At 48.7% G+C, this 283,822-nt stretch overlaps 3 protein-coding genes and 1 long non-coding RNA gene across 6 annotated transcripts in view; 3 read left to right on the forward strand and 1 right to left on the reverse strand.

The window, feature by feature from the left end:
- Nucleotides 1-24,272: 24,272 nt before the first annotated feature.
- Nucleotides 24,273-146,546, reverse strand: LOC118578288. Its single transcript, XR_004944244.1, has 3 exons — nt 146,169-146,546; nt 27,077-27,315; nt 24,273-25,586 (listed from the first exon to the last, which is right to left on the reverse strand). It is a non-coding gene; the product is annotated as an uncharacterized LOC118578288 (long non-coding RNA).
- A 98,474-nt stretch (nt 146,547-245,020) lies between these two features.
- On the forward strand, nt 245,021-262,196 carry Csf3r (colony stimulating factor 3 receptor). Its single transcript, XM_036179216.1, has 17 exons — nt 245,021-245,170; nt 246,531-246,628; nt 247,838-247,921; nt 249,767-250,066; nt 251,568-251,691; nt 251,819-252,006; nt 253,449-253,618; nt 253,701-253,854; nt 253,942-254,021; nt 254,384-254,597; nt 256,160-256,348; nt 256,708-256,809; nt 258,290-258,436; nt 258,535-258,675; nt 260,517-260,610; nt 260,776-260,857; nt 261,333-262,196. The coding sequence occupies exons 3-17, from the start codon at nt 247,858-247,860 to the stop codon at nt 261,807-261,809; spliced, it is 2,526 nt and encodes an 841-aa protein (XP_036035109.1). The 5' UTR covers nt 245,021-245,170; nt 246,531-246,628; nt 247,838-247,857; the 3' UTR covers nt 261,810-262,196.
- Nucleotides 262,197-265,983: 3,787 nt separating this feature from the next.
- On the forward strand, nt 265,984-275,144 carry Mrps15 (mitochondrial ribosomal protein S15). The gene is made up of 8 exons (XM_036177151.1): nt 265,984-266,195; nt 266,435-266,476; nt 267,532-267,610; nt 269,614-269,662; nt 270,483-270,567; nt 272,646-272,704; nt 274,565-274,756; nt 274,980-275,144. The coding sequence occupies exons 1-8, from the start codon at nt 266,066-266,068 to the stop codon at nt 275,115-275,117; spliced, it is 774 nt and encodes a 257-aa protein (XP_036033044.1). The 5' UTR covers nt 265,984-266,065; the 3' UTR covers nt 275,118-275,144.
- A 3,057-nt stretch (nt 275,145-278,201) lies between these two features.
- Oscp1 (organic solute carrier partner 1) overlaps nt 278,202-283,822 on the forward strand; it is a 37,410-nt gene continuing 31,789 nt past the window's right edge. For 2 of the 3 annotated variants that reach the window (XM_036177237.1, XM_036177238.1), the window contains exon 1: nt 278,202-278,414. In XM_036177237.1, the coding sequence (XP_036033130.1) occupies nt 278,303-278,414 (112 nt within the window). In that variant the 5' untranslated portion in view covers nt 278,202-278,302. Of the gene's footprint in view, nt 278,415-283,083; nt 283,199-283,822 lie in introns of all 3 variants that reach the window. The other variant, XM_036177235.1, reaches the window with a different exon arrangement.

Consider the following 283,822-nt stretch of genomic DNA (forward strand, 5'->3'; position numbering starts at 1 on the left):
TTGTTGTTGTTTTGTTTTTATTGTGTGTGAGGAGTCAGAGAAAAACTCTGTGAAATTGGTTCTCTCTTTCCATCTTTACATGGGTTCTGGAGACTGAACTCAATTGGCCAGGCTATGTGTCATCCTCGGTCCTTGATTTTATGTCCTTGAACTCCAGGAATCCACCAGCTTCACCAGACTGAGGCTCCCCTTGGTGGCACAGTTACCGTAAGAATCTACAATGTGGCCAGGCCCCAGCGTTATTTGATTAGTCCTCTACAGAAGGCTAATAAAGAATTATACAGCTATCTTATCACCCCAGGATAAAAGTAACATCTTTACCTCGGCTTCTTTTGCACCCGTGAAAGGCGTTCTCAGAGGGTAAATGCCAAGCTGGGTCAGAGGGCACGTGTATTATTTATTTTTATGGATTCTGCCCCAAAGGATAACGCCTATGCTGTGTGAGCACACCCGTCCTCCTCCCTCGCTCCCCACTACTTGATGTTCCCTGACCAAACAAGTAAGAGTTATCTCACTGCCAGCTTTCTGGTTATGGCCCTAGCTATTAGAAAGTTTAAAATGTATTTTGGGGGGCTGGAGTGATAGTGTATACAGATAGCTCTTGCACAGGACCTGAACTCTCAGCACCCAAATCAAGTGACTCACAGCTGCATGCAACTCTGGCTGCAGAGAGGTCAGATATGTCTGGCCTCTACAGGCATTTACACTCATGAATACATTGTAATGCACAGACTCAGAGCCACACATACATGTAATTAAAATTACAAAATGAATACATCTAAACATATTTTCTCCATTTTTTTGTTTTTTTTTGTTTTTTGTTGTTGTTGTTGTTTTTCTTTTGTTTTGTTTTGTTTTGTTTTTCAAGACACCATTTCTCTGTGTAGCTTTACGCCTTTCCTGGAACTCACTTGGTAGCCCAGGGTGGCCTCAAAGTCACAGAGATCTGCCTGCTTCTGCCTCCAGTGCTGGGATTAAAGGCGTGCACCACCACCGCCCAGCTTCTCCATTTTTAATGATGGGAACAAAAACATACCTAAAACCAAAGTTTCTAGAAAAGTCATTTGCTCTTGACATTCTTGTGCGGCTCCTCAAACTTGACCTTGGCCTTTATCTGGCCTTGCTGGGCCTCTAAAGAGCCCTGCTGACAGCGGTTCTGCCCAAGGGGATATCCAGAGAGTGCCTTGTGGGCATGAGGTGATTGTGGGTACAAAGTTTCATGAAAGGCTTGGTCTTGGACCTCTTGACAATTTTCCTCTTCGATTTTCCCGGTAGTGGTCAATTCCAGCCACCAGAGCATAGACACCGTCTGAGGTGTTGACGTCATTGTTCTCCATGACAACAGCTTTGCTTTGGGAGTAGCGTCAAAGCTTTGGCTTTATTCTGACTGTTGCACACTTCAACTTTGTCTCTTTGGTTCACCTTCATCTCGGATACTTGAAGTTTGCACGTAGACAGTGATGAATCTTGTCTCCCATGACTTTTGAGATTTTTACCTTCGAGAGAAGCTTGTCTGCTCCGGGTGTGGATCTCAGATCTTAGCGTGTTGCAAACACTGAGGAGTTTCCATAGGTTTGTGTGTGTGAACATGTTTGAATTTACTTGGGTGCACACATGTGTGCCTGTGCTTTTGCGTGTCGAGGCCTCTCCCAGTCAGGGTTACTATAGCTGCGAGGAATCGCCATGACCAAAGCAACCTGAGAGGAGAGGGCTTCTCTCACCTTTGCTTCCACATCACAGTTCATCAGGGAAGTCAGGACAGGAAGTTAGGCAGGAACCTGGAGGCAGGAACCTGGAGGCAGGAGCTGAGGCAGGAACCTGGAGGCAGGAACCTGGAGGCAGGAGCTGAGGCAGAAACCTGGAGGCAGGAACCTGGAGGCAGGAACCTGGAGGCAGGAGCTGATGCAGGGGCCATGGAGGGGTGATGCTTATTGGCTTGCTTCCCATGGTTTGTTCAGCCTGCTTTCTTATAGAACGCAGGACCACCTACCTGCCAAGGGGTGATATCACCCACAATTGGCTGAGCCATCCCCACTAATTAAGAAAATGCCCTACAGGCTTGCCTTCAGCCCAGTATTTTTCTCAATTGAGGTTCCCTCCTCTCCCATGACTCCAGCTTGTGTCAAGTTGACATAAACTGTACAAGGCGACAGGCCAATCTCTAATGTTGTTCCTCAGGATGTCATCTACATTGTCTTTTGAGACAGGGCTTCTGACTTGCCTGGAGCTCACCAGGCAGGCTAGGTTGGCTGGCCATTGAGTTCTAGGGACACAGCACAAGTCAAAAGACAGCTGAGCGTAGTGACTCACACTTGTAATCCAGGCACCTTAGAGATAGAGGCAGGAGGATTGCCACAAATTCAAGGCCAGTCTGGGCTACAAAGTATGACCCTGTCTCCAAAAAAAGCCAAACAAACAACAGAAAGAAAATAAAGAAGAACAGAAACAACATAATAAGAATGCAAAATTACAAGATCAGTTTTGTAACCACTACCACTGCCTTAAATTTCACTATTGAAAAACAAAGATTCTGGCCCTAGGTTCAAATGCAAAACCATTTAACTATATTCTGGCTCAAGAATAGTCAGATAAGTCATTCTTCTGGGGTAAGAGGCTTCTAGGACCCCTCTCAGACACCAAAATCTATAAGCCCCTTATGTTATTAAATGGCATGGTGGTTCCAAGTAACTAGCTCCCACTTAGCACAACGACTGCCATGTTAACGCTGTGTGGAGGGTCATGATGCTGCACTGCTTAGGAGCAATGGCCAAGAGTCTGTCCATGCTCAGCATAGGCACACCTGACTGTCACAGTCCAGCCATGTTGCCCGAGTTCACCATACAGAACCTGTGAAAATAGAGGCCTGATTGGAACCCAGGAAAGCCTATCCAGAAGCCTGGAAACACGTCAGCCCCTAAAACAATCCATCCATGGCCTAGGAATGAAGTGTGGTGGGCTGGAGTTCAAATCACAGCACCCCAAAATGGCAGCCAAAGCCAAGCTCAGTGAGTCATAAGTACACTTTCAGACATGTGGTGGAAGATTGAGAATTGAACACATGATGTTAGGGAAAATAATCTCTTGCTTAAAGAGGGAAATAATTTGATCTTCAACTGACCTTCACCAAGATAAATGCCAGAGGGATGAGGAAACTCAAATTACTAAAATTGAGAACTAGAAGAAAATATGGGTGAATATTTGTCTGGCTTTGAAGGGGGAAGGTATTTCTCTGCACCACATTTATTTATTTGTTTGTTTGCTTATTTTAATAAGGCACAAAGGCAACAACAGCAAACCTAAAACATAAAAAACCAAACCATTGTGTCAATCAAACTCTCATGGACACCATTAAGAATCAAACAAGCAGGAGTCTGTAACACATACAGAAGGCAAGGTGGATAACTAACAAACCAATAAAGAGACCTGAGAAGCCCATTAGAAAAACAAGCAAGGGACATAAATAAACAATACAGTGGGAAACTATGAATAGGCAATAAATACATGGGAAAAAAACTCCACATCACTAGTAATAAAAAAAAAATTGAAATTAAAACAGTGAGATGTATATTTTGCCTGTCATTTTAACCAAGCTTTTTAAAAATCATAGAGCTTAGGGCTGGCAAAGGTTCAGAGGCAAAGAAACTTCTCTTCTAGAGTGGGAGGAAGTCTTGTCATAAGCGTTCTGCAAGACCATTTATTTAGATGGATCTAAAGCTGGAAGATGCCCACAGCCTTTGATGAGACAATCCCATTTATAACATTTTTTCCTAAGGATATAATTAGAGATATACACAGATTTTATTTCCAAGGAGGTTCTGGGCAGCATAATATAGAATAACAATAAATAAATAAATAAATAAATAAATAAATAAATAAATAAATAAATAAATAAATAACAGCCCAAAGATGTAAACAATTTATTTACAATCCTCAGCTCTGGGGGATTTGTTAAACGGATTATAGTGGATTAATATGATGGACTGATAATACAGTCATTAAAAATCTTTCCCAAATCACATTTGATTTTAAGGGAAAGTGCCTACGGTGTAAAATTGGGTGGAAATGAAAAGAATGCTTGACAGCATTGATTCTTCTCTGATGGATTCACAAATAAGTCTGCTCAGCTCCACTCCTCCCACCTCTGGCCCCAGCTCCTGGCGGCCTCCTAGGGGAGCTGCTTGTCTTCCCAGCACAGTACTCTCTCCCAGATGCCTCTTGTCATCCCTTTCCTGCATTCCACCTTGGCCAGGCACCACCCCTTCCACAGGTACCATGACCCCAAGAGGCTTCCATGGTCAGTGCATACGAAATCATCTAGGATAAAGCTTAATCAGGACCCCCACGTTCTAGAATCCCAGTCTGAAAAAGCTAGCCAAAGAGCCCCTGGGTTTCCATGGCCACACCACAGGAGGTAGAACTGGTAACTAGGATTACAGAAATGACCAGATCCAGGAGTTCAGATGTCCTTGCAAGCCTACCTCCGCTCCATCACTCATCTGCGTTGGCTTCAGAAAACTGTCTCTTTTTCACTTCTTCCCAATTTAATAGTTTCTGGAAAGTTCCTGATTGATTAGATATCTTCATTTGCCTTCTGAGGGGCTAGATCAATGAATACTATCTATGACAGGCAGCTCCATTTACATCATGATGATGGGCTGGGGATGTGACTCAGTTGGTTGAGTGTTTGCCTAGCATGGGTGGGATCCTGGGTTTTATTCTTGAGCTCTGAGTCTTAATGACACCAGAAACACCAACATCCCAGGAAACTGGACATGTGACTTGTCCTCTAATCCTAGCACTTAGAGGGTACAGGCAGGAGGATCAGTAGTTAGTTCAAGGTCACCCTTGCCTATGTAGAGTTCAAGGCTAGCTTGGAACATGAGACTCTGCCTCAAATTTTTTAAAAATAGCCAGGCGTGGTATCACACAACTTTAATTCCAGCACTTGGGAGGCAGGGGTAGGCAGGTTTCTGGGAGTTTGAGGCCAGCCTGGTCTAGAGTGAGTTCCAGGCCAGCCAAGGTTATATATAGTGAGACCCTGTCTAAAAAACATTTCTTTTAATAATCAAGTTAAAATCATGGGGGATAAACCTGAAGATGAAGCATGTCTCTTACCCCCAATAAGGACCTGGGGCCAGGCAGACAGGACTTACTCCTCTCTTAGGGTAGGGGTGGGGGCTGCCAGGGTAGTGTTCCTGATACCCACAGGGATTTGTGGTCAACTCACTATTTTTTGCCTCCGTTCTTCCTCATCTCAGGCTCACACACACACACACACACACACACACAGGAATCCAGGGCCTAGACCAGAGGGAAATCTCAGTTATAATTCCCAGGCTGTGCTCAACCTCACCTCGTCCCTCTGGTTCCAGGCTCTGATAGCCAGCTTCCAATGGTTTCAGTACTTCTGTGGGCCAAGTGCTCTAGGTACTTAACATGCCTGTAACCAGCATGGCCCAGCCCAGCCAGTACCACGCACATCAGACACACTAGCTGGCATGTTTCTGACTCTTTAAGTGTCCAACCATCTTAACAAGAGTGGTCTATATCTTCATCATGAGGCCTCAGCCCTCAACCCCCAGCATTATCCAAAATCCCTGAAGGATCAAGCCAGATGCTCATGATGATGCTCAAATCTAATGCTGCCTGCCCAGGGGAGCCCTGTCCATCTGTGCAGCAGAACAGGGATAACTGCAAGTGCCTGGTCTACCAAGTGACCATGAGGAGGAAAGTACAATGCACTCCCTACCCACTCAGAGGGCTCCTGTGATTTATTTTTTGGCATGCATATGTGTGTGTATGGTATTTGTGGATATTTATATGCATGTTTGCATGTATGAGTGCACACATGTATCCATGGGGGGGGGGGGCTGAGGCTGACACTGAGTGTCTTCCTCTATCATGCAGAGTCTCTCACTTGAACCCAGAGCTTGCTGATATTCCTAGGGTAGGTGGCCAGCTTGTTCCAGGATCTCCTGTCTCTGCTTTCCAAGTGCTAGAATTACAGGTGGGCTGTCACACCTGCCAGGCATTTGCATAGGTGCTGAGGACCTGACCTCTAGTCTTCACGTTTTTATGGCAAGTATCTTACCCACAAGCCATATTCAGGAAGACACAAGTTCAAGGCCAGCCTTGGACTAGCTACATCGTGAGACCCTATCTCCAAACAAGACCAAACTAAAAAACAAGGGTATGGAAATCTGACCCTCAAATACTGCTAGTAAGAATGTAAAAATGTAGTCACTGAAGAAAACAGTTTGGAAGTTCCTCAGAAAGTCAAACACAGAGCTACCATACTGTCTAGCAAGTCTACTCTTAATAATATTCCTAAAAGAAATAGAGGAAGGTGTTCAAAGCCTTGCAGATAAATATTCAAAACAACACTATTTACAATAACCAAAAAATATAAGCCACCCAGGTTGCTATCCATTGATGAGTGGATAAGTAAATGTGGAATATTCTTACAATGGTTTATTGCTGAGCTATTAAAAAGGAGTGCTGTTACATGCTACCACCAGGATGAACTTTGAAAGCAATATGCTAAGAGAAAGAAGTCAGACACAAACAACAAAGATTGTATGTAGCTGAAGTTTTCCTGTGTCCCGCCAAGTCCACAGCTGCTCAAACCCAAGTAAACACACAGAGGCTTATATTAATTAAAACTTCTCAGCCATTAGCTCAGGCCTACCACTGACTAGCTCTTACACTTAAACTCAGCCAATTTTTGTTAATCTATATGTTGCCACATGTTCCGTGGCTTTACCTGTGTGCCATTACATGCTGCTCCCTGGATAGTTGGTATCTCCTGACTCAGCCTTCCTCTTCCCAGAATTCTCCTTGCCTGCTTATCCCACCTATACTTCCTGCCTGGCTACTGGCCCCTCAGCATTTTATTAAACCAGTGTACAAAAGCATTATCCCACAGCAATTGTATGATTCCTTTTATATGAAATATCTTGAGTAGGCAGATCCATGGAAATCATTCCAGTGATTGCCAGGGATGGGAGAAGAGGGAAGAAGGAGTAACAGTGTAATGGGAAGGGGGAATACCAATGTTGGGAAACATGGTAGTAGTAAACAATTAGCAAATATGTTTCATGCCATTGAATTATATACCACAAAGTAGTTAAAATGGCAGCATTTACATTATGTATATTTTGCCACAATAAAAATAATTGAAGAGAGAGAAATAATGTCAATGGAACCTGTAGTCATGAACCTGGTCCCTAGCAAGTGTGACAGGAGCTGTTTCTGATTGGTACTTTAAAACCCTCATGTGCTAGACAGCTTTCCGTGCTGAGAAAACTTAAGGGCGGAAGGTGTTTAGGCGCGCAGTCTCAGGGAAGGCTGGCTGCCTGGCTTCAGACCTAAGATGGAAAAGAACATCATGGTAGGAGCCTGTGGAGGTGGAGGCTGTTCACCACGGGCATTCAGGAAAGAGACCAAGAACGCCTGTTCTGTCAGGTTTCCTCCTCTTCCTGCATCTGAAACCCCAGCCTAAGAGATGGTGCCACCCATATTTATGGCAGGTTTTTTTTTTTCACTCTCAACTACTGCACCACATGTCAGTTGTCTCTGAAATGCCCTCACAGACACATCCAGAAGTGTCCTTTCCTAGTCTTCCAGGTATCTTCCAATCCAGTCAAGGTCAGTCACTCCACCCCCACATCAATGCCCACCTGATACCGTAATGTCAAACATACAGGGGTTTTCCTCAACAGTAGACTTCAGTCATGGAGCAACGACTGAGGACCAATAGGACACTAAGGACCCTGGGAGGTCCAGTTCTCACCTAGGACAGACTGGAGACTGACAGACTCAAAGGGCCCAGCAGCTTCTTTGATACCTTTCTCCACACCGTTACCTCCAAAGCGTCCCCCTCCCTCTCAAATCTCACCACAGGCAAGGAAAGAAAGGAGAAGAAATGTTTGCTCCCATCCACAACAGACATAGCCTGGTCATCCACCTGTCACTCTCTTGAGAAGGAAGGTTCCCTTGTGCCAGGAGCAGCTGACCTGTCCGGCATCATAGCATGCCCAAAGATGAGCATCAGACAGAGCTATGTGTTCCTAAGAGCCCGGGTGCAGGGGGCAGAGCCTGGAGCACTCTCTCTGCGTGGTGAAGCATCCAGTCTCAGCACAGCAGCTGATGAGTGTCTTTATCTCCAGCCCAGTCCACGCAGGTATGAGACTGCAATGGACAGAGGATGTGGTATCCTCCATCCCTCCCTCTCTCTTCTCTCCTCCCTCCCTCTCTCCCTCCTTCTCTCCTTTCCTCCCTCCATCCCTCCCTCTCTCTTCTCTCCTCCCTCCCTCTCTCCCTCTCTCTTCTCTCCTCCCTCCCTCTCTCCCTCCCTTCCTCCCTCCCTCACCCCCCTTTCTCCTTCTCTCCATTCCTCCCTCCCTGCTCCCCACTCCCTCCCTCCCCCACTCTTCCAGCTTAGGATGGTAGCAGGACTTTGAAGTCACCCTTGAGTAGAGAATGTAGGGTCCCTGTGACCAGCCCTTTTATTTCCTTTTTCTTAGTCAGGGGCCCACATCTGGGAACAAGAACTCCCCTGACTTTCTTAGCTGAGATAAAGGATGGCCCACGGTCCTGCCAGCCACCAGAGCCCTCTCCTTCCCTGCAAGAATGGTGGGGGCTTATTTTCTTTCATTTCGAGACTCCCAAAGTTAATTTAAAGTTTCTCTCTTTTAAATATGCCCTGGCTGCCGCGTGAACAGCAGCAAGCTGCCCAAGGAAAGTGGTGGGAAAGAGATGATTGTCTGTGCAGATATTGTGGCCTTGTAAATGAAAAACCATGTTCCCAGAAGAGCCTGAGGGAACAAGGAGAGTGCTCAGCTCCAGGACAGGGACCTGAGATGGAGGAGGGGGGTCCCTGGGGACCTGAGGGTGGGGAACCAAAACTCTAGTCTGTTAGTATTTGGCAGAAGGTAATTCCCCGAGATCCATTTTTTTTTTTTTTTAATATCACTCTGTCTTGGGGGTCAGGGAGACAAGGAGATGCCTTCCCTTCCATGAATGTTGTCTCAGCCGAAGGAAAATCCCAGGTGACTTTAATTCTGGTCTCAACTGGGTTTTTCCTCCTTCTGACCTCATACAGCAGGAAAGGAGCAGAGGCCTCTGCTTACTTCCCATGGTGCCCTAGAAGGATGGCATAGAGAAAGGCCTGGTGGAAGGTTGTTCTTGGCTAGGCTTGAATCAAATCTCCAAACCATTCCCAACCTGGAAGCCATATTCCAATCACGGCATCGTCACTATCTTAACTGCGGCCCTTCCTCAAGGCCAGCTCTTGTGTCTTCCCCTAAGTCTGGGGACACTGCAAAGGCTTCAGGGCAGTGCCCTTCTGCTGATGCTGACTAGCATTCATTTAGTTTTGGTTTTTTTTGTTTTTGTTTTTGTTTTTTACCAAGAACCAGGTAGCTAGGTACTTAATGGCGACAAATGCCTGAGTACTAAGTATTCGGGAAGCCAAGGCAGGCAGATCTCTGTGCCCTCAAGGGCAGCCTGGTCTGCATAGTGAGTTCCAGGCCAGCCAGGTTTTAGTGTAGTGAGTCCCTATCATGACAGCAAGACAAACAAACAGGACCAGATAGACCGAGACTGAGCTGGGGACTGGCTGTTTCCATTGCATGTACTCCTTCCCTTGTGGCAGGGATTGTTTAGTTCAGGTTGATGGGCACGGAGCTGGGCTCTCCCTCGAGGTTGGGTTGTTGTTTGGTTGTCGTTTGCTGCTGCCACAGGGTCTGGATCTGTGGCCCAGGCTGTCCTTGAACTCATGAACCACTTGCCTTTCCTCTGAAGCTCTGGGATGGCAGGCCCGTGCGGCACGGGGTTTGTTTTGAGAGGAGATGGGTCCTCTCCTTCCACAGCTACCCTGCCAGGCGTTCTTCCCCCGTGAACTACCTCTCACCTTCGCTCACACAGGAGGAGGGACACTGTGTCCGTGACTGTTCAGACGTGGCTCCCTGGTTAGTTGGTCAGTCCTTCCAAGGCCTCTTCTGGCTCTGCTGTGTCTTGCTGAACTCATCAGCCTCTGTGGTCCCTCCAGTGGGTTCAGGGGCATCTTCATCCTCTCTGCTCTTCTTGAATCTTCCTTACTCTAATGAGCTGTTGTTATGATCATGATGGGGTTGGGGCTGGGCGGGCTTCCAGAGCCCCAGCTCTGGTCCTCCTTTGCTCTCTAAGTGTGAGCAGAGCTCTGCTTCCCTTTGAACCCGGTTTCTGCCACAGTAGAAAGACAGAGCCAACGTGCTTCTCATCCATCACATCCTGGTCCAAAAGAGAGTGCTGCCTCCCTTGAAGCCAGCCAGGTCAGATCACAGAGTTTCCAGGGACAACCACAGCCCCTTGGCCTTTAGTCTAACTCTCCTTCCCATTGGCTTCTGCTGTCCCCAGGTGACCCCCTCACCTAGACTGATGGTGACCATACATATATTTAACAAGGACAAAGATGCTCCTGGCAAATGCTGGGAGCCCATGACTGCAGTACAGGGAAGCAGGGCTGCAAGGAAGGGCCCTGGGACAAAGGCTCTTGTCTGCAGGCACTATTTTATTGTATCACCCACTAAAAGAGCCCCAAGGCTCTGCTGCCCTTCCGCCACCTGCAACCTGTGCCCCACGTTAAAGATTTCCGGGACTTTCCCTGTCCTTTGTTGGATCCTAACTGATACAACCATCCGACACCCCAGTCCCTCTCAGAAAAGTGAGTGTCTTTGTGTAGGGAAATACCCTGATAAGGCCCTGGGAGAGAGATAACATCTCATCCCAGGGTTTGATTTGACAAGAGACAAGGAAGCAGGGGATTGCTACACTGTTCTGCTGGGGACACATGGAAACAGGAGATGGAGAAAAGAGGGAGCGGAGGGGAAATTAAGAAAATAGTGTACCAGGAGGAAGAAGCTCAGAGGGAGAGAATGGCTTGATGGACTTCTGGGAATGGAAAAAAAAAAAAATGGGCTTTTACATGTGGCTTTCTACAATATATAAATCCCTTCCTCTTCCGTCCTTTGAAAACGTTGCTACCCACAGAGACTTTGTGTGCCCAGCCATGCTTTGTTTTAGGGGTGAAACCAAAGTTTGTGGGTTTTTTTTTAATGGAGCATAAAGAAAAGAATTTAGATCCAGATCTGGGCTGACTGGGGGTGGGGACTGAAAATGACACAGTAGGGGGTAAGAAGATGCATAAATGCAGTTAATTCAATGCAAGCAGACACGTCTCTCCAAATGACAAAGAGTCTAAATGACAAAGAGACAAAAATGGCCATGATTGACACTCTGCCCTGAGCAGGAAGGAGCTCATTCAGCTCACACCAGCCCTAGCCATGAGGACTACAGCTATCCACCTGCTGTGGACATGGACTTGAACACACAGAATAGATTGGTGACCCTGGCATGGGGCAGAGCTGAGATTTGAACCCAGGCAGTTAGACTCCAGTCTGTGTGTAATCGTGACAAATGCAAAGCCCCCCGGAGATCTGTGGGAGCCTTGCGAGATTCTCTCTGTCCCTTGACTCGCACCTTCAGGGGCAGGAGAGGCCTGGCTATTTCTAGGTTCATCTGTTTTCCATCAGTCTCTGACTAGTTTGGCGTTCCCCAGGGCAGGGACCTTGTTTTATTCTTCTGTGGCCTCAGATCTACCACAGAGCCTGTGTGGAGTAGGAAGTAGCCGGGGTTCAGCTTTATTGAGTGAATAAGTGGAGGAGAGGGCAGGAGGGCAAGACCCACCGGGAAACCAAAATGTTTTCTGGGCCAGGCAGGGGCTGAAACCAAGACAAGGAGACATTTGTTGACTCGTCACCTCCCTGTCCTTCCCCAGTGCTAATTTCAGAGCCTCTGCCACCTCCCAGGCAGGCGTGAAGCTGTGGCTCTTTCCTAATTGAGAAGGCAAACATCTCCTGTCTAGTCAAGGCAGCAACATCAAGGCGGTTCGTGCAGGCGGGGCCGCGTGAGCTGGCAGCACACCACACGCTTCCTTCCAAGCTGCTTTTCTTTCTGCTGTCGCTGGCGCATTTAACTCTCCCTGTGTTTCGGAATGTAAATGCCACCCTCTTTGAAGGCTCCCCAAAGAGAATGCTGCTGTCTCAACAGAGGTGGCTCTTGTGGGAGGTGCAGGGGGGACGAGGGGGTCTCCACAGCAGAGAGCATTCATCTCCCTACTCTTGTCTCTCCCGGGTCTGTCCCCGCATTCTTGATTTCATTTTCATGTGATAAAAATTGAGATGTACAACCCTTGTCTCAACTAACACAGGCGGCAGTCAACTGGAAAGCGCTTTGTTCTCTGGAGTGGGAGGGCCACAGCAGGAGACAGGCTCTTGGGAAGTATCCCTGGGGGACTCTGGGGACAGGAGTCTCTGCTTGATCATCCTGGCTCTAGAGGCCATGCACACTCACATACACATATGAAACATCACATACACACACACACACACACACACACACACACACACACACACACACACACACACACACTGTCCCTTTCCCCAAGGCCAGGTTCCCATTGACAAAAAACTAGATGTCCAGATCTGCCCCAGGTTCAGCTACATCTGATGGATGAGTGGGACACAAGATGGCCTGATGTCCCTCTCTGATGATCTCTGCAAAGAGTTTGCCTCCCTGGAGTAGAGTACTGCTGTGAGAGATGACTAAGCTCTGAGGACGAGGTAGGAACCGAAGAAGACCACTATAAGCTGTGCCAGAGTTCCAGTCAAAAGATGGTGGCATCCTGGCCTAGAGCCCTGGTATTCGTAAGCAGAAAGGCTGGGGCTACAGCTGAGAGAGTGTTTGACTGCCCCACAGAAAACCCTGGTTTCAATCCCTAGTACCACCAAAAAATAAAGTATAAAAAGCCGAGTGTGGCGGTACCTGCCTGTAATCCTAGCACCAGGACAAGCAGATATTGTTCTTCATGTGGGAACCTACCTTCTTCCTGGGGTCTCTAATATCGTCTTAAGAAAGCCCGGCTTAGAGCAAAAAAGAGAGCTACTTGCTGAAGCTCTGGAAACATCGGGAGAGGCCATGTCCTTGATGCTTTCAGGGCTAAAGCTAAGAAAGAATCTGGGCTGGGCGGTGGTAGCCTACGCCTTTAATCCCAGCACTAGGGAGGCAGAGCCAGGTGGATCTCTGTGAGTTCAAGGCCAGCCTGAGCTACCAAGTGACTTCCAGGAAAGGCGCAAAGCTACACAGAGAAACCCTGTCTCAAAAAACCAAAAAAAAAAAAAAAAAGAAAGAAAGAAAGAAAGAAAGAAAGAAAGAAAGAAAGAAAGAAAGAAAGAAAGAAAAAGAACAGGTGGAGACTCCCGGGGCATGGATGGAGACTTTCCTTCTCCTGTAGGAAGGATGACTGCCTATCTCTAGTGAGGACTAAGATGGTGAGGTGGGGATGGACCCTCCACTGAGGATGTCCCCAATGTCCTTTGCCATTCCGAGATCCTACAGCTCCATGAAGGTGCGGCATGTGGTCCTCAGCCTACGAGTCTCACACTTGCAGCTGCTTTTCTATGACATGAATATTGAAATGTCATCTGGTTGCATTATTCATCACCAGTGGGGTAAAAAGAGGAAAAAAATATGGGTCCTGCACAGCACCTCTCCCTAGATGTCTTACAGGACCCAGAAAGACAGCGTCAGCCCTGGGCACAGCTACTGCGGGCCTGCTCCTCCCTGACACTCTTCCACCTCCCTACTCCCAGCACCTAGGACTGGGGGCCCAGGAATGGGAGTCACGTGGTCAAAGGCATGGGGCTCAGTCACCCCAGGTTTTTCCTCACATTGAAGGTTTTCATCCATTTCATGGTCAGAAGCGTCTTCTCTTGCTGCCGCTGTTGGTTGGTTTTGTTGTTTTGTTTTGAGACACTACACAGAAGGCTGGCTGGTCTGGAACTCACTATGGACAATCTAGGCTAACCTCGAACTTACGGCAATCCTCCTGCCTCAGCCTCCCAAGTGCTGGGACTTCGTGAGTCCTTTTTATGCCCCTACTCCATCATCTACCCAGCTTTCTCTCTTTGTGGAGACCCCAAGCTCGAAGCAGACAGTAGCATATACCCAGTGTTCCCCTCCTCCCCTCCTCCCCTCCTCTCCAGCTGTGCATGGCTGTAATGGAAGGGCCTCTAGACAGAGGACCTATGACTGTAACCAGGTGTGTGGGGGGAGGGGGGCACAGGGGGGGGGAGGGACTAGCAGCAAGCCTCCAACCCCTCTTTGCTTCTGCCTTCTATTTTCTTAGCCCATGTACCCAGTGGTCATAGAGAAGGCAGAGGCAGAGGAGCCCCTGGAGGTCAGAGGGTGGTACAGACAGAACAGCCACATGCCCAGCTCACTTTCACCCTGACTCTCTGCTGGTGCCTCTGTCCCATCCTCTCAGGCGATAAGTGAACTGCTCCATTTTCTCATCCTAACAAATTGCACCAACTGGGAGTACTCACCACTGTGGCTCCTGCAGGCACCCTGCCCTCAAGATTTCACCAGCTCACATAGCTCAGCAAGGCACTGCCCCCAAAGAAAGACCTCAGAGGGATCTGTCAGGCTGGTGAGTCATCAGTTTGTCTGTCTGTGTGCCTGCAGTGGTCTGTGTTCGTTAACATCTTGGCTACCAATGCATGAAGGAGAGAAGTGTGCCCTAGGAAAGGGATTGCCAACCTGTCTCAGGAACCTCTGCCCAGGTTTGGAAACAAAAGGATGGCCTTTGGCTCCTGGCAGGCTCCTGGTGGCCTGAGTAGCATCTGAAGCCCAACTCCTCACATTAATTCCCCAAGGAAACATGGGGCACCCCTTTGGTCCCCTTCTGCAGCATCTGCAAGGCTGCCCCTTCCCATTCAGAGCCAGACAGGGTTCCAGCAGCCCCTCCTCCTTCCTGCTCAGGAAGTTGTGCCTCCAGCTTGAAGGACGGTTCTGGCCCGCAGGACAGGAATTGCTGCTCTTCCCAGTCAGAGCCTGCCATAGTCCTCTGGACTCTACCCGCAAGGACCCAGGCTGCAAAGGAGCTAGTAACAAAGGCATCCCGCTGAGGCCTGAGGTTCTGCCTCCAGGAGCCACTTCTCAGCTAAATACCAGCCTCTCAATGCTTGGTGATGACCTTTTGAAGCCTCCATTCGCTTGCCTTGGTATTTAGAGAACAGCCTAGTCCCTGGGGAACCAGGGAAGGAATACTTACTGCTTCAGAAGGCCAGCCCCCAAAGAGAAGAAAGAGTAAAAGCTAGCCCCTCCCTCCTGAGGCAGGTACAGCCCTCAGCAGAGGTTCTTCTGCCCTCCAGCAGGACTGCCTTGTCAACTGCTCACAATGCTATTTTAACAACCTTACCCAGGGTCTCCAAATGTGCACAGGTGTTCACACCAGCCTGTGAGAGTGCCCACATGTGTGTCGTGTGTGTGTGTGTGTGTGTGTGTGTGTGTGTGTGTGTGTGTGTGTGTGTTTCAGAAGGAAATGAGCTTCCTCTTTCCTGGACATGGACAGATAGGGCTATGGGTATGGACACAGACTCACAGGTGTGGGTTAGCGTTATTTGTGTCTGTCTGTGTCTGTTTGTCTGACTGTGTCTATGTATGTGTCTGTCTGTGCCTGTGTTCTGTCTGTGACTGTGTATGGTGAGAATATGAATGGACTGCTGCATGTGTCAGTGAGGGGGAGGATCAGAAGTTCTGATCGTGTATCTGTGCATAAGGGTCACAAGTGCATTTATGCCCATAGAAGGCACAAGCTGTGAGTCTGATTCTCATTTGGCTGAGTCATGAGGGATGCAGGCTCATTCCTGCAGTGAAGAAGTAGTATCTCCAGGGATCTTGTAAGGGTTACATGGGGTGGGGACACTGTATGCAATAACCTATCATGTGGACTCCCACCCCAGGCTTTTAGGCTCATATCTTTCCACTCCAACCCTCCAGTATCTAGTTTCTCCCTCCACCTGACTGTGTGGTGACAAGGAGGTTTCCAAGTTGATGAATGTGGCCCTCTGGGGCTGGGCTGGACTCTGTGCTGCCCACTGTGCCTTCTGTTCGCTGGGGATACCTGGACTTAGCAGGTTGATGTCATGCCCAAGGGCTGTTTCTAGCCAGCCAGGCAAGCAGCCCATGCCCAGCACGGTGGCACCCCAGAGTGGGAAGGCCCCAGGAACAGAGTAGAATTAATTAGCACAGTTACCAGAAGCCCAGGCTAGGTGGAGCACAAAGAAGGTTCTAGAGCCACAGTGTAAACAGTGGTCCGTAATAGAAGAAGTCTAGCCATGTCACTGATCTGCAGCAGTACCATACTTGTCAACTGGAGATTGAACTGTGGGTGCTACAGGATCACCCAGATTTCCTCATCAGAGCTAAACCCTTAGTCAGCACAGTCTCCCAGCAGCTCTAGCTGGGCAGATCTTAGAAGTGAAGCTGCCGTTAGGAAAAGGATTCTCCATCACCCTAGGTGACGCTGGCTCCCCTGAAGCAACTCCTACCCAGTAACCTGTACTCCAAGAGCAGAAAAGCCAGGAGCCTTTGCACCACTCGATATAACACTGAATGGCCATCCCAGGTCCAAAGGGGCCCTTCAGGGCCAACAGAAGCCTTTGTGGCTACTGGAACACCAAGAACCGAGCTCTGAACAATACTGGGCCTTCCACTCCCTTGAATACAGGAGCATCCTGGGTAGACTTCCTGTCATCAAATCTCCATCTCAAAGGAGGATGTTCACAGATGGAGGCAGTTAACCTAGAAGGCGTCTGTCAGATAAATATAGGTACCCAAGGAGGTGGCTCTTGGGCCAGTGAGAACAGCCAGAGAAGAGAGGAAGAAAAAGAAGAGAGAGAGATGGGCAAGGGACCAAAGATGAACCTCTGCAGAGCCAGGATTCAGACAGAGACCAGTTCCCCTGAGAGACAGGAGAAAACCACAAACCCCTTTGTCAGAAAGTCAGGAAGGGAGCGGCTAATAGCATCAGACTCTAGAGCAGTGGTTCTCAATCTGTGGGCTGTGACCCCTTTGGGGGTCAAATGACTCTTTCATGGGATCACCTAAGACCATCTGCATTACAATTTATAACAGTAGCATATTGTAGTTATGAAGGAGCAACAAAAATAATTTTATGGTTGGGGGTCACCACAACACGAGGAACTGTATTAAAGGGTCACAGATTTAGAAAGGTTGAGAACCACTGATCTAGAGAGTGGCCCAATAGCATGAACAAAGGAAAAATCACCATAGGGCTAGCAGAAGGATGTAGCTGGTGACTTTAAAACCAGAGCAGTCCCCAGAGACAGTGGCATGGAGAGGCATGATACCAGAGTGACTGTAAATGTGGAAAACAGAGGTGTCTTAAGTCATCCTTAGAAGAGGACAAAGCAAGAAGAAAGATGTCGCAGTGTCTGCAAGTGATGCTGTTAATTCTGTCATCGTTGTTTTTCAGATTGGAGGCAGTTGAGCACAAATCTGGAGAATTTTCCAGCCAGAAGGCTGGATCCATTCATGGCCCCCAGAGACATCTCAATGTCTGCCCATGCGGGGTTCCTTGTGCCAACAGCAAAATTGATCATCCTAACCACTTAAACAAGAGTGATCCATTACTTTGAACTAAAAGGACGCTTGTCAACTACGGGAACACCCTACATGAGTTAAGACACCAGCAGCTGGCAGCGGCCTCCACGGACTATTGGGATCTGCTTGAAGGTGTCCTACCTTGGGTCATTATTGCAGCCATGGTTTATCTGCCATTTGGCCTTGGAAGGCATCTCAGAACCAAAACCCAGAGTCCACTGTACAGCGAGGTGACACAAGAGCTTTGGACCCCATGCCAACAACTCCCAAATTGCCCTGGTTTGGGTCAGTACTGTAGTTTGGGTGGACTAGAAGATGGCCTCTGGCTTAATAGCCCAGGTGGGCATGTGGCTCATTTTTTCTTGCCAAGGAGGAGTGTTGTGGCCAGGCAAGGAATAACTCTGAGATTCGCTGCCATTGCAACCCTGAAAACAAAGGCTAGACAGAGGAATAAATATGTGCCCAGGCTCCGTTAGTCCCAGGAAGACTAAATGTGAACCCTGCATCAAGGCTGCATCTGCAGCAGAGATTTAGACCTGATTTACACATCTCTGCTTTCCTGATGATCATAAAGGAAGCCTTTTAGGATGTGAGCCAGCGTTGATATTGCAGATACATGTATTCATCAGGAAACACAACTCTTCTTCTGTTTTGACAAGCACAGCTTCTACCTTCAGGGCCTCTTTGTGGCCCAATGTGGCTGAAAGAACGTCAACCATTACATCTGCATTCCAGGCATGAGGAACGAGGACAAGAGGAGAAAACAAAGGACAGACCCCTAGTTTTAATGATACTTTAAAAATAAAAATGGTGCTTGTAACACTTTTACCAACTTAACCATTGGCAAAATTTAATCACGAAGCCCCATCTAACTGCAAGGAGGGTGAGAAACAGACTCTTATCTAGCCAGGTTACTAGGTTGTGTTGGCTAGTTTATGTCAACTTGACACAAGCTAGTTATCAGAGTGGAGGGAGCCTCAGCTGAGAAAATGTCTCTTTAAAATCTGGCTGTAGGCAGGCCTGTAGAGCATTTTCTCAATGAATGATCAATGGGGGAGGGCCCAGCCCATTATGGGTGGGGTCACCCGCGAGCTGGTGGTCCTGGCTTCTATAAGAAAGCAGGCTGAACAAGCCATGAGGAGCAAGCCAGTAAGCAGCACACTTTTAGGGCCTCTGCATCAGCTCCTCCTCCAGGATCCTGTTCTGTTTGAGTTCCTGTCCTGACTTTTTTGGATGATGAACATCCATGTGGAAGTGTAAACCAAATAAACCCTTCCCTTCCCAAGTTGTTTTGGTCAAGGTGTTTCATCACAGCAATAATCCCCCTGACTAAGAGAGGTCAAATAAAATAAAACAAGGGCTGTTCATGTAGAGGTAAGAGACAGGATGGTGAATCTATTCTTGTGCCTCTCGCAGCCTGTGACCTGGGACAAGTCCCCCGAGTCCTCTGGGCCTCAGTTTTCCCAACTTCAAAGTAACGATAAACGTCCTTTCCTCCTTCACTGGTGTCACTGCTACAGGTGTAAAGTCAGACACCAAGAACATCAATGGGGTGAGCAATTGGGAGTGGTGGGGAGTAGGGCTCACCAGAGCTGCAGAGGGAGATCGCTGTTCAGTTCTGGCCTTTTGTGAAGATCGTCTCATTTTTTAAGGGTAATGAAAATTGGGGTTTATATATCAACCTCTCTAATTTCAAATTTTCAATACTTCACTATTTCAAATGTCAAAGTGGACATATGCACAGCTCAGCACATGTGGTTCTGTTTGAGGGATGGGACCCTGGGGAGTGAGATGTTCAGGCCCTGGGACAGTAACACTGTCCTTGACCTCCACCTAGTCTCAAGACTCTCGATTTCTTTTTGGGTATGATAAACACTGTTTCCCTGGTGGCAAAGGTTTGTGTGGGCAAAAGGCAACATGTAGTACCCGGGCTTGTGTCTCTGAGTGTGCGAGTGTGCATACCTGTGTGCTAGCAAGTCCTACAGGCCATTGCATTCCACCACCTGCTTATCACAGACCCGGACTATAAGTCTAAAGCCAATAAGCCTTCCGTGGGTTGCTTAGCGCTGCACGCACTGACTGCTGTCAAGCAAACAATTGGAGCAAATCAACCCAAGTTTGCATAGAAGACCTGGGTGGCCAGCTGCAATTTAGATGTGTATGTGCCTCTAGCCATGTGACTTGGCCTAAATCCTTCTGTAAACAACAGTGGACAGTGATGGTGGACATGCTAAACTCCTGCACAATTCTCATGTGTGTCTAGTCTTCAGTAGTCTTTTGGACCCGAGCTCTCCTACAGAGCTCTCCTATTTAGTTGGCCCCTTCTGCTCACTAGCTTTTACGTTTAGACTGTCCCTACCTGGTCATCCCAACAGGGAATGGAGGAGATTCTCTGTCGACTGGCTTCTGCACATCCCAGTTTCCCTACAAGCATCTTTGAAAGCCTCATTGCCTTCCAACCTGGCGCTATCTCCATTCCAAGACCCAGCCCAGCTTCGTCTCCAGAGGGCCCTCACTTCCTTGCACAGAAGTGATTTAAAGGACTAATCCACCATCAATGGGACTTTGAGGTTACATCTTGACCTCTGGACCAGATGCCCTGGCCCAGAGGCAGGGGAAGTTGTTGCAGGGATTAAGCAGAAAAGTCCATAACGTTTCTTCTGATCTCCACTATCGTGTTCTAACACACATTCCTCACAGTTTTAGTCTCCCCTTCCTTTCTCAGCCCTAGCTAGCACTTCTCCCTTTTATAGGTAACATATCCATCGCTGATTCCACAAATCCTACTCACTGTTGTCTCACCTACCCACAAGTTTGCTGTTCAAACCTCAGGAAGCATCCACCCCCAAAGCCGATCTGTTAATACTCCTTTGGGCCAATGGGACCAGGTATTCCACTCCCTCCCTTGCCTCACATTCACGATCTGCAGTGATTGCCATGCATGGGCTCAGGAGGGTCTGGGATGGTGCCAGCTTTTCCCAGGCCCTGGAGCCCTGGACAGGACTGGATTTTGTTCACACGTCTCAAAAAGGAGCATTTGTGAGGATTTGTCCATATGTAATGACACTACCACAAAACTTCACATTTAAAATGATCTTAGACTTGATGTATTCTATCTGGCCAACATGGCCCCGGGAAAAATGGTATTGAGTTTTCCAGGCCCAGGTTATGTGCCGGTGGCTGGGAAGCCCCTGGCATCTGCTCTTACAAAACCATCTCAAAACATAAAGCAGGGTATGCAATCTTCTCCCCAGTAGCTCTGCATCCTTTAAGAGGTAGGGCGAACCCTAGCCCCAGGCAGGCCCGCCTGTTCAGGTCCCTCTGGCATAACACCCCCCACCCCCCCCCCCCCCGACTCACTCCACTCCAGTCAGAAGACCGGCTGCCCTCATCACCACCACCACCCTGCCTTTACATCTCCTCTTCCCCAGACCTATCCCGTCTTTGCTCTGAAACACACAGGACAAGCACTGTGCTGTCACCGCTTAAGGGGCACGTTCTTGAACTCTCTTGGTCATGCTCTAATTCCCTGAAACTTTTGTTCCTTTGTTGTGTTTGTCGGCTCCTGTCCCCTGCATCCCATAGGGCAGAGATCCCGGAGGACCTGTCCGCCGTTCTTTCTCCAGCACCCAGTTCATGCTAATGGTGGGGTTCCACCAATGTTTGCTAGATGGATTGCACTCCTTGAAGGAGTGGGGAAGAAAAAGCTGGAAGAGCTGAGTCCTGTCACTGCTTGCCGAGTGGGGGACGGGACTGTCTGGGGCAGTCTAGAGGTGCAGCAGACAATAGGTTCCAACTTGCCAGCCCCTGTGGTGGCCAGCCTTGTCCACTAACATGAGAGGCCCCTAAGGCATATGGAGGGCACATGTTGCCCTCTACCCCACACCTCTTGAGCCAGACTCACCTTCCCAGGCAGCAAGGGGTGGAACAGAGCCTGGAGAACCAAGCTCCCCACCCATCACTCAGGGAGAAGAGCCACACATTTTAAAGTCCCCGTTTATGCCTGTCACATTCAAGGGCAAACTTGCCATGGCCATGTTACATGGCCACTCCTCCTTGCTGACAGCTGTGCTGGCTCAGGGACTTGCCCAGTGACAGATGTGTTGTCTGTTCAGCAACATCAACTGCCAGGGCTGGGTGACTGGTGGAGGTGGAGCCGTTTACAGCCAGGGAGACTTCCTTCCTCTGAACATCCTGCTGCAGAGGCCAGCCCAGCAGGAAGCGCTGGCACAACCCTCCAATGGTTCTCCCTTGTTATGGTTTGAACCTGACATGCCGCCCATCCCCACCCAGGCTCTTGTGTTTGAACACTTGGCCCTTAGTTGGTGGTGCTGTGTTGGGAGCCTGTGGAACCCTGGGAGGTAAGGACGGACTGGAGGAAATAAGTCACCCCGAGGAAGGTCTTGCTGTCTCCTTTCTGTTTCTTGTTCTGTTGCAACCTAACTACATACTCCGGCATGATGACTTCCTTCCGTGATGGACTGTCCCATCCCACTGTGCCCCAAGTAAACCCTTCCTCTTCCTTTTAACTGCAGCTCCTTCCTACCTCAGCAAGCAGTGCCTCCACGCCCTCTAGGAAATGGGCCGACAGCAGGGTCCGTGAAAGGCTCACCCAGTGCCTGGTAGGAAGTGAGCGCTCAAACAACAGCATCTGCTACTGTCATCTTCAAGATACGGTTATCATCCTCGCCACTGCTGTTTATAGATGGGATCATCACCCATCTTCTCGGTCCAAATCTGCAGAGGAAGCAGCACGGTCCCTTTTAGCGTTGCCAGAGAACGGAAAGGAGCCAAGAAGCAAAGCGCCCCCCCCCCCTTCAGCTCCAAGAGGCATCTCTGCTGGATTGGATGGTGAGAGAGAATAGCCATGGTCCCAGAGGATGTGCCCAGAAGCCTTAAGAGCAGCCTGAAGGCAGCATCTGAGGTCTGGGGAACACAATGACTTCTCTGGTTGTGTGTCTCACTCAGAAAGCAGTGGACAGTTCAACCTGAACTCTCCTCACCTCCAGAGCCTGTCCCTCTGTCCCTTGAGGACCCATGATCACACTGCACCCCACAGCCCCTCCACCTCCTCCCCCAACCCATGTCACCCTTACCACTCACATCTGAGTCACCCTTCTGCTCAGACCAGTCACCTCCTCCCTTCCCTCCCAGCACCCCCCTCTTGTCCTAACCCTCAGTGGCATAAGTGGCAGCCGATTCTTCAATGGCTCAATGGCACTGCCCTCCCCAGCTAGCAGGTGTGTGCTCCCACTGGGCTCCTCCAGACTCACACTTTATAGTCAGAGGAGTGACCCTGATGAAATCCCAGACACAGCATCCTGAAAGGGCAGGGCAGGACGGGGCAGGATGGGAAGGGGTGGAGTAGGGCAGGGAGGTCTCATGAGTGATGCAATCAGAGACCTCTCCCTTTGTCCCAAAGGAGCTCAAAGGCCAACTGCCCACTAGCCTCCAGCTCAGCCTCTGACACTGTGACCCAGCCTCCGAGGGAATCTATTGCGGGGAAAGACAATCCCCTGGGGACCAAACTTTGTCTTGTCTCCCCTCAGGTGGGATGGAAGAATGAGGAAGATGGAGTTCCCTCCACCCCTGACCTGGGAAGGTGGGTTTGAGGGCTGTTTCCACTCCTACCCTAACCCGACCTTGAATTTGTCTTGAACAGCCCAGTACCTTCAAACACTGAGTTCTGATGTCTGGGATGCAATTACTCCCCCCCCCCCAGGGAATGCTGGCAGCTTCCTCTGGTTTCTGTGGAAACGACCCCATTTATTAAGCTTTTGTGATACCATCCCATCCGTGGACCGAACACTTATTTACGATGGTAGCAGTACCAATCACTGGTTACCACAAGATGCAGAGCAGACAGACACCTCTTACACTGCTGTGGGAATGCGAAACGTACACCCACCCCCAGAAAACTGTCTGACGGTTTCTCTCTTTAAAATTTATTTTTATTTTTATAGTGTGTGTGTGTGTGTGTGTGTGTGTGTGTGTGTGTGTGTGTGTATTTGTGCACTTACACGCTTATACTCAGAGAGCCCGGAAGAGGGCACTGGGTCTCCTGGAGCTGGAGTTACAGCCCTTTGTTAGCCACCAAACAGGGGTGCTGGGAAGCAAACCCTTGCAAGAGCAGAGGATGCTCCACACAGCTGAGCCACCCCTCCAGCCCCTCCCATGGTTTCAGAAGAAGCTTCTTACACATTGCAGTCATCTCAGTCCTAGGCCTTTACTTAACAGTAAAATGAAAACTCACCTCCACACAAAAACGTGTACTCGGATGTTCATGGCAACGTCATGCATAATTTTCCAACACCAGAAACAAACTACATGTGCATTCCTTTCTTGTTTTTAATTATTTCTTTTATTTTTCGAGATTGCAATGTAATAACATCATTCCCCCCTCCACTTCCCATTCCTTCCTCCAAACCTTCCCAGACACCCCTCCTTGTTCTCTTTCAAATTTGGGACCTCTTTTTTCATTAATCAGTGTTACATGCATCTGCGTATATACATATATATTCCTAAATATAACCTGCTCAGTCTGTATAATGTTACTTGTATGTCTTCAAGGCTGACTATTTGGAATTGAATAAATGCCTATGGGACATTTTCTTAATTAGTGATTAATGTGGCATTGTGGGTGGTGCCATCCCTGGGCTGGTGGTCCTTGGTTCTCTAAGAAAGCAGGCTGAGCAAGCCAATGTGAGCAGGCCACTAAGCAGCACCCCTCCATGGACTCTGTCTGCATTAGCTCCTGCCTCCAGGTTCCTGCTCTGCTTGAGTTCCTGCCCTGACTTCCTTTGGTGATGAACAGTGGTGTACAGAGTAAGCTAAATAACCCTTGTCCTCCCTAAGATGCTTTTGGTCATGCCGTTTCATCACAGCCGTAGTCACCCTGATTAAGACAAGTGTAGTTCTCATGCTTCATCAAGGGTGCTGAACTATACATTCTTAATCTGCTGAATAGATGAACAAAACGAGACACAGTCATACAGTGGAGTATTACACAGCGAAGAACAGGAACTAACTATTACTACAGTTCTATGGGGGAATCCTGAAATGTTTCAATCTCAAGACTCCAAACCGCTGGTTCTATTTGTATAACATTCTGGGGAAGAGGGGGAATTTGACAGGTACACAACATAGCTGAGTGGTTGGACAGGGAAAAGGATGAGGAAGGACTGGATCCAAAAGTCCCAACATGAGGGACCACTTTAGGGTTTGGTGATTGCTCTGAGTCCAGTCTGTAGTGGCAGTTCCAAGGAACCATGCATGTATTTAAACACCTAGAACTGAACATGGTAATAAAAAAAAAAAAGCAAACTTTATATATAAGCAAACTATATACGTTTAAAAATAAATAAAAAGAAGAAAAGGAATCCATGATTGCATGCTTGAGAGGGGATTAAAATCTGGCTTTAAGTCCCAGCTCTGCAGTGTTAGTGGTCCCCTGCTGGTGACATGCCTCCACTCCTCTTCCTGCCATTTTTGGACCACTGCACTGGGGAGGACCAGTGGCCTCCCCCAGCCACAGTGACTGGCTTAGGATGCTGCAATGTATTCTTATGGGCCTGCGGGGCTCTTCCTCAGGACGATCTTTTTCCAATCAAGACTCCTTAACCCTCGACACTCAGAGGTCATCCAATCTTCACAACAGCCCTACCCTACGCATTGAATGCTATTTTTATCCTCATTTTACAGACAGGAAAACTGAGGCCAGAGAAGATGATGGGTATGCCTAGAGCCACACAGAACAAAGCAGTCAGGGATAGATAGGCTGGCCCACGTAAGCCGACCTCGGAGACAGGGCCTTGAACCTCTGCACTCTTTCTTCTTGGGGTGACAGTCTCAGTTGCCAATCATCACACTGAGGAGGCAGGAATTGCTGGAATCATCGCATGGACTCTTGGACCCAGCCATCTTCAGAGGCTTCAGAGTAGTGAGTTCTCATTTATCTGTGAGCCAGAAGGAGTTAAGTTCTTGTCACAAGTAGTTGCCAAGGTCTTGAGTAAGACTGCCATTCTGGCTGGGTGGTGTTAAGCAAGGAAAGTAACCTCTCTGGGTCTTGAGTTTCTCTTCTGTAAAATGGGGAGAAGTAGTGTCAGGGTCATTAAACAGCTGTGAAAATAAAAGTAGACAATGTATGATGAAGCCTCCACACAATACCAGACACAAAGTGGGAAACAAGACATTGTCCCCAGGACCCTCTGCAGTGATGACATCAGCTACCGAGACCCACCATCCCCAAGACACACCTTTCATCCCTGTCTCCCTCTGTCTCTCTGAACATCGAGTAGGCTGATGGTCTCTGCTCACTCTGCTCCCAGGCCTCTACCCATACCATCTGGGCCACTTGCCAGGCAGTCCCCGTCCTGGAGCCCTCTGGGATTTAGAAGAGACTCTTGGAGCCAGGCATGTCCCTTCCAGCCTTCCTTCAGTTCTGAATCTGCATTACCTGGCAAGACTTGCCTCCTCACTCAATAAGCTGCCACTTCCTCATAGGAGGGGCTCCCTTGCTCTCTCTCCTGCCCCCTGGTCTGTGTCCCACCTCAAAGCACCAGTTCTGGTAACTGTAGAATTGGCATCTGGACCTTGGAACAGAGATGGCTGTGACGAGGCCATTTCCCCAAGTATGAGCCAGGAGCCCTTGCTGTGAGGCTATGCTGTGGCTGGGTGGAGCTGGCCCGGAGCTGGGAGGGCTTCAGCCATGCTTCTAGTGGAGAGAAAATAGCAGGCTATCTAGAGAAAAAAAGCCCAGGTCCAGCACCAACGACACACGTGGCTTAGGATAGCCCCTTCTTGCGTGGTTCCCTCTCTAGAGCAGAACTCATGAGCTCAACCCTACAAGCCTGGTTGAGAAATTGCCATCATTTAGGAACCTGCCACAGGCTCTTGGACGATGAAGATGGACAAGCCACAGCCCCTGCACACTACCTTGGGGGTGTAAGTGAAAGCAGGAAGTACTGCCCCTGTTTGCACAAGACTTGGTCAGAATTATAACTGACACTTATCAAGTATATAGGGAACATTCGACAAGAGAGTTTTCCTAATGAGTATTTTAATGGCACATAATCCTTGTGCATATTTACAGGGCACAAATGTGGTTGTTTAAAATTTATACAGACGGGGCTGGAGGATGGCTTGGTCCCTAAAGTGCCTCCAGCACAGGCATGAGTTTGATCCCAGAACCCATGTAGAAGAGCTGGACAACGGCACACATCTATAAGCCCTGTGCTGGAAGAGTGAGGACGGGCAGATCTCTGGAGCTCACTGACCAGCTAGCCTAGCCAGATCGATCATCTCTAGTTCTGTCTCAAAAAGCAAGGTGAAGTGTGATCGAAGAAGACATTCAGTGCAACCTCTGGCCTCCACATGCACATGCACACTCACAGGTACACACACACACACACACACACACACACACACACACACACACCACATATTCTGAACAAATCAGGTCATCAGTCTTCCGTCTCCTTGAACATGTGTCATTTTGTCTTGGGCTGCACAAGCACTTTGCTGGTTCTTTCAAACTGTTGAATAAATGGCTGTGAAGTCAATGCCTCACCTTTCTCTCCCCCATCTCGTACCCCTCTGGCCTCTGGGGACCTCATTCTGCTCTCTACAATGGAAGCAGACTTTCCAGCTTCCGGAAATGGAGACTCGTCTTCCTGTGCTGCCCAAGTAATGCTAAACCTCACAGCCACACAAGTGAGGTCTCATGATTATTTCCAAAGTATTGAAAAGAAAATTGAGGCCCAGAGAGCTCACTCGCCAATCAAGGAGAAGTCCAGCCATGGAATGTTTCTGTGGGAAGAAGACAAAGAAGCATGAGTTCTCTGAGAGCTTAGGGGTGGTGGGTCTTATTCTGCAGTCTCAGCCCTCCACCTGAGAGGTAGTGTGGGCCCCCTCCTGGGGGGGAGCCCTCCCCCCCCCCACCTGCGCATTCTGAACCTGTGTTTGCAGACTTGGTAATGTTTGTAAATCTTGATGATGCTACAAAGGTGCCCAAACCTATCAATGCTGATCATTGCAATCCTTCATAAAGTGCTAGGCACCGGCTACACATTCTGCTGGGGGCCAATAGCCTCCCCCGGGCTTTATGAGACAGAGGCAGATTTGAGACCCAGATGTCCCTGACAATGGTATGCTCAATCCTACCCATTACACTCCACATCCCTCTGCAGCTCTGTCTCTCTCCCTTCATCCACAAGGACAGTTACTGTGCACCCAGCCACAGCAGGAGATCTAAGGCAGGCTCACACACCCAGGCCTCTGGTCTGAGCTGGGAACAGTCCAGATCTATCACAAGCTGCTTACCCAGGCAGCTGCACATTGGGATTAATGCATAAAACAAGTGTGGGCCACTTATAAAAAGGTTATTCTCCTGTTATTCAAAAAAATAATTTCAAACACCAAGCCCATGTGATAAAATATCAGCAATGCAGAGCACAGGTTAAATATTAATGCCCAACTTTTCTTCCATTTTTCATGAGATTATGTGTGTTAGCTGATGTGGTGCCTGAGGGGTAGACCCAGAAATGTGCTTCCTGGGCTTGCATGTACACACACGCACAGAGGGGTAGGTTGTAGCTCTTATAGTTAGGAGGGAGGGAGGGCACGAGGGAGGGAGATGGAGAGATGGGGGAGGGAGAGAGAGAGAGGAGAGTTATCTTGTAGCTCATACAGTTAAGTTTTTTGGGGTTTGGTTTTTGGTTGTTTTGTTTTTTGTTTGTTTGTTTTGTTTTTTGTTTGTTTGTTTTTCCAGACAGGGTTTCTCTGTGTAGCTTTGTGCCTTTCCTGGATCTCGCTCTGTAGACCAGGCTGGCCTCGAACTCACAGAGATCCACTTGCCTCTGCCTCCCGAGTGCTGTGATTAAAGGGGTGCGCTGCCACCACCACCCAGCTTATTTTTTTAAATAAGGAGGAATTTTCAGCCATGTTGGTCCTGGAGATTGAACTTGGATCATCAAGCTTGGCAGTCGGCTCCTTTATCCACAGCCCTCATAAAGTTAATATTAATGATCTTTCTCAAGATTGTACTCTACAGGCACTGTGCTCAGTGCTCTCCACCAGTCAGCTCCATGAGTATTCCCAAACCCAGAGAAGTGGGTGGTGCTACCATTTCCACTTGATAAGAAGAAGCGAAGGTTAGCCCATCCAGGAAGTCAGCAGCAGGGTGCAAAGTCTATGGACAAATGTAAGAATTCGCCCTCGCTGTAAGAGTTTCGCCCTCGCTGTAAGACCACAGAACAGAGAAATGGGGTGTCCTGGGAAGATCAGAGATGTCTTTCCAGAGGCAGTGCCAACAGATACCTTTGGCCTTCCCCAGACCTTCACCATTTTACGCCCTGAAGCTACAGTGAAAGATAGATGATAAATAGGTAGATAGACAGACAGACAGACAGACAGACAGATAGATGCAATAACATCCTTTGACGGGAAAAAACAGTATGTTCTCAATCCTGTGTAACTTCCAAGTCATCGTTATTAAGACCCTTCCTAGTTTGATCTACAGCGTGCAACACAAATTAAAACATAGCTCCTTGTTTTGATTTGGAGTGGGTTGTTTTACCTTGTTGTTGTTGTTGTTGTTGCTGCTGCTGCTGGTGTGTGTGTGTGTGTGTGTGTGTGTGTGTGTGTGTGTGTGTGTATGTGTTGTGTTTGTGCATGATGAGAGAAGAGCATGCAAACCACATTGGTGGCGGCGGCGGTGCTTTATGTGTGTTCTAAGGGTTGAACAATGAGTTCCTTTACCTGTCCAGTATCTCACTAGCCTGATTTTGTTTTGAGACAGGGATTCACATTTACTCAACTCACAACAATCTTCCTACCTCAGTCTGCTGGGGGCTGGGATTACTAGTATAAACCACCAGGCCCAGCCTCTCCTTCAGTGCCCTAGCTTACCACAGCCTGCTTCCAATGTTTCCACACTTGTCCTTTCAGAAATGGGCTCTGGAGCTTCTGCACAAGAAACCCACCTCTTTCCAGGCATAATCAGGTTTGAGTTTCATACATGCCTAAACCCAAACATCTGGACATGTGAAGGTACTCCTGGGGCTTTCCTGTCCCATACAGCCAATACCAGTGCAAAAAAGTACACTGGAGAAGTGTCTTGCCACCAATGTGCCCCAGTGGAATAAGGGACTGGGTGAAGACTGGGAACAACCTCAGCCCAAGAGTTGCCACAGCCTCATTTGGAGGCACAGAAGCCCCAGTGTGGACTTCAGTGGATTGGAGCAGGGGGAGGGGGAGCTGCGGGGGTCCCTCCTGCCCAGCGTGGTGAGGAGGCAGGGCTTCAGGGGTAGCGCTCACCTCACCTCTAACTGCATACTAAGGACATGGGAAGCTTGAAAATGACCCTTGCCAAAGCCCCAGCCAGAAACTATAATTGTACTTTTTGAAGCCTCATTTCTGATTGATCCAGCTGAGCTAGAGGAACAACACTCAGCTGTCAGGAACAGCATTGGCTCTTAAATCTGCATGGGAAGGTTAACACAGAAGCAGTGGGTGAGGCACCGCTGGGGACAGGGATATTTGGTGAGTAAAGCTTGAAGTCGGGTCGGGAAGGGAGCCATTCATCAACAATCCCCATGTGTACGTGTGTGTGCTTTCACGTGTGTGTACTTGCCTACAAATAGACAAATGGGAGTGTCTCAGAAGGAAATAGCAAGGAGCTAAGTACTTTTGGAGCATCTTGACATGTTTGGAAGGTCATGGAAACTTCCATGAGAGATGCAGAGAGTGAAATAAGAATGTTTCAGGTAATAGGATGTCTGTGCGAAGGTTCAGGTCAGAAGTGGGAGGAAACGGACAGGAATTAGAGGAATTAGAGGAGAGCAAGCAGGAATCCAGAGAGGAGGGAACCAAGAGGCCTCAGGCATGCTGGGGAAGCGGCCCGTGGCAAACCAGGCAGGCTTGGCAACAGTGGAAAGCCAGGAAGGGTTCCAGGCAGGGGACTGACATGCTCAGCTTTGCAATTTCTTTTGCAATGTTTTTTTTAAATTGAAACTTTCATGGCTTGAGTTTTCAACGTTCCCCATTGGCTCGTGTGTTTGCATGCTTGGTCCCCAGTTGCTGGTCCCTTTGAGAGGCTATAAGATCTTCAGGAGGTGGTGCCTCCATGGAGGAAGCAGGTCACTGGGGTGTGTTCTTGATGGTGTGTCCTCTCTGGCTCCTTCCTGTCACACTCTCTGCCTTCTGTCAGGCCACCCACACTTGTACCAACACAGACTGAGCCGTTCCTACCTTCACGCCTGGCCTCCCATGATGAACTGAAAACCGTTGGAGCTGTGAGCCAAGCTAAATCCTTCCTCCCACAAAATACTTCTATCAGGAACAATAAGAAAGCAAGCCAGGCGGTGGTGGCACAGGCCTTTAACCCCAGCACTCGGGAGGCAGAGCCAGGCAGATCTCTGTGAGTTCGAGGCCAGCCTGGTCTACAGAGCGAGATCCAGGAAAGACGCAAAGCTACACAGAGAAATCCTGTCTTGAAAAACCAAAAAAAAAGAAAGAAAGAAAGTGAGAATAAAATGCATAAACGACATAAAATGCAAATAGCATAAAGCTCACCATTGCAAATTGCATTATTCCCCACTTGTCACATCTTCTTGACGTTAACCTGCTATCACTATCTAACCCCAGAACATCTCCACAACCTGCAAAAGCAAGCTCATGCAGCTCCCATCTCCCCCCAGACCCTGATGGCCATTCATCTTTCTGTCTGTATGGGATTGCCTGTCCTGGGCACTTGATATATGTGGAACTTTGTCACATATGATCTTTCATACACAGTTTCTCTCCCTCAGCATTGTCTTTCAAAGGCTCATCATGTGGCCATGGACCACTACTTCCTTCCTCCTTCTGATCAAATAGCATCTCACATGCAGTCCCCAAGGAACATTTTGTTTATTCTCTCACCCATTGATAGACAACCAGGCTGTTCCCACTTCGGTGATATCCCACTGCAAAAGATTTGTGGATGCATATGTTTTCAATTTTCTTGGATAAATATCTCTGAGTGGAATTGGTAGACAAGATGGCAATCTCTTATGTTTAACTTTATGAACTGCTGCCAAAGCTCTTTCCACATCGACTACACCGTTTTCTATCCCCACCAGCAATGTATGAGGGTTCCAGAGTCTTCACAGTCTTGTCAACACTTGTAATTTTCCATTTTTTAGAAAGCCATCCTAGTGGCTGTAGAGTGGGATCTCATTCTGTTTTCTAGTTTCCTTTTCCTAATGAGTAATGATGTTATGGTGGTTTTTTTTTTTTATAAGTTTATTTGCCTTTTGTTTTATCTTGAGACTTGTCTATTTGAATTCTTTGCTTTTTAAAAAAAAAGTTGGGTTGTCTTTCTGTTGTTGAATTGCAAGAATTCTTTATATATTCAGGATCCTAGACTCTTATGAGAGCTATAATTTACAAATATCTTCTACCGTTTTGTAGGTTGTTTTAAAAGATTTTATTATTTATTCTTTAATTAATTGTGTGTGTGTATCTATGAACATGTGTGTAGATGCCTGAGGAAGCCAGAAGAAAGCCACAGAGCTGGAGTTACAGGTGGCTGTAATCTGCCTAATGTGGGTGATGGGAACTATTGGTCCTCTGCAAGAGCAGCTATGCTTTTAACCACTGAACGAGTCACCTTGGGGACCAAGTTCCCAATGTGTAAAACCCGAGAGACCAGCCACATCCGAACTGTAGAGCTCGCTCCTAAGATTCTGTGAAGATGAAATAATGGAGTACATGTAAAATGTGTGGGACTCTGTGGCCTCACAATCCCTGAGACACCAGAGCCCAGCAGATGCACAGTCGTGGAAGCACCTTACTGGAGGGTCTGACCCTCTTCTCTCTTCTTTTCACATTGTTTTCCAGCTTGGGCCTTTAGTGATGCTACACAGAATATCAATAACTCATAGCAACTACTTTCTTCCTGTTTCTTCTTCAGTTAGTGTTAGGTTAGGCATTTCCATGTCTCTTACTCTGTCAGGAACTTTATAGTACAAAGTCCCCATTTAAAATAATCCTCTAACAGAGCACTGCTGCTCTTCCATAGGACCTGGGTTCTGTTCCCAGCACCCGCAGGGTGGCTCACAACAGCAGTAGCTCCAGTTCCGAGGGATCTGATGCCCTCTTCTGGCACCCACGGGCACTGCATGCATGAGGTGCATGGAACTGCAGGCAGAACACCCATAGACATAAAATAATTTTAAAATCCTTTTAGAAGCCACTGTTATATCCCGTTCAATATATGTTAACTGAGGCACATGATGTTACCCATGGCTTGTGCCCAAACTAGCTGCACAATGTGAGCCTCTAACACAGACTGATGGTGTGAGGCAGACACTGCCAGGTGCTGACCTTCATTAGTCTCTATCAAGCCAAGCTGCCTCCCTCCCCTCTGCTTCCAAGGGGCTGCCCCAAGGCTGCAGGGCACACCCCAGGACTGTGCCATGTCCTTCCTAAGCTCTCCTCCTCTCTGACTGCTCAAAGCAAGCAAACGTGACTCCAAAAAGTGTGCCACCGCCTCATCTCATTGAGCCAGACTTAAAATTGTGTCCCCAGGGATAACAGAAAGAAGGAGAGGTGGAGACAGAGAGAAATGGAAGGACAGAGTGGAGAAGGCCATGTCAGGGCAGTCACAGACACCCAGGACAGAGCCACAGAGAGGAGAAGGCCATGTCAGGGCAGTCAAAGACACCCAGGACAGAGCCAAACAGCATGATGTGCCTTGAAATAAACCTGGCTCCTGTTGCTCTGAGATTGCTAGGGAGAAGTTGGGAAAGGCCCCTGACACTTCACTCAGACTCTGGGTAGAATTACTATTAGAAATCCTAGCTGGGTGGTGGTGCACATTTTCAGTCTCAACACTTGGGAGTCAGAGGCAGGCAGATTTTTAAGTTTGAGGCCAGCTTGGTCTACAAAGTCAGTTCCAGGATAGCCAAGGCTACACCAGGAAACCCTGTCTCAAAAACCAAACAAACAAAAGAATCCTAAGGATCTTGAGAATGTAGAATTAGAGATGGTCCCCAACCTTCAGGAGCAATGTCCCATGGAGTCCAAGTGATGGTCCCCAACCTTTGGGTGCAATGTCCCATGGAGTCCAAGTGACTTTTCAAGGCTCTACATCCATTTCCACCCATGCCTGACTCCCTGCCCTAAGCACTCTGGAGCACCCATCCTGGGAGACAACAGCTTCTAACAGAGCTTCCCTGACTGATCCTTGGCTATAGGAGGATGTAGCCATTGAGCCCCACACCGCCATTGGCCTCTAGCCATGGTAGACCCTTTCTCTCCATCTTCATTCATAAAAAACTCCAAGCCCCTGCCCCCTCAATCAAATAAAGTTTGTCATTTCAGCAGGCCAAGTGGGGAGATCTGTACAGCTGACGGCATGGTGCTAATAAACTGTCGATTAAGATCAAATGTGCTGCCTAGCTCCGGGAAGTTGGTAGCTGGTGGTAATGTTTTGAAAGGTCTATCTCATATGCCTTTATACTGACATTTCTTTGGGGTTATTAAGAGCCCAATTGATACATTTCTTGTTGACTCCCAATATTCCTGAAGTGATTAATTCCAAACAATGGGGTTAATTAGTCTGCTGACTTAGGAACGCCTCTTCAGGCAGGAGCTTAAGGAACCAGTTTCCCTGGAATGTAATCTCCAAAAGAATTGCATCCCTTTCTTCTAAGGAAGAGAGGAAGAAGTCTCCCCTGGGAAGAAAGGGTGGCTGTGATCTCACGGAGAATTAAATGAGTGTTAAATGCCCATGAGCTTCTGTGGGCTGGGTCTTACTTTTTAACCCCCACCCCCATTTTTTTATTTCTTTCTTGAGTTAATGAGTAAATAGCTTGGACTTGGGAGGTGGATGTATTTAGGATCAGGCTTTGGGGTGCCAGGGGAGGCGACCAATCAGAGCAGCAGAAATCCCATCTTTTATCCGGCCCTCTAAACAGACGTGCACCCCACCCATACCAAGCAGAGCCTTTGGCCTCACGGGCCTCCGTCCTTCATCCATAGAATGGGGACAGTGACATCTGCCCTCCCCACCACCCCACGCATCTGTGGTAAGATGAGATCACACATGTAAAAGCCCTTTGAGAATAAAACCTTTCTCTTTTCCTTTTTTTAACCTTTGAGAGGTTAAAAAAAAAGGAACCCATTTTAGAAGTGGGCTTTTTAAAACTCTTTTTTTATATTATTATTCCCTCTTGAAAGGGTTTCTTCTTGTAGCTGGGATTTTTCATCTCCTGTTAAAGAGAGAGGGGGGCCAGAGAGTTTTAAAAATAGCTATTTTAATGAAAAGAACAGCTCCCCTGAAGAACTGGGCAGCCCTTTCTGCCGGCTTTGCTGCCGAACTCACGGTCCAAATTGATTTTTTTTTCTCCCCTCTTCTTTAAAGGTAAGTGATGAAATACTGTGGGTTTGAAAGGGCTGACATTTTGGTAGCAATTAAACTCAGGCCCATCTAGCCTCGGCAGCTGGTGGCGGCCCCTCGTTATGGTGGAAAGGCAGTCAGAGGATTACGGTGGGCTGAGCTGGTTCTCTGAAGAGCTAGGGCCGCCTTCTGCAGCCAGGTAATTAGATTTAACAAGCTGGCCTGTCCCTTTTGGTCCCCCACCCACTTTGGGCAGAGCAGCCAGGCCAGGGGACCCACCTTCCACCCCCTCCCCAGGGATACAGCAGCAGGCAAGTCCAGGATGCTAATGAAAGCAGTGATGGATATAGGGGATATTAATGTTGACTTTTAATGACATAGTAGAGACAGCAATGGCTAAGAAGCCACGGCCAATGGTGGTGGTAGGGTGGCTTTATCATTAGAATTGTCCTGAGGGTCTGATTCCGACAGGCTAGTACAATGTGATTGGAAATGGGTTCAGGCTGGAACGCAGGGCACGTGGTCTGCATCTCTGCCCTCATCTGAGAGCCTTGGAAAACATAGTAATGGTAAATTACACTTTAGATACTCTTAGGAAAAGACAGGACCCAGGTTTCTTCTCCAAAGGCAGTTTGTGGTGTCCCTATGGAGCTCAGAAGATCACACTGGCTGAAGGAAATCACCTGTGGGGAATGGGTATCCAGACTAGAGCTGGGATGGCATTTTTCTGTTCTGCTCTTTCTAGGTGACTCTGACATCATGCAAGCCACTAGAGACCTTCTATCCACATGCAAACTGGTGGTCTGGCCTAGTGTAGAGACTTCAGATGAGCACAACAACCAGCAGACTGGGATATATCTGTGTCACCATTCAGGGGCAGCAAGATTCAAAAACTCAGGCTGTCTGCGCCCATGGTTGCCCCTCTGCTGCACTACCACGCTCCAAAGGCATCCATGGCTTCCTGGGGTGAGGGTCAAATCCAATGCATTAGCTGGGTATTCAAGACCTCTGGATTTGGAAGGAATCTGGAACCTTAAATCACATCTCTGAAATGCACCAAACTGCCTTTGAAGGGCCCATTTGGGTCTCCTCTGCTGTAGGACAATCCCTCTGTATGCTGTGACTATGTAACCATTGGTTAATAAAGAAACTGCTTCGGCCTATAGCAAGGCAGGATAGAGCCAGGCTGGAAATCCAAGCAGAGACACAGGGAGAAGAAGGGTGGAGTTAAAAGAGAGAGAGAGAGAGAGAGAGAGAGAGAGAGAGAGAGACGCCAGCCAGCTGCTGGAGGAGCAAGATGTATTAAAACAGAGGTAAAGCCACAAGACATGTGACAAAACATAGATTAATAGAAATGGGTTAATTTAAGTTGTAAAAGCTAGTTAGTAGTAAGCCTGAGCAATAGGCCAAACAGTTTGTAATTAATACTAAGCCTCTGAGTGGTTATTTTAAAAGCAGATGCGGGACCAGGTGGGACAGAAAAGCCTCCATTTACACTCCACTTGTCCATTTTCACAGGGGCTCAGTTGGCCAGGTTGAGCTTCACAACTCTCTTGCCTAAACTGCCCAAGGTTCAGCAAACCAGTTCCCTCTGATCCTGTATACCACCATGTACCCTAGAACTAGCCTACTATTGCTATGATGAAACACCATGACCAAAAGCAAGTTGGGGAGGAAAGGGTTTATTTGGCTTACACTTCCACCTCACTATTCATCATCAAAGGCAGTCAGAACAGGAACTCAAACAGAAACCTGGAGGCAGGAGCTGATGCAGAGGCCACAGAGAGGATGCTGCTCATTGGCTCGTTCCTCATGGCTTGCTCAGCCTGCTTTTTTTCTTTTTTAATTTCTTTTTTTTTAATTTATTATTTTTTATTATTAAGAAATTTTCTATTCACTTTACATACCAACCACAGATTCCCCTCCTTCCTTCTTCCCAACCCCCTGCCTTCCCCCCAACCCACCCCCTATCCCCACATTTTCCAAGTCAAGGTCTCCCATGGGAGTCAGCAGAGACTGGTACACTCAGCTGAGGCAGGTCCAAGCCCCTTCCCACTGCACCAAGGCTGTGCAAAGTGTCACACCCTAGGCACTAGGCTCCAAAAAGCCCGCCCATGCACCAGAGACAGATCCTGATCCCCTGCCTGGGCACCCCCCCAAACAGTTCAAGCTAAACAACTGTCTCCGGTATCCAGAGGGCTCTGTCTAGTCCTATGGAGGCTCCACAGCTATTGGTCCACAGTTCATGGGTTTCCACAAGTGTGGCTGGTCATCTCTGCATGTTTTCCCATCATGATCTCAACGTCCTCTGCCCACAGAATCCTTCCTCTCTCTCATTGATTGGATTCCTGGTGCTCAGCCTGGTGCCCAGCCATGGACCTCTGCATCTGCTTCCATCAGTCACTAGATAACAGCCTGCTTTCTTACAGAACCCAGGACCACCCAGGGATGGCTCCACACAAAGTAGGCTGGGCCCTCCCCCATCAATCACTAACTAAGAAAATCCTCTGTCCAGGCAGTGGTGGTGGCACATACCTTTAATCCCAGCACTCAGGAGGCAGAGGCAGATGGATCTCTGTGAGTTCGAGACCAGCCTGGTCTACAGAGTGAGTTCCAGGACAGCCAGGGCTACACAGAGAAACCCTATCTAAGAAAAAAAAGATAGAAAGAAAGGAAGGAAGGAAGGAAGGAAGGAAGGAAGGAAGGAGGGAGGGAGGGAGGGAGGGAGGGAGGGAGGGAGGGAGGGAGGAGGGAGGGAGGGGGGAGGGAGGGAGGGAGGAAGGAAGGAAGGAAGGAAGGAAGGAAGGAAGGGAAAATTCTCCATAGGCTTTCCTGCAGCCCAGTCTTATGGAGACCTTTTCTTAATGGAGGATCCCTCCTCTCCAATGACTCCGGCTTGTGTCAAGTCGACATAGACTAGCCAACACCGAGTCCTACACTATGTAGTGTCCCCTCAAACCTCTGCTCTTTTCTCTCGGTGATATGCCTTCTACAGATAGTTATTGGATTTCTGTCTTCCTTGACGAGGGCTAGTGGGCAGGTTCTCATCCAAACTTTCTGGGCTATCTCTTACCAGAAGCCCTGTCTTTGCCCTGGACCCACGATTCAGATGCCTTTCACCATGTCAGTCAAGTGTGAGAACAGACAATGGTTCATGGGCCACCCCAGCAGGGAACCATACAGGCCATGGTCACCCAACATACTGGTATAGAATTTGCCCAAGCAGCTTGCCCATGGTTACAAGTGGTCAGTGTTATAACGTGAGTGGATATCTGACTTTATGCCCAGGAATCTCCCCCTCTTGGCCCAGAAGTTTCCAGATGTTGCTAGAAGATCTGCTGGGGGTGGAGGGGGAAGGGCCTTCACAGACTGTGCCTCCACACACACACCACAAACACACCTAATAATAGCTACTTATGTCTTCTTCACTGGAATTCACCAACAGCTGGACTTTCCTTCAGGTGTTTGAGACCTCCCTGTCAGTTAAGAGGCACTGAGGACAATGAGATGTCTAGTTACAAAGGTCAGTGACAACCAACTCCTCAGAACAGCCACTATCCAGAGAATGGGTGAATAGGCAAACACAGCATGGTTCCAGCCAGAGTCGGAGAGGATGTGTGCAAAGCTACTGTGGAGGGCAAAGGAGGTCATACAGGAGCCAGGGAGTTGAGGCAAAGAGGTAAACCAACCTGGGGGATGGGGGATGAGACCACCAAGGGTCACTCCCAGATGTATACCCTATAGATACTTGTTGGTGTCTCAGGCTCTGCCATGTCCTCCAGAGGACAACAGATCCCCAGGGAATGGGTACTCCATGTCAGAGGACTCCAAGAGATACGTAGGAGAGAATAAAGTGGCATTGCAGGAGCCTCTGGGTAAGTAGAGCAGTTAAAGATGATGGGTTCAATTCCCATTCACTGGTATTTATTCAGTAAATTGAGCTCTCACACCAAGCACCTTAAACAGAAGTTGTTTCTCATTTTCTTATTTTTCCTCACATGTAATCAGTGGTGGGGTGGGGGGTATAATCACAGCTCTCTCTACTCCGGATCACAAGATGGAGTGGATGCATGCATAGCAATCACTTCCAGGTTAATTCACAGCTGGACTCTACTCTAGGGCCAGGAATGTAATCACACCCTATACGCCTACAGGTATGGAATTAAAATAGCCCTCCTGACTCCAAGAGGAATAATTCATCTGAGAGGAGACTAAGTAGAAGGTCCCTAAAGTGTGGTTTGAAACCTTGAGCTGAACCAGGGGAGAGATCCACAGCTGCCCCATTCTGCCTCTGCTGGTAAGAAGGTCTTAGGGCCTAGTGTGGCTGCATTTCCAAGCCTTACCCTTCATGACTCGTCAGAAACAAGGGTGATACCCTTGCCTCCACCAACTCAGCTCCTGTGTTGCTGCTCAGTTGGTTGGACACCAGTTTGGTGGGAAGATTAATTACCATCCCAAACACTAGAAAGTAAATATATACACTCACTCTTGTTTCCTGTCCCTTCAAGGTGAGGTAATGAACCAAACTGGAAGAAAAGTACTGGGGTGATGAATGTGGGCAGGATGAGATGGCCAGAGGTCTGGAGGTAGGAAGGGATGAGATGTGTTGTGTGTGAGATCAGACTATAAATGTGTGGGAGGATATTGTTAAAAGATTGATTGGGATAAAATGGAATGCATGGGGTAGGATGGGATGGGATGTACAGGATAGGATGGGGTTCATGGGATGGAATGTATGGGATGGGATACATGGGATGGGATACATGGGATGGGATACATGGGATGGGATGTATGGGATGGGATGGGATACATGGGATGGGATGGAATGCATGGGATGGGATGTATGGGATGGGATGGGATGCATGGGATGGGATGTATGGGATGAGATGGGATGCATGGGATGGGATGCATAGGATGGGATGGGATGCATGGGATGGGATATATGGGGTGGGATACATGGGGTGGGATGCATGGGGTGGAATACATGGGGTGGGATACATGGGGTGGGATGGGATGTAAAAAATGGGATGCAGGGATGGGATGGAATAGGATGAATTAGAATGGAATAGGCAGGATGGGATGGGGTGAGATGGATGAGATGGAGATGGATGAAATCCCTACTGGCAGGAAGATTCCGTTTATACACAGCCTGGCTTTCATCTCAGGATACCTTGGTAGCCTGTCCTCTGCTAGCCTGGCTGTACCAGGCAGCCCCTTCCTCAATTGCTCAGCAAGTAGCAGAGATATGAGAGAGGGAAGGAAAGCGGATGGCTCTTCAGGAGGCTGGCACCAGTCCCAAGCAATATGTTCCCAACTTCCTCCTGCGTGGGTGGCAGCGACACGTCCCCAGCCGGCCCCCACGCCTCTCACCAGCCGTCAACGCGCCCTCACTCTCTCCTTGTGTGTGTTGTCAAATCTCCCCAATATAGCAGCCTGGAGTCTGTCAACAGTTCTGTTCCGTGCCCACTTTCTCTCCCCAGAGGAGTGCAGAGACAGCCACCTCCCTCAATGGGTGTGTCTCTCATTGTCTCCATCACAAGTTGGTGTGTGGAGACCCCCGTCACCTTCTGGGAGGAGGCATGGCCTGGGTTTCCTTGGTATAGGATAGGACCCATACCAGAAGTATTTGAAGGACTTTAAGAGGAACCCAGGGGACTGGAAGATTGATCAGATGTGGGCAGTAGTGGATGCTGAAGGTGATGCTCATATTTTTTGATTTGCATGATTCAGGGGAAATGACATGTACTCTGACAACAGACCCTAGATGAAAGACTAGCAGATCATGCCCTGGGATATCTGAGATGCCTGTGATCCTTCCAGTAGGGAGGTGTCCCTTATGCAAATGCAGACTGGACACTCAGGAAAGTTTTGGGTACACAGAATATGACAGAAGAGGAATACAGACATCCACAGGAAACATCATCATGTTTTTTCATGGGGTATTATTAGTACAGGAATCCCAAACCCTCACTTCACAGAACCTCCCTGTATCCCCTATAGGGGGGCAAAAAGTCTGGCCTCGACTAGTCTCCTGGCTGGGTCTCTATCCTTCAGATACTATGATAAGATATCCAATCAGCCATCTCTCTCTCTCTCTCTCTCTCTCTCTCTCTCTCTCTCTCTCTCTCTCTCTCTCTCTCTCCTCCCCCTGTCTCTGTCCTGCTCTCTAAGGAACAGACACAACCTTGTCTGAGCATCAGGAGACCTAGGTCTCGGCCCCCATCCACCAACTAACATCAAGGTCCTAACAGCTCAGTATCTCTCAGCCTCAGTCTCCTCTGCTGTAAAATGGAGCCATCATGGTAGAATAAGGCAAGGCATACCAGTGCTTTGATATGGGGAATTGGGAAAAGTCTGGCAGGCTACCTCAGTCCTGTGTCTCCATCCCCACCAGACCTTGTCAGAACCTACTCCAAAGGAATGTGGCACGATCCCTACTGCCTCCCCCTCTAGAGGACTCCAGGGTTCTTAGTGGGATCCAGGACACTGCTCAGGGTTCCTAAACCCTCCACAATCCCCCTGCTGTGTGATTCACCAGGTGACCCCACAGGTCAGAAGCCACCACTAATAATGCTCAAATGGTGACATTTATTGCAGTGTAGGCAGCCCCTGCTTAGCTCTTGGGGCTTTGGGGAAATGTCAGACACAGAGTGAATCACTTTTTACGATGTCTCCAACAAAATGCTTACAGTGACCTCTCATTTGCTGGCTCTAATTGAGGCCTCCCAAGGAGCTCAGACCCCTGCCCTCCCCTCCCCATGGTGCAGACTTGATTTCAGGATGGCCTCACAGTCAGGCCTAACTTCACAAGGCAAAGGCCATGAGCAGAGTTTAAGATGAGGAGAGACGCTATGGTCCTCTGAGGAGGCAGACTGGGGTGGGGGAGCCCTGAGAAGTGAGCCAATGCCTTTGTGCCAAAGAGAAAGTATCGCTCTCTGCCACAGTCTGTGTAGACGTTTGTTACTGTGTCTACCTAGTTCCCAGCTGTTCCTTCATTGGGAGGAGACACAAAGACCTGGCTGCCTATGGACAGAATTAGTGGCACACGCAGCACTCGGGAGGCAGAGGCAGGCAGATCTCTGAGTTCGAGACCAGTCTGATCTACAGAGTGAATTCCAGGGCAGCCAGAACTACACAGAGAAACCCTGTCTTGAAAAAGAAAGGAGGGGAGAGAGGGAGGAAGGGAGGGAGGGAGGGAGGGAGGGAGGGAGGGAGGGAGAAGAAGAGAGAGAGGAAGGAAGGAAGGAAGGAAGGAAGGAAGGAAGGAAGGAAGGAAGGAAGGAAGGAAGGAAGGAAAGATGGAAGGAAGGAAGGAAGGAAAAGGAAGAAAGGAAGAAAGCCAGAAGCCACAGGGCTCAAAGAATCCCAACAGAAAATCTATCTCGAGCTACAGGAGTGCATAAGAAAACAAACAAGCAACACACAAAACAAAACAAAAAATAACTTTGTCTTACCTACAGGCTGAGAATTCTCCTGCCTTCCCTAGGATGAAAATAATACTAATATATTATTACTATATTACATATTAATTGTATATACCATAATGTGTATAATGAATACATTATATGCCAACTACAATGGGAGTTGGCTGGCAGAGACATTCCTCCAAGTGAAAGCAGGTTTCCTAGGAGGCTAGTGTAGTGGGACACAGAGGCAGAGCCCCGAGGAGGGGGTCTGAAGAGAATGCAAAAGGAGAAAATGGGAAGGGTACTGTAGTGATTCTGGAAGCAAAAGGGCCCCCAACGAGGTAGGATTGAGCCCCGGAGCAGCGCAGCCTCTCTGGGCCTGTGTGTCCCCCAAACACTGTGGGAGGGAGGAGCCTTGAGTGTGTTTACTGTTTACGGAACACTTTAGCACATAATACTGCATTTGATTTCACACCACCTGGTGAGGTCCTCTTCACTACCTTTCAAGACAAAGAAATAGAGATTCTGGGAGATGCAGCGGCTTTCCTGGGACAAGTTCTTTATGAACAGAAAAGCCTAGATCCAAGCCCAGGTCCAACCTCCAGTCCAAGGCTCCCCACTAAAGGATGCTGTCTCTGTGCAGGTAGGGTTTGCTCTTTCTGGATCTAGCCATGCAGAGTGAAAAGTGTGGCTTCCCTGGGGTAAAGGAGCCAAGGTTGAAGATTTTGAGTCCATGGCTGTGACTTTGAGAAAGCTACTTGACTGCCTGGAGTCATCCCCATGATGCACCTCATGGAGGTGTTTTGAAAGTCATCAGTCTATGTAATTCATCTAAGGCAGGGCTGACATTTACTACATCTGATTATAATGGGCACATAATTTAACCCATTTATTTTCCCAAATACATTTCTCCCATGGAGTTTTTCTGATTCTGTGACTTCCGGATGAACTCAAACTTAGATCTACCCCAGAACTTCACTACATCCATCTACAGAACACAGAAGACCCCCTTGGACCTCTGTTCTTTAGGGTAAGTTGATAGCTTCAATGTCGCACATGTTACACATGGAAGTCTGGGTCTATAGCCAGGTTGGTTCCATGATTCTGATTCCCTTGGTCTGTGGCCTTTGGGAGGATAGTGGAGGCTGGTGAAGATACAGAAATCAGTGCAGATGCTTTGCAATGGTCCAGGGGAGAGGCAGTGGTGGCACACTACCAGGAGGAGGACGGTGGCCATGAAAGGTAGACTGTGGCTCTATTTAGGAGGCTGGCTTACAGATGTGGCTGATGTGGGGACTCGCTGAAGGGCTTCGAGCTTGAGCAACTAAATGAGCAATGCTTCCTTCTCTGAAATGAGAAGAAGCTGCAGGGAGAGCCAAGCCAGAGATCTGCCTCGGCCCCGCCGGGCTTGGTGTCTATTAGATACTCACAGGGGACTTAGGGAAAGAGATCTGGGCAGACGTGTCCAGATGCAGGCTGAGAGATGTCAGCATAGAAGTGATACTTAAGCGGAGGAGTTATATGGTGTGTCCTGGATGGGAAATGGTCCAGGACCGACATAACAACCCTCCCCACAATGTTCAGAGATCCAATGTGGGTGAAGAGGAAGCATCTCTGAGCTGGAATGTGGAGTCCTGGAAACCAAAAGGAAATGAGATGTCAAGAGGCAGTGTCCATGAAAGGCTGAGTGTGAAGAAGGCCAGGAAGTCTGGGCAATGACCTTGATGAGCAGCTATATGCAACACTCACCTCTGCACCTAGTTAGGTCCCCATTTCTACCCCATCCCTTATCCTCTCATAAAACTTCTTCTGACAGGTGTGATGGCGCATGCTTTTAATCCCAGCACTTGGGAGGCAGAGGTCAGCTGATCCCTGAGTTCAAGGCTATCCTGGTCTGCATAATGAGACCTTGCCTCCATTTTTTTTTTTATTCTGAGACAGGGTCTTGTCTAGATTGTCTTGAACTCGAAATCCTCCTTTCTCTGCCTCCTGAGCACTGGGAGTGCAGGCTGCGTTCCACCACACCAAGCCCGTGCACTTGGTAATAATGAGAAAAAGAAAGCCAAAGATCTTGAAGTTTCAAGACTCCAAAGACACACACACCTGCCCCTATGTCACATACCACCCCCAGGTGCTCAGGATGGGACCACTGCGGGAGCAGGAGGCAAATATGGAGAGAGGTGGTGGTTTTTGCTACAGGCTGGGCAGGGGAGGGTGGCTCACTTCCCCCACTGCTGTTTGTAAGACTGGAAGCCTTCCCATACTTGCTCCTCTTTGTGTCACCAGCCAGCGTATGAATATTTAAGTCCTATGTTAATCACTGGAGATCTGGCCATGAACAAGATAAGGCTTTGAACTTGACCCTGGGAAGTTTGAAGAAGAACATAAGTAGAGGTGTCAGTGGCTCTTCCTGGCACACTCTGACCATGTCCTGACAGGGAATTGTACGTGGGGGCACAAGGAATTCCGAAGAGCCAAAGAAAACCTCATAGAAGAAGCAACATTGATCAAGGCCTTGAGGAATTACTAGGTATTTAGTCGATAACAGGACTGGCATCCCCAAAGAGGGGCTGGAACAAAAGATATGGTCTGGGGATTGGATGAGTGTGTTTCAGTGGAAAGCCCGGGCCAAGTACAAACACATGGGAAGTGAAGAGGTACAGGGCCCCAGTCTTCACCAACATAAACAGAGAGCTAAAATACTCAGATTTTCTTCTGTAGGTCAGCATTTCTCCCAAGAATCACCTATAAATGCGAGACCTGCTTTGGTCTGCAAAAATCAATAAATCAAAAAGTCCCAAGATCAAATGCATCAGGGGCCTGCAGGGCAGCCCCCTCCTCCGGGAGATTCACTGTGTGCCTCAGCAATTAGATCTAAAAGTTCAGAAGAACACGGCAGCCGAAGACTCACTGCCTAGCTCTAAGACTGTGTTCCAGGCTCTCCTTGTCTCTGTAATGCCTGTCATTCTTGTGTGAATGATTACACCTCAGTCACATGGTGGTAGGTGGCAAGCCAGGGCTGGGAGACCACTTACCTAAGCCAGATACTGATGCCTGTGGACACAAAAGGGCAGGACCGTATTAATCCTAGAACCCCTAGGTGGGATCGTCTCTTTCCTAGGACCAAGAACAGTTTTGTTTACTTTGTAAGATATCTAGTGAACAAATCCTCAGGGCCAATTGTACTGGTGCTTTCTATAGAATGGGGAAAGTCAGACATAGCCTGGCTGGAGTCCACTGATTCATATAGGCCCCATTCATATGATCCCTCAGATGGAGATGTGAAGGAAAAGAACCCAGCTCTGACAGACAGGATCTGGAATTGAAAAGTGGTGCTTGGTAAGCCATACCTGTGAGGCCTGAAGAATGGGTGGGAATTAGCTAGAGGGGTATTGGGGGGAATGGCATTCTGACCAGAGGGAGCAGCATATACAAAGGCCCTGTGACAGAAGAAAATATTCTAGCCACATCACAAAACACACACACATACACACAGAGAGAAACAGTGCCTTTCTGATCATTTAGCAACTATTATTGACAATCTTGTTTGTGAGAAATTAAATGCTCTTTCCTCCATGGTCCCAGTGCTGAGGTTACAGATACATGCCACCACACCTGACTTTTACATGGGCACGGAAGATATGGACTCAAGTCCTCACGCTTGCACAGCAGACACTTTATCCACTGAGCCATCTCTCCAGCTTTGAGATCCACCCTTTATCACTACTGAATAAAATGGTCCCAGCATGCATTTCTCCCATGTGGCCCAAACCCCTGCCACCCCAACAAGGCCCAGAAACCTTTAGTTCTCTTTAGTGTGACCTGCAGGGGTTTTCTTCCTTAGTTGAACTCACTGGTGTTTCCCACTAGAACCTTCTCTCTGCCCTGTGCTGGCCCTTTGCTTTGACTTCCCAAGGCACCCACGGACACAACACCGCTCCTTAGGAGAGAGTGTCACTGAAGGTTTCAGAGCCCTGAGACAACCCGGCAGGTAACTGAACACTGAGCAGGTAGATACTCTCAGGCCTCAGTTATGGCTCTCGTTACTCATCTCCCACCGTGTGTTCAGGTTCTCATCTCCCAAAGCCTCTTTCTATTTCTTCTCCCATATTCTGGGGAACATTCAACCTCCAGTGGGACAGACAGGGCTACCCTGCCTCACTGCTGCTTTCCAAATCCATGCCCTTGGAAGAGATCATCTTTAGCCGTTCACTTTAGAGGAACGTGACACCTCTTCCCCCAAAGACCAGAGGTTTGTAAACAGTGATTAGTCAAAGCCTGTGGCTGCTTCCGAATACCCTGAGGAAGGCATGGTCATCCTTCCGTTTCATAAGTCAGGTGGTGGAGGCTGAAATGGTCATTGAGGCACAGAGCCAAGAGTCAAGCTCCAGTCTGAGGATCATGTGATCTACCTCAAGGGTTAGGGTGAGACTTCAATAAATTGATGTGTAGAGAGGGGGCTGGAGTATGGGACCTGCCATGGAAATGTTAAGAATTATGGGGCTGGTGTTTGGGGTAGATTCTAGTCTCTTTGGGGATGGGAAGGCTAAGCGGGGAAACTGAGGTAGAAAATAAGATGGTACCAGATGAAGGGAAGCAAGGATGAAAGGGTGAGGGGGGGTCTTCCTAGGCACATGATCCACTGCGGTATATCCAGGATAGATGCTCTGCCTGGTGAGGCGGCCCCCTCAAGGCCCTCCTCCCAGGGCCACCTGTGGATGATCACTGGACAAGGTGCTGCAGGCAAGCCTCCCTGGGTGAAACACTGAGCAGCCTTCTCGATTGGATGGAGCCAAGGTTGACTCCCGGCTTCACCCTGGGGGGGTTATGGATCATCATCGCCTGCCAAACAAGGTGGGCAGGTGCCATCCACCTTCTGTGGACATCCTCCCCTCGACTGCTGCTGTTTAGATTCTGTGTGTCCTCCGCTCAGCATCTTCAATGAAGCCCACCCTGGCACCCCTGTGTGCTCAGTCTTCACAGTGTCCCTGGGAACTGCATCCACCCCAACTTCCAGTTTCAGCAATCTGTGTCAGCCACAGGTCCCTGCCAACTCTACCTGCCCCTGCACAGACTTGCTCCCTGAGCCCTGGATGTCCTTCCCAGAAGCCCTCTGCACACCTCCCCTCCATCCCTGGAGCACCGCCAACAGAACTCTACAGTATGCTACAACCAGTGTCTGACCATCGTCGTCTCCCGCCAGCCCCCCTCAGCTCTGTGAAGGACATCAGCAGCTGGCTCCCACTCCTTCCTCTCCCCACCTCTTGCCCAAGACAAGGCCACCAGAGAATCTGGCCTATGTGTATGCCTACCCTTCATTCTTCAGTTCGAGAAATGTCTGCCAAAGTATCTTTGACCACATCTTCTGCTCAAGCTCTTCAAGGACTCACCAATTCCTCGAGGTCAAGGTCAAACTTCTGAGCTTACACAGTAGGGTTTATAGCACAGGGCACACCCTTCCACTTGCCTCATCTCTTCCTTCACACCGGCACAGACATCTGCCGTGGTAATGTCAGGGTAGCTGTCCCCAGGGTTCACCACCCACCTCCTCATGGTAGAACTGGGAACCAAGTCCTTCATCCTCAGTGGCCAATGGGGATGACAATATGGAAATGAGACAACCGGGACTGTGTCTCGTGGGAGGGGGAGGCAGATGGAGAGAAAAGCCATTGGAGGTGGTGACTGGAGGCAGGCGGGGAGTGCTGGGGCCCCAGGGACACGAATCCTGCTCCCCTGTCTTGAAGGAGAGAGCTGGATCGAGAAGGGCAGGTGCTGTCAGGGAGATGCCACCTCCCTCTTGTGACCTTTTCTGAAGACATTTTCTCTGAATGTCAAGTTCATTAGACACGGGACTAGGGGTGGAGGAATTGCGTTTTAGCTGAATTAAAGACGGGACAGACAGACTCATCATCAGACTGCTGGTGACAGGCCAGCTGGAAGATGGGGAGACGCCCCCCCCCCCAGGTTAGGTCTTCCCTCTCCAGTCTAGGGACAGAGGCCCCTGGGACATCTTCATATTGTTTCTGTCCCATTGCCCCAAGGCAAGCTGTACCTAAAAGAGACCCTTGTCCATGGTGCTCACACACCACCTGATCAAGTCCTGGATCCAGGAAGGGGCGGCCACACCCTTAGTCAACCTGGCCCTCCCTGGGGTATTCAAAGGGGGTCCCTGAGCTGGATGCCCTGTGACCTGCCAGATTCTGCCCTGCAAGGCCAACTGCCACCAAGATCTGAACCTGATTCAAAAATCCACTCAGGGTCCTGCATGCTGGGCACCAGATAACTAAATCAGGTATTTTCTCTCCCCTCAGAGAACTCCAAGTATCATGAGGAAGGCCCATGGGTGCACAAATATTATGGGGGCCCAATTGGAGCATGGTGCTATGACCAAAGTAGGTATGAGGCAGGGGCATGCCCTGGAAGACAGAGTCAAGAAGGATTTCCATAACAAGTGACATCTGATCAGGGCTTTGAAGAATGACTAGGAGTCGGTTACCTTGTAGCCTAAAGAATACTGGCTTCTGCTCCCTTGTCTCCCTCCTTCCTCCACATCTCCTCACCATTCCTTGACGGAGCAGAGATGCACTCTGGATACCAGCCAGCAAGGCAGAGGACCTTTCCAGGTCTACTGAAGCCCGGCTCTCAGGGACTGAGTGATTGCATCATTGCTGTGGCTCTGTGTGGATGCCTGGGACCATGCTATGACAGAGGAGGCAGGATGAGGCTTAGAGCAGCAGACTCTTCCTTTCTAAGCCCTTCCAGTCTTTGTGCACACACATGCACATGCTCTCCACCCTTGGTACCGCATCTTTCATCCACACTAGCTTCCAGCTCCTCAGAGACTTCTGCCAACTCCTAGCAATGACCCACCCCTGGCAGAAGTTCCTTCCTCTTTCACCTTCACAGAGCTTCTCTCCCCTCAAGGACACAGCCACCCCCATCCCCAGTGCAGAGCAGCCCCAGAGACTCCTGGCTCAGTACCTCTATAGAAACTCAGCTGCCAGCCCGCCTTCACACCTCCCAGACGAGCAGCTGTCGGCATGTGCTGGTGGCCAGGATGGTGGAGAGAGTGACAGAGAGAACGGTTTGGGGGAAGGAGAAGCAGACTGGGAGAGAGAGGGAGCACCTCACAGGGAAGTGGGGAGGACGAGGTGGCAGACAGGGAGACAGGGTGCTGAGGCTGGGACACAGAAGCAAGGCCAAGAAGTAGAAGGCACGAAACCACTGCCCACCAAGAGTCCTCTCCTGCCATGGCTTCTCTCGGGGTACTCAAGAGAATCCAGAAGCTGGGCTTTTACAATCCACACTGAGGAGTGAGAAGAAATAGCCTGGAGTGTACAGGACTTGCACAGGGCCTGGGGCCTGGAGGAAGCAAGAAGTATTTCAAGTTCCGCCCATGAGCAACAAAAATACAGAGAGAGACAGAGGGGGGGGGGCGAGGGAGGGAGGGGGAGAGAGAGAGGGAGAGAGAGACAGAGAGACAGAGAGAGAGACAGAGAGACAGAGAAAGAGAGACAGAGAGATTCAACTGCATATAGTGTATACAGACAAACACATACATGGGCACACAAACACAAGCAGGCACACACTTAAGCACCCAGACACAAACACACACAGGCTCTGCAGGAGCCAAGTGCTTGGTGGTTCCGTTGTGAGAAGGCTCAAACCTGTCTGTGGCCTGTGAAGAGGCTCTTCTCCTTCAGAGCCCCAGAGAGGCTGTAGAAGCTGTGTCAACCCAGCCCACTACCCCAATCACAGGGCAAGTGAGTCTACACAAGGCCCCAGTGTGCCCCGAACCCAGCAGTTTCCCACCAAGAGGAAGAGAATTCTGGCAGAGCCTCCAGGTCCCCATGTACTGAGAGAAATCCCAGATAGAGGAAGGACCTGCCCTGGATCCCTCAGCCAGAGCGGCCAGGCCATACAGAGCTAGGGCACATGGCCCTGGCCCCCTAATTCCAGGGATGGCAGAGGGATCTGGGAAGGTTGTGGGCACAGGATCATCTCCTTGGCACCCAGACCTGTTATCCAGGAAGAAGCCCCTGTACCAGTCTCTCCCAGCCCAATTCACTATTCCCATCTCTGTCTGCTGCTGACAAGGCACTCCTGTCTGGGTGGGTGGGTGGGAAGCAGTCTTGACACTCCTGTCCCTACTAGACTGAAATAATTCTACTTCAGGCTGAGAAAATCAACACAAAGGAAGAAAGGCTCATTTTGGGGATACGGTTATGGAGATCTTGGTCCACAGTTAGGTGACTCGTTGCTTTGGGCGGGGTCCTGTGGTGAAGCAACTCATCATGGCGCAGGCACACTGAAGTAAAGCTGTTCACTGCACAGCAGCCAGCAAGCAGAGAGAGGGGCTGGGAGGAAGAGGGAGACGGGGGTTGGGGGCAGGGGGAGAGAAGGAGAGAGACTAGGGTCCCAATAGTCTCTCCAAGGACACACTCCCAATGAGCTAACTTCTTACTAGGTCCCGCCCACTGAATTTTCCACCACTTCATCATTTGTACCACAGGCTGGGAAGTAAGCCTCTTTGCAGATGGGCTTTTGGGGGACATTTAAGGTCATCTCCTTGACCCCTCACTCAGCACCCCTCAGGTGCTCCAGTAGGTTCTATGTCTGCAATAATCCCTGCTTCACAGTGAGAACCAAGCCAACCCACACAAAGAGGCAAGTATGTCAGAGCCATAGTACTGACCTCAGCCAAAACCACCATGGGCCAGCAATTCTGAAACTCCCAGGCACCATCCTTCCACCTTGTCATCCTCTCCATCCAGCATGTGGCTGGCCAAGCTTGTCCCCATTCTCTTCCAACACCCCTTTCCTGGCTCCATCCACTGCTCAGCTAATGCCACCATCTGGGGTCCATCTGCAGGGAGCCTGCCTGCTCACTAGAGTGGGGGCACATCTTCCATCTGTATCCTGGGGGAGCCTGTCACTCCAAAGCACTCAGGGCTGCCAGGGCATAAAACACAGCCCTGTTGGTGTCCTGCCAGGGAAGGCATGGGCTGTGCTACCTGAGGTACTCCAGAAAGGTCTGTGACAAGAGGTGACTCCTGCAGAGAGAACAGACATGGCTTCGAGATGATGTGGGATGGAGTTATGGATTCACCTTCATCGTGGGGGCTTTGGGCAAGTTGGCTCAGCAACTGGAGCCAGTTTCTCTCTCCATATGTGGAGGTAATATAAGACAGATGTCACCAGAACCCCATGTGAATTATTTATGCAGGCGTGCATGCCCGTGTGTGTGTGTGTGTGTGTGTGTGTGTGTGTGTGTGTGTGTGTGCGTGTATATGCGTGTATGTGTGTGTGTGTGTGTGTGTGTGCGCGCGTATGTGTGTGTATGTATGCGTGTGTGTGTGTGTGTGTGTGTGTGTGTGTGTGTGTGTAAGATGTGTGTGTGTGTGTGTGTGTGTGTTGCACATCGCTGTACCCATCCATGATTGTCAAGTGTCCTGCTCTCTACCACTCTTCACTATATTCTCTAGGGACAGACAGGGTATCTCATCTAACCTTAACTTTGACTGATCTTTACCCAAAGCCCCACACCCCTGCCCACCCATGGCACTGGTTTCCACGTCAGTGCCTAGCTACACTTGGTCCTCAGTTTCACATGGCAAGTGCTCTTACCGGCTGAGCCATTTCCCCAGCTTTTATTCATGCATCCTTCGCGGTCAGAACATGACACAGGAAACATGTCAGCAGAAGGAACAACGAAGCCAACTCACCTCCAAACATCATTCTGCCTTCCTTCTTGCTCTCAGAGCCCAATTCAGGTGGGTAATTCCACCTACCGGATCCAAACACTTTACAGTGACTGGAATGTGACCCAGTTCCAGCCAATGAGAGATAAAGGGAAACTGCCGAGGATTCTGGGAAGGGTTTCCAAAGAAGAAGGCGCATGAGGGTAGCTGCTGGTATCTGTAGTTTCCATCCTGTTCTCTTGGTCTAGGGGAGGCACAAAGGGTAATGCCACCACCATCAAGGGCAGCAGGGGAAAGAGCAGAGCCTGGATCCCCAATGGGCTAGAACCAACTCTGGGACCTCCTACCAAGAAATTCGTTCCTGAATAGTCTGTCTCCTGTGTTCAAGCCACTTTTACTTGGCTGTGTTTGTGTTTGTATACAGTCCCCTGAGATGGTGACCAGTGAGTGAGTGAATGGAAGATGAATTAATGAATCAATGTCTGGTATCCTACAAAATACTGTGCAAATATTTGTTAGTATTGACAATATGAATATGACAACACTCCATTTGTTTAACAACTCCATTGTTTATCAGCAAGGGGGCTTTTCTCAGAAGGAAAATTTCGAGATAATTGAAGGGGGTTTTTGTTGTTGTTGTTGTTGTTGTTTTTCCCCTTTAGGCTCCAAAATGTGGTTTCCGTCTCAACCAGTTCTGATTGAAAAAATAACATCTGAATTGTATCACACCCCCACCCATCTGTCCTCCCTCCCTCTCTCCCCACTACAAAGACACACTCGGCTGAGGCTGATGAAAGCGATTGAACTTGGCCTGTACATTGTGCTTACTGACAAACACACATAGCTGAAGCAAGAGGAAGCTGACATTGCCCTGGAGCTGGCAAAGGTGGGGGCCATGGGGCTACTTTCCAGCAAGCTTCTGCCTGTCACCAGACTGACTGCGTCCTGCAGCCCTCCTCAGCAGGGACAAATCTCTCTGCTCTGGGCTATGAAGTCAGATCACCACACTCACTAGTCTTGTGTGCAAAATGGATTTTTGCAACAGAGCCCTGAGCAAGAGGATTTATTCATTTGGCAAACCAAAGTGATACTGGGAATCTATGAAGCCAGACAACAAAGGTGAAGAATGCAAGCTTAGGAGTCAGAGGCCTAGCTGGGTGACGGTGGTACACTCGGGAGGAAGAGCCAGGTGGATCTCTGTGAGTTCGAGGCCAGCCTGGTCTACAGAGTGAGATATGGGACAGGAAAAAAAAAAGGAAGGAAGGAAGGAAGGAAGGAAGGAAGGAAGGAAGGAAGGAAGGAAGGAAGGAAGGAAGGAAGGAAAGAAGGAAGGAAGGAAGGAAGGAAAGAAAGAAAGGAAAAGGAGTCAGAGGCCAGAGTTCAAACCATAGTGCTGCTACTCATGACAGGGTGCATCCAGGCAGTTCACATCACCTATCCTAGCCTCAACTATCCTCATCTATGTAATGGAACTTATCATACTACCTTCTACACAGTGATAAGGTAAAGGATGAAGAGTCAATGTGCTTGGCACTCTTAGAACACTGTCTTTTACTTCGTGAGTCCTCCAATGAGAGGATTGTCACCATTTTTACCATGCACATCAACACAGGTCCACCCAGGGAAGAAGCAGTCAGACAGGCTGGCTGTATCTCCAATGCATGGGATCTGTCCTAACAGAGGATCACACACCTTGATCACCCAGGTAGAAGTCAGAAGCCTGACAGAGGGAAGTCTGGGGTGCAGCTCAGTTGGTAGAGTGTGGCCTAGCATGTTTGAACCCCAGCACTGTATAAAACTGGACATGGTGGTGCACATCTGTAAGCCCAGCAACTGGGAAACAGAGGAAGACCAGAATTCCAAAGTCATCCTCAGCTACACAGTGAATTTGAGCCCAGCCTTGGCTACATGACACCCTATTTAAAAAAAAAAAATCCCAAGGAAGGGGGTTATAACCCCAGACAAACAGGGAAAGCTTCTCAGAAGTCCATGCCAGAGCTCAAATGTTAGGGCATATACTGGTTTCCCAAGGCTACCAGTTGAACAGGTTACTACCAAAGACCATGTTTCCTCACAGCCCTGGAGAGCAGAGCTCTATTCCCTCTGATACTCCAGGACTCAACCTATCCTTACCTTCCCCGGATCCTGACAGCAGTCAGCATCCTTGGTGACTGTGCCCATCTGTACACACACATTCTCTCTCTTCTGTTGTAAGGACGGTTTCCATCAGATACAGGGCCCACCCAGGGGCGATCCAGTACAATCTTTTTTCAACACCCTCATTCAACCATGTTTGCAAAGACCTTTTGTTCCAGATAAGTCCACACTAACCAGTCCTGGGGGTGAAGCTATGACATACTTTTAGGGATCATCAATTACCCATTGTAGTGATGATCGGACAGGCAAAGGGAAGCTGGCCATGGCTTCTGATAACAGAAGACCCACCCCAACAGACAATGAGAAGGGCTACAAGGAGGGATTTCAGGGAAAGAGGGGAGCTTGCCTGGTCTAAGCAAAGCAGGACCAGACCGAGGCAAGCAGCCTGAGGTTGCAGCACCCAGCAGGCCTTGGGTACTAGCAACAAGATCAGCGGGGTGCCTAAGTCTACACTGTTTGTGGAATGGTTACAATTCACCTGAGTGTGTGCCCAGGAAATTCCTGCGGACACTGAGTGTATTCCCAAAGCGTTACACCACTGTGGCAAATACCTGAGGTCAATGAGCTCGAAGAAGAAAAACTTCCTGTTGGCTCACAGAATCAGTGGTCCCAGTCCACAGCAACTGGCTGTGCTACTTTGGGCCTGTGATGAGGAAGAGCATCAGCCATGCAAAGCTGACCACCTGAAAGAGTCACAGGGCAGGGTGGAGGTCTCAAGACCATCCAATGACATGCCTCCAATGACCTCACTTCCTCCCACCAGGCCTCACCTCCCAAAGCGTCTGCCACCTCCCAGTACCCGCCCCCCCCCCCCACACACACAGACTGGTAACCAAGCTTTTAGCATATGGCCTTTAGGAGATAGCCCACCAAACTCTGGGGCTGAGGAAGCCAGTTTCAGGGCTAACTTTAGGTTCTATTTTTTCCCACACTTGGAAGGGGAGGTGACTCTGCTCTTCTCTCAGTCCTCCAGCCTCCTGGGCATAGGACTTTGATGTCAGATTAAAGAGAAAAAGATTTATTTTATTTTATGTATGTGAACATGTATGCAGGTACCTGCAGAGGCCAGAAGAGAGAATAAGATCCCCTGGAGTTGGAATCCCAGGTGGTTGTGAGCTGCCCCATGAGGGTGCTGGGTACCAAATTCAGTCTTCTGCAAGAGCAGCAAGAACTCTTGCCCACCCAGCCATCTCTCCAGCACCCCCATCAGTTCTTTCAAAACGAGTGCATGCCTGCACTTGGTACATTCACTTATAAATTATATTCCTGTGCCTCTGCACTAATACTTTATATTCATTATAAGATATAATTGAAATTATTTAGAATCAAAGTGATAAGATAAAATAGTTTAGATCATTGCATACATTTAATGGCTCAAAGCATTTTCTGCTCTTGCTAAAAAAAATTTTGTGCAAACCATGTGATTAGAAATGCTCCAGTTTTCAAAAACAAAGCTTTATGATACAACAGTCTGGTCCTTAATTCAGATTATTTTTACGCTTGGTTTTAATTGTTGTTATGGCTGGGAAAGAAAAAAAAGAAACAGAGAGAAAGATACCCTCCAAGGATGGATTGCTCCAAATGGGAAGATGGCAGTGCCAGGCCGGGCTTACTAAATCCTCACAGTTCTTTTTCCTTCCCATCCACCAATTATGCAAAGTTTTTTGTTGAAATTCAGCAAGCAGATTTCCATCTTCCCTGATGTCAATCAGCGGTTCTTACAAACTAATCAAAAGGTGTTACATTTTTATATTTTTAGCAAATAGGTTCTGGAACACTTGGGAAGATTTTTTTTAAAATCAGGTTAAAATATTCTACTTCCAAGTTCTTAAAGTTTACATACACAGGAGCTGTAATAGGTGATGTGTATAAAATGCTTTCTGTCAAAAAGAATCACACGACAATGGAAACATGTCCAAATGTTTGTTTTAAAAATACTCTCTTCTGGTTCCTTTTTGGAAAAGAATTTCTCTTTCAGCTATTATTTACATATCAGATGTACTGGAAGGAGGCAGAGAAAATATGTCTGCTTTTGTTTTTTCTTTTCAAAAATCTCTGTTGCCTAAACGCAATGTGGTGTCCTGGATTGGACTGTGGGACAGAAAAGAGATGTTAGTGGAAAAGCTGGTGACATCCTAATAGGACCTGGAGATTTATTAATAATACATCAATAACACTTTCCAGGGTGTTTGTTTGTTTGTTTGTTTGTTTGTTTGTTTGTTTGTTTTGGAACAGGGTCTCACTGTGCATCCAGGCTGAACTAGGACTCATGAGCCTCCCACCTCAGTGCCCTGAGCACTGGAATTACCACAATGCATGGTCTCAGTGTCAAGATTCTTGGTTTTCACAAACCTACCGTGGTTACATAAAAAGTTGTGTTAGAGGGTCCTCGAGAGGGCTTAGTGGGTAAAGGTGCTTACTAACACACACACCTGAGAATAAGAACCCAATCCCCGGAAACTAAGTGGTGGCAGGAAAGAACCAGTTCTCACTGTGACCTTATGTTCTCTGTGTCACATGCCTATAATTCCAGGACTGGGAGGTGGAGGAAGGTGGATCAGGATTTCAAGGTCTCAAATTGTTTTTAATTTAGTTTTTAAAAAAGGTTTTAGTTGGAACTCAGGGGTAGGGGTGAGATAGGGGGACAATGACACTCCTTTAATCCCAGCACTTGAGAAACAGAGGCAGGCAGATCTCTGAGTTCAAGGCCAGCCTGGTCTACAGAGTGAGTTCCAGGACAGCCAGGGGTACAGAGACACTCTGTCTCAAAAGAAAAAAACAAACAAACAAGAAACAGTTTTAGTTGGGCATGGTGGAACACACCTTTTAATCCCAGCACTTGAGAAGCAGACAAGGGAGGATCTCTGTGAGTTCAAGACCATCCTGGTCCACACAGCGAGTGCCAGATCAGCCAAGACTATCTAGAGAGACCCTGCCTCAAAAGCAAACAAACAAAAAGTTTTTGGTTGTATCACATAGCTTTAAAGTATAAAATTGTCATAAAAATGGCCAGTAAGTTTAAGTTACTTCTCATTTTGAAAAGCAAAGACCATGTGACTTGTCTTCAAGTTCCCTATCTCATTATTTTGCAAGCTCACCACCAAAGCTCCACACACTTGCTATAAAACACTAAGAATTCTGCCATACTAAAGGTCTTATTTTATATTAACCCACATCAATGACATCCTGTTCTTATTGTCATTTCTCCCTTCCACCCTCAACTTCTTTGTCTCCACAGCTGGTCTTGAATGGATGTCATGTCTGTGATAATCTGTGGGACCTCAGCCCCAAATCCTTCAGATACTGCAGTTAAGCGTCCAACCTCTCGTGGCTGTATTTATACTGTTTTTCCATAACACATTGTTTTCATTAAATAAGTCACTGATTATTGAAACTAAATCTTCCTTGGCACATCTCATAAAAAAGTAATTCTTTGTGTGTTTCATTACTGAGACCCAAATCCAGCCTGTAGCATTGGCTGAGAGACCACACTGGTTGCACAGCAGACCCCCCACGTTGCCCAATTCCATCCTGCCCTCGTCCGTTCCCATCTTCAGCAGAGTTCTTCTGCATCCTCCAGCCGTACTTGCTGACAAAGAGATGCATTTAAGTTTGTGCATGGATTGTTTCCTGTGAGTTATTTCATCTATTTTTTTTCCCAAGGCAGGAAGAACAAGCACTTTCTCAATGGCATAAGGCTTTTTATCTGTCACTATTACGTGAAAACAACTCTCAGAAGAAGCATCTAGACATTTGTCACAAACTATCAGAACTGGTGTAAGGAATCAGAGGGGCCACCACACAACTTTAGATGTGACTTGGGAGAAAATAGTAGCAGTTTGCCTTTGTAATCTGAATGCTTCATTGTTAATGACATCGTTGTATCCATCAGAGAAGGCTAGGTTATGCTGTAGTAACAAACACTCCCAGGATGTGGCTCAGCACAATACAAGTTTACTACATACCACATGGCAACATAGGTCAGCTGTGGTGTGGCCTCACTCTAGGATCCAGACAGACTGAATAGCATCTTTTTGGAACAATTTTTTCCTTTTCCCCTAGTTTTCTGTTGATCTGATTAGACCATCATTTGCTCAGAGCAGAAGTACCAGTCTGTCCATTCATAGCTCCCATCTGCTTAGTACAGTTGTCTTCAGTATAATGAACCAGCCTGACTCCATCTTAAGATCAGGAGCCATCCTATCACAAGGTCAAAGAAATTTGTTCCTGTTTTCTGTAAAATTTAAGTTTCTGTGTCTTGGAATTTTACTTGACCATACCTTGAACCTTCCTGGAATTTGACTTGGTCCTCACTTGACTGAATCTTGACCTACACCTACCCTCATAAGATAAGATAAATAATTCTGAGACATTCTGCAAGTTTCTATGTAACTGAAATTCCTCTGGAAGTCTCCCAAGCCAATTTTGGAACTATGCCTCTCAGGCATACAGGGTTGCCTCTCAAATCCCACTTTTAGGGAGAGGCAGTCACCAGACCAACTATATTGTGCACATATAATAAAGCTTGTTATAAATTTGGCTAATTTGAGGGGTGGTTGTACTCTTGTTTGTTGGGATTAACAGGTATCCTTGTAGTAAGGCCTCATGAACATTTTTAAACCAGATTGTTTCCTAACAAGACACATTCGAAGTTTCTCATGTCACTGCTCATAAGATCTCTATGTCCTCACTTTGCCTGTCACAATGACTAAATATTTGCCAAAAGCTATGGGAAGAAGGGTTTATTTAGGCTCACACTTCAGAGGTTCAGTCCCGTCCTGGCAGAGAAGGCATGAGGGGGGGGCGGTGAGGGGGAGGAGGCAGCGGCACCCTCACATCTGCAGTCAGGAAACAGAGAGCGATGATTGCCCGTGCTCAGCTCACTTTCTCCTTCTCACATGGCCTAGGACCATGATCCATGGATTGGTGCCCCTCACCCCTTTGTTTACCTCAATTAGCCTAAAATCCCTCACAGACACGAACAGATGTACCTCCAAGACCATTCTAGATCCTGCCAAGCTGTCAAAATTAAGCAGCGATGTGAATGAGCAAACAACACTAAATGTGATGTGGACCAGCCTTGCTGATGCAGAGCTTACTGAAGAAAACTGTTTCCTGCACTAGTTCATCTACATGAAACCCCAAAACATGTGAAAGTCATGGGTGGTTCAGAAACCAGAATGGGACTATCTGGGCAGGTAGTGACTATACAGCAATGTAAAATTTGGCTTCTGGCATGCCAGTAGTTTTCCTCTCTTTTAAGTTTTATATGTAAGGGTGTTTTGCCTACATGTATGTCTATGCACCACATGCAGGCAGTGCCCCCAGAGGCAGAAGAGGATTTCCATAGGCTCTCCTAGAACTAGAGTTACAGGCAGTTGTCAGCTGCCACGTGAGTTCTGGGAACCAAACCCAGGTCCTCTGCAAGAGCGGTGAGTGCTCTTAACTATTGAGCCATCTCTCCAACCCCAATTTTGTTTCTTAATCTGGATTCTGACCATATGGATATGTTTGAGTCATGAAATTCATTGACCTGCACCCTTAAAATATATATGCTTTTCCTGTAAATAAACTATATTTCTTGGGAGGCAAAGGCAGGCAGATCTCTGTGAGTTTGAGGCCAGCCTGGTCTACAGAGCAAGTTCCAAGATAAGCTCCAAAGCTGCACAGAGAAACCTTGTCTCAAAAAGCAAAACAAACAAAACAAAGCAAAAACAAACTGTATTTCAATCAGAAGTTCAAAGTGGGTTATGTAATTCATAGATCCCACAAACAGCAGAGTGTAAGCTGAAAACACCAAGGCAGAAGTGATGTATGAGAAGGGCCACCACTGTTAACCCTGCAACTCAACTTTCTAACTGTGCCCTGGACACACTTCACCCCACCCCCATGTTCTGCAATTGCCCAACAGATGACAAAACGCTTATATTAATCCATGTGTTAAACAGCAAAGCTGAACTTGGATCTTTAAAGTAGACCAGTTTATGTAAATCATGGACTGTAATGTTTTCTTACCAGCTCCAGAGGATTATTTTTAAAAGCAACCTTGGAGACAGCTGCTACCTTAAGTCTCAGGGCTGCATCAGGACCACGGACAGGGCTTCCAGACCCAGGCAGTGAGAAGCCAGTCCCTGACTCCTTAGTCAGCATATATCGGCCTTGCACAGGGGACCTGAGAACTTTAATAGAGGAAATCCATGAGCCTCACACATGCAAAGCTAAAGGGTCTTATCAAGAAAAACAAGCCAGAAGTCTGTGGCATCCCACCTCATCCTAAAATCAATACTTTGCTGAAGCCAATATTCAGCATACCCTGGTGACAGAAAACACTTTTTCTTCTAACACCACACTAGCCAGGGGGGATGCTTTGGATAATAGAGAAAGACTGCTGAGACTCAAGAGTGCTCTAAGACACATTCTTCATAAGAAATTGAGTTTGCGTTTGAATGTGTGCTCTAAAACACATGTACTGTTCCTGCACTGTGCTGTTTGTTATGGGTTGGTTTGTTTTTAATAATATAACTGTAAAAATATATAGAAAATGCATGGGGGCCTAGGGAGATGAGCCAGCAGGTATAGATGTCTGCCTGAAATTGCTATGCAAGTGTGAAGGCTGGAGTTTAGATCCCACGTGAATGCCAGGCAGGTATGGAGGTCTGCCTGCAATTCTAACATTCGAAAGGCAAAGGAAGAATTCCCTGAGCAAGCTTGCTAGCTAGACTGGTCCAATCAGCAGGCTCTGGATTCACTAAGAGATTGTGCCTCAAAGAATATAGAGAAGAGTGGTCAAGAAAGACACCAGACATCAACCTCAGGCCTGTATGCGCATGCGCACACACACACTCACACACACACATGCACATGCAGGAAAGAAGGAAGTAAGGAAAGGAGGAAGGTTGGTTGGTTGGTTGGTTGCTCAAAGGACTCAGAGAAAGAGACAACATACCCATGACTCTACTCATAGGTCATGCACTACATGTTTCTTCCAAATAGACCCTAAGACAACATTGAGTTTGTTATAAACTGTCCACAGTTTACCTGAAATGTGATTCCCCAAGATCATGTGAGAAAGTGGGGACACAAGAAGGGGAAGCAAGGCTAAGGCAGGAGGATTGCCACAAGTCCCAGGACAGCCTAGGCTACTCCCATCTCAACAGGGAGGGACAATGGATGAGGAGGAGGAGAAAGAAGGAACATGTTTGTGAGTGGGCTACTGGCGTGAGCAACCCACTCTGGCTCTGTGTCCCATCCCCAGAGCCTGTGAATATATCTCTCTATGTGCTCCAAGGGGCTTTGCAGAAGTGGCTAAGAATCTCAAAGTAGGACTGGGCATCATGGTATGTGTGCCTGTAACCCAGGTCCTCAGTAGGCTGAGATAGGAAGATCCAGAGTTCAAGGCCAGCTTGGGCGACAAAATGACATCACACCTCAGAGGACAAAATAACAAATCTTGAGAGGGGAAGATTCTCTTAGGTTATCTAAGGGCTTGAGACAATCATAAATGTTCACAGGAAAGGGAGGCATGACAACAAATAAGAGTGAGAGAACATTGGGTGGAGGGCTGGATTTGAAGACTAGAGAAGTCATGAGCCAAGGAAGGAAGGAAGAAGTGTCTAGAAGCTAGAAAAGGAAAAAATTCTTCCTTAGGGCACTTGAAGAGGAGCACAGCTCTGTAAACACCTTCATCCGCCCCTGGAAGACTCATTTTAGACTTCAGACCTCCAGAATTATAAAATAACAAGCATGTGTTGCTCCAAGCCATTAAATTTGTGGTAAATCATTACAACAGCAATAAGAAGCCCATGGATACATGCACACACACCACACACAGCCTCATTTACACAAGTGTGCTAACATTGCTCTGGTTTCTCATCCATTCACTCTCTGTCTTCATCAGTTAGAGGCTGTAAAGAAACATCTTCAGCCAGAGAAGAACTTTAGACTTCAAGGCACAGGAAGCTTGACTGTTAAGATCTTTTTGTAAGTGACTGGGTGGTAGATTTAAGGATGAACTCCCTAGCAACCATGAAAAATAAAAGCTAAGGTTGGTTTAAAGGCTTCCTTCTCTCTCCCTCTCCCTCCCACCCTGTGTCCATGCTAGGCAACTACTCTGCTTGGGAGTTACTTTCCTAACCCTTGGTTTTCTGAGATAGGGTCTCTCTCTTTGTTTCATGGTGCTTTGAACTCTTGATCCTCCTGCTCCCTGAGTGCTGGAGTTACAGGCATGTGTCCCCATGTCCAGTAGGCCTCTCCTGACACATGGAGAGGTGGTGGGTGGTGGTCTAGGTGGGAGCCTTAAAGACAGTACAGGAGAATTATAGAGTCAACCACGGCTTAAGGACATCATTTCATCTCCAAATGCTGGGCTGGCAGCACACTCAGGAATGAACCTTGATGATCCTTTCTCAGGCATTAAGCATCTTCCTGACGAGAGTCTAGAGACTAAACACACAGAGCTAACTGTTCCATTGTTGTTTTCTTTTGGGTAGAGATCAAACCCAGGACCTTGCACACACACCATGGTGTGCTGTCACTGAGGGCAACCCCAGCCCCACCAGCCCTCATTATTTTAAAGCTGAGCTCTCCCAGCTCCAGCAGAGCAGGGCTCTGGGGGTTGTGAGATGGTCAGCATGAGCTGGGGTCCTGACAGTGTGACCTCGGCCCTTTAATCTATGGTGTTAGGTGACAAAGAATAGAGGCTCCATCAGACTTTCTGAATCAAGAGGGGATTGTTTATAAGGAAACAAGTTTCATAGATGCTTTTCTTTTGAGGGGCACAAGAGACAGGGAGCAGGCCCTTTCTCCCTCTACCTGTCTCCAGGCTCACTGGGCCTCTCCCTTTGTCTCTTCCTGAGCTTTACTCAACAACTTCCCCAACCATAGCTCTACACCATGGTCTCAGCCTTCACTCATCACTGTTGTCTCAAGTCCCCAGGCCTCAGTTTCATAACTCTGTATGGAAATGAGACATGGTTCCTTGTTTGGAGAAAATACTTCTAGGCACAATCTAGCAGAAGCCAGTAGAAGTCAGGTGTTCACTCTCAGCCAATCAGCTGAGAGAAGGAGGTGCTTATGAGATTTCATGCCATTAAAAAAAAAAAAAAATCACTGTTACCCACAACATAGCAACCCTCCAGTATTTGGGGTCTGAAGTGACTTCTCTTCTACGCAGCCCACACCAGCTGGGCTACAAATGTCACCGACATCCCCATGTGACAGAACTCCCTGCCTGGACATGATCTTCTGACCTTCACGGGATGATGGGCAAAGGGGGCTTTTGCTCACACAAAGCAAAAGCTTCCAGGTCTTAAAACCTCAGTGAAAGAGAGAAAGAGTTATAAGAGGAAGGGAGAGTGGAGGGGGAGGAAGAACAGAGATGACAAATTTGTTCCAATGGCCTGGAAGACAAGGTCACCTAAAAACCACATCCAGTCAGTGTCCAGCTAACAGGAAAAGAACTGAGGCTGTAGCCTGGTTCAGCATTGGCTGTCGCCTAAAGTCCAGTCTCCTGAGAGATTATTCCTCCTAGCTCTAATTCTCAAATGTTTGAATCTGGGGACACCTAGACAGTAATAATCAGACAAGAGGCATGTGGATGTAGAATCTTGCCCTATAAAAATGCCTTAGAAGGGTTTCCCCCTTAAAGAACATCCATTGCTTTTTATAAAGTTCTGGCATGCACTGTTAAACACACAGGGAAGAAATCTAAGTGCAGGTAGCATGCCTGAGACAGCCTTGCCCGGCCCGTGTACAGCGGCATCCCCGCAGACCAAGACACATCGATTACTCTGACTCCGTGTGATTGGGCATATGTGTTGTAATCCCTCTAAGAAATTGTAACCATGTTATATAACCTGTGTATTCCTGTTATCTGTCCCTCATAGGAATTGTCTCTCTAACTGTGACTGATGGCATCTACTTTCACTCTCAGTTAATATTCCTCTACACGAATGTAGCCGTATATTGCCATAGCGACATGTGTGGTACTACATGTTAGCGCTGTGGCTCTGTTACCTTGCTGTTTATCTGCCTTGGCACAGCTACAGCTCTTCTGTGCATGTGTGACTGCCCTGTATGTTACTGCAATGACATTCCTACATCTTATGTTGCAGCCTGCAGCACAAACCCATGCGACCAATGTAGTCCTGTGCAGGTCTCCCCTTGTCCTACAAGTGTCCTTGTGGTCTTGTTACGGTGCCTGGGTGTTGTGACCTTTCATCTTTTACTACAACACAGTAGGTGTCACTGTAAACCTGCACTCACACCAATAATAAAATAATTAGCCGTTGTTAGTTTAGCACCTTCTGGAGCGGGGGGCCACAGCTCACAGGGCACAGTGATTGCTGCAGAAGCGTGGGGGCCTGAGTTCAGATCTCTAGCACTGCCCCACATTTAAAACAAAACAAAACAAAAACAAACAAAAAACCTAGGTGTGGTAGTACATGTCTATAACCCCAGGACTCAGGGAGAGGTGGAGATAGGCTGATCGTGGGCTCACTGGCCAGCACATCTAGCCAAAATGAGAGACTGTCTCAAAAAATATGGAGAAGTAATTGATTGAGGAAATCATCCAAGCATAAACCTCTGGCCTGCATCTAATCATCAGGGGCTAGTATACGCACGCACGCACGCACGCACGCACGCACGCACGCACAAAACACCTTCATTTCATTTTCTTTTGCTATCAGCCTCACATACAACTACCTTGCTAAATCTTCCAACACTCTTACAAAGTTGATAGAACTATACCCATTTTATAGATAAAGAAACTGAGGTGTGAGTCGGTTGATACTTGCCCAGGGGCATACATCCAGAAATATCTGGCATCCAGGACTGTCTAACAAGCTGTCACTGTAGCTGCATAACTGTCCATGACATTGAACTGTGCTCATTGTTGTAGAGCCCAAGTTTAGACAATTATTCAGGGTCCAGAGGCAGGAAAAGGTACCTGCTGGGTACAGGATAGTTTTTTAAACTATCCACTCTATTTTCTGACACTTTTGTTGAGTTAGGGCTTCCTGAATATCGACACAATTAAGTGGCTAAAAGAACCTTGATTGAGTTAGCAGACAATAAATTCAAAGTACAAGGAAATCCATTCTCCTGCATTCCCATGAATTTGCAAAGAGAAAGATGGTTACATGGTTAATTGCTGGCTGGGCTCTGTGCTCATGAACTTGATCACTCCTCCAGCTGCCTCCAGGCTGGGACCCTTGTGCCTGTGGCATAGAACCTCCCAAAGCACCCTCCAGAATGGTGCCCTCTTCAGGATGGCACCCACTCCCAGCTACCTTTGGCTTTAGCTACTTCCAATCCTGTAAGCTAAAAGGACCTCATGTCTCCATGAAAATAATTTCAGAACTTCCTACTTCCTACAAGTCATCTTGCCCTTCACATCTTATGTGCAGTCAATGACCAGGTGGCAGCTCTGGCAGGAATGTTTGGGCTACAGTCCAGAGACAGAAGTTCCCAGTGCAGAGGCTTGCTATGGCTCAGCCCAACCACCTAGACAGTGGGAAAAGCTACCTGTGAGATGGGCTTCCTTGGCCTTGTTGACTAAAACCCTTCTGGCTCAAGGCCCAAGTTCATAGGCAACCCTCCCAAGCTTGCCTGCTTCTGGCATCCTAGGATACTTACAGGCTTGTCCCCTGACCAGCTATTTGTGATCACATCACATGCTTCCCCCCTAGATTCCCCTCCCTCGAGTCAAAGTCTGTCTTCTCTTCATGGTGACCACCAACTATACATCACAGATACATAGTATATGCTGTTCCCCTCCAATCTGGGTAACAAGGAAGCTTTAGAGCAAGGATGTGGACTTCTCCAAAATCAAGCAACTGGCTTAGAGGTAGCAAAGACAAGACACACAGCACCTCTTCTCCAACCTATGCCCACTGCAGACATCACTAATCAATAGTAGATACTCTGTCCTACTGAGTCCAAACACAGCTTCAATATGCTTCTTAGCCCAAGAATTCAGCTGCCACCACAACAGTAGTATATAAAAGCAAATCTGTTTCCCATCTATGCCCACTCCTTTGTATAGGTAGAGAAACTGGGACACAAAGAAAAAGCAAACTGTCCATATTCAAGAAAGTCAGAAGCAAAACCAGAAGGAGAACCTAGAGTTCCTAGCCTCTGACCCCAGCCATGAGGGCAAAGGATATAGCCATACTATGGGGCTGATCCAGCTTAGGGCACTGGGTCTCGAGACTAAGGAGCCTGAAGCACCAAACAGAGAACAGTCAATGATGGCCCTGCTTCTCTAACCCACAGTTGCCATAGCAATGTTAGTTGCGATGAGGATAGGGAACAGGACTCCCAAAGCATTCCATCTCAGATAAAAGATGCACCAAGGCCAAGACCATTCATTGGCCAATGTGTTGTCCTCATGAGTAGATGTTGTGGCTGCCCTTCCTTTCCCACCAGAAACACTAAAACATGGGAAAACAAGTGGTTTGTCCACAGCTAATCATTCATACTAACACACACACACATACACACACACACACACACACACACACACACACACACACACACCCCTGCCCCGTGAACTTACTTCTCTTACGGTTCTGCTAGCACCAAGCACTTCCACTGTCCTGAACTTGGTGAGTGAGCTGTGGCCATGGTAGAAGCCCTGTGCCTCAGTGCTGACCATAGACCCCCCTGGTCCCAGAGTACCAGCCCTAAAGACCTGGGGCTGCATCTGCAGGAGTGAAGGAGCAGCAACTCTAGCCTAGGGGACTTCTTTCTGCCTCTGCAGAGGAAGGCCAGCCTGAGAGACCTGAGCTGAGGACAATAGATCATCAGTCACTGGGATTAATGAGGCTTCCCCGTGTTTGTGGAGAGGTGATTAAGGAGCTTGTAGCTGCTTCGCCTCCTGTCAACAGAACAAAAGGCTCAGTAGCTGAGGTCTTCAGAGCTTTGGGGGGAGGTGTGTGCAAAGGGGCTCCGCAGTCTGTGATTCACTTGACTGTGTGTTCCCAATAGACGCCAAGTAGGCCTTGTCCGCACCCCTCAGCCCCAACCTAGGATTCTTCTCCCTTGCTACCCTTGTTCTCAAGGATCTGTGAAGCCACTGATACATCACAATCACCATGCTGTGTCCTACAGAGATGGCCTAGTCAAGAATAGCTCCTGTCCTCCACAAATTCAGAGTCAGACAGGAAGACAGACAGGAAGTGTGACTTGTTGATGTCACTGTTGGTGTATTGCATTGCTACAAGAGAGCAGTGGAGTGAGGTGTGTGTGTGTGTGTGTGTGTGTGTGTGTGTGTGTGTGTGTTATGATAGTCAGAGGAGGCTCCTGGGGGAAGGAGGTGGGGGATGCAGGGTCTCAGTCACATATATTAGGAAAGGCAGATTTGACAGGACTCAGCAACTGGTCACACTGTGGAGATGAATATGACAAAACCAGGGATTATGATGGGATTCACTGCCAACCAACAGGAAAAGCTCAAATAGCAGTAGAGGGTTGGAGAAGGAAGGACCATGGGTCTAGGCACCTGTGAGTTGCTGTCTAGATGGGAAGGTACATGGGGGCTGTGTCTGTTCTTCAGAGTTAGGGTATACAGGTGGGTACCTCTCCAAGAAAGGAGATCAGATGGGCCAAGAACTGCTCTCGGAAGGACTCACAGCAACCCGAGAAAGGATTGAGGTGAGGGGAGACAGGTGGAGTTTGGACAATGTCAGGGTTTCAGTCAGAGGAAATGAGTCAGCAGAACGGAGCAGCTGACCCTGTTGAGTGCTGCCAGGAGATCTATAGGATAAGATGAAGAAGCGACTCCAGATTGGGCAAGTGGGTCACTGGTGGCCTTGACAAGAGTGGTATAGGTGGAGCCAGCACGGAGAATAGAGCAGTCGGGAGGAGGGGAAGGAAGCGCCGAGGAAGCAGGAAACCGGAAGCTCCTCAGAATGATAGTACCAAGTGAGGAGAAGTGGGGCAATGGCTGAGGCAGCTCTGCCGAGCTCTGAGGCTGGAAAAGCTTGAGCCTTACACTCCTGGAGAAGGACCAGGGGATGACAGGTCAACAAATGAATGAATGAATGAATGAACGAATGAATGAATGAATGAACAAAGGGGCAGAGACTTGATGGAGGAGGGTCTGCCTGAAAGGAGCAGCCTAGGAGGGAGCCCTGTGGGAAATAGAGGGAACTCACAGCTGATGACCTTGACCTACACGGTAAAGGGCAAAATTTGAAACAATCTGCAGTGTGTGACCGTGGCATGAGGAAGGTGGAGATGGGAAAAGAGGAGAGTTGGGGAACAGGGGTACAGGGCAGTTGGAAGCCATTATCAGCGTCCGTCAGTTGAGTGTCTATCTGTCAGGTTAGAGAGAGGACAGTGGTGAGGGATCTGCTCAGGACTTATGATGGTGCTGGCCAGAAGTATCATGGGGTCAGAGGACGGGTGGGATCAGCAGGGAATAGTGGCCGGGTCTGGTTAACGTGGATGTAGAACAGCTGCTGGGGGACTGAGATGGCTTAGGAACATAGACAGCCAGAGCTGTGCAAGGGACAGAGAGCAGGGAGAGAGGCGCATCATCCAAGAGCCTGGAGATGAGAGCAGAAAAGACAAGGCTGAGCAGAGTTCAGGCTGCTCCTCAGTGACTCCGTCATTGTGATGTCAATCAACTGGCTGAAGCCCTCTGGGCCTCTTCTGCACAGTGAGATCAGTCACCCACCTACCCCTGTTCCTAGTGAGTGAAGTCCTCCAAAGATTTCCCATCCATACTCCCACCTTGGTTGCATAAACTGGTCCCGCTCCTCATCCCAGCCCCATGACTCCACTTCAGTCCATTCGTATCCTTAATGCCACGATAATTCTGTGTGGCCATCTCTCCCCTAACTCCATGTCTGTGGGTTGGATGGGTTTGGCTGCTCTGTCTGCCCGTGAGTAGTCTGAGACACTGGCCACACATTTGAGTTTTAGACTCCAGTCCAGATTTCTTGTTCTAAGACCCATGAGACCTGGAGCATTGCCAGATATGCTCTACTCTTAGCAATGGTAGAGCATGGCAAAATGGAACTTCAATATTTTAAGACGCTCACTGACATCCTGCTGGCCAAGGCAGGTTACGTGATAAATTCTTAATTCATGCAGTAGAAAAGTGTGCTCCCAGCACCATGCGGCTGTGGAGAGTATGTGGACATGTGATGCAGCCACAGAAGGGTGGAGAGTTGGCATCTGTCCTAGTTAGGGTTACTGTTGATGTGATGAAAAACACCATGACCAAAGCAACTTGGAGAGGAAAAGGTTTCTTTTGCTTCCACATTACTGTTCATCATCAAAGGAAGTCAGGACAGGAACTCAAGAAGAACAGAAACCTGGAGGCAGGAGCTGATGCAGAGGCCATGGAGGGGTGCTGCTTACTGGCTTTCTTCCCTGGCTTGCTCAGGCTGCTTTCTTATAGAATCCAGGACCACCTGCCAAGTGGTGGCCCTGCCCACCATGGGCTAAGCCCTCCCACAAAAATCATTAATTAAGAACATGTCCCACAAGCTTGCCTGCAGCCTGATCTTATGGAGGCATTTTCCCAACTGAGGCTCCTTCCTCTCCAGTGACTCTAGCTTGTGTGAAGTTGACATAAAACTAGTCAGGACAGCATCCCTTACTCCATCTACTGAATCCAGTTATCTGAATGTCCATTCATTCCCAAATCCAGCTCCACAGCCTGTCTTCATCTTTTAAGTCTTAACTTAAACATCGTCTTAATTTTTATTATAACCATTGACTTATTTGTCTATGTCCTGTGTGGGTATATATGTACGGGTACTCACATGCTGTCCTGGCTAGTTTTATGTCAACTTGGCACAAGTTAGAGTCATTTGAGAAGAGGGACTCGCAGTTGAAAAAATGCCTCCATGGCCTGTGGGCAAGGATTTAGTGCTTTTTCTTCATTAGTGACCGATGGGACAGGACCTGGCTCATTGTGGGTGGTACCAGCCCTGGGATGGTGATCTTGGATGCTATAAGAAAGCATGCTAGGCAAACCACAAACCATCAGAGAGCAAGCTAGGAAGCGGCTTTCCTCTGTGGTCTCTGCTTCAGTTCCTGCCTTTAGGTTCCTGCCTTTAGTTCCTGAATTATCTTCCTTCAGTGATGGACTGTGGTGTGGAAGTGTAAGAGAAATAAACCCTTTGCTCCCCAAGTTTCTTTTGGTCATGGTGTCTTATCACAGCAATAGATACCCTAAGACACAGATCACAATGTACATGTGGAGGTCAAAGGGCAGCTGTGGAAGCTGGTTCTGTTCTTCTTCCACTACTGGGATCCTGGGGATTGAACTCAGGGAGACAGAGCCCCACAATAAGCGGCTGTGCAGTAAGAGCCACTAAGCCATCCACACCGCCAGGGAGCTGTGGACGAGCCAACTGTGAGGCGAGCCAAGCGTGGGGTGAGCCGAGCGCGGGTTTTCTGCGCAAACTCCGAGCTTGCTGCTTCTGGCGCACTAGTTCATCCCTCTCCGCTGTCACCTGCGTACACCAGAATCTGAAATCTAATTTGGCCTTTGTCAACTCTGTAAATGGTGTTCTTTTGGGGCGATTCACTGGTAAATGGACTGAAATTCTAAATTGGCTATCCGCATTGGCCATCCGAGACCCGTTCTCCAGAACTCTGAGCCCCTCGTCAGCAGCGGACAGGTCATTGTGTGAGCGCTAATACCGGTGACAAATGGGAGGGCACCAGGCTGCTTAGACGGCAACTTCGTGCAACCCACTCCACAGCCCCAGAGATCTCATCAGCCCTGACCAGGCCCCTGATCGCTGTGGCAGCAGGAAATAACTAGGCCTCAAGAGGACAAGAACCTGGAGCTAATTAGAGCAGGGAGGGGAAGTTGGGGGTCCAGAGGAGGAGACTCCTGTCCCATCTTCCTGGGGTACAGCAGCCATTTCCTTCCCACCCCTCAAATCTATCTCGGACTGACAAGGACGCTTCAGCGGCCATTATGCATCTTCCTACTTCTGTCTCAGGACCATGCCAAGCCTTCCAGGGGCCTGGGACCTCCTCAGCCATAAAGTTCAGCTGGGAGTTACTGCCAGAGAGTGAGCATCCCAGACATGCCTCTGCCCTGAGGATGGGATAAAGAAATGCCTCTTCAGAGACACAGGGCCTCTCAGGCAGTGTGTGGGATCTTGGTCCCACTGTCCCCAGAAGCACTGAGGACCACCCCACCCCACCCCACCCCCTATTTTTTCTATGTGTATGGGTGTGGGGTGTGTGTGGGTGTTTTATCTGCATGTATGGCTGTGTACCAAATGTACTCCTGGTGCCCAGGGAGACCAGAAAGAGAGTGGAACTGGAGTTACAGGTAGGTGTGAGCTGCCATGTGGGTGCTGGGATTTGAACCTGGATCCTCAAGAAGGACAGCAAGTGTTCTTAACAGAAGAGCCATCTCTCCAGTCCCAGGCCCACTTATTCTTATTCAGGATTCTCCTTCTCTGTCTCACTTCTCCAATTCCTGCTTTCTGTCCTCCCCAGGCAACCCTGCCTGTCTTCCAGTCATCTCTGGCTCACTGCCAGGGTTTTTTGTTTTTTGGTTTTTTTTCCAGAGGGTGTTTCTCTGAACCCCAGGGTACTTTGGGATGCTCTCGCCTTTCTCCCATCCCATTCGCTTTGGGGCAGAGGCTCTGCTGTGTCCATGTTGATATTTTTAATCACTTTTGAACAAGGAACTCCGTGTTTTCATTTTACAATGTACCCTACACAGTGTGAGCATGACCTACCCAACTGGCCGGGCTCTGAACTAAGCCCAGAACTTCAAATGGAGCACTGGGCTTCTGCTCCCCCGCCCCTGCTCTCTGGCTCCTCTGCCTCACTCTTGACCTGGATCTCAAAGGCTGTCAGGACTCTGGGTCAAACAGCAAGAACAGCCCCTGGGGATTTATTTTCCCGGGGCAGAAGGAAGGAGGGAGCAGATCATCTATGGTCACAGCCTCCCGTGAGGAACCCTTGGGCTCTCATCCCACAATGTCGTTGCACCGTTTTTTCCTGCAGTTTAAAAGACTCCATGCGAGATGACGAGGGATGGCCCTGGCTCTAAACCCAGATCACAGAGAACAGCCTGCCACTGTTGACGAGGTCATTCACCCCACACATTACAAAGACCAAGGTCAGCCGAGTACCACGAGAATTAGACAAACAGATTCTAGACAAGACACAGCTCCAAAGGTGGAAGGTTTGGCCAGGAGATGAGATCAGGAGGAAATGCTTTTCTTAATTGGGGAAACAAAACAAAAAAAAACCAGCCCTGGGAAAATAGAGCACACGTGTCGAATGATCCCTCACCCTCCAGTTTTGCACTCTGAACACTGAAGACGTAGGGGCTGGAAGCGCAGACAAAGGAGACCAAAGGCCTTCCCAGGGATTTGCAGAAAGCAATCACAGATAAGGTTCTTTCGTGGGGCAGTTAAAGCCGCAGGAGGGGGGTGGGTGGTGGTTTAACACCTTGAATGGCTGACCAGAGGTCTCAGGGGCTCAGACACGGCTTGACGAAGCCAAAATTAAATTGCTCGGAGAAGGAGTGAAGAGTAAAAGTAAAATTAAGTTTAATTATTAGCAGTTAAGGGCTAATGAAGGTGCCTGATTTACCTAAGTGTTTGGCTATTTCTACATCTTGCTCCAAATTAGCCTTCACTTTTTATCTGAGGTCATTAAATTGGTTACTATTTCTGTTATTTAATAAATTCTGCTACATGTGCATGTTCACCATATATTTACATGGAGAGAGAGAGAGATTCCTGTTTGTTTCATTTTTTTGTGACGCATGGACTTGGTATTAAATGTCTCTAATTACTCAGCCCAGACTCTACAGCCCACCTAGCGGCAGCTAACGAAACTGCACGCATAACGCCCTGGCAAAGCCTGGCTGCTTTTAATGCTGGAAAGGTGGGCAAGCTGATAAAAGGGGAGGGCTGAGTCCCGTGTTGGGGACCATCAGGATGGCTATTTGGAAGCAAGAAGGGTGGGGATTCTGGGGGTTTCTTGGAGGCCAGGGAGGTCTAGGTGACTACGTTGGAGTTAGATGCTAAGGAGCCACCCAGGCCCAGAATGAGAGACCCTAGTTAAGTATGAGACCTAGTTAGGTGCAAGCCCAGGCTGGGAATCACATTTCCAGGAAGGAGCCAGAGGGAAGGGAAAGGTCAGGGCACGGGAGTGCGGGGGATTGGGGAGGGGGCTCAGTGTGTTGTGAAAGTGACTGGAAATGGCAGGAAAATTACCAATGAAAGGAGAAAGGCGTGGAAACACAGTTCCTAGTGACTTCAGCCAGCCCAATCATGTGCCTCCCTGGCAGGGATGCTCCAAGGGCCCAAAGCCAACAAGCAAAATAGAAAATAACACACCTGCCTCTGTGGGCCTCTCCTCACAGTGCCCATTCCAGCACCTTCCCTCCATCCAGATGTAAATCTAAACCTGGTCCCAGCCAGAGCTCCCTGGGGTGCAAAGCTGTGGGATCCCTGAAAATCACTTTCTGTGTGGCAGCTACCAAGGGCCCACAATCCCATGCTTCTCATGAATCTCATTTGAATCTCAACGACATTCCCTCTCTTGACCTGATTCCCATGTTGACAGTTTCCCCAGACCCAGCAGTGGGGAATATCAGAAGGTCAGGTTATACTATAGGCCTTGGAAGTGACTTAGAGTAAGAGGGCACTATCCAGGAGTCTGACACCCCAGAACGTTTTGTTTTAAGCACCTCAGAGTTCCCATCCTTGGGCCTGACCCAAAGAGCTAGTCCAATGTGAGCATGTTTGATGGCAGACACAGTTCTGCTAGGAACAAGGATCCCATTACCCATGCCTGGCCACCACAAGTGCAGCCATCTTGAATCACAGCCCCATAGATGTGTCTACCGTTTTCAGTCTAGAACACCGCAGGGCCCATCAGCCTTCCCACTGACTCCTAGAACAGTTTCTACTCAAGTTCCGGGACCACCCACCCCCCACCACATCCCCACCCCACCCCCCACCCCACAACCCAGAACTGGCTTCTCTCCCTCAGAACTTTGGAGGGTAGGGAAGAGAGACCTGTAGGTTCCCAGTGAGGCCTGTGCTCCTCAGACCCAGCCTGAGGCCTCGGAAGGATGGCAAGTTCTGAGGCTGGCTCTGGTCAGATCTGCAGTAGTCTTGGGTGAGAGGACCACTTCACTGATTGCACGCTGCTTACCGGGTCCTGCACCCAATGGGTGGGCACGCAGGACAGCCAGCATGATTAAATCTGTTTCAACTTCAGATTAAATCTGTTTCAACTTCATTTGCTCCACCGCCTACCTTCTCCCCAGCCCCAAGGCAGCCTCAGGGCAACAGTCTCAAGCAGTCAGTCTCTGCTGCAAAGGTCACGTCCAGGACACAGGACACAGGAACCAGACCTCAATTTACATTCTGATCCTGTCTCTTCAAAACCATGTGATGTGGGACAGGTTACCCTGACCTTGTTCACCCTGTGCACTTAGCACGGTAATTGGTGGAGAGGAAACTGCCAAACACGGGGAGAGAGAGAGGTAAGGAGGCTCATAAGGGAAGAGGTAGGAGCTTCCTGAGGACAGAGGCCCAAGGCAAGGAGTAAGATTCTGCAGACTGAAGGGGAGGGGGGCTTGCCAAGGAGGAATCCATAAGAAGGTTCCAGAAGATGGCAGACTGGAGAGTGAGCCAGTTCTCACTGCTGTGAATAATTCACAGTGCAGCCAGGGTGGCATTTGCTTCCTCCTGCTCCCCATCAGTTGCCTGGGAAACAGCCCCCTCCTCATGGAGGGAGGGCTCCACCCCTAGACCATGGTACTGGGCAGGAAGGCCAGAGGGGAAGGAATCATGGACCCAGAGGTAGGGTAGAAGATAGGTCAGAAGGTCAGAAGGTAGGGACACCTAGTAAGGAGGAGGCAGGGTCCAGGCCACCTCCCCTAGAGATGCTACAAAATTTGCAAGAAGGAACTAAAGCTGTAAGAGATGAGATCAACAGACAGGTCCAGAGCAGACACGGGCTCAGGGATGGGCATCTGCTGGGACTCAGCTCTCTTTCTTGGTCTGGTGTCTGGCTTCCTCCTGGACAACACTCTCCCTGTCTCGCAGGGTTCTGAGGGCCACAGAGAACCATCCCTCTTTGACTCACACTGGACCACCGTCAGGACTCACTCCTTCCCAGCCCATCTCACTCCCCCAGCACCAGCCTCCTGCCAGTGGGAGCCACATGGTCCTCGGGGTCGCCCATTTCCAGCTGCCTTTCCCAGAGCCTCAATTCCCTGCCTGTCAGCTGAGGCCTGGTTTCTCATCTCAAACACATTCTCAAACACCCCAAGAGTTTTCCTGCCCCTGTTGGTCAGTTCTCCCTCGCTATGACAAAATGCCTGAGCTAAACAACTTAAAAAGAGAAAAGATTTGGGATTTGCTCTCAGTTTCAGACATTTTAGAAAATGGTCATTTGGTCCCATCATTTGGGACCTAACTGGGGGGAGAGCATCATGGCTAGGAGTGTGGGGTGCAGGAGGCTGCTCACCCCACAGCAGCCAAGAAGCAGGGGCACAGAGACAGTGAGGAACAAGCCCCAGCGCCCTTTCTTTTTCTCTTTTTTTCTCCCTTTCTTTCTTCCTTCCTCCCTTTATTTCTAGATCAACAGATAAATGGATAATGAAAATTTGAGAATATATATTTACATATATTATCAAATATATATATTTGAATATATCATATATATTTTTATATATGTATAATAGAACACTAGTCAGCTCTAAAGAAAAATGAAGTTAAAAAATTGGCAGGAAAATGTATGAACTTAGAATAATATTAAATGAGGTCACACAGTCTTAGAAAGAAAAACACAGCATGTACTCTCTCATATATAGGATCTGGCCAATCATATATGTAAAAAGGTATACACATGGGGTCAGTATAACATGTAGAAAAGAGAACAAGGAAGGGTCAATATTAGGTGATGAGGAGAGACTGAATGTAGGTAACAGACATGAGTTATGAAAGAGATATAAAATTGTTTTTCTACTTCTAATTCTGTCCTGGGCTCTAGTTTTGGTGGTGGATAAGTGTAGCATGAATCTTAAAGGTACTTATTAATAAGAACAAACCTGAGGCCAGTTATTGGGGTGAATGCTGGAAGATCAGAGAAGCAGAACAAACCACAGCTACCTCACCTTGCCAGTTCCTCAGCTGATCCTGTTTCCTCAGACTGGAAGCCTCTGAGTCCTTATCCAAATGGATCTCAGCTGAACCACTTCTTGAAAGCCTGAATGCTTAACCAGCTTTAGTTCCTGGTTTTCACGCCTTTTATACCTTTCTGCTTTCTGCCATCACTTCCTAAGATTAAAGGCGTGAGTTACCATGTGTGGCTTTGAACTCACAGAGATCCATGCCTCCAGAAGGCTAGGATTAAAGGCGTGTGTGCCACCATTTTCTAGCCTCTGTATCTAGTGGCTGTTCTGTTCTCTGACCCCAGATAAGTTTATTAGGGTACACAATGTTTTGGGGAACACAATATCACCACAGATAAGTGCATAACATGTATTTGATACCAAAGATGTAAAATTGAAAGTGAAGTTTCACAGCTTCCATTCTGGATGCCATTCTAACTGAATAAAAGTTTGTTGAGTTGTTCAGACTTCAGGTCTGGATAATTTTGGCAGGTGATGTTTTTTTATTTGCAAGTTCTTTTAAAACAATAATTTTACAAAATTAACTAAAAACAAAACAACCATCTTAAAAATTGCAATATTCCACCTCAATGCCCAAACTCCCTTCCACTAGACTCTGCCTCCTAAATGTCCCACCACATCCCAGTGCCACCAGCTGGGCCCAAGTCTGCAACACAGACATGTAAGAGACAACTGATAACACTGTCCAATTCTTTCAGAGCTCCAAAGTACTCTTGCATCCCCAGCCTACTTCCCAAGGCTGAAGACATTCATATCTACCTCACACAGTAGAAATTGCCTGAGTCTGGATCAGTGGTTCTCAACCTTCCGAACACTGTGATCCTTTAATACAGTTCCTCATGTTGTGTGGTGACCCCAATTATAAAATTATTTTTGTTGCTACTTAATAACTGTGATTTTGCTACTGTTACAAATTGTAAATATCTGTGTTTTCTGATGATCTTAGACAACCTTTGTGAAAGGGTCATTCAATCCCCAAGGGGTCATGACCCACAGGCTAAGAACCACTGCTCTAGATGGAACTGAGACCTTTACAGTGTCTTGACAGAGATCTTTACTCATAAGTGCATCCAAAACCACCACCAATTCCCAGCCATAGAATCTCATATATATGGTCTAATCTCTCTGAACCTTAGTTTTCCCTTCTGTAAAATGGGGAGAGCCCTACCTCATGTGGCTATATAAAATACAAAGTAGAGTAGATACCTAGAAGATATTGTTGATTATTAACATCAGATATAACATTTTATTATTCATGGTGTAAGTGAACATGGTATGTTCATGTTGTCTTGATACATTTTTCATTACTAGAATGAAATGCCTTGAGGCAGGCTAAGTTTATAAAGAAACATATCTACTTATTCCAGTGTGGGAAATTGGAAGTCCAAACAGCATGATGTCAGTTCTGGTAAGCCCCCCATCCTCACCCCACTCCCTTCTTGGCTGTCTTACCTCCCTGGTGCTGATGAGCAGCAGAGGGGAGATATCACATCTTGAAACAGGACTTCAGAGAGCCTTCAAATGTGGGCTCATTCATAACAACTACTGTAGCTGGAGTTTTCTCCAGTCCTGCCTGGCCCACAGTCAGGACAAATCTCTCTCACCTGCCAGTCCCACAGCTGCTTAGACCCAACCAAGTAAACACACAGAGACTTATATTGCTTACAAACTGTATGGCCACAGCAGGCTCCTTGTTATCTAGTTCTTATATATTAAATTAACCCATATCTATTAGTCTATAAGTTGCCACGTGGCTCGTGGCTTATCAGTCGGTACCTTACATCTTGCTTTTCTTTTTTTTTTTTTAAATTAATTTATTGTGTACACAGCATGTATGACTGCAGGCCACAAGAGGGCACCAGATCTCATTACAGATGGTTGTGAGCCACCATGTGGTTGCTGGGAATTGAGCTCAGGACCTCTGGAAGAGCAAGCAGTGCTCTTAACCTCTGAACCATCTCTCCAGCCCACATCTCGCTTTTCATGGCGGCAGCTGGCAGGGTCTCCCTGACTCAGCCTTCCACTTCCCAGAATTCTCCTCTCTGCTTGTCCCGCCTATACTTCCTGCCTGACTACTGGCCAATCAGTGTTTTATTTATTAACCAATCAGAGCAAGACATTTAACATACAGAACATCCCACAGCAAACTACCTCCAGAAAGCAACTTTAATCCTTTCCAAACACAGCCCTCTAGGCTCACTGCCCCTACATCCCCATGCTAAAGGGCTGAGTTTTGCTATACCCAGGCCAGTCCAAACTCAGAACCTTGCTGTGTGTCCCCCCACCACCAAGTCCTGGGGTTACAGACAATACCACTGTACTCAGCACTCAACATCAACCCTTGAGACACACTCAAACCTTTACCTCTATTCAAGCCTCCAGACCAGGGCTGGTGTCTACCTGGCTCCAGTCCCACAAGTCCTGGCCTTTTCCTTTCCAGTTTCACCCTTTTTCCTGTGTGTTATCTCTTCTCACACTAAGGGGTCGAACAGGACCCCTCTCCCCAAAAATATGTTGAGGTCTGACTCCCTGGTACCTATGAATGTGACATTACTTAAGAATATTAAGTTACTTTGTTGCCTTGTTTATTTTTGTTTACTTTTATAAAATTATTTTTATTATTTTATGCATGGGTGTTTTCCTGCATGTATGTCTATGCATCGTAAGTGTGCCTGGTGCCCAAGGAGGCCAGAGAAGGCATTGGATCTTCTGGAACTGGAGCTACCGACAGTTGTGAGCTGTTGTATAGGTGCTGAGGATCGAACCTGGGTCCTGTGGGAGAGCAGTCAGTGCTCTTAACCACTAAGCCATCTCTCTAGCCTCATTTATTTTTTATTTTGGGATAAAGTCTCACAGGCTGGCTTTGAATTCACTCTGTAGCCCAGCCAGGCCTTAACTTTTCAATCCCCCCTGCCTCAGCATCAAGAGTGGCTGGGAACACAGACCAAGGAGGAGACAACTGTCTTAGATCAGAAGACATGACCCTTGGAGACAAGCTATGGAGAGTGAGAAAGCGTGCACTGAGGAACTCCCTGGCGCCTCCCCATCCCGCTGCTGTTCTAATGGAGCTGAATGTGGCTCCTGAGTGAGGCCAGGTAGGGACCAAGGGCTCCAGAAGTTCCAGGAAACTGACCTAGACAGTGTGGAGGATGGAAAAGAGGGAGTCAAAATAGTCCTGAGTGGTGATGTATCTATCAGGCAAGGGCCAGGACAAAGGCAGAGGAGGCACAGCTCTACCAGTCTGGACTTGGTCTTGTGTTCCGAGATCACTCTCCGGCTGTCAGACTGTGTGTCCTGGTTCCTGAAAGGAAAAATATGTCGCCTGCTGTATCAGTTAGGGTCTCAGTGGGAAACAGATGGCACACTCAAATTGGGTGATTTAAGGAGAGCTTGTGAAAGGTCTATTTACAAAGGTGTGGGCAGGAGGTGGGGAGCTGCATCCACAGCGCAATTCCCATGGGCTTGTTAGAGGGCGGGAGGGGCTGTTACTACCTTATCTCACTAGAGCTGCTGGGACCAAGAGGAACCCTGAGAGAGCCTGGTGAACGACTGGAAACCTTTGCTCAGCCAACAGGAATGAATGCCAAAAATAAACAAACATCCAGCCTTGCTCTCCTCCCTCCCTCCAGTCTCCTCCTGGGATCCCATTGGCTGTACACTCACAGGAGGCCAGAAGGCAATAGAACCCACATTTATGGGTCGCTTCAGGTCAGCACTGGAAAGGGAACAGAGTGGGCTGGACAAGGCCAGAGAGTGGGTCGGAGGGAGTGAAGACAATGCCTTACCAGGAAAGAAGGGAAGCAGACTCGTGGGGGGCACCAGAGCGCTCAGACATCCAAGACAGGTTTCTGCATGTGTCAGGAAGGGAGGGTATGATGTGGGGAGCTAGAATCACTTCTCATGGGTGTCACGGTCACCCCCACTCTGCTCCCTGCCAGCGCCTGATTTCTCTCAGGCAGCAAAGTGGCAGTGCTCCTGGTTAGAAAGGATTGGTGATCAGCTCGTGTGATTAAGAGGGAGAGGGTGGGGGTCAGGGAAAGAGAAGACACAGTGGTGGGTCAGAGCTTCCCAGGCTCTAGGGACAGCTGGGTAACCAAGCAGATAGACTAAGGACTCCCCCTACCCACTGACCCCTGCCCTCTTTCATGTCCCATCAAGTCCAATTGAGTCAAAGGTGCTGATAGATCGCTGCGAAAGATAGATGGAGTAATCAGAGTAAATGAAATTAACATGCACAGGGTAATCAACACTCATTAAGCCAATTTAGTCAAGTGATGACCTCAGTCAGCTTTTATTTAATCATATACTTAAATGTCAAATCAATATGCAAATCTCACCCAGGCCTTTTCCAATTATAACCCATTAAAACTTTCAAGTAAATCAATGCAGCCAGGCAGGGTGGGAGGACACAGAGAGAAGGAATCAGTAGTAGCCCAGGCAATCGGACAGTGGGCTTTATTGTCCATAGTTCTTATCCCAGCTCCAACATTAGCATTCTGCTCACCCTCCCAGTTCCTCCCTTCTCCCATGCCACGGTACTAAAGAGCGGAGAACCGTCTCGCCCTCCAAAGGCCTCCTTATCAAGGCCTTTCCAACTCTGTGGCAGGCTGCCTGGCATTCTGTATATTCAGTAATGTTGTGTCCAATGCCTTCCTGGAGCTATCCCAACCTCCTGAAGTGGACATTCATAGCCCAGCTCACAGATAACCAAAGGAAGCTCAGGGAATCCTAAGAAGCTGGGTGTGGTGGCTCAGGCCAGTAATCCCACCTGCTGTCGTAAAGAGTCAGAGGCAGGAAGATTGCAAGTTCAAGGCCTGGCTGGGCTCCAGTCTGACTTCAAGGCTGGTTTGGGAAACCTAGTGAGACCCTGTCTCAAAACAAAAAGTGAAAAGAGGCTGGGTGGGTAGCTCAGTGGTAGAGCTCTTCCCTAGCATATCTGAAGCCCTAGATCTACTCCTCAGCACACACACAAAAAAGCACCAAGCCGGGCACTCCTTCTGCAGTGATCTCGTGTTGACCTGGCCTCACTCAGGTTCTTAATAGAGCAGGGTCAGAGCTTGTGGTTGCTGTCCCTGAGGCTGCACAGTGAGCGAATGGTGAGTTTGAGAATGAACACCATGTCTTCCTGAATCAAAGACTCCAAAGCCCACAAGTTATGCATGTCCAGAGGGGCCCAAGGCCTTACTCATATAGGCCTTTTCCTACCATCAGTCCTGGGGTTAGGAGTCTGCCTTCCTGGAGCCAAGGCCCAGCCTCCGGCTGGCGCAGCCAAAATGAAAAAGCCTTTTGGAGCCTGCTTCCCAGGAAGCTGTGAGCTGTCAGGTGAAGCCTAGAAGCTTCTGCATGCTATAGTAGCTGACCCAGATTGGCGCTATGTCCCTGGAGACATGCATGGTAATTGACTTGTATATGGCACTGTGGTGTCAGGTAAGGGGCTGATGGAAAATGACTGGGCCTCTCACTGACCATTGGTGTGAAAGAGCCAATGCTGAGGGCTTTGATGGTTTTAGGGCCACCTGCACAGCCTTGATTACCCACTAAGGGCTAGAGTGAGGGGGCCCCAGAAAGCGAGGAGGCATGAAGATTGGAATACATACATAAACCTATACATACCAGTGCCCCTGGCCCAGGGCTGCAACCATCCACTATAAAAAGGTCCCAGCTTGTTGTCCCAATTAAGTCAGAAACAGCACAGGTGGAAACTAATCCTGGCCCTAGAGTGCCTCCAGAGGGCCAGTGAGCAAGGTGATCATGAGGCCTGATCTGCCTTCCCAGGGTCAGCCATGACAGTCTATGAATCAAGAGCCCTTCAGTTCTAGGTAAACACAAATGGCTGGTCCTCTAGAGATGAGCTAGAGCTGGTCTTGGATGAGAACAGCAGCTTTCCATCTCCCTCCTGAGATGTTCACAGCCTAAAGGTGGAAGAGAGGGAAAGAAAAGGCCAGAGAGGAAAGGAAGGCTAGGAAAGTGGAGAGAGACAATGGTGAGCCAGAGCTGTGGGCTCGCTGAGCTGGGGACACTGAGACATGCTATCTCATGGAATCCTTTTTAGATCTGATTTGTTTTTATGTGTATAGGTCTTTTGCCTGCTGATAAGAAGAAAGAAAAAAAAAAACATAGTGAGTAGCTCCACAGATGCAATAAGTCAGATCAGGCCAAATTAATAAGACCAGGTTTAATCTGAGCAAAACATTCCCGGGTAGTCCCGGGAAGGAGGAGAAGCCATGAGGGGAAGTCTGTGCGCCAGACCTTAAGTACCCTTTAGGGGTGGAGCTGCTGCTTAGCAGGCTCTCTTTGGATGGGGTCTGGAGAGGACAGCTCCAGGGGAGATCCCCAATACCTACATGTATGTATGTGTACCACATCTGTGCCTGGTTCCCCCAGAGATCAGAAGAAGGCATTAGGTCACCCAGAACTGCAGTGATGGATGGTTCTGAGCTGCCACGTGAGTGCCGGGAACTGAACCAGGGTCCTCTGCAAGAACAAGAAGTGCTCTTAACCACTGAGCCATCATCTCTCTGGCCCCTCATTTAACCTTTGAACAACCCTAGCAGTTGGGGACTGCTGATGTTGGATGTATCCATAAGAAGCCAAAGCTGAGACAGACAGGATACTGGAATGGTGAGAATGGATGGTTTCTGGACAGACTTTCCAGGACGTCACCCCTGGGGAAGCAATGGAGAGAGGCGTCTAGGGGCCTGGCTGGGCCAGAATGAGCCAAAACAAACCACGGTCTGACTAGTGACTGTCCTATGGGAAAAGGAGGCTTTGAAAGCAGTTTCTTCATAGACTGCTGCCAGCCTTTGGCCAGGGCTTCAGAGGAGAATGAGAGAGACAGGCAGCACCTGGGGATTCCTAGGGAGCAGCAGCAGGCAGGCCGGGGTTCCCATGGTGGTTCCCAGTGTGGTGGGATCAATGGGGTCTTTTTAGTACACTTTCCAAGCTGAGTTTCACAAAGCAAAGACATTGTGCTTATATGCAGGTTCCCCACCCTCTTCTCTACAAGATTTCCTAGTCTTCTTGCCCCCCTGGTGGGAATTCTTTGGGGTCTGCTTTGTCCCTTTCCGGCATGGCCAGCTCCCTTGGTTCCTCTGCTTCCCCAAAAGTGACTTCTTGGAAAGCCTATCCAGAAAAACAGCAATGACTGGGGCAGAGTTGCCTCCTGTGGGAACCGCCAAAGCGCTGAGTTGCCTGGCTGCCAAAAAAGCCAACAGGATTGGATCACAATGAAAAAAAAAGCTTAGGATACATCTCCAGACTCCAGGGAATTCTCATGAGGCATGCAAGAAAGCTCAAGAAATCCTGGAGAGCCAGGTGGGGGGCACCTGCCAGCAAGTGTCCACGTTTGTGAAAGAGAAGGTGCAGTAGGGGATGCAATTCTCAGGTCTAAGAGAGAGAGAGAGAGAGAGAGAGAGAGAGAGAGAGACCCTCAGTCCTCTTTCTGTGCAAGGAAACTCCGAAGGTTTAAAGCAACCTCTCGGGCACTTCTAGTGGACAAGAGCTCAAGAGGCAGGTGGGCCACAGGTGGCTCAGACAGTGGCTAGCGGCTTGGTAGTAAGAACAGGGAGATTTGCTGAGAGTCTTGGTCTTGAGTGTTCTAGGCCATGTCCAGACAGAGGAGACAGATGAGCAAAGGCTTACACCCTCATATGCCTCAGCCCTTGGCGTGCCCACACCTGGGCCACCTTCCTCACTCTGTGATGCACCTGCTACATGCCAGGCATGCCTCTTGGCTCTGGCCCAGAGCCATGCAAAGGGAGACAGCCAAGACCACTGTCTCCCTGGGATTAGGTGTTGTGTAGTTTGAACTCCACTTACTCATGGCCCCCAGCCCTCACCCATCCACACAACTCCCAGCAAGCCCCAAGAATTTAAATGTTCCAACTTTGGGCTGGAGAGATGGCTCAGAGGTTAAGAGCACTGACTGCTCTTCCAGAGGTCCTGAGTTCAATTCCCAGCAACCACATGGTGGCTCACAACCATCTGTAATGAGATCTGGCACCTTCTTCTGTATGCATAATAAATAAATATTTAAAAAAATAGAAAAAAAATGTTCCAACTTCACTGAAGCCCCTACATGTGGATCTCCAGCCCAAACTTCTCCCTTGCTGCCTGTACACATTCTCAACGGCCTCCCTCAAGTCTGCTTCTGCATTTCTAACAAGTGTCTGAAGTCCAGCATCCCAAAAGCAAAATGAGCCCATATGGTCCCCCTCTGCAAAGGCTATTTCTACTCCTCACCTGCTTCCAGGCAAAAACCCAGAAATCATCCTATTTTCCCTTCATTGCCCATGGGCATGCATACACTGCCCAATCCACTGCCAAGGCCTTCTGGCCTCAATGGAAAAAAGGGGGAGGAGGAGGAGGAGGAGGAGGAGGAGGAGGAGGAGGAGAGGCGGTGGTGGCACATGCCTTTGGGAGGCACTTGGGAGGCAGAGGCAGTTCAGACCTCTCAGAGTTTGAGGCCAGCCTGGTCTACAGAGTGAGTTCCAGGGCAGCCAGTGCTACACAGAGAAACCCTGTCTTAAAAAAACAAAACAAAACACAAAACAAAAAGGGGGGAGCAGGAAACACATATCCCAACTAGGCCACTTCCTCCAGCCATTCACCTGCTCGACTCCTTTTCTGGACATGGTTTCCTTTGTAAGAGTTGCTGTGGTCATGACATCTCTTCACAGCCATAAAACTCTAAGACAGAAGTTGGTATCAGGAGTTGGGTATTGCTGTGAAAAGCCAGTCCATGATTTTGTTTGGAGGAATGTGGACTTTGGGATGTTGGATTAGGAAAGCAGTTGAATTCTCTAAGTGGGGCTTAATAGGCCAAATAGTAGGAACATGGAAGACAGTGGTGCCAAGGGTGCTTTGAACTGTAGGGGCCCAGGTCAAGAGGTTTTAGAGGAGAAGAATTTTAGTATGTAGCATCAAGACTTTTCTTATAATATTTTGGCAAAAAATATGACCGCTTTTGCCTTTGTCTGAAAAGTCTGCCTGAAGTTAAATTGAAGAGTTTTAGATTAATTGCACTGGCAGTGGAAATCTCAAAACAGACTAGTATTGACTCTGTCATATGGCTATTAGTGTTCACTCTTATTCAGCTCTATAATGAAAAGGAGTAAGCTGAGAAAGGAAAAATACAAAATGTACAGTTTGAGGAGAAGGGGGCACCAGGAAGTAGAATGGAGCTAAGTCCTGTGTTCAAGGAGATGAACAGATTAAAGAAAAGCCTGATGTTACATGGAATAAAGGGAGTGTGACCTAATGACAAGACCCCACCAAGCTAAGCTTCCAACTTGTGAAAAGGAATTAAAGGAAAGCTTAGGCCCATGTTTGGTGGTGCACACCTTTAAGTCAAACACTCCAGAGGCAGATGCAAACGGATCTCTGAATTTGAGGCCAGCCTGGTCTGCAGAGTGAGTTCCAGGACAGTTGAGCTTAGGCAGTGAAGGAAACCATCAAAAACAGAAAGCTGGTGAAAATGTATTTGTATGAGGGGACCATGTTCCAGCCCCAGCAAGCAGCAGAATTTAGCAGTTTTTGGCCATGTGGTTATGGCTTTAGAGTCAAGGATACAAGAAAGGGGTTATTGAATCTTCCTCCATGACTAAGAAAAGCAGCTGAGGCCAGGTATGTGGCAGAGGTCTCCCTGAATGGAAGCCTAGAGAGGCCATTTCGTGAAGCTGTGAAGTTGAAGCCTTGATTGCCTTGGAGACCCCAAGATGTTGGAGATTCCAGAGCTATTTGGATACCTGCTGAGGAAAGCTGCTAACATGGCTACAGGGTATGGAGCCAGCCCAAGACAGAGAAGTGTGTTGCAGTCAACAAAGCTGAAAGGAGCTGGAGATCTGAAAAGCACTTTGACATCAGAGGTGGAGATGCAGAGATTGGAGTTTGTCCAGCTGGTTTTTGGTCTCAGTCTAGTATTTCCTCACTATGCTCCCTTTCCTACCTTTTGGAATGGTAATGTATATCCTGTGCCATTGTATGTTGGATAAATGTGATCTGCTTTTTTTATTATTATTTTATAGGTGATTATAGTTAAGAGATAGTCTCAGAAGAGATTTTGGACTTTTAAACAGGGTTGAGACTGTGATAGGCTAGGGGGACTTTTAAAGTTGAACTTAATACATTTCTGCATTATGATGTAGTTACAAGCCTATAGGGGCCAGGTTGTAGAATGTTATGTTTTCAATGAGAATGCCCCCCATAGACCCATAAGGAGTAGCACTATTAGAAGATGTGACCTTGTTGGAGTAGGTATGGCCTTGTTAGAGGAAGTGTGTCACTGCAAGTGGGCTTTGAGGTTTATATGCTCAAGCCAGGCCCAGTGTCACTCTCTCTTCCTGCTGCCTGCCAATCAGATGTAGAACTCTCAGCTACCTCTCCAGCACAATGTCTGCCTGCATGCCCCCATGCTTCCCTCCATGATGACAATGTACTAAACCTCTGAAACAATAAGCCATCCCTAATTAAATGTTTTCCTTCATAAGAGCTGCTATGGTCATGGCGTCTATTCACAGCAATAGAACACTGACTAAGACAGAGACTTAAAACATCAACTTGAGCGGATCTCTGTGAGTTCCAGGCCAGCCTGGTCTACAGAGTGAGTTCCAGGACAGGTTCCAAAGCTACAAAGAGAAACCTTGTCTTGAAAAAAAACAAACAACAACAAAAAAATAAAACAACAAAAACATCAACTTGTTGCTGGGCGGTGGTGGCGCACGCCTTTAATCCCAGCACTCGGGAGGCAGAGCCAGGTGGATCTCTGTGAATTCGAGGCCAGCCTGGGCTACCAAGTGAGTTCCAGGAAAAAGGCACAAAGCTACACAGAGAAACCCTGTCTCGAAAAACAAAAAAATCAACTTGTTCTACTACAGTTCTGAGGACCAGGAGTCCACAAACAGTCCCACCAGGCTAAGGTGAAGGTACATCAGGCTAGTTCCTTCTGGAACCTCCAGAAGGACAGTCTGTTTCTTCCCATTCTCAGCATCTAGTGGCTGCCTGCATTCCTTGGTGCACAGCCCCCTCCTCCATGCTCAAAGAACTCTAGTGTCATTTGGTCTGCTTATGTCACCTCTTCCAGGCCAAAGCCCCAGCCGCCTTCACCTCCCAAGAAGCCTGTGAAGATATGGATTGGTTTTTCCTGTCCAGGCAGAGAGAACCTTCTACTCTCAAGACCCTTTACCCAGTCACATGGTCTACGCTGCCAGGTAAGGGAGGAAACACAGGTGTTGAGATGTGGGGGAGGATCAGGCCATCAGGACTGTCATTCAGTCTGACACAGGCACGTGTTTGCTCTGGCCTGTCCTCCACCTGGCCCAGGACTTGGTGCCCTAAGGGTGCTCGACACACTTGATAAATGAACAGAGTGAATGAATGGAGAAAGGATGCAGCGTCAGGGCGGCCATTAGAGGTGCCAGGGTCCGAAACAGGCCAGCTGCAAGGTCAGCAGTGAAAAGTGGGGCTCCTGAGACTCCTTCCCTCCACTCACCATGACAGAGAATATTCTCTGTAATAAATAAGAGATCAAACCAGGCAAGTCGGTACAGCACAGGAGTGAGGCAGCTGGAGCTAAAAAGGAAGAGCCTCCACCTCCTAGGGACTGGGGACTGAGCATGGAGGGTTAACATCCCCAGACAGTCACCTCCCACACCTTGGCCCAGCTGCGCACATGGCAGGGTGCTGTTTCCCAGTGAGCACTCTCCCAGTCCTGAGGTTATTCATCAGAGAACCCCAGATGCTATTCTGGGGTAGTTAACAGAAACCTGGTCCCTGCCCCCAAGGGGATGCCAGGCCACACCCTGGGCACTGAAACATCTTTCCCCATAAGGCTGTCCCATGAGCTCTCCTGGCCATGGGCTTGTGTTTCCCCAGGGTTCTGCTGCCACCACCCTTTTCTGATCACTTCCTGTCTGGCCAAATATTGCTGAGAAGTTGATGCCTGGAAGGTAGCCACTGGGAGGTAGTGGGTGGGTCAAACTGGAGAGTGTTTGGTAGGTGGGGGGAAGGAATTAGGTTACAGCCAGCTGAGGATAACATGGGAGGTGAGGTTTGTCAGACAGAAACAGAGCAGCATGAACAGCAGTGGTTTCTGCAATCCACTGTTCCTGTCTGTGTCGGGCTGCACCATGTATGTGCGGCACTCATGAACTCCTTAATTCTTTTTCTGTGCTGGTGAGGTGACGATTATTAAGCCACTTTACAGGCAAAGAAACCAAGGCACAGAGAAAGAAAGGAACTTGCTGAGGTGGGCAGGTGCAAACGAAGTCAGAAAGTGATTGAACTGTGTCTAGATTTTTTCTTCTAGAAATTTGACTCAAAGAGAAAATAAGGAAGTGTGAGAGATGGGCTATATTCAGGGGACTCTATGGATGGGGATATATACACAGGCTCCCCTCCACTTACAGTGTGAATTACAGCCTGTCATAGGTGGACATGATCAGAGACCTATTAAAATGTACCTGTCCTGCTGAGTGTCACAGCCACTGCAGAACATCAGTTGTCTTCCCTCATCAGCGTGTGACTGCTTGTTGCTGCCATTACTGCTGCTGGCCTGCATCAAGAAAGAGAAGCATGCTGCAAACTGCTAGGTGGGCAAAATCAAAATTCTCTACAGAAGTGGAGCTGCTACTGAATATGAATCACTTTCACACCACCGTTAAGTTAAAAGTCAGAAGTTGAACCACTGTAGGTCAAAGACTGTTTATAAAACAGCAGACAGATGCATTGATGGGTGGGACTCAGGTGACAGAGAGGCAGAATCCAGGATCTGGGGGGGTGGCCAGACCCAGAAGAAAGGGAGAATGGGGTGGTGACCCCGATGCCAACCATGCTGGTAGGCTGACCTGGGGACAAGTAACAGGCTAGAAACAGATGGTGTCACTAATCACTGTGTACAAATGGGTCCTACAGGCTTGTCTGTTAGGTCCTCCCAGCAAACCATGAACTGGGTGTAGAAGAAACAGTTAGGTGTGTGTTGTGTGATACTGTATCTGGGAGAGATGAACAAGTACCTACTGGATAGAGCACCAACAACAGACCTAAGTAATTATACCACCAAAGTCCAACTTGGTGAACTCATTAGTTTATTAGGGTTCCTTCCCAAAGTATGGGTGAGGGGTTATTCATGGAAGCACAGATGATGCAAAGGCAGCTGCACCATCGAATCCACCCTCCCCTGGGATCATGAAAGCCGCAACCCTCTGCACAACCTATAGGCAGTCCAACAGATAGAAGACTCTCCTCTCCTCAGCAGTCTTAACTACTTACATGACTTTGTAGAGGGAGGGGCCTTGTGATAAGTTTCAGAGACTTGTACGTTGTTTATTTCCTGAGCTTTAAGGAGTCTCTCTTTATAACTTCATGAGTCTTAGGGAGCTTCTCTCTGTAATGGAATATTTCATTCAAATCAGAGGAAATTGCTACACAATGATGCCGAGAAGTCATGTGGCTATTCAAAGGGCAAGAAGTAGCTGCCAGAGCTAAGGCCCAAACTCATTTGTCCCCCAGGCCCCTCTCGGATCCATGTCAGACACTATGTGAAGGGAATAGGAGACTCAGAAACAGTCCTGTCCTCCAGGAGCTCATAACCCACGCCAAGGACATGTAACCATCTTGTACTATGAAGGGAAAGCCTCACCAGTAAGGGGTAGTATCATGTGACTGTGCCATTTCCACAGGAGGGCCACCACACGCATGCTCTGTAGAGCAACGCCTTCCTTCTGTAGAGCAACATCGGCCCAAGTATCTGTCAAACCATTCCAACGTGAACACCCAAGGCCGTGCAGCCCCAGAGCAAGAGGTGGGATTCAAGCCTGATTGTTAGGTCCTTGATCCTCACTAGCTCCAGGGCTTCCCTTCTGCCTCCGGGACAAAAAAGAAAGACAAAGGATCCTAGAATGTGGACCTGAGCAAGACTGATGTGGCTAACCTTAGGGCGCGTCACCATTTTGTTTTGATTTTTGAGACAGGGTCTTGATATGAAGCCCAGGCTGGTGGTAAATTCACAGCCCTCCAGCCTCAGTCTCCCAACTAATAGAATTACAAGCCTTAGCCACAGTGCCCTGCTTTGTTCTTCTAATCTCTTTTCTTCAAAAAAAAAAAAAAGAACTGTTTACGAGAATGAGTGATTTGCTCTCATACGTGTCTGGGTGTCATGTGTGCTGGATAGCTTTATGTCAACTTGATACAAGTTAAAGTCATCTGAGAGGAGGGAGTCTCAATTAAGAAAATTCCCCCTAAGGCATGCCTGTAGGGCATTTTCTTAATCAGTAATGAGGGAGGGCCCGTTGTGGGTGGAGCCATCCCTGAGCTGGTAGGCCTAGGTTCTATAACAGTGGTCTCAACCTGTGGGTCATGATCCCCATGGGGGTCAAATATCAGATATCCTGCATATCAAATATTTACATTGTGATGTGTAACAGTAGCAAAATTACAATTTCGAAGTAGCAACAAATAATTTTACAGTTGGGAGTCACCACAACTCGAGGCACCATATTAAAGGGTTGCAGCATTAGGAAGGTTGAGAACCACTGTTCTATAAGCCAGCAGGCTGAGCAAGCCATGAGGAGCAAGCCATGAGGAGCAAGCCAGTAAGCACCACTCCTCCGTGGTCTCTGCATCAGTTCCTGTCTCTGGGTTCCTGCTCTGCTTGCGTTCCTGTCCTGACTTCCCTCAGTGATGGACTGTCACCAGAAGTGTAACAGAAATAAACCCTTTGCTCCCTAAGTTGCTTTGGTCGTGGTGTTTTATCATAGCAATAGTGACCCTAACCAGGACACCATGGATATGCCTAGTGCCTTCATGTCACATCCCCTGGAACTAGAAGTTACAGATGGTTGTGAGCTGTGATGTGGCTCAAACCTGGGTCCTCTGGAAGAGCAGCCAGTGTTGTTGATCACTGAGCTACTTCTCCAGCCCTATTCCATTCACCTTGCCACAACACTAGACAGACAGCAGGGATGTGGGAGGGGCTTTGTGGGAGGGGAGTCTCCAGGAAGAGAGCAATGAGAAGAAAGCCTTTTCTCAGAAAAGGGCATGGCGGAACCCCAGACCTTAGAAATGGAACAACTCCAGGCACAAGCAGAGTTGATAACGTACAAATACTAGAGTCACACAGGTGTGAGTTTGAATTGTGTCTCTGTTAACCACCCCATATGTGACCTGGAGCACATGGCTTTACTTCTCTGAGCCTCTAATTCCTCCTGAAGGTATGGGCTGGAGCTTTAACATCCTCAGTACACACTGTATGGAAATGGGCTCTCACGGATGGTGGGTTCCCCCCACACACAGTCTATGCTTTGTGGACACGTGGGTGAGACCCCAAAGGGACCCTGAAGTCAGGGCTTGAGATGGCATGTGGAGTCACACTGAGAGCTGGCCAAGGCTAGAGGGGACATCCTATTACAGTCCAAGTTTCAATTCAAACTGCAACCGTGTGGAGTAATGGTACCTAGCACAGATGCAAACACAACCAGCAATGCATGCAAAAACATGGTGATAAGCTGGTAACATATGTGGTACCTACACTGCCAAGACAAGCAGCCAGTGCTCACGTAGAACGTGTCCAATCCCACAGGCTGACTGGGGTTCCTTTCATGCTAAGACACTCAATTCTCACAATCATTATAGGTAGTAAATACCACTGGGAAATCCATGTTTAGACACAAGACCCTGAGATGTTTAGCAACCTTCCCTAGGCTGTCCAGCTAGTCAAGGGCAGTACCTAGGCCTAACCAAGGCAGTTCAACTCCAGAGCCCACAGCAGCTCCAGGTTCCTGAGTGCTTACTCTAATTACACAGCCTGCAATTCTTCCACACACCAATGCTGTGGTCTGAGCGCTCATCTTCTGATTCCTAGATCCGGAGACTGAGGCCCGGAGTGGGACTGGGTCAAAGGCCACACACACAGCTAGTACCAGTAGCTGAGTTTAAATAGCAGGACTGCAGGGTGGCAGAGTTTGGAGTAGTGAGGCAAAGAAGGGAAGTTATTGCAGGCAAAAGGACCAACTCGGGGGCCATTCAGCGTCAACAGACAGACTCATTCCTCACTTCAGGGAAAGGAAGATTTGTTGAAATCACACACGTGCACAGGTGTGATATACCAATAAAAAATTATATTTAGCCTCTGTCCTCAACTCCTGACACACCGCCCCTAAACACCTTGTCTCTTCAGGGTGATAAGAGTGTCTTTTGTATGCTAATAAGATCGCTAGTGGCTGGGGACCCCTAAATTGCTTCAGGAGAGGGCCTGAAAACAGCAGCGCCTCATCCCACCTTCCAGGGAGAGGGAGGAGGGATATACCAGTTCATTACAGACGACGAACACCAGAATGGGAACTGTCTGCCATTGGCCACAGCATCCATAAACTGGGGGGGTGGGGGGCAAGTGAGCCTAGAGATGCTGGAAAACTACAGCATCCAGAGAGGGTAGGAAAGCCTGGCATTGGTTTCCCCATACTTTGTCCTATGGATGCTTGTTTATTTTTGAGACAGGGTTTCTCTGTGTAGTCCTGGCTGTCTGGAACTTACTGTATAGACCAGGCTGGCTTCAAGAGATCCACCTACCTCTGCCACCCCAATGCTGGGATTAAAGGTGTGCACCACTGCTGCCCTGTGCATCTTGTGGATTTTATTGCTACACCTAAGCTATATTCTTCTCCCATCCTCTGTGTGTGTGTGTGTGTGTGTGTGTGTGTGTGTGTGTGTGTGTGTACATGCTTGTTGAGGCGGAAGTTGACATCATATTAACCCTAATTACTCTCTTGTTATTTGAGACAAGGTCTCTCCCTGAACCCAGGGCTTACCATTTCAGCTAGACTGGCTGACCATCAAGCTCCAGGGATCCTCCTACCTCTGTCTCCCCAGCACAGGGGTTATAGGCACATGCTGCCATGTCCAGCTCCAGTGGGTGCTGGGGATCGAACTCAAGTCCTCACATTTACACAACAGGCACTTTCCTGATAGAGTCATCTCCCCACCCTCAAAGTTGTGTTTTTGGTTTTTTTTAAGATTTATTTATTTATTACGTATACAGCATGTACGCCTGCAGGCCAGAAGAGGGCACCAGATCCCATTACAGATGGTTGTGAGCCACCACGTGGTTGCTGGGAATTGAACTCAGGACCTCTGGAAGAGCAGTCGGTGCTCTTAACCTCTGAGCCATCTCTCCAGCCCCAGAGTTGTGTTCTTAATAGTGAGCTGGCTATCTATCATAAGCAAAATGTCCCTCGGAGCCGTGCAAAGCAATTCAAGCAAATTATGGAGCCTGTAGTGGAGGCCAGGGGTCGTGTCCCCCCCACCCCCAATCCACAGTAGGCCTAGATCCTAAACCCAGTGTCAGAAATAGGCCCAAGTCCTGAGAACTGAGTCCTAAATGTGTAGGGTCTGATAACTTCCTCCAAGTTGATAGCATCAGGGTTGATGTGGGCGTCTGGATACACACTTGATATCCAGAGAAGCAGGGCATCAGTCATGGTGTTGGGAGACTCCATGTTCCTGTGTCAGGAATGTTTCCAACATAATCAGTTCAGTGGGCCATGGCCAACCTGTGGAGAGGCCTCCTTTGCCAGAGTGTGGCCAGCCACATCTGCTCAGTTAGAAAAGGACAACTCACACATCAGGTAAAGAGCAAGGACATCCCCAGAAAGTTGTGTGAGTGGCCAGACCCTCACCAAGGGCCTTAAGGCTGAGCAGAAGTAGCTGGCACAGGGCACAGGGTGAGGAGCTTGGGAAAGGTGTCTGGTCTCGGGGCAGGCGGGATGGAGCCAGGCCAGTGAGAAGGGTCCCACGTGAGGAGGAGCACAGAGAGGCCAGGGTGGTGAGCAGTCTGCTGGCGACATGTGGGGAAAGAGGGAGCTCTCGTTGGTGGGGAGGGGGCAGAGAGGAAAGCTAGCCAAGCCTCACAATTAGACAGGCAGGTCACCATATGCAGGGGCCAGTGAACCAGAGCTCTGGGAATGTCCACAGGGTCTGAGAGATGCCGGAGTGGAACACGACTGTCTCGGCCAAAGTCAAGTGTTTCTCCATGTCGGCTTTGGGGACCCTTGCTGGAGCAAACTGTGAGCGGGGCTGACGGGGCTGACGGGGCTGATGGCAAACAGACAGGAATGACCCAGAGAGGACCGCCTCTGTGGCAAGAACAGCCTGGTAGAAGGGTGACATATTAAAGCATCAGCCAGGGAACACAGCTCTGACGGGCTGTCGGCCAACAGCACGTCAGCAAGCCCCGACCTCCGTTCCCAAGACCTGGCCAAGCAGCACCAGGATCGGGGCCTGCACCCCCATCCAGGGAGAGGTGCCCATGGATGAGAGGGAGGTGTGGAAGTGAGTTTCCATGGCTGCCATAACACAGTACTGATAGTAGAATGCTTAGAACAGCAGGAAGTCCTTCCCTACCACTCCTGAGGGCTCCTAGGGTCCCTCTCTTTGGCTGGTAGAGGACTGTCTTCCTCCCCTCTGTATCCACCAGGCCATCCTTCTACAGATGTGTGCATCCCAATCTCTTCCTCCCTCCCTCCCTCTCTCCCTCTCCCTCCCTCCTTCCCTCCCTCCCTCCCTCCCTCCCTCTCTTCCTTCCTTCCTTCCTTCCTTCCTCCCTCCCTTCCTCCCTCCCTCCCTTCCTTCCTGCCTCCATATCTTCCTGCATGTCTACCTGATCTCCTTCCCTTTTTTTTCTGACTGAAGCCAGGGCCTCCTGCACCTTAGGCAAACCTCTACTGCTGGGCTCTATTCCGAACCCTCTATGCTCTTCTTTTAAAGATGGCATATTGGATTGGGCCACCCTAAGAACCACGTTTCACTTAATCATCTCTTCAAAAAGTGCTGTTTCTTCAGGGCAGTGGTGGCGCACGCCTTTAATCCCAGCACTCGGGAGGCAGAGGCAGGTGGATCTCCGTGTCCAGCCTGGGCTACATAGTGAGTTCCAGGAAAGGCTCCAAAGCTACACAGAGAAACCCTGTCTCAAAAAACAAAAACAAACAAAAAAAAAAAGTGTTGTTTCCAAACATTGTGACATCTGAGGGAAGGGACCAGGGGCTGCAACATCAACCCATGTCATCAGTCACATCCAACCCCACATAGGAGACATCTGAGGAAGTGGATGAAGGAGCTCATTGATGACTAGGCAGAGACACACAGGCTCTTATCAAGGACTCAATCATGGGAGATTTCTTGGGGTAGGAGGCAAGGTGGTAGGCAGAAATTGGTATGGTTTCATGGATACTCCAAGCTCCCTGAGGGTGCCTAGACTCTGGAAAACAGAGCACCTCTAACTACAAAGACAAGAAGACTCCAGAGAAACATGGGAGGACTGATCTCATTCTGGTTTTGTGTTTTGAAGCAGTGCTTCACTACACAGCCCAAGCTGGCCTGGAACTCATGATCCTCCTGCCTCCGTGTCTGGAGTGCTGGGATTACAGGCACCACCACACTCAAGTAGAAGCTCTGATCGTAGGACCTTCCAGAAGATTCCTCAGGGGTCTGAATTCAAATCTCCCTGAAGTGGGAACAGAATAAAGATAAATGATGACTTGTTCTTCCCACTTTGAAAGACTTGGAAGAATTTAGAGCACTGTGGCAGAGCTTCTGATAGGACTGAATCGGGCGCTGTGGTCTGTGTCACTCTGGACAGTATTGTGACCTCTCCAGGTGCAGTTTCCTTTAGAAACGGGTGTCAAATCTCCCAGGGTCCTTGTGAGATTCCTGGGGACACTATGGGGACAGCTAGGATGGAGTCTGGCTGCTGACAGTGCACACACGGAACATGGATGCAGAATGCTGAAGTTAGGGTGTTTGGTGTAGACTCCACAAAACTCATCACAGCTGACAAGCTCTTATTTCACTTCCTAGTGGGTGTGTCCTCTCCCCTGTCTCCCAGAGGAAGGCTCTAGAGGAACAAGGCCTTTTGTGTGCTGTGCTCACCAACACCTAGAAAGATATCTCAAGAGAGGTGTTTCAGAAGTGCTGGTCCAGGTAGTGCATGCCTATTAAGGTCCTGGCTACTTGGCTGGCTGAGGCAGGAGGATCATCTGAGCTGGAGAGTTTAAAACAAACCTGGGTAAATAGGAAGATCTTATTTATAAAATAAATCCATAAATAAACTTGCTCTTGAAGTGAGATGAGCTGAGGGACAGGTAGTGTGGGACAAGTGTATAGGATACAGCCAGATGAAGGAAGCCACAGGGTCCTGGGGTCTCCAGAAGGTGGGAGATGGGATTTTCTCCCCCCTTTTCCCTAGGGTCACCAACCCTGCCTGGGTTGCTTTGGGTCATACCAGACTGTTCTGAGGGGAAGGCAGGGGGAGATGAAGAGTCCAGCCTCAGCCTGAGCAGCTGTATGTGAAAGGCAGATTGCTCCCCCTGCAGCCTGTCCATTTCTGACTCAGGGAACTGAAACACATCATTTCATGGCTTCTGGTTACCAGAGGAAATCCCAGTATGGGAGATGATGGCCTGGGGCATGCCTTTGTCATGACCCCCAACCCTGAGCTGGATAGAGTACAGTTGTCCTTCAGTATCGAGGGGATGGGCTCTGAGACATGCCCCACACCATATGACTTACATGAAATGGCCCAGCATCTTTTGTAACCTCCACATGCTCCTGTGTGCTTGAGAACATCTCTAGATTACTGAAAATGCCTAATATAATGTACATGCTATGTAAATAACTGTCATACCATAGAGCTTAGGGAATAATAAACAAGGGAAAGAGTCTGTACATGTTCATCACAGATTCAAATCTTTTCCACGTATTTTTAATTATCAGTGAGTTGGATCTGAGAACACAGAACCCCAAAAGGTATAGAGAGCCTCTGCCCAGCCATGGTGAGAAGTCCAGTTCTCTGTCTACCTTTCCTAAGAAACTTACTCAGTAACTCCTCTAGACATATTCCAGTTTGTACAGGTCCCTCCTGTGGAGGGCTCAGAAGTGGACATACTCCAGGTATGTTCTGAATGGTACAGATGTAGGAGTACACAGAATACCCTGTAGACAGATTTTCCTCTTCTGCCTGCCAGCTCTCAAAGAACCACATGGAGACTTATTAAGAAAGCTCGGCCGATAGCTTAGGCTTGTTTATAGCTAGCTCCTATGACTTAACCCACTTCTATTCATCTATGTGCTGCCCATCCTCATGACTCTGCCCTTCTTCCCAGTGGTCTCTCTGCCCTGAAAATCCTGCCTAGCTATTGGCTGCTCAGCTTTTTTATTAAGTCAATCCAAGTGACAATCTTCACAGTGTACAAAAAGGTTATTCCACAACACCCCCCAGAGACACATGTGAACATGCACTTATGTAGTCCATACACATGTACCTATATGCCACCCAAGTGCATAAGGTACTGCAAAGCAGAGCCAACCTTTGTGCCAGGATACCCAAACTGGTTCAGCCCCTGTGCCTCGGAGAAAGCTGTGGATCTGAGGGCCCATGGGCAAAGCTGACAGGAGGCAGTCTCAAGTGTCCAGGCTAACCCTTCAGAGGTAACTCGGGCACTGATAATCTCCCATCTGCAAATAGATTCGGGCAGAGCTGGGCCAATCACAGCTAGGTCCTTGTTGCCTGACTGAATGTCTGCTCCTGTAGCAGGGCTGAAGGGCCAGTCCTCAGGGGAGCCCAAGAGAAGCCAAGGCTGAGCCTGTGGGCTACTGAGACCTTCAGACCTCAGGAGTCTGGAGACGGAGTAGAAGTTAGGGTTGATACTGGAAGCAGAGAAGGCTTGAGCTGACCTTGGATCTTAAAGTTGACCTTGAACTGAATCTAGAAGCTGGAAGTCCCTGGAACATGTCTAAGGAGCACACATAAGCTCCCCCAAGAGCATCCAGCAGAGCTTCAAAGCCAAGGGCCAAGAACTTGGTTGTCATTAGCCTGGTGGCTGAGGAATGACTTGATTTTTTTGTTTTGTTTTGTTTTGTTTTGATTTAGTTTTGGCCAATGAGATAAAAGAAGCCTGAGTGATGATGGATCATGCTGGGGTCTGCCAGCAATGGAGCCAGTCCTAACCAGCCTACCCCTGGCCTATGATGGCAGATTTGGTCTCTCCCAAAGCTTTGGAGGGGGCAGTGTGACCCCTAGAAGGTCCTCTGAATAATGTCTGTGGCTAGGGTGTTTCCTAGTGTCCTAGATCCTTCATACCACTGCCCACACGAGGCCTCATCTCTCCATCCACCTGCCAAACCTCATCCCTTCCCGCCCCAGAGTTGGGGAGCACACAGGCCAGGGCTAGGGAGGGGGCACCTGAATCAGAAAGGCCAAGATCCAAACTCCACTCCCACCATGGTGTGAACATCCCTTTAGGACATCAACCTTCCTGATGCTGTGACCCTTTAACACAGTTCCTCATGTTTTAGTGACCCCCAAACATAAAATTATTTTTGTTGCTACTTCATAACTGTAATTTTGCTACTGCTATGAATTGTAATGTAAATATGTTTTTCTGATGGTCTTAGGTAACCCCTGTGAAAGGGTCATTTGATCCCAAAGGGGTCATGACCCACAGGTTGAGAACCACTGGTTTAGACCATCCAAACACGTGAGCCACATGATCCTGGCACATCACAGCCTTGAGAGCGCAGTTTTTTTTTTTCTGTAAAATGGAAGCAGCATGCCTCACCTCATGGTCCTCACATGCCCCTGGGGCAGAAGGCCACATTCAGATCAGGCCAGAGTTCTGCCCCCAGCTAGTTCTGCAGGATGGCATCTCATCTCTACAGCTGGCAGAGCTGAGGCAGATCAGGGTCAGGGTGAAGAAAAGCCAACTGCCCTTTATCTCTGATGAAAACACCCAGGTCTGCTAAGGACCAAGGTCCGTCCAAACTGGCCAGAGTCTTGCCTGGCATCCAGCCCACACATGTAGCATTAGTAGGAACCATCGAAGCCTGGCCTGGGGTGTATGTGGGGAGCTCAGGTGTGAACAAGGCAAAGGTATCTCCTAGAAGATCAACCTAAAGAGAAGGGGAGCCCCGGACTCATCATCATACAGAAAGACCATGACTATGGCCCACATAAGATGCTCCACGTATTGGTCTATTTCCATCACTATAAAGAAATATCTGAGAGAATTAATGTATTAATGTATGAGAAGAAAGGTTCCCCATGGCTCATAGTTTGGACCGTTTCAGTTTGTAACCCATGGTCTCTTTGCCCTCAGATGAGGCAAGGGGGTATCATGGTTGGAAGACACAGTAGAGGGAAACCATGATGTCACAAAGCAGGGGGCAAATGAGAAGAGGAGCCGCCCAGGGTCCCACAGTCTCCATCAAAGGGACACCCCCAATGTCCTAAGGACACCTACTTAGTCCCACTTCCTAAAGGTTTTTCAATAGCTCCCTGCCCCCCCCCCCCCCGGCCCAGTAACACCACCCTGGGGACCAGACTTCAACACAGAGGACACATGCCTACACCGCAGCACTCCATGGAATGGGAACTTCAGAAAACTTGTTAGAAAGTTATTTATAGTTTGCCCGAAATTCACATTAAACTGAGCATTGTGGGTTTTTATTTAGTAGCTATGGGGTAGTGGAAGTACATACCTAAGCCAGCCAGTCTGGAGTTCAAATCCCCATTCTATTTATTTCCTGCATGACCAAAAATCAACCACTTAACTTCTCTGTTATCACATCAATTATAAAGTCCTATTTCTACCAGACCATTGTTTACGTGTACAGCGCCTTTCTAATTACTTGTTATATTTTATGTACTTGTCTTGTGTTTCTCAACAATGTAAAAATATTGAAATAACATATCCATTAAATGAGATAAAGTATGCAGATGTCTCCTGGCATGTGAGCTTACATGTTGTACACGCTCATTTTCTAAGGGAACACAGTCCAATAGGAATTCCAAATTTGTTTTTTGTTTGTTTGTTTGTTTATTTGTTTGTTTTGGTTTTTGTGGGTTTTTGTTTTGTTTTGGGGTTTTGTTTTTTTTGTTTTTTGTTTTGTTTTGTTTGGGTTTTGGTTTTTTGAGACAGGGTTTCTCTGTGTAGCTTTGTGCCTTTCCTGGATCTCGCTCTGTAGACCAGGCTGGCCTCTAACTCACAGAGATCCGCCTGGGTGCTGGGATTAAAGGCATGCGCCACCACAGCCCGGCAGGAATTCCAAATGTTAAGACACCAAAGAAGACAGAGTCCATCCTGTGGCAGAATCTGTGCAGACTTCATGGAGGAAGTGATGTGGGAAATGACAGGAAATGGCTGATGTGTACAAGCCAGGCTGTATTCCTTCAGCAGAGCCCCAGTGAGACCAACATATCCCAGGTGTTCTGAGCACTGGGCTGCAGATGTCTGCAGTGAGACATTAGCTCTCGGCTGTCTTTGGTCCCCCCCACTGAAGCTGGCTCCCTATCTCCTGCCACTTTAGCCCGCCTCACCCCTCACCTGCCAGCCTGGCCTGCAGCCTACTACCCCCGCTAGATCTTAGGAAGGAATGCACGGGGCTCCTGCACAGCCCGATGGAGACCTGGGAGAGAGAGAACATTTTGGAACTCATGTCTGGAGAGGTCCTCAGGGCCAGAGCCTGCTGTGTGGTATGTTGGAGTCGGGAACACGGGCCTCTCAGGGCACTAGAGAGCCAGGAAGGCTGCTGAACAGAGAAGAGATGAGGCCAGCTTCTCTTTGTTAGGTCAGATCAGTTGATATGCAACTGGGTGCCTCCTGTGATGGTCCCCAAAGGCCATGGGCTGTAGACTTGGTCCCCAGGAGTCACATCTTAAATATAAAGTGCCCACCCCACAAGTCTCATGTGTTTAAACACTCAGTCCTCTACTTTAGAAGGTTATGGAAACTTCAGGAAGTGGCACTTAGCTAGAAGAAATGGGGCACAGGGAGAGGACCTGGGGCTTTACAGCTCAGCCCACTCTTACAGGTCATGTCCACTCCACTCTTCCACCAAAAGTGTCCTGGCTGTACACTCCTGCTACCAAGGAGATCCTTCCCAACCAGAATGGACTGCATGCCCTCAAACTAGACCTCCCTCCCTTAAACTGCTTCCTGTCAGAGGGTTCTACAGCAGCCGGTGGTACTATTAGCTAAGTGGTATCTTTAGGAAATGAGCCTCAGGCAGGAAGTGATGTCACTGAGGGCAGGCCATGGAGAGGATATTGGGTCCTACACTACCTGCCCTTACTTCCTGACTTCCATAAAGTGAGCAGCCTCCTCTACCATGTTCTCCCACCACAGCGCTCCACCTCACCTCAGGGTCAACCAACCAAGGTCTGAAACCTCTGAACCCGTGAGCTGAAATAAGCTTTGTCTCCCTTCAAGTTGACTTTCTCAGGTACTGATCTTAGTGTTATGAATTTGCGTAAGTGGGGACCCCCCAGCTGGCCAGGCCTGGGTATCCCACATGTGAGAAAAAACCAGCTGGGCAGATGCATCGGTGGGGGAGGATGGGGTGGGGGGAAGGCACGAGGAAAGTCATTCACACCCAGGTGCTGCATCCATGTGGAGAGTTTATTATGATAGAGAGATGAAGAGAGAGATAGAAAGAGGGAGCCGAAGAAGGAGAAGGGAGAGAAAGCAGAGGTGCGCACACCTCATGGGAACGGAGAAAGAGAGAACGGAAGAGGGGGAGGGGAGGAGTTTTTCCTTAAAATGAGTTGGTTCAGGATGCTGGGCATTCTCTGGGCTGTGCTGACTCACAAGGTGTACTGGGGATGGAAGTCACAGAGGAGGAGGTGGGGCTCACACAGTCTCAGCACCCTGTATCTGCAAGGCCTGGAGTCCCACTCCTGAGTCCTGTCCTCCAGTCCCAGTGAGTGGCTCTGCTCCTGGCACCACAGGAGGAGGAGGGACTCCCAGCTGGGCTGTCATGCCCGGCTTCTGGCCAATAGCTTTCTAGGAAGGTCACTCTACAGGGTGGGGTGCCAGAAAGTTTCAGAGCAGGTCTGAGTCAGGAAACTGGGCAATGTTATGACCTGAGCGAGCACTGGATCAACATAGGCCTAATCACTGGCCGGTGACCAGCTCAGGAGAGGCACCTGAGGAATCTGGGTCATCTGCTCCCTCCACCACAGCTGGAGAGGCCTGGTGAGTCATCCACGCTCTGTCACTGACTCTCAGCAAGTCTCAGTTTCCTCCTGAGGAGACAGTGTGGCAACAGGAGTCTCTTGAGTTTCTCTTGAGAACCTGCCACACGCCCAACCAACCAAATTCTGGCTGTGAACCCAGAAGTAAGTGTGATTCGAGCCCTGTGCTCACAGAGTCCTCACAGGCAGGAGCAAGTCAGGACTTTCAGGGGACAAAGGAGGACAGGAATGCTTCGGTCTGAGGACATGTAGAGAGAAAGCATGAGGAGGCCTCAGGACCCTGGGAGTTCTCTAAGGCCTGAGGTACACAGGAGAGGGAGGCCAGTACCTACCAGGAGTGGCTAGAAGGGAAGGCTCCCTGAACACACCCCGTAGTATCTGGAGTGAGACCATGAGGAGCAGGGCCTTGTGAGGTGGCCTTTCAGGACAGTGTCCCTGATCCCTGCAGAGGCCTTGCTGGGCATACAGGTAGGGGAGTGAGGGAAGGCATGTCAGGAGATGGCGGGCTGAGCCGATAGAAGGTGTCAGAAAGGTACTGGAGGCCTCTGTGCCGAAACGCCCCAGGACCTGGCTGCTACCTAGAAAGAGAGAGGCAAGGCCATATCCAGGTTCCAAACTGGAGACTGAGCAGTGAGCAGCGTGAGGCCCCAGGAAGCAAAGGAGGAGATGAGAAAGTGGCCGGGGCTACCAGGGCTTGTGCTGAGGAGGGCAGGATGCTGTGTGACCTTCCAAAGTGGATACCCCCTGAGACTGAGTAGGGTCAGCATGGGACTCAAGACACAGGCAGACCCAAGGCAGACCTGATGCTTCCTAACTAGAGGAAAGGAGGCTGAATGGGCCCCCAATGGGCCCCCCAATGGCCCCCCAGCCCTAAATGGCCTCACCCTGCAAAAGACGCCAGACTGTTCCACCCGAGGTGGAACAGTAAATCCATTTCCAAGGTCAAACCCTGTCTCCACCCTTCTGCTTCCTTCTCAGCTGATACAAAAGCAAATGGCGCTGAGTATGAGCCTTCCTCACATCAGCACAACAAGATGCTTAGTCAATCAAATAGCTGAGCCAAGTGAACGCAGCGTGCGGCTCCGCGAAGAGGGTTCTTTCCAGGGGAAATGTTATCATTTTCCATTTCTGTTTAATGAATCATGGGAATTACAGCAACATTACAAATGGCTCTCTGTACAGGCTATTACTTTGTTTCTGCAGGGTTCTAATGGCAGACCTGCTTCCGTGGGGGCTCAGCCTGCCCCTCCCCCAGGCTACAGAGAACAACGGTATTATTATAAGTGATCCCTTTACAAGGATCTGCCCGGGAGGGATGGTGACCCAGGCCCCTTGAATTGAGTGCAGACCAAATCCAGTGGGATCCCTCAGTGACTGATCAGGGAAATTTCTGGGGAGTCCTTTCAAGGACCCCAGAGTACAAGAAAAACCCCAAGACAGAAGAGGTAGAGATAGGAGGGAAGCCGGGGAGCCTTCTGAGCTGGACAGTTGGAGGCAGGGGAGGATGGGGGACAGTGAACAAGACAGACTTGACCTCTGAGAAAAGGGCTGGTCAAAACTGACATGTGGGTAGCAGATACTACAGCCCTCACCAAGGCTGCCCCGAGTGCTGGGCTGGCTCCAGCCAGGGCAGATCCCAGAAGGAGCTTCCAGTCCCTAACTATGGAGCAGAAGGGAGCAGAGTGAAGGGGGGCTGAGGGGGAGGGGGGCAGGTTTGTCCCTTATCCTAGCCCCAGGCCCTGTGACTCAGTCACTGCTTCTGCTAGGAGAGGATGCAGAGAGACCAGGAGCTGTGGGATGGACCCCTTGAGGACACACAGTCTCTTCAGATCAAATGCCTACTGCCTGTGTTCCTGGTTAAGCTCGCAGCCTGCTTTGTGTGATATCAGTCAAGAACTAATGTAGGGGTTAGGGATTTAGCTCAGTGGTAGAGCGCTCACTTAGCAAGCACAAGGCCCCGGGTTCGATCCTCAGCTTCCCAAAGAAAAGAACTAATGTATATTTTATGGGTTATTTTGATTATTGCCCTAGAGCATTTGGGGGTGACTTGCTGATTCACAACCCTGTCCCACCCTAAACTACAGCTGATTAGACACCTAACTCAGAGGAAGCCAAGACTATTCCTCCCCTGCCATATTAGATGTGAAAGAAATACCTCTCATTGGATAACTGCCGTATCTTCAGTGCTGGCTTTCTGCCCGCCACACAGCAAGGGCTCAGTAAATATCAGTAATATCAGATGGGTGAATGAATGGCAGAGTGAATCTCTGAAGAATCTGGAATTTAAAATTTTCTTTTCCTTTATTTTTATTTTATGTGGGTGGGTGTTTTGCTTGTGTGTCTGTGCACATGCATGCAGTGCCCATGGAGGCCAGAAGGGGGCAGCAGATCATTTGGGACTGGAGTTACAAATGATTGTGAGCTACGCCATGGGTGTTGGAAATGGAACTGAAGTCCTTTGGAAGAGCCTCCAGTGTGTTAACCACTGGGCCATCTCTCTAGCTGAATCTGGAATATTTAGCCTGAAAACTCAGACTGAGAGTTATGGCAACTGAATCATGTGAGCTGGAAAAGGGACCCACCCTTCCAACTCCAGGCTTCTTGTGGTTACTTCCATCCTGCTGGGTCTCTTCTGAACTTTGAGACACTGGCCCAACATCCTGACCCTGAAAGGTTTAAAACCCAAACCCTTCCCCTACATAAGGGGTAGTTTTGCTTCCTGATATGCATGAGTACATGCAACACACACACACACACACACACACACACACACACACACACACACACACGAGTTTCTCTTAGGGTCACACCCACTCACTCCTTTCCATACCCTGGATATACTCACTATTGCTACCAGCAGCCCGTAGGCTCTGGCTCTGAGATGCAGTGACCCAGGACCAGGGGAGGGCACATTCTTGGCTAGTGGCCTTTGGGGGCAGAAGAGGTATTGAGCCTCTTCTCCTTCCAGGGTCCTTCAACTGTCCCAGGCCTCAGATATGAACTCCTAGAATCCCACTCTCAAGTCATAGACGACTGTTATGGGAACTCAAGACCATGCTTGCCCATCCTGGCCTCTTAGATTTCCCACTTACCAGGCAAAGGAGAGCACGAGTCCGTGAATCCAAGACCCTGGGAAATTCCTAGTTACAAGCTGAAGCAGAGGAGGGGGTCCACACCTCCCGTCCACCAAGGCTGCTCTCCGCCTGGCCGGATCGACTCTCTTCTGTTCCTTCCGCCCTCGCCCCAGGTGCCCGGATACTAATTATAATGACCCGGTGAGTTACAAGACGGTGAAATTGCTTCCACCTGAGGTTGTCACGGGCTAGGAAGAAATACCAGGGCTGGAAATTAAACTGTGCCAGCAGGCTTGAAGGGGCGGGAGCAGGAGGAAGGACAGGGTGTGTGGGGAGAGATACCTACAGCTTATGAGGTGGGGTTTATGGAGTGCCAGCAAGAAGCGTCCTTGGGCAAAACAGAAAAGATTAGATACTGCTCACCTGCTGCTGGTCACTGGACACAGTGTGCTCCAACAGAAGGTGAAGTGACCAAGAACAAACAGAGGCCCTGCGGCCACCTAGAAACTCAAAGACAGAAGAAACATCAGGCTGCTGTTGTGGAGAGCGGCTTGGGGCAGCCCAGCTATGCAGCAAGGGAGGAGAGACAGTGGCAAGAGGCGCCCAGCCAGCCTGGGCAGCCTACCTCACAGCCTAAGGACATTCTCGCTGACAAGCCCTGGCCTTTGTTCCCTGAGCTGTACACTCCCATGCAGCTTTGCGCTGACCTTTTCATTTGGAAGGCTGGCAGGCTGCCTAGCTTACGTTCTCAAGATTCGGGAGGAAGGACCTGGGAAGTCCTGGCTCTGGGATCTGTGGTAAATTGCCCTCCTGGACAACTGCGAAAGTGATGGAGCTAAGTAAGTCATTGAGACCTCTCCCCACAGGCCAGCAGTGGGATGAAATTGGGACCTTCAAGCGGATCTCTCTATGCACTGTTTAAAATGTTTCAAGGCACTGAAAAAAAAAAAAAAAAAAAAAGAAGGAAGTTTCTAGATTCTGTTCATAAAGTGAACACAGTATTAACACTAATTGTAGTGCCCAATTACATGAAAACATGCTAGCTACCCCTCCCTCCTTCTCTCTCTCTCTCTTCTCTCTCTCTCTCTCTCTCTCTCTCTCTCTCATGTGCACACACACACACACACACACACACACACACACACACGAGAGAGAGAGAGAGAGAGAGAGAGAGAGAGAGAGAGAGAGAGAGACAAATAGCAATCTGACTTATGAATTTCATTGGAACAAATCTAAATGAAATAGTAACAGAATCCTGCAGCACAGAAAATACACCATGAGCCACTGGAGCCAAAGAAATGCTCTGCAGGACTGAGGTTGTAGCTCAGTGGTAGAGGGCTTGTCTATCATGCACAGGACCCTGGATTCATGCCCCAGCACCACATAAACTGGGTGTGGTGCCATGTGCCTGTACTCTCAGCACTTGGGAAGCAGACACAGGAGGATGAGAAGTTCAAGGTCATCCTTGACTATGCATGGAGCTCAAGGCAAGCTGGGTTACATGAGACCTTGCCTAGGAAGGAGGGAGGGAGGGAGGGAAAGAGAGAGGAAGGGGGGGAAGGGGAGGGAGGGAGACTAGCAGGTACCAGGAAAGCTGTTAACTTACATTAGAGGATTTAAGCACAATTCATCTGCACACAGTACCATTCTTAAGTTTTTAAAAGCTCTTCTTGAAATAAGAACCAATAGTTACTTCTGATATGATATATGATATGATGTATATATTAACTTCAAATGAGGAAATAGTAAAAGTATTCCCACTAAAGTTAGGACAAGACTAGGGCATCCAGTATCTCCACCATTCCCTCTACAAGTACTTACACTGTAAGTACTGGCTAATGCAATAAGATAAGAAAAAACATTGGACCACATATCAAACCACTCTTACAGTTCAGTTTAGGAATTTTGACTCCACAGTGCAGCAATGGCATGTGAACCCACTAGGAAATGTATGTAGACTGTACATTTAGAGCTCCTGCACTCACAATGTGTGACAGGATATTTTCTTGCAATGCTAGGCAGTGGCCTAAGCAGCAGCTCCCCATTACTCCTGTGATCCACTCGGCGGTGTGCTATGCTGCTGATTATGATAGGAGACACACAGGCATAGTACTGTAAATCAATTTTTACTTATCTCTTTTCAGTGTACAGTGAGCTTATCAAGATGTAAGCTGAGAAGTAGCTGTCTAGAGCTTGCTGAGTCGTGTCAGTCAGCTTCCAGCCCGATGGCAAAGCACTCGAGATGATTAACTTATAAGCAGAAATGATTGTGTCCTAGGGTTCCAGAGATCTCAGTCTGTAATGACTGGGTCCCCTGACTTGGTGCATGTGGCAAACAGGACATTGTGACAGACGTGTATGGCAGGGTCAGAAGAGCTGCTTATGTCATGGCGACTAGGAAGAAAGCAGGGGGACAGGGGTCCCAATATACCAATGAAGGGCTTCCCTCAATGAACTACTTCTACTCACCAGGCCCCACACACTGGAGCACCTACCGCCTTTCCGATACATCACCAACTAAGGACCAAGTGTCCAACCATGAGCCTTTGGGGGGAAAGTTCACGGGCAAATTAGAATAGTAAAATTATCGTTATTGATAGAAGACAGGAACAAAGCCACGCTGTACCCAAAAGAATGGGCTGAAACATGACTACCAAGAATATGGAAATTTAGTGATGTGACCAGCTTCAAAATTAATATGCAAAACTCAATGGCCTCCATATTTTACAATGACAACCAGCTGGAGCATGTAATGGGGAAACAGATGACATTTACAATTGCAACCAAAAAGATAAAATACCTGGAATGTGGGGAGATATATATATACAGAGAGAGAGAGAGAGAGAGAGAGAGAGAGAGAGAGAGACTAAACTGCTGCTCACAGGACTCACAGAATGACTCAAGCAATTGGAAAGAGATTGCTGAAGAGAATCAGTGTGAGGAAGCTGTTTCTCCCAGTTAACCAACAGCCTTTCTATGTTTCAGTAAAAACACAAGCAGGAATGTTTAATAACATGAGATGACTTCAGAGTTCATAGGGAAAATATAAGCGTGCAAACAGGCAGGAAATTCTTGAAAGGAAGAGACTGGAGGGGAGGCCAGCCCTATCACGTATTTAAACACATCTGACACTTCAATGATTAACAAAAAGTAGGGCGGTCTCTTGTAGACAGATAGAAGCATATCAGTAGAATAAAATGTGGAGCAAAGAAAAAGCCAAAGCCATGTGACAATGTCATTGATGATAGATCTGGCACTGGGAATCATTGAGGAGGGACTGGAGGGATGGGACTCAGTGGTAGAGCAGTTACTTAGCATGTTCAAGGTCTGGGAATTCACACGCACACGCACACGCACGCACAGGCACACAGGCATACACACACGCACATGATCATTCGAGTGCACAAGCAATCATTGAGGATCCAGAGAAAATATGCAAATTTCCAAAGGGTATGTGAGAAAAGTTACTCAGGGAAACACAGTGAGATATCCCCTCACAACTGCTGGAGAGATAACAAATGTTGGCAAGAATGTGGAGAAAGGGGACACTTGTACATTAAGGGAATGTAAATTGGTACAATTGGAATGGAAAATAGTACAGAAGTTCCTCAAAAATAATTTAAAAAGAACTACCGTATGATCTGGCATTTCTGCTTCTGAGTATGCATCTAAAGGAATTGAGATATCGGCACCCCCCCCCCACGTCAATCAAAGTAGCCACAACATAGAATCAAAATGAGTGTCCATCAGTGGATGAATGGGTAAGTAAAATGCGGAATGTATGCATGATGGAACACTATGCAGCCTTTATATGTGTGTGCGAGTGCACATGTGCATAGGTGTGTGTGCACATGTGTATGTGAGTGTGGAAGCCAGAGGTCAACCTTAGATATCACCATTCCTCAGAAGCTGCCCACATTGTTTTTGAGACAGTCTCTCACCAGAACCTGGGGATCACCCATTAGGCTAGGCTGACCGGCCAGTGAGCCCCAGGAATCTACTTGTGTCTACCTTCCCAGCATTGGGATTGCAAGTGCAGACCACCACGTCTGCCTTTTTATGGCGGTGGTGATGGCAGGCACTTTACTGACTGAACTATCTCCCAGCCCACTACTCAGCCTTTAAATAGAGCAGGTTTATCGGACTTCTTTTCTTCTTACAATCTTTTTCCACCTGAGAATTTTTTACAAGACCCTAGGTATATGGGGATATAAAATAGGTATATAAGTCAAACATTTACTGATAATAAATCATAAAGAAGCTTATCTGAAAACAATTCTTTACTACGTATAGAATTTTACCATTGCATTAAAGACAAAATGCAAACGTGCATACTAATGAGTTACATGCATACTAATGACTTATAACCATACTACTGAGTTCTATGTGCCAACTTATTCTTATTAAAGAATTAAAATCTGATGCTGAAGGACACGGAGCATCTTGAATATTTTCCAGAGTTGATTGGTATTATTAATCTATAATTGTCAATGCTAAGAACACTATTTTGCATAAATACTTAGCACAAAATGGCAGAAGTATGTGTAGGGCCATTTTAGAAACGTTGGAAAGTCTGTTCCAGTCTCAAGCCAAAATTCATTTAATGATTTGATTTTTTTTTTTTTTATGAAATTCAAGTCAGCACCTCAAACAGCAATTTTTTAAATCAAACATTCTAACACAATATATCCAAAGCTCTACCAACTTGATAACTTGCATGCTGAGGAACAGGGGGTAGGAAAATATTAAAAGCCTGATTTCCATAATGAAACCATTCTCTTTCCACAAGAGCCCAAAGCTCTGTATGTACAGGAAAGGATGCTGCAGCTCATAAAAGAATAGTCTCCACACTGAGCCAAGGCGTATCGGGCAATGTTGGTTGGTGGTGTACACTGTGACAGCCTGCACAGTCACATGCACACAAGTCATGTGCTCAGAACCACAGCCACAGTGAGGTCCCATGACACAATACAGGTGAGTACCGCCTACATACCCTGGATTTATGACATGTTAGATTTTTAATCAGTGTTAGTCTCCATGAGTTCAGAAATGTTTCACTGTTGCCAAATATTTTGTAACCCCCACATTTAGTCCACAATGCCCTATGGAGAGAGACTAGGAAATAGAAGGGAGCCTGGGATTCCTCTCATTTGCAACAACATGGGTGAACGTTGAAAGCAGTACACCCAATGAAATGAGCCGGGCATGGAAAGCCTTATGTGGTTTCATTTACACCTAGACTGAAGAGTTGAACTTCCAGAAGCAGAGAATAGAAGGGTAGTTGGCAGGACTTAGGGTGGATACAACGCTCCTGTTAGGCATGATGGCTCCCTCCTGTGGGTCAGCCGGGGGACCACAACTAATAATAGTGTGTGTACTGTGGAACTGTCTCTTCCAGGCTGGAACATTCACTCTTGGAGGTTAGGAGGGAGGTTCATGAGGAGCCTGAGATGAGATTCACGTGCCCCCACCTGGATACCGTTATATAAGCAGTGAACAACTTTGGGGGTGAAGGGAGGATGGTCTTTGATGGGACGCCTGCCTACAAGCTGTAGAGGGAACTGGAAATGCTGCCTGTGTGAGCTGCCATCTGTGCTGGGTGGCACTGTTCAGTGATGCATCTGCCTGTGCCACCCATGCTCCAGAAGCAACCCCAATTAACTCGTGGCTTTACCAACCTGGACTCGGATGGACTGGTTTCTTTGGTCATTCGAAAATCACCAAGACATGAGCATATAAATGATCTCATCTCAAAAGTGTGTATTAAGTGTATCGGTTGCTGTATCAGTCACTTTTGTTGCCGTGACCAAATGCCTCAGCCAGTAGCAAGAAGCAGCTTAAGGCAGGAAGGGCTTGTTTAGGCTGTGACAGGGAAAACACAATAGTCTGTGGAGGGGCTGACAGAACAGCTCTCTTTTGTCTCAGCTCGTTCACATCTTGCTAAAACAGGAAAGCTAAGAGCTCAGCCTAGGCACCAGCAGGCTATAACCCCCAAAGCTGGCCCCTCAGAGATCCACTGCCGCCATTGAGGTGCCACCTCCTGAAGGTTCCACAGCCTCCCAAAACAGTATCACCATCCAGGGACCGAGTGTTGGAACACGTGACCCTGTGAGGGGACATTTCACATTTAAATCATGAAGTTGTTTCCTAACAGAAACAGCTCACTACATCTGTAAATGGATTGTACCTACAGAAGGAGATATGGGTTTGGGCTCATGGTTTCAGAGGGCTCAGGCCACACACGCTTGGCCCTACATTCTTTTATTTATTGTTTGTTTGTTTGTTTGGTTGGTTGGTTGGTTGGTTGGTTGGTTGGTTGGTTGGTTTTTTGAGACAGGGTTTCTCTGTGTAGCTTTGGAGGCTGTCCTGGAACCCACTTTGTAGACCAGGCTGGCTTTGAACTCACAGAGATCCACCTGGATCTGCCTCCCAAGTGCTGGGATTAAAGGCATGTGCTACCACTGCCCAGCTTGGCCCTACTCTCATCCATCGAAGTGACAGGAGCATAATGTGGGGAAGCAGAACTGCTCACATGCCAGCAGATGGGAGCAGCTGGAAGCAAGTGAATAGACTCAACAAGACAGGCCCCCATGACCATAGGCCCCGCCTCCTACAGTTTCCAGAACTCCCTAAAATAAAGCCACCAGCTGGAGGCCAAACATTCAAAGTGTGACCTGGTGAGGGACATTTAATATTTAAACCATAATAATAATGAGATGATGGATACATTAATTGACTTGATTTAACATTTCATAATGCATACATAAATCAAAATAGATTATGCATCCCAGATGTATAATGTTCATTTCTCAATTGTACTGTAATAAAGTTGGGGAGGAAAACAAAATCATTGAGGAGAAGATGAACTGCTTATTAATATTATTAGGATACTCAATTAGCCATTGAGAAAACGTAAAATTAGATCCACACGTCATATTTTATACCAAAGCAAATTCTAGATGGACCAAAGATTGAAATGTTTTTAATGAAATAATTGGCCTAAAAGAACCACTGATAAATTTGAAACAATAGTTTTAGTGTGTGAAAAGTCTTCTGACTAGGCCCTCAGAAGTGGCGGGGGGGGGGGTGCTAATTTGGCTACATAAGACTAGAAAACTTCTTTAAGGCAGAAGTGACCATTAGCAAAGTTAAAAGACAAATATTGGAGCTAGAGAGATGGCTCAGATGTTAAGAACACTGGCTGCTCTTGCAGAGGACCTGGGATCAGTTCCAATCACCCACACAGTGGCTCACAACCATCTGTAACTGCAGTCCAGGGGATCTAGTGCCCTCTGCTGGCCTTCATTGACACTCTGTGCATGTCCTGCATAATACATACCTTCAAGCAAAACATTCATACACATAAGATTAAAAATAAATAGCTCTAAAGAATAGATAAAAGACAAATAACAAACCGGGAGATATATCTGGTACATGAAAAGCTCTTACAAATGGATAAGAAATTGCCAGACATGTTAGCGCACACCTATAATCTCAGCATTCAGGAGGATGAAGCAGGAGGATCACCAGGAGTTCAAGACCAGCCTAGACTAAATAGACTATTTCAAAAAACAACAACCAAAAAATCAGTAACTCAGTAGAAATATGGACAAAGAGCACAAAGAGGACTCTCAGCACAGGAGTCGGGTCTGAGGCATTTGGAAGGGTAGCTACTTCACCCGCAAGACAAACTGGAAAGAAACCAGATGATCCACCTCTTACTCACCAGCTTGGCAGCTCATACTTTGCTGCTGGTGCTGTCTCCGTGTGGGACAGGCAATTTGGTTGGACCTATTAAAATCACTAATGCCGGGTTGGGGATTTAGCTCAGTGTTAGAGCGCTTGCCTAGCAAGCGCAAGGCCCTGGGTTCAATCCTCAGCTAAAAAAACAAAAAACAAAAAAAAAAAACCCACTAATGCCTACATCATTTGTCACTGTCAGACACACTTCTAGATATTATATACACATACATACACACACACACATACTTGTGAACTGTGAACATGCAAATTGAAAGAATAGTAAAAATAAATGAAACATCCATCAACAGGTGGTCCCTTAAAGAGTGGTATAGTATACCAAGAAGCCATTGAAAGGAGTGAGCAACGACCTGGCCATGTTCCCCTAAGCATATACTCGAATTAAACACATGTTCACATTCTTTTATAGGGAAAAAAGTGTTCACACAAAAAAATTTGTCCAGACAATGATGTTTGTAGGAGCATCATTCACAATAGTAAAAACAGAGAAACAAAATACCCACAGTGAGTGAATGAGCCAAGTGTGGTATGCCCAGACAACGGGACATTATTTGGCAATGAGAAGGAATGGAGCAGAGCACTTACCCACGCTACAGTGGGGACGGGCATTAAAGACATAAGCAGACATGAGAGGTCACCTGTGTATGACTTCATGTCCATGAAGTGTCATCTAGAACAGGCAAATCCACGGAGACACAAAACAGGTCAGTGGCTGTGTGGGTTGTGGATCTAGGTGGGAGAGCGGTTGCTAATGAATGCAATGTTCTGTGCGGTGTGACAGGAATGTTAGCTGATGGCAAGGAACTTCGTAAATTTTTAAAAAATTAAAAATTAAAAAAAACACTTAAAAAGAATTGATTTTATCACATATGGATTATATCTCCAAGAGCAAAAAAAAAAAAAAAAAAAAAAAAAAAAAAAAAAAAAGAAGAAGAAGAAGAAGGTACCTTGAAGCATTTACTTATATTGTTCTATTATTAAATAAAACTCAGGAGTCAGATATTGGGGTAAAAACCTGAAAGATCCAAAGAGCAACGGAGGAGTGATCAGCTGACCCCACCTCTCCACACTTCCAGATGGAAAAGCCCTTGAAACCTCTCCAAGCCCCTCCTTATCTCTGCCTGTACCTCTCTATCCAACTCTGTTGATCTTCTAACATATCTATGGCTAATTCTGGTCAGTCAATCGCTGACTCCACCCTCTGATTCAAGGTTTAACTTTATTGGAAGTCCTGAAGTGTCAGTGCAAACAAATATACCACAACAATGCCTTCTGCCTAAAACGGTGGTTCTCAATCTTCCTAATGTTGTGACCCTTTAATACAGTTCCTCATGTTGTAGGGACCCCTAACCATAAAAATTATTTTTATTGCTACTTCATAACTGTAATTTTGTTACTATTATGAATTATAATGTAAATATCTGATATTTCAGTTGGTCTAAGGTGACCCCTGTGAAAGGGTCATTTGACCCCCCCAAGGGGTCACAACCCACAGATTGAGAACCACTGGGCTACAAGATAGTAACCTGTAGGAACTAAGTTCAGAACTCTCTGGATGAAGAACTGTGTGTGGGTGCAGATCTGTCTCTGCCTTCCCAAACTGTCCCAAAGAATACACAGAAACTGGTGATGCCACATTAGTGAGGAACCTAGGAGTCTGGGGAGAGGGGGTTGGAGGGAGACTTTGTATTATAAATATCTTTGAACCATTAGAATTTATTACCTATTCAAATTTTAAATTGTAAAAATCAAAGTGACCCTTCTGTCAGATGTGGGAAATTCACTATAATGAAAGTTTGGCTACCAACAGCGGCCATAGGGGGAAAAAGGCCTGGGGTCCAGGGACCTGAGCACAGCTGTCCTGGGGTCTGGGTGCTGGGGAAGGTCTGAGACCACCAGGGGCTCTGGCAAGGCCTGGCTGGAGCCATTCGAGGGGACCCAGAGATAGTGGGTGGGACAAGGGGGAGGGGAAGAAGGAACTCAAGCAATTCTAGAAAGGGGGCTTTGGTGTGTGGTCCTGAGGACCTGAGCCAGCTTCTAGGAGCCATGGGGAAGCCCAGGATGGGGATCAGGACTGGCTGAGAGACTTACTTGGCGATCCTCTTCTGAACCCACTGAGTCACTCTTGCCAACGACAATGACTGTGTGTGCCTGTCCTGTGCCGGGCCTGGGATGCAGAGACAGACAGACATGTGCTAGCTACTTCCACATCGTGGGGACCACACAGTACCTGATAGAAATAACCAGGGGGAGAGAAGATCCCTTCTGGCTGTTTCAGAGTATTTAGTTGACCATGCTGGGTGGGGTTTGGCACAGCAGTTCAGTCCATGGCAACCCAAGCGTGTAGCAGAGGTGGTTCACATCACAGCAGAACAGGAAGCAGAAGTGGGGATCACCTTCAAAGCCCTCCCCTAGTGAGCTGCTTCGTAAGGGAGGCCACACCTCCCAAAAGATCTGCAGACTGCCCAGAAAGCACCACCAGTTCCAAGGGAAGATTCCAACACACACCCTGTGGAGGGTATTTTACTTACACTCAGACCACAACAGCCCCTGCCTTCCAGGAGTTCCAGGGCCGGGACCTGGACAGAAGCACCAGCTGGGAGGGCTTGCCTCTGCTCCACAGCCTCTGTCTTTCAGAAGAGTCCTAGGCTTGCACCAAGTTCATTACTGTCCGGTCGTCCAAAGCAACCTACACGGTCAAGCCCAAGCCCATAATCCCTGGAGGAGGATGCTACAAAATTACAGGACACCTTGGGGGCTTAGGCAGATCATTAACTGGATGATGAATGTAAACCACCTCTCCCAGTGAAGTAGAGAATGCATATCCACCCAGCAAGAATGATGGGAAGGGCCGGCGGTGGTGGCACACACCTTTAATCCCAGCACTTGGGAGGCAGAGGCAGATGGATCTCTGTGAGTTCAAGGCCAGCCTGGTCTACAGAGTGAGTTCCAGGCTAGTCAGGACTGTTTCACAGAGAAACCCTGTCTTGAAAAACTGAAAAAAATAAAAAAAATAAAATAAAAAATAAAAATAATAATAATAATAATAATAATAATAATAATAATAATGGGAAGGGCAGGGCTCCTATGTCCTCCCAAAGCTATCTCTGCCTGGTTCTCCTCAGAGTGACAGCCAGCCCCACCATGGAGACCTGTCCCCATGCTGAGCGACAGGCATCATGGGAATTGTCTGTTCTATGGCCCGAATGCAGAGCTGACAACAGGGGTGTGACTTTGTCTCAAACATCTCAAGAAGACAGGCAGAGAAGGCGTAAAGACTATGAGACTAGAAAGATCTGAATGTGAATTCCTCTTCTAGACTCCTCAAACTTGAACAAATTACTTCTGAAAATCAAGGATGCTGAGAGAAGTTATTGCATAAGACCGCCATACATTGAGCAACTGCTGATCACCACATTACCATTTCTCCCATTCTACAGATGAGAAGCTTGAGGTCCTGAGAGGAGAAGAAAAGGCAGAGTTGGTTGGATCTATCATGTCTACTGCCTAGCCCCCAGTGATGGGACTCACCCTTGGCCCCAAGGCTGTACAAACCCGCACAGGTAAGAAATTCATGTTGCTGGAAACCCAGGCAACAGACCTGCCTCCCTGCTTCTTCCTGGGCTTTGGGGAGTACTGTGGAAGCAGCTTCCCCTATTTCTATTGCTGTACACGCTTTTCTGTTTTCATTTGGTTCTGCTCCAGTTAGAGCTGCAGGGCAATGGCTGAATGAAGAGGCCCAGGCAGGGTGTACAGAAGGACTCCCTCAGACGTGCAGCCTCCAGAGACTCTGAGTGGCTCTGTTAGGTGAACCATTGCCCCAGCCTGGAGCCAGGCAGCCCAGGGAGGCTGGTCATTCTGATGCATCTCACTTCCTTCCCTACAAAGGAAGATCCCCATGCCCCGTGCTGCCCCCCCCCCAAGTCACAGAGTGAGGAGGGCCCCTGTGAGTAGAGCCCTGATCATGCAGATCCTAAGGGCTGAGTCAGGGTCTTTCTGGGGCCCTAGTAGCCTCCATGGCCCTCACAGCTTCAGCTTGCACTTTGGGATGGCTTCTGCAGCTCCTAGAAGAGCGGACAGTGACAGTCCTCACAGCTCATTCTTGGGCTGCTTTCAAGCTCCCTCTTGCTTCTCCTCTACCAGCTCTAGTCACCTGTGCCCTCTAGGTCCACATAACTAAGATTAAACAAAAGACCAGAGCCAGACAAGGAGCAGGAGGCCTGCAGATATGGCACACTGTGGGGGGGGGGGGGTTGGCTGCGGCCTCCAGGTGAGATAATCTGGCCTTTCTGGGAGCTCAAAGTTGATTGGCCATGAGCCGCTGGCCCAGAAACAAGAGATGGCCAAGACTATGATGACCCTGGAGGTGTTGATGGAAGAGGAAGTTGGAGAGTGGGGCTGGTGGGAGGTGGGGCATTCCCATGATACTCAGAACAATGTTACTGACATTGGTAATAAATCTTTGAAGATCCCAGCAGGAAGCAGGTGTCATATTCAAATTCAAGGAAAATTAGTAGGGATGTCAACAGAGTGTGGCATAGAATAGGACCCCAGGATGACAGCAGAGTTCAGCATAGGACCCCAGGACGTCAACAGGGTACAGCAGAGGACATGAGGCCCCGGGGAATAGGCAACTGATATTAACCAAGTCTGAAAGGCCAGAGAAGGAACACATCCAAGGCCTTCACAGAGGGTGATAACCAACCTGCAACCACTTAACCGGGAAGACAAGAGGTAGAATTCAGAGTCCCATCCCCCTTGCACATGGCTCCCAGCGGAACAAAGAACCCACTCAGGTTTCTAACACATAAGGCAGGGAAGAAGGCAGAGGGGACATGGAGACAGGTATGTGGAGGCTGGCCAACTGTAGCACCACCAGCGAGTACTCTGGCTTTCAAAACCAAAGAAAAGACCTGCCCAGAGACACTGAAGCTGTCTCCCAAACACACCATCTCAGGAGTCTGTCCCCAGCAGCCAAGGTGACCCTTGGCCCAACCAGCTCATCCCTCCGGCACTAGGACCCAGTCTCTTCCTCCAGGGACCCCTTTCAAAGTCGGAAGGCAGAAAGCTGAACAGCCCTCTCTGATCCCACGTCAATCCCATATCTGGGCCCAGGACTCATTTTCAAACCAACCAAGCGTCAGAAGTCACACATCAGGCTTATCTCTCCTGCCACTCATCTCCAGAAGCCCTTCTCCCTGGTCCCTGTCATTCCCAGACAAATAGAATCCCTCCCCCTGCCCCAAATCCTAATGAATGTCTGAACTCAGGGTGCAGTGCCCAGCCCCACAGAGGCCCCAGCCCCTCCTCTGCGAGCTGCTCCCGTCTCCCTGGAGATAGCAGATTCACCCAGGTCTGTCTCACTCTTCTGACCCCAAAAGGTGACTCTGAGAATGCCCCCTCCCCACCCTACCTCTGTCTCAGCACTAAAAGGGTCAGTCTTTCTGTTCACTAACTGCAGGAAGGCCTGGGGTCTCTATTTTTGCATCTCTGATTGAACGCTGTTCATTCTGTAAGCGTCAACCGCGTCACCCTCTCCCTCCTGCTCACCTGTTTTGCCCTTGACAGTGGCAGGAGGTGCTCTGCCATGGCTGCAAGCAGGTGGCCCTCATTCATTCATGCATTCATTCATCCATTATCATTCATTCAACAAATGTCTGCCTTGTTGGAGACACTGAGAATGGGATGGCAAAGCCTCTGCCATCATGGAGCTTACCACATTAACTGGATTGCAGACGATAAACAAATCAAAAAAGAAAATATAGCCATAAGGCAGAAAAGCCTGAGGGGGAGAGTAAGATTCTCTCTCTCTCTCTCTCTCTCTCTCTCTCTCTCTCCCTCCCTCCCTCCCTCCCTCTCTCCCCCTCTCCCTCCCCCATCTCTCCCTCTCTTCCTCTCTCTCTCTCTCCCCCTCTCCCTCCCCATCTCTCTCTTACTCTCTCTCTCTCTCCCTCTCTCCTTCCCCCCTCTCTCCCCTCTCTCTCTCTCCCCAGAGCTCCCTTGGTGGTCAGCAGTGAGCCCCAGGACCTGCCTGTCCCCACACCCTGGCGCTAGGGTCACAAGTGGCCACCCCTGGCTTCTGCGGGGAGTTCTGGAGATCTGGTCTTGGGTCCTCATGCTGGTGCGAAAGGTACTTTCCCTGCTGAGCCACCGCCCTGGTATCCAAGAAAATTTTCGGAGGAGGTGACTTTGAAATAAGACCTTGAGCAATTATCCAGCCACTCAGAACCCATTTGCTCAGGGGGGAAAGAAGAGTTAATTTTCCTCAAGTCTGTCTCTTCAAGTTGATAAAGACTTAAATAAATTAATATATGTTAAGTGCTGGCCCACAGCCTGGCATATAAGAAGTTTTCAGCTAATTGCTGCTCCGTGTCTAGCTGAAGAGAGAGGAACATGGAGAGATCCTACAAACCTAACCAAATGGCGCCTGACCCCAAAGGGCTCACCTCTTGGAGTCAGTAGACTGTCCTCCAGAGTCACCCCAGACCTCTGAAGTTGGAATGTTCCAGCCTGGGCTGAGGGTACCCAAACAGCCTGGATGCCTGAGACTGAAAGCCTAGAGAGAGCCTGAGTCCTGCCACAGCAGGAGCCAAGCCTGAGCTGCTGCCTCAGTTTCCCTCATGAGCCTCCATCTTCCTGCTCTGTCAAGAGTGAGTTAGATGGATCCAGAATGTCAATGACCTGTTTTAGGGGACCTTGTCCCCACAGTCCCTGCCACACTGCCAAACCTCTCCCCTCCCCTCCACAGTCCCTCCATCCTAGCCGGGGCCAGCTCCCCCCACTTCCCTGGGAGCATAGCTGACTGTGGGGACAGAGGGCAGCCTGGGATGGGCAAGATAGAGCACCATGTCCCAAAGGGACAGCACAGAGTGACCCTTCTTCCCCTGCTCGGGTCTCAGTGTTGCCCAGTCCTGACTGATGGCAGGAAGTTGGTCTCTAACCCAGTTCTGGCCAAATAATTAAACACTCGGGGTGGGGGGGGGTATGAAGGGAAGGAGGGAGAGGAGATACTGAGCAGAGAGAAGGGAAGCTGGTCTTCAGGGACAAGGCTCTGGCACTCCAGTCCTGGGGGTCTCTCCCTTGCCCCTTTAGGAACTGTAGTGGGGACAGTGACATCAGACAGTCAGCTTCCATGCATGTCTCTCTTCATTATTATGAGCCCCTCATGTGGCTATCAGTCAGTCTTTCCCATGTGTCTTGATGGCCTCCCCACCTCCTCCCCAGGCTTACAGACTCCTTCAGTTTAGGTGTGCCAAACCTAATGCCAAGCATCGTATATGCAGTATTTACCCATCCTCACCTCAGGAGGAACTGTTGCCCCTTTCCACGAGTGAGGAATTAATGCTCAGAGAGGGGATGTGTCTCCCTCAAGGACACACAGCTGGCAAGCAAATGGGAAGACCCAGGTCTGAACCAAGTTCATCTGACCACAGGGTCTGAGTGCTCCACCATGGGCCTCTCCCACCATGATCACCTACACACAACCCTGTCCAAATTCCATGACCTGCCTCTTAGACCGTGAGATTTCCAAAGATGGGGCAGGGCCTTACATCACCTTACTCCACCCCTCAGAAGCACACAGTAGACAGCATCCTCCTTTTGTGGACAGGATGAGGCTCAGCCAGCACCTGTGGCAGGCACAGAGTGATTCTAAAGCACAGAGCCTCCACTCTATTGCTTCTGATGCCTTTGCTGAAGGAATTTGGCCAGCTGGTGCCCCCCCGCACACACACCCACCAGCTTGGCTCAGTGCCTGCTAAATGCTCCCCAACACCCCCCTTACAGCATTTCCTAAATCTCCTGAGCCTTTGCATTTTAAACAGACCCGATTGTATCAGACTTCCCACCCCAGCCCCTTACCCCAGTCTTTCCAGCGGCTGAGCCCTACCCTAGTTTGATGAACTGATTGCAGTTAGATAAATCGCATCAGCTGTTGGCTTTGCTGAGGCTGGAGAATGGCATTTTCCAGGTCTGCTCAAGTTTAATGTGAAGGAGCCCTTCCTGCCACAAACCACCAAGGCCAGGTGAGATGAATCAAGAGTTTTATACAAATGTCCCACTCCAATAATCTGGGCCATGCAAGCCGGCTCCTAGCTCCCTGTGGTTTCAAGGAGTTAGGAACTAGCAGACAGCAGACCAAGGAGGGCACGGGGGACGCAGCCTCCCCTTCTGCCTTGATGGTAATTGGCAGTATTTCCATGCATTTCCATGCGGAATTATGCCATAAATTTACTTGGCTCCAAATGGGGCTGCTCCCAGCAGGGAAGGCACCCAGGGAGGATGGAGATGATGGGAGAGGATAGGAGGATGGTCCAGACTCTAGGCCTGACATATCTGGACACCCCCAGCCACAGCTCTCCAGTCAGCTCTTTGGCTAGCTTCTCCTGGGAGGGAGACAGGAGGGGTTCATCCTAGAGTTCTCAGGATTAGAGTAGAAAGACCAAAGGATGTAGGATAATGAAGCCTAGGGCCTGGAGAGATGGATGAGCAGCTAAGAGCACTTGCTGCTCTTGCCAAGGACCTGAGTTCAGGTCTCAGCACCGATGTCAGACACCTTACAGCCACCTGTAATTCGAGCTCCAGGGCACCTAATGCCCAGAGATTCCAGACACGAGAGAACATCAGACACGTAAAGGGATACCTGACAGCCTCTTCCAGTCCTCAGACTGGACCAGGCCTGCCTCGGACACTGGCCTTCCTACATCTTCACCAGCACTGGGCACTGTTGTCTACTCTGGATGCTCAGCTGCCAGAACAGGTCTACAGTTGTCCATCCTTGCCATCAAGACTGCGAGCTGGGGGCCCTGAGAAGTGGGTGCTAGGCTCAGGGGCCTGAACAAGACAAAGCCTTGGGACACAGGCACAAATTCATGTTCACCCATACCGTCAGCAAGGACATGGGGCTGGGGAGATAGTTCAGTCAGTAAATTTCTCCCAAGGATCTGAGTTCGATCCCAGGACCCATATAAAAGTCAGGCATGGTGGTATGCGCCTGAACTCCAGGGCTGGAGAGGTAGAGACAGATCTCTGAGGCTTGCTGGACAGCCAATCTTACTTCACTGGCCGATTCCAGTCCATTGTACCACACCAAGGCTATCCTCTGACCTCCATACATCATGTACACACTCACACTCATACCTGCACATTCACAAACACACACTCGTGCATACAAACTTAGCAAGGACCCATATTTGATTTGTAATGAATCTGGGCTTTTTTTTAATGAATAATTTTGCAAAACTAATTAAGAGGGATTGAAGCCCAGAGAAGAGCTAATGAGCTATGCAGATCCCCCTGGCATCCACCCTGCTGCTGAGGCTGAGGGAAGAGAGTCCCCCGCCGCCCATGCTCTAGCCACAGAGAGACTCAGCTGGGTCTGTGCCTCCTGCCGGCAGAGTACTCTCAGCTGGGACACCAAGGGAGCACAGAGGATGGAGCATTGGCAGTGGGTCTGACTTCAAGTTTCAGCGCCGTGTGAGGAGTACCCCCAAGCTTGCTTTAGGGGTCTGGCCCCGAGTCTGAGAATGGAGATTTCTGTGAAGCCCCCCGGTGAGGCTGGGGTTGTGAGGCCAGAGGCTTCTCTCTGAGAACTTCTTCCTCAGCCACTTCCAGCTGCAGCCTCTGCTCTAAGACCCGTGCTCAAAGGCTTGAGCGAACCAAGAGCTGACAGGGATACATCCAAGGATACCCCTCCAGACCCAATCCTTGACGTCGTTTGCCTAGGGCATCAAAAACGATTAAAGCCTTCCCACAGCTCTAGTGAGCACCAAGATGGTCACTTCACCTTCATGCCCTGTCCCCACAGCAGCCAAGGGTCTTACATATTAGTTCATCTAAACTTACCCAACCCAGGCAGTCTGAGATTTGGGCGGTCCAATGGCAGAGTGAAGGGCCAGAGGGGTGATGTTTTTTGTGATAGGCCTAAGGTCACCTCTGGGAAGACTTGGTTGGGTCTGAGCCCCATGAACTTGACTGAGCCTGCAGAAGTCCTAACCATGTTGCGGTCATGCCAGCCTCTGACTGACTGGCCTCTGACTTCTGGACACAAATACCCACACACAAGACTGTTTGCTCGCCAGCCCTCCAGGAAGGACATGGGGTATGATGAACCTCCCTGAAGGAAGGCTCTGCAGTCTGTCTCTAGGGGCCATGGTGTTTGTCCTTGGCACTGACTTGGGAACAGCAGACAGGGCAGGTTCCAGAGACCTCCCTCCTCAGCCTCACCTTTTAGGATCTGGGACCCAGATCTTCTGCTTTCGAGTTGATCAGTACAAACTGGTCAAATCGATGAATGTGGAGAGCCGAGGGAGGGTCGGGAAAGGCTCCAAGCTCCCTCGAACTTGACTGATCCTGTAGAATTTCTAACCACGTTGCCATCATGTCAGCCCTTGGCTGGCCTCTGACTTCTGAACACAAACCAGCAAGAACTTTTTGCTCACCATGTATTGAACACCCGATCTGCCAGGTACCTCATAACCCCCATCGCCAAGCTCTGCAGTAACCCCGAAGCATGTTTTTGTTTCATTAAACTTAATCCACAGGTTGGGGCTGGAGAGCTCTATGCTCTGGCTCACCCAGCTAACAACTGAGCTAGGATTTGATCCTATTTCATCTCTACTTCAAAGTCAGTTTCTTCTTGCTTGTCTGGCCTTCCTTTATGAGTCCTTCCTCAAGGACTCCTATTCACCCTCCAAAACCCCGCCTTCCCTGATTCTCTCTTTCCACCTCTCCTGGGCAGAGTTAGTCATTCCTATTAGAATTCAAAGTATAGTTTTGATTTAGTAGGTGGCGTTTGACTGGAGCAAACGCCTGCGCTTTGCTGTGCTAATTTTCACTCCTCCCTAAGCCGCACACCCAAGAAACGATAACAACATGGCCGGCTCCAGAGTCTGGGACCTCAGCTTTTAATTGCGTTACAATATTATAACATACAATTTGCCAGCTTTAATTGTGTAATTCAGTGGCATTAAGTGTGTTCACATTGTTACACAACCATCTGCACCATCCATCTCCAGAATATTAACATCCCCCAGACTGCAATGCTGTCCCCCACCACACAGTGACTCCCTGCGTCCTCCTCCCTCAGCCCCTGGGGGCAGCACGGTTTTTCCTTTCTTTGTAAATCTGATGACAGTAGATGGTCCGCGTGAGTGCAAGCGCACTGTAGTTCTCTCTCCTCCCTCCCTCTCTCCCCCTCCCCCCTCCCTCCCCCTCTCCCTCTCCCTCTCCCCCTCCCTCCCCCTCTCCCCCTCCCTCTTCCCTCCTTCCCTTCCTCTTTCCCTCTCTCTCCCTCTCTCCCTCTCTCCCTCCCTCCCTCCCTCCCTTCCTCTCTCCCTCTCTCCCTCTCCCCCTCTCTCCCTCTCCCTCTCTTCCCCTCTCCCTCTCCCTCTCCCTGTCCCTCTCCCTCTCCCTCTCTTCCCCTCCCTCCCTTTGTGTGTGTGGTGTTCATATTCGTGTATGTGAATACAGACACAGATGTACTACAGTGTGCATGCGGAGGTCAGAGGACAACCTTGAGTAAGACACGGTCTCACCTTGCTTAAGACAGTCTCTGGCTCTTTGCTGCATACACCAGGCTAGCTGCCCTCAAGCTTCTGGGAATTCTCCTGTCTCAAACTTCCACTTTAACAGGTGAGCACTGGGGTTAGAGATGCTTTATGCAGGTCCGAACTCAGGTCCTCATGTTTGTGTGGCAAGGGTTTCGTGTGGCAAATCCCTGGCCCTGGATTTCTCCTTTTATGTCTGACTTCTTGTATTCAGCATCCTCAAGTTTCTTCCACATGACAGCAGATGTGAGAACGCCCTTCCTTTCGACATTGAATTGCACCCAAATGCCACAGTGTATCCACTGGTGAGCACTCCGCAGGCTCCGCCATTCGGCTGCTGTGGATATTGCTGCCCTGAGTAGTGTGTGCATGCACAGGTGTGTGCACCTCAATGCACTGTCCGGGTGACTAGTTCACGTCCCCACCCTACATATGTTGCACATGAGGCCATGAAAGTTGACACCCCTTCCCCCCCAGATCTGTCACCTGAGCTGGTTCCCCCACACACAGATCTTGACTCCCCTTTGAATCAGCCCCTGCTCCCCATCCCACCCCCACCCATACCACATCATAAGCCTTCCTTCCTAACAGACTTTGGTCTAGTCCAACCTCGGGGCATTTGCACCCGCCCAGGTGCCCCGACCACTTGTGGAGAAGAGCATTTTGACTCCTCCTCATGCTGCACCTTCTCTGTCCTTGGCTCTTGACCTGGCACCGGACCTAGGAGTCCCCGGAATATCTCACTTTGAGGCACCATCCCCCATCCATGCCTGGTGGTTCCCACCCCAAGAGACTCCTGGACCCTCTTCCCTTCCTCCCCTCACCATGTACTCCTGGGCCAAGCCACCACATCTGCCTTCCCACCAGCTTCCTTTACCTACCCTGGTCATGGACAGTTGGCTCTTGGCTCAACAGAGAGAACTTTCCCTGCTTTTTTCTTGCTTGGAGGGTAAGGGTCAAATTTGGCCTTGTCCCAGAAGGCCTCAAGGAGATGGTATTCCCTTCTTACCTCCCACCCTTCCTGTGTTTTCTCACAGGACCTTGCTCTATGACACAGCACTTCTATGTGTGCTGTTCCCTGTGTTCTTAACACTCATCCCACCTCTCTGTCCCCAACCCCCTCTGCCAGGCTGGCCCCCGCCTCTCTTCAGGCCTCAGTCTAGTGGCATTTCTTCAGAGAATCCTCGTTAGCTTTGACCTTTCAGGCTATGTCAGAGCAGTAAGGTCCCACACAGGCCTGGGTCAGAGCAGTGGGGTCCCACACAGCCCTGGGTCAGAGCAGTTGGGTCCCAAAGAACCCTGGGTCAGAGGAATGGGTCCCACAGAACCCTGGGTCAGAGCAGTGGGTCCCACACAGCCCTGGGTCAGAGCAGTGGGGTCCCCACACAAGCTGGGTTCTTTGCCTTCCTGGAACTTAATGATGGTATGATTATTAGGATATGATATCGGCTCTTCTCTGTTCTTTCTATACAACAAGTTCCAACAGTACAGGGTCTTCTCTGTCTTGTTCCACACTGGATCGACAATATTGATGCCCAGAAATGGTGTTTGAATGATTAGTACTAAACACCTCCAGCCTGACCTTGGAAATGGCCTTCACCGTCAGGCAGGTTCTGTACTACCCTTCTGCACAGCACCCCGACAGGATCATGGCTTCTCACCAAGATATACAGTTCACACGGTGCCTGTGACATGCATGTGTCCACATACATACACACTCACAAGCACACATACACACACACATGTATACATTTGTTCTTCTACCCATGACAAGCTGTTTCCCCAGGCACACACAGGCAATGGACCACTTAGCCCTACACAGGGACACAGAGCCAGGTGGCTACTCCATCCCAGCCATCCTCATAGATATAAACATCCATGTATATGAAATCACTACCAGGGACCTTCATGTACACACTGCCACACATTGCCACATGGGTATTCACAACCATAGTCACATTCACAGGCAGATGCTAACACACATATGGCCACACCCATAACCACTGTTTCACACCTATCAACACAAGCACACACAGGGAAGGTACATGTCACCACCTAGGCTGGTACCCACAGGACCCAGCCAACTAGTGGCACATGGCATTTGGAGGCTGGGCTTATGATGACCTTTCTTAGCTCTTGGATACAGACCCAAGGATACACCACCAAGAACACCTCCTCAAACAAAGGCCTCCTTCCCCCATCCAATACACTCAATCTCTTCTCAGGGCCATGCACTCCTCATCCCAGCTCCTGGGCCGTAGGTGCAAGGCTGGAGCAGATGTGAAAGGCGTGACGAAGGATGCAGAGGGCCCACTCGGCAGAGCTGTTTGCTATGACACAACCAGAGTAATTACTGTTTTTTGTGCATTTCCGTATGAAATTACTCATTCCGATTCTTGGAAAGAATTCAAATGAGAAAGTCCACAAACAATGATCTCGGCTGCTTGATGAGGAACCATTGTCATTTCTCCGGGGGTGAGCACCTCCCACCCTGGAAAGCACGGTGGGCCAGCACACAGGAGGGTGGTGCTGCTCGGGGCAGGAAGGAGCGGACCAGAAGAAGACCAAGGAGCATCATAGTGTGCGGGTGGGAGTGGGGGTCTCACTGTGTGTGTATCTAAGTGCATGCGTTTATGGGGGGTTGGAGAAGTATGTGTCAAATGAGGTATGGGTGTGTGTGTGTGCGTGTGTATGGGTATGGGTGTGGGGAGTGTATAAATGTGTGTGTGTATGTAGTTTTATTGATGCATCAACAAGCTATTCCAAAATTAAGTGGCTTAAGCCACAATCATTTTGTCATAGCTCATGATTTTATGGATCAGTCCGGGCTGTTGGTGCTAGAGAGACGGCTCAGCAGTTAACAGCACTGTTGTCTTACAGGGGACAGGGGTCCGATTCACAGCACCCGCATGGGAGGGCTCATATGCCTGTGGCTCTAGGCAATCTGACACCTTCTGGCCTCTGTGTGCATGTATGATACACACACACACACACACACACACACACACACACACACACACACAAATAAAAGAAAATTACTTAAAACAAAGAAAATGAAATCCAGGCTGTCCTTGGCTGGTTAATTCTCTTACAAGCCATTGGGACATTAACAGAAATGGCAGCTCCCATTGGAGAGCAAAGTCATCTGGGTCCAAGATGACTCCTCACACACTTGGTGCCAAGAGCAGCTGGCTCCCACAACCTTCCTGGGAACACCCACACAGAGCTTCTACAGAGAGATTCCTAATGGGTTAAAAGCTGCCAGGCGGTGGTGGTACACGTCTTTAATTCCAGCACTCGGGAGGCAAAGCCAGGAGGATCTTTGTGAATTTGAAGCCAGCCTGGTCTACAGAGCGAGATCCAGGACAGGCACCAAAGCTACACAAAGAAACCCTGCCTCGAAAACAAACAAACAAACAAACAAAAGCTTCCAGGCTTGTCAGAGTTGAGCCTGGGAAGTCTCGAAGCCCAGCCCCAATCCACAGCCAGGAGATCAGATGCCACCTCTCAAGAAGGAAGATGGTGGAAATATTGCAGCCACCTCTAATCCATCACCATATGTATCCGTGTAGTGAGAGGTCCCTAAACTGAGAGGACTTTAGAGATGGCTCACAGCTATCACTGCCTCAACACACAAACATCACAGCATGGAGCAACCTAAATAACTTCTCCAACCTAAATAACTTCTCCAAGCCTCAGTTTCCTGCTCTGTCGAATGCTGTTGATGTAAGGAATCATATGTAAAAGTCAGCCAGGCTAACCTTGCTCAGTGAGTACCTGCTAGCTGCAATGCACTAGGTGCCGGATGCATCCTGCCCTCCTGGCCTGGAACCATAGGAAATGCCTGGGGCAGAAATGCCTAGAAGAGACAGACACTCCCTGGAGGCCCTGACAGCCTCCCCAGTCACACCAGGGCCCTACCAGCAGCAGTCCAGCCCACTACTGATCCTATCTGTGCCTGTGCCAAGGCCCAAGGTGAGCCCTGGAGCCGCCACCATCTGCACCAGCTGGGCTGGCTGGAGGCAGCTTTACCCGCTTGGGGGCATCCCTGGCTAACAATGGCGTTAATTTTTCATTTGTTTGTTTGATTTTCTGCAGTGAATGAGGAATGTTAGAACAACATCTGGAGCTGCCCCAGGCTGAGGTACACAGCGATGGCAGCATTGGCAGCTCAGACAACAGCACTCTTGTGTATGTACAGCCACACTCCCACAGCCATGCAGACACACACATACAAATACTCCACCCTACATACAGGCATATCCATGTGCATACACATGCATTTGCACACTTAAAGCAGTGCCCACACAGGCATGACTTCAGGCATGTGCTCATACATGTGTATGTGTGTATATGTGAATGCACTGATGCACACACTTGTACACACATACATAGTCATGTATCCAGGATAAAGACTTTCAGTTCTCAGTAAGAGTTTGGCTAGGCCTGGGCCCCAACAAGCCCCAGGAAGCCCTGTTTGCTATACCCAGAGTCCACAGATCCCAACCAAGGAAGCCCGGCTTGATTCTCAGCCTGGAATGGAGCCTAGTTCTGTTGCCCCCAACATACACTTGCCTGGCCCTCCCCAGTGATGGCCATGTCCAGGAATCCTGCCATGCCCATCCCACTTCTGAAGGCCAAGTGAACAGCTTCCCTCCCACCCATCCCCCACCTCCACCCCGAACCCGCTCAGCAGCCACTACAGGGACTACAATGCAGAACAAGGAGTTCCTGCCCTTGAACAATACTTTCTCCAGATATGGAAGGAAAAGCTGACTGGAAATCAGTCCTCAAGACCCCGCCAGTGTAAGGCCTACCCACCAGAGAGCCACCTGAGGGTCCCGGCCATGTCCGCATGGTGCTATATGTCTGTGCACATATATGTGCCTAGTACGCATGCACATAGGTGTGCATGGCACATGTCTGCTGGCTAAGTCAACCTCTGCATGTCCACAAGTGTCTGCACATCTGTCTGCATTTATCCTCTGAGAGTTGGAGATCTGTGACTATGTACATCTGTGCTTGTCAGTTCTTCTGGGTGTCTGTGTTGCAGGGTCACTGTGCATCCTTCTGTCTCTGGGGTTCTGTACATTCATCTGGATCTGTGTGTTGGTGTCCATCCACACACATATAGGTGTCTCTGTGCTAGTATGTACATTGTGTGTCTGTGCCTGTGTTTCAGTGTGCCTACGTGTCTATGTTTACACAAGTATTACTGTGTGTGTGTTCTCTGTATCTATATTACATGTCAATGTGTGTGATAAAGAAGGCACGTCTGTATGTCTGTGTGTCACTGTGTCTGTGTGTTACTGTGGAGGGGGCTGGACTATAGGCAGGAGGCAGATCAACAACAGGGCCTCACCAACTGTGGGCTTTGATTGAGCTCGACGCCCCCCCCCCACACACACACACACAGAGGAGACCCCTGGGGTTAGCAGAGGGCCTTTTCCCAGCTGTGCAGGATGGCCACAGATGGGTAAGGCCCAGGACAGGCTCTGTCTCACACCCCCTGCTGTCTCCCAGCCTCCCAGCAGTCCGCAAGCCCTCTGGCCCCACTGGACAGCAGCTGGTGGCCTAGTCCTTTGGGCACTAAGAAAAGTTTCATCCTGCCCCATGGACTTGTGATCATCCCTGTGGTCTCCTTGCTCCTCCCCTGGGAGCCCCTCACCTCCCCACCCTATTTCTGAAGTGGTATGTCATTGTTCAACCCTGTATCTGGTCTCATTCAGTCTTTCCCTATCCATGTCACACGCACAAACACAACCCACACTGGACCGTCATGCTCCTGGTCCTCCTCACCCTCCTGTGGCATACGCTGCCACACACATTACACTGGGTTTCCTTGACTCACCCCTCCTTCCTTCTCCCCTCCCTCGCCTCCCACGTGCCCAGGACACACTCCACAGCTGTAGAAACAGTTTTCAAGTTGCTAGTCACAGGGCCCAAAAGACAAAAATAGAACCCAGTAAAGTAGGGGTGTTCTGAGGGATATGGGGGTGTTTGGTGCAAGCAGAGGCAGAACCAGTGCCCAGCCTCCCAAGGACGGGGAAGCCAACGGAAGCCTCCTCCCTCCGTCTGCCTGGAGCCTCCCCACTGGACAGAAAATCTCAGTGGCTTGGCACAGAGTCTCACAGCAATATCGCAGCAGGCACCAGCCCTGAGGAATGACTGGCAGTTCTCAGGCAAAGGATATAGAAGAAGTTGTTTCAGGTTGATGGTAAGCAAGGCTCCTGAGGTCATCCAAGGGTAAGGCCCCCTGCTGGCTCACGGATGTGCAGGTCTGGAAGTCAAGGATCCATCCGGCTGGCGGCCTGTAGGTCAGCCCATTTCAGGGTCTCAGGAATACAGATGAAATGAACTAGAGGCAGCTATGGGATCGTGTGGGCTGAAGATGGGACCAGGGACACATGACAGATGTCAGCCTGCTTCCTCCACACGGTACCCTCCATTGCTAATTGAGCTTACATCTGCCCCCAGCAGCCCCACGGTGCCCCAGCTGCCTCTCTGGCATCGTGTCCGTTTCCATTCCCTAGCACACTGTGTGGTCTGCCACTTCCATGCATCGTCTCATGGAAGACCTGCAGTCCACACTTCCTCTGGCTTCATCTAGCCCCTCACCTCCACCTGCTTGGCTCCTCTACCCCAAGAATCCCTAGGCAAGGGGGCACAGGTGGCTGTTCTTACAGAAATGCCAGGCCCTCCAGGCGAGCAACCTGCTCATGGGATTGAGAGCACCAATCCTCAGCAAGAACGAGAAGAAAGGGGAAGGGCTGCCTCTATTCACAGGGCCAGAAACTGAACGTCCTTCTCTCTGATGGAACCAAGACAGTGAGAAACTTTGCCATTTGCTCAAGGTCAGAGGCACAAACACCTCAATCCAGACCCAAAGAAGCAAGATGACTGGCAGTGTATTTTTCTCTTTCTAGTATGTGGTTTTGGTTTTGGTTTTGAGACAGGGTCTTATTATATAGCCAAGCCTAGCCTCAAGCTCACCATGTAGACTAGGCTGCCTTCAAACTCATTGCCTCCTTTCCTCCATCCCCCAAGGGCTGGAATCTCAGGCGTGAACCCTCACACCCAGCTCCAGCTCCAGCTCCGTGCTTTGCAAGTACCCTCCAAAGCATGCACTCCAAAGCACACAGTTTCTCCAGATCAGGTTCGGAACTCGGCTCACCAGGCTTCCAAGAATCATACTAGCAGCTGATCATAGTAATTACTACAGCTGGTGTTTAATGAGCATTTGCTAAGTACCAGGCACCGTGCTAAGCACTCTCCAGGCATTATCTCAGTGATTTCCCACAGCTTCCCTGAAAGGTGTATCTTAGGAAAGCTTGCTTTTCATTTTGATTAAGGACAATGAAACAAAGGCTCAAAGTTTAGGCAGCTTGAGCAAAAAGCAGAGCCAGGTTTCAAATTTAAAAAATCTATTCAGATTCAAAGGCAAAACTCTGAACCTCTACACCCTGTCCTCACCAGGATGGGCATATGTGGTTAGGATAATGGTCAAAGGATACTTTCCCCAGAATGCCTTGCCTCTGTTGTAAGCAACGATTACAGGCACCAGGGGGAAAAAATGGGGTGGGGGTTGAAGAGATGGCTCACTTGTCTCGAAAACATGAGGATCTGAGTTTGGTCCCCAGCATTCAAGTAAAAGGCCAGGCATAGTGGTGCATTCTTGTAATCCCAGCACTGGAGAGGCAGGAGCATGGAGATCCCTGGGGCCCATTGGCTGGCCAGCCCAGCCTGCTTGGGGAGCACTAGGCCAGTGAGAGGCCCTGTCTCAAAACACAAAGTGGGCAAAATGTAAGACTAGACGACCTGAGCTTGACCTCTGGCTTCCACATATATGTGTGTGCTCTAATGTGCACCTCTGTTCATGCATACACACACACACACACACACACACACACACACACACACACACACACTCACTCACTCGCATCCACACTCACACCAGCTCCTGTGAGAACAGAACTATTCCAGGATTGGTCAAGAGCCTGCCTCACCTACTCAGTAAATCTGCACTGCAAGTCTTATGTCCCAGCTGAAGTAGAAGTCTCTAGAGGGCCTGTACCCTTTTACCCTTACTCCCCAGAGCGAATTTCAGTACAAACTGCCTGCGTGGGTGTCTCCTCAGCAGGCGATGGACCGCTGTTTGCTTAGATGGCGGCTGGTGCTTGGATGGGAGATGGCCCATTGTTGAACATTGGTCAGGTAGCTGGATCCTCCTGTGGAATGTCCCTTAGGGCCAGTGGCAGACCCTCATGGGAAATCTACCAAATGATCCTCAGCTAGATTCTCTGTGGTATCTATAAAGATCTCCCAGGAAGGAACACAGAACCTTTAACTGTTTGTCCCTCTCCTCACCCTTCCCCTCCCCAGCAAAACTAGGATAGGAAGAGGACCAGGGAAGCTCCCCTTCCTGACATGTGCACCCTGTGGCCCCCGGATAAGAACTCAGGTTCTACAGGGTAGAGAGGGCACTGGGAAGCCCCTGGGAATATCCCTGGGAAGCCCATAGCTAGCTGCTCTCCATGGCTGTGTGGCCCTACGTGGGTTCCTGAAGGCCAGGCTGCTCTCGTGTGAGGGACAGGAAGCCAGCACTCCCCAGTGGCTTGCCTTGTGCTGGCCGGGAAAAAGGTCATGTGCTCCGATATGAGTAATTAATTTTCCCCGAGCCGCGCTGAAAAGGTTAACCTGATTTATGGGATGCAATTGAGTGTAGAATGGGTTGTGTATCTTGTAAAAGGCCCATTCCGGTGTCTGAGTCTATAGACTCACCCGCAGCGGGGCATCATCTGGGAGCGGCCCTGCTTTTATGCCTTTTCTGTGGACTCCACATGAAAACCCTAAGACAGCCCATTGGCTCGGAAGGGGCTTCTGGGACTGCAAGCCCAAAGGAGGGGGTCATTGAAGCAGCAGAGGGGAGTGTGTCCCTGTCACAAATCATCAACTCATCAACCACCTAGGCCTTCATCTGAACTCATCCCATGACCCAGGGTGAAGACCCTGCCCTGGGCTTGAGCTCCAGGTTCAAGGCCAGGCTCCTCCACAGACCCGCTGGCTTTGGTGCTGCATTATTCAGCTCCCCCACCTCTAAAACGGGATGAAGAATCCTTAACCTTTCCTCACTTGCCAGTTGTTTGAGCTTGGGCAAGTTAGCGAAACTCTGGTCTACACTTCTAATGTCATAAGTGTCATTAGACTTATGGCTGGAGACATCCCCGGTGGGTAAGAGTGCTTGCTCCTCTTTCAAAGTATCCAAGGTTGGTTCCCAGTACCCACGTCAGATGACTCACAGCAGCCTAGAGCAGACAATTCTTTTGGCCTCTGCAGGTACCCATACACACATGTGTGTGCATGCACACATACACAAATAAATATATATGCATATGCATGCATACATAAATATATACATAAATAAATGCATGCATAAAGAATAATAATTTTAAAGCCCTACCTCCTAAGGTTGTTACAGGGACCATATGAGTTGACATTTGTAAGACACTTCGAACAGTCCCTGGGGTTAAGTGAATGGTGCATCAGGGTTTTTTAAAACAAATTAATAAAAGCTGAGCAGGTATCTTTGGCAGGGGGTTGAAGCAAGGCCAGAACCAGCCAGCACTATTAGCCGCTGCTTGGCTGCTGGCTGAGGACAGTAACAACGGTCTCAGGAGCTGGGACTCCAAGGACATATTGGATTAAGTTGGAATAAAAGGGCAGATGGAAAATGGGGCTCTGGTGGCCAGCAGTGTTGGCAGTTCTCCTCAACCAAGACGCAAGTTCTGCCCTGCCCCCCACCCATACACACACCCGTGGAAGTGGGAGTTGCCTGCCCAGCAAACCCAAGGTGCCAATTTAGCGCCACCTAGTGGAAAAGCTGAAATCCACATGCGGGTGATGGTAGCTGGGTGTGAGGATGCCTGAATTGACCTGCGGGTGATGGACTGTACAAGGCAAGCTCCACAGAAACCCTTGGGAAGCCTGCTGTACCTGAAAGCTTTGTCTCTTGTGGCTCAGGGCAGTGTGGCATCTTACAGAAGTTTGATAACATACAGATCAATATGCATAGATCATATGTGTGCATCTGCATGGTTACCACTTTGTTGGGTCAGTAGGCATGAAGAACTCAGAGCAGCGGCCAGTTCATACAAAGCAACCAGCATGTTTCCACTGTTATGATGTGTGAACATGTGCAGGACCCATGTCTGCGTTCGTGCGAATAGGGATGCTTGTGTTGACTTTACATGCCTTCATCCATGTTAAGAATTATGTACATCCACATCTGTTGCCAGAAGTTTTCCTGTGTCCCACAGCCATTTGGTCCCAAATAAACACACAGAGGCTTATATTAATTACAAACTGTTTGGTCTATGGCTCAGGCTTCTTGATAGCAAGCTCTTTCATCTTAAATTAACCCATTTCTATCAATCTATGTATTGCTACATGGCCATGGCATTACCAGTCTGTTGACATGTTGCTCCTTGGGTGGTGGGCTGGTGTCTGCCCTGACTCCATCTTTCTTCTCCTTGTATGTTTGATTGGATTTCCCACCTGGCTATAACCTGTCTTGCCATAGGCCAAAGTAACTTCTTTATTAACTAATGGTAGCAACACATATTCACAGCATACAGAAAAACCATCCCACAGCACACATCCAAGAATACATACACACTTAGTTATGTTTATATGTATATTCATGTATATAAATATTGTGTTATCATGTGTAAATGTGTGCATATAATGAATGTGTAAGTGGAAACATGAATGTCTGCATTATGATGTCTATGTACACATGAGTGTGTGTTTGTCTATATTTATGTACCTTGGTCACATGAGATGTCTACGTGTGAGTGTTCTGTTGCTGCATAGCTAAGTACCACAGAATACTTTAAAATAGCAAATATCACCAGGCAGTGGTGGCACACCTTTAATCCCAGCACTCAGGAGGCAGAGCCAGGCAGATCTCTGTGAGTTCAAGGCCAGCCTGGTCTACAAAGCGAGTTCCAGGACAGCTAGGGCTGTTACACAGAGAAACCCTGTCTCGGAAAACTATAATAATAATAATAATAATAATAATAATAATAATAATAATAATATCAAATATCACAGTATCCATGGGCCAGGATACCCAACACACCTCGCCAGTAGGGACTGCAACAGAGGCATTGATCAAGCTGTACTCTAGAGACTCAGGTCCTCTGCAAGTTCATGTGGCTGTTGGTGGACCCCATTTGCTTGGATATGGAGAACTCATGGCAGCATGGCTCTTCAAAGCTGGCAGAAGAATGCCTCTTCATTTCCAAACCCTCACCTGACTCAACCAGGTTCACCCAGGCAGATCTTCCTTTTCATTAACTCAAAGCCATTGGATTAAGATCCTTCATTTCTCTGCTGGACTCACTGGCTTAAGCTCCCCTCCCCAGCTACTTGAAAGGGTGAGGCAGGAGGATCACAACTACAAGTCCCAGTTTCGGCTAGATCCAGAGAGGGCAAGACTAGCCTAGAAAACTTAGCAAGACCCTATCTTAACATAAAAAGTCAAAGAAAAGTGGAGGATACCAGTCAGTGCTAGACCACTTGCCTAACATGACAGGCTTTGAGTCAGTCCCCAGGACTGGAAAAACAATCTCAATTACTCTGAAAGAAATCTCTTCACATTTACCAAAAACATACAAGAGTGAAATGCTGTCCATTCCTAGGGCTCTATATGTGATGTGCATGGGGGCCTGGGCTTGTCTGTGGTGTGCTTCGTGGGCTAGGGTTCTGTCTGATGAGCATGGGGGGCTGGGGCTCTGTCTGTGATGAGCATGGGGGGCTGGGGCTCTGTCTGTGATGAGCATGGGGGGCTGGGGCTCTGTCTGTGATGAGCATGGAGTGCTGAGGCTCTGTCTGTGATGAGCATGGGGGGCCGGGGCTCTGTCTGTGATGTGCGTGGAGTGCTGGGGCTCTGTGATGAGCATGGGGGGCTGGGGCTCTGTGATGAGCATGGGGGGCTGGGGCTCTGTGATGTGCATGGAGTGCTAGGGCTCTTTCTGTGATGAGCATGGGGGGCTGGGGCTCTGTGATGTGCATGGAGTGCTAGGGCTCTTTCTGTGATGAGCATGGGGGGCTGGGGCTCTGTGATGTGCATGGAGTGCTAGGGCTCTTTCTGTGATGAGCATGGGGGGCTGGGGCTCTGTCTGTGATGAGCATGGAGTGCTGGGGCTCTGTCTGTGATGAGCATGGGGGACTGGGGCTCTGTCTGTGATGTGAATGGAGTGCTGGGGCTCTGTCTGTGATGAGCATGGGGGGCTGGGGCTCTGTGATGTGCATGGAGTGCTGGGGCTCTTTCTGTGATGAGCATGGGGGTCTGGGGCTCTGTCTGTGATGAGCATGGAGTGCTGGGGCTCTATTTATGATATACATGGGGGGGTAGGGGCTCTGTCTGTGATGAGCAAGGAGTGCTGGGGCTCTATTTGTGATGTACATGGGGGCAGGGGCTCTGTGATGTGCATGGGGGGCTGGGTCTCTGTGATATGCATGGGGGGCTGGGGCTCTGTCTGTGATGAACATGGAATGCTGGGGCTCTGTCTGTGATACACATGAGGGGCTGGGGCTCTGTCTATGATAAACATGGGGGCTGGGGCTCTGTCTGTGATGAACATGGAGTGCTGGGGCTCTCTGTCTATGATGAGCATGGGGGTCTGGGGCTCTGTCTGTGATATGTATGGGGGGGCTGGGGCTCTGTGATATATAACAGATGATGTACCTGTGACTACATGCAGGGTTATATGCATATATGTGAACAAGTCCCTGAGTATGCCTCACCATGAGCTGTTTTCCTCCCAATGGGCTTGTAGGATCACAAACTACAGATTTGGGGAATCCCTGATATCCCCAATTTCTCCCCCCATTAAGCCAGGATTTATTCCACAGGGGCTGGTTAGTGCCCCTGTCTGAAAAGGGGTTTCTAGGTTAAGCTCTGCACTCTCTGCCCAATGGGAACTGGGGAAGGCTGCTACTCAGAGGGGTACTCAATGACCACTGTCCTGGTGTCATACTCATATTCTCCTCTCTGTCTCTCTCTGTGTCTTTGTCTCTCTGTCTGTCTCTGTCTCTCTCTCTCTCTCTGCTGTGGCCCATTCAGACAGGTCTGGAGTGTCTAAAATCAGAGTCCTACTCCTTCAAGAAGGAGGCTACCCCTGCATGATGCCCCCTCTCCAACTTGTCATAAGTTACTGCTCTTTCCAAAATGTCAGAAGCCTGGGACACTTCTGCCTGCCTACAGAGTTAGACTCCAAAGGATCTTCCACTCGGGCTTACAAACCTTATCCCAACATTATCCCAAGGAAAGAGGCTGAAGCCAGGAGACAGTGACATCAAGAACAAAACTGACTGTAGCCAAATAAATCTGCAGAATTCCGTCTGCTCCAGCCCCACCTTGAAGGCCACAGATGAACGCAGCAGAGGCACTCATGGGTCTGCAAGAAGACAGGATGGGGACAGTGTTCAGCAAGATTCAGACAGGGAACAGGCACTGTCTGTCACTGGCTCCAGGCCTGCAGTGGGTGTGAGAACTAGACTCTAGACTCTCCCAACCAAGGGTATAGACTGCCAAACAGTGAAGGCAGAGTGGTCGGCCATGAGGCTGGAGAACAGGCAACTGACCAGTGTCCTTAAATGGGGACAGGAAGGACTCAGGGGTCCAATGGCCTTCAGAGCTACCCAGCGCTGCCATGTGTGTGTGAAGAATAAAGCTGGGGTGGATCTGCACACTGGGTAGGGATGGGTGAAGAGCGTGCTGGCTGCATGTCCTATCCTCTTGCATTTCGTATTTACTTGTGTTGATGAGATTCCGTCATGCTCAATTACAATTCATAGACTCTTGTTTCCAGATTTTATGCACCAAAATGCTCTGACTTACAGAGTCCCCTGTGCCTGGCACTGGCCCCCTAAGCTGCCACTGCAAAGCATGAGCCTTGGGGTTTGTCTGGGAGCCTCTGAGGGGTCCAGTGCCCTCTGGAGGTGGTGCCTCAGAAAGTGTTCCAGGAAAAGAAAGAACAGCTGTGTCCTCGCCGTGCATGGGGCATCCTCTGGCAGCCCTAGACAGGCTACCCGGCCCTGTGCACTGTTTTCCTCCATCCTCCCTCCCTTCTTTGGAGCCTTTCCCAGCAACCGTGACCCACAGCACCAGAAACCACCACCACCCCAACATAGGGCAGACATCAAAGGCCCAGGAATGAGACAGGTCTCCAAGACCTCACTAATCTCCCCCAAATCCCCCCAGATTGATGGGCAGCCACTTGCTAGATAGGGCGGCTCCACTCGACTAGCCCCATGCCCAGCTAGGTCTCTGCCTCTTGACTTTGGTTCCATGCTTACCCATCGTGTAAAGGGGGTAAACATTGTCACTTCTCTCTGTGTGGATGTGTGCCCACTTGCATTTCCTACTGTGCCAAACCAGGTCTGGGTTCATGTATCCATGTGTCTCCTTGTCTGCCTGTGTGTGAGAGTGTGTGTGTGTGCCTGCCTCTGTGTATGTGTATGTGTGTGTGTGTGCGCGCACGCGTGCCCACACGCCTCTGTGAGTATCTTTTGATCTATTCTCCCCTCCTTCCATCTGTTTCTCTAAAATATTTTTATTGCATTGATTATTGATTATTGATTGATTGATTGATTGATTTGGGCGTGCATGCCAGAGCATGGTGGTGAAGGTCAGAGGACAACTTGTGGGGTCAGTTCTCTTTCATCATGTAGGTCCTGGGGATTGAACTCGGGTCCTCAGGCTGGCTGCAAGTGCCTTTACTCACTGAGCCATCCTGCCTGCCCCCCACTCTGTTTTTCTGGGTCTCTGTGCTGCCATCTCTCCTGCCCATGGTGCATGGTGGCAGCCCTTGAACTTCGTCCTCTGCTCCCCCTTCCTGTGCCCCCTGTCCTGAGCCACCCCAACTTCTTCAGAGCATCCCTGTCCCCCAGTTGTATCTGCTTATCCTTAACCATTTGCCTCTACTCCTTGGCTTTTCCGATCCCTTGGGGATCTGAGCTTTCCCTTCACAGACTTTGATGCCCACAGGGGACCCACAGCACACATGGCCACTGAGAAGGTGACCCACTGCCCAGCTTTAGAGACTGGGCACCTAGGACATCTGCCTCTTGCGTGAGCAGCTCACCCACCGGGTCAAAGCAGTCCTGCATTGGCCGTCCCTGCATGTCTCAGCTCTGACTCCAACCCCCTCCTCCACTTCTGTAGCTTGTGTCTCTACGTCCCATACAGCTTGTGTCCACACCCTACCTCTGATTTCCTTCCCCAAAGTCCTCACTCATCCTCTGTTCTTTATCCATCACTATCATCACCACCTCCAAGACCATCACCTTCCCACTCCACAGCCACCGCCACCACCACAGCCACACCATCATCACCTCAACCTCCCCACACCAGTCACTCCCCCTCAGATCAGAAGACAGCCTAATCCCCCAGCTCCACATTCCCCTCTTTGACATGATCACTATGATTCAACCCATAGCTGCTGCAATCATTCCTAATACACCAGCATCTCTGTCACTTACCAGAGTGCATCATCAGGTCCAGGGGTCCTCAAGGAAGAGAGGTAAGTTAGCAGATAGAGCCCCTCCATGACTAATAATGATGATTCATCACAAATCTAAAGCTGGTTTTCTGGCTTCCCATGCAGACTTCATGTCCACCCCCAACTTTCTGATTGTCCTCAGGCTAGCAAGACACACGTCCCTCCTGCTGCCACGGCCACCCTGTCCCTGTGTGGAAAGCAATTGCTAGAAGGTCCTCCTGCCTCCCTCACAGTCTCCCCCGATCTGAGTTGGAGGCCTGAGCCCCAGGTAGGGTGAGGCTGCCTCTGGGCCCGGCCCTCTAGCTCTGCTGTCAGTCCCTCCTCCAGTCTTTGCTGGAGCCCAGGGGAGGTTGTGCTTCAGTTACCCACCCCACCCTGGGCAGCTGAGCATCTGGCATTGATTACCAGCTCTACAATTACTCTGCAGTCACTGGCAAGGATTTCAAGGCTGATTGACTTCAAATGAGAAATCCATGGGGCTTCGAGGAGAGCGGAGACCCTCTGCTGGGGTCGGGGTCAGAGACAAAAAGGAAGAACTGCCCACCTGCAGATAGGCTATGACAGGGGAGCATGCACCTGCTCTCTGCCCTACCTTGAGGCTTCAGGGAGAGGCCTTAGCACCCTCCTGCCTCACTCCCAGCCTTCTCCGAGACCAATGGGGGATGCCCAGAGGTCAGGCCTGCAGATTGAGCCATGCCAGGCTTCCTGCCTGCTGGCATACCATTCCTTAGAGAAGATATGTTCAGCCGGGCAGTGGTGGTGGCACACACCTTTAATCTCAGCACTTGGGAGGCAGAGCCAGGCGGATCTCTGTGAGTTCAAGGCCAGCCTGGTCTAGAAATCGAGATCCAGGACAGGCACCAAAACTACATGGAGAAATCCTGTCTTGGAAAACCAAAATGAAGAAAAAAGGAAACGAGAAGATCTGTTCTGAAGAAAGCTGGGAAGAGAAAAGCTCGCTGTTCTGAGCCCAGGAGAATGGAGAGGTGACGGCCCATTGGCTGACATCCTCTGAAATGGGAGGCATGAGCATGCATCAGTGTCCTGGTCACAGTTACAAGCCCTTGAATTTTATCCCACGCACCTGCACACATATCTACAGAAATCACCCACCTCCCTTGTGCATGAGCTCCCAGGTTCAGAGACAAAAAGGTGGTCGTTGCACACATGTCCAGTCTTACACACTTGCACATGCACACCCACACACAAACACACATATACTCCATCACCGAGATGGATGTATGCACACTAATGCACTCCACCAGCACTCACGTCTTCACACACACACACTCACAGATCCTCCGGCACACTGTCACATACTCAAAGCTAACCACCCAAAGGAAAATACAAGGCCCCCCCCCCCCCCCCCCCCCCACCCCACTTGTGCTTGAGAAATTGCGACAAGAGGTGAACCACTTGTTCCTTTCTTCCTCGTCCCCCCCAGGCAGAGGGTTTTCATTTAAAAGTTGCCCGAGCTCAAGCTTTCAGATTACAGTCTAGACTATATAGGTTTCCTAAAGATAAGGCTGAGAAATTGATTTCAATTACCAATGTGGAGAGGCTGCACTTCTCAGCGCCTGAGCGGAGTGTTAACCCTGGAGATCCAGGGGCTGGAGACGAGGCGCTAGCTACGAGCCAACGTATGGTGCCCACACACTCGCACGCGTGGCAGACACACCCAAGCATGGGGCCCCACTCATACCCATGCCTCACACATGAGGAGGCTGAGGGTCCAGCCTCAGCTAAACCAATATTTTGCTGTATAGTCCCCCGCATGGACCTCTCGCCATCTGTATTTCCCCTCTTGGCCCACTGTCTTGCCTCCCGGGGCTCTGGAGCTGGTGGCCTCATTTTGAGCGCCTGTGGGGATTTCAATATGGTTTGTTTCCCCCAAGGGTTTGTGTATTGAAGGTTTGATCCTCGGGGTGGCGGTATGGAGGTGGAAGGACCTTTAAGAAGCAGGGCCTAAGGGTGGGAGATGGCTCAGCTGGAAAGTGCTCACCACACAAGCATGAGGGTCTGAACTGGGACCCCCTGCCCCCATAAAGAAGCCAGGCATGGTAGCACACATCTGTAACCCCAACACTGGGGAGACAGAAACAAGTGGGTCCCTGGGGGTCACCGGTCAGCCAACCTAGCCTAGTGGGCAAGTAGCAGGTCAAGAAGAGACCCTGTCTCAAAAATCAGGTGGTATTCCCAAGGAATGAAATGTGAGGTTGTCCTCTGGCCTCCACATACATACATGTGCACCCACACACACCTACATACATGTACACAGAAAAGAAGTAGCACCTAATGGACAGTTACGCCACTGGTGGGGAGTTGCGCCCTTGGAATAGGTTAAGGTAGATCTCAAGGAACCCGTTAGTTCCTGTCCGAGTGTGATGTTACAGAATAGGAAGTCTGGCCCTTCCTAACCACCTGTCTTCCGATTTTCCACATGATCGCTCCTTTGACACATGTTCCCACCATGATGTCATGCACCATGATGTGACTCAACCAAGGAGTCCCTCACCAGAGCCAGTATAATGCTAGTCGGACTTTCCAGCTCTAAAACCAGGAACTGAACAAACCTCTTATCTTTATAAAGTACCCAGCCTTGGGAATGTTGTTATAGCAATGGACTGATGCTGCGCCCACTCCTGTCGAAACCGCCAACCTGCCAAGAGACCTAAACCGGCCTCACCTGCTTTAGAACCCAGCCTCTTCCCTTTGCCTCCAGGCTACAGTGAGGCTGGTAGCTGGCTGGTAGCTAACAGGTCTTGCATTAGTCAGTGTGGGCTTCATTGGCTGCTACAACAGGCAGGCTCTGAAATCTCAGTGGTTTGAAGATCTTTTGTTTTTCTTGTGCTCATAAAGTCCCATGTAAGAACAATGGTATCCCACCATTGCCATAACAAATGACCACAGAATTAACATCCTTCATTAGGTCTACCCAAATAATCTAGAATAGTCTAAGATCCTCTGATTGATAGCTTAATTATCCCCGTTAAGCCTTCTTAACCTGGTGCTCTTTAGTAGAGGGACAGAGGGAAGAGTGCCCAATTCTCTTCCTTTCTGCCTAACCTAGTTTTCTTGGACTGTGACTACCTCAGAGAGACAAGCCCAGGACTGCCATAGCCATTGTCCACAATCCAGTCAGCTACAAGTCTTTCCAGCTGTCACCAGGCCTGCTCGGCTGATTGCAATCCACGAGACGGGGTGCAACCCATCAGCTGAAAATGGGAAACTGAGTCACGGATCGCATATCAGCGGGCGGAGTTTGAGCAGCTTTGCATTAGAAACTGGAAATGAGATGAAGACATATAACATGTGACTGGGAAAGAGGGAAAGAGTTATCTGAACTGGATGACTTGAGGATGGAGGCCCCGGGTGCCAAGGGAAGTGGAGAGGAGTGTGCAAGTCACGGGAGGCGACACAGGTGGTGGTTATACTTGCAAATGGAAACTAAATCAATCAGCAAGGGAAGCTGTGCAAGTATCAGGCCAGAGACTCACAGGTGATAACCAGGCCAGAAAATGTTCTTTTTGCTGCCTAAATCAACTGAATATTTTAAAATCCTTTCCACTCCCGCGGAAGGTGCTTGAAGGCAAATCAGGAGTTGTTGCACTGGGGAGACCAGACACAGGAATAGAAACACTGCAAGAGGGAAAGCGTAGACAAGGCCCCTCTGGGCAAAGGAAACAGACGAGCCTGCACTTAAAGGACAGTCCAAGCTTGCCTGGGACCACAGCCCGCCAAGACAGAGCTTATGGGGAGCGTGCGTCCGAAGACGTAAGAGTCATGGTTCGAGCAAATAAAATCCAACACAAGGGTGCACCCACTGACTCGCCATCACTGTGAGAACAGAGGATTGGCCATGCTGGGAAGAAGGAAGACTTAGAGCGAAAGACAGTTTCCCCAGCAGCGCCTGAGCCCCTCAATAAAGGGTCGCCCACAGGACGAGTATTGCCCGGTTCAGCAGTGTGCCGGAAAACAGGTAAGAACACAAGGGGTCGTCCATAGCACTCGCCAATGCCCCTGGTGTAAATATTCTCACCAAAGTTGGTTTCAAGCTACTGGGCTGAGGACACGGTTCAGTGACAGAGCACTTGCCCAGCACGCATGGTGGGCAGGGAGGCAGGGAGGAACCAGCTTCAAACAATGTCCTATCTGCCTGGCAAGTTCTCTGAGCATGTAACTGTGCTTGTAGCCAGTATGAGCCAGCACATCACTGACTTACGCTCAGAGTCTGCAGGGATGTGACTGCTGAGTATGTCCCCACAAGGGCGGAAGGCCCAGCACAGGGAGGCCGCAGACTGAAAAGTGTGAGCTGGAGTCCTGCCGCACCGGGGCTGTTAAATACACCTGCTGGAGCGGGCAAGGGCAATGGTGGGGTAACTGTGGGCATGGAGCTGCTCAAAACGAGGCCCCACCAGAGCACGAACAGGCAGAAGGTAGTGCTGTCCCGTGAACTGGTCAAAAAGCAGTCCTGCTGTGGAGGATGGGACTTAGGGGTGAGTGTGGATGAGGACCCAGACCCTAAGCAAAAGGTGAGGGAAGAGTGAGATAAAAACTGACATTGAGGCCTGGAGAGGGGGCTCAGTAGTTAAGAGCACTGGCTGCTCTTCCAGACGTCCCGAGTTCAATCCCCAGCAACCACATGGTGGCTCACAACCATCTGTAATGGGATCTGGTGCCCTCTTCTGGAATGTAGACAGAACACTGTATGTGCAATAAATAAATAAATCTTAAAAAAAAAACAAAAAACTGATCTCTGTTTCTCTCTCTCTCTCTCTCTCTCTCTCTCTCTCTCTCTCTCTCTAGCTCAGACTATGCTCTGGTGAGGAGGGACAGTTGGGGCAGTGAGTAAGGTCGGAGCTGCACAGTTATACATGAGGGTGATGAACAGGGGCAATCCTATATACACTCCCATTAACGTGAAGCTCAATACAGGTCAAGCCAGAGGTTGCTCAGTCTGCACCACCCCTTTTACTGCCTCAGAGAACATCCCCTGAATGAATGCATTATCTCGACTAACTGGTCTCAATGGGTCCCAGCATGAAGGACTCTCTCTTGAGAGCAGCTGAAGTGAATACAGCCTGTGCTTGAAGAAGGAGGCCCAGTGTGGTCCCCCGACTCCCGTCCCTTGTGGGCGGTGAAGAAGCAGGACAATGCTACAGGTATAACCATTGCAATCTTCCTTCTATCCTCTACTCCTGGTGCCCCGGAATAGCCCGGAAGGAAGGTATGCAGCAGCCAGAGCCAGGGACACACCAAGGCAGCTGGAGCACGTTTCTAGGGATCCTCTGGGATGGGAGGCAGTGGTCCCGTCTGCCCTCCCCTGCAGGCAGGACTGTCATAGTCACAGAACTAAGAGGGTGCCACCTGCTCTCTTGGAAGAGGTGTGAAAGGATAGAGTGAAGCAGGAGCCCCAATGGTAGGGATTCTCCCTGGGCCAGAGGCAGCAGGGTTCAGGAAGGTGGATAATTTCACATAGCTAAGGACAAAGGATGCAGAAGCCAAGGAAAGCAGAGATGGCACATGTCACCAGCCCAGCCCACAGAGGACAGGCTTGCCTGACAGAGGAAGACCTTCAGAGGGAGAATGCACCACAGGCCAGAGGGCTCTGGCTACTGAGTCTTTCAACTCAGCAATGTTTAGGAGTAAAGCCAATCATCACCACTCCCCACAAGACCCTGTCTTTTAAAAGGTTCCCAGCCTCCCAAAACAGTGCCTTCAGGCGGTGATCATGTCCTCAAGCACAGGGGTTATGGAAAGCCTTCTACATCCAAAACCTAGAGCAGGAGCCTGGGTGGCTGAGCACACACTGTCCCTTCCCCTTGGAAGCACCAAGAGACATTCCATTCACAGGCACAAGGGGGAACAGGGCCAAGAAAGCTTTTCTTACCTGAAAGAACATGAAATCTGTGGCCCGGTGGCAGAGCCCCCTCAGCTCATGGTCTCAGCTCACTGCCTGCAGCCAGGGCCAAGCCTGATCAGTGTTGGGGTGGGCTGGGCAGGGAAGAGTCAGGTGGGTACATTGAGACAAGCTGTAGCTGAGCCCTGTGAGTCTCTGATCTTCGCCATCTCATCCTGAGTTCCCCTGCAGAGGGCTATGGCCTGAGTAGAACCCCTAAGCAGCTGTCTCCCTGGACTCTGCTGTGGAGTGCTGTCTTCAGAGGGTGGGAGCCAGAGATGACGAGGCGGTTCCCTCTCCACTCCTCTGCGCCTTAATTAAGTCCTTTCATTTTCTTCCTTCCTCCACACAGGCCCCGGCTGAGATAAGGCATTGATCCCCTCCCAAAGGAGGAGGGAGCCGGCGGGAGGCCTGCCGTGCTCTTTGTGGGACAAGACGGATGGCTTATTAGCAAGCCCTTAATTGTGTGGCAGAAAGTTAGAAGGCAAGTCTGAGCTAGAGGCTACCTCTGAAGTGAACTGTTTCTTCCCTGCATCCCACTATGCACCCCACCCCAGTGCAGCCTAGCCCCACCTCAGGAGAGCAAAGACTCGGAATGCTGATGGCAAAGGATGCAGAAGATGTCTCACATGGCCAAATGATGCTCCAGTTTACCAGGCACAAACGAAGACAAGGTCTAGAGACGCGAGTGTAGATACCAGCTCTGCTACTAGATAGTCTAGTGACTTTAATCAAGTCTAACCATCTGAGGGCCTCGGTGCAATGAGAAAGCTTGACCTGTGGACACAGTATTCAGATATATGTGTAGAAACTGTGTGGTAGGGAGGGATAAGGGGAAAAATCAGCACCCCACCCAGTTCCTTGAAGGCCGTTTCCATCCTCCTTGTGTGTTAGAATCCACATAAACTCCGTGGCATCAGGAGCATCATGGAACAACTTTGCAATCATTTCAGCTGCCAAGTAGGCTTGATTAGAGTCATGGGGCTATAGGAACAATCCCCAGCCCTGGTAATCACTTATCATTCTTTTTTGGAGGCTAGCTTCTCATTTAAATGGATGGATGGATGGATGGATGGATGGATGGATGGATGGATAAATAAATAATAAATAAATCGTGGAAACCAGTATAACTTCTCGTTTAAATAAATGAATGAATGGGGTGGATGAATAGATGGATGGATAGATAGATGGACAAATAGATGACAGACAGACAGATAAATCGTGGAAACCAGTAGCTGCTGTGAGGCCACTTCCCTCTGAGAAGAAAGCCCCACAACCCACACAGCATGCCACTGGTGTGAACTGCAGACCTGAGCATCCCAGGCAACCCTGCCCGTCGCACCCAGCAGCCCTCCCAGCCAGCTCGTATCCTTGGCAACCAGCCAGGGCCCGGGGTTTCACATCGACATTTGTTGAATAAAAAATGAACACAGGAAGTTAAGGAGCAGTGCAGATGGAACACTGGAACCAGGAACTTCATCAGTCATTTTCCAGCCTTCCCCTCACTGGCTCTTCCAATCTGCCAGGTCACAGAGACATCATCGTCGTCGTTGTCTCCGTCCGCAGTCAGCTGTCCTCCCAGTGGACACAGACAGCTAGAGGCTGAGAACCCTGGGCGGCCTTCGCCGCGATGCAAAGGATGGGAGCGGCCCTCATAGGCTGTTCTCACTGCACCCAGGGCAAACAGGAAGCAGGCCCAACTGGAGCGAAGGCGTGCCCAGAAGCAGAGTTCTGCTCAGTCTAGTCTCTGTCTGACTGTCCCTTCTGAAAGGGGGGGGGGGGTCCTGGGGATCCCCATCCCTTCTTCCTCAGTATCCACAGTAAAAAGAAGGCCAACAGAACAGAACCCCAAATATCTAACCGATTTAGAAGTACCCAGGCTACAGACCTGTGAATCTTCCTTCCCAAATACAGATATGAGGGATCAAAATGATAATTTTCCTGTAGGGGCTGTCAAGCCAGGTGCCGTAGAGCCCCAGGGCACCTTAAAGGCACTTAAGTGTCACTGTGAACAGAAGTCCCCCGGACTGGGCTCCCTCCTCACTCTTCCCTTCTGGCCACACTTTATTCTAAGCACCTCTGTTTTTTCAGTTGAGATTTCACTCCTAAAAGACTGTATAGCTTTGCCGTATCACGGAAAAGCATGGAAGAAAAGTTATGAAACCCAGCCCCATTTTTGCTCTATGAACTTGGGTACATCCTTCGCTCTGCCTGGGCCTCCATCTGATAGAGGATGGGCAAGGCAGCCTTTTGGTGAAGAGGAGGGGGATGATGACTTTGCAGCGGGGCAGGGGTGGGGGTGTCTCCTAGCCGGGCTTTCCACTGGGCTGGTGTACATGAGTACAGAAAAAAGAGTGCCCTGCCCAGCCATCTTCCGGCAGCCTCAATCACCAATCGAGCCTGGGGCCGCTTCCTTCCTTACATCACTCTGGAAATATTGATACTGGCTTGCCAAACAGAGAAACAATCCTTCTCTCCTTGTGGCAGGAGGACAAGGAAAATGAGCTTGCTCATTAGCAAGGCGGGCCAGAGATGTCCTCGTCGCTGCCCTGTTTTTTTCCAGGACAGCTGAGGGACTTGAGAAAAACACAGATGAGCAAGATCCATCTGTTTGCATTTAATTTGATACTGAAGTTCCCAGCTCTGACAATGGAGAGCTAACTGTGTTCCAGCACGCAAGACCAGGATGGGGTTGGTGGGGGAGGAATTACTGCCTGAGAGGAACAGTAATTATAAATCAAGGGCTTCCTGGGAATATCTGGGTCCCTCCACTGTTTCTTGGGTGATTAAAGTAGAACAGATAAGCCAGGGAGGGGTGGCTGATTTAAAGGCGTATCTGAGAACGCTGGTGCTTCGAAGCCCTCTAGGAAAAGCCCGTCTCCCATCAGTAACAGAAGACAGTGGCTATCTCTTATCAACTACCTTCCATAAACTAAGCCACAAGCTCCAGGCATCACACATTATCTCAATAAATCCACCCAACAGCCCTGAGACCGAATGCATTCATGAAAGGCCCACTTTACAGCGATAGAAACTGAGACTCAGAAGAGGTTAGCTGGGTTGCTCAGAGTCACAAAACTTGAACTACCATCTAACTCCTCGCTCTTGCTCCCAATTTCTTAAGTTATGCTCTGGCCACTGCCTCTCTACCCCCAAGGTCCAGGGTCTACGGGCAATAAGAACGGTGATCCATTGTCACTCGGTACGCACATGGGCCAGGCACCCTGCTCCATGTTCTTTGGTTACATCGTTTATTCTTCTCAGCCATCTATAAGATAGTCTCTGGTTTACAGATGACGGAGCTGGTTAAGTCAGCTGTCGAGATCACATAGCTCGTTTAGGATGGAGCTGGGATTTGATATCCTAATTACCTCTGAGTGGTGGACCTGAGCTGGACCTGACCAGAACCAGATACCCATTGGCAACCAACCCTCTTGGTGGCAGACAGCAAGGAGAGTCTTCCACTACATACATAGCAAGGAGTTGGCGCACTATGATACAATACATGCTGCGTACCAAAGCCGAGCATCCTCCTCGGTCTAATTTCTGGGAAATTTCGGGTTTCCTGGGAAACCTGACTATCCTGGGGCAGGAGGAGCCCTGCTCTGGGGGGGTAGCCTATACACCCAAAGTATATGGAGACAAAGACTGAGTAAATGTATACTGCAGAGCCCAGGAGAGAAAACAGTACTTTAGGTACTGAGCAAGGAGACTGTGCCTGAGAATGCAAGAGTACTGTGACCCTACCCCCACCCCCCTGAGGACCGGAAGTGGGAGGCAGGAGGAGCTGCAGCCAGCCAGCCTTAGGAATGCAAAGCCCAATAGAGACCCTGATTGAAAAATGGTTGTCACTCCTCCCTTCCCCAATCCCACAACAGCCACATCCCCTGTCCCTGGCAACCTGTCAGCTGCTCTGGCTTAAGGAGGGTAAAATCAGTATTGAAGCAAACTTGAAATGTGGATTCTTATCTGAGACTGCACATTCTAATTTCGTAATTGAAACCCATTTATTGCCTAAAAGTGGCCATTTAAAATAGACCCATTACCCCAAATGAGCCAATAGACTGTGGAGACCAAATTGCAAGGCCAGTGGAGACACAGGGATGTCGTCCCTTGCTTCTGTCCCGTACGTACAGTCTTTCATTGTTTAGGTAACCTCCATCAATGCCAAGACTGTAAAGGGATCCTGACTCCAGGGTGGGAGAAAGGACAAGATCCCTCCCTGTCGAGACAAATCAGCTGATCAGTCAGTGCCCCAGACCCAGGCCAAGAGCCAAAGCATGTCCAGAGCAAGTGTCTAACAGAGCTGTGAATTATCTATAACATTCACCCAGGAGCCAAGTGGCCACACATTCTGTCTCTAAGGCCCTGAACTCTAACATAACCCCAGGAAGCTGAGATAAAAGAACTTTGGAATTTCTGTACAGCCTAAGTGGGGCTGTCAGTTGATGTCTAAGATAGAAAGTGGCCTGGCCCTTCAGTTACCCAAGACCCCCAGAGACAGAGGGCTGTGTTCTTTGGGTTCTAGGGTAATGGTTTTTTACTGTCTCTGAGCTACACCCATGCTACCTCCCTCTACCTCCAGGTTAGGAGCTTCAGAAGTATCCCACGGCCCAACTTGAGGCCATATATCTGAGTCTCTGAAGGACAGGAGACAGGGCTGCCAGGATCTGGAGTGTGTGTAACTCATGATATAGCTTCCCTTGCTGCTACCAGGCCCCTAGACCTCCCTCAGCCCAGAGCAGACCCATCCCAGCCCTGAGCATCCCCTCCCAAAATATCCCACAAGCAGTCTCTGCCTAGGCATCTAGGCGGGAAGGGAAGCCACCATCCAGGCAGGGGGGCCAAGAGGGTAGCCATAGAACATCCCTCAAGGCCTGCAACCTTTAGACTCTAAGGTAGGGATGGTGGATGCCAGAGGCTTGAGCCCCACATCTCCTATTAAGCCACTGGACACCACAGACAGGAATTATTCTCTAGGATAGTATAAGCTCCAACTAGCACACGGCTCCAGCCCAGGGCTCTGCACCATCCTAGTTAGACCCATTCGCTTGTAGCTCCAAGGAAGTTTCCCAAATTCACCACATAGCTTGGTGGAGGCTGCCTGAGTTCAAATCTCAGAGCTACCACAGATGTGACCTCACGCCTCCCCCTCTATTGTGTCTGTCTCCTGTGTGTCCCACAAGCATGATAACACACCCACCTGACAGGTGGCATTGAGGGCAAGTGAATGATCATACTTGTGGCCTATACACAGCTCTCCCTCTGTGTCCGCCAGCCTCATTCTAGGCTAACTCAAGCCTGGCTCAGTGTCCTAGCTTCTGGGCTCAGACAGCTGATGCGGTGAGCTCGCCTCCCTCTCCCTCTCCAGGGTGGATGGGCTTGAACGCAATCTGTAATCTCCTGAAAGGCCCCTGAGGGACTCATTGGCTCCTTCTAAGGGGCATTAACTCAAACTGTAACCAGCTTTCTGTGAGCAGTGGGAAGGCCAGGTCCTCTGGGAATCCTCCCGACCATGGTGAAAAAATACCAGCTCCTTTCCCAGGCCAGGGGTGGGAAACACATGGCAACTGCCTGAAACTCAGCCCAGCCCAGCCCGGCCCAGCCCGCCCGGGAGCCATGTTCTCCAACTCAGTGGCTAGCCCAGACTGACTCCCAGGGCAGGGCCCCTTGCACAGGGACAGCAGCTAGGCCCTCTGGACAGGGAGAGAAGCCCTCCCTCCGGGCAAGCCCATTCTCAGGAGGTTTGACCAGGTTCATGACTCTGCCCCATTTCCCCCATCCTTCCTGGATGTGGAAGTGAGGATTCCTATTGCTGTACCAAACAATAAAGCTAGGCAGAGGCTGTAGTTAGTGGGGGATCGCCTGCAGCATGGGTTTCACTGTGGAACAGGAAGAGTAAAATGCAGGGGGATGAGAGGGAGAAGAAGAAGAAGATGCTGAGCTAAGGAAGAAATGCATGTGTAAACTCCTAAGGCAGATCATATTTAGTTTCATTTCCCCCTGTATTTCTAGCGCCGAAACCGTACTGGGCATTGAGTAACCACTCAAAATCTTTCTACTGCGAACAAATGAAGGAGCCGATGAATAATTGCTTCTGGGGTCAGCAGGTGACCCCCCCATTGCAATCCTCGGAGTTGACAGACAGTCTCTCACCCACCTCATGCCCCGGGAGACCCGAGGTCCAGCCCCTGGCCCCAAAGGTCAAGAAAGCAAGGTGTTTACGTTGTGCAGCCTCCGTGGGATCTGATGAGTCAGGAGAAACAAGAGAAATGCAATGAAATCAAGACCCTGGAAATCAGACGCGCTGGGGAGCATTGGGGGGTAGGTCCCCGAGCTCATCTTGCCAGAAACAGGAGCAGGAAAAGGCTTGGCCCACCACCAGCTAGCCTACTGCACTACCTACAGGTCTGTCCATTAGTCCCCTGGCCAGAGCCTACTAGCCCCTTGCCTGGCTCCCACGGTCGGTCGCCACCATTCCCATAGGCTCCTGCCTCTTATCCCGGGCTGAGCAGGGGTCCTGCCAGGCCAAGAAGGAACTAAGCCCCCCGGGGAAGAGAACAAATAGAGAAAAGAAACTGAGCCCCTGCCCCGCCCCCTCTGATACGCACAAATGCAGGTTGCCACTCAAAAAGCAATCTCTCCAAACGTTTAAAACCGTCTGAAATTTATATCTTGTGCTTGACAGAGCATCTCCAAGTCATTTCCTGGCACACAGAAGCATCAACTCAGGAATACAGCTGCGGCTCCGCCCCCAGCCTAGGTACCCCCCCAACACACACACACTGGGGCCGGGGCCAGGTGGGGATACCGTGCTTTGGTCTCCTCCAGCCTCCAGCCTCGGCAGGACTCTGAGGAACATCCCAATAGCCTGAGTTTGCAACCCCTAACCTCCAGTTCCTCCCCAAGTCGCTCCAGACATAAAGAGGCATGGTTCTGGGACTCATGAATGACATTTAGGAGCAGGGCCCCACCTCCAGGAAGCGAGGACCATAAGGCAGTGTGTGAGGCTCTCCGGAAGAGGCAGCTTGGGGTTGGAGGGACTTAGGGGAGGAGGCCTGAAAGGGTGTGTAGGAGTTGGCCACGGGGAAACAGGGCTGGGGTTCCAAATTGCAGGGAGCAGACAAAGCGAAGACCCGACACTGGAAAGAGCCTGAGTAGAGCCCAGCAGAGCCAGAGGAGCAGTAGAGATGAGAGTGTACAGAGGCATCCGAGGGGGCTCTGACCCAAAGAGCTGGCCCTGCCCTTCAGCATGCATCCACAGGACCTCCCAGCAGAACGGACATTGACTACGGGGACAAAGACAGACCAAGAGGCCACAGAGAAGGGAGAGGGGCTGCTGAGGCCTCTGGGGGCTGGGCCTGCGTTCCCACTCACCTCCTCCAGCTCCCTCCCACACCAGCCTAGGCCATGCTCACCTCATCTGCTTTTACAGCTGCCCCAGAACCTCCACTGTTTCCCTGGACCTGCAACACCCTTCCTACAAGCCCTGGATGGCGGGCTCCACCATCTCTCAGTGCAGCCCACCCTCAGATGTGAAGTCCCGCCTTCTCACTGCCTTCAGAACCCCTCCCACCAGTAATCAGCTGCCTTGTGTTCCGGTCACTATTACTGTTGTATTTCTGTCGTTGTTTATTTTGTTTGAGATAGAGCCTCAGTCTGTAGCTCGGACTAACCTAGAACTTGGAATTCTGCCTCAGCCTCTCCAATGCTGAGATTAACAGCACGCACCACCAGGCTCAGCTTAGGTCATTATTCTTGGTCCCCCCCAACCAAGACCGTAATCTCTAGGGGAGCCGATACCTTGCCTGGGTTGTTCCCAGCAACCGTCCGAAGCACCTAGAAGAGACACTGGCACATAGTAGGCACTCAACAAGCACCTGGCTATAGGCAAGCCCTTCCCACCACCGTCTGAGTCTGCCCAGTGCAGAGCCTTCGTGTGCAAACTTCAGCCGCCCGCCTGTGTAGTTCCCGGCAATTAATCATGTTCTGTCAGGTGATACCCTTTGTGTTGTCATTGGAGGCTGCATCTCATCCGTCTCTGTCTGGCCCCAGGGTCTGGCGCATAGTAGGTGCTCGGTTGGGGGTTCCCTATCGTTAACCCTCTTCACCTCGCCTGAGTGAGTGATGGACTGGCAGCAGGCAGAATAGATGTAGAGACACACACACACACACACACACACACACACACACACACACACACATTGCCTGGGAGACAAGGGAGGGCAGAGAGGCTGCATTGGGAGCCCGAGGATGGCAAGGTCACCACCATCCTGATCTAAGGGAAAATCCCTCCGTGGGAAAAACAGCTGGCACAGGCTGGAAGCCATGGGTCTTGATCCTCGGAAGACCAGATTCCAGCTCAGAAAGCAGCTTCTCGACTCTGGAGCCGGTGACCTTGTGCAAGCCATTCACCTGAGTCTCTGGACAGGGGACAGTGTTGTCTGGAGAATCGAAGGCCATTTTGAATGCTGAGTGCCTAACAACCCTCACTCAGGGGAGTGTGTCCATTGAATGTCAGCAGGAAAAACAGTAACAGTGATAACCGATAGCGAATGCTCTCGAGGTTAAAGTTCACTCGGGGTTAATCTCTTTGCCCTCCGTGTTGTTTTCAATCTTCACAACAGCTTGGCTGCAGACACCAGTGATTAGCAGCAGCTCCCGGCGTGAAGACAGGAAGATTCCAAGAGGTTAAATGACCTGCCCAAGCCACACAGCTGACAAGAGAGAGAATCAAGATTGAAACCCAGAAAGTCTGCCTTCAGAGCCCACCTTCTAAAGTTTACTAAGCACAAGAGCAATGCAAAACTAGAATAGAACCTCACTGCCTCAGTTTCCCTGCCCATCAAATGGGTCTAATTAACACCAGCGGCCCACAGTGAGGAGGTGAGGAGTGGGGAAGCGGTACCAGGCACGAAAATGTCTAACACAGAATGGGCTCGCAATGGAGATCCGGGCCTCTCATTCTCACCCAGGGGAGGGGACAGAAGGCCACTAGGATGCTCTGAGCAGAAGGCCACAGGGAAGGAAGCCAGCTGGTGGCTGGTATCAAGGCTGCTCATTTGGTAAATGGGATTTGGTTAGAGAGATGAACGCTGCCACTTCTGGCTAATGTGTCATGTAAATTCTAATGATAATACAGCCTGCGCACAGCACCCGCCCTGTGCCTGCCGATGCTCAATTATCTCCCCGAGGCTCTGGCATGATCCACGCTTCGCTGGGACCCGCATCCGGGCCTGCCTTCCCCAGCCGCAAATAATGAAAACCCGCCTCGGCTGTGAGATTGCTCACTTACATTTTCTATTAATTTTTCCCTTTCAGAGGAAAAATGAGAGGAGCTGGGGGAGGGGAGAAAGTGAGTGTGGGGCCAGGCAGCAGCCTTCCAGGGCGGCAGCCACACAGCGGCAGCGGGCGTGGGAAAAGCTCCAGGGTTATAGCTTCAGTCTTCACATCCCTAAGCCAGAGGGAAATCATCAGCCAGAGGTGCCCAGAGGTCGGAACCTGGACCCTTTGGTGAGGGGAGGGGCGTTGAACTAGAGCTGGGTCACAGGATCTAACCACTGACTCACGTGCTGTGTGACTTGGAGCAGATCACTTAACCTCTCTGATGCAGTTCCTGTCGCTGTAAAGGAGATAGGACCAGCAGTGGTGGCGCACGCCTTTAATCCCAGCACTCGGGAGGCAGAGGCAGGTGGATCTCTGTGAGTTTGAGGCCAGCCTGGTCTACAGAGTGAGATCCAGGCCAGCCAGAGATACACAGATGTCTCAGAGAGGAGTGAGAGGGAGGAGGGAGGAGATACTAGTAACTGGTGCCCAGGGGCCATCCTGCACTAAGTGGCTGAGACTCCCCATCTCGGGAACATGCCAGCGCAGAGGAAGGGCTCTAGAGTAGTGACCCAGGGTTTGTTGGATGGGTGTACCAGAGAGTTTTATGCCAACTTGACACAAACTACAGTCATCTGAGAGGAGGGAACGTCGATTGAGAAAATGCCTTCATAAGATGATTGCTGTAGGCAATCAGTGATTGATGTGAGAGGGCCCAGTCCATTATGGGTGGTGCCATCCTTGGGCTGGTGGTCCTGGGTTCTGTAAGAAAGCAGGCCCGAGCAAGCCAAGGTGAGCAAACCAGTAAGCAACACTCCTCCACAGCCGGCCCCTGCATCAGCTCCTGCCTCCAGGATCCTGCCCCGCCTGAGTTCCTGCCTTGTCTGCCCTTGGTGACTCAGGATATGGAAGCCAAATAAACCTTTCCTCTCCAAGTTGCTTTTGGCTGTGGCGTTTCATCACGGCAATAGTGGCCCTAACGAGGACAATGGGCAGGATGGAGATTGTGGGAGAGCAGGGAGAAAGAACAGGTTTAGGAGGGCAGCCGCCCTTCCCTCTCCCCTCTAAGTCCCACCCTGTTTCTCGAGTGCATGAAGCAAGAAGGAATCTTTTTTGAGGCTAGTTTCTTTGGGGCCTAGAAATGATAAAGACGTACTCCTGATGACATGTCTTGCTCTTGGGGACACATTTACATTCCAATGAGGGAATGGAGGAAGAGGAAAAAGAGAGCCCAGAGGCTCAGCAGCTAGAGAAAGCCATCCCTGGAGGAGTGCTTAAGTCCCCAGCTCAGTGATGGGAAAGGCAGCCTGGTTGTTCTGGAACGTGAGAGAGCCTCTGGCATACCATGGGCACTCAATGAGTGACAGCAGGGATCTCCCCGTGGCCTGAACGTCGGAGCAGTTGCAAATCCAATGTAAAGGTGGCAGGGGCGGGGTTGGAAAGGGGCGGAGCTGGAAAGGGGAGGGTCTGGGAAGGGGAGGGGCTAAAAAGGGGAGGGGCAGTTAAGAGCACTGGCTGCTCTTGCAGGGAAGCGGGGTTCCATTCCAGCCTCCACATACTGACTCACAACAATCTGTAAGTCCAGGCTCAGGGGCTCTGACACCCTCTTCTGGCCTCTGCAGGCACCAGGCATGGATGTGGTGCACAGACATACACGCAGGCAAAACACCCCTACACATAAAATATCCTTTTAAAAAGAAAAGTGAGTGGACTGGTAGTGAGCAGGCGGATGAGGGGATCTTGAACTATCGGTAAACAGAGACAGCCCTAGTTTGTTGAAGAAGTCCCACAAAGCCTGTGTGTAGGGAAGGGTGGGGAAGGATACACCGCACATGGGGTGGACGTGAACTTGGACTTGCAACGCTATCTTCTCCAACTGTCACAGGCCCATGTGGGGTCACATAGCTGAATGTGGAGGTGGCAAAAAAAAAAAAAAAAAAATCTGGCAATGGTTAAAGTTTTCTGTACACACAGTGGCCGAGAGTTAATTCAAAATCGAAATCAAAAGCTGAGGCGTTTGCCAGCGCTCCACCCTGCTGCACCGCGTGACCTCACCACAGCCATGGTTCTATCACGCAGTGTTCGAGCTGTGTGTGGCGTCTCACCTCACAGCACCAGCGGACGCCGCCTGCAAACCTCACCCAGATTCCAAACTACTGCATGTGATGAAATACAGAGTTTTTACTCCACACAGTTTCCTGTTCCAATTAAAATAGAATATGGAAAACAGAGTCATCCCTATGTCTCCACCGCCATCCTTTAGTAAGTATCAAATTCGTGTACCTTTGGATTGGATTGTGTTAGAACGTTTGATTTTTAAAATTGCTGTTTGAGTTGCTGACTTGGGTTTCATAAAAAGTCATTAAATGAACTCTGGCTTGGGATTAGGACAGAATTCCAACAGTTTCTGAAATGGTCCTAAACACACCTCTGCTGGTTTGTTCTGTGTATTTATGCAAAGTGCTGTTCTCAGCATTGATTAACAAAACCAAACTATCGATCAGTTCTAAAAAACACGAAGATGTTCCACATTTCACAGAATTAAAATTTCAGCCAAGACTCCATTTTCAGTTCTTCCTTTATTTCTGAACTTGAATTCTGCACGTAATGAAGCAGGCCTTGAAATCCTGGTTTTTCCTGCCTCCATCTCCCAAGTGTTAGGATTAAAACTTTACAAATGTTAACTAGCTGAGGGGTTATAGCTCAGTTGGTAGTTTGCTTTGTATGCCAAAAGCCCTGGGTTCGATTCCCAGCACAGCCTAAAATTTGTTTTTATAATGATGCATGCCCTTGGGAGGGGGCCAGAGGGTCAGAAGCTCAAGGTCAGCTTTAACTGTGTAGCAAGATGTTTGAGCTTTAGAAACAAATTAAAATTTAAATATAGGTCAAAGAAGATCCCCTGGGCTTCCACTTCTCACACAGTAACTACTTCTGCCCAGATGTCCTTCGAGACATCAAACCTAAATTTTTCAAGCTGTCTATGGCCATAACACCCTGAACACTTCTGGTTTCATCTAAATTCCTCAAGCTATAAAGCTCCCTATTTGGGGCCATCTCCAGATGAGAGGCAGACGCTGGCACGCTTTGGCCCGATGCACTGGCTAACATTGCCCTCTTGTGTCCCAGGAGCTGCCCTAATCCCATGGGAGTGAGGAGGAAGCGGGTGGGTCTGGCCCAGGCCCATTTTGGGGAAAGCACCCACCTCCAAGGAGGCATTTTCCTGGCAGAGTTGCCATCACCCCTTCAGCTCCCAGGACGCGTGGGATGCCTTCAGGCCCAACATATGTGGGATCTTCTAAAACAGGGATAGGGAAGGAAGAAAAATAAAATCTGTTCCCCCAGGTCTGTTGTCTCAACAAGCAACGGCCTCCAGAAATGCTTCTGCAAGAGGCAGTGGGGGCCAAGATTGAAGACAGAGTCCCAGCACACAGATGGGAAAAATGAGCCCAGCTAATGAGAAAAAGCTGACCTGGATCACCCTGCACAGTGGGGTAGTGACAAGGCCAGGGCTGAAACCCTCGGACTGGAATGCAGTGAGGAGAGGAGGGAGGTGTTCCTAATGGGAGCAGAGAAGGGAGGGCAGAGCCACAGAGGCTGGGGTAGGTGAAGACACGAGAAGGGGTGGGGGGGGGACGGGACCAGTCCAGGTTGGCAGACACAGCAGTGGTCCTGGTCTGAGTCACATGAGGGCAGTAGAAAAGTGGACATGATTGTCGCTATTCGCTATTTCTTATTTCCATCCTTTCTACAGCTGGATGGAAACACGTGACCAGTTCTGGCCAATGACTGCAAATTCCAGACCAGCACACAGACCTGCCAACACATCCTCCTGAGCTCTATTCCTTCTCCCAACAATTGGTAAGTCCAAGATGGCAGCTGTCCCACCAGCCAGGCCTGGAGTGACTGAGGAGAACAGAGCTGCTGCTAACCTTTGCTGTCTGTGTTATCTTCAACCAACAAGACTTGAGATTATTTGTTACAGTACAGTACAACCCATCTGACCTGACAAAAGAAATAGGCGGACTGGAACCAGACAGTCCTGATTCCAATCCCAGCCACTTCACTGATTATCAGAGTGGCCTGGGCAAGGCTTCCCCTCCAGGCCTCTGTCTCTTTCATAACAAAGATGACCTGGAGCTGGAAAGATGGTCGAACACATACTGCTCTTTTAAAAAAAGACTTGCATTTGGTTTCTAGCACCCCCATCTGTGGTGGTATTATGTTCCCCAAAATATTGTGCACCCTAATAAATTTATCTGAGGTCAGAGAACAGACAGCCACTAGATACAGAGCCAAAAATGATGGCTAGAAAATGGGTCAGAGCAAGCCATAGCAGAAGCTGGGCGGTGGTGGCGGATGCCTTTAATCCCAGCACTGGGGAGGCAGAGGGCAGGTGGATCTCTGTGAGTTCGAGGCCAGCCTGGTCTCCAAAGCAAGTTCCAGGAAAGGCACAAAGGTACATGAGAAACCCTGTCTCGAAAAACCAAAAAAAAAAAAAAAAAAAAAAACCAGAACAGAATTCTCAATAATGCAGCTCCAACCCAGCTCTGTAGCAGCCCCAAGCGCTCCCAGCCTGCACCCTGGGAGGACTTCTCCCACCAGCTGCCTCCCTGCCTCCACCTACCCCCAACCCCAGTCCTCCCAACCCTGCCACAGAGCCAGTCTCTGCTCACTGCTTTGGCTGTTCTTGCAAGGGAAAGGTTCCGCCTTGTGATTGCATATTCATGTGAGCTTAAGTGTGTGCAGTTTGCTCACTGGCAGTGTGGGCCTCTGAGTAGGTAGGTATATGTGAACCTAAGAGTGTGGGTGTGTGTTTACAGGTACGTGCAGAGGGGATATGAGTATGTATATATTGGTGTGCTCAGTGAAGCTCTTTGTGTGTGTGTGTGTGTGTGTGTGTGTGTGTGTGTGTGTGTGTGTACACATACAGGCTCTTTAATATGGAAATACCTTATGGTTAAAGTTCCCAATAGTTGGGGTTAATTAAAAAAGAATTGCCTTGAGAAGCTGGGGAGGTGATTTGGTTGATAATGTGCTAGCCATACAAGCATGAGGACCCGAGTTCAGATCCCCAGTACCCACATAAAGAGCCAGACTCTGCACATCATTGTCCCAGTGCTGGAGAGACACCGGCCAGATGATCCTGGGGCTTGCTGCTCAGCCATTCTAGTCAACTCAGTGAGCTCCACGTTCAACGAGAGACCCTATCTCAAAAGCAAGGTGGACATCCGTTGATATAGGTACCAGCTATTGGCTCCTGGCCTCTATAGGCAGAAGTTTCTGTTTTGCAAGCTGCTCCCAAGTAACTGCACAGAGGCTTAATATTAATTATAAATGCTCTGCCAATTGTTCTGGCTTGTTACTAGCTATCTCTTACATTTAGATTAACCCCTATTTCTTATCTACACTTTCCCATGTGGCTTGGTACCAATCTCTCAGCATGGCAACTCCTCTGACTCTGCCCTTCTTCCTCCCAGCATTCTCAGTTTGGCTCTCCCACCTAACCTCTACCTGTCCAGCTATTGGCCAGTCAGCTTCTTTATTAAGCCAATCACAGTGACATATATTCACACAGTGTAAAGGAATAGTCCATAAGATATCAGCTCCCGGCCTCTACTGTCATATATGTGCACAGACATTTGTACACACATGTGCACAGACACATGAATATATACTACACACACACACATACACACACACTCACACACATATACACACACACATACACACACACTCACACACATACACATACACACACATACACACACACACACACACACACACACACACACACACACACACCAAATGTGGTGGTACATACCTGTCATCCCAGCACTTGTAAGGGCTGGCAAGGAGGGCCAGGAGTTCAAGGCTAGCCTCATCTATATGGCAAGCTCCAAACCTGTCTGGGCTACGAGAGACCCTGTCTCAAACAAAGCCAAGTGTCCAAGTTCTAAGAAGACTCATACAAAAACAATGCTCACATCCCTCTGACCAGCATTTTATCTCCTCTCGGAGCACAGAAGCTGTTTGCCTTCTTAACGTCCTTTCACGCAGGCAGAGCTTTGTCATCGCTTACATGTCTCCCGACCGCAGCCGGTTCATCTTTCTTGGGTAAACTAATTCCACATCACCCACCATTCCCGATTTCAATTTCTCAGAAGTGGAACAAGAACTTAAAAGTCTCTCGAAACGTGGCATGAGAGTCGTATCTTCCAGATTTTTACAGTTTTTCCCCCCATCTTAGCTCACATTTGCTTATCCACCCCTAATCAGACAGCAATTTTTGTTTTTAGCAATTCATAGAATCCTCCTGAAGATTTCAATTTTGTGTTACAGAGACGACAACTTTGTGCGTGTTCACAAAACTTTGGTTTACTTATTTAATTGAATTACACAATTTTGGCATAAACGAGGCTGGAAACAAACACAGCCTACTAACAGTCACTCGGCCTGAGGGCGCTGAAGCCAGGACTAAAATGCTCCTAGAGAGTAGCTTCAAAAATGGCAAAATGGGAGCCGGGCGGTGGTGGCTCACGCCTTTAGTCCCAGCACTCTGGAGGCAGAGCCAGGCGGATCTCTGTGAGTTCGAGGCCAGCCTGGTCTACAGAGCGAGTTCCAGGACAGGCACCAAAACTACACAGAGAAACCCTGTCTCGAAAAACCAAACAAAACAAAAAGAATGGCAAATGGGAAGGCTGCAGGCTGTGGTGATGACAAGCCAGAGAACTTCAGTCAGGCTCCCCGGGGGAGATACCTTCTCTCCTGTCGGAGATAGAGCAGGCATGCGTGTGCTGAGTGGGAAGCCATGCTGAGTACTTACGTGTGCACACGTGAGTTTCATGTAGCCCAGACCCCTGGGAACCACGGATTATCTTCCCAATTAGCCATCAATGGCTGGTGAAGGTGACATTGTTGCTGGTGTGCCCTGTGTCCCTGGTAACAAGCTAAAGCTGGAGCAGGGCAGATGTAGCACACCCTGGATGTCCGTCCGCTCTACCCTCTCTGCACTTTCACACTTACACTGGCCCGTGAGAGCCAAAACCTTTTCTCCCCCACACACACATGCAGGAATGGATACTCTGAGAAGTGGGGGGCTTCTCGGCTAGAAAGGGTGACACTGGGCTGTAAGTGCAGCCTCTTGGGTCCAGCCCTTACCAAAACACAAAGTGCAATGACCTCCGATTTCCTATGATATGGCCCTGTCCCTCCCCGACTCCCCAGCCTGCTCCTGTGGATGTCTCTGGAGCTGGTACTGGGGACAACCCCTGGCTGAAGGGTGACGAGAGGGCCTGGAAATGCCGGCTTCAGGCTGAACCTGCCACTAACCAACCAGAGCCCGTCTTGCCACACTCTGGAGACTTTCAAGCCACCTCCATCTAAGCAGGTCCTATCGTCCCTTAAAAGGGGTAAGAGGAGGGGCCCTTCTCCATTTTATAGGTGAAGGAGCTGTCTTAAGTGACAATGAGCGTCAAAGCTTGGCCACGTACATATGCCTCTACTGTTCTTTCTTCACGCCATGCCCCTGTCTCAGTACTTAGTAAGTGCTGGACAAAATGCACTGTACTCTCCAGTATTTCCAGATAATATCAAATTTGCTTTTTATATATTTTAGCATATGTTTCAAATACTGCCTGGAACATATTAAGTTTTCACTTGTCATTTGATACTCAAATGTAACTGGATAGTCTAGACTGTTCTCAGCTAAACAGGAAACCTACAGTAACCGACTCCTCCCATGCGTGGCACATCCGAGCTACCTGGGGAGGCATAGGACAGGGGTGTTACCCACACACACTCCGCCGTGAAGGACTCGGGACTGTCCTGGATCTGAGTCCTTGCTGTTTAGTGTGTGACCTTGGCCAAGTCACTCACTCACCTTTGAGTCCCCATTTCTTCACTGAGGGAAGCCATTGGTGTTATAAAGGAAATTCCACTTATCTATTAGACCAGGGCCATTATGTTGTTGTTGTTATTATTATTATTATTGTTATTATTTACAATGTGGTGGAGAGACTGTGGTCTGCTGAAGGCCACAGTGAATCCGTGGTACCCTGGGGCTCCCGTGGCCTTGACCTGGCTGTTGCCACTGCTAGCTGCTTTGCTGGAAGCTGCCTGGCCCTCAGACTTGTGGTATGCCAACTTCTCTTCAGGTCGCTCCAAGCACAGCTGCCTGGAGAGCTGAGGTTTCTCCCAGCCACGACCTGGGGCTGCAGAAGGGCCAAGAGGGGCTGCTAGGGTACCCTGCAAAGGTGTAAGCCCCATGGAGGTCTGACCAAGAACCGCGCCCTCTAAACATCTTCCGAACCCCAGATCCCTATCTCTATGAAACCCTAAGAAGAAGCCAAGCATCCCCATCTGCTGCCACCTGGATTCCTGGGGGAGGGAGTGTGCCGATTCTAGGAGAAAAACAGCCAAGAACACAGTTCCAAGGCTGGCTCATGCTGGGGGCTGCCTGGGTACCTCTTGGCCCAATGCTGGCAACCCCTGTCACCCCATCCCAGAAAGGGACTTCGACGCTGTGGCAGCAGAGGAATCCAGACTGCAACGCTCCCAAAGGGAGCAGGTTTTGTGAGAAGAGGTTGCAGTCCTGTGTCCTGCTCAGGCATGTGTCAGGTCAGGATCTTTTGCTCCAGAGAGACTGTCTCAGGAAGAGAAGGGACTGGCCTCTGTCCCAATTCAGGAATGCAGAGTTGTTCTTCTCTTCCCTGCATCCAGTCCATTTCTGCTCTCAAGGGTAGAAAGGGGTGTGACATAAGGGACCCAAGACTGGCAGCTACCTTCAGTCAGCTCCAGTCCAGCCCAGCCCCCACTAGCCACTCTCACCTGGCTCCAGCTCGCCAATGCTGCCATCTAGAGGTGTCCTCAGGCACTGCAGACACTGGCACTAGCTCCTGAAACCTCAAGGGTGCCCCACTGCAGGCCCACAGCAGCATGAAGGTCTAAAGATGGAAATACACCCTGCCCTGCTCTGGAAGCACTGAGAGACCGCATTTCATCCATGCTTCTACTTCCAGGCAGTCGTAGCCATGGATGAAGGTTTCCCGGCTCCTTGCTCAATGGCTGACTCCCTCTGGCAGCTCAGCCCTACAAGAAAGGAACATTGTGTCCTGGGCACATGTACACTCGACACCTTGTGTCAGACTTATAGCAGCTGCTGTGTGGATTCTATCACCTGTTCTGTTCTGTTCTGTTCTGTTTTGTTTTGTTTTGAGTCAGGGTCTCATAGCCCAGACTGGCCTGGAGCTGATTATGCCGCCAAAGATGACCTTGAACTCCTGTTCCTCTGGCCTTCGTCTTCCTAGCGCTGGGATTGTGGACCTGCACCACCAAGCATGTTTTGCACAGTGCTGGGAATTAGACACAGGGACTCGTGTGCTAACTCTACTGAGTTTCAACTCCAATCCCTACTGCTCCTGCTTTGAAGATGAAGAAGGGTCCATCGTGTTGAGGAAAACCCTCTTTTTTGAGCAATGACACCCAGTTCCATGCAGGCAAGTTCCCTGGCTTCATTGTTAGGGGAGTCCGCTTTAATGCAAAGGCTCACTAGAGGCCAGTCCTGTGTGGAAGAGAGGATCTGTGCCAGGATCTGTGCAGACCAGACCCTGCCTTGGGTGTGCTCAACAAGAATGGAGACTGTGGGTATGAATCCAGGCCTGGCCCACTCTCTCCCAGGACCAGAAAGTTCCCTGAGAGACCAGTCATGAGGTCCTTGTAAGAGTGCCTGGCCCACTCTCTGAGAGCAATACTGGCAAGCTCTCCAGAACCAGGGTCAACGGGCCCCCGTTTGGGGAGCTCCCCCTGGGCTCTGCTCCAGAAGCTGCCAGTAAGGGACACAAAGCACCACCCTCCAGTCCCCACAGCCAAACAGCCCTGTCCTCTGGCCTCACAGCAATAAACGCCCCAGCCCAGCCAAGCTAGAGACCCCACCGGGGCCTGACACAGCAGCAATGCAGCCTGAGCCGCCTGAGGGCTGGTGAGTGGGCAAAGCAGGGAGCTGATCACATAGAGGGTTGGATGGGATCGACTGCCTGTTGCCTTCCCTGAGACTCCCCAAGAGTAGAGGAAACCCTTCGTCAGCTGTTTAGCCCCAGTCTGGCTCCTCAACTGCTGTGGCCCGAGGCAAATCTCCATGCTCTGGGCCTCAGTTTCCCCACATGTATAAGGGGGAATCAAACCATTCAGGCAGTCTCTATGGCCTTAGAGTAGGGCACAAAGAACTCTGGCACAGGCTGGGTGGCAGCAGCGCATACCTTTAATCCCAGCACTTGGGAGGCAGAGGCAGGCGGATCTCTGTGAGTTCGAGGCCAGCCTGGTCTACAGAGTGAGATCCAGGACAGGCACCAAAACAACACAGAGAAACCCTGTCTTGAAAAAAAGAAAGGGGGGGGGAGCTCTAGCACATGTGAAGGGCGCTAATTCTGCCCTGCCCATTCCAACACTTGGCCCTTACATACCTGTTCTCCTAGGGTCAAAGGTGAGGCTGCATGCTATTCCTTTGAAAATCTAAATGAACTGCTACCCAATACATTCATGTATGCCTTGACATATACAAAGCACACATGTATACATACAAGCTTGCACACATGTAGATGAAGCCACATACATACACATATGTAAGCACAAGCGTCCATACACACACTGTGTCTGCATACCACATACGTGTGCCATCTGCTCAATGCTGCAGAGCCTCGGGAGCAAGTTTAGGGACACACAGAAGTTATGAAATTGATTTCTCTGGGAGAAGTTGGAATTAGTTTTAATTATCTTTATCTTTCTTCCGATTGTGCTCTCGGCCTTCCTCTCCCAGTTTAATCCATCGCTATTGACTTCCCCGCTGGCACTGGGGGCAGGGCCCAAGCATCCATTCTCAGAAAAAATAAGCAGCAGTGACCAGCCCTGCCCAGCTATTCCTTTGCCACAGAGAAATGCACCTCTCTCAGGCAGTGGGCAAGACTTCCCAATGCACATACACACACACACACACACACACACACACACACACACACACACACACACAGAGGTACATGGACACACATTCACACACACATGCCCAAAGGTACATGCACACAAATACACACACATACACACACACACACACACACACACACACACACACACACACACATACTCACAGTGGCCAAATATCCCCAAGAAGCTCTGTCCAGGAAGTCCTCCAGGCCAGGTGCAGAAGGGGCTGTATTGGGTTCAGATCCCAGCACTCTCTACATTTCATTCAGGAGAAGCTGACCCCATCATGAGGCTCCACTCTTCTGAAAATCCCTTCCAGGGCTCAGTGGCTAAGAGCATTTCCTGCTCTTTCAGAGGACCCGGGTTGGATCCCTAGCACCCATATCAGATGGCTCACAATCACCTGCAAAGCTAGCTCTAGGGGACCCAACAACCCCTTCTGGCCATGTATACATGGTATACCTTCACACAGACACAAACACATGGCTAAAATCAAAATAAGCACTTTTTTTTACAAAGAAAGACAAGCCCTTCTCCCATCACCCAGACCCTCTCCCTGAGCCACCCTCATGCTCTGTCCAAGTTCCCACACATGCGTCCCCTGTACCACCTCACCACAGCAAGAGTAGGACCTGCCCTGTTTCCTCTCTGAGACAAGATACATAATGGTAATCATGAATGAGTGAATGAGTGAATGAATGAATGAATGAATGAATGAATGAATGAAAACCACCTCTTTGAAACCCATGTAGTCTAGTACAACCACACACGCATTCACTCAACCCACGGTGAGTTCCAGGCACCATGAGAGGCACCCAAAGTACTGAGTAAACCTGAATGGGTCAGATCCTCTTGGAACACCCACCTAAGACAGTCCAAAAGTGGGTAGGTGTCTCCATGCTGAGCTGTCTCTAAGTATGCCTCCCTCTAATGGAGGAGCGTGAAGGCTGCAGCTTCTATTTCTGAAGTCCCCCATGAGGTTCCTCTCTCTGGACAGTCTCATTTTCCCATCCCTGACCTGACTCAAGCATTCAAGACTGAAGGGGGGCGACATCCTCCAGGGATTCTCACAACTGTGCCTAAGCCTGAGCCAACTCCACAGCAGCTCAGGGAGTGCCCCTTGGAGCTGCAGAGGGGGCCCGCCATCCCTCAGCAGTGAGGTGCCAGCGCTAAGCGCCCTGCGGTGCTAATATTTTATGATTAAAAACCATTAAGGTTCAGGCCGTGAAAAGTCGAGGGGACACAAAATCAATGGCCCAATATTGCTTCCCCCGGTAAGTTGTGTAAATATTGTGTCTTTTATTGTTTGGCCAACGGCAAGAGCAGGGAACAGGTACAGATTAGACTAGCAAATCCCCTCCTGGTCCAGCCCTGCCCTGTGCGGCCAGTGTTAGCATCATGGCTTGAAGAGTCCCAGTGAGTTGGATGCAGGGAAGAGTGGCTGATGGTGGAAAGTCATCCTTCTTCCTCTCTTCACCCCAGACTCCCACCCAGGAAGCCCAGCCCAGACTAGAGGCCACCCTTGTGCCCCAGGCCCCTCCCCTCTCCCGTGCAGTATCCCCACACCCATCACACAGGCCTGCATCCATCGTAGAGTGACATGCTCCACTGTCAGCCTGTCCATTACCAGGATCCACCATCTGCTTGAATTTTCATATTTAATCAGGCTCTGTCTTTAATCCTCTGGGGGCTCCGAGTGGGGTAGAAAGGATGATTCCAGTGTTACTCCTGATTGGGGATGGGGAGAGAGGGAGGGCAAAGTTATCTCCTGCCTGGAGTCATGACTGAGGCATTCCCAGGATGCCTCCTGCCTCTTGGAGCTGGGGTGTGGCCAGATCTGGACCTGGCTCTGGGTGGAGGGTGGAGAGGTCTAAGGTGATGCTGGAGGAACCTCCCGTCTTTAAGAGGATGGAAACACTGAATTTTCCCTCTTCTTCCAGTCCTGGATACTCCCCACCATGTCACTCAGAAAAGAATCTAGGAGACTCTGGGATTAGGCACAGGTCATGCCTCTGCCTGCTTAGAAGAGGGGCCTGGGGCAGAGTAGCCTTTCTATACCCTGGAAAGGCTATTCCCGCACCAGGGCAGGGGCACCAGCCAATGGGAACAGCTGGGCTGATGGAAGAGCCTGGGAGAATGTCTAACAAATGCAAAAGGGGCAGCTGTGTGAAAGGTGGGGTGAGCTGAAGCAAGTGTCAATGCTGATGCTGAGGAGGATCAGCCTGAGGGGTGACACATGACCTGAGGTGAGGGAGCCAACAAGCTTGCAAGGGAGAACAGTTTGCCAACAGGGAACACCTGTACTGGCAGCTTGGCTGAGGTGGAGACAGCTGGTCTGAGGGAGGACAGCTGGTCTGAGGGAGGGCAGCCTGTCCGAGGGAGGACAGCTGAGCTGAGGGAGGACAGCTGGTCCGAGGGAGGACAGCCAGTCCGAGGGAGGACAGCTGGTCCGAGGGAGGATAGCTGGTCCAAGGGAGGACAACTGAGCTGAGAAGGGGGCAGCTGGTCTGAGGGAGGACAGCTGGTCTGAGGGAGGACAGCTGAGCTGAGAAGGGGGCAGCTGGTCTGAGGGAGGACAGCTGGTCTGAGGGAGGAACATCCTGGTCTAGCCACAGGCACAGCAAACTGCTCCAGACAGAGAACATTTGTTGGGTTGGGGATTTATTAGCTCAGTGGTAGAGTGCTTGCCTAGCAAGAACAAGGCCCTGGGTTCGGTCCTCAGCTCAAAAAAAAAAAAAGAAAGAAAGAAAGAAAGAAAAAAGAAAAGAAAAGAATAAGTAGGACTCCCAAGAGTTTACCAAAAAGAGTAGGGAGGGGGAGGGAGGGAGGGTATAGAAGCCCACCGGCCCCCACCCCACTGTGTCCACCATTTTATGTGCATCTTTTTTTTTTAAGACAACATCTCATGTGTCCAAGGATAGCCTCAACACCATTTTGAACTCCTGATGGTCTTGCCTCCACCTCCTGGGTGCTGGGATTACAAGTGTGTGCTCCCACTACCATGCTGTTTATGCAGTGATGCTGGGGACCAAACTCAGAGGTTCGGTATGCTAAGCAGGTGTTCTACCAACCGAGCCACGTCCCCAGCCTGACATGTGTCATTTGACTCGATCTCTCCAATATTTCTGTGTTTCAGATGATAGTCGCACCATTTTCCAATGGGGAAAGTGAGGATTAGCATGACTGAATGGCCTGCTCACCATCAGAGAAGAGTTGGGTGATTGGGAGTTGACAAGTTCAATCCAGTTCCCTGGGTTCATCAGGAGGCTGCAACCCCCCAGTGCACCTTTCCAAGACTGCTCCCCAGAAGTAAAGCCCCAAAGCCCAGCCCACTGCTGATTCCTGACTCCCCTGCCTGCCTCTGCCGTCAAGAAAACTAGTGTTCCAGTGGTTTGACTCCAGGCCCTGGTCTCTAGGAAATCCAGCTCCATTGAGTAGTTAGTCATGGATGGGGATGTACAAAGGGCTGGGGAGCAGAGAGGGGGACAAGGAAGGATCCTTGAGGTAGGAGGCTGCCAGTGACCCAGACTTCCCCCCCACCCCCCAGGAAAGCACCCTTCCTGCATTCAGAAGTCCTCTGGTGCCTTCCCCAGTATGAGTCCCACCCCCAGCCCAGGCAGAGCAGACAGAACCCTCCCAATCAGCCCTGCCAAAAAGTGTGGGCCAGGGGCCAGCACAGATGGGTTCTCCTGGTCATTCCCCTGGGCCATACTGATGCTGTAGGAGTATGTGTGTGGGTGCAAAAAGGTACAGGTGTGACAGCAAGGGGGAGTGGCATGCAGAACCTGAACTCCAGTGTTCTAATAGCTTTCAAGATGTGTAAGCTTGGGCAAGTCATTCAGCCTCTCTGTGTGCAGATCCCTCCTCTACAAATAGGACTAATAATATTATCCTACCCCAAACGTTGTGAAGCATTTTTAAATGGTTTTACCTTTCTTTTTTATTTTGTGTGTATCAGTATGTTGCCTGCACATATGTCTGTGTACCACATGTATGTCTGGTGCCCATGGAGGCTAGAAGAGGGCATCTGATCCCTTGGGACTGGAATGACAGACAATTGTGAGCTGCCACGTGGGTGCTGGGAATCAAACACATGTCCTCTGGAAGAGCAGCCAGTGCTCTGAACTCCCTAGGCATCTCTCCGGCCCCTGAGAAGAGTTTTTCAGTGTGTATATGAAAAGTGCTGGACCACTGAGCTGTGGGTGTGTTAGCTGTGGGCCTGCATCCCCGACTCAATGGAAAGCTGCTTGAAGGTAGGGCTGAGCCTCACTCCCTTCCCCCATTGTGCTGGTTGGTTTTTTGTTTGTTTGTTTGCTTGCTTGTTGTTTTTGGTTTGGGTTTTGTTTGTTTGCTTGTTTGTTTTGTCAACTTAACACAACCTAGGGTCATCTGGGGAGAGGGAATCATCAGGTTGGCCTGTAGGCAAGTATGGCAGTTTGAATGTAATTGGCCCCCATAAGCTCATAGGGAATGGCACTATTGGGAGATGTGGCTTTGTTGGAGGAAGTGTCTTACTGTGGAGGTAGATTTTTAAGTATCATATGTGCTCAAGCCTCACCCAGTATCTCAGTTCACTTCCTGCCTGCTGATCAAGTTGTGAAACTCTCCAGCACCATGTCTGCCTGCACACCACTCTGTCGCACCATGCTGATAATGGACTAAACCTCTGAAAATGTAAGCTACCCCAGTTGAATGTTTTTCCCTTTATAGGAGTTGCCGTGATCATGGTGTCTCTTCATGACAATAGATACCCTAAGAGAGCAAGTCTATGGGGCATTTACTTGATTAATGATTGATATGGGAGACCCCAGCACACTGTGGGTGGTATCACCCCTGGGGAGGTGGTCCTGGGTTGCATAGGAAAGCAGGCTGAGTAAGCCCAGGACAGCAAGCCAGCCAGTAGCTGTCCTGTGGTGGTATTGTGTTCCCCCAAAATATTGTGCACCCCATTAAACTTATCTGGGATCAGAGACAGAACAGCCACAATATTAAACACAGAGGATAGGCAGTGGTAGCACACGCCTTTAATCCTAGCATTCCAGAGGCAGAAATCCATCTGTTCAAGAATACAGCCAAGCTTGGTGACTCATGCCTTTAATCCCAGGGAGTGATGGCAGAAAGAGAAAGATATATAAGGCGTGAAGACCAGAAACTAGAAGCTTTTGGCTGGTTAAGCGTTCAGGCTTTCGAGAAGCAGTTCAGCTGAAACCCATTCGGATGAGGACTCAGAGGCTTCCAGCCAGAAGAAACAGGATCAGCTGAGGAACTGGCGAGGTGAGGAAGCTGTGGCTTGTTCTGCTTCTCTGGTCTTCCAGCATTCACCCCAATACCTGGCTGTGGGTTTGCTTTTATTAATAAGAATGTTTAAGGTTCCTGCTACACTGTCCTCAGTAGCCTCTGATTCAGTTCCCGCTTCCATATTTCTGCCTTGAGCTCCTGCCCTGACTTCCCTTCACCTTGCATTCCAACCGCAGGCTGAAATAAACCCTTCCCTGCCCAAGTTTCGTTCTGTCATGGTGTTACCACAGCAGTAGAAACCTAACAGGACACCTGTCCAGCCCCAGCATCACCCTGGTCAGAGCCAGAAAGCCAGCCTTAGTAACTTTGGGCAAGCAAAGGAGCCAGCTGTTAATCCCATTGGTCAAGAATAAGACCACTGCCACAATTTAAAGCCAAATTTGATGCAAATTTTAATTAATACTGTCCAGGTGGATGGGCTCTGGCCAGGGCCATCTCTGGGTTTCTGGAAGATGGCTCCCAATCAAGTTTTTTGCAGTGGTTGAAGTATTTCCCATTAGATCCATCAGGAGCAAGCCTACATTCTGTCGCACCCCCATCCTACACCCAATCAGGGGCAAGGTATATCCTGATATACCTCCAGCATGTGAATCTCCCACCCATAATGTGGTCAAGCCCATCCAGTACAAATGGGTCAAACAAACTTGTTTAGGGGAATGAAAAACACGTGGCTTGTTATCTCCCATAGACAACAGTCTCCAGCATTTCAGGAACGATCTGTCTTTGAGCAAGGGGCTTGCAGATCAGAGACGTTTTTGTTTCATGGATCTCTTAGGCATAGGAATTAAAACTTCAAATGTAACTTTGGCTCTCCCCCCAGCCAGTGCCTATGTGTGTGCATACATGCACGACATAGGTTTTTGTATCAGTAATAGGTGGTGAATGTCAGTGTTGGTGCTGAGTTTATGGTTGACAATAGCACGGCATATGTGTGTCATGTGGATGTAGGCACCAGCAGGTGCTGGAGACATTAAAGTATGTGAACCAATGATATGTATGGTGGGTGTGAGTGTGGGTAGGTGTGCAAGCCCTCGCTTGTGCGCACATGCATGTACACATGAATTGTATTGGAAGGTGTGTACTTTCTGTGTCAGTACATGTGTGTGTGTGTGTGTGTCAGCATTGTATGTAGGAGTGCACGTGTGTGTTAGTACTAGATGTACAGTATGCCGGGGTTAGTGTATACTCAGGTCCATGATGGACATATTATCTCCTTGGCACTGCTGTGATTAAAACACTAATGTTAGCACCTGGTTTTAGAGGCTTCATTCTATAATGGTGGGAAGGGCATGGGGAACAGAGAGGTTCACATCATGGCAGGCAGAGACCCGGAAAAGAGAAATGCTGTCTCTGCACAAGCCGCTCCCTCAAGTCCAACCTCTCTGGAAACACTCACAGACATCCCCAGAGGTGTGCGTGAGTCTCCCATGAGATTCTAAATACCATCAAACTGATGAAGATTAACCTTTGCACTGGGTGTGTCTGTCTGTCCGTGTTGTATGTATGTGTACATGCATGGCATTGTATAGCTGTTTTGACAGTATAGGCTGATAGTGTGGACTGTATGTAGCTCTGTGTCAAGAGTGGGTTCATACATGTGTCAGTATATGTAGCTGTGTGTCAGGGGTGGGTCAGTGTGTCAATGTTGACTGTATGTTGGTGGGTAGATCACACATTTGTCAGTGGTAGATGTGCGTTACAGTATGTCATGTTTGTGTTACCTGTATTAGCTCTACTTACATTGGAATTGTGTTGTTGCATGCTTCAGCATGTGAGGTGTGTGTGTGTGTGTGTGTGTGTGTGTGTGTGTGTGTGTGTGTATGTATAGATATGTGTTAGCTTGGGTGTATAGATGTATCAACAGTGGATGTATCATTATTGTATACTATGTATGCCAGCATTGTATGTGTGTCAGCATTGTGTGGACCTGTGTCAATATATAGCACACAAAGGTATATACAGTGCTGAGTGTGTACCAACCTGGTCTGTATGTGTGTCAGTACTAGTTGCACATACATAGGTATGGGAACTGAGTATGTAAAGTTACTGGGAGCATTACGTGTGGTACATTGGCAATGGTGTATATGTGTTGGTATTTGGAGTGTGTGTTGGTATTGAGTACTGTGGGTATGGGAAGGGTGTTGGTACTAGGAGTGTGTGCTGGCCTTGGGGAGTGTTGGTTTTGAAAGTACGTGTTGGTATTGGAGTGTTGTTGGCATTAGGAGGTGTTGGAATTAAGGTGTGTGTTGAAATTGAGAATACTTGCATACATGGTGTTGATATTGGGAAGGTATGTGCACACAGTATTGATACTGGGAGTGTGTGTGTGCACCTGGTGTTGATATTGGAAGGGTACATATGTGTTCATATTAGAAGTGTGTGTGCGTGTGTTGGTACTGAGAATGTCTGTGGTGGTATTGTGTAGATGTGTGTCAGCAATGGATTCACAACTGTGCTGATGACAATGTGTGTTTCTGGATGTTATGTGGAGTTGTATTTATATGTTTATCCCTGCACTGAACACACATGTACTCTGTGAACAGGTGTGCAAGAACACAACAGTCCTTGTCCCCCACATGGAGAGAGGCAGAGAGGCAGGCTGCCCCACACACACACACTCAGCCCGGCCAGGTCCCATGGGTCCACCCCTCAGCCTGTATCTACTCCCCTCCTCAACTCTACCCACCCTCCCCCTCAGCCAGCACCTGCCCCCTGACTGGCACCAGAGTTAATAAGTGTTGCTTTTCTCCTATTCTACTCAGGTCTGTGATGGAAAATCCAAGGGCTGGAAGTGAGCCCCAAATCGATAGTCCATTCCATTTAACGGGGCGGCTGTCACCATAACGAGATAAAAGTGGATTAGCTTCTGCTGCCACCAATCCACAGAGGCCAGCTGTTCCCTGCCCAGCCTACCCAGCCAGCACAGCTTGGAGTAGCCACCACCCTTCAAGACCAGCTACAGACTCTAGCCAAAGTCAAGACCATGCCGGGGGTCAGAGGACTCGGGACCAGTTCCAGGTGCAGCTGAGGGCTCCCTGAGGTATCAGTGAAGGTGGAGACAGGCAGAGAGGAAACCAGAGCCAGCTGGGGCCGTATGTCTGAGATGACCACCCTGGGAGACCTTCTCCTGGACCGTGAATGTCACTGAACCACCAATCCGCACCCAGTCCTTGACGCCCTGGGAGCCACATGCAGTTTGTGAAGTCACTGCCTGAGAAGAGGGCCTCCCACTCTCCTGGGAACTGAACAACAGAAGAGATTATCCTTGGAGCAAGAGGACTGCAGGGTAGACAACAAAAGAACTTGAGAATGGTGAGTTTTTTACCAATAGATAACCAAATCTTTGCCTTTTTCAGAATTTGTCGTAACTTTGGCTGAGTATTAAGTACAGTCTACTGGACATCGTGAGCCAGTTGAAACCAGTTGAACAACTGGACCCCATACCAGTTCTTTCTGGTTTTCTGTGGTGAATCTTGTCACGATAGTTTCCCAGCTGGCCTGCATATTTTTAGTTTTGTTTGTTTGTTTTCTAACATTTTTCATTTATTATGTGTATTGGAGGGGCAGGGCACACAAATGCCACAGCATACCTGTAGAGGTCCGAGGACATCTTGCAAGGTCAAGCTTGAGTTGTTGAGCTTGGCAGCAAGCTCCTTTACTAATACAGTCCAAGGATGCACGCATGTGTGCGTGCGCGTGTGTATGTGCGTACTTGGATGCATGGGAGTAGAAGTGCCCTCAAAAACCAGAAGAAGGTGTCAGAATCTTTGGAGCTGGAGTTACAAACAGTTGTGAGCTGCCCATCTGGTGCTGGGAACCAAACTCAGGTCCCCTTCAAGAGAAGAATGTCCTTGGAACCACAGACTGGCTGCTTTTAACAGTAGGAGTCTTTACCCTCGGTTGTTCTGCACTGCAGGCTGTGGTCTTTCCCAGTGTCCCTGTGCTCCAAGGTCCTCCTCACCCTTCACTGCTTGTAGCCCTAGTGTGATTTTTCTTTGCACGTGAATGTTGTGACACACTTGGTATTTGCATGATCCAGGTGCCTTTCTGTTTCCCAAGCAGCTGCTTCATAGCCCACACCATTTCAGGACAAATTGACCCTCTCTACACTAATTTGAAATGTCACTTCTTATCACTTACTGGGTACTGATCTGTGAATCTGTTCATTTTTGTGCTAGCCAACACAAACTTCATCTGGCCTGGCTTGTGACATAGCCCGATGTGCACGAGGGCCTTTGCAAAGTTAACTCCCTGTACCTGTTACTTCGTAGCTGTGTGAAACACCAAACTTAATTTTTAAAGGATATCAGAAAAGCACTCCCTTTGAGGTCTGATCTATGGTCAGCAATTCCCAAGTCCTGTGGAGACCCCAGCTGTCCAGAGCCGGGCCATGACCCCAGAATGATCTTACTACTAAGGCAGTTGTGAGAGATAAAATGTGGGCCTGAAGCACAGCCCAACTGCTGCATGCGGGAAGGACATGAGGGGGTCTCCTTGTGAGTCCCCGAAAGCAGCCCCTTAGACAAGATGTAAAGACCAGCAGTTTCCCTGAGAGGAAATGCTGGTGGGCAACAGGAAGCGCAGCAGGGTGTGGGAGGGAGCGGGGACCTCAATGATCCAAGTACTGTGGATGGAGCGTCCAGAGTAGATCTGAGCTCTCTCTCTCACCCATGGGGAGGAGCTAGGTCTTCTATTACAGCCATGTGGGCATTGGCAGAGTGAGACCCTGAACAAAGAGGGGTGGCACTCATTCCCTGGGAGTCACCCAGAAGGGCTAGGGAAGTGGAAGGGAAAGGCGTGGGGAAGGGGCCAGGCCAGCACCACGAGCATATTTGTAGTGGCCCAGTAAGAAAGAGAGAGAAGGAAAGGGCCATGGAGTCAGGGGAGAGGAGATGGAGGTGAGAACGTCTAGTGAGCTGTGTGAAGAGAGATGTGGATACCAGGTGGGAAACAGTGGAAGAAGTGAGGGCCTGGGGTAGAGAGTCTGGATGGGGTCACAGTTGGGAGCGGGGAGGTCTACAGCATCCTAGAGTGTCTTGGATATGGTGGGCATGTGATCTCAGTGAGACACGGAAGCAGAGGGTGTGACGTCGCCCCATGTTGAGGAAAGTTCCAGGTTAAGCCCAGACACAGGGCCCAGGGACCGCAGGAACATTCCACAGATATGTAGGAGGGGTCATGAGGGGACCTCTGGAGACTCATGTGACCAGTGTGGTCATTGCATTCCTTTCGTCCCAATGCTAGGGATGCTGAAGCAGGGGGATTACAAGGTCAAAGCCAGCCTGGGCTGCACAGCAGGAGCCTGACTGAAAAATACAAATTTTAGAAAGGGATGACTGGTCTCCTTTCTGTTCCACAGTGACTGAAAGGCCCCTCCCCCTAGGGTGGGGAGGAGGGGGAGGGAGGGAACGGGATGATGGGATTCTAAAGGAGCCGACAGCTGTCAAATGGTATAAAACCTCGTATGTTAATAATTCTTACAATTTTGCCAAAGACTTAATGGCTGGCCTGTCAAGAGCAGTGACAGAAGCTATTATGGAAACAAGACAGGAATATCGGGGAGGCGGTGTGGACAGCGGTGCCCAGTGCCAGGCCTCCGAGGACCAGAAGGAGGTCAGCCAGGCTTCCTGCCTACCGCCTCAGTGTGGCCAAGGCTGAGCGCTCAGTCAGACGAGCCAGGTCATTGTGGATTCAAGTCATTGGCTGTGGATTGATCACCTCTGAGGACATTTTAATTAACCGTCAGGTCCCAGAGTGGCTCCATCTTTCCTTCCCCACCCCTTCCCACTCTGCAGCCACCACAGCCATCAACACAAGCAAACAAACGGCACAGGCCACAACACAATGGGCCGGGTGCCCTGTGAGTGAGTGGAACCCACAGACTTCAGGTGTAGCCAACCTGGTGGCCCAGGTGGTCTCTAAGGAGTCCCTCACTGGCTATAGACTGATGTCTGATGATTAGACCCAATTTGGGAGCCAGTTGGTTCCAGGAGTTTATGTTACCTCCTGTTTGGAACGCCTGTTTCTCATCTGTAAAGTGGGAGCAGGAGGCCAGTGGGACGGATGGCTTAGTGGGTAAAATGATCGGCACACGGGCCTGATGGACTGAGTTCGATCCCCAGAGTCCATGTAAATGGTGTCCATCTGGCATCTTAGAGGTCCTCACATGAGATGGGAGGCAGCGATGGGAGAACCAGCCAGTCTGGAATACGCAGTGCAGAGAAAATGAGAAAACAGACCCTGCCTCAACACAGTGGAGGACAGATTTCAGTAAAGCTATCCCCTGACCTCTGCATGTGTACCATGATGCTTGCACATCCATAGTCACAAACACATGATAATAATTGTGACGAATAATTTTTTAAAGCTTAAAATGGGAATAGCAGAAGGTGTCGATAAAGCATGTACAAGAATGCTTTCAGGAATATCATCCAGGCAAAGTGACACTCAGTTCCAAGAGACAGACCCATTTTTTTCCGTGTTCCCAGAGAGAGACAGGAGGTAGAGAGGGGCAGAAGTAGGCATGCCAGCCCAAATCAGAACCTCTCCAACTTGATGGTGCATGGGACACCCCCGGGTGCTTTGTTGAAATACAGAGAGGGATCCAGCAGGTGTGGGCTGAGATCCTGGTGCTGGAAGGTCCAAAGGCCATCCCTAGAGTACCAAGGAACTAATGTTTTCTCTCATTTAGCTGCTACAAACATGCAATGAGACAGGTCCTACATCATCCTTGATTGACAGCTGAAACTAAGGCTTGGAGAGATGGAATAATGCAATCAAAGTACAGGCTAAGTGGAAAAATCAGTACATGAAGCCAGGGGGCCTGGCTTGAGTTCTGTCATCCATCCCGATGCTCCACCATCTCCCCAGCATTTACTGAGAAGCCAGAGGCCTTCAGTGACGGGGCAGGGGGTAGGGGGCACCCCAGCAATGTGCTTGGGAAGCTGTGGTTTGGAGAACAGTCATTGCTGTATCTAGAAGACAAATGCCGGCTGGTTCTGGAAATTTCTCCTGCTCTTGTGGAAAATCCCCAAACTGATTTGCTGTGTAAGAGAAATATTTAACTATACTGACAAAAGGATAGAGAGCCAAAACGAGGCCAAGAGCCTGCTCTCAGAGCGGGAGCTGAGAGGACTTGCTTGGGACCCAGGATTGGTGGATGACCTCCCTAGTCCCATCAAAAAAAAAACTATAAATGTGGGAAGGCTTGGCCAGATGGGGTGGCACATACCTGTAACCCCAGCCTTTAGGAGGTCGAGATAGAGGAGTTGCTCTGAGTTCCAGCCTGTACTGCATAGAGAGACCCGTCTACAAACCAAAACAAAAAAAATTAATAGTGGGTGTGGGGCATGCCTGTGATCCCAGTGCTCCGGAGGTTGAAGCAGGAGAATCAGGAATTCAAGGCCATCCTCAGCTACATAGTATGTTCAAGCATGGCCCATGCCACATAAGACCCTACCAAAAAAAAAAAAAAAGTAAGGAAAAAAAGAAAGAAGAAAATGGTAAAATAAATGCGAGAATGGCTCACCCTAGCTCTCCTGCCCCCTCAAGGTCCCAGAAGCTTGCAGGTCAAAGAGACAAGGGACAGCCACCCACCCACACATGAGGCATCAGGCCCTGTCAGGCAGGCAGCAGGAGTGACTCTCATCCTGCTCTGCAGAGGCCTGGAGGCCACTTTAATGCTCCTTTCAAATCTGCCATGTCTCCAAAGCAGCAGTCAAGGGCTAAGCAGGCAAAAGGGTCAGAGTGTAGGGGACCTCCTGGTGCTGAAGTGGGGTGTTTCCCACAGATGAGCCTCCAGGGAGCCCTCTGCCTCCTGGAACAAAACCACAAAACTCCAGACTGTCTCCAGGGGCCTCTTGCATCCGCCCAGTCCCTACCTACTCCAGCCGCCTGCTAAGGCAGCTGTCCCCAGGCCACTGGGCTGCACGCCCACGCTGCCTGCTGCCGCCCGCCCAGGAGCATTAATTGAAAATTAATCCGCTCACTACGTGCCGACGTGCAAATCAAAGCTAAGTGTCTCAATTAGGAAGAAAAATGCAGTCGGGACTCTTCCTGGGCACCAGCTTATTTATGGGGATAATATCGTTTTTAATGAGGGAAGCTACTAAAAGGCACAACAAATGCAACATTTAATAGAAAAATATTACAGCATTCCATCAGCGGAATGAAGCCAGGAGGGTGTGTTCCAGGGACACACAAGCACTCAGATTCTCAATAGTGTGGGCACCAAAAATTAAAAAAAAAAAAAAAAGGTCTGTGGAAGCATGCATGGGTTTGTGTGTATGTGTGTGTGCACGTGTCCTTCAGGCCTGGAAATGAGACCCATGGATGTGTCTGGAGGAGAACCAAGGTTTTCCTGAGTTTGGGTTGTAGAAGGAGGTGCCCTAGGGCTGAGGAGGTACTCAGTCAGTTAATGGCCTGCTTCACAAGCCTGAGGACTAGACTTTGGACCCCCAGAACCCATGTAAAAAAAAAACCCAGGTGTGGCAATGTGTGTCTGTAATCCCAGCACAGGGTAGGAGGAGACAGGTGGATTCCTGGGCTCACTAGCCAGCTAATCTAGCCAACTTGTGACCCTGCTTTAAAAATACGGTAGACAATCAAGAAAGAGAGCTGATGTCAAGCTCTAGCCTACACACACAGCCACCATGTGTACACATAAATGAATACATACAGACACGGCACAACACACACATATACATATATGAAAGATAGACTCCCCCTCTGCCCTTGCAGAGGCCTGAGTCAGCCACATAAGACCCCAGTTCCAAGACAGACCTGGCTTATTGGGTCCCTAGAGACATGCAGATCTCCTAGTCCATTTTCATGGAGAGCCATCAGGGGAACATAGAACCCTCTGGACTCTATCGTACAAAACCATACTGTCCCAACCAGCCTTATCACTGGCACCTGAAGTCTTGTAAGACCCTCTGGGCCTCAGTCCACCGCTCTAAGTGGGCAGTGGCCTCACCTTGGTCTCAGGATCAAGGACCAGAGTTTCTATTTCAAGACAAGTCCATGTTCTTCAGCTTACTAACTCCTCCTCCCTCTGGGCACAGCCGAATGGCCTCTGCTCTTGTCCCTGTGGGGTGGAAACATGGCTGTGATACAGCTCACAGTTCAGGTCAGCCTCATCTTGGCAGAGCAGAAGAGGCCTCCTTGGTCTCCTATACAACACCCACACAACACACCCTCTTCCAAAAGTCTGCTAGTGCAGGACCCTCCTGGACAACAGGCCCTCACCCACTCCCTCACTAATCCCTAAGGAAGGTTCTGGCCACCCAGCCGCCTCTGCTTCCCCTGGGACTAACAGAGAATGATTGCTCAAAGTGACAGTGGGTGAGATGGGGCATGCTAATGTCCCCCATCTACCAGAGCATGGCCAGAGAGGCTCAGTCAGGAGGGTAGAGACGTCTGCCACTGTCGCCTGGTCCCACCCCCTGAAAAACCCTGGCATGAACAGAGGGAAGATGTTCATCACCGTTCCTCAAAAGAGGAAACTGGTGTTTAGAACGGTTGAGAGCCTTGCCCAAGGCTGCCCAGCAGAGGAACATAAAGGTTTGCTGAAATGCCAGAAACCCCCAGGCCTCCCAGGACCAAGACCCGAGGACTACTTCCACTTCTGAGGAACCTGAAGGCTTCAAGCCAGGGGACCTATGTATGAGCCCCTGGGGCCTCCCATCACCTGGGTATATTTGAATTTGTTATATAACCTCTCTGTGAGTCATCTTTTCATGATCAAATGGGAGGGTAACAGCACCTCCTCTAGGGGTTTCTTCTGGGCCAATGAGCTGATACCCCTCAACCTTCTAGAATTGAGCTAGCACATGATGAATGTTCAGGATACATTAAGGTATTAGAGTTATTGGGCCATCTTACCCCCAAGCCATATGATCAGGCTTCCAGAACCATCCATCAGCCTGTGAAGAGCCCTAAGGCAAGGCCTTCCCTATCCCAAATGCCCAGTGCGGGGGACTATTGTATCCTGTAACACAAGCTGTGTGTGTTCCTATACATTGTTGTCAGCCACTGAGCTGCATGAGTCTCTCTCAAGCTCCTTCCTAGATGTGCATTATGTTTGAATTCTTAAATAATAAAGTAATAGTAATAAAACTGAGTGTAGGAAAAGGGTTGGCTAGTGAGGATGGTATTGTCCCCATTAAAGCCCTGTCTGCCTCTTTCATGTGACCTACACAGATCACGGACAAGGACGAAGCTTGATCTCCTTCCTGCGATATTCCTCAGAACCTAGTAAAATGTCTGGGCCTGGTAAGTGATTTATTATTGCTGGTGGGGGAGGGGGGTGCCCCGAGGCTGAGCAGGAAGTGTAGAAGGCAAGCCGTTATCAGGCTGCAGGACGCAGCCCTGCCTGTCCCCTTAGGCTGCCAAGGGGACAGCTGCTCCTGCCTGGAGACCCGAACTTCTGGGAGTAGCAACCCTGGCCCCACACCCAGATGCAGAACGGCCAGCCACCTGCTCTCTCTCAGACCTCAGGTCCCTCCAGACTGAAGACATTTGAAAGTTAACTTCCCACAAAAGTCACTCTCCAAGATTAATATTTATTTCTTATGAAATTTAAATTTTTCAGTGTAATTAAATTTTTATTCGTCCTGAGTTATAGATAAAAAATATTTATAACTTTCCCTTTCACACCAGTGAAGATGAGGTTGGATGAAACCAATTACCAGGACCTCCCCCCGTGGCTGCTCTGAGGTCAGGGCAGGAGTCAGAGGAGCCTGGGTGAAGTAAAAGCTGGCATCTGTCACCCCAGGCCAGAGAGCTGAGGTACTTCCTGCATCCAGGCATGGGGAGCCATGGGTAAAAGAGAGGGCCTCAGTCCCACACCCCCAGTGCCTTAGGCAGTTAGGCTGCTGTGACAAAAACATGTAAACAAGGTGACCTATAGCCATAAACATTTACTTCTTGTCGATCTAGAAAATGAGGTCATATGATGCTAGATTCCAATGTCTGCTGAAGTCCAGAGCAGAACCACCATGACAGTCCAAAGTCCTGTGCCGTAGATCCAGGAACAAGGGCCTCAGTATCCTCCCATGGCTGGGAAATCCACCCTGTTAATTAAGCCTGGACCCTTCCTTACAGGAGGGGCTACCCAAACCTTCCCTGGTCTCACATGCTCTAGCATGCACTGGGAGATGAGCACCCACAGCCAAGCCCTCTCCCACCCATTCCAACAACATAGCTTCAGATCATCCTAGAAGCATGCGGCCACCCGGGAGACCACCTGGGGTGCTGGCAACCTTTGATCCCACAGCAGCTGTCCCTAACCAGGGTTGTGCCTGGGAGTTTCAATAGGGCTAACATCAATGAAAGAGCCAGAGTGTGGTCAGACCATTTCACCTCTCCTCTCATGAGCCAAAGAGTCTTGGGACCTGGTCTTTGGGACTTGGGCTAGACAAGGGCCAGGACTCACCTCTCAGGTGTCCCCAGAATAGGGACAGCCTGCCCTTCTTTCCAACAATGGCAGGGAGCTGCAGATCATGCTCTCAATTAGACCTGTCGCCAGGCAGAATCACTCCCAGGCTGGGCTGGGGAGGTCATTAGCTGGAGATGGATAAGTGCTAAGCCAGCCTCACTCTGGAGATTTACAAGGCTCGGGCTAGGGAGGATTTATAAGGTTTGTTAAATTTCTAATTGAGTTTAGAGTGCTGTGCCATAGTCTTGGTGACCAAGCTGCATGGATGAGAATTAAAGTGCCCCCATCCCTCACACACACTGCAAGAGGACTATGGCCTCTATCTACCTCTCCTGGCCTCACAAGGCAAGGGCTGCCCAAAGACTGTGTGGTCTGGTGGGCAACCCCAAACTAGCCCCTCAGCAGCTTTTGTCCATTCCAAGGCCTGATCATGCTCTGCAGGGTCTGCCAGGGCTGGCTGGCTTGCTTCACTTCCTAGATTTGTTGTTTGTGTGGCTGCGTGTCCACGTTGGTGCGCCAACATATGGTTGCATGTGCATGTGAGTGGTTTTGGAGGCCAGAGGTTAACCTCTGGTCACCTTAGGAGCTGTTCACCCTGTGAGGCTTTTTTTTTTTTTTTTTTTTTTTGTATATTTCTTCTGTTTTGTTTTTATTGAGTGTGTGTGTGTGTGTGTGTGTGTGTGTGTGTGTGTGTGTGTGTGTGTTGAGATGGAGTTCTCCCTGAGGCTGGCCAAGTATGCTAAGCTGGCTGGCCAGAGGATTCCAGGGATCCACCTCCCCAGTACTGGGATAACAATTGCTTGTCACAACACCTGGATATTTTTTTTTAGATTTATTTATTTATTACTATACAGTGTTCTGTCTGCATGTATGCCTGCAGGCCAGAAGCGGGCACCAGATCTCATTACAGATGGTTGTGAGCCACCATGTTGTTGCTGGGAATTGAACTCAGGACCTCTGGAAGAACAGCCAATGCTCTTACCCTCTGAGCCACCTCTCCAGCCCAACACGGGGATTTTTACTTGGGTCCTGGATCAAACTCTGGTCCTCGTGTTTGTACACAATCTCCCCAGCCCCTTAGTCATCTTTTTTAATAGTCAATATATGCATACAATTCAAAATGCACACAAAAGCACACCCAGAGAAAACCTCTCTCCCCCTGACTCCTAGCCACCATCCTGTTCCCCTCATTGGTGAAAGCCAGAGTTTGACCAGGAGGAATTGACGTTCCACTCAGGTGTCCCGCAGAGTGACAGGCCAGCCACCCTCTCCATCATCCCTTGCTCAGTAGTGCTCACATGGCTCCTCCCACTGACTGCCAAGTGCAATACAGAGCCTTTCAGGGAACGAGCTGGGCATGGGCCTCCCTTCTGATGAGTGACAGCATGATCCATCAGACACCGGGAACCCGGCTGACGTCAGACGGGTACCAAGTGTTCTAGAGCAGTGGTTCTTGACCTTCCTAACACTGTGACCCTTTCACACAGTTCTTCCTGTTGTGGTGACTCCCAACCATAAAGTTATTTCATTGCTACATCATAACTGCAATTTTTCCATTGTTGTGAATTGCAATGTAAACATATACTATGCACCCCTGTGAAAGGGGTCAATCCCCCGAAAAGGTCATGCCCCACAAGTTGAGTACTACTACTCTAAATGAAACAAAACAAGTTGATTGGCAGACGGGGTGGGGTATGGCCAGGGAAGGCCTCTCTAGAAAGGGGTATCTACCTGCTGCCTGAGTTACCAGCTATGTGAAGAATGGCAGGGAAGTGCTGTTGGAGTGAGCCGAAAGGTTGTGGGGCCAGCTCCTACCTTTTAAAGGGTTCCTATGAGGAGGAGAGAGGAATAAGAAGCTTTTAGAAAGAAAGATAGAGGAGAGGAGACAAAAACACAGGATAGCTTCAGGATGACCTGTGTCAATACCCAACGGCCCCTTCTGTCCCTTCAAAAGGGTTTTTATAACAATACCAAAGGGCGAGGCAAAAGACCTCCCCCTTTCTAGATACAGCCAAGTGTAGACCCTTCCAAACACCTGGTAAGCACGCTCATGGTAAAATCATCCCCTTATGCAGCCCCACTGGGTAAAGCAAGCTCAGATTCTCTGACCCTGAGTAATTTGGGCCTCCCCACCAAGGCTCTGAGGTAGCATTTGGATGAAAGAAAGTAACTGGAAAGAGAATGGTCCAGGGGCTGTGGGCACACCCAAAACAGACAGTGTGGTGGGACCAAAGATGTGACCTCAGACAGCCCTTCCTCATCTCTGAAGCTCAGTTTCCCCATCTGTATGTAGGTGAATAGCAAAAACATTCCAGCATATGGAGAAATAAAACGAGCTTGCTCACATGAGTTCTCACTTAGAAGGCTTTCCTTCCGGGATCTTATGAGTCTGAGGGGTAACCTCAGGTGAAGGAACTTCCTAGACCTGAGGAAGGGCCCTAAGGGGGCAGGATGCTGCACTGGGTTCCTAAGATAAGAAGGCCCAGCTCCACAAAGCCAGGATTTTGGGTTCTAGAACACATAGGAGGTCATGAAGCATCTGGAACAGTTCCCACCCTAATGGACCCACTCCTTCCATTACATGGGAAAACACAGCGGGGAAATTCCCCCAGGTCTGTCCCTAAATGGGAAGCCTGAGAGGAGGCGCACCAGGAACTGAGACTTCCCTGCTCTGCACCACCTGCATCCAGGGCCCCTATACCATTGGAGCTCCTGCAAAGCCCCTGATCCATAGTGTGAGCATTGGGCGCCCTCTGGTGGCGACTGTGCCAATCCAAAGCCTGGAGCTGACAATTGTCCTTGCATGCAGACTCCGCCCTCTGCAGCCTAGAAACGGGCAGAAAGGACAGTGCCTAATGGGATGCATGACTGGTCCAGGATCACACAGCAAGTGGATTTATCTAATGTCCCAAAAAATATGTATTCATTCATTCACTCATTGTTTCATTGAGCACCTACATTATGCCAATATTGTTCTAGAAACAAGCCAGCAGCAGCCAAATCTCCGTCCTCAAAGAAGCTACACTCTACCACTGGCAAAACCTCAACAGTTGTTAATTGTTTCAATTTGCCCATATACTCACATTTAGACCACTTAGTTCCCAGTACCCGTACAGCTGCTCATGACCATGTGTAACTCCAGTTTCGGGGGATCCAACATTTTCATCTGGCTCAGAGGTCTCCTGCACACACATGGTGCATATAAATTCATGTAGGCACACACAAATATACAAAATAAAAGTAAATCTTTTTTTAAATCAAGACTCAACTATCTGTTGTTTCAAAAGAAATATTAAACCAGGTGTGATGGGGCACAGCTTTAAATCCCAGCACTCAGGAGGCAAAGGCAGGAGGATCTCTGTGCGTTTGAGGCCAGCCTAGTCTACATAGCTAGTTCCAGGATAGCCAGGACTAAATAGAGAGAACCTGTCTAAAAAAAAAAAAATAGGTATATAAATATAAAGATAAAGTAGGTTAAGAACAGAAGGTGATGGGTGCGGTAGATCACACCTTTAATCCCAGCACTGAGGAGACAGAGGCAGGAGGATCTCTGTGAGTTCAAGACCAGCCTGGTCTACAGAGGGAGAACCAGGCCAGCCAGGGCTACATAGTAAGACCCTGTGCCCAAAAAGAAAATTAAGAATAAAAAAATGTAAAAGAGCATATCTTCCTAACACTAAGTAAATGAAAGCTGAGCCAGGTATGAACGCCTGCAAAGAACTTGGGTAGCGGTAGCAGGAGAATTACAAGTTCAAGGTTATCCTCAACTAAACGCCAAGTTTAAGGTCAGCCTGAGATCCATGAGACCCTGTCTTTAAATATATATATCTTTTTAAGGAAAGAGAAGCTGGAGTGACTATACTGACATCAGACAAAATATATTTGAGATCACAGCAATATTGCTAAGCATAATGACCAGGGGCCAATTAGTCAGAAAACAATTCAAACTGTTTGTGCATCTCATCCCAAAGTGTCAAAACACATGATGCAAAAAGAGAAGAGCAAGAAGAAACAGCAAGAAGAAACAGATGGGTCCACAACTGGAGCTGGGGCTCTCCATACCTACCTCTCAGTAACTGATAAAACCGGCAGGCAGAAAATCACTGAAGATTCCGTTCGATTCGAGCAACACGGTAAAACAGCTTGCTCTAATTGATGTTTTCAGAACATGCCATTCAACATCGGAATACATATTCTTTTCAAGTATTCATGGAAAATGTTCAAGCGGATCGTGGGCTAGGCAAATGGTTTAGTCTGCAAAGTGCTTGCTGCACAAACATGGGGACCGAGTTCAGATCCCTGGCACCTACCTCAAAAACTGGGCTCGACAGTCCATGCCTGTAACCCCAGTGGTTGGTGAGTGGAAATGGGGATCCCTGGGGCTTGCTGGTCAGCTAGTCTAGTCAAATCAGTGAATGTTAGGTTCAGTGGAAGACCCTGTCTCAAAAACTAAGGTGGAAGAGAAGGCCCAGTAGGTAAAGCCCTTACCATGGAAGCCTGATGACCTGAATTCCCAGAACCCAGGTAAAAGCCAGACACAGTGATACGTGCATCTGCAATTTCAGGACACCCTATAAGGAGATAAGGGCAGAGATGGGAGAATCCTTGGGAGCTCACGGGCCAGCTGGCTGGACATGTGCTGCTGTAAACAAGAGAGATGATGTCTCAAACAGAGTAAAAGGCAAGGGTTAACAGCCGAAGTTGCTTGCTGACATCTGCATGTACAGAGTGGCGTATGTGTGCCTGAACACTTAGACACACACACACATGTGCACGCATGTACGGGGGGGGGGGGGGATGTGCACGCATGTACGGGGGGGGGGGGGCTGGTGGTCTGGGCTTTTGAAACTTCAAAGCCTATTCCCAGTGACACACCTCCAACGAGACCCCGCCTACTCCAGTATTCCCACAAGGCCACACCTCCTAATCTTTCCCAGTCTGCCAACTGACAGCTAAACATTCAAGTACTTGAGCCTGTGGGGGTCATTCAAACCACCACACATGAGCATGTGTGTGGAGGTCAGAGGACAACTTTCAGGAGTCAGTTCTCTCCATCCCCCTTGTTGAGGCAGGATCTCTCATTTCTGCCCTTCAGATTCCAGGATAGCTGGTCCACAAGCTTCCAGGCCATTTTCCTGTCCTCGCCTCCCATCTCACTCTCTGCTGCTCTCACCATCTACCGCTCTCAAAGAGGACTCGAGTTCGGTTCCCAGCACCAACATCAGGTAGTTCACAACTGCCTATAACTCCAGTTCCAGGGAATCGAATGCCATCTGGATCCCATGGGCCCCTGCACTCACATGCACAGATCCATACACAATTATACACAAACAGATATAATTTTTTTTAAAAAATTTTTAATAGTGCTGAGATTATGGATGCTCACCACTGCATCCAGCTTTCTATGTGGGTTCTGGGATTCAAACTCAGATCATCAGACCTGAGCAACAAGCGCCTTCACCCACTGAGCCATCTCCTCTGCCCAAGATTCCACAGATATTAAGAAAGAATGTCTATAAAGCCAGCTGAATTTGAGGTAAAAGCCTTCCCACAAAGATAACTTCAGAATCAGATGGCTTCCCTGGGGACTTTTAGCAAACACTTACGGAAGGTGTGAGATTGTGAAATCTATATTAGATTAGGTCTTGGATCCCATTTTCTGGCACACAGTTCCTAAAGCACTTGAGTCGCTGGAATAACAAGTCTTTTGTGTACTGTCTCAGTTCATTTGGACAACTATAACAGCAGTCCTTAGACTGGCTAATTTATAAATAAAAGAATTACATTTCTTGACGTCCTGGAGGCTGGAAATCCCAGGATCAAGGTGCCAGCAGATTGGGTGTCTGGGAAGCCTCCGTAGATGGTGTCTCATGGCCGTGCATCATCACGTGTCTGGAATGGCAGAAGGGACCAGTGTCTGCTTCCTGTATACAGGTACTAGCCTCAGTGGCGAGGGCAGAGCCCTCACGCTTAGCACTGAATTTCCCTGAAAGCCGCACCTCTTAGTCATTTGGGGCTGTGGATCTCAACATCCGAACTGGGATAGTGGGGGCGGGGCAGAAAGGGGGCATTCCAGCATTCAGACCATAACATATGCTGAGAGGCCAGGCAGCTGGTGACCCTACATAATTTCAGGATGGGGGTTGGCCACCAGGAAAGATAAAGGGACTGCAGGTAAGTCAGTACAGAGTGGCCAGTGATTTCCAGTCACATCTACATAAGGAAGCTTCCATTAAAAACAACAACAACTGAAGGACAGGGTCCTGAGTACTCCAGATGCTGAACTCAGGCCACTACCTGGAGGGTGGCACTCCTAGAGAGGACATGAAAGTACTCTCCTGCCCCATGGACATACCTGTCCCTACCCATCTGACTGTCCACCTGTATTCTGTGTAACATACCTGAACAAGTCCATAGCCACAAATCGCACTTCCCTGAGTTCTGTGACCCACACTAGCAAATTAATCCAACTGGAGGAGGGGATTGTGGTACACACACCTAGGGAAGTTGGACACAGAGGCTATAACATAGGGTGCTGCCCAAACACTGGGCTGTCCTTTATCCATCTCCACTACTGTTCCCAGGGGACTCCTTCTACCCCACTGATCCTCCTAGCTCTTCCCTGGACAACCTTGTGGATCACCACATGGCCCTGGACGTCTCTAGTTCTCACTTGCTTCTGTTCTGACAGGACTGTGTCCCATGGCCGGGCCAACAAGCCCTGGCAGCTGCAGAGTCAATGACTAGTCAAGGCCTGTGCATGAGACCAGAAGCCAGTTTCCCAGCTCCCAGGGATCTCTAGGAGCCCAGGGCAGGGGGCAATAGAGGGGGAAGGGAGGAGTGCAGTAAGCTGGGGGGGGGGCATTGCCCCCAAGGAATGTTAGTGTAGCTGAGGACAAAATTCTGAATCTAGGATTCCAGCTGGCGAGATATAAAATGCTAAGTAAGTTGCTTGACCTCTCCAAGACTTTTTAAAAAACAGAGCCTCAGGGCTGGAGAGATGGCTCAGAGGTTAAGAGCACTGACTGCTCTTCCAGAGGTCCTGTGTTCAATTCCCAGCAACCACATGGTGGCTTACAACCATCTGTAATGAGATCTGGCACTCTCTTCTGTGTACATAATAAATAAATAAATCTTTAAAAAAATTTTAAAAATAATAAAATAAAAACAGAGCTTCACAACATAGTTAAGGATGGCTTGAACGTCTGTTCCCCTGTCTCCACCTCCCAAGTGCTTAGATTACAGATCTATGCCACCATCCCTGGTGCTAGGGATCAAACCCAGAGCTTTGTACTTTAACACTCTACCGACAGAGCCCTATTGTAGTGGGTAGCCATTCCAGCCTTGGCCTTGAAGTTCCAACCCCCATTAAGGCTTCGGTAATGGTCACACCCACAAGGTGGGGCTAAGGGAGGAAGCAGAAGACCCAGGATCGAGAGGAGCGACTTCTCTTGGTTCAGGGACCCTGGACGCTGGAGATAGACTGAGCAGAGTTCTCCAGAGAACACCACCGGACTGCGTCATACCTTTCCCAGACCCTGCAACCTATCCCTTCATTTGTAAGTTACCCCACAAAATAAACCTCCCTTTTAACTACATGGAGTGGCCTTAATAATTTCACCAATACCCTATCCTCAGCCCCACTTGACCTCCCTGAGCCTGTTTCCTGTTCTGTGCAATTGTGTTTACTTCAGAGAATTGCCACGGGATTGAATGATATAATGTGTGAAGATGTTTCACCTAGTATGTGACCACAGCGAGCACAGTCCATAGGGACCCCAGCCTATGAGCTGACCAGGAGCCCAGGCATCCCATGAGCCAGGACTGGGCTCTGAGATCCAGGGCAGTCTGCCTCCTCTGCCCAGCCAAGGGCTTCCTCACAAACATACCCTGCCATCTACTAGCACCTCACTGATGCTTTCATTGTGTTGAGATCTCCAGCCCAGCTGTTGAGCCTCTCTACCAGCTGGGGCTTAGCTCCATTCCTCCAAGCTAAGAAACATGCAAGGACCCCAGGGTGGAGTGGAACCCACCTCTGTCTTCCTCAAGAGATGCATGTAATTCAGCAGCTAAGAATGCTGACTGCTTGGGTCAGCCTGCCAGCTGCAGGTGGGTCCCATGGCCTCCTAGTGACTTAAGGTGAGTCCCCTGGCCCCTCTACACCTCAGTTTCAGAATTTACAAAACCAGGCCAAAAATGGTCATCTGTGATAATTAGTTAATAAACATAAAATGGGGTTGATGTTCTCTGGCATTATAAGACATCAGAGTATTTGCTATTCTTATTTCCATTGTTCCTATTTCTCCAGTACATGGTCAAGTGCACACAAAATTTCAGAACATATTGACTGAATGAGCAGCTATATGGATGGGTTAATGAATGAACCCACCAGCCTCTGATGTTTTTAGTTCACTGGTCACAATGGCTTTGAGCACCTTGTAGGTGCCAAGGACACTGGGACATGTGGTCTAACTGAACCTTAGAGATTCACTTGTCCAAGATCACGGCCCTTTCTTTCCCTCCCATTTCATTTTTAATTATACACATGATACAAAGTCACTGAAGAAAAAAAAATTAATAGAAAGAGGCAAAATAAAAAACAATCGATGTAAAATCACCTGCAATTCCACACTCTGAAATTACCATTGTTAAGCATTCGATGACAGTCAGCCAGACTGTCTTCATGCAAATTTTTTTTAACAAAGATGGGCTCACATTATGCATACGCCACACCGCAATGGAGTGTGACTCTCTCTGTGTCAATAAATATGTATCACAGGCAGCGGCGACTATCCCATTGTAGAGCAGAATCACAATTTATTTAACCAATTTGCTGTTGGGGGATATTTAGGCTGATCCAATTTCTCACCATTTTCTGTGATGAATATCCTCCTTATACAGACAACTTCTTGAACTTGTCCAATTATTTCCTTAGGATAAATCTCTAGAAGTGGAGTTTCTGAGTCAACGACAATATACTTATTTAGAGCTTCCCACCTATGCATATGGCCACATCGTCTCCCAGGATGAGTGTACCAATTTATACACCCTCTCTTGGCACGGGAGATGCGGCCCACAATCATGGTCGGTGTGCGAAATAGGTCAGGAAGGTGATGTTTATCAGGGAAGGCTGATCCACGCCACAGTAACAAATTAACTCCCAAGTCTCAGTGGGATGACAGGGCAAAGATTTCTGCAGTCCAGCTCAGAAGGAGAAGCTCTGTCTCCAAGATTGAAGACACAAGCTCCAGGGAGACCTGCTCACGTATAGCTGTATTTTCTGGAGCCTGGACCTCCAAGGCTTCCCTGGACAGACTTAAGGGGTTAGCATCTGGTTTAGAGAGAATGAGAAAGGGGGGGAGGGAGGGATGTGGAGATGTCTTCCTCGATCATTGTCCTATTAATTTATTTATTTATTTATTTATTTATTTATTTTGTAATGGGATCTCACTATGTAGCCATGGCTGTTCTAGAACTTGCTTTGTAAACCAAACTGGCCTTGAATTCAGCAAGCTCCAGGGATCCCCCTGTCTCCGGCTCCCCAGACTTATTTCTAATCCAGATCTTGGAGGGGGGAAGATCCACCTTTAATCTGGACCACATCTTCTGCTGGTATCCTATATAAAAGCCATGGAAGAAGAAAGTCTCTCTCTCTCTCTCTCTCTCTCTCTCTCTCTCTCTCTCTCTCTCTCCCTGCTTGCTCTTGCCTCACTAGCAATCCCTTCACTAGCATTAGAGTCTACTTCAGGATTCCAGCGTATACTGAAGACCAGCTGAGATGTCCAGCCTCACGGATTAAACGACTATGGGATTCTTGGACCTTCCTTTCGCAGGCAGCCATTATGGATTAGCTGGACCACAGCCTGTAAGCCATTCTACTAAATTCCCTTTCTGTGCATGAAGAGAGACTCAGCCTATAAGTTCTGTTCCTCCGGAGAGCCTTGGCTAATATGGTAAGGAGGGCACGTGCTCACTTTTTAGAGAACCAAGAAGCAGAGAGAGATGCAGGCCAGTGCTCTGCTAGCTTTCTCTTTTACCCTATTTAGTCAGATTGAGCCTGCAATTCATAACAATGGTCCCACCCACATTCAAAATGCAGCTGATTTTGTCTGGATACACCTTCCTAGACACACCCAGAGGTGTGTCTTACTAATGTCCTAGGTGCTTATTAATCTAATTAATTTGACAATAAAAATTAACCATCCAGCTAAGTGTGGTGTTGTGTGCCTTTAATCCCAATAGTCAGGAGACAGAAGAAGAGGAAATCTCTGTGATTTCAAGGCCAACCTGGTCTACATAGTAAGTTTGAGTTTCAGGCCAGCCAGGACTACATAGTGAGATCTTGCATCAAGAATAAAGATGATAAAAATGTCATAGTGAAACCCTTTATTGTGTACAATTAATATATATTAATGGAAATGATGTGGTAGCACACACCTGTAATACTAGCACTGGGAGACTTACAGGAGATAGCACAAGTTCAAGGTCAACTTTGGTTACATGGTGAGTTCCTGGCCAGCCTGAGCTACAGAATGAGACACTGTCTTAAAAATGGAACCTAAAAATCCACTTCAACTGCATACCCCCCAAACAAGAGGCAGGAGAAGTCCCCCTCCTGGTCCTGGCAGCCTGCAACTACCCAAGCCACACGGCAAACTCCCCCTGGGCCTTCCGCCAGTACCACTGCCCAAATACCTACCCACCCCAGGGTCTGCTGCCTGCTTCCCTTACATGGGAGAATGGCACCAATCCAACCAATGCACACAACTGAAAAGATGTGCCCCACAAGAAGTGACCAGGTGGGTATCCTCGGGGCCAGGACCTGGCATCCAGCCATGGGGTCCTCAGTTAAATTCTCCTACTGTGATTCTGTCGCCTGGCCACTCTAAAGCCTCCATGGACTCCCACAGAATTGGGATAAAAACTACATTTTGGCTCAGTTAATCTCTCGCGCACAAGCATACAGACCACAATTCACTTCCCCACCACCCACATAAATGCCACACAGAGTCTGTAATCTTGCATGCAGGAGGCAGATGTGGGAGATCCCTGGAGCAAGCTGGCTAGCTAGACTAGCCAAGTCAGCAAGCTTTGAGTTCAAGGTAGAAACCCTGGCTTGACGGGCGGTGGTGGTGCACGCCTTTAATCCCAGCACTCTCGAGGCAGAGGCAGGTGGATCTCTGTGAGTTCGAGCCCAGCCTGGGCTAGAGAGTGAGTTCCAAAACAGGCTCCAAAGCTACACAGAGAAACCTTGTCTCGAAAAACCAAAAAAAAAAAAAAAAAAAGAAAAGAAAGAAAGAAAGAAAGAAACCCTAGCTCAATATAAAGGGTGGAGAGCAATTGAAGGAGACACCCAACATCAACTTCTGACCTTCACATAAATGTGCACACTGACATGGGCCCACATGCATGCAAACATGCATGCCACACACATACCTTTTAAAGCCACAGCTGGATATGATTTGGATGTGAAATGTCCCCATAGACTCAGGAGTTAGTGGTGTTGTTTGGAAAGGTTGTAGAGCCTTTAGGAGGTCCTCTCTGGAGGAATGGGTACTTTGCTGTGGAATAATCTTTTTGTACACTGTGAAAATATGTCTTCATCAAGGCACCTTTTGATTGGTTTAATAAAGAGCCGAGTGACCAATAGTTAGGTTAGGTGGCACTTTCAGGCAGAGAGAGAGGAAGAGAAGATGAATCTAGGTGCAGGAGAGACACCAGAGGACACGGAGAAGAAAAAAGAAGAGCAAGATGGAAGAGAGGTAAAAAGCCATGAGGCAAAACAAGGATTAATGAAAATGGGTTAAGTTACAAGAACTAGTTAGAAACAAGCCTAAGCTAAGGCCAAGCATTTATAATTAATAAGAAGTCTCCATGTCAAGATTTGGGGGCCGGTGGTCCAAGAAAGCCTACTACATATGGTGTCCAATGTGGAGGCTCAAATATCCAAACCATAGAATCTGAGAAAGCTAAGAAAAGTTCTGTACAAGGAGCTGGATGTGGCTTCCTAGTCCTGCAGTCTCTCAAGCGGGCCAGTGCTCAGAGCACAGAGGATCGGCCTCTGGCCACTGCCTGCTGGCTAGAGCCAGCCAACAGCACCATGTGCTAAGCTGAGCCAAGCCATATGGTAGCTAACATAACAGTTTAAGGTTTAGCTCATGAAGTCAGAGAACACTGCAAGTGCATAGCTGTAGGTACTTGAAAAATCAGGTCCAGTCTGAGAAAACCTCTAAACAGATATAGAATGCTTTAAAATGTGCTCAGGCTGGGCAGTGGTGGTGCTACCTTTAATCCCAGCACTCAGGAGGCAGAGGCAAGTGGATCTCTGTGAGTTCGAGGCCAGCCTGGGACTGCTTCACAGAGAAATCATCTTGTCTCAAAAAACCAAAAATAACAAAAAACAAAACAAAAAAAAGTGCTTAGATACTAAAGAAAGAAAAAAAAATAGTATGGACAGTCATAAAAAAATTAATTAATAGCTTAAAATAATAAAGTCTTTAAAGAGAGAGTAAAGTAATATAAAAGAAAACAAACCACATAAGGATAAGAAATGCACAGGGCACCAGGCAGTGGTGGCGCACACCTTTAATCCCAGCACTTGGGAGGCAGAGCTAGCGGATCTCTGAGTTCAAGGCCACTTTAGAAACAGCTAAGCATGGTGACCCACGCCATTAATCCCAGAAACCCAACCTTTAATCCCAGGGAGTGGGGGCAGAAAGGGAAAGATTATATAAGGCATGAGGACCAGGAACTAAGTGAGTAAAGCATGTAGTTAGTTAAGCATTTGGTTGGTTAAGCTTTTAGGCTTTGGAGCAACACAGTTCAGCTGAGATTCATTCTGAATGAGGACTCAGAAGCTTCCAGCCTGAGGAAACAGGATCACCTGAGGAACTAGCAAGGTGAGGTAGCTGTGGCTTGTTCTGCTTCTCTGATCTTCCAGCGTTCACCCCAATAACTGGCCTCAGGTTTGATTTTATTAACAAGTACCTGTTAAGATTCATGCTACAGCAGATCTCTGTGAGTTCGAGGCCAGCCTGGTCTACAGAGTGAGATCCAGGACAGGCACCAAAACTCCACAGAGAAACCCTGTCTCAAAAAAAGAAAGAAAGAAATGCACAGGGCATCTGGATCCTGTAGGGTGTTTTGTTGACTTTGAATGCTGATGAGCTAGACATTGGAATATGAAAGGGACTGCTGAATTAAACCTGCCTATATACTTTAGAGATGTCTTGACTTCAAAATGGAATTCAGGAAATATGATGCATTGGGGAAAAGGTTATGCTTTTGTTTCCATAGGAAACAAAAAACTATGGATTTAAGAGAGATCAAATTTGACCAGGGGAGACCTCCTCAGGCTCTTGGCTACAGACATGAGGGAGGAAGACAGAAAAGACTACAGGACAGGTGAAAAGACTACAAGACAGGTGAAAAGACTACAGGACAGGTGACGTGTATACTGATCCTTCTGCAGGGGAACAGCTCTGAGACTGGATGAGACATGATAAATCTTGTTGGCTACAGAGTCCTCAGGACTTATTATTACATGCCATCCTTTCATATGACATGGATAGAGGGTTGGTTATACAGTCCAAATAAACTTGTAAAGTTAACAGATGCCTTTTACCTGCTCATCAAACAAAAAAATCCTCTTTAACTGACTTGTGCACACTACACAATCCATACTTGTGTTAATGCAGATATATATATGCTACCTTTAAAAGTTTATGTGTTTTCAGAAAAAAAAAGGACAAGACACCAATAAAGACAAGTAGCCAAGGTGATCCAGCCTGTCAAAATGCCTGTTAAAGTTTCCTCAAAATTCTGTATCCAGAACAACTTCAAAGCTACTAACTGAGATGGTCCAGCCTCACAAACTATTCAGCCAAGACTTCAGATAAGCCCAGCAGTGGTGGCGCACACCTTTAATCCCAGCACTTGGGAGGCAGAGGCAGGCGGATCTCTGTGAGTTCAGGGCCAGCCTGGGATACAGAGTGAGATCCAGGAAAGGCACAAAGCTACACAGAGAAAACCTGTCTCAAAAAAAAAAAGACTTCAGCTCAGCTCTGCACTTTCCCATCACACAAAGACTGAACAAAAAATAACACAGACAGCTCTCCCAGGACTCGACCATTGTCCCAGGGTCCCCTAAAGATGCCGGCACCCCCAGACAGCAGGAAGCAGTCTAGAGAACACAATGCCCACATTCCGAAGAGGTGAAGTGGGTGGTTTTTGGTCATTTGATGGGATGTGGATGTTTGCCATCATTTAGGGGGGTTAGTTGCAAGTTATTATTGGTCATGGTCAAGAGAGAGAGAGAGAGAGAGAGAGAGAGAGAGAGAGAGAGGGAGGGAGAGAGATTAGATTAAATTAGATTAGATTCACAGATCTCTTTCTGGAGGGAAAAAGGGAGAATCTAGGAGAGACACCAGATGACATGGGGAGGAAACAGGAGGTACAAGATGGAAGAGAGGTAAAAGGCCACAAGGTGGCCGGAGCTTGCCTATGGCCTGAAAAAAAAAAAAAAAAACCTCTAATTTTATACCCAGGGGAAGGGAAAATAAAACCCAGAACAATGCAGGCTGCAGGTCGTCTAAGAACTAGGAACTAAGAACATTGACTTCGACCACCTTGTCCTGGTAGACACTATCAGCACACGACTCTCACAAGTCCCAAATCTCACTGTGATGCAGGCCTGAGATGCACTGCCTTGGAAACAGCTCAGACCCTACAGATGGGGAGCCCACCCCACAAAGCTGCCCCCCACTTCAGATACCTATTGCAGTCTCCTGGTTGTATAGCCTGTGCTTCTGATCAGCCAGCTATAAATCAGGGTTTCCACGACCCCTTCCCGAGGTTTGATTAATTTACTAGACCAGCTCCCGGAACTCAGGGAAATACTTGATTTAGGTTTGCCCATTTATCACAGAGGATATTAGGAAAGTTATACAGAACTGGCCAGATGGACGACATGCAGAGGGTGGAGGATGGGTAGAGAGTATCCAAGGCCTCCCAGGTATATCCTACTCAGTATATCTGGGGCTCCCAGAGCTCCTGTTCCCTGGGCTTTGGGGCTCTATGGAGAATTCACTGTGTGGACATTATTGATTAAATCATTGGCCTTCTCTTCTCCCTAAAGGTCTGGGCATGGCACCAACTCTTCGGTCACATAGTTGGTTGCCCTGGCAACTAATCACCATTCTAGAGCTGTCCAAGAGGGGCACCCAGCACCAGATACATCATTACCACACAAATAGATATTTATCACTTAAGAGATACCAAGGAACCTAAGAGCTGTGTGGCAGGAAATGAGGAGAAGACCAGATACATGCTTGAGGGGGTCACAGAGAGGAAAGCCAGCTGCCATCCCTAGTGTGGGTGGGCCACATCCACAAGATGGCTCAGCGGGTAAAGTTCTTTCCTACCAAGCCTTCCAACTAAAGTTTGATCCCCAGGATCCACATAGGGGAAGGAAAAAGAAGCCTCCTGTAAATTCTCCTCTATCTACACTTGCGCCATAGCATGAAATGTATACACAGAAACATATGTGTACACAGAAAAATAAACACTTGTGCCACAACATGAAAACACCTACTCACGTATGTGTACACACAAAAATAAATAAACAAGTGCGTATTTAATCTTAAATGGGGAGAGGACTATTTCTCTCATAAGGACCAGGATATCCCTCTGCCTTGGTCTGGGACACTGGTCTTTACAGCTGTCAGCTCTAATGGAAACACTGGCTTCTGTCTTAAACCAGATTTGAGATTCTCTGATGATGGGATTTCTTAGCCTCTAGAGCAGTGGTTCTCAACCTTCCTAATGCTGTGACCCTTTAATACAGTTCCTCATGCTGTGGTGACCCCCATCCATAAAATTATTTTTATTGCCACTTCATAACTGTAATTTTGATGCTGTTGTGAATTGTAATGTAAATGTCTGTGTTTTCAGTGGTCTTAGGCAACCCCTGTGAAAGGGTCACCTGATCCCCAGGTTGAAAATTGCTGTTCAAGAAGCATGAGAACCAAGCCAGGCAGTGGTGGCGCACACCTTTAATCCCAGCACTCGGGAGGCAGAGGCAGGCAGATCTCCGTAAGTTTGAAGCCAGCCTGGGCTACAGAGTGAGTTCCAGGAAAGGTTCCAAAGCTATACAGAGAACCCTTTCTCAAAAACAACAACAACAAAAAGAACCATGAGAACCAACTATTTATAATACACCACTATGCACAGATACTCTGTCCTACACAGCTGCAAAACACAACAGCTGAAGATCAGCAATATTCAGGGAGGAAGGACTTGAGGGGGAAGAAAGAATGTGATCAAAATGTACTGTGTGAAAATTTTAAAAGAAAGAAAATTGATAAAGAATGTAAAGTAAAAAAAAAAAAATCATGAATCCAGGTGTAGTAGCACATACCTTTAATCCCAGCGCTTAGGAAGCAGAGATGGTAAAGCTGAAGCAGGGATGGGCAGGCAGGCCTGGAATATAGTAGGGTGAGTAGGAGTTCTCTTCAGTCCATAGGGCTGTCAAAAACTAAGGAAAGGGATGTCCTTGACTTTGAAGCCCACAGGAACTAGGACCCTGGGCTGCAGCCCCTTGTTACCGCTCTGATGGACTCATTCCTAGGAGTCAGGATGGAGGGCCCAACTCCACTCCCTCCCCGGCCTTCCCTTGACCACTCCCAGACTCCCTGCCTTAATGAAGTTCCCAGCTGACACCTTCTAATTCTCCAGTGATTAATTTCCAGTGAATTAAGGACAGGACAGCTATTTAATTAACACACGTGTCTGAAATTACTCAGGACTCATTACAGTTCTATGATTGACTTGTTAATGTGCAGGAATTCAATTATGTGCCAGTCAGTGAACTCCTGGCCAGGTGTGTCAGAGCAGCCTGAGAGACCAACATTCAGCAATGGAATGGTCCAGCTGAGCCTGGTGGCCCCAGTTTGAGCAATGGCACAGCTCAACATGGGGGGGAGTGGGGGTTAGTCTGAGGGAGAAGACAGCCCTATCCCTGCACAGCCCTGTAGGAAACACACCTTGGCCCCAGAGGAACCCTAGTGGGAAGAGGAAAGGCTTGTTCATGGGGTATAGGGGGTACTGTTCTGGGAAAGCACAGGTTCTCTCTCTCTCTCAAGACCCCTCCTTCTCAGAGGAACTGAGGACTGTACTGGGGACAGCTCAGTTAGAAAAAGTAGCCCTCCCACCCTGAGAAGCTTCTGCCTGGGATGGAGACATGGCCCACCAGTCTCAAAGGTTGGCTGCAGCCAAGGCCAGAGAAAGCCGGACCTGTAGCATCTTCCTAGTGGATCCCCTGGGCTAGATGAGGCAAAAGGCCAGAATCATCAACTGGGGAGGTGGCTCTGTTGGTGAAATACTTGTGCAAGCATGGCCTGAGCTCAGATCTCCAGCGCCCATGTAAAACTCAGGAGGGTATGTAGCTCCAGAGCGGAGGGGAGGAGGCCACAGAGTCAGGGAGATTCTCAAGCTCACTGGCCACCAACCTGACTGAATCAGTGAGCTCCAGTTTCAGTGAGAGAACGTGTTTCATAATATGTAGTGGATATCAACAGAGGTGGACACCCAAAGTCAACCTCTGGCTGGAGGAGGAGGGACAGAGAGAGAGAGACTCTTCATCAGTGAGAACTAGAAAGACTGAGCAGGGGCCAGGTCATGTCTGTGGACTGACTCACTCAGAAAACAGGGACAGACTGGAGAGAGAACAGAGTGGGCCAACCCAGATCCCTCCTCCTTCTGGGCCTCAGCCACCCCATCTGTCATTACCTGAGTCCCTGACTATAGTCACCCCATGTTGCATCCTCTGAGGTAGGCCCAGGACTGCCTATTTCTACAGTTACCCCATGACCCTGCCTAGGCACGGGCTGAAATGCATTGAACACTGGAGAGGAAGAAGCCTGGAAGTGGCAGGAAGGATGGCCCAGGGGAGTGACCTCAGTCTTCTGAGCTCCTGGCTGGCTTCTAGAGTCACAAAAGAACCTCTTTAATGCACAGGGTCTCTCACACATCATTTCAGGGATTCTTCCCGCTTTAGAGAAATGGCCAGGAAGTCCGGAGAGGCTAGGAAGTAGTTTAAGGACACACAGCAGTAAGGGATAGAATGTGGCTGGAATGTGGTCTGCCCTCTGAACCTGTACCCTTCAACAGAACACTTTACCACACCATCCCTCACTACCCACCCCACCCCCAGCCCATGGCCCTGAAAGGTAGTCACCACCCCAAGCCAAGGAACTATTGGCATTAATGGCTGCTGGAGAAGGGAGAGTCGATTTTCTTCAGTGGTGTAGCTACCAACAAGTTGCCCATGCTAGAGTAAATAAACCCACGTTCATGCTCATTACAATGGCCATATTTAAACTCAATGGTTAGTTTTTTCTGAAAAATCATGAAAGTTAGGAAGAGAAGGACTCCAGAGGAAATGAGTTATAAGAAAGGAGAGTGGAAGGTGAATATGATGAAAACATATTATATACATGTATGAAACTGTCCATGAATAATATTTAAAAGTTAAATTAAAAAAAAAAACTTTCCTCAAAAGTGTGCAAAGGAAATTCTCAAAGGAGGAGCATGGTAACATTAGGCATGGTGGCCCTTGGAGCCCAGTGAAGAGAAGACTCTTCATCATGAGGCCTGGGGCTCTGTGCCAACCAGGCCCAGTGGAAGAATGGCTATGCAGGGGGCAGGAACGCGGGGCCACGGTGGCACAACTCTGACACTACTCCGTTATCATAAAGCCACCAACAGCTAGGGAAACTCAGAGGCTGGCCTGCAAGCCAGGCTCAGCTGCTTACATCTGTGTGGCCTCAAGCAAGTTACTTGACCTCTCTGAACCCCTTTCCTCAATGTAAACTGAGCCTGGTAATCATACATTCCATCTAAGTTTACGGGATAAGCAAACAACATCACAGAGTCCAACCCAGTACCTGGCTGGAAATTGCACTTGCTTCATGATTTTTTGGTACTATTACCAGGAGAAAGGAACCCCACCAGAGCAACCAGTGGCTCAGTTCTTCGTGGTGGTACACACCCGAAATACTTGCACTCAGGAGGCAGAGGCAGGAAGATAGATAGTCACAAGTTTGAGGCTAACCTGGTCTGTATAGTGAATTTAGGCTAATTTGATCTACATAGATCCTGTGTCAATAAACATACACACACACACACACACACACACACACACACACACACACACACACACGACATACACACACATCAGTCAGCTTCCTGAGGGGATGAGGCCCTGAACCCTGCTTCACAGAGCTGTCCAGGTGCTTTCATTTCTGTGGAATGCGGGTGGGGAACAGGACTGTCAGAGTGAGTGGAAGCTGTCAATTAAATCAATGGTTCATGCAAAGCACCACTGAAGATGTGGCAAATGTGTGTGACAAAGATATTTGATGGCAACAGGATGTCATAGCGCTCCATGGATCCACAGAAGAGTGTCCAGTGATGCCCAAACCCTCAAACAACATATTTAGACCAAGAAGTACAAGTGTAAGTGGAGTGGGTAAGTGGCTGGGCTTGAAAACTGTAGGGAAAGGATTCTACCACAGGCAGCTGAGCAAACAGCCAGGAAGAGAGAGAGAGAGAGAGAGAGAGAGAGAGAGAGAGAGAGAGAGAGAGAGAGGATCAAAATTGCCCTTTGGTATCTATTTTTAACAATTTATTATTTTTATTTATGTGTATGTGCATGTGCGTGCGCGCGCGCACACACGCACATACATGCATGTATGAGTACAGGGACATGAAGAGGTCAGCAGAGGGAGTCAGATTCCCTGGAGCCGAGGGACAGGTGGTTGTGAGCCACCTGACATGGGTACGGAGAAGCAAACTCGATCCTCTGGAGGAGTCGTCAGCACACGCTCTTAACCACCGAGCCGTCTCTCCAGCCCCCAACCTGACAATATCTTAAAATAACTCTATAAAACACAAAATATCTGCAGATAAATACATAGGGAATTAATGAGTATTTTTTTATTTGCAGGGAGGAGCCAAACAACTAGAAGCCTGAGATGCAGGAGGGAAATTTTTCCCTGAATAATACCTTTTCATAATTTTTTAATTTTGAATCCTATGAATGTATTTTGCCTATTCAGAAATTGAATTAGCGGATGCTATAGCTGGTTGGCTCTGCTTGCTGCAGAGATGGTTCTACTTTTTTCCTCTGTTTCCTTGCGTTACCTGAAGTTTTGAATGGGCATGTATTACATTTTCCAATGAAGAAAAATAATACCATTAACATTTTCTTTCTGTGTTTGTATGTATAGGTCCTGAAACAAAGTCATTCTCAGTGACTTTGTAGTCCAAGAGAAACTATTTAGAGACAGGAGCAGGTTTGTTGTGGAGATGTGGAGGGCAGAAGCAGGGAGGGAGGGCAGAAGGGGGAAGGGAGGGAGGGCAGAAGTGGGGAGGGAGGGCAGAAGCAGCCAGGAAGAGCTTTCTGCTCTGTTGAGGATAAGCAGCCCATCAGTAGAAGGATACAAACACATACTTTGATGTGTAGGGATGAAACGGGGCCTGTGCCAGAATGCACATGGGCACACATGGGCACATTCACACCCACATGGGGACATGTCAGAAAGCATGGACTGGCTTGAGTCACATGTGTGACATATGACAGCAGAGATGTGGCTATGTGTGGGTGCATGTACACACTCAGGTGAGTGGAGTGAGTGAAGCTGTCTGTCTACAAGAGTGTGTCCCCTTCATCCCAGCATGAAACAGAGAAAGATACTGTGCACACAGACATCCTCAATGGCCTCTCCTCCTGTGTGACCAGGGCGTCTGTCTTAGTGCACAAAGCATGAGGGTACCACCTGTGAGTCTAACAGGAACCCTGTAGGTGCCCAGGGTGAGAGTACCTTTGTTAGCCTGGCACATAGTAGGGCACTCACTAAATATCCCAATTTAACAAATGAGAAAGTAGGCAAAAAAGTCAGTTCTTTGTCACATACACACAATAGAATCCAGGCTCAGAGAGCCTGGCCAGTGCTGGCTCCCTGCACTCTGTAATTACCAAGTAAAATCTGTAGGAAGCTGCCAGTTTGGGCTAAGCTCCTAGACTAGACCCAAAAAACCAAATCAAAATGGAGTGCCTTGTGCTAATGTTCAGCCACCAGGAGAGCGGGAGACACCAGACAAATCTCCAAACGGGCCTAAAAGTATGTTGTCACCCAACTAGGATCTCCTGCTTTAGTCTTTATGAGTAAGGGCACTGGAAGTGGACAGCCTGGTATTTGGGGTCCTGCCTCCGTGGGCCTTCTCTGTGCAGAACACCTACTCAGCCCTACCAAACCAGGGCTGCCTGGTTCTGAATGGAAAATGGAAGCTGGGAAGGTCTTGCAGCAAGAGCCATGAGGCATGTCCAGTGTTTTCAGGCTCATAATCTCATACAGTAGAGTGGCTAATACAAGAGTCGTAAGTTCAAGGCCAGCCTGGGTAAGTTATACAGACCCTGTCTTTAAAAAGTGTTTACAGTAAAAGAAAACTGGAGATGTAGCTCAAAGATAGAGTGCTTGTGTAGACGCAGGGCCTGGATTCAATTCCCATATCACCAAAAAGGAAACTCAATTAGCTTTCTTGTGACAATATATAAATGACTTGACACACATAGAATCCTTCATACACAATCATGACTGTCCACCACATAAATATTTATGATAGATGTCCATCACACACACACACACACACACACACACACACACACACACACACACACGCATGCGCACGCGCACACACACACACATATACCACACACACACACACACACATACATACATACCATACACACACACACATACACGGGCATCCATATACATCATATGTCATACATGTGTCCATTATACATATATACATAGAAATTCATCACAAACATACAGATATTGAGGTGTTCATCACTTTCAGTTGTCAATCACACACTGGCATCCATTGAATGTACACAGGCATGTGTGGTATGCACACACATATGCACATATCCATAATATACAAGTCCAGATGTCCATCATGCACACCACAGATGCCTGAAAGAAACAATATACCAACTACTTCTTAGGAAACAATGAGCTTAGCCCCCTTCCATGCATACTGTGACTTCCTACTCATGAAAACCCTGCAAAACAGGTGTCTTTCTTACCACAGAGTCTTGGGAATTGAGGTGCAAAATATCGAAGTAACTGATCCAAGGTCTCCTCTCTGCCAGAAAGAACAAAAGCCTGTGTTCTGGGCCCTGAGCACCACGCCTCCAGCATGCACCTTCATTCCAGTTATCATGCGTGCCGTTGAGGTATATAATTATTCACCATACAATGGCCTGATACAAAAGTGAAATTACCAGTGACCTGGGCGTGGGCAGCTGCTTTCCAGCAGGAATGATTTTGAACAATCTGATGATCAGACGTCAGTGTGACATCTTCCCTTTGTTCTGATTAAATTGGCCTGAATGTGTGCTTTTGTTAAGTTGGAGCCTCTAGACAGGAGCTAATTTTTATACCTCATCTGTAAACAAGAATCTACCTGTGAAAGGTGAAACAGTCAGGGCTCATAGGATCCATAGAGAGGTTGGAAATTTTCAGGTTGGCCTCAGACTCCCAGGGCTCAACTGGTGGCCTACTTGGAAGATTCCAGGACAAGCTAAGCAGTCTTCAGGAAAGAGACCAAAGGCAAAAGGAATTGTCTTCCTGCAAGGCCAGGATGTCATGCTGAGCTCCATGTCTGGTAGAGGATAGCAGAAGTTACATGCCCCCCTACATACACCCCAGGGTTTAGAAAGACAAAGGAAAAATCTCTTGAGTAGGGCTTATCCGGGTCTTGCTGACCTGCATCCCCATCCACAGATGCGCAGAACAATCTGCCTGCTGAACAGCCCCATGCTCACCTCTACAGTGGCACACAAAGCTAAAAGCCCCAGCTGTGGACTGACAGATCCTGGGATTGTAACGTGTTCTCAGAACAGCTTCCATGTGCAGGTTCCTGGACATCACTAGGAACCACCCATGGGGTTCCAGTCTCCACAGAGGTACTTCTCGGCCCATTGCTAAAGGACTGGGCTTTGTCCTGAGCTGGGGACACACAATGGATGGCAAGGGCTTTCTCCTGTGTATCCGTCCTCTACTAGCACCCAGACTTCTAGCACCCAGGAAGACTCGGGGAAGTCCCAGGAAGAGCAGTGAGAGCCCCAGAAGTGTATCCAGAGGATTGAGCGAACCCAGACTGAGGGCAGGAAGAACAGAGAGGCCCCACCCCATCACATCCTATCCCAGCCATCTGCTGTGGGCTTTGAAGACCAGCCTCCCACACACACACACCCCACACCCCACACACCCACCTCTGGGTAGAAAAAAAAAAAAGTAAGGAGGTGAAACCAATAAACCAAATGGCCCAAGCAGCTTTTAAAATGCCAGGCCACCTCATGGCCTCACCGTGGACCAGGCTTTATTAGTCCATCCTGTCTCTCTGTCCACAGCACCTACTCTGCCATGGCCGCAGCAGCCTGATCTACAGGGGAAGGAATTGATATGGTAAGCCTCTTTGGGCTAATGGCTTAGCAGAGGCCCCTGGCAAAGTGATGCTAAGTTAACAGTATTCCCTTCTAGTTCAGGCAGACCCACCAGAGCCTCAACAGCAGTCTGGCTTTGTGGAAGCTATCATACATGACTGAGGTCACTGCCAGATTGGAACCAAGTCCCCAAGACCTTAGCTCATGTGTTCTCTGCTGTATAGTCTCCAAACCTGGCATGCCCATTAATATATGCACAACCAGAAAAGAATTCATGAGTGAACAGGCATACCCATATGCTGGGGCATTGAGATGGAAGGCACTCGGGCATGCCTGAGCTCCAGGGAACATCTGACACTCCTCTGAGGGGATCCCAATCTCAGAGGAAACATCCATGCCTACACAAGCCTGTTCGGAGAGGGAGGTACAGCAGTGTCCTCTGGAACTGCAGCTAAGAGGGTCGTGACCCCTCTCCTCAGGAAGCCTCGTCTGAGGGAGACAGGCCCCGACATTAGGAGACCCAGGCTGGATGCATGGAGCAGAGGCTGGAGACTCATCGTTCTACAGACAGTAAGTAAGACAAGCCTGGGGGATGGACTGGTCATCTCTGCCCTTCGCCCATCAAATGAGCTCTAGATGGGGCTCCTGAGTCTCCCAGGATGAGCATCCTCAGCCCCAGGGCCTCGCCAGGGAGTGCCAGGCAGAGCACCAGCTGTCACTCAGCACAGCTGCTCCCCAGGGAACATTTTACAACTTCACCTATTCTGTGTCGCCTGCTTGATGGAGCGTCCACAGCCATTTCAGGACTATATTTCATTGTCACATTTATTTGCAAGGGGTGTCAGTAAGGCCCCGGAAGTCAGCTGCCCTGCTGCTCCTTGCCTTTTGTTTCACACACAGGCATGCACACCCAAGAACCCACATTCAGACACACCTCAGCACACGTGGAGGACACCCAGAAACACACAACCATGCACATGTCACGGCACACAAACCTGTGACCCATGTTTTGGGGTCATCATATTGCTAACTCCAGGGGCACTGTCCATATTACTGTTACATACTTGTCATTTATAAGCAAAGCAAAGTGCACAGTGTTCCGCATTCACACAGGCATCTACACACACACACACACACACACACACACACACACACACACTCAACAGCAAGGTTAGATTACATACACTTACAGAGCCTGAGTCCTCAAGAAGCCAGGATGATGGAGACCCACTGTCCCAGCCCCTTGGGGCCCCTAAAGATCAAGAATAGGTATGTTGAGAAGAATAGGGTCCCCTCAAAAGCCCCAACTATCCCCTACCACACACACACACACACACACACACACACACACACACACACACCAGCAAGAGCCTCTTCAGCTGCCGAGCTGAAGCTGAACCATTAGCACTAATTACCACACTTGTTGGGAAAGGAGTTTAATTAACTGTCTGCTGGGGCTCTATGGGGAACCAAGGCCCTGGGCCTCTCCCTGCTCTCCTTCATGTAGCTTTTTGGGGTATGGGGGAAGGGTCTCTGGTGATTCGGGTCTGGACATACACATCTATACTGACACATGTCATACACATTCAGATATGCACAGCATGTTTACAGACGTGCATGGAAGCAGCCCCACATCCCCGTGATTGTGTGCTTTAAAACAGAGGAGCAATGACAGGTGTAGACAGACAGCTGGGCAGATAGGTGATTGATAGATGGGCTTAAAGAAAAAAATAGGTGATAAATAGATGATAGGTAGATGGATAGATAGGTAGGTAGGCAGGTAGATAGATAGACAAACAGACAGACAGACAGACAGACAGGATAGCTAGATAACCAGTCAGTAGGTAGATAGGTAGGTAGGTAGATGTGAGAGGATAGATGTGGCTGGTGGGTGAATGAACAATCACAATGTTTTATAGGACACATCAACTGTGTACTCCTCCCAGCCCCAAACAGGGACATGGTTAGAATCATTCCCATCCTCCCCCATGTGCATATTCTCTCTCCCCTCCCTCCCTGGCTCCCTCCTTTTTTTTTTTTTTTTTTTTTTTTTTTTTTTTTTTTTTTTTTAAGGAAAACTTGACAAAGCAGCGGTTGATGAATGAGCCCTGAAATTCAGCTGTAGATCTGGGTGGTTCCATCCCCCTACTCTGTGAACTTGGATGTATGTGTGCCTTCAGCTCTCTGGGACTCCTTTCTCATCCTGCAGATGCAGGTGCTGCTGCCTTGATAACCTGTTGACTTAAAGATAAGGACAGTGGAACGTGGAATGCATAGAAGAGCTCGGACATTGAAGCCCCCACGCCCCTCGGCTGTTACCACCAAGGTGGGTACTGCTTCTTCTGGGGGAAAACCCGGAGGTCCTGGGTATATCTAGGAAAGCTGTCCCCTAGGAAAGAGGTAGATCCGCCTCCCCTCCTAGAACCACCCTGTCTTTCCAGGACATACACTTGTTCTGGAGATAAGTTCTTGAGCAGAGACCAAGGCTGAGAGGGAGGACCCCTGAGTGTGCCTAGGGGCCCCACAATCTTGCAGCCAAGGAGGGCTGGCCAGGCACCAAGCTGGGGTTGAAGCAGGGAGAGCTACTCTCCTGAGACCCTGGGCCCCCAGCCCCAAACAATGATATATATTTTCAATTTTCTCAAAGATTATATATTTTTTTCCTCCAGACGTTCATCTTTTGCTTTTTGACCAGTATAAACTGAAAAATAATAGAATCCAGATGGGAAAGCGATACTCATTCGTCCTGAACAGTGCCAGAGTGAGCCCCAGCTCCAGGGTGGGTAGCTGCAGTTGAAGCTGGATGGGGGGATGGGAGCACAGGACACTGAAGCCCCCTGTGGCTTCCTCACAGCCTGGTGGCATGGGAGGAGCCTGGTCAAAGCCAAAGCACAGAGTCTTACCTTCCAATGTGACCTTGACAGACACACTCCCCTCTTGGAGGGCTTGCCCGGAAAATGGGGAGACTCACTCCACAAAGTGGATGATAGATAGTTAAGCTGGAACAGAGCTGCAGGTGGGAAGGCCTAGTGGGCGTGACCCCACCCACGAGAAGCAGCACTTCTAACCTAAAGGGCTGGCTCCTCCATCTAGCCTCAGCCCTGGGCTAACCAAAGAGCTTCGTGATTGCTTTGGTAGAGTCAACCGAACTCAGCAAGCCTCCTTGATCCCACAGACACACCCAGGACACTCAGATTCCAGCACCAGAACCCTGCCTGCCTTAGGAAGACTTCTAGGGAACCACCTGGATTTCAAAAGACCCTGGAAGAAAGGGAACACAGGTTCTCAGCACCCTCTTTTAGAACCCACTCCTTTGGGAAGTACTTCCAAATGTCTGACTCAACTCCACTTGCTGGTAATGTAGTTGCATACTTTTTTAAAAAAATTTAATGATGTGCATGTGTGTCTCAGGGTGGGTTTGTGCCTGTGAGTGCAGTACCCATGAAGGCCAGTGGTTTCGGATTCTCCTGGAGCCTGTTAGAGAGGCAGCTGAGAGTTGCCTGATGTGGGTGCCGGGAACCAGACTCGGATCCTCTGTAAGAGCAGCTTGTGCCCTGAACCACTGAGTATATCTCCAGCCCCTGTAGTTGCTTACTGTCATTGGTACCCTGTAGATCAAAGCCTTCTAGAGGATCTGGAGTGACAGCTTGGTCAACCAAGTGCTTGTCCTCGGGGCACGATTCCCAAACCCATCTAAAACAGCCAGGCCGGGACAGTGACACACACTTATAATCCCACGGCCGAGGGAAGCCGAAAGACAGGTGAATGCGGCCAGCGAGAAGGTTTCCAGAGTAAAGGCTCCTACTGCCAAGCCTGGTGATCCAAGTTCAGTCTCCCAGATTCACTCCACGGCAGAGGAAGAGTACTGCAAGCTGGCCTCTGAACTCTATGTGTGTCATGTTACACACACACACACACACACACACACACACACAAATAAATATAATGATTTTTTTAAGAAGACAGGCAAATCCTTGGACATCACTGGCCACCAGTCTAACCTAATCAATTAGTCCCAGATTCCAAAGACCCTCAAAAGACAAGGTGAACAGCACCTAATGACACACATGCATTCAAACACACAAGAAAACACAAGCACACACATATACAACATCCTGTAAAGCATGACTGTCATTTTCCAGAGAACAAAAATCCTTCCCAGTGTTCCTTGCATGGAGGGAAAGTTTTTGCCCAATAAGTAAAAGGATGTTGGCGTCTGGGGTCCGAGTACCAGTGCTGTCACTTCCAGACTATGTGACCTTGGGCAGCTTACCTAACCTCTTCTGAGCCCTGAGCCCTCCGGAGCTCAGAACCCAGCCTTGCCTGCCTCTAGGGCTGCTGTGTGGAGACAAAAGCCCTAATTAAACAAGGTAACAGATGCGAAGGGTGCCTGGACCCTCGGGACTGCACAGCAGCTCTGCTCTTCTCCATACTCCGGCTCCAGCCTCCCTGCCAAGGGTTAGACTTTATCTGCCAGGACCAGGAGAAGGATGGTCTGGAGGGGAAAGCAGAGTAATTGGTGGTAATCCCGCAGCCGCTTGTAGCCTCACTCCCGCTGCGGGGACGCTGAGGCCTCATCATCCGTCATTAGCCAGAGCTCTTCTGGCCGCTCAATTGCAGAACATGATTTTAATAACCCTGGCAGGAGGGGATCATTCTTCTTTTGTCACTTAACCCTGATTCTGTTGAAGAGAGACAGGGACGTGAAAGAGAGGAAGACAGGCTGACGGAGTGGCGGAGACAGGCATAGTAAAAGGGGCGTAGAGGTGGAGTTGGGAGGGCCAGGCACAGAGGAGGGAGAGCCCTGAAGCAGGAAGATGACGGTGGGGCTTGAGAAAAGCAGAGCAAGGAAGAGGCAGGGTGGGAAGCAGAGGCCAAGACAGGCTCCAACCTCAGGGGGTAGGGATGGGCATGGGGCCCAGTCCGCTCCCTCGTCCTGACCCTCCCTTGCGGGAGGCCGGCCCCATCTGGCACGGTCACTTCTGACACAGGCGGACAATGTACTCTAATGCCAAAATTAAGTGGGAAGAGGGAAAGAGTCTTAGCCTGAAGATCTCTGGTCTCAGAGCAGCAAACTGTCTAGGATGTGGCTATGGCCCAGGCAGGGAGTAAAAACAAAGCTAGGTGTACACTTGTCCCAGACCTCACAAGATTTTACCCTGACTTTGGCATCCTGTCTCATGCCGTGGGTCCCTATTTCATATGGTTGTGTGACAGACAGGGGATCTGACTACTGTGTCCACTGACGAGCACAATACATAGAAACAGCTGGGGACTGAAATGCCCCGACCACAGAAAACAGCCCAGGCAGTTCACTGAGTGGTTTCTCAGGACGTCAAGGAGCTGAGACAAATGGCACACTGTGAACTTGGGCCTTCAGTAATATCCCTCCCCACTAGATAACAGGAAGAGGGTCATCAACTGGCAACCCACCCCAGACTGCAGCAGACCAGCCAGCAAGCGTGAGCAGACCTGTGCTCTGAGGCCTGCAAATCTGGGGCCGCAGCACCACCTGCTGGCCACCAAAGGAGAGCGCCAAGAGACCAGTTTGGAAGGGGAGAGAGGAGCTGTTTCATCACTCAAAAAAGACCTATTCGGAGACCTCCCAGAGAAAGGCATCAGATTAGGACCCAGGATGCTCTCTCTGTTTCAGTAGCCACCAAAATCTCCTTTAAACACAAGGCACAGTAATGCAAAATGATCATCTCCCTTCGATTCAACTCTCAGATGTTTTATGTAGGTCTTGTTTTATGTAGGTCTTGGAAAGAAAGGGACCGCCCAGGTCTTGGCATAAGGGAGCCCCTATCCCAGACTGAGTGGTTAGAAGCATGGTGGAAAATGAAGGGTGGTGTGAGGTGTGCAGCCAGGACCAGGCAAACATCCCTGCAGATGAGGGAGCCTGAGTGCTGATGGGGTACAGGTATGAGGACCTCAACATGACTGTCATAAACATGATGAGCCTCAGCTCCACCAAGGGCCAAGCCCATGGCCAGAGTTATTCTCAGGTCTGCAGATGACTATAAATTTCATTGTCTCCCTGACCCTAGGGTTTTCCCCATCTGTGCAATGGGTATGATAGGTTGAGGGCTGTGCCTTGGGCTCAAGGCTTGTAGCCTACCATGCTGCCTTTGATTTTTGCTTGCTCATAGTCAGGAGGAAGCTAGGCTCCCCTGAGAACTGCCATAATTCCTCTTTCCCAGGAATGGCAGAGCAGCCCAGCAGTGAGCACAGAACCTGGGCAGGGAATGGAGAAGGGCAGGGAAAGTGTGTGGCATCCTTTAGAACCTCCAGTCAGGAAGCTGGGGCTTATGGCCTCTGGAAGAATGGGTTCTGGCTTCTGGAATGACTGTGACCAAGAAACATGAAGGAAGTTATCCCGGGATCTGGGAGCACTATCAAGAGCAGTCTGAAGGCAGGCATTTGGCCAACTGTGACCTTTGTCCTTGAGCTCCCAATACCAGCAGGACCTCACTATCACAGACTGGGCCCCAACATGCCAAGGACAAACCATGGGCTTCTTCCTTGAGTAGGGCTCCACTGAGGTCTCCACTACACACTGATTTGAAACTATGGCAGCCTGAAAAACAGGCATAAGGCAGCTCCACAACCCATTGGCTCTCCCATTGAGCCTGCCCTCTCCATGCCTCTCCTGATATGCCTCTGAACCAGAGTGTTTTGCAACAGGGGGTTCCCTCAGAAAGTTGCCATGGTGCGTGGCTGGGGAGACAGCTCAGTTGGGGAGGTAGTTGCAATCTTGAGAACCCAAGTCCAACCCCTACAGAGGACCTTAGTTCAAGCCCCAGAATCCACATTTTTAAAAAAAAAATATGTAAATACATTGAACGACTCTAATGATTTTGGAAATATTGGTTTTGTGTCCCTGGAATGCATCCATATTTTTCCACTGGGAATTGTACCTTGAATCACAAGGAACAGCATTCAGAAGCTATGTTCCAGAGGCAGCCAAGTACTTCCTGTCGGCAGCCACACTTGGTAGTGTAAGAGTCTCCCAGGTGGTGCTGGTTTTGAAGGCATAAAGGGGTCACGGAAAGCAGCTGAGGTTTGGCACTGTGTGGCAGGGCCAGAGTCCTTGAAGGGTCCTAGGAGAGGCTACTGGAGAAAGTACATTACAGTTGCAGCGGAAGACGCCCAGCATTTTGGATATGCCAGTGTCATTGGAACAACCACCAAGGACAGCAACAGACATGGAGTGGAGCCAGACAGAGGAGGTGCATTGTGTGTGCAGCACCAGAGAGAAGAGCCTGAGAAGTGACCCAAGCCCTTTGGAGGATCCCTGAAGATGGTAAGTGGATCCCAGACATTAGCTACGGAGTTATTTACACAGTTGGAGTTTGGTTTTGCTTTGATTTCATTGTGACTGTGCCCTGGTTCTTCCCTCTTGAAGTAAGAAAGCATTTCTTTTTTCTTTTACAGGAGCCCAGAGTTGAGAGGCTTTGAATTTGAAAAGATTTTGGATTTTTAAAGAGACTGAATATTTTTAAAGGACTGAACTTTTAATGTGTTTGAATTTGTAAAGACTGGAAGACCATTAAAGTTATTTATGTTTTTAATGTGAGATCTTGGGAATGAATAAGAAAGGAAAGGTTGTGACCTAATAGTAACATGTTTATGTGTCAAGCCGACAAGGGGTCAGTTGTGCTGGCTTGTCTTATGTCAACTTGACACAAGGTAGAGTCACTGGAGAAGAGGGAGCCTCAACTGAGAAAATGCCATCATACAATTGGGCTGTAGGCATTTTCTTAATTAATGATTGGTGTGTGAGGGTCTGGCTCATTGTGGGTAGTGCTATCCCTGGGCAGATGATCCTGGATTCTACAAAAAATAAATAAATAAATAATAAAAATAAATTTTTAAAAAGGCAAGCTGAGCAAGAGTAATGGGGAGCAAGCCAGCCCCTCCATGACTTTTGCATCTGCTCCTGCCTCCAGGTTCCTACCGTGTCCTGATTTCCTTCAATGAGGGACTACAATGTGTAAGTATAAGTCAAATAAACCCTTTCCTCCCCAATTTGTTTTTCGTCATGGTGTTTCATTGCAGCAATAGTAACCCTAACTAAGACAGAAATTGGTACCAGCATAGTGAGGTATTACTGTGACAGACCTGACTATGTTTTGGGAAAAATTGTGTAAGGACTTAGGAACTTTGGGATAGAAAAGCCATTGAGTGTTGAAAGCTCAGTGGGGAGTTCTGTAGGAGTAGTACAGATGATGGAGACCAGGCTTGTGACATTTCAGAGGGAAGCAAAGACTTTACTTGGCCTTTTGAATTAAGAATCTATGGTTCTGGTTAGTTAGGGCTGAAAAATCAGCTATAATTAACAAGATACCCAAACCACTAAAGTGAAACCTTCGCTTTTCTGGGATAATGGATGTTGGTCAGCAGGGGCTGAAGAAATCAGCTACGATTAAGAAGAGACCAGCATGATCCAGATGAAATCTTCTGGGAAGTGTTTCCTCAGGGTCAGCACACAGGCTGTGGTCTAGGTAATCCAGCAATGGCTGCCTGTGAACAAAAGGTCCAAGAATCCAGGAGTCATTCAGTCCACAGGACTGGATGTCTCAACTGTCAACTGGTCTTTAGTATATGCCAGAATACTGAAGAAGTAGGCTCTAATGCCAGTAAAGGAATGGACTTTACTAGTGAGAGAGAGAGAGAGAGAGAGAGAGAGAGAGAGAGAGAGAGAATCTTTCTTCTTCCATGTCCTTTATGTAGGCTGCCAGCAAAAGACACCCAGATTAGAATTGGGTCTTCCCACTTCAAAAAATTTAATTAAAGAAAAATCCCTCACAGTCATTTGCGTTTTAGTTAATTCCAGATACAGTCAAGTTGACAACCAAGAACAGCCTTCTCAGCTGGAGAGATGGCTCATTGGTTAAAAGCATGTACTATTCTTCCAGAAAATCCAAGTTCAACTTCAAGCTCCCATGTCAGACAGATCACAACTGCCTGTTACTCCGGTTGAAGGTGATCTGATGCTTCTGACCTCCATAGGCACCTGCACTCATACACACACACACACACACACACACACACACACACACACACACTTTAAAATAAAGATAAATTTAAATTTAAAATAGCAACCAAGTGCAGTGATATGCTGGAGAGGTAGAGACAAGCTGATCCCTCCCTGGGCTCACTAGTCTAGGCTTGCTAGCCAATCAGTGAGCTCTAGGCAAAAAAACAAAAACAAAAACAAACAAACAAACAAAAAACCTAGGATGGACAGCTCCCAAGGAATGAGATCTAAGGTTCTCCTTTGGCCTCTTTCATCTTCATGTACACACACACACACACACACACACACACACACACACACACAGTACTTTCATGGTGTATGGTCAATAGTCTTACCCTTGGATACTAGGGATCATGACTATTTCTTCCTCCCATGATACACAATCTGTGTCCCCTGGTCACAACCAGTTGATGTCTGTCTTGTTTGGGTTTCTGTTGCTATGAAAAGACATCATGACCACAGCAACTCTTATAAAGAAAACATTTGGGGTTGGGGATTTAGCTCAGTAGTAGAGCGCTTGCTAGGTCCTCAGCTCTGGAAAAAAAAAGAAAAAAGAAAAGAAAACATTTAATTTGGATGGCTTATTTATAGTTCAGAAGTTCAGTCCATTATCATCATAATGGGGAGCATGACGGTGTGAAGGCAGACGTGATGCTGGAGAAGTAGCTGAGAGTTCTACATCTTGCAGACAACAGAAATCAACTGAGACACTGGGCTGAATCCTGAGCATAGGTAACTTCAAAGCCTGCCCCCACAGTGATACACTTCCTTCATTAAGGCTACCAACTCCAAGAAACCACACCTTCTAATAGTGCCAATCCCTATGAGATTTTGGGGGCCAAATACATTCAAACTACCACAATGCCCAAGTGTTGTTAATTCTCTCTTTGAAATCTCAAGACCCTGCATATCTGGCTATCATATCTCTCTCTATCACAATTTTTGAAACAGAGTCTCATGTAGCCCAAGGTGGCCTTGAACTCACTATGTAGTCAAGGGTGACCTTGAACCCTGATCCTCCTTCCCATCTCCCAAGTGTTGGTACTACAGGCCTGCACCTGTTTCTCTCATCCTTGTGAGCCTGGCTGCCTTCCAAAAGAAACACCCCCTCCAGCACCATGGACAACTTTAGGTCTTTCTGAAGTCCCCCCTCTCTATGACCCACCAGAACCCAGTGGTTCTGGTACAGTTTAAGTTCCCTAGAGGACCACATGTTTCTAGTGTGTAAGGACTTTGCAAAGCGGGGTGATTATTCCCTGCCAGGGAACAGAAAATCCCAAGAAGGCACTTGGGACCTGAGATGGGTGTTTTTCTGAGGGAAAATAAGCCAGAGCCATACTTAATCTGGCTCCCACCTGGGTAGCGCCTCTGATGGCCATTATGTCCACATCTTACTGCCAACCCTTGCTTGTCAGCGCCCCAGTGGGGCTGACACAGCCTCGAAACCCTGGATGCCTGCCTCCTCCCTGGTCTTTCTTGCCCACAGGTACTGATGGCGTCCAGCAGTTCCTTGAGTCTGTCTCACTGCCCCTCCCCTGTTGGCTTCTCAGCTTGTCAGTTTCCAGGGAAGCCAATCCCCTGCATGAATTCCCTTTGTTAACTTATTCTGGTTTGCGTTTCCCTGCAGGCTCTTCCTTCTGTGGGGCTGAGCCACACAGAACCCTGACTCACTTCTCTCTCACAAAAGTTCTTGGGGGATAAGATTGTCAGAAGAGCCCACCCTCTCCCTCCCATCATACAGACACACTTACTTTCATGTGCACACACACACACACACACACACAGGTACGTACTCCTTAGTACCAAGAAGCCCAGACTTAGAAACAAGCAGGGTCTTAGCCCCTCTGTGGAAAGGGATATATTTTCATTTAGTCCTAAACACACACACACACACACACACACACACACACACACACACACACACACACACACACAATGCTGTCCCACCAGATACCATAAGTGAAAGCCCAGCTCCCTGACTCCCTTCATGGATGCTGCCTGCTTCTCCCATCAGACTGAGAGGAGCAAGGAGAACTTGCACAGTCTCTTAGCAGGGTTCTGTTCTCCGCTGAAACACCCACGAGGTAATCACTGCCCCCAAAAGAGGGCTGCTCCAACAGGCCTGGCTCGCTTCTTCTGGCCATCCTGCCTGGGCTGGAAGGAGTGGATGTTTTCCTTTGTGTGTGTGTGTGTGTGTGCCAAAGACCTCCTTTGAGGGGTTTCAGGTCCCAAAGAGGATGTGTGGAGTTGGGGGAGTGGGGAGCGTTTAATTGAAAAAAAGAATACACTCTAATACTCTATAGTTGCTCATACAGTTGAACGGGAGAAAAGGTGGCTTGGGAGCTGGAGTGTGCGGTTCTGGTTTCTCTGTATTTATTAACTGAACTCTGGCCCTTAATGGCCTCAGGCTCTGGATCTGAATTTTAGGCATTTCATCCTTGGGATCAGGTGCGTCTAGTAAGTCTCTAACTTTTCTCTCCTTGGTGTAATTAGGCACAATGGAATTCCTGGTTCTAAGAAAGCAGGGATTCTTTTTCCGAAGAATTAGAGAGGCTACCATTGTACACATTTTCATCCTTTACCAAAGCCCACACAAAATTTCCCACAGGGAATGGCATAAATAGGGAGAATCATTAAAAATGAAAGTTAAAATATGCTGGAGAAGTGCGGTCTGCAATGTCGAAATGCTGGAACTTTGTCAAGCAGCCATGGTTGCCGTGCGGGCCATGCTATTTCTGTTTCTTTTTTATTTTGTTTTGCTTTTTTCTTTTTCGAGGCAGCGTTTCTTTGTGTAGCCCTGGCTGTCCTGGAACTCACTCTATAGGCCAGGCTGGCCTTGAACTCAAAGACTCTCCTGCCTCCCAAGTGCTGGAACTAAAGGTGAGTGCCACCACACCTGGCTTTTTTAATTTATTCATTGTGTGTGTGCTTGTCAGCATGTATGGGGGGGGGGGCAATCACACCATGATACACATGTGCAGCTCTAACTGGCCCTCCTTGTCAGCTTTTTGGCTTGCTGCTCTTTCCTCAGTCTAGGGTCTGCCACTTCCGGGAGTGAGCTCTCTCTTCCAAGCTCCCCTCTGTGGGAAATTCTACCCAGAGGGCTGACAATGTGGCCCTGTTCCTCAAGCAAGGGACCTCTGTGAGAGTAGCACTATCAAGCTGACCACCGAGAGCGGGCACGTAGGCCTCCATTCTCTTTCTCTCTGTGATGTGACTAAGCTGACATTCCTGTATGATGACAGACCACAACTTGGAATCCCAGACTCAAATAAACCCTTTCTCCCATAAATTGCTTTTTGTCGGAGTATTTATCGCAGCAATAGAATTCTATGAAACTGGAACAAACCACCTGCTGCCCTTCCGTACTTACTGTTAGGTAAGGGCAAAGCCCGGTGACCGACTGCGGCTTGTCACCTCCCAGACACCCTCCCTCTGAAGAGACCCATTCACCCTGGGAGTCACTGCACAAGCCTGTGGCCAAGCCCAGTGGCTACAGCCTCGTCCCTGAACCTCTGCTTTCTTTCTTTCTTTTTTTTCTCTCAGTTCCGTGTAGCCCGTTCTGACCTCCAATTCACTTACTGTGTAGCCGAGGATGGCCTTGAACGTCCAAGCTGACTGCCTCTGCCTCCTGAGAACTGGAACTATAAGCTTTCAGCACCATACCCAGCATTCCGGACCTCTGCTAACATGTCTAAAGACCCCAAAATTTACAGGATGTAAGTCTAAACCAGTGGTACTCAACCTGTGGGTCTTGACCCCCACAGAAGTAGCATACCAGATAATTTACATTATGATTCATAACAGTAGCAAATTTACAGTTATGAAGTAGCAACAAAAATAATTTTATGATTGGGGGTCACCACAATATGAGGAACTGTATTAAAGGTTCATGGCAATAGGAACATTGAGACCCTCTGGTCTGAAATTACCTATACCCCAGGCTGTAAGTGAAATACCCCTGTAAATGAAGCCACTGAGACCCCCACCACTGTGGTTCTGGTCCCACCCGAGTGGAACCCACACTTCCTACATGCAACAGTCCCTGTTTCTTCAGTAATTGGTCTCCCTAGAGCACATCCCCAGCAGTCCCTACTTCCCCCTCACATACTCATAACTCAGCCATTGGCAGTGTGGCTGTAGGGGAGGTCAGTGGCCATCTCTAGTGCCAGGTTTGGGCTGTCAGCACACCTGAGTCAGGGAGTGTTCAATACCAGCCGGCCCTATTTAGGCTGGATCCTGAAGCCTGAATAATCAGGCCACACACCTTGGCCACTCTCTGGAACATAGTTAAGAAGCAATCTGGGCTGTAACTTGGTACCTGACTCTTCCATGCTCTTTGTTACGTCCTAGGCTATGTTGATTAAATGACTTGATATCATCAGGGCAGTGGTGGCACGTGCTTTTAATCCCAGCACGCAGGAGGCAGATGCAAGCAGATTTCTGCATTCAAGGCCAGCCTGGTCTACAGAGCAAGTTCCAGGACAGTCAAGAATACACAAAAAAAAAACCCTGTCTTGAAAAACAAAAAATGGGGTTGGGGATTTAGCTCAGTGGTAGAGCACTTGCCTAGCAAGCGCAAGGCCCTGGGTTCGATCCTCAGCTCAAAAAAAAAAAAAGTGAAAAACAAAAAACAATAAACAAACAAAACAAAGCAAAACAAAACAAAACAAAAAAGGACATGATGTGAAGCTTGCTGCCAGCCTCCAAAACTTACAAAAGTCTGACACTTTGTCCCTAGGATTGCTCTGAGACTGTTCTGAGAAGGTGTGTCCTCATTAGGGTTGCTATTGCAAAACACGGTGACCAAGAAGCAAGCTGGGGAGGAAAGGGTTTTTGGCTCACACTTCTCCATCACTGTCCATCACTGAAGGAAGTCAAGGACAGGAACTCAAACAGGGCAGTATCCTGGAGGCAGGAGCTAATGCAAAGGTCATAGAGGGGTGCTGCTTACTGGCTTGCTCCCCGTGACTTGTTCAACCTGCCTTTTTTGTTTGTTTTTTTTTTTGGTTTTGGGGTTTTGGGTTTTGGGTTTTTTGAGACAGTGTTTCTCTGTGTAGCCGTGGCTGTCCTGGAACTCACTTTGTAGACCAGGTTGGCCTCCAACTCACAGAGATCCACCTGCCTCTGCCTCAGGAGTGCTGGGATCAAAGGCATGTGCAACCACGCTCAGCTTCGGCCTGCTTTCTGGTAGAACCCAGGACCACCAACCCAGGGATGACATCACCCACCATGGGCTAGGCCCTCTCCCATTGATCACTAATTGAGAAAATACCTTACAGCTGGATCTCACGGAGGTATTTTCTCAAATGAGGCTCCTTCTTCTTGATGTTTCTAGCTTGTGTCAAGTTGAGACAGAACCAACCAGTACAAAGTGTCTCTGGCTTTTCCCCATCATCTTCTCATGACAGCTGTCTTTCTTTCTCCCTCTGTTTTTCTCACTTAAAAAAAAAAAAAAAAAAAGATGTGCTGGGCGGTGGTGGTGCACGCCTTTAATCCCAGCACTTGGGAGACAGAGGCAGGTGGATCTCTGTGAGTTCGAGGCTAGCCTAGGCTACCAAGTGAGTTCCAGGAAAGGCGCAAAGCTACACAGGGAAACCCTGTCTCGAAAAACCAAAAAAAAAAAAAAAAAATGTATTTGTATTCTTTTTTTTTATTTATATGTATGTGTTTGCCTATGTGAGTGAGAGCCACATGTGTACAGGTACCCACAGAGGCCAGAAGAGGGCACTGGATCCCCTGGAGCTGGATTACAGATAGTTGTAAGGCACCTGAACTGAGTGATAGGAATCGAACCCAGGCCCTCTGCAAGAGCAATGCATGCTCTTAGCCTCTGAGCCATTTCTCCAGCCTTTATTCTCACCCTTAAAGCTTCTCTCCTGGTTTTAAAAGGAAGCCTCTCCTTCCCTTTAAGGTCCCATTGTGAGGCAGGCAGTGGTGGCACAGGCCTTTAATCCCAGCACTTGAGAGACAGAGGCAGGTGGATCTCAGTGAGTTTGAGGCCAGCCTGGTCTACAGAGTGAGATCCAGGACAGCCAAGACTGTTACACAGAGAAACCCTGGCGGGAGTGGGGGGTGGGGACCTCCCATTGCGCTTGATTCTTCACACAGTGGTAGCATTTTCTGGCTGAAGCTCTTCCTCCACCTTGAGGTTAGATCATGGCCTCGAGGCCCTTTCTACAGTAAGCCTTTCCTGAAGGGAATTGTGTGTCAGCTTCCTTGTCCCAGACAGACCACTGCTGCTTTATTGCCCTTTCTGTTATTGTATTTAACAGGGAGCAGCTGGATGCCTGTTACCTGTCCCCATCCTGGAGCATGATAGCCTTGCTGCATCCCGGCCTCTTACCCTTCAGCATTCCCTGGGCAGAACCTGCCCCACCCATAGCTCTCCGGAATGCCAGCCTCATCAAGCTAGCCTCTAGGCACAGAAGGCTGGGGCACTACAAATGCTGTCCTGGCAGTGGGATCCACAGGTTACACTTGGGTTAGGAGAGGGTAGGGACAATTCCACCTCTCACTAGAACTGCTGGTGGATGGTAGTACAGGACCAAAGTAACGCGTGAGACTTTATAGGAAATGCATCGGGCTGTTGGCTCCACAAACCTGCCCAGGACTCTGTGATGTGATGTCAAGAAAAGCAAATGTCAAACTGCCCTCATCAATGCAGCCCCTATAAAATGTGCGCTTGTAAAGTTTGACATTTTTCAGAGGGGTCCAGTAAAGATACATCAGAAATATCACTCCTCCAACTCCCCTCCCCTCCACTTCCTCTCATCCAGACCCAATGGTGTTTAGCTTCCCAGATCAGACAAGATCATCAAAGTTCAGGGTGGCTTAATGCAGAGCCTCCCTTATGCCCTCCTCTCCTTAACTCCCCTCCTATGGCCTGAGTGCGGATCAGCGGTTCTTCACTACCTGTCCCTTCCATGCCTGGTCCAGTGCTTGTTCTTTGCCTTCCCTCATGGTACCCTTCCTCTTGAAGGAGATTTTCACTTTATAAGGTCAAACTTAACTGCTCTGTCTCCTCAATGGCCCTCGAGTGTTCAGCCTTGTTCAGAAAGGATGTCTCTGTCCCTAAAGACATTTTTCAGGAAGTGTCACTCAGGGTGCTGAGAACTCTGCCTAGAGCAGGAAGGCCACCAAGACATGTGCATGGGGTACTGCCCTAGAACTTTCTGGAGGCTGCTGGAACCTCTCATGGAGCAGAGAGGATGTTGATGTCTTTTTTTTTTTTTTTTTGGAGACAGGGTTTTACTCCATAGCCCTGGCTGGCCTGGAACTCACTATGTAGACCAAGTTGGGCTTGAATTCATAAAGAACTGCCTGCCTCTGCCTCCCAAGTGCTGGGATTAAAGGCATGTGCTAATGCCTTTAATGATTTGTTTGCTGAAGCAAAATGGATGGATGCTTTTAATCTTTTTTTCTTTTTTCTTTTCTATGGGAAACAGAAGGGTTCTGAGCTCTGGGGTTATTTCTGGGCCCTTGGTTTTCCCAGCAAGCTCAGGGTCTCTAGTCCTTCTGTGTTCCGTGCCCGGCCCACACTCCCCACCCCACCTCCCACTGCCCTCCTTGCTCAGGTCCGCATAGCCCTTTTTCTTCTGTCCTGTGTCCCTTCCAGGAACTCCCAGCAAGGACTTCTGTTATTTTGTTTCTCGCATGTCACCTGTTGGAAAATGTCTGCTTTCTCAGTACCAGGGCCTCCCCCCAGGCACGCCCAGCAGCTTGCTTCACTTCTCCAAGCAGACCTTACCCTGGTCCTCTAGCCTGAGCAGCACTGCAGCTGGTCTTCTGGACCCCCGTCCGTCATCAGGCTCTTGAGAACTTGCAACAGGGCAGAGGCGTTGCAAAGTACAGGGACTGGCACTCAAACCTCTGCTTGTTCCTTACCCCCAATCACATGAGGCCCAGCCGGGAGTCCCAAGGGTTGGAGGGACATGGGCAGGGAGGGGATGGCCTTTGAAGTTCCCACTCTCCCCTCTGTACACCCTGTGCCAGGAGCTGTGGGTTCCTTTCTCCTTCCTGTCCCACACTTCTGATTGACTCCCTGGACCCCTAACCCCCTGCCCCACCCCCCAGTCCCATGCCCCCCCTGCCCTGCCCCCTTAGTCCCCTGGCCCCCTGCCCCGCCCCCCAGTCCCCTGGCTCCCTGCCCCAAGTACCCCAAGACAGTGTTTGTTTAGGTCACCTGCCCCAACCAGAAGCCTTCTTCATCTGTCCTCCTTGGCTCTCCTTCAAGTTCCTATGAACCTAATTTACATATGTACTAAGATGGGTGTGTGTGTGTGTGTGTGTGTGTGTGTGTGTGTGTGTGTGTGTATACACAGCACAGCTGGCCTAGGTTCCGAGCCCATTAGCTGTACAGAAGGAACATCACTAGACTCTTGCATGTGAGCCCTGAGGCAGTGACAGGCAGAGTTGGGTTTGCACTGTGGCAGCCTGGCTCTCCCCAGCATCCCTTGCAGCTTGGATGGACCACAGTGTTGTTACAGATTTAGAACTTAAAACCATTTTTCCCCCCTAGAAGGCCGTGAGACAGCAGGGTAGCAAGAAGACAGATTAATTCTCTCAGCAGATTCATGGTGCTCAAGAGAGAAAATAACGGAAGAGTTGCCTACAGATGCTGGGATGGATCCTGAAATTCAGCTCTGAGCTTCCTGGAAGGCGGGATGAAAAGGAAACACTAAGCTCTGAGATTCTTCTTACCAGAAAGGGGAAGCTGATCAGTTCCTTCCCGGTGACAGATACTTCCAGGAACTCATTTGCATGGATGGCATAATAAAACCTTCTAAACAGCTAGCAGCAAGTTGGGAGGTCCTGAGGGAGCTTGTGTTTGCCCCTGGCTCGGAAAACTGGGAATGTCCAAATGTCTCAGCTTGGCTGGATCTTGTCTTTCTCTTTTGAAAGGTCTTAGATTTGTGGTTCAAGGGGGACGTCGAGGCAGATTGCCCTTTGAGGAAGAGACTTAGAAAAGTTACTCGTGCCACAGAAAGACCCAATGGTGGAGGTTCTGAGAACTCAGGTCACATGACAGAGTAGGGGCAGAGTGAAAGATTCCAGGCTATATGCCTGATGAGTAGCACATAGTCAGTATTTACAGTCAGGCTGTGTCTGCTTCCCAGGTGGCAGGGGGAGGGGAGGGGAAGGGAGGAGCAAGGAGAGGAGAAATGGGGAGGATGTTTTGTATTTCCAGAAAGAAGTGTGTGACCTTGAGAAAGTGGGGAAAGCTAGGGGCCCTGTGTAGTTAATGTCCCATGCCAGAAGGCCTCTGATAGCTTAGATTCTGGTACCTGGCAGCCTTTGTGGAGAACCAGCTTTGAGGAAGCTAAGAGATACAGGTGTTACTTAAACAAGCTTGTTTGGGGTTGGTTGGTTTGTTGTATGTGTGCTTTGGTTTGGATTTTTTGAAACTGGGTCTCAAAAGAATCCTCCTGCCTCAGTCTGCCTAATGCTGGTATTTTAGGCCAACCATCCCAACCAAACTTCTGGTTCAGGGAGAGACCCTGTCTCGAGACAATCAGGCAGAGATAGTGGATGATGCCCAAGGTCCTGCTCTGGGCTCTGAAAATTCATTTGAGTGCTCATATCCATATACTCACGTACGTGTATAAACATGCAAGCACTTGCTCGTGAACACACACACACACACACACACACACACACATAATAACAAGGAAAAACCATTTTTAAAAGCAATCATTAGAAATACAGACTGAGGCACAGCGTTCCAAGCCAGCAAAGGGAGGAGGAGAGGACAGCATGAGAAAACTAACAAACCCAATAAATCCAGTCAGAGGAAGAGCAGGAGAGGAGAGGAAGAACGCACGGGGGAGGAAAATGAGATAATAAAAAGAAGTCAGAGGGCATCGATCATCACAATCCACATAAAAACTCGAAATGCGCCCTTTCAAAGATGTGTTGTTTGGTGGGATTTTAAAATTCACCTCTTCTCTGTGTACATCTAACACATAAAGAGACAGGTTGAAGACCGTCAGAATGCCAGGCAAAAGAGTGCTGGGGTCAGGTCCGGCCGCACACACCTGTAATCCCAGCACCTGGGAGGCAGAGGCTGGTGAGTTAGTTAGTTCATAGCCAGCCTGGTCCTCATAGTGAGTTCCAGGCCAGCCAGGACTACACAGTAGTCCTGTCTCAAGAATTCTAAACAAAACAGCAACACCAACAAAAATGCAATCATGGACTCCTGGACTGGGTTTTTCCTGCTTACCTCTCCATGATTTTCCATGGCCAAGCAGCCAGCCTATGCTTGATGGAAGTCTATGGAATATCATCACAGACTGAACATCTCAGCAAGCAGTGTCTCCTCATCCCACTCCACCCCTTGCCAATGGAATCCAGGACAGTTAGGTGAGCCATCCACTGGTGAGAAACAGCCCCAAGCTCTTTTTAAATTAGTCAAGTACTAGAAAGGCTATCAGGCAAGTCTCATTCCACACACCCATGCTCCCTCACTATCGTGCTTTTAAATTAGACCTCTCTCAGACCCAGATCAATGTAAGTCCACACACCTGCTGATGGCAAAGCTTTCCTTTAAGCAATCCGTAAGTCAAAGAAGAAATCATAATGGAAACCTAAGTCAAGTGACAATGAGGGGTCAGGAAGAGAGCACAGTAGTAAAGGCACCAAGTCCCAAGCTTAATGCCCCCAGAGCCACCTGGCACAAGAGGAGACTGACTCTCGAGTTGTCCTCTGACCTCTGCGCATGTGCACACACATGCAAACACACACACATAGATAAATTGATGTAGTTTACTTTTCCCCTTTTCTTTTTTAAATAAAAAAAAAATTTAATGACAGTGAAAAAATTGCCTGTCATGCTGGCCCTGGTTACACACACCTTTAATCCTAGCACTCAGGAGACAGGCAGATCTCTGTGAGTGCAAGGCCACACACATATCCATTTCTGCATAATAGAGAACCTCTGTTGAAAAAGAGAGAGACAGAGAGAGAGACAGACAGACCGACAGAAGGAGGGAGGGAGGGAGGGAGGGAGGGAGGGAGGGAGAGACAGAGACAGAGAGAAGGAAGGAGGGAGGGAGGGAGAGAAAGAGAGAGAGAGAAAGAAAGGAAGGAAGAGAGAGAGGAAGGAAGGAAGGAAGGAAGGAAGGAAGGAAGGAAGGAAGGAAGGAAGGAAGGAAGGAAGGAAGAGAAACAAGCAGGGAGGTGGTATGCACACCTTTAATCCCAGCACTGGGGAGGCAGAGGCAGACAGGATCTCTGAATTCAAGGTCAGCCTGGTCTACAGAACTAATACTAGGACAGCCAAGGCTACAAAAAGAAACACTGTCTCAAAAGAAAAACAAAAACTGTGAGGAACTCACAGGTGGAAATTTTGAAAGTTGATCAGAGTCGGGGTTTATGTGGGTGTAGCTCAATTGGTAGAGTGCTGGCCTAGCATGTGCAAACTCCTCAGCCCAGCGAAAACCAGGTTTCATGCTCCACACCAGTAATCCCAGCACTCAGGAGGTAGAGGCACAGAGCTGCAGGATTAGAAATTCAAGATCACTAGAAGGTATTGGTGCATGCCTTTAGTCCCTGCACTCAGAAGCAGAGGCAGGCAGATCTCTGGGAGTTCAAGGCCAGCCTGATCTACAAATCGAGTTCCAAGACAGCCGGGGAGACACAGAGAAACCCTGTCTCAGAAAACCAAAAAGAGAGAGACAGAAACAGACAGGAAGGAAGGAAGGAAGGAAGGAAGGAAGGAAGGAAGGAAGGAAGATTGATTCAAGATCATCCTCAGCTACATAGCAAGTTCGATGTCTAGGCTACATGAGATCCAGTTTCAAAGAACAACAACAACAAAAGTTGATGTTGTATAAACAGAGTATTAACAGTGGCCAGGTATGGCGGCACACATCTGTAATCCCAGCAGGGACTGGAGAGTTGGAGGCCAGCCTGGGCCACATAGTGAGACTTGGTTGGGGACAAGAATAGCAGTGATTGTTAGCATAGTCTGGAGCAGGTAGGCAGAAGAAAGTAGAGAATCTGGACCGTGAGTCAAGAACAGGGAGAGCAGGATTAGGCTCTAGGGCTCTGGCGTATTAGGGCGACTGTGGCTAACAATGATCTATTGTCTATTTTAAAATAGCTGGAAGGGAGGACTTTGAACTGCTCCCAACACAAAGAAACAATAAGCTCTAAGGAGACAGATATGCCAATTAGCCTGATTTGGTCATTACACATTCTATACATGTATCAAAATATCACTTTGTACCCATAAATATACAAAATTGTAGCCAATTAAAATTAAATTAAAAACTTAAGAAAGCACCAAAGTAGACCATTTAACAAAATACAGAGCCTTGAAGGTTCAGTCAAAAAATTAATAAGCTAAGCCCCCAACTTAAGGAGTTACACATTTCTTAAAAATAGAATGAGCCCAAAGGAAGTAATAAGCAAGCTAAGAAGAGAAAAATCATTAAATCAAAGCACAAAACACAATATGAAAAATAAAATCAACAAGGTCAGAAATTGGTCTCTCACAAAAACTAATAAAAAGACAAACCTCTGGTAAAATTGATTAAAAAATTGAGAGACCCAAGGACAGTTATTAAAAATAGAGAAGCAGCTTAGGATCCAGAAGAGATTAGGAAGATGGAAAGCCAGAACATGACCGGCTCATTCCAGCTGACACAGGTTCATCCAGGCCCAGCCCATTCCCCCAGGACAGCATAACTGACTCCAAGTAGGGACAAGCAGACTATAAGATAGGAAAATCTAGAAAGCAGACACATAAGCCAATGCAAAGAATAACTTGAGGGGCTGGAGAGATGGCTCAGAGGTTAGGAGCCCTGGCTGCTCTTCTAGAGGATCCAGGTTCAATTCCCAGCACCCATATGGCAGTTCACAACTGTCTATAACTCCTGTTCCAAGGGGATCCATCACCTTCACCCAGGCGTACATGTAGGCAAAACACCAATGTACATAAAATACAAATAAATACAGAAAAAAAAAAAGAATAACTTGAAGCCAGTACCCACATGATAAGTACCCTAGAACTGTTGAGATGTCTTTTCCTTCCCCGCACCTCCACCCCCAGATACTGGGGATCGAATCCAAGGCCTCAGCAATGTTAGACAATGTTATGCTCAGCCCTGCTTGTCACTTTTGACACAGCATCTCTCTAAGTTGCCTGTGCTGGCCTTGAACTCACAATCCTGCAGCCTCAGCCTCCTGATTAGTGGGGGCTATGCCAGGCCTTGCCAGGATGTCTTAATATTTTAAGTCTGTTAAGTGAACTCATCTCATTTATAGACTCAGTGAGAAAGAATACATTATCCTTCTCTCTTTCTCTCTCTCTCAACTTTATAATAAATTGACAATTTGTAATCTCAAGCATTTATAGAGTGCAAAGTGATGTTATGTTTTAGGAACACAATTGAGCTAATTAGAACATTCATCACTTCAAATACCACTGTTTGTGGTGAGAACATTTGAAATTTGCTCTCTTAGCTATTTTGAAATGTGCAATACACTATTATTAAGTATCTTTTTAATAAATACAGATGTCTTTTATATGATTTAACACGTGATTTTTTTTAAATCATGAATGGAAAATTAAGAGGAGAAACATAACAATAGAAGATTGTATCTACTCAAAACTACTAGAAAATTTGGGATTTTTTTTATTACATTTTGTGTGTGTGTGTGTGTGTGTGTGTGTGTGTGTACATGTAAGGGTATATGCACTGGTGACCAGAGATCAATGTCAAGTGTCTTCTGTAGCTTTCTACCTTACTTTTAGAAGCAAGTTCTCTCACTGAGCCTAGAGTTCACTGATTGAGTAGAATGGCTGGCCAGCAAGTTCCAGGGATCCACTCCTACAACCAGCCCTAGGACTGCAGATGTGTGCTATGCCATAATCCAGCCCTAGGGTTACAGATGTGTGCCATCACATCGTATTTTACATGGGTGGGAAGGATTAAAATCCAAGATTCTCATGCTTGTGAGTAGACACTTTACTGAATAAGTCATCTTCTTAGCCACATAAATAATATTTTTAAATCCTCCAATTCCAGAACCCCATAAGGGTGGGGGCGGGGCATGCACTTACAGCCCCAGTGCTGGGAAGAGGAGAGGCAGATCTCTGAAGCTCTAGCCAACCAGCCTAGCCTAATAGGCAAGCTCTAGGCCAATGAGAGACCCCATCTCAAAAATAAGGCAGGAGCTAGGGAGATGGCTCAGCACTTGCAGTTAAGAGCTCTTTCTGATTTTCCAGAGAATCATTTCAATTCCCAGCTGGCACACAGAAGTTCACAACTATGCTGGGTGGTGGTGGCGGCGGTGGCAGCAGCGCAAAGCCTTTAATCCCAGCACTCTGGAAGCAGAGGCAAGTGCATCTCTGTGAGTTCAAAACCAGCCTGGTCTACAGAGCAAATTCCAGGACAGCCAGGGCTACACAGAGAAACCTTGTCTCAAAAAACCAAAAACCAGGCAGGGCTGGGGAGATGGCTCAGCAGTTAAGAGCATTGGCTGCTCTTCCAGAGGACCCAGGTTTGATTCCCAGCACCCACATGGCAGCTCACAACTGTCTGTGACTCCAGTTCCAGGAGATCTGACATCCTCACACAGACAGAGGGAAAAACACCAATGCATATAAAATAAAAATAGATAAATAATTTAAATTTTTAAAAAGTGTACATGGCTCCAGAGGAATGACACCCCAGTTTGTCCTCCAGACTCCATATGTACACACATACCAGATATCCCAACCAAGAAGTGAAATCGATGGGACAGATGGCATACATACCAGACGGTCCCATGGATCCCTGGAGCCTCAGAGAAACCACCAACACGTGAGGACTTGATATGGGCCATGGCCAGAGATAGGATATGGCTCATGAAGAAAGAGGAAGAGTTTGATAAATGAATAGGTGGGTATCCACAGATAGAAACATCAAATAGGGAACTTTCCAAAAGCCCTAAAATGCTTAAATACCAGAGGCAAAACTTGTAAATTTGTAGAGGAAAATATAGCTAGTTATGATGTCACAAGCTGAGGCAAGAGGATTGTGAGTTCAAGACTAGCTTGGGCAATACAGTGAAATCTTATTACAAAACAAGCAAATCAACAAGAAGACAGGTGTGGTGATGTAAACCTGTAATCCCAGCATTCAGGAAGCTGAGGCTGAAGGATTACTGTGAGTTTAAGGCTAACCAGGACTATATACTGAGATCTTGCCTCAAACACAAACAAATACATCAGTATAAATATATGTAAGTATAAAATGTGAATGTATGTGTGTGTGTGAAATGTCTCTATGACCTAAGAAAAGGAATGGTTTCTTCAACCAGATGTAAAGCTGTGAGGCCAGAGAGCTTGCTTAGCAGTTAATAACATGCACTGCTCTTCCAGAGGACCTGTATTGGATTCCCAGGTAAATCCAATGCCTTCTTCTGGCCTCCACGTACAACTGCATTCATGTGCACATACTCACACATAGACATACATATAGTTAAAACAAATTAAATCTTTTATTTTAGTAAAAGGAAGAAAGAAAAAGAAAATCACCAGCTAAAGGTATAGCTCAGAGGTAGAGTGCTTAGCTGCCATGTAAAGAAAGGCCCAGCATTCAATTCTCAATCACCATCCATCAATAAGAAAAAAGTATCTACCATAAAGAAAATATTCGTATTTGGTAGTGGTGGCACACAACTTTAATCTCCAGCATTCTGGAGGCAGAGGCAGGTGGATCTCTGCGAGTTTGAGGCTAGCCTGGCCTACAGTGTGAGTTGCAGGACAGCCAGGGCTACACAGAGAAACCCTATCTTGAAAAGCAAACAACAGAAAAAATGTAACAGAAGAAAGTTACTTCAGATCACTTTCTTATAAACATTAAAGAAGAGGAGGAGAGGGGGGAACAGGAGGAGGAACAGGAGGAAGAGGAGGAGGAGGAGGAGGAGGAGGAGGAGGAGGAGGAGGAGGAGGAGGAGGGGGAGAAGAAGAAGAAGAAGAAGAAGAAGAAGAAGAAGAAGAAGAAGAAGAAGAAGAAGAAGAAGAAGAAGAAGAAGAAATTCATTAGTTCACTTACATTAGATTTAAACCTTTTCAACATCAAGGCATCCTAAAGAAAATGAAGAGACAAGCTGCTGACTGGACACAGTCACTTGGACACACACTACTGATGGCCCCAAGGAGAACATGAACAACAGACATGAACAGTCTTTTCCTAGAAGTGGAATCTGAAAGACCAATCAATGTCAGAAAAGATCAATTCCACTAGTAAAACGAAAACAACATGAGATTGTCTGCCCTCTAACTTAGCAGAATGAAGACAGTATCCCACCATGGGCTGGTAGGTTCCAATCGGCAGACATTCCTTCACTCAGCAAGCTAGGATATGAATTAGCACAAACGTTCTGGGAAACAAGATTGTACCATTTGTTAATATGAATATTTTGCATACTCCACTCAGTGATTCTAAAGAAACTTATAACCGTAAGGACCATAAAACATGGCCAAGAATGTCAATACTATAATTCCAGCACAGAGACAGGAGGATCACCAGTTTGAGGCCAGCTTGGTCTCTGTAGCTAAATCCTGTGTCAGTTGAGCATGGGGGCACAACTCTCATTCCATCACCTGGAAGTCTAAGAGAGGAAGATCTAGAGTTCAAGACCAGGGCTGGAGAGATGATTCAGCGGTTAAGAACAAAGGGTGCTCTTGCTCTTAAAGAGGGTCTGCGTCCAATTCCCAAAATCCACAAGGTGGCTCACAACCATCTGTTAACTCCAATCCCAGGGAACGATGTCCACTTCTGGCCCCTGCAAGCATGCATGTGGTGTGCATACATACATGCAGGCAAAACACCCATGCTCATAAAATAAAATGGAAAGAGAGAGAGAGTTCCAGACTCTACTAGATTCACAGCAAGATCCTGCCCTACTCTGCTTCCACCTAAAGAAAAAAAAAATCTCATGGTTGGGAATTTAGCTCAGTGGTAGAGTGCTTGCCTAGCAAGCACAAGGCCCTGGGTTTGATCCTCAGCTCCACATACAAAAAGAAAGGAAAAAAAAATCTCAAAGACCAATAGCAAAAAAAAAAAAGGGGGGGTAGACACACATTGGACTGTGCGGAAGAAGGAACTAGATAAGCTTTGTCAAGAAATTTAGTTATACCAGACAGTGGTGGCACACACCTTTGGCCAGCCTGGTCTACAGAGTAAGTCTAAGACAGCCAAGGCTACACAGAGAAACCCTGTTTTGGGGGGGAAAAAATTAGTTATAAATGTAATCAGCTTTTTTTTTTTTTTTTTTACAATGTGTAAATCAGGGCAGCCTTCAGCCTACAAATGGAACCGAAGCTCCCACTGAGCACATGACAGAGAAGAACAGGAAAGAAATGTGTCTGTTAGTGTCGGATTACTTTCTTATAAATGTTTAAAAAAATGTTTCCTTTTAAATATTTTCTCATAAAACAGTTTTGTTGCAATATAATTCTCTTATCGTACAATTTACCCTTCTAAAGTATGCCTTGGGTGGTCACAGAATTGTATTCTCAACTCCCCCAAAAGAGATGCCAGGGGCAGAGAAATGATTCAGAGGCAAAACACTTGCTGCACAAGCCTGACAACGTGCCATTGGTCCCTGGATCAGTAGTGTGTGTGTGTGTGTGTGTGTGTGTGTGTGTGTGTGTGTGTGTGTACCCCAGATCTCTTGTATACTGGACAAGCACTCACCGAATTGAACTATATCTCTAGCTCTATTCTTTTTTTTTTTTTTTCTATTCCCCAAACAGTGAGATCCAGGTTCAGTAAGAGACTTTGTCTCAAAGGAATATAGTAGAGAGTGATGGAGGATGCCCACCACCCTGCTCTGGCCTCCTCATGCCTCATGTGTGTGTATATAAATGCACAAATATACACACGTGTGTGCACACATGCACAAAAACACACACCATATAAAAAATAAAGGAAGGGCTAGAGAGATGACTCAGATGTTCTTGCAAAGAACCTGGGTTCAGCTCCCAGCACCATGTCAAGTGGCTGACAATCACCTATAACTCCAGTTCCAGGGGGTCCACTTCAGATATGAGGCTGAGAATCAGGAGGAACACCAACCATATTTCTGGTTTCTGTCATACCTAGAGCTTGGGAGAAAATTTGTGAGGGTAGCAGGGAGATGTTAGAGTGTCCTGAGTATCGGAGTTAGAGGTACTCGGAGGTCTTAGGAAAAGGCTGACAGTGTAACACCCATGGGGATGGGTGAAAGTCTGCTTGTCACAGGTTATAAGAGCCACATTATTAGTCTCAAGCTCAGGAGCTGATTGGTAGTTGGTCTGCAAGTATACTGAATGAAAGAGGGCATGGAGGATGAATGGATGCATTGATGGGTGGCTACAAGGATGGATGAGTAGATGGGTGGGTGGATGGATGGATGGTGGATGAGGGCTGAGTGGACGAATGGGTAGGTAAGTGGATGGATGGTTTAGAGTATAGATGGATGAAGGGTGAGGAGATGAATGAGTGGATGGGTGTGATGGATAGATAAATAGATGGCAAAGAACTGAATAGGAAATGGAGAGATAAGCCATGGGTGTGGTGAGGAAGTGAATGAACAAATTAGACAAACATTCCAGAAAGCATAAGAGAACAGCACAGGAAGCCAGACAGTTGCTAGAGACACAAACCCAGCCTTGGCCCTGCAGTCTATTCAACTCCTAAGAACACTGCAACCACAAGATTACCACAAGGTGCCTCTCAGCCTTGTCTAACCCTGTGCTCCCTGGGTCCCGACTGAAGAGGCAGAGACGGAGCCCAAGTCCTGGCTCCTCCTGGGAACAGAACCCCTCTTCCCTCTCAGGATCCAGTCCAGACTGGAGAAGCAGGAAGTTTGCAGACAGAGACAGTGATCCGGACGTTCTGGTCGTCCTTCGCCTCTCTCTTCAGCCCGTCCGTTTGCTTCCGGCTACTCTTCCTGGCAATGTTGTTAGGGAAAAAGATAGACAAAAATATTCACCTTCTCACTTTTACTTGCACAGCTCTGAACGGTGGCGCCAAGCCAGCTGTCTGGTTAGGAGGAGTTGACAATCTTTAGACAAATGGATCTAGAGCCTTCTTCCAAAGACGTTCATGAGGAGGCTGAAGCAGCCTAGCCTGGGGCACATACCTTCGTGTAAGCGAAAGTTTTCCTGCAAGCCAGATAGGCATCTAAACAAGTATGTGTCTCTGCCTCTGATGTCTACAGCAGTTCCCACCAGGACAGCCCTTCTCCAACCATACGACAGCAACCAGGCCCTGAGGTGTCCCCAATGGACAGCAGGCCTCAGGGGACATGAAAAGAGTAAGTTAGACTCCTACTTCCTTCCCCAAGAAAGCCCCTGGGCAGCTGGTCCAACCTCATGGCAGCCGTCAGTCCTGTGATTTCCTCACTGTCATTCAGTGTCAAATGAGCCCCGCTTCTCTCATTGCTTGCCCGGAGAGCCCATCAAAGGCAGACAGGGAATCCTGCCCATCAAGGTGGTACTGCCTGCCACAAAGTGGACAAGACTACTCTACACCTCTGTAACTGGGTGGTACTGCCACATCAGCCTCTGGTGGACATGCGCTCCGTGCCAGGCTCTAGAGGGTCCCAGAGTCACACAGGTCTATCCCTGCCTTCACAGGGCCCGAGAGCCCAGCAGAGCAGCATCCAACCAAGCCTGGGAGACTGAGGGGCCTCCCAGGAGAGATGATGCTGATGCTGAGTTTAGAATCATGGAAGATTCTTCTGTAGACGTAGACGTCAGAGAAATGGCATTCTGAGCAATCGGCAGGTGCGGGGAAGGACCTGAAGCTGTGGCAAGACCACATGGGACAGTAATGGAAGTGGAATGGCTGGCATGTTGGCTCACAGAAAGAAAGAAGCAAGGAAACAGGAAGAACCCAGGGAAGAGGCCCCAGGGCTGGGAGAGGCAGGGTCCTGAAGGCCACCTAGAACTTTATCCTGGGGGCAATAACCCAGAGGGGAACAGGAAGTAGTTACAGCCATCCAGATACCTGATGGACAGTGTTCATCTCTTCCTGGTGCTGTGATAAAGAACTCTAACCAAAGCAGCTTGGGGTTGGGGTGGGGAGGTCTACTTGGGCTATACTTCCACATCCCAATCTGTCATTGAGGGAAGTCGGGGCAGGAACCACGGAGGAAAGCTGCTGGCTGACTCTCTCTGACTTTGCCCACAGGCTTCTGCTTAGCCAGCTTTCTTAATTAGCCCCAGACTACTTGCCCAGGAAATGGTGCCAATCACAATAACTCCCTCATATCAATTAGGACAATCCCGCCCCAAAGACATGCTCACGGACCAACCTGAAAGAAAAACTTCTTAACTGAGACTCTTTGGGAGGGAGGGAGTGGTTTTTGTCTGTATCAAGTTGACAGCTAATGCTAACTGGAAAAGACAGGATCCCGGCTCCTGAAGGGCCTTGAGGCTACAGAGAAGGAACAGAACCCACCAGAAGGCATGTCAGGCCAGATGTGCGGATGAGGGCAAAGGGGCTTCAAATGAGCCACTCAACAGAACAGGAAGTAGATTTTCAAAAGAAAGTGCAAAGGAACTCAGTTTGGGGTGAGGGGCTTCCCATAAGGGGGAACCCAGGAAGCAGTACTGCCAAGTGCTAGTCAAGGTCATACAGAGTCAAGGTTAGAATCTAACCTAGAATGCAGGCCTCATGGCACCACCGTTCACCTGTTTGGCGAACACACACACACACACACACACACACACACACACACACACACACACACACCTCATCCAGTCCCTAGGCCTTCGCTCCCAATGATCTTCCACCCAGCACAGCCGTCTCTCCTCCTCTTGAATCCCACCCACTGGTCAATTTCCAGCTGGAGCCCCACTCCACTCCAGGACTAGAGTCCAGGGTCAGAAGTGGGTGGGTCTGAAAGAGAAGTGAGGGCGTGGCCTAATTAGCCCCGCCCCCAGTCTCAAACTGTGTGACTCAGCAAGTCACATCCCCACCCCACCCCCCGACTGGGCCTCAGTTTCCTAACAGTTTCAGTTTCAGAGGCAAAGAAGTAAAGATTCTTGAATTTGTGAAGTTTGCCATCTTGAAACAGCCTTAAGAGGGCTGCAGAGATGGCTCAGAGGTTAAGACCACCTGCTGCTCTTATAAGGGATGGAATTCCACACCCAGGACTCTTGTCTGGTGGCTTGTAACTGCCTGAACTCCAGCTCTATAGCTCTGAAGACTTCTCCAGAGTACACAAAGATATGCATTTAAAAGATAAGCTTTTAAAAGATGAAAAATTATATATATATAGTGTGTGTGTATAAATATTTACATACGTGTGTGTGTGTGTGTGTGTGTGTGTGTGTGTGTGTGTATTTAAGAGCTTTAAGAGCAATCCTGAGTATCAAAAATGCCTTGAGTTTGCAAATGAGGAGAAGTGTATGATGAAATACTGGAGGGCATTGTCTCTGAGTCTGGAAATAAGAAAAGTGAATCATCAAGTTCTTTACAGAATGATGCTGTTTGCCGGAGGGTTTGTTGTAGGTAGTGGTGGTGGTGGCGGTGGTGGTGGTTTTCTGAGACACTCTCCCTACACAGCCCAGGAGGGCCTGCAACTCTTGATCCTCCTGCTGAAGCCTCTGGAGAACTGGGAAGATAGACACATCCAACACACCTAGCTCAGATGCTGGTTCCGAGATGACAACTTTGGCAATTTTTGTAAACACGCTGCCCAAGCCTGGTAGTCTCCAGTAAACACCTATTTGCACAATCAAGGTCACACATGGGGATGTGTTTGCACAATGACCTGCTTGCACAATCTCAGCCGACTATTCTATTCCACCCTGGCGGAGGAGCACAGCCTGCGCTTCTGCACACTCAGGCTGCCTGGCTGACCTGCGATGCCTGACTGAGCCCCTCTGGACCCAGCAGTTCTTGACCCATGCAGCAGTCCCTCGTGGTCCAGCTCTTGGTATCCAGGCTTTTGAGAATAGGACATTGCTGGGAAGGGAGGGAGTGCTCCAACCACAGAGGCCTCATCTGATGGAGGAAGGAGGGGACAAGAGGAGGAAGTCCCTCACAGCAGATGCCCAATGCAGGTGGAGAGCTGATGCCTTGTTGCCTAGAGCCCTTGGACTCCCGTAGTAAATACTCCTTAAACATTTTTGCCTAGTGCCTCACTCTGCTCCATGTGCCTTACTTCTCACTGACTTCTCTCAAGGATCCTGTGAGGCAGGCACCATGATCCCCCACTTTAAGCTGTCAAAACAGGCTGGGAATGTGACTCAGTTGCGAGAGCAATAGCCTGGCATGCACAAACTCCTGGGTTTGACCCCAAACCATGTAACCTGGGCTTATAATCTTAACATTCAGGAGGTGGAGGCAGGAGGATAGGAAGTTCAAAGTCACTACGTAAGATAGATAAATGTCAGCCTGGACTACATATGAAACACAAACATCAAAAACAAAACGCAGGAGCTGGAGAGATATCTCAACAGTTATGAGCACTGGCTGCTCTTCCCGAGGACCCAGGTTTGGTTCCCAGCACACATAGAGCGCTTCAAAACTATCTGAAAATACAATTCCAAAACACCCTTTCTGGCCTCTGAAGGTAACATATATACAGGCAAACACTGGTGCACATAAAACAAAAACAAATCATTCTTTAAAATGGGGGAGGGGACGGGGAGACAGCTCAGCAGTTAAGAGCGCTTGCTGTTCTTGCAAAGGACCCAGGTTCATTTGCAAGTACCCACATCAGATAGCTCACAACTACGGTGACCCCAGTTCCGGGGGATCTGATGCCCTTTCCCTGTCTCTACAGACACTGCAGGCCTGTGGGGCACATGGCATACTCTCTGGGGCACACGGAGATACAGACAATCTTAAAAACAAAACAAAATATGACAAAACTGAGGCTCGGACACCTTAAATAACTTGCCTAGGTCACACAGGAAGTGACGAAACCAAGCAGTGTGACTTCAGCCCACGCTCTCAGACTCTCTATTCTCAAGTGCTTCTTGCCCAGAAAAGTGCTTCCGCAAATACAACTTTCGTTTCCTTCCATCGAATTATCATTTCAGCCCCAACAGTTCCATTTCCTAGTGTAAGTTCTCAGAGGAGAGTGGACCAAGGAGATCAGAAAAGTGGTTTTCTGAAGTATCAAATTGGCAGAGGCAAAGGGAAGGCAGAACAACTGAATGCCTACTGTGTGCTGGCTGCCATACTGAGGCTTGACGGCACGTCTCTCCATTGTTTTATTTCGTTTAGTTGGCTTGTGTTGTTTTGGGTGTGGCGGTGAGTACTGGTGTTGATGTTTTTGTGTTTGTTTACTTTTGAGAGAGACAAGGTCTGGATAGGTAGCCCAGGCTAGCCTGGGACTTGAGGTCCAGTGCTGGGATTGCAGGCGCACACTACCATGCCATTACTGCAGTTCTGAGAGTTCCTTTAACCATCCCTTGGGGAGAGTGGGAGAGTGATTACTACCCCTGTGGCAGGTGGGAAAGCAGAGGCTGGGGCAGGGGGCTGTTAACCATGTCCCCAGGATTTCTGCAGCCCAAAGGAAAGAGGGCTGTCTGTAGCTTCTTCACACTGGGCTGAGCTGGGAGCTGAGGGTGTAGTTTCTGCCCCCACAGACTTTGAGGTTTAGTGAAAGAAGCAGATGGCAACAGTCCACTACTGTGTTACAAGATGGACAAGGAGAAGGATACTGGATGCCACTCAAGGCCTAGATCAGGAAGGGGATTCACTTGGCAGAGAGATGACAGCCCCGTCCCGCACGAACAAAAACACAGAAGTGTCGCAGAGCCTGGGCAGGCTGGAAAATACAAACCCATTCAGCCTGGGCGGAGCGGGAGACACATAGAAGTGGGTGCCCCCGTGAGGGGAGGTGGGCTGCTTGCTAGAACCTCTAATGCAGTAGTTCTCAATCTGTGGGTCAAGACCCCCTTGGCAAACTTCTAACTCCCCGAAATCTTTATATTACAATTCATAAGAGTAGCAAAATTACAGTTATAAAGTAGCAATGAGGATAATTTTATGGTTGGGGGTCCCCACAGCATGAGGAACTGAATTAAAGCGTCGCAGCATGGCAAAGGTTGAGATCCCACTGTTCTAGGGATTTAGGAGGACAGGGTTCTTCTGCCTTTAAGCAGAGGAGGAGCTGAGCTGCAGAGTCAGGCAGGAGGAAGACAAGGGTTTAATGTTCTGTAAAAGCCAGGGCTGTAAAAACCTCCCATCCCCAGCCAAGGACTGGATCAAGAAGCCTATCTTCCAGGCGTTAGGCACAGGTTCTCCTCAGTCAGAAAGACTGATGGGTGTGGGCAGCCCTGGAAGGAGGGGTATAGAAGAAATAGAGGTCCTGTACTCACAGATAAGCACTAGAAAACCAAGAATGTTAAACATGCAGGGCTGTATAACCTGTTTTCTGCCCAGAAGGCTGGGAATGGAGGTGTTTTATAGCCTGGTGCTATCTGTATAATTGAGAACACACCAGATCTTCCCCCAGACCCTTAAGATGTCCTGTGTAGTCAATCTATAGAACCCATCTTGATGGACGATGTCACGTGGTCTTTACAAAGAATTTTGAAGTAATCATCACCATTTGTTTGTTTGGTTGGCTGGTTTTTTGTTTTGTTTTGTTTTGTTTGTTTTTCGAGACAGGGTTTCTCTGTGTAGTTTTGGTGCCTGTCCTGGATCTCACGCTGTAGACCAGGCTGGCCTCAAACTCACAGAGATCCTTCTGGCTCTGCCTCCCAAATGCTGGGATTAAAGGTGTGTACCACCACCGCCCGGCAGGAAACTTTTTAGACTTCAAATAATTTTAGACTCTCGAAGTTTGAACCAACACTAGCTATTGACTCTCAGTCATATTGAACCCAGCTTCCTTCTTGCCTCACTTGCAACGCTCTCTGCCAACTGTGGTGTTTGCAGAGATCCCACCCAGAGGGGAAGGATGCTCAGAGTCCCTGGGGAGGAAGAAATTGTCATCAAGTTACCTAGTCAAGTCAATTAGAATAGGGATCATTTTGATGAAGAGCATTCTGCCTTTCAATAACTCAGTAAGGTTGCTAACTTACCTTGTGATGAGCAGGTTGTAGATACTGCAGCTACCTTGATATGCCCATTTGGTTTTTGGTTTTCATTGGCTTTATTTGTATTTTTTAAAGTTATTTTAAAGAATTATTTTGTCTGTGTGTAGGAGTATTTCACCTGCATGTATGCATGTGCACCAGACATGTGTTTGGTGCCCTAGAAGGCCAGAAAAGGACATCAGATCCCCTGGAACCAGAGTTACAGACAGTTGTGAGCTGCCATGTGGATGCTGGGAGCTGAACCTGGGTCCTCTGCAAGAGTATTGAGTACTCTTAACTAAGCCATCTCTCAGGCCCTGTTGGTTTGTTTTGAGCCAGGGTCTCCCTCTATAATCCAGACTGAACTAAAACTCTCTATGAAGCTCAGGATGGCTTCAAATTCATGGTTATCCTCCTGCTTCACACACCACCACCCCCACCCCCCGAGTGTTAGGAATACAGGCGTGAACCAACATGACCATCTGGGGCTGCAGGGTTTTGTTTGTTTGTTTGTTTGTTTTTGTTTTTGTTGTTTTTTATTAAGCAGAAAAACATTTATTTCTATCAAATCAATCTTCAAGCAAGATAACAAAAAATCAATTAATACAATGAATGTTAGGATAGCATATACAGAACACACTCAGACTCTCTGAATTAAGCATATATGCCAAAATCAAGAACACCAGTTACCACGTTGAAGAGTAGCTGACCTGACAGCTCCTGGGAAACTTAAGCCACCATTTTGTCACAGGCCAGTGAACCCAAGACAGACAGGTGGTACTGGGTTAGAAGACTGCCTTGAACTTTGGGGGTCACAGTGAAATGCCATCAGAGTTCAACATATTCCCCCAGAAATCTACTCATCTCAGAAACAAAAATAAAATCAATAAATTCAGTAATAAAAACTCCCATAAAACTGGAAAGGAACCTGGAGCCCTAACATTGCTTACAGTTTCCACAGTTACAGTTACAGAATCCAGCCTGGGGCTGCAGTGTTTTGTTTGTTTTTTGTTTTTTGTTTTTTGGGTTTTGTTTTGGTTTGGTTTGGTTTTTGGTTTTTCGAGACAGGGTTTCTCTGTGTAGCTTTGAGCCTTTCCTGGGACTCACTTGGTAGCCCAGGCTGGCCTCGAACTCACAGAGATCCACCTGCCTCTGCCTCCCGAGTGCTGGGATTATAGGCGTGCGCCACCACCGCCCAGCGAGGCTGCAGTTTTGAACAGAACAGACAAATTTTTTTCCAGCATGGAGGTTCAGTTCTAGCAGGGATGGGGATAAAAGGACCAACCAGGAATGAGGGACAAGGTATGTTTTTTTTTGTTTTTTAAGGGTTCCCAGAAGACTTCAATAGGATGATGATATTTGAGCAAAGACCTGAAAAGGGGATAAAATGGCCCCACATTTCTCCCTCCTTTGGGGGGGAAAACGTCCCGGCCAAAGAAGCCACAAGCACAGAGGTCCTGAGGTGCTAGAGAGTCCAGCAAGTCCAAGAAACAAGGAAAGGAGAGAAGCTGGAAGACACCAGTGAAAGGAAACAAGGATGGAGGAAGAGGGTTGAGGAAGGCAGAGGAAACCAAGCAGCTCACTGAGCAGTCTCTCACTTTGCCTCCAAGTGAATGGGAGCTACCAGAGGGTTTGGGGCAGAGGGCGACATGACAGCCACTGTTCCAAAGTGTGATCATGAAAACATCCAGACACAGAGCCAAGCTGAACTTTACTGTGAACACCCACGTGCCCGGGATACTAGGTACACTGTGAAGGAAGAGTCACGGGATTAACGTGTTGCAGATACCCGTGTGCTGGTACCTAACCTTTTTTTTTTTTTTTAAAGATTTATTTATCTATTATTGTTACAGTGTTCTGTTTGCATGTATGTCTGCACAACAGAAGAAGGCACCAGATCTCATTACAGATGGTTGTGAGCCACCATGTGGTTGCTGGGAATTGAACTCGGGACCTCTGGAAGAACAGCCAGTGCTCTTAACCTCTGAGCCATCTCTCCAGCCCCTAGTACCTAACCTTTATCAGGTGGTGAATTGTATTGAACTGTGAGCAGCCTGAATCCTCAGAAAAGTGCCTGTGGATAATTGTAAGAGAATCCTGGAGGGGACAACAAAAAACGGCAGCTGTGGAAAACATTCCTGAACACTGTCCACCTAGCCCAACCTAGAGGCAGGTAAGAAGAGGGAACCCCAACTGAGGAATTGTCCAGATCAGCATCATCCTTGGCCAGGAAGTCCTGCATTATATAAAAAAGCTAGCTAAGCATGAGCCAGTGAGCAATCTTCCTCTATGGTTCCTGCCTCTGCTCCCACTCTCCTAGCTTCTCTCAAAGCTACATTGTAACCTGGAAGTGTAAGCTGAAATAAACCCTTTCCTCCTCTAAATTGCTTTTGGTCATTTTTTTTTTTTCCGAGACAGAGTTTCTCTGTGTAGCTTTGCGCCTTTCCTGGAACTCACTTGCTAGCCCAGGCTGGCCTGGAACTCACAGAGATCCGCCTGACTCTGCCTCCCAGGTGCTGAGATTACAGGCGTGTGCCACCACCGCCTGGCTTTGGTCATGAATTTTCTCACAGCAACAGAAAGCAACTGGAACAGATATTTGTTTATTAGTGCCATAATATGTTAAAAATGTGTAATGTGCTTTTGAAAGTCATAGAAGTTTACCCTTGAAGCCAGAAGGTGGTGGTGCACACCTTTAATCCCAGCACTTGGCGGGTGGGAAGAAGTTTATAGTTGAGAGACTTTCTTTTTCCCTCTTGAGACAGGGTTCCTCTGTGTAGTTTTGGTGCCTGTCCTGGATCTCACTCTGTAGACCAGGGTGGCCTCAAACTCACAGAGATCCTCCTGCCTCTGCTTCCCAAGTGCTGGGATTAAAGGCATGCACCACCACCACCACCACCCAGCTAAGGAAAGTTATGATTTTTAAAGTGACCTGTTTGTGTATCATTGACAAGGGATTGATCATGATGTTTGATTTTAAATGTCAACTTGCCATGATTTAGAATTGCCTGAGCAGGATCCCTAAGAATTATCTTGACTGCCTTAATTGATGTGGGACCCACCCCAAATGTGGGTGGCGCCTTCAGACCTTCCCTCTGGCTGCCAGATAATCTACCCTGCTGCCGCCACCCGGAAGATTCCTTCACTCAAGTTAAAAATCAGTGTTTCTGAGCTTCCAACGTTGACTGAGGACCAGACACTCTCCAGGTCTTCAGAACCACCTTGGGACTACTGAGGCATCCAACATGTCCTAAGGATTTCCCAGGTGGGTGTTCAGACGTAAGATGGTGGTTGCTACTACTTCAACTGCATTGCATAGATAGGCTAATTTAATTAGCGCACGCGCGCACACACACACACGCACACACACACTCGCGCGGTAGTTTTTCTTTCTTTCTTTCTTTCTTTCTTTCTTTTTTTGATTTTTTTCAAGACAGAGTTTCTCTGTGTAACAGTCCTGGCTGTCCTGGAACTCACTCTGTAGACCAGGCTGGCCCCGAACTCAGAGATCCACCTGCCTCTGCCTCTCGAGTGCTGGGATTAAATGCCTGCGCCACCATGCCCGGCTTTCTTTGTTAATAATTGAAATCATGGGGTGGGTTCTGAGGCATCTTGGAAGGGATTAAAACCTAACAAGATAAAACCTGGAGCCACCAGGATGACACCAACAGGTGAGGGCATGACCTTTTACTGTGGGGGTGGAGGTGGGGGTGGGGGTTCTGACGAGAGCCCTAGAAAACAGCAGGTTTCCAGCTGACAAGGGAAGACAACCCTAAGTAAATGTTACTTGCACTGGATTCAATTCTCCTCGGGCAGAGGCTTCAACCAGACTCAGTTCGGAGAGAGCACACCCGCTCCCCTTACTTTTCCCTGTCTTTTTGTCCTGCTTCAGTTTTGAATGAATCCTTGAAGACCCCAGCTCTCCCTTGGCCCTGTGTTGTCTTGGGTGCCCTGCCCATACTCAAAGCGCGGAGCTCAGGAAATCCGGAGAGAAGGCAGAGGGGGCCTCGAGCCAGGTTGCCACAATGCCCAGCCCTCTAAGACCCCTGAGGCAGGAAGGTCACTGGCTCACCAGTTTCCCTCAACCTCCTTCCTGAGAGGAAGGGGCTGCCTATGTCCCCCAAGGGTGAGGGCTCAGGGTAGAGCAGGAGGGAAGCCAGGAAGGTGTCGCAATCCTGGGTCCCCTGGCCTGTCATTAACGACGGAGCTAGAAAGAGAAGTTTCGCGAACTTGCCCCAAGAACAGAGGAGCAAGAGGAGAGAGCAAGCCCTGAGGCTGGGCGCATCGCCCTAGCCCCGGCATAACCAGGGGAGGGCGGAGCCCTGGAGGCCCCAGACCTTTCCCCAGCATTGCCAGGGCCACATCAGGGGACCTTCGACAGGTGATCCTTGGGAACTGGGAGTCTCTCTGTGTGTGGCATCGGGGAAGTCAGATGGCTGAATCTCTTCAGGAACAGGAGCTGAGCTCAGGGGTGAACACATCCCTCACGGGGCCTCTGTCCCTCAGATGCGTTCTAGTGGCCCGTGTCCACCAAGGATTTCCTCTTGGCTACTCCCTGTTTTCAGCCCTTTGGGCTACTTCTTCTCGGCAAGTACGGCTGGCTCAGAGACTCTGGGCCTCTCTTCCCTCTCCCAGTTCCCTTTGCCTCTTAACTTTAAACAGTTGCTACAAGACTTGGCCTGCCGGCCCCTCTGGCTCTCTAGATCCACTGGGCTAGCTTTTGCTGCCTGCCTCTCTACCTCTCTTTGAATCTCTCCAGCCTTGTGTTGCTTGTTGTTGCTGTTGTGGCTCTCATGCAGATGAGGCTTGTCACCATGTAAGCAGATAAGAACCTTGAACTGCTGATCCTCCTGAATTCCAAGCTCTAGAGACTACAGGCCTGCACCACCATGCCTGATTCTCAGTGTGGTACTGGGGCTCAAGCTTAGGCCTTTGTGTGTACTAGACAAGCGTGCTACCAACTGAGCTACATCCCCATCTATAGGTTCTCACCAAGATGTTCAAACTAGATTTGAATTCCTTTTTTTTTTTTGGAGTTGCAGATTGAACCCAGGGCCTTGCACTTGCTAGGCAAGCGCTCTACCACTGAGCTAAATCCCCAACCCTTGAATTCTTTCTATAGCCCAGGCTGACCTTGTGCTTGCAACATACTTGCCTCTACTTCCAAGGTAGCTGGGATCTCAGGCCCATGCCACGGGGCCAGGCTCTGACTCAGTCTGTTTCTGTGTATCTCTTTCCCTTCTATCATTCACCATCCATCCACCCCTACTTTTATCTCTACCACACCTGGAAGCCTTCTCCCTTAGTTTAGTCCCGATGTCCCCTTCCCCCTTCTCTTCCCACTGACAGGACAAGACAGGAGAAGGGAACTGAGGGCGAAGGTTGGCAATGGTGAGTAAAGGGGAGGCCAGCAGGAAGATGGGGTGCTGCAGCAGCAACGGCCATGTCAGTGGGCACAGCGAGAGCGGCTGCAGAACCCAGAGGCAGCGAGAGGGATGGGAGCAACCTGAGAACCTCAGAGCTAGAAGTAGACCCAGAAACGGGGCCGTACAGAGTCGCACAGACAAAGGCAAGCTGGCTGTGCCAGGAGGCTGTGGGACAGGCACGAAGTCCTGCTGGTTCCATTGGCTGACTTCCTGCTTTAGGGCTCACACAGACAGCCGCTGCTTCTGAGAGCTTATTCCTCAAGCACAGTGCCAAAGGCTTTATTTAATCTTAACGGTCTCATTTCATCCTTACAGCCCTGTGGAGACATGAGCGTTACTGTTAATTGTCCTTTTACAAATGAAGAAACTGAGGCTCAGAAAGGCGAAGTAACTCATTCAAGTTCACCAGGCAGGTAAGTGTCGGAACCAGGGTCAGAACTGGGTTCCCGGCCTCTTTGCATACATAGGCATATAGGCTCCAGCCCAAGCTCCTACTCACCTGGGACCGCCCCCAGGGCTTCTGTAGGGGACTGTACTGATGCCAGACATGCCAGCCCCAGGCAACCTAGGGAGGATGTCTAGGCTTTTCTGCGTTCAGTTGCCTGCTCTTGACATGAGCCTGTGGGACCAGCACCCTGAGTCCTGGGGCTCTTTCCTACTCAGTGTGTACATGAGTGTGCCCGTGGTGATGGGAGATGATCAAACTGGTGTGCTGATGTGAGGTTGTTTTCTTAGTTAAGGGTTCTATTGCCGTGACAAAACATCCTAGCCAAAAGCAACTTGGAGAGGAAAGGGTTTATTTCAGCTTACACTTCCAAGCAACAGTCCTTCACTGAGAGAAGTCAGGGCAGGGACTTGAGGCGGGCACTGAAGTAGAAGCCATGGAGGAGTAGCGGCTTATTCTTCCTGGCTTGCCCCCACAGTTTGCTCAGCCTGCCTTCTTTAGCACCAAGACCACCAGTCCAGGGGTGGCACTGCCTACAGAGATCTGAGTCCTCTCCCATCACACATCAATCAAGAAAATGCACTACAGGCTTGCCCACAGGTTAATCTGGTGAGGGCATTTTCTCAGCTGAGGGTCCCACTTCCCAAATGACTTTAGCTTTTATTAAGTTGACAGAAAACTAGCTAGCGTGGTTACCGAACAAGGATTAGTAGGCATGGGTGTCCTGGGCAAGAGGGAAGAAAAGCTTGTGTTCCTAGTGACTCTGATCCTTGTCCTTGCTGAGCGGCAGGTTTCACCTTGGTGATACACACACACACACACACACACACACACACACACACATACACATACACACACACACACACACACACATACATACACACACACACATACACACACACACACACACACACACATACACACACACACACACACACACACACACACACACACACACACACAGTCATTTCCTTAATGTCAAGCTGAGAGAAAGTCCATGATTTGAACCATTTCACATCTTTCTCTCAAAGTCCTAGGAAGTGCAGGCCAGTGTTACCTCCATGTTGCAAACACTAAGGCTCAGAGGTCAAATAACCTGACCAAACGGTGGCAGAGCAACAATTAGCCTCAGCTTTGGCTGCAAAGCTTGTTCTTAACCACCTCTCATTGCCTGCAGGTAAGCACCAAGTTGGCACAATGGTGGGGCTGGGAGCCTGCACCCTGACTGGAGCTGCCCTGTTCTTCTTGCTACTCCCTACAAGTAAGTTGTGGGCTAGGGAGGAGGATTAAAAGGGAGGCACAGGTCCCCAGGCTGCTGTGTGCCAGCCCCCGGGAGGGTGGTAATGAACAAAACAGCCAAGGTCTCTACATCACAAAATTCAAAGGCAGCAGAGCAGTCATGATTCTAATTACAAGGGGTAGAAGGACTCCAGGATACAGCCTGGTCACCAAGATGCGCACATGCCAACCTGGTGAGAAAGGGTCAAAAGAGCACCATGGAGGGGGAACAGCAGGCACAAAGATCCACAGATTGGAGGGATCATGTTGCTTCTTCAAGGATAGACCCAGTGTCTGCTAACTGAAGCCACAGTCTGAGCTGAAACAGTGAGAGTGAGGCCAGGGGCTATGTGAAGGGTGTGGAACTTCATTCTAACCTTGACTGAGCATACTGACCTGCCAGCCATGGCTCTGCACAACTGTGTGAAGACTTCTGATTCTCTTATCTGGGCCCAGCACTCAGGAGACAGACACAGGTGGATCTCTGTGAGTTCAAGGCCACCCTGGTCCACAGGTGGGTTCCAGGACAGCCAGGGGTACACCGTAAAAGCCTGTCTCGAAACAGAATAAACAAACAAACAAACAAAAAAAAAAAATCGGAGTCTTCCAGAGACACAAAGGTAGTGCTAGATAAGGAAGGAAATCAAACCTGATGCTGATTCACCATAGACAGGCATTGAGACTTACTACCAGGAATTAGGTCCTTAATAATGCCAGCCACACAGCCATGGGAGGCTGGAGTGTGTCGGAGATCCAACAGCAGCCCAGAGGAAACAGGAAATACCTTTAGACTATAGGGGTCTCTGAGTTTAGCAGAGTAGTGGTAGTGCTAACTAGGATATAAGGCTATAAAGTGGGAAGTTAATCCTATTATCCCATCCTACCTCAGGGCTATTACACACCAGGATCTTAGCAGCTTGGGGAAGGGACTACATAGGATGTAAGGCATGACTGATTCACTCTACAGGGGCAGCTCTGGGATCTAACTGGTAGGAACCGTTTCTTTATCTCCATTCACAGATGAAAGTTGTAAGACACAGGGGGTCCCACTTACATATACTAGGGTCACTAATAACGAGTAAGACAGGCAGTCTAGTACATGTGTAAGCTCACACCCACCACATCAGCCTGCCTTTGCAGGCAGTCACGCCTTTGAAGTGTCCCAATCAAGACCGGCTCTTACCATCAGATCTGAATTGGACACGGATTGCTGTGGCCTTGAGGGTTCTTATCACTCTGTGGCTTTCACTACCCAGTCCCTCCCTGGGGAAGAACTGAAGCTCTCTGAGAGGAACAGGCTGCATGCATAACTGCATTCAGGGAAGGCATGGGGTACAAATGTTCACACAGTAGGGAGTATGCCCATCATGGGGAAGGCATTCACACCATGGGAACTGTTCATACCAGAGGACTCGTGCCCATCACAGGAAGCATTCACACCATGGGGCAGGCTTCCGTGATAGGAAGTGTTCATGCTTCTGAGAGTGTTCACACACACACACACACACACACACACACACACACACACACACACACCCGGGGATGTTCACACTGTAAGGAGGGTTCACACCATGGGAAGTAACACACAGATCAGGAGCTGCTTTTCTCTGCAGAGCTCACTGATAACCATTTACAGATACATTGTCTCTCTCTCCCTATAGTGCATCTGGCAGGCCCGTACTTATTCTTGATGTTAATCCCTGTGTCCTTCCAGATGGGAAGGTGAAAAGACAGAGGAGGACTCTGAGGCTGGGAGTCCAAAGGTCTTGTCATGGCCCATGTTGGCCTGGCAAAGGAGTCCTCCAGGGCCCACTCTCTATCAATCCAGGTCTGGAGAGCTGCGGGCACATCAGGATCTCAGCCCCCATTGTCCGCCTGGGGGACCCTGTCATGGCCGCCTGCACCATCAGCCCAAACTGCAGCAAACTGGATGGAGAGCCACAGATCCTATGGAGACTGGAAGAGGGACCAAACCAGCCTGGAGACAAACAGCGGCGACTGCCTGATGGGACCCAGGAATCCACCATCACTCTGTCTCACGTGAACTACACCAAGGCCTTTCTCTTCTGCTTAGTGCCGTGGACCAACAGCTCCCAGGTCCTGGATCAAGCTGAGCTTCGAGCAGGTTGTAAGTCCCTCCCACCATCCACCCATCTGCTTCCAATGCCCCTCTGCCAGAACCAGGGAGAGCAATGAACTCGATCTAGTAGCCCTTTGTGAGTATAACAGGGGTGTGGTTCTTCCTATCAGGTGTTATTATCTAGCCCATTCTCCAGATGGAGAAACTGACCACTGGTGAGGGCAAGTGACTTGCTGAAGGCCACTCTCCACAGTATTCCTTATAGAAATACTTGTCTAAATGGCTGTTTGACCAGCTCAGATCCTTGACCATAAGAGAGAGGCTTACTTCTAGCTCCTCCTAAGCCCAGTCCCAGTTCTTTCCAAATTGAGCAGGATGGAGTTAGTGCCAAGCTGAGGTATAAGGAACATAAGAGCCAAGGCATAATGGCACATCTTTAATCCCAGCAGAGGAAGGTGGATCTCTGTGGATTTTTTGTTTGTTTGTTTTTTGTGAGACAGGGTTTCTCTGTGCGGCCCTGGCTGTCCTGGAACGTGCTCTGTAGACCAGGCTGGCCTTGAACTCACAGAGATTCCTCTGCCTCTGCTTCCCAGGATTTCTGTGATTTTGAGCACAGCTTGACCTACATTTTGAGTTTGGATACCCAGTGAGACCCTATCTATCCCACCCCTAAAAAAGAAATTAGTGCTAGGGCTGGTGATGTAGCCCCATAGTAGAATACATACTTAACATGAACAAGGCCCTGGGTTCCAATCCTAGCACCACACCAATCAATAACAGAGCCAGGCATGGAGGCAAATTAGACACTAGCCTGGACTGTATCATGAGACCTGTCTCCAAAAGAAAAGAAAACAGTGCTCACCATGGATCCCACCTGCGTAAGGACAGCTGTGAGTGCCCTGCACATAGGAAGTCACATAGCCCTCACAGGAGTTACTTTTCCCTTGCTGTGACAAGACACCATGACCAAGGAAACGTTAAGAGAAAGCATTGACTTGGGCTTACAGTTCCAGAGGGTGAGAGTCCACAACGGTAGAGCAAAGAGATGGTGACAGGAACAGCTGAGAATTTACAGCATAAGCAGCAAGCAGGAGACGAAGGCTAACCGGAAACGGGACAAATCTTCTGAAACCTCCAAGCCCACCCTCAGTGACACACCCTCTCCAAGAAGCCTCCCAAAACAGTTCCACCAACTGAAAACTAAGCATTCAAACATGAGTGTTTGGGGGCCACTGTCAATCAAACCACCATGAGCCCTTAAAGAAACCTAGGAAAGAAGTTGATTACCATCACCCTCTTTGCAGATAAGGAAGCTGAGGCACAGGAGCAATTCAGTCACTTGAAGACCAAATGGCTAGTGACTGACCAAACCAGAATGAACCCCCGGCTGTCTCTGAGGGTCTGGGATACTTGCCCCTGTACTGGACAGTAACATAGCTGCCCTGACAGGTCCACACTGCAGCAGGAAGAGTCCAGCCTCAGGAAGTAAGGCCACAAGTTCACCCCCCATCCCCATGAAGGCTCCTAACATTCTTCTTACCCCATCCAGACCCTCCTGCCAGCCCCTCCAACCTATCCTGCCTCATGTACCTCACCACCAACAGCCTGGTCTGCCAGTGGGAACCAGGCCCCGAGACCCACCTGCCCACCAACTTCACCCTAAAGAGCTTCAGGTACATAGAGTTTCCTGCCAGCCCCTTCCTCCAGATCCTGGGTTGGGGCACAAGTCACTGTGGGGGTGGGGAGCCAGAGGAAAAGGGCGGGGGACTTGCCTTCTTCCAAAGCCCAGCCTCTTGGCAGGAGCCGTGCCGACTGTCAGTACCAGGAAGACTCCATCTTGGATTGCGTGCCTGAGGACAGGCAGAACACCTGTTCCATCCACCGCAAACACTTGCTCCTGTACCAGAATATGGTCATCTGGGTACAAGCAGAGAATGCACTAGGGATTAGCGAGTCCCCAAAGCTGTGCCTTGACCCCATGGATGTTGGTGAGTGATACTGGGTGTGAGAAAGGGGAGAAATCTCCAGATTGTGAGACCTAGAGGGGTACAGGGGGGGAAACACAGACCTAGGCACAGACGGAGAGATTTTGGGAGCCCTGGAAAGAAACAAAAAAAGAGAGAAATAAGGACCAGAGACTAGGTTCACGCTTTCATCGCATTTATTTATTTATTTATTTACTGGTTTTTCAAAACAAGGTTTCTCTGTGTAGCCCTTGCTATCCTGGAACTCGCTCTGTAGACCAGGCTGGCCTAAAATGTGCCACCACCACCCAGCTCATCTTATTTATTTACTTATATATAGGGGCAGCGCATACATATCATGGGGCACATGTGGTGTCCAGAGGGACTTTCTGGAACCATTCTCTCCTCCTACCTTGAAGGCAGGGTCTCTCTTGTCTCTGATGCTGCCCAGTGCTCCAGGCAATATGGCCTGGGAGTGTCAGGATGTTTCTCCTGTCTTCACCTCCCAGTTTGCCACAGTAGTGCTGGGATTACAGATATGCGCCATTGCTCTGGGTTTTGTGACATGGGTCTGGGGGTTGAACTCTTGGGTTGTCTGGCTTGCGTAGTAGCCTTTTACCCAAGGATCTACCACCCCAGCCTTCAGCTGATTTCTTTTTTTTTTTTTTTTTTGGTTTTTCAAGACAGGGTTTCTCTGTAGCTTTGGAGCCTTTCCTGGACTAGCTCTGTAGACCAGGCTGGTCTCGAACTCACAGAGATCCGCCTGGCTCTGCCTCCCGAGTGCTGGGATTATAGGCGTGCGCCACCACCGCCCGGCTCTGATTTCTTGAAGTACACCTCCTCCCCAGTGCGCATCACACACACACACACACACACACACACACACACACACACACACACCTACTAGGCTGTGGCAGTCCTAAAGATATGGCAGTAAGCTGGGTGGTGGTGGCGGCACACGACTTTAATCTCAGCACTTGGGAGACAGAGCCTGGCGGATGTCTGTGAGTTCAAGGCCAGCCTGGTCTACAGAGCGAGATCCAAGACAGGCTCCAAAACTACACAGAGAAACCCTGTCTCGAAACCACCCCCATAAAAAAAAAAAAAAAAAAAAAGATATAGTGGTGAACAAAACTTCAGAGGTCCCACCCCCAGAATATTGCAACAGTCTAGATGGCAAAGTGAATAGAATGGGATGCCCGATGACTTTCAAAGTTGACAACTAAGTAGACCTTTAGAGGAGCTGAGGGAGCAAGCTGCTGGATATGTGGAAAGAAAATGCTGTAAGCTGACATCGCAACAGTTCAAAGCTCCTGAGGCAGGCCTCCACCTAGAAAACACAGATACTCATACCCAAACACAGCTAGAGATACAGCAACAGACAGAGAGAAAGACAGGGAAAGGGACGCTAAGACAGAGCCCTCCCCACAAGGCAGGGAAAAGTTTGACAACCCCACTCTTTACAGTGAAATTGGAGCCTCCCAGGCTGCAGGCCCTGGACAGTAACCCTGACCTAGTCCCACGCCAGCCCGGCTGCCTGTGGCTGAGCTGGAAGCCATGGGAGCCTGGTGGTTTCATGGAGCAGGAGTGTGAACTCCGTTACCAGCCACAGCTTAGCGGAGCCAACTGGACACTGGTGAGCCAGAGGACAACCTCAAGATGGAGGCAGGGGACTGAGAGAGGACAAATTGGATTTAGTGTCACCTCGCACACGACAGGTGTCCCACCTGCCTTCCAGCAAGGACCAGTTCAAGCTCTGTGGGCTCCACCAGGCGCCAGTATACACTCTGCAGATTCGATGCATCCGCTCACCTCTGCCTGGACTCTGGAGCAGCTGGAGCCCCAGCCTGCAGCTGAGGCCCACGCTTAAGGGTGAGAAGGCAGGGGCAGCCCTTAGAGCCTAGTCTGGTCCCCAGGGCTCTCCCCAACAAAACCCTCTCCTCTCGCCCCTTTTTACAGCCCCCACCATCAGACTGGACACATGGTGGAAGAAGAAGCAACTGGATCCCGGGACAGTGGACGTACAACTGTTCTGGAAGGTGACTCTCTGAGACTCCCTCCCTCCCCAACAGAGCCCCAAGATAGGGCTCAAGACTGCAGTGTGCCTGGAAAGCTAGGAGGCATTTTGCGTGCATTTCACACAAGCCTCAGAAGCTGGGTAGTGGCCTTGGAGAGAGGCTGCAATGCAGGGCTCTGGGATTACCTGTGCCCCAAAGGGTCCAGACAGAGAAGAGTTAACTAACTGCCCTCTTCCTTATAGATTTTGCCACAGGGAAATAGAGGAAGGGGGAGGAGGGGCTTAGGGCCCAGTTCCTGTGGCTGGCCCATGTATCCTAGGTACCAGCCAATTCACAGTTGAGCTAGAAAACTCCCTCACCCTGTTCTTCCTCACCCATCACAGCCAACACCCCTGCAGGAAGACAGCGGGCAGATCCAGGGGTACCTCCTCTCTTGGAGTCCCTCAGATCAACAAGGGCCAGACAGACACCTCTGCAACACCACAGAACTCAGCTGTATCTTCCACCTGCCCTCAGGGGCCCAGAACGTGACCCTTGTGGCCTACAACACAGGGGGGACCTCTCCACCTATTCCAGTGGCCTTCTTGGAGAACAAAGGTAGAGGGGGCTGGCAGCTTGGGAATGTGAAGGCTAGCCTGTCTAGGCTCCTATTCCTCTAGTCCCACCACTTGCTAACATAGTGACCTGGACAGGTTACTTCCCTCCCTGTCCTCTGTTGTCTCCAGAACCTGCAAGTGGATGCACCAACATTGCCTCTGGGGGTGGTGGGGAGCCAACTTTGAACCAACTCCTAAATTATTATTGTTAGCCAGACCTAGGCTAATCTGGGAGAATATGCATGCGCGCGCGCGCGCGCGCGCGCGCGCACACACACACACACACACACACACACACACACACACACAGAGCTAAGATTCCCACTTATAAGCTGTGTGTGAATGCAGATAAAGCAGCTGGCAGACAACCTCAGATGTCATTCTTCAGGTGCTGGCCCCTATTTTTGGAGACAGGACCTTTCACTGGTCTGAAATTCACTGATCATAAGCTACTCTATGGTGGCCACTTACCCCTAGGGAGCTACCTGTCTCTGCCTTCCCAGAGCTGGGATTATAAGTGCCGCGTGCCTATTTGTTTTGCTTGTTGTTGCTGTTTCTACATGGATTCTGGGAATCAAATTCAGGTCTTTTGTGCTTACCTTAAAAACACTTTACCAATTAAATTTATCTCCCCAGCTCTGAGCTGTGTGATCTTTTTGGGTTTGGGGTTTTTTGGGTTTTTGTTTTTTTTTTTTTTTTTTTTTTCTGAGACAGGGTTTCTCTGTGTAGTTTTGGTGCCTGTTGTGGAACTCACTCTGTAGACCAGGCTGGCCTTGAACACACAGAGATCCGCCTGGCTCTGCCTCCCAAGTGCTGGGATTAAAAGCATGTGCCACCACCGCCCAGCAAGCTGTGTGATTTTTTTTTTTTTTTTTTAAGATTTATTTATTTTTATTTTGTATACAGCACATATCCCTGCAGGCCAGAAGAGGGCACCAGATCTCATTACAGATGGTTGTGAGCCACCATGTGGTTGCTGGGAATTGGAAGAACAGTCAGTGCTCTTAACCTCTGAGCCATCTCTCCAGCCCTGAGCTGTGTGATCTTAATAAGCCTCTCAACCTCTCTGTATCTCCCATTTTTTTACTCATTGATAAAAAGGAGACGATGGTAGTACCTCCCTGCTGTGACTGTTAGAAAATACAGTGAGCCAGGCGGTGGTGGCACATGCCTGTAATCCCAGCACTCGGGAGGCAGAGGCAGGTGGATCTCTGTGAGTTTGAGGCCAGCCTGGTCTACAGAGCTAGTCTAGGACAGGCTCCAAAGCTACAGAGAAACCCTGTCTCAAAAATCCAAAAAAAAAAAAGAAAGAAAAGAAACTGCAGTGAATCACATACAATCAAGTTGAGGGCCAGGTTTGTTCTGTACACCCTCCTTTTAACACACCCCAAGCCTCTACAAGGCGGGGATTTTTTGTTATCACTTCCACTTGACCGATGAGGAGATTGAGGTTCCAATGTTGCTAGCCCCTGGATCACAGGTCTGTCAGTAGCAAAGGCAGGATTTGAATCCAAGTGTCTGGCATACTTTCATCTTCTCTCCTGTTTCCCACTTCCTCTCCAGGTCCAGCTGTGACCAGACTCCATGCCATGGCCCAAGACCCAGATAGCATCTGGGTAGACTGGGAAGCACCCAGCACTCTGCCTCAGGGCTATCTCATTGAGTGGGGCTGGAAGTCCCCCAGCCACAATTCCAACAATAAGACCTGGAGGATGGAGCCCAGTGGGAACATCACTGGAATTCTGTTACAGGGTGAGACAGGCCTGGCATGGGGGATGGGTTGAGGGACAAGAAAGGGGAACAGAGCGGGTGGTGCTTGTCTAGAGGGAGCAAGGGCCGTGGAACCTCCCTATAGAGGCAGGCTTTTCTGAACCCTTACCTTGGGGAAGTTCTTCCTGTACTCTAGCCAGATCCTGTCTTTGTCTAACCCACACTCTGCTCCTTTCCTAGTTCTCTGTTCTGCCTTCTCTTCATGACACCCTTCAAATGGACTAAAAGAGATTCCTGCCATTAGTCCCATAGTCCAAATCAGGCCATGCAGAAAGGAGATTCTGAAACTGGGGGGCAGAGTTAGCCCCCAACCTTAGCATCATCCCATCTTCTCTCTGCAGAAAACATATATCCCTTTCAGCTCTATGAAGTCACGGTGGCTCCCCTATATCCAGGCATCGTTGGACCCTCTGCAAATGTCTACACCTACTCTGGAGAGAGAGGTTTGTCTACCATCAGAATCCTCTCCTCTCTCCCTGGCTGGGCCCTAGCAACTGGGAGTATGAGGAAATAGTACCCTTTAACTTCTGGCCTCTGAGAGGGGTGCTCTCCATCCTGGGCCCCCCAAAGCTGGCAGAATTCAGGAGACAAGGTAGAAGACAGGAATGTGAGAGAATCAGAGAGGGAGGGAGTCTCACAGAATCAATCCATGGCCCCAGCAGAAATCCAGTGTCATATCTGATAGAATTGAATGGAGTCCCCAACGTGATTCAGAGGGTGAGTGGCAGAAATCTGAGAGCAAGGATTTGCAACCAGACAGAACTAGTTTCAAACCCAGGCTCTGCCCCTGTGAACCATAAAGGGCAAGGGAATTCAGATGAAATCCTGGGGTGGGGGTGAGACTCTGGACAAAGTAGTGTGTACCTCTAACCCTAACAACTCTGATGAGGTAGGATTATGATTTGGGGGCCAGCCTGAGCTATGTGGTGAGACCTCCAACTCAAACAAATACAGTGTCCTCTTGGAAGGGATCTCTCTTTTGTGTGTCTATCTCTGTCTTATACATACACACACACACACACACACACACACACACACACACACATACATTTCCTTTTGCTTTGGTGGGTTGGTGTTTGATTTTTATTGTTTCTGCTATGGTTTTAATTCATTTATTATTATGTGTGTATGATGTGTACAAATAAATGCACACATGCCAAAGTGCCTGTGGAGGTCAGAGGGCAGGCAGCTTTGCATAGTTCATTCTCTCCTTCCACCTTTGTGTGGTGTAGTAGATAGCTTCCATTATCAATTTGATGCTATCTAGAGTCATTTGGGTCTAGGGAACCTCAATTGAGCAATTGCCCACATTATATTGGCCAATGATTACATCAATGAGAAATCATCTTAATTGATGCAGGAGGGCCTAGCCCATTATGGGAAGCACCGTCCCTAGTTAGGTGGTATGGATGAGCTATATAAGAAAGTTAGATGAGCAAGCCAGAGAGCTAGCCAGTAAGTAGCCTTCCTCCACGGTTTCTGCTTCAGATCCTTCTTGAGTTTGTGCTCTGGCTTCCCTCAACAATGAATCATGACTAGAAGTGTAAGCCTCAAATAAACTTTCCTCTCCACGTCGCTTTTGGTCACAGTATATATCACAGCAACAGACAAGCAAAGTAGAGCCTTAGGGTCCAGGGAATTGAACTCGGGTCTCCAGCCTGCTGAACCATTTTGTTGGCTCTTTTTATATTTGTTTTAGAACAGGGTCTTACGCTGGCCTCAAATGCACAGCAATCCTCTTGCCTCGGTCTCCAGAGCACTAGGACTTTAGACTTGCACAACCACACTCAGCTCCATGAACTCTCTTTTCTCAGTCATCTACTGCACACCCCAGGTTCTGGGTCCAAAAACTCACCGGAGCCTGGTCAGGCTCACTCGCTCTGACCACATCAACCCTTCTACCACCCCCTTCTCTCTCCACAGCCCTTCCTCATGCTCCAGAGCTACATCTAAAGCACATCGGCAGGACCTGGGCCCAGGTGGAGTGGGTCCCTGAGACCCCTTGGCTCGGGATGATACCCCTCACCCACTACACCATCTTCTGGACCAATGATCAGAATCAGTCTTTTTGTGAGTCTAACCTGAGCCCGGGAGGCCTGGAAGGGGTGTTCCTCATCAGATATTGAGATGTTTTAGCACTCCAAACTGACCATATGCTCCACCCACAGCCATCACCCTGAACGTCTCCTTCCATGGCTTTGTCCTGGACCACCTGGAACCGGCCAGTTTATACCATGTCTACCTCATGGCCACCAGCCGGGCAGGGTCCTCCAACAGCACAGGCCTAACCCTGATGACCTTGGCCCTAGGTAAGGAGGAAGGCAGGCAGTGCTGGCACTTTGCCTCTCAAGAAATCCTGATTTTGTCAGGTATTGTTGTTGTTGTTGTTTTGAGACAGGATTTCTCTGTGTAGTTTTGGTGCCTGTCCTAGATCTCGCTCCGTAGACCAGGCTGACCTCGAACTCACAGAGATCTGCCTGGCTCTGCCTCCCGAGTGCTGGGATTAAAGGCGGGTGCCACCACTGCCCAGCTAATGGCACACATCTTTAATCTCAACACTGACACAGAGGCAGAAGGAGCTCTGTGAGTATGAGGCCATTCTGATCTACATAGAGATTTTCAGGCCAGTCAGTGCTACACAGTGAGACTTTCTCTCAAAAAAAAAAAAAAAAAAAAAAAAAAATTGAAAAGAAATTCTGATTTTTAAAGGGAGGGGATGAGGTTATGTACATTTTTTTTTTTTTTTTTTGAGCTGAGGATCGTACCCAGGGCCTTGCCCTTGCTAGGCAAACACTCTACCACTGAGCTAAATCCCCAACCCCACTTTTTTTTTTAACTTTAAAAAGGGGGAAAAGTGCAGGGTAGTGGTGTTGGCTCACACCTTTGATCTCAGAACTCAGGAGGCAGGCAGATCTCTGAGTTTGAGGCCAGGCTAGTCTGGTCTCAAAGTAAATTCCAGGACAACCAGAGCTACACAGAAAAATCCTGTCTCAAAAAAACAAAAGAGAAAAAAGAAATCTTAATTTTGACAGTAATGGGACTTGCCTTTAGATCTGCCAGTCTAAGGAGGAGACCAGGGTCCATCTGAGGAGGAGACCAGGGTCCATCTGAGGAGGAGACCAGGGTCCATCTGAGGAGGAGACCAGGGTCCACCAGTCTTACTCACATACACTCCTGCCCAGGATGTATAACCCTTTTCACACAAGAAACTTTTACACAATTCTGAGTATGTACACATGTAAAACATACAGATCAAACACTTACTGAGGATAAATAATAGATTTATTTTGAAACAAGTCTTTGGTATGCATATCAATTTTCATTTATTAAAGACTAAAACAAACCTGCATGCTAATGAGATGGATGTGCTTGCTTCTCTCACACAGATAATTAAATGTTGGGTAGATATTTGACCCTTGGGGCAAAGAACATCTTCAACACTTTTCAGAGTTAATCAATACTTTGATTTTTACAATCATCAATGCTAAGAACCACACATTGCATAAATATCTAGTACCAAATGGCAGATGTGTGCTTAGGGCCACATTTCAGAAATTGTTGGAAACTCTGGCCTAATCCCAAGCCAGAATTCCTTTAACAATTTTTTTTTCTTTTTTGTGAAATTCAACCCAAACAGCAATTCTTAAAATTAATCATTCTAATATGATACAATCCAAAGATACACTGATTTGATGTCCACATGCTGAGGATTGACAGCAGGGAAATATTGGAAGTCTTTATTTCCAGAATTAAACCATTATGTTCCCATGGCAGAAACCTTTGTATGTCCAGTAAACACAATGAGATTCTGAGGTTCGTAGCATATGATAGTCTTGAATCTGAGTCGAGATGTTTCAGGCAATAGTTGGTGGCACTGTGTGATGTGGTGGCATGCACGGTGCAAAGTGCACATGTGTGTTTAGAACCAAGGCTGCAGTGAACTTGCACGATGCAACACAGGTGAGCACGCTGGCAGACACATGTTAGACCCATCATGTGTTTGGTTTTTTAAAATTAATTTTTGGCTCTTATCCTTTTGAAACTCCGGCCAAAATGTTACCATCCCCACATTCAGTGATGGACCATTCATGTAGGATCATGACTCACAGTGGAAAAGCCACATGGTAAATTCTTGCTTCTCTCACCCCAGAGACATCTGAGCTACAAGTTTTCCTGGGCCTACTTGTCTTCCTAATTTCATTCATCAGCATCTGTGGGTCCATCTGGTTCTGCTGCAAGCACAGGTGAGTGTATCCCAGACATCCTGTTTCCCATGGGTGGGGAAGTACCTCCCTGCCTTCCTGGACTTCTGGGGCCCCAGTCTGGGAGTCTGTCCTTCCACCTCTTCCCCTCTTCCTGAGAGGGCACACCTGACCCAGACTTCAGACTTCACTTCCTCCTTTCTCCAGCAGGAAGAATTTCTTCTGGCCAAATGTACCAGATCCAGCCCACAGCAGCCTGAGCTCCTGGGTGCCCACCATCATGACCGAGGTAATCATGAGGCAGAAAGGGATATATACCATGACGGGCAGATGAGGCACAGCCACTGAAGGGATGATGCCCTTCTGAGGAACAAACACCTAAGTCTCACTTTCAACCAGAGACACCCCCCAACACACACACACACACACACACACACACACACACACACACACACACACACTACTTTGAAGAGATGCAGGACTGAGTTTGACTCTCAAAGCTTCACCACTTCACTATGCAATGGATTCGTGGGTGCTGCGTGCGGGGGGGGGGGGGTAAGGGGGGTGCAGTGGGGTGTCACAGAACATGGGGAGGTCTTTCATGACACTTGTCAGGAATTTACAGGTGCTAAGCAAGTATATCCTTCTGTACTCTGCCACACAGCAGCAAAAGCGATCACACAATTGCCTCATTTCAGGAAGGTACAGTGGGTGGGGCGGACATTTGAAATAAACCATGCCTCATTTTGTATCCCTGTGTTCAGGAAATCTTCCAGCTGCCCAGCCTCTGGGACTCCGGCATGCCACCAATCACCAAGATCACTGTCCTGGAGGAAGATAAGAAGCTGGCCAACTGGGATTCCAGTGACAACTCTCAGACTAGCAGCCTTCCCACCCTGGTTCAGGCCTACGTGCTCCAAGGAGATCAAAGAGCAACTTCCAACCAGTTCCAACCCTCCTCTGGCACTAGTGACCAGGTCCTTTATGGTCAGGTGCTGGAGAGCCCCACCAGCCCAGGAGTAATGCGGTACCTTCGCTGTGATTCCACTCAGCCCCTTTTGGGGGGCCTCACACCCAGCCCTAAGTCCTATGAAAACATCTGGTTCCATCCAAGACACCAGGAGATCTTTGTGTCTCAGCTTCCAAGCCAGGAAGATGACTGTGTCTTTGGGCCACCATTTGATTTCCCCCTCTTTCAGGGGCTCCAGGTCCATGGGGTTGAAGAACAGGAAGGCTTCTAGGACTTTCTGGGTCCTTGAATCTTGGAAGCCCTGGCCAGTTCAGAGGAGAAGAGCCCTCCACTGAAATCTACTTGCCCTGAGAGAAGTAGAAAGGCCTAATCTGCTCCATCCCTGGTACCTCTAGTACCTCTCATTCACCCCAGCCTCCACAGGCTGCACCCCCAGGACACCCTCATACTCTTAAGATCCAGATAGAGACTGTTTCCAACCCACCACTCACCTTTTGTGTTTCCCACAATTTCAGTCTGTTAAACCGATTTTAGATTTTGAGTCAGGGCTGGTGTTTTCAGAAATTCTTGCTAGACGTGGTGGTCTACATGCCCACCCATCATTGCAACACAGGAAGAAGCAGCAGAAAGATTGCAAGTTCCAGGCCATCCTGGGCTATATAAGGAGATCTTGTCTCAAAAATTAAACAAAAGCTAAATAAATAATACATTTTCTGTTACGTTGATTTATTTTGTTGGGATGGGGGCTCTCAGACAGAGGTCAGAAGACAACTTTTGGGAGTTTGGCTCCGTCCTTCCAACATGAGGATCCTGGAAACTGGACTCACAGCTTAGTGGCAAGCACCTTTTCCTATGGAGCCACCTCACTGGTCCCAGAAAAGAATCCCTTGGGCATGGCTGAGTGTGTTTACTTTTCAGGGCCCAGCAATCAAGAACATATTTCTCAGAATCACTCATCTGTTCCTTCCTTCCTCCTTCCTCCTTCCTCCTTCCTCCTTCCTCCTTCCTTCTTCCTTCTTCCTTCCTTCCACCAGCTCCTGCTTAGCATCTAAGTCCTGCGCTAGCATTAGAGATTCAAAAAGGACAGCTCAGAGAACTCCCATACTGGCCATGGAGACTTGAAACTGATAATCAGGAAACAGGCAAGACTTCTTGGGAGGAGCTGGAGTGCAGGGAAACACAGTGAAGAGACAGGAAGAGACTAGCCACCGAGATACCTATAGCTCCAACACTTGGAAGACTGGAACAGGAAGGTGTAGAGACCAAAGGTTGAACTCTATTTTCCACGGTTATTGTTTTTGAGACAGGATCTCACTAGTTCTGGCAGGACTGAAACTTGCTTTGTAAGCCAGGCTGGCCTCAAACTCACAGAAATCCACCTGTCCTAAGTGCTATGACTAAAGGTATGCACCGCCATGCCCATCCAGCTTACTTTTTTTTAAAAAAAAAAGATTTACTTATTTTATACGTATGAGTGTTTTGACTACATGTATGTATGTGCACCACATGCATGCCTGGTACCTTCAGAGATGAGAATAGAGCATCAGATTCCCTGGAAGGAGAGGTACAGAAGGCTGTGAACTGTCATGTGCTAGGACCCAAACCCAGGTCCTCCGCAAGAGCAACTGAAGAGGACCCACGAAGAGCGGGGGCTCCCAGACCCCGATTAGGCACAAACCACACCCAAACACCTGTTTTACAGAGATCCTTTATTAAGTGGGAAGAGAAGTTAAAGTGGCTGCTTTCTGAATCGGACAGGAAACAGCAGCAAATGACCTTGCAGGGGTAATTTTCTTTTCTTTTTCTTTCCTTTTCTTTTTTTCTTTTTGTTTGTTTGTTTGTTTGTTTTGTTTTTCAAGACAGGGTTTCTCTGTGTAGTTTTGGTGCCTATCCTGGATCTCGCTCTGTAGACCAGGCTGGCCTCACAGAGATCTGCCTGGCTCTGCCTCCCAAGTGCTGGGATTAAAGACGTGCGCCACTGCTGGCCGGTGCAGGTGTAATTTTTAAGAGGAGAAAAGGGGGAGGTCTGTGTTAGAATGAGCTAGGATGTGGAGGTAAAAGAGATAGAGGATGAGGGAGAAGGGGGAGGGGACAAGGGAAAGGGGGAAGAGGGATTTGTCCCTGGGTAAAAAGAACTGCCTCTGGATAGAGACACATGGTCCGTAGACAAATGGAGGTTTATAAAAAAGGAAACCCTGTGTTAGGATGAGGTGTTTAATTTTTTTCTTGTTGTTTGTCTTTTGTTTTTCAAGACAGGGTTTCTCTGTGTAGTTTTGGTTCTTGTCCTGTGCCGCGACCGCCCCTCGACCAGCAAGGAAGACGCAACATCAGGCTCTTCTTTCTACAGTTTATTCAGGAACCTTGAACAATCTTCTGACTTCTGACCCTGGGGAAACCCGCTCACAGCCTTAAGTAATCACTGGGTAGCCAACCCTGATATGCCATGTGGGCACTACCCAATAGGTCCAGGTGCGCGTAAGCAAGCCAGATTCTCTGCCTTAGCCAATTAAGGAGTTGTTTATCACAGAGAGCGCTCACCATCGGGAAGGTGGAAGGCAGAAGCCGGCGCCATCTTTGAGTCGTGGCTGCACACAGCTCTCTACAGTCCTGGATCTCGATCTGTCGACCAGGCTGGCCTCGAACTCACAGAGATCTGCCTGGCTCTGCCTCCCGAGTGCTGGGATTAAAGGCGTGCATCACCACTGCCCAATGAGCTGGGGGGTTTTGTTTGTTTGTTTTGTTTTGTTTTGTTTTTTGAGACAGGGTTTCTCTGTGTAGTTTTGGTGCCTTCCCTGGAACTCACTTGGTAGCCCAGGCTGGCCTCGAACTCACAGAGATCCTCCTGCCTCTGCCTCCCGAGTGCTGGGATTACAGGCGTGCGCCACCACCACCACCACCACCACCACCACCACCACCACCACCGGGAGCTGTTTAATTTTAATTGGACATGTTAATTAGGTGAGCCAAAGGAGGCTTCTGATTGCTGGATTTTAATACTTTGATAGCTGGACCTTAGTAGTCAGCCTCAGGAGGAGGAAGTGGCCAAATAAGAGAATGGACCTTGGGGGCTAGCTTTAGGAATGCAATCTAATGGTTTTTAGCAAGGAAGAGGGAATGGGAGAGAAGGGCAAGGCTTGCCAGAGCCACATGCTCGAGTGGGCTCGTGTCCCTTCAGTAACAAGTGTTCATCTCTCCAGCTCACCTCGCTTTGTAAGCAGGGTCTCTCACTGAACCTGGAGCTCCTGGATTCACTTAGACTAGCTGGCCACTGAGCTCCCAGGACTCTACCTCCCTGAATCCCTGCACTGGAATTACAGGCAGTGTGCCCAGCCTTTACATGGCTGCTAAAATCTGATCTTGGCTGCTCATGACTGCACAGCAGGCACTTTACCAACTGAAGCATCTTCCCTGCCCCACCCCTTTTTGAGACGGTGTATTGTAGCCCAGGCTGGCCTCTACAACCAAAGATGACCTTGAACAACTTCTACCCCTCTTGCCTTCTATCCAAAGTGCTGGGATTACGGGCACGTGGCACTACACCCAATTCGTACATACTGCTGAGGAGCTAACCCAGAACTGCATTCTAGGCAGAGACTTTACTAACCAAACTACATCCCCAGTTACCCAAAGTTATTTTAGTTTTATGCAACCACACTGTCATCAATTCTTGAGATTATTTCCTGTGCTAATGAAGTCCTCTTCAGAAACCTTGCCTATGTCTATGTCTACTTTCCTCTGGCCATTACCATCCCCATTTTGATGTTTGAGAACACTGTGGCCCAGAGAAGTAGACTTTGCCCACAAGGTCTCATAGTTATGGCTCAGCACCCTTCCAAAACCTCCATCCTAACTCACTGGGCTACAAAGCCACCCAAAGAAGGTTGGAACCTGGGGGTTCTTACAGGGCCCCTGACTCCAGGGAAGGAGGAATGAGAAAGAATATTAACCTCTGGGGAGGGCATGGCCAGTTCCACAGAAGCCCCCCAAAAGCTAGAGCCTGTGGCAATGGTTCTCAACCTTCCTAATGCTGCAACTTTTTAATACAATCCCTCATGTTATGGTGACCCTAACCATAAAATTATTTTTGTTGCTACTTCATAAGTGTAATTTTGCTACTGTCACGAACCGTAATATAAATATCTGATATGCAGAATATCTGATATGCGACCCCTGTGAAAGGGTCGTTCGACACCCACCCCATGGGTCGTGACTCATAGGTTGAGAACCACTGACCTAAGGTCAAAAACTCAGAAAGTGATTAAAACTGGATGCAAGGTCAATAAGTGGCATTTTAGAGTTTACACACAGCTCTACGCTAGTAGCCATAGAGCAAGGCCACCCACCAGGCCAAACCTGCCAGCTCCACCCCAGTTCCTCGGCACTCCCGACCAATCCGTTCGCTCAGCCCTCTGTTGCTTTTGTCGAGCTCGATTGGTCGAGCCTGAACCGTCATGGCTGCGCCCGTGTAACCTAGCGCCACCGCAGCGGGGTCAGTGGCGGCGCGGGCCCGCGGGGTTAGGAGCCGCTATGCTGCGGGCGGCGTGGCGCTCGCTGAGCTCCGTTCGTGCTCATGCAGTGGCACAGGCGCCGGTGTCTGCACTGCGGGGCGGAGGAAGCGCCAGTCTGGCCTTAGCACGCTGCGGCCTGCAGCCTCCGAGTGAGCCGCGGAGCCGGGAGGCAGTGGGGCTGGGCGAAGATGGAGGATATCAGGCACCCGGAGACCGGAGGAAGGCAGTGGCAGGATGAGAAACAAAGGGTGGTGGCTAGGAAAGGAGTGACGGAGTGGGAGAGAGGGAACTAGGGCGCTAGTTAGGTGCAGGTGCCCACAGTCCGTGCTAGACGGGTCATGCTGGGCTGCGGAAGGAAGTGAGTCTCAGCTCTTTCTGTTCTGCATAGGTCTCCTGCATGCTGTCCGTGCATACGCCATCCAGAAACCAGGTAGGAGGACTTGGGCTGAGACTTGACGCAGAAGGGAGACCGCTTGGAAAGCTTGGGGTGGACAAAGGGACAGAGGTGGTGCACAAAGGGGCAGGCCAAAAGACCCCCTACGTCCGTGTCATTTAGAGCCCTAAGCCAGAAGTCTTTGTTTATAGGGTGTACGAGGAGGGAGTGGAATATTAGTGAAAACGATTGAGTTCTTGGCTGGCAACAACAGACCTTCCTATAGTGGAGTGCTTTTTATCTGCCGTTCTGACTTGAAGAGTGTAGTTTCCCATCCCAAGTTAGTATGCCTTAGGGCCCTCCGACCAACAGATCGTTATTTGAGGCAAGTTTACTTTGTGTGAACCAGTGCTGATGTGAGTGGCAAAGGATCCACTGGGACACGTTGTTACTAGGATTCAATCATGATAATGTATGAAAAACACCCTTAGCCCTGTGCTTAATAAATTGTAAGGTGCAATAGTATTTACCACTGCTAGTGTCTTTTACATAGTGGCGGAACAGAGTCAGACTAAACAGGATAATCATCTTGGTTGGGCTGGACAGGGTTGGACTCCAGGGACACGGTAGGAATGCACACACCAAAGCTGAGCTTTTGGTCATCAATCCTAGATGATGGCATTCCCCCAAAGCTACCTGCACTTTCTCTGCCCCTTTATTTCATTCATGCAGTCAACCAGCAAGCTTTGTTAAGTCTTATTCTAGGCCAGACCATGGACCAGACTGGAAATTAAGTGATTCAAAGGATGCCACACTCACTCCTGTCCACGGGAGAACCTGTCCCAGTGTGGCATCTGATAACTGTAGAACCAAGTGGGTTTGTGAGACGTGCAGGCACAGTACATGTCCTTTGAAGGTCATCTGTTTGCAACATGAAATAGGAGAGCAGGTGCCCACAGGGCTTGCAGAAGAGAAACTGGGCTTAGATAAGTCTATTGCCCTGTTGAGACCCTAGGCATTTCTCATAGATTTGGTAAGTGAATGAGAAGAGTGGAGCCTGGGAGAATGAGAGTTGTTAACCCTGTTCTCTATTCCATTCCTGTGTTTGACAGTCCAGCCCAACCAAGATGATGAGCCACCCCCTTCCACATTCATCAGAGAATACAAGGACATCATCCCCAGAATGGAGAAGTAAGCAGGAAGAAACCTACTTGAGGACACAGGAACCCTGGGAGGATGGGCAGGGAGTGGGAAAAGGGTGACTTAAAGTCTTGGCCTGTTGTCTTGAAGCTTGATTATGTGGAGCCCCAGGAGTGGTGAGCACTGGGAAGGACCCCAGGTATGGTGAGCTCGGGTGGGCAGCTGGGGCAGCCGATGCTCATAGAGCTCAACTGCCCTTTTCTTCCTGGTACTCTGAGTGAAGACCGATAGATGCCAAAGAACTAACATGCTCTACTGGTCTTGGTAGAAATCTCTCTTCTCTTGACCTCACAAAAGCACTGAGAGAGAAGAAATTGTGTCCTATTTGTATAGAGTTAGACATGCTCTGTTTTAAGTATCTAAGAGACAGAGCTAGCACTTGAATCCCAAGCTGACAGACTGTCTATGTGTCTGTTCAGTAGGAGCTAGCTGGGCTGGCTCTAGTCTTGCCTACTGTGCAGTCTGGCTGTGTCCAACTAAGGTGCAAATCCTCCCTTTGCCTTCCCCAAGACAAGACCAGAACACTCAAGCCAACAGCCCCAATTGTTGGGTGCTGTCTTCAGCCCAACAAACCAGAGCCAAGTTGTCTTTGATTTGTTTTTTGTTTGTTTGTTGTTGTTTGTTTTGAGACAGGATTTCTCTGTGTAGTTTTGGCAGCTGTCCTGGATCTCGATCTTATAGACCAGGCTGGCCTTGAACTCACAGAGATCCACCTGACTCTGCCTCCCAAGTGCTGGGATTGAAGGCATGTGCCGCCACCATGTTGCCTTTGAATCCCTGAAAAATGACTGCCCACTTCTGGATCGCTGCATTTCTTGTAGAAGTAACTGTCATTTGTTCTTGCTTTTTAACTCTCCTTAACAATTTATTTTTATTTATGTGCATGTATGTGTCAGCATGTGTGTCCATATGTATGAGTGCCCACAGGGTCCAGAAGGTGGCATTGGATTTCCTGGAGTTGGAATCACAGGAGGTTGTGAGCCAACTGATGTGGGTGCTGGGAACCAAACTCTGGCCCTTTGCTAGATCAAGTGCTCTTAACTACTGAACCATCTTTCCAGTCTCCCCAGCCTGCCTCTTGTTTAAATTTATGATAATTGTGTGTGTGTGTGTGTGTGTGTGTGTGTGTGTGTGTGTGTGTGTGTGTACACATGATGGGAGAGGAGAGGATAGCTATCAGCGTCACATATGGAAATCGGAGGACAACTCTGTGGAGTCAGTTCTCCTCTACAGCTTTAAGGTTCCGGTGTTCAGGCTTGCACAGCACCTTTATACATCTGACCAGACCCGTTCTTGATTTCTTTTTTTTTTCCCCCCCAAGATAGGGTTTCTCTGTAGCTTTGGAGCCTGTCCTGGACTAGCTCTGTAGCCCAGGCTGGCCTTGAACTCACAGAGATCCACCTGCCTCTGCCTCCCGAGTGCTGGGATTACAGGCATGCGCCACCACTGCCCAGCTTTGTTTCCATTTTTTTAAAGATTTCTTTTTGTATGTTTTGCCCACATATATGTTTGTGCACCACATGTGTGCCTAGTGTACATACAGCGGTCAGAAGAGGGCATTGGATCCCCTGGGACTGGAGTTATGTATGATTATGAGCCACTAAGTGGAGGCTGAAAACTGAACTTGGGTCCTCTGCAAGAGCAACAAATGCTCTTAACCACTGAGCCGTCTCTCCAGCACCACCACCTTTTAAGATAAGGTCTTACTCTGCCATTCTTCCCTTTTAAACTCCTGTCAACTAGTTTAAATGGCTAGTGGTTAGATTAGCTGGATGGCTCAGCAGTGAGTGTGGCTGCTCATCCAGAGGACAGGAGTTTTAGTGCCAGCACCCATGCCAGACAGCTCAAAATCACCTATAACTCCGAGCTCCAGGGGTCACACATCTTCTGGCCTCCACAGGCACCTGCACACATACAAATGCACAAATTTTTGACGAGAAAAACATTTCTTCCCCTTCCCAGTACTTGTCTCATTGCTCTGTTTTTCCCCGCAGGGTTGATGATGTTGTGAAAAGAGTCTTGTCTTTGGAAATGGCCAACAAGGTGAGTACTTGTGCTGCCCTCAGTCTTGGCCTCCCTCAGTCTTCTCCCTGGGAACTCCTTCCATCCCTACACTCAGGCTTCCCCAGTTAGCACGTCACGTTTCTCCCACTGTCAGTCTCTCCAACGTAAGCACCATGAAGAGAGAGTTTTGCTCCGCCATTGTGCCTCAGACATTGATAAATAGGTGCACAGTAAGTATGTCATCTTAGCCACTATTTTAGTTTGTCTTTTGCTGTGAGGAGACACTGTGACCAAGGCAACTCTTATGAAAGAAAGCATTTAATTTGGGTCTGGCTTGCAGTTTCAGAGGTCTAGTCCATTATCGTCACAGTAGGAAACATGGTGGCATGCATGTAGACACTGGAACAGTAGCTGAGAACTACATCCTAATCTATAGGCAGAGAGACACTGGGACTGGCTTAGCTTTTGAAAGTCCAAAGTCCACCCTCAGTGACACACTTCCTCCAACAAGGCCACACCGTCTAATCCTCCTCAGGTAGCACTACTCTCTGGTGACCGACCATTCAAGTATCAGGTCTGTGAGGCATTCTTACTTAGACCACTGCAGATGTGCCCAGGAATGAAGAAGCAATTTTAAAGACATGAAGCTAACAAACTATTTCTTTTATTTCTGTTTTTGACCTTGGATTCATGAGGATACTCGTAGCCATGTGGTTGGCCAAGGCCATAGTGAATATAGTAAGCCCTGGCCTCACTTTTTCTGGGCCTAGCTACCATAACTGCAGCCTTCCAGTCAGGAAGGTTAGTCCTTCGAGGACCATAAACCACACAGATTTCCCCCAATTTCTGTCTTCAACAGAAAGAGAAGTTAAAAATCAAGCAAGAACAATGGATAAGCAAGATTTCAAAAAACCCTGAGGATTCCAGAACCTTGGAGGCTCGAGGTTGGTCAGGGGCCCTTGGAAGTGGGGGTACAAAGGAGTCTGCTAGCTGGTACCTGGTCTAGGGCTCTGAATGTGGCTTGGGAAGGGGAGAGACATGATGGACTGGAACTCTGGATCCCAAAGTCAGTGATGCTGCTTTGTCATCTGCTGTGTCCTGCCATTGCTCTGTGTGAAATCACACAGGTCACCTATCTTCTCTAGGGTCCCTGCTTCCCACTCTGAAGATGGAGCTAGCTGGAGACAGGGCAGAAGACTGTCTCCTACTTTGTGGCAAGACTTGAGAATCTAGAGTGTATGAACACACCCTGGAAACAAAAGATTAGGCTAGTTACAATGAGGCTCACATCTATGGAGTGCTGTTAGGCCCATTGGCATAGAACATTTCCATGTTCCCGTTAGTTTCCAGCTGGAATTAGCAGTAGCCTTCATTAGACACAAGTGAAAGCCTTTTGAACCACGGAGCAGCAGTGGGGTGAATTAGTGGCCCTATGCAATGTCTGCGTGTTTCCTTCCCTGTAGCCATTATCCTACATTACAGGTCTTAGTACCCTCTCCCTCTTCATGCCTCATTCACTGTTTTAAAAATCTATTTTGTTAATGTGTATGGGTGTTTGTCTGCATGTATGTCTGCACTGTGTGCATGCCTGATGTCAGCAGAAGTCAGGACAGGGTTCAGATCCCCTGGAACTGTGGTTGCAGGCGGTTACAAGCCACCATGCACTGGGAACTGAACTTGGATCCTCTGGAAGAGCAGCCATTCTTAACCCTGCACCACCTCTCCAGTCCTCTGAGAAGTTGTAGTTCTAAAATCTTAATAATGAAAGCACAGAAAGAGTAGATTTTAAGCTTGTTCTTTATTGTTCTTATTGCATGTGTAAGTATATGACATGCAAGGATGTGGCGATGAGAGGACAGTTTTCAGAAATCCATTCCTTCTCCCACCATGGACTCCAGGGATTGAACTCAGGTGTCAAGTTTGTGCCAAATCACCTTTACCCACTCAGCCACCTTCTGGACCCTCTTGACAGGTTTAGAATCTTATCTTAATGTGCTGGCTGGTACATCCAGTAGCGTGGTGAATCATTAACTGTGATTGTATGCTAGAGTTAATTCCTGAATTTAATGCTCTTGCTAGTATGTTCAAACTGTGGCCTGCAGGCTGGATGTGCCCCAGGTAGCTATGAATGCAGCCCAACTCAACACAAAATTATAAGCTTAGTGAAAACATTGATGGGTTTCTGGTTTTGTTGTTGTTTTTAGGGTGTTTATCTCTTTCCTTTTAGAACAGTGGTTCTCAGACTTCCTAATGTTGCAACCCTTTATTAGTTCTTCATGTTGTGGTTGCTGCTTCATTACTAATTTTGCTACTGACATGATCGTAATGTAAACATCTGCTATGCAGGAGATCTGATATGCAGGATATGTGATAGGTGTTCCCCAAAGGAATTGAGACCCACAGATTGACAACCAATGTTTTAGACATTGTCTTACTATGTAGCCCCAACTGTCCTGAAACTTTGGATGTCGATAGCTCACGGAGATCCACCTGCCTGTGCCTCCGTTATTTTTGTAGCTGAATTGCGCTGTTCTCAGGCATGAGCTTTGTACATGAAAACACTATATCACATTGTCAAAAAATAGGACTAAATTTTTGCCACTGAGAGTGCTATTTACCAGCCAGGCATAGTGGCACATACCCACAATTCTAGGTAAAGTAGGCAGAGGCAGAGGGAGTACAAGTTCAGTCTGGGCTACATAGCAAGTTGTAAGGTCAGATTGAGCCTCATAGTGAGACTCTGTCAACCATCTTCTACCCCCCACCACCACAGACACAGTCCTGCTTGCTATGGTGGATAATGCCCTTTATGAATTAAGTCATTTTCTTTTCTTGAGCTTGCTTTTTTAGTAGAAAGATAATCCACAGTCTTTTGAGATCTTGCAATTTAGAGTGCTTTGGAATTTAGAGCTATACAAAAGCATCGGTGATTGTTACTCCTTTGGGTCCTAGAACACGAGGGGGGCCTGGGTACTTCCTTCCTCTGTGCCCAGCTCTCATCCTCTGTGGTTTGTGGTTTCAGTTGTTGCCTTGACTGTCAAGATCCGCAGTTACGAAGAACATATGCAGAAACATCGAAAGGTAAGCCCTGGGCTTAACTCACAGCTAAACCACAGTAGCCTGGGAATAAAGGGCTCTGGATCCTAAGAAGCCAATGACTGACACCTCATCTCCAGTAGGAAAACACTCCCCTCCTGCCTTTAGAAGGACAAAGGGAGCCTTACAGAACTCTGCTGAGAGTCATCAGTGGTCAAGGAAACAGACTGTAGACTGGTCACATTGGACACATAGTGGGTACTTAATAAATATTTGTTGAATGCATGGATAGTCAGATTGACCTGTTCAAATCCTAGCTCTGTCACTTCTATTTAAAGTCGCTGTGACTTTGGGAAGCTTATTGGTGTGAACTTCTCACATCTGTAAAGTAGGACCCCTGCCACAGGATTGCAAGGATTACAAGAATTAATACTAGCAATTGATATGGTGGACAGCACTTCTAGTCTCTTCACATCATCCCTTGGAACCTGGGACTGTGTCTTTTGAATCTTCCAGAGGAGCTGTCTCGCCATGGAGTGATATTATTCCTCAAGGGACACTGCTAGAAGTGATGCCTGACACTTGGAATGAGGCAGTCTTGCCAAGGGCCCCGAGTTCTTAACCACTCAGTGCAGAGCACAGAGCTGCCAGAAGTAGAAAGTCACCATTAGTTTTGGTCCCTGTGCTGTTCAGGCTGACTTTGAACTTTCCATCCATTTGTTTCAGCTGCCTGAGAGCTAAATTATAGGGTATGTGCCATGACACCTGACTACTTGTGTTTTTTAATAAGCATGTAATTATGAACACAGACTGGTCTAGCCTTGAGTACTCCCAGAAGCTGGTTGAGTATGCTCTTTGGAAATCACAGTTTTGCTCACTTGAGGTGTAGACTCCCAGCTCCACTGCAGAGACCCCTCATGGAGCAGGACCTGGAATAGAGAGTAAGGTCCTGCTTCTCCCTGCTCAAGCTGACCGTCTGCTAAGTGCTGGAGGAGCTGAGTGGGTAGTACAGGGAGAGTGTGAGAGTTGGAGCCTGAGCAGCCAGTAGACCCAGACTGAAGGCTTGGCCTCGGGGTCCACAGTCTGAAGAGCTGTTGAACGTCAAGTAAGCTCAAGCCTTTATTTTCCTGTCTGTAACTATGAACATTGACAGTGCCTCCTGCAGAACTACAGAAATGTTTGCATAAGATTGTTGGGATGGTTCAAAGAAATGACCATACATCGTTAACGGTAAACAATGTTAATACTTACAGAACACTGAAATCAAGAGTAATAAGTATGGTGGCTTAGGCCTGTTATCCCAGCAAGCAGGACGCTGAGGCAGGAGAATTGCCATGTGTTTGAGTGTAGAACAAATCTTAAAAGATCTTATTAATGAAAATAAACCTGGAGAAAGGTATTGGGGTGAATGCTGGAAGATCAGAGAAGCAGAACAAGCCACAGCCACTTTACTTTGCCAATTCCTCAGCTGATCCTGTTTCTTCAGACTAGAAGCTTCTGAGTCCTTATCCAGAATGAATCTCAGCTGAACTGTTGCTCAAAAGCCTAAAAGATTAACCAGCTCTAGTTGCTGGTTTTCACGCCTTATATACCTTTCTGCTTTCTGCCATCACTTCCTGGGATTAAAGGTGTGAGTCACCATGCCTGTTTCCAGTGTTGCATTGAACTCACAGAGATCTGGATGGATCCCTGCCTCTGGAATGCTAGGATTAAAGGTGTGGGTGCCACCATTTTCTGGCCTCTGTATCTAGTGGCTATTCTGTTCTCTGACCCCAGATAAGTTTATTAGGGTGCATGATATTTTGGAGAACATAGTATCACTACATTTGAGGCCAGCCTGTGCTACAGAGTGAGACCTTGTCTTAAAAAAAACAAATAATAATAGTGATGCGGATTCTTCTATAGGACAAAGCTCACAAACGCCATTTGCTGATGAGCATCGACCAAAGGAAAAAGATGCTCAAACTCCTCCGGCAGACCAACTACGATGTCTTCGAAAAGGCATGCAGAGAGCTGGGGGTGGAATATACCTTACCCCCTTTGCACTTCCAGAAGGTCCACCGCCGCATCCTTGCCAAGAAGGCCCTGTGCACTCGGGTATGAATCAATAGGGCTAGTTGTTTTGTTCAGTCTCCCTGGACCGGGGTGAAGTTATCTGTTTCTGACCAGGGCTTAGAACTGGCCCAGGTCACCAGCATATGGAGAAAGAATTGGGGGAGGGGGGCGGGAGTTTCCATCAGATAGTTCCCATAGACCTGCTCCAAACCTGAGGTTTTGCATAAAATTAGAAAGTCTTTTCCTATCCCCTTTCAACCACCAGGTTTTCCAGGAGGTGCAGAAACAAAAGAAGCAAAGAAGGGCCTTAAAAGCTGCTGCAGTGGCTGCCAAAAAACAAAGCAGCCAGGGAGTGCCAGAGAACCCTACCCAAACCCTACAAGAGGTGACCAAAGAAAACTAATAAAGTCCGTTCTGCCTTGAAGAGTGATGAAAGATGCCCTCTTTTCATTTGGCCCTGGGATCTCAGAGGCAGAGTTCTGGCTATCACCCAGTGGATGCAGTCATAGAAACATGTCATGGGTATGTTTCAGAGAGGTAATGCTGGCAGAGTAGGAGGGCAGCTGTAGGAGCTATCTACCTGACTGGGTCCCAAAGGAGTATAGATGGACCTTTCTTTCCTGCCGACCAGTTCCCAAATAACCTACACAGAGACTTAATTATAAATGCTCAGCCGATAGCTTAGGCTTGTTACTAAAATAGCTCTTACAACTTAAATTAACCCATTTCCAATAATTTTCATATTGCCATGTGGCTTTACCTGTCCTGCAGCATGTCTTGTTCCCTCTGCATCTCCTGGCAACTCACCTCCTCCTTCTTCCTAGTGTCCTTAGTCTGGTTTTCCTCCCAACCTTATCCTGTCCAACTATTGGCCCGTCAGCTTTTTTATTAAACCAATCAAAGCGTAATTTACAGTGTACAGAAGGATTATTCCACAGCAGAGAAGTTTACAGGGTAGAGAGAAATGGCATCTAGGCAGAAGGAACTGTAAGTTAAAAGGAAAGAAATCTAGAGGTACACATTCAGGGACAGTGGGACTCAGAAATTAAATACTGTAACAAAGGGCTATGAGTGGGGCTGGAGCATAAAAACATTCAGTTCATCATACTGAAGAAGGAACTTTAGACCTCATTCTGAGAAGGGAAACCCTACAAAGAGAAAGATGTGTTAAAGTGCTGCTACCAAAGAACAGGTGGATGCCGGGCAGTGGTGGCGCACGCCTGTAATCCCAGCACTTGGGAGGCAGAGGCAGGTAGATCTCTGAGTTCGAGGCCAGCCTGGGCTACAAAGTGAGTTCCAGGACAGGTTCCAAAGCTACAGAGAAACCCTGTCTCGAAAAACAAAAACAAACAAACAAACAAAAAGAACAGGTGGAAGATCAGGGCTGAGACTTGAACCAAAGACCTGAACCAAAGGTGGCTGAAACCCTGGGTGTGTAATTTCCTGGAGATACTAGGCTATGGCATTGGAATAACTAATTCCAGCTCTTGAGAGAGGCAAGAATATCATTTCAAGGTCATCCTTGGTTGCATAGCTAGCTAGTATGAGGCCAATCTGGACTACATGAAACCCTTTTTCTAAGAGTTTAAAGGGACTAGGGAAGCAATGTAAAAGGAAAGTGGGCCACATCAGGAAAAAATGATTCCTCGGCACAGGATCCCCTTGAGATGAAGGAGGTGAGTGGGTAGAAAGAATCAGAAGTGAAGATGAAGCCCGGCGGTGGTGGTCCACCCCTTTAATCCCAGCACTCGGGAGACAGAGCCAAGAGGATCTCTGTGAGTTCAAGGCCAGCCTGGTCTACAACTGAGAATCAAGACAGGCACCAAAACTACACAGAGAAACCCTGTCTCAAAAAACCAAAAAGAAAAGTGCACCACTACACTTGGCCTTCTTGTCTTTCTATTGAAAACAGGCTCAGAAAGCTTAGGCAATGTGTCCAAATTCACAAGCTAATTAGCTCTCTCTAGTTTTGTTTTTGTTGATTTTTTTTTTTTTTTTTTTTTTTTTTTTTTGGAGCTGAGGATCAAACCCCGGGCCTTACCACTGAGCTAAATCCCCAACAATCCTGGTTTTTGTTTTCTAAGACAAAGTCCCTGGTTGGGGATTTAGTTCAGTGGTAGAGTGCTTGCCCAGCAAGCGCAAGGCCCTGGGTTTGATCCTCAGCTCCGGAAAAAACAAAAAAAAAAACGAAAAACCAAAGACAAAGTCCCAGTCCTGGCTGTCCTGGAACTTGCTATGCAGACCAGGCTGGATTCTGGCTACAAAGTGCTGGGATCAAAGGCATATGTCACCAAGCAGGGCTCCTACCTCTGTCTTGATTCCAAAGTCCATATACTGCCTGCCACTCACAGAGGAAGAGTATGAGAGAAAGGGAGTCGGCTCTGACAAAACTTCAAATACTCTGGGAGCTAGGCTGAAAACAATGCACGGAGGCTCAGCATAAGATGAAGATGTTTATTACAGGTGGGACTGTGGTGTCAAGAAGCTCAAGTTGTATGATTTCAAAAATTTCAAAAAGCTTGGCTGCTGAGAGGAAAGGAAACGGCCAGAAGGAGGAAGCCACCAGTGTGCTGGGGTGTGTGCGCCATTTTTGTTTATTTGCTTTTCGAGATAGGGTTTCTTTGTGTAGCCGTGGCTGCCTTAGAACTAACACTGTAGACCAGGCTGGTCTTGAACTCACAAAGATCCGCCTGCCTTTGCCTCCTAAGTGCCGGGATTAAAGGTGTGCGCCACCACCAGCTCAGTCTGGAATGTGTGCTGTTTTTAAGTGATTTTTTTTTTTAAGTGCTGCAGCAAGGGAAACTAAGGAATAAATGTGAGAAAGATTATGTGAGAAAAAAGAATTTGGTGGCTGATTATTAATAGGACCCAAGAAGGTGGATGTGGGAGCTAAAAGTCAAGAATGCTGTGGTTGGAGGACGAAATGCTTAGCAGAAACACTGAAATCTACAAAGATCCGCTGAAAAGAACCAGCCAAACCTAATCCTGGGGCGGAGGGTGGAGAACCGTGTACGGAGCCTGCTTACGCCGCTAGGACGGCCCGGCCGGGTTGCTTCACTGAGTAGGAAATCCGTTGTGGCATCGCTTCCGGGAGGGTTTAGGAAGGAAATACAAATGATATAACTCATGGAGATGAGGGACTGGTATAACTTAGGGTGTCTTCGTGGCGCTTGCCGTGATCTCACTCGTTTCTCTGAGCACATCCGGGAGGTGGCTGGCAAATCTGCCCGGAACAGCACAGCGGCTCTGGACTCTAGACCGGGCAGGCGGCTCCCAGGACGCTGGGGCTGACTTGTTCACCCACGGTAAGCCTGGGGCCTGGCGATGCCGCGACACCCTTGAAGGCTCCGATGGAAAACTCAAAACCAGCGCTCCCCGGAGGCCAACGTCGCACACCTCCGTTCGGGCCAATCCCCTGAAGCGGTCTTTGTCACCTAGCCCAATGAGGCCCCGCTCTTGGGCCACCTCTCATCAAACCGCCCTCTGATTGGTTCTTCTTTCCGGTCCGCGGCGTTGCCCCAGCAACCGGACTATGGGACGCGGAGGGGCCTCCAGGCTGCTAATCTAACCCTGGGGCTTTCCTCCATCATGTCGGTGCGGACTCTGCCGCTGCTCTTTTTGAACTTGGGCGGGGAGATGCTTTACGTCCTGGACCAGCGGCTGAGGGCTCAGAACATTCCGGGAGACAAGGCCCGCAAAGGTAAGAGGCCCCCACAGCCTGCTCCCCTCATCACCACGATGCTAAGTGTCCCCATCCAGATCCTCAGCCTAGCCCTCCCCAACCCCCCGCGCGCCCCGCGCGCCCGCCTCCGCCCTCTATACCGAAGGCCAGACCGGCACCTGGCCCCCTTCCTGCCCCTCCCCCGCCCCCAACCCAACAGCCAGACCTAGGCCTCTGTGCACTTCACTTTGACAGCCGGGTACCTTTCTCACAAGACACAGCTCCCATGCAGTTGGAAGCCCTCAGGAGTCAAATTAATTCTCCAAAAGAGCATTTCCCCACAGAGAAACCTAACACCTGCATTGGACATACTCCAAATACTTGAAACCTCCGTTTCCCGGTCTCTTGAAATTTGCCCACTTCCAAGTTCCCGGCTGCTCGCCTGGCAATATGTTTTCGGCTAGTACCACCATCCTCTTCGACCCCCACGGAACAGGTGCTGACCCCTGCGTGTTTCTGTCCTCACACATACGCTGAAGATTAGTCTTGGTCATTTCAGAAGTCATGTCTAGAAATGTAGGGTCCTAAAATAATATAGATAAGAATGAAAACGTATTTCTTTACCTTTGCAAGTGTTGGAGGGGAACGCGATTGTGAAAATATTGGAAAGCTTGTGAAGGCAAAACTATGCCATATGTGATACACAGAGAAACGACCACCCAGAACACTGTCAATTTTTTTTCTTCTCATCAAACAACTTTGTTCACCAAATTTCCTGGGATTGAGCATGAACTATTATATTTCTAGGGAGAGGTGGTGGACACTGATGAAAACTTGTTCTCTCTCAACAGCTTATGCACATCCATCCAACTGATGTTAAACGTACACACTCAGTTAATTACTGTTGTGTCTGATTTCGTGTAAGTTCATGCCTACACAGATAAGAGAACTCCCTAGGTCATTCCCTTCCATTCGTTTGGAACATTGCTACCAGAGGGCTTTACAAAATGCAAAATTGTCTAATACCATCTCTCCCTAAAACCTCCAGTCAGCTTTCCACTCCTGTCTAAATGGAGGCCAGACACATTGGCACCCTTCCCAGTCTGATTTCCCATCATTGCTTGATTCACACTTTGAGTCCTAATCACACCAGAGTGTATGTAGATCTTTAAACTGTGTCCTTTGTGACTCCATGCTTGCGGTCTCTGCCTCTCCATCCTTTCCCTGATCTTCTGTACCTCTGACCTGAAGAACCATTGTCCTTCTATAGGAAAAGGACTTCCTCTATGCTCACAGCACCCTGTCCATGCTTCTCTATATTTTACTACATTGCTATTTGATACACATCTGTTTATACGTGTCTACCTACTTATTTGTCTTACTCATGTTTGTACTTCAGCATCTAGCATTCCACACAAGATCAGAATAAATCAGTGCTCAGGAAAGGTTTGCTGAACAACTTGGCAGTTATATAGCATCATGTTCCTTCTTCAGATGGCTTCTGCGTTTCTTGCTGCCTGTGTGGAGTGATTTCACTCAGGCTAATGACCCTAGGGGACTGACAGGCTAGTTTCTCTAGGTATTCTGCCTCTTGGAAGACAGAGTAAATTAGCAATTAAGAGTGTGCCCTACCCCGGGCAACGATGACACACACCTTTGATCCCAGCACTCAGGAGGCAGAGACAGGTGGATCTCTGTGAGTTCGAGGCCAGCCTGGTCTACAGAGTGAGATCCAAGACAGGCACCAAAACTACACAGAGAAACCTTGTCTCAAAAAACTAAAAGAAACCAAAAAGGGGGGGGGGTGCCCTTTGGAGGCATGCAGGTCTAGATCCCACATTTAGCTAGTTGTATGATCTTGGAGTGTAGCCTCTGTGTACCTGTTTTTCTATAAAATGGTAATAATAATACTCACCTGAAAGCAAAGTTGTAAGGACTGAATGAACATGCATTTCATGTCCTCACAGTTAGTAGTTGATATTGTCTTTCCAGAGGCGGTCTGGGCAAGGTTCTGTAAATAGGAGGAGCCAGGCTTTGTCTTTAAGAACTAAAGTTGCAGGCTGAAAAAAGGGGTCTGCAGGTAAGAGCACTTGCTCCACTTTCAGTGTTTTTGGTTCTCAGCATCTACTGGAAAGTTCACAGCTGCCTGTAACTCCAACCGCAGGGAATCCAGCACCCTCCTCTGGCCCCCCAGAGCACCTGTACTTACAGGCACATACCCAGACACATACATATAATTAATAATAAAAATTTAGCTGGTTGGTGGCTTACGCCTTTAATCCCAGCACTCAGAAAGCAGAGACAGGCAGATCCCTGTGAGTTCGAGGCCAGCCTCATCTACAGAGTGAGTTCCAGGACAGCCAGGAGCTACACAGAGAAACCCTGTCTTGGGAAAGAAAAAAAAAGCCCAATAAATAAATAAACAAAATAAAATAAAAATTTAAAAACCAAAAGATGTAGTACTTAAGCCAAGCACTTGGGTGGCTAACACAAGAGGATCACTGCAAGTTCAAGACCAGCCTGGTCTACCTAGTGAGTTCAAGACCAGCCTGGTCTACCTAGTGAGTACAAAGCCAGCCTGGGCTACCTAGTGAGTACAAGGCCAGCCTGGTCTACCTAGTGAGTACAAAGCCAGCCTGGTCTACCTAGTGAGTACAAGGCCAACCTGGTCTACCTAGTAAGTTCAAGACCAACCTGGTCTACCTAGTGAGTACAAGACCAACCTGGTCTACCTAGTGAGTTCAAGGCCAACCTGGTCTATCTAGTGAGTATAAGGCCAGCCTGGCCTACATAGTGAGTACAAAGCCAGCCTGGTCAACCTAGTGAGTACAAAGCCAGCCTGGTCTACCTAGTGAGTTCAAGCCCAGCCTGGTCTACCTAGTAAATTCCAGGCTAGCCAGCACCACATAGTGAGACCCTGTCTCAAAAGTACAATGCATATGAAAGCTCACTGTTCTGGTTTTCTGAGATAGGGTCTCATGTAGCAAAGGCTGGCCTTGAACTTCTGATCCCCCTGTTCTCACCTCCCCAGTGTTGGTATCACAGCTGTGTGCCATTATACCCAGGAAAAAAAATATTTAGGAGTGATAGTCTTTCTGGTTTACCTAGATTCAGGTTTATGGACTTTCAGCCATCTTCAGTAATTTATTTTCACACACTCACTCATTCTAGTTTCTGGCAAACGTCACACCATGTGAGATTCTAGGGAGAACGAGGGGTTAAGCCTTTCTGTGCAGCTCCTGGAAGTGGAATTGATGAGCCCAGTCCATAACTGATTCTGAAACTCAAGATACATCTCTATAATGACAACAATAAAGTATTTATTTTGCATTGTTGAAACAAGGTTCATGCTGTAGCTGTCCCAAAACTCACTGAGTAGCATGGATTGGCCTGGAATTCTCAACAGTCCTCTTGCCTCAACCTCCTAAGTGCTGGGGTTGTAGGCGCAAGCCACCACTCCTGACTATGGAAACAGTTTTTCCACCGTATCAATACTTCATTGAAACATCTTGATGCCCACCGCTCTTCTGTCTATATACAGATAACACTACCAGCCAAGTCTCCAGGAAAAGCTGCTTTGCCGAGGGTTGCACGGTGGTGGGAAGAGTAAGCGATTTGACCACTCGAGGCCATGAGATTCCTGTCTAGCTTGCCCTTAACTGCTACACTATGATGTCTCTTCTGAAGGGACTGTATGGGAATTCTGTGGGGTTTGGTGGATCAGGAGGAGACAGAAGACTTTGAGATACACACACACACACACACACACACACACACACACACAAATGGGCACGATGTGCATGTGTGTGTGCATATCGAGTTTCTAAAAGAAATGATGATATAGTTGACCAGTGAGGCCTTGTAGAAGAGAAAGAAAGCGACGGCATAAAACGGAAAAGCTGAGAAGAGCAAGGCTAGTCTACTGTTAAGGCTGGTGGCACTGCAGGAGCTGGAGCCTGGGCCACTGTGACAGATGCCTATACACAGGCCAATAAAAACACAGACTTGCTAAATTAGTCCTCAAGGAGGCTTTGAAGGGAATGTATTTCTTGGAGCTGTTTTCATTATCTTCCCCAACTAATTGGTCTCCTGGAGGCCGTCCCTGTTCCCACAAGACCAGCGCAGACATTGCAGTTTCTCCCACAATGCAACCAGAGTTTAGCATTGAACAGAAAGGAAGCATGCTCTTGATGGGGCTGCTTGTGAGAGTTGCATTCTAAATGCTGTCTCACATTTTAAGCAACAGAGTGGGCAAGAAAAGCTACCTTTCTGTCCTCAGAAAAGCCCTACAGCTAAAACCCTGTGACGTTGTGTTTACCTTCCTTATTACAGGAGAGGAAACAGATTCATGACCACATGACTGTGAAGTAGCTTTTTGTTCTTGTTTTGTTTGTTTGCTTGTTTTTCAGTTTTATTTTGTTTTCCTAAGACATATCCTACCGAAGGACTAAATAGCAGTGGTGTTCTATTCTGATTTTTCTGGGTGAAATTTAACAGCCAGCCCCGGAACCCATAGGCCTACATCCCATGCAAAATAGAACTGAAGCTGAATTGCCACAGACTGAGTCATCTGGAGGACAGAAAGCTCAGGGTACTACCCGCCTCTTTAAAGAGGAAAATGGGGAGGGCCCGATAGCTCTCTAGAGCCCTCTGCTGGGGCTGGGTGCCATTACCGACTGGAGTCACAATGCTTCCTTGCGTTTTCCAGTTTTGTCCACAGCAGACAGAGTGTCACTGTCCCCAGACACACCGTCAAGACGATGAAAACTCCCCATATCTAAATACTGCAAGCCCATGATGCTAATACCACAGAGAAACATCAGGTATGAATACAATGCCCAAGAAACAAATAACTGCTTTAGGAAGGCCAGATCAGGGCCTGCTTCCCCGTGACATTCTCTCTTCCTAGTACTGGGAACTGGACCTAGAGCATCGTATCCACTAGGCAAGTGCTTTGTTGCTGAGCTACCTCCCCAGCCCACCTGACTTAGAGATAGCATATCACTAAATTGCCTTGGATTCATTCTGTAGGCCCAGCAGATCTTAAACTTTTGGTCCGGCCTCAGCCTCCTGAGTAGCTAGAACTGCCACCAGGCCCAGCTAAGCCTGTGACTCTTGAGAAAGATGGTGACTTTGAGGGGAATCTGACCTCGAAGTAGAGCCCACGAGTCTCAAAAGATCTGTTTGTGGTGTATGTTGAGGCCCTGCCAGTGTGCGGTGAAGGCATACATAGCTTCAGTGTACTTCAGAAATCATTTCCAAGCAATACAGTGGCAGGTGTTTCCCAAAATGCCATTAGTTGTGAAATGCTTTCCACATGTGGATATGTGTGTGGAACTCTTTATTGGAATGGGGGGAAGTGGAAGTGGAGGAAGGCTGTGGACTGAAATGTTCCCACCAACGACATGAGAAAGGGAAAGGTTGATTTCAAGGGCTTCGGGTAGAGA

The sequence above is a fragment of the Onychomys torridus genome, chromosome 2 (genome assembly GCF_903995425.1).
Source record: "Onychomys torridus chromosome 2, mOncTor1.1, whole genome shotgun sequence".
Classification (NCBI taxonomy): Eukaryota; Metazoa; Chordata; class Mammalia; order Rodentia; family Cricetidae; genus Onychomys; species Onychomys torridus.

Excerpts from the sequence above, each read along its gene's own strand:
- Csf3r (XM_036179216.1), top strand. The coding sequence starts at position 247,858 with ATGGTGGGGCTGGGAGCCTGCACCCTGACTGGAGCTGCCCTGTTCTTC. Across the intron at positions 253,619-253,700 it reads GCGGAGCCAACTGGACACTG|GTGTCCCACCTGCCTTCCAG; the intron begins GTGAGCCAGAGG and ends CGCACACGACAG. Across the intron at positions 260,611-260,775 it reads TGGTTCTGCTGCAAGCACAG|CAGGAAGAATTTCTTCTGGC; the intron begins GTGAGTGTATCC and ends TCCTTTCTCCAG.
- Mrps15 (XM_036177151.1), top strand. The coding sequence starts at position 266,066 with ATGCTGCGGGCGGCGTGGCGCTCGCTGAGCTCCGTTCGTGCTCATGCA. Across the intron at positions 266,196-266,434 it reads CTGCGGCCTGCAGCCTCCGA|GTCTCCTGCATGCTGTCCGT; the intron begins GTGAGCCGCGGA and ends TGTTCTGCATAG. Across the intron at positions 266,477-267,531 it reads ATACGCCATCCAGAAACCAG|TCCAGCCCAACCAAGATGAT; the intron begins GTAGGAGGACTT and ends TGTGTTTGACAG.